The sequence below is a fragment of the Eretmochelys imbricata genome, chromosome 1, assembly GCF_965152235.1.
Source record: "Eretmochelys imbricata isolate rEreImb1 chromosome 1, rEreImb1.hap1, whole genome shotgun sequence".
Lineage (NCBI taxonomy): Eukaryota > Metazoa > Chordata > Testudines > Cheloniidae > Eretmochelys > Eretmochelys imbricata.
In genome coordinates this window covers 272,978,651-273,267,008 of record NC_135572.1, presented here as the reverse complement: position 1 = coordinate 273,267,008, position 288,358 = coordinate 272,978,651, and the positions used below count along the sequence as shown (strand labels likewise).

Sequence of the window (288,358 nt, the reverse complement as noted above, 5' to 3'; positions counted from 1 at the left end):
TGGGTTTTGTGAATATGAAACTCTATGGGAAATTTAAATGGAGTAATTTTCACTTTTAAATTACTGCAGAAATATTTATTCTGTGAGTGGCATATCTCTCTCTTCAAAGTTGAGTCAAGCCAATTTTATTTCAGTGGTAATCCTAGATCAAGAACTTTACATAGTTATCTCATTTACAATAACGCTCAAATCAAGCTGTTTTAAATTAGAAGTCTAAAACTGGGACTTACCAGATAGTTCTTATAACATGAAATGGAAAGGATTCCAATATCACAACACATACCGTCTTCAAGGGTCCTCTCTATAAGACCTACAAGACTTGTGCACCATTAAGTGGTGCCTAGGCACATGAATGAATTTTGTCCCAAGAAAACACAGGTAGTGAAAGCTTTTTCATTATGCCTCTCTTCCATGTAAAAGGGAAAATGTAGATATATCTTAAAATATATATGTAGGATGGTGTTTGGGGGTTGCTGGGCAACTCCCCAAGGCAGGAGCAAAGCTGGCTTCTGCAGGAGAAGGTGGATAGCTAGTGAGAGCAGGCTGGAAGCTTAGGGCAGGAACAGGGGCAGGCTGAAAGCTGGGGTAGGCCATAACACCATGAGGAAGAGTTTCCAGCCATGTGATGACATTGCACAGACTGGCTTGCCGCTCTTCCTGTGGGATTTAATAGCTGTCCCTGGGGGTCATCTGACCCAGTCCTTGCTCACACCTGCTGATGCACACCTAAAGGATGAGTCATCGCAGGTTCTGCGGAGGGATGACTCATTGCAGGCTATAGTTGAGGGCTTACCTCATATTACCCCCTCTTCAAGAGCATCTCTCAGGTGTCTTTGGACCAGGCTTGTCAGGACTAGGTTGATGAAATTCATGGACAGCTTTGATGTCAGTAGCCCAGTTCCCACCAGCATTCCTCTAGGCCATATCCCTCCCTCTCTCCCAGTCAACCAGGTATAGGACCTTTTTCTGAAAGATCTTGGAATCAAGAATTTGCCTTATGCGATACTCCTCTTGTCTCTGCACCATGACAAGAGGGGTGATGAGGCTGTTTTCATCTGGGGAGGCAATTGGGTATGTGTTTCATTAAAAGGAAAACATGAAACACAGAGTTCACTTGCATCCTGGGGGGCAACTGGAGACAGGTTATTTTGTTGAATGACCAAAAAGGGACCAAGGTACCAGCAGTCAAGTTTAGTCAAGTTTTCAGGAGGGATAGGCAGTGTCCGTATGTTGTGTGGACAACCATATCTTGTCCCCAACAGTAGCTGGAGGGGCAACTCAATGATGGCAGTTGGTGAAGCGTTTATAGTCCTCCTTGGCAGCATCCAACTGGGGTTTCAGTTCCTCCTGGACATGGGGAGGTGTTTAGCAAGGTTAGAGGCTGCAATGATGTGGGAAGTCAGTGGTAGGGATGGTTGGAATCAGAGGTGAAAGCCATCGTTGGAAAAGAAAGGGCTTTGGTAGGTGAATTTGTGATCAGAGTTGTTACAAGCAAATTCTGCAAAAGGTAAAAGTTGGACCTGTCATCCTGGTGGCGATTAATAAAACAACAGAGATACTGCTCCAAAATTAGATTCACCCTTTCCCATTGTCCATCCATTTGGGGGGTGATATGCTGTGGAGAGGTGCAGGTTGATGTTCAAGAGGCGGAATAACTCTTGCCAGAAGTGGCAGACAAATTGTGATCCGTGGTCAGACATGATGTTGGAGGGTAATCTGTGGGGCTTAAAGACAGGATCAAGGCACAAACAGGCTGTCATATGCACTGTGGGGATCTTCCAATAGCGCATGAAGTGGGCAGGAGATTAATGACTACTAGTATGGCTGTGTGGTCCTGCAAGTTGGGGAGGTCTACAATGAAGTCCATAAATATGGACTCATAGGGTAGGGAAGGAGTAGGTAGTGGGACCGTGGTGCCCAGAGATTTATTACAGTGGACCTTTGTCCAGCAGCATACCTTGCAAGAGTCAACGTTGGCCCTAACGGAGACATGCAATCTTGGCCAATGGAAATGCCGCAAAATCAATGTTATCATCTTCCACTGCCTGAAGTGGCTGGCTGGAGTGAGTCATGGCATAGTTAGAGAATTGCAAGGTGAGACGGATCTTCTGGGACATAAACACAGTCTCAGAATAATATTACCCCAATGGTCTTGGTGACACTCCCAACAGTTGTGCAAGAGCATGAGTCCCAATTTCATGGCAGACTGTTAGAAAACCAGGTCACAAACCCCAAATTAGTCATGAGTTCTAAACTTAGATTTCACCAACAAACTGCCCCAAGTGCAAACTCTTCAAGCACTTTAACAGCCTCAAATGGAGTCACAGACAGTCTCCTTGGATACTCCAGTCTGTCTTGCCACCCAGACAAGGTGGCCCTTACGATCAAGAATCACAGCAATATTCAGGTTACTCCCAGTCCCAAAGGTCGAGTCACTTACCCTATGTCAATTGCATCTTAGATTTCGCACCAAAGATAACACTTGTAGCCAATCCTATAATAAACTATATGAATATTTACTAAATAGGAAAAGGAAATTAGAGAGTTATTTACAAGGTTAAAGCTAGCAAATATAGAAACACAAATGTGTTAGTCTTAGGTTTTAAAGGGTAATAGAGGCTTCTATAATCAGCAAGCTCTATTTGTCTTTTAGGACCTTAGAGACTAACAAATTTATTAGAGCATAAGCTTTCGTGGGATACAGCCCACTTCAACGGATGCATAGAATGGAACATATAGTAAGATGAACATACATACAGATAAGTTGGAAGTAAGCTTATGCTCTAATACATTTGTTAGTCTCTAAGGTGCCACAAGTACTCCTGTTCTTTTTGCGGATACAGACTAACACGGATGCTACTCTGAAACTTGTCTTTTAGGGTTAACCCTGGCTAAGCAGCTGGGGATCTCTTGGTTTTGTTCAGGAAACTCCTTGCCCGTCCCCTACAGTCCCAGCAACAGAGCTGCTTAGTTCTTTTTGTTTTGGGTTTTTATCCCCTTCCCTCCATGTGCTCTCAACTGCAAACTCAGCTGGTGGGAGGAGTCCACTTGCATGACTCATCTTCACAAGGAAAAGAGCAGAACAATAAGAGTCTTTAGTTCTTTTGCTGATGATTTCTCAATCCAGATGTAGAGAGTTTCGAGGTGTAAAAAACAACCATAGCCTTTGTTTTGGGAGGAGCATACAGTTTCTGTAGAAGAGCATCTCTTCCTACTAATTAATGTCCCTCTCCTGTATGGTGATTTGGTGATTCATACAGTCAGACGCTCACACTACACCTGCCCAAATATTACATTACAATATGGAATACAGATATTACAAGTAAGATTAATGCATGCAGCTCACTAGCTTTTGATAGAGTCCAAACATTTTCTTATAATTCTAATGTCTATCCCAGAGGCACGCAAGCTACAGCCCACAGGCCGTGTCTGGCTCATCAGACCTTTTAATCCGGCCCTCAAGCTCCCGCCGGGGAGCAGGGTCAGGGGCTTGCTCCTCGCCGCGTGACTCCTGGAAGCAGCGGCATGTCCCCCCTTTGGCTCCTGCACATGGGGGCAGCCAGGGGGCTCTGCACACTGCCCCCTACCAAGCGCTGCCCCCGCAGCTCCCATTGGCTGGGAACTGCGGCTAATGGGAGCTGCAGGGGCGGCAACTGTGGACGGGGCAGTGTGCAGAGCTGCCTGGCCATGCCTCCACCTAGGAGCTGGAGAGGGGGACATGTTGCTGCTTCTGGGAGCTGCTTGAGGTAAGTGCCAACTGGAGCCTGCACCCCTAACCTCGTCCCGGGCCCAAACCTCCTGCACCAGCCCTAATCCCCCATCTGCCCTCACAACCCCTCGGTCCTAACCCAGAGCACCCTCATGGAACCCCAAACCCCTCATCCCCAGCCCCCCCACACCCTAATCCCTTGCCACAGCCCAGAGCCCCCTCCCATACCCTGAATGCCTCATTTTTGGCCCCACCCCAGAGCCCACACCCCCAGCCAGAGCCTTCACCCCCAATTTCGTGAGCATTCATGGCCCGCCATACAATTTCCATACCCAGATGTGGCCATGAGGCCAAAAAGTTTGCCCACCCCTGACCTATCCCATAATATTAACCCACAAGTGAGCCAGACAGATTTCAGCTTTGAATCTGTCAGTGTTTAGTTGAGACGGGGGGAACTTGGCATGAATTGGCACTTGATCTGCCAGTGTTATAGTCTTTACCTGCTGTGAGGGACTCCCTTTTGTGCGACAACACAACTCCCCTGCTATTGTGATAGCACAGCCCCTGGATTGCATAAGCGACCCTGTCTGTCTCCATGATGAAAAACTTGGATGGGTGCATTAATACGGGTGTTGAAGTGAAGGCCACCTTCAAGTTATTCAAAGGCCAGTTGGGCCTCCAGTGTCCAGAAAAAGGCAGAGGGCAAACAAGGTGCAGTTTATTTCAACTGTGACTGGGGCTGGCCCCAGAACTGGACTTGCAAGTGGGGCTGATGGGGGGGGGGTCTGCTAGTGTTGGGGCACATGCTAGGGTTTCCAACTTTCTAATTTCTGAAAACTGGACACTACAGCAGGAGTGGAACTGGAACCTCCTGCTCCGCCTCTTCCCCCAATGCCCTGCCCCTGCTCCGCCTCTTCCCTTGAGGCCCTGCCCCAGCGCCTCTCCTACCCTCCCCCTGTAGCTCATTGCTATCCCCTGTCTCCCTTCCTCTTCGCTTGATCCTCTCCATCTCCCTCCCCCTCACCTCCCCAAGCTGGGCTTCCTCTGCTCCAGGGCTGGGACAGGAGCTGCAGCCCCTGACACAGAGCCTGCTGCCTGCCCACGAGATGCAGGTAGGAGGCAGTCCCGGCTGAGCAAGGGCTGGTGCTGGTTGATGACCTGGCACCTTCCCTTCCTGTGGTAACTGGATTTTGGTGTCTGTTCAGTACATCTGACTGGACACTGGATAGGTCCCTTTTTGACTGGATTGTCTGGTCAAAAACTGGATACCTGGCAACCCTAGCACATGTGAGTAGTAGAGGGGGGTCTGTCTGGGGACTCTGATCCCCTTGTTATGTTCAGCCATGATCCCTCTATCAAGGCTGAACAAGGTCATTTACTGGTATCATGGCCGGCCTGAATGTGCGGCGGCACCCTGAAGCAAAGTGGCCGCACCCTCCACAGTACAGACAGAGGCCAATCCAGCACTGGGACTCTCTCTCAGTCTGTGTGGCATCTTTGAATGGTGTGGATTTTCATGGGCTCTGGTCTGGTACTGGGCAGAATGCATTTTCAGGGGGTTGTGGTACTAGGCTGGGGTCCAGTGTAAGTCCTCCTCTTCTCCAGGCATTGCTCAAGCAGCCTGTTGTCTACTGGGATACCAAGCTTGAGGTAGGACGACAACTCAGCAGGGGGGTTGACCTGAGCCAGCTTGTCCACTATGGTGGTGCTCAGCCCTGGAGGAAAGTAATAAAACTCTACTGCCTTATTCCAGGCAGTATTGGCAGACAGATGCTGGAGGTGGGCTGCAGAGGCTGAGACAGACTGTGAACTCTGCGTGAGGAAATGCAGGGCGACTTTGGTGGTCTGGGCCTCCTGGGCCATCAAATATGAGCAAGAAGAATTAGATGAATTCTTTGAAATGGTCCAGAAATGAGTCCTCCTGTTTCAGAAGGGGATATCCAGTCCAGGGCTTCTCCTGTTAGTAAACTGATAATCAGCCCCACCTTTGCCTGGTCATTTGAGTACCGGAACAAAGAGGCACATAAAAAGAACCCAATATTCTTTTTCTTTTTAAAAAAAAAAACATGTCATGACTGGAGGATGTATAACTCGTGATTTTAAAATTCTTATGGTTGACAAGCTATTTCGGGGTTGTAGATGTGCCTTCATTATGTTGTGAAGGCCAAAACTATAACTGAGTTCAGAAAAGAATTAGGTAAGTGCCTCCAGATAGGTCCATCAATGGTTGTTAACATAGATGCTCAGGGATGCAACCCTATCCTCTGGGTGTCCCTAAATCTCTGACTGCCAGATGCTAGGAGTGGACGACGGGATGGATCACTCGATGTTTGCCTGTTCTGTTCATTCCCTCTGAAGCACCTGGCACTAGTCACTGTTGGAAGCAGATGCTTTGGAAAATCCCATTAGGCACATATCTGCATCTTTAGGCACATAAATACCTTTAAAAAATGACTCTCATAGATAGACTCATAGATGTTAAGGTCAGAAGGGACCATTATGATCATCTAGTCTGACCTCCTGCACAATGCAAGCCACAGAATCTTACCCACCCACTCCTGCAATAAACCTCTCACCTATGTCTGAGCTATTGAAGTCCTCAAATCATGGTTTAAAGACTTCAAGGTGCAGAGAATCCTCCAGCAAGTGACCTGTGCCCCATGCTACAGAGGAAGGTGAAAACCCCCCAGGGCCTCTGCCAATCTGCCCTGGAGGAAAGTTCCTTCCCAACCCCAGATATGGGCAATCAGCTGAACCCTGAGCATATGGGCAAGATTCACCAGCCGGATACCCAGGAAAGAATTTTCTGTAGTAACTCAGATCCCACCCCATCTAACATCCCATCACAGGCCATTGGGCCTATTTACCATGAATAGTTAAAGATCAGTTAATTGCCAAAATCATGTTATCCCATCATACCATCTCCTCCATAAACTTATCTGGCTTCAAGATTAAACTCGATAGGTCTTTTGCCCCCACTGCTTCCCTTGGAAGGCTATTCCAGAACTTCACTCCTCTGGTGGTTAGAAACCTTCTTCTAATTTCAAGTCTAAACTTCCCGATGGCCAGTTTATATCCATTTGTTCTTGTGTCCACATTGGTACTGAGTTTAAATAATTCCTCTCCCTCTCTGTATTTATCCCTCTGATATATTTATATAGAGCAATCATATCTCCCCTCAACCTTCTTTTGGTTAGGCTAAACAAGACAAGCTCCTTGAGTTTCCTTTCATAAGACCGGTTTTCCATTCCTTGGATCATCCTAGTAGCCCTTCTCTGTACCTGTTCCAGTTTGAATTCATCCTTCTTAAACATGGGAGATCAGAACTGCACACACTATTCCAGATGATGGCTCACCAGTGCCTTGTATAATGGTACTAACACCTCCTTATCTCTACTGGAAATACCTCACCTGATGCATTCCAAGACCGCATTAGCTTTTTTTCATGGCCATATCACATTGGCGGCTTATAGTCATCCTGTGGTGAACCAATACTCCAAGGTCCTTCTCCTCCTCTGTTAATTCTAATTGCTTATAACTAAAATTTTTGTTATTAATCCCTAAATGCATGACCTTACACTTCTCACTATTAAATTTCATCCTATTACTATTACTCCAGTTTACAAGGTCATCCAGATCCTCCTGTATGATATCCCGGTCCTTCTCTAAATTGGCAATACCTCCCAGTTTTGTGTCATCCGCAAACTTTACTGTTAGCACACTCCCACATTTTGTGCCGAAGTCAGTGAGTGACTTGCCCAAGGTCACACAGGAAGTCCGTGGCTGAGTTGAACCCAGGACTGTTAAGTCCCATTCTAGTGCCATATTACCTCAACCATTCTTCCCATCTTGATTGGTCATTCAGGGGAAACACTGACATTTCCTATATATAAAGTGCAGTCAAGTACACAAAGTAAGCTGGAAAAATAACCTCTAATCTCTTAGTCTGTCATTTTAAATATGACTTGTAACAAGTAAAAAAATTAAGGCAGAAGTATGATTTTTAAATTGGTGTCCTTTTAGGTTTACCATGTTATTACAACATGCAAAGAAATATTTAGGATCTGTTTGCTAAGTAACTTTTGATACCATTGCTATCTTCCATTGTTTATTTAAAACTTCCTGTTTGTTTGTCTTTCCGCTGCATGCTATGAAAGGCTATTGAGATTTTCAGACAATCTAAAATTCCTGTTTTCACACTGTTACAGCGCATGCCTGGCTAAGTGAGTCAGAATTCAAATAGGGTGTCCTGTGTAATTACTGCAAAGCAAGTCACCTTATTCGTTTAGAGACTTCAGGGTCAAAATGCATTTTAGGGACTACGCTTAGCATTTAAGTCTTCTGAGCTGCATTTATAGAAATGCCTGCGATTAGAGAATTTTATCCATCATGAGTATTACATTGAATTCTTATATATCTTCTATACAAAATCATTATATTAAAAGAATGTTAAGGGTGCAAACACAAGCATTCATGAGTTAAGAAATGCCAGTATTAAGGCTGCCTGTGCAATCTTAATTTGGCCCCCTTAGGCATGTGCCCTATGATACAGTCTTTAATTACACGATCACACGCTACGTTTTCCATACGATGCCTACCTCATTCAGTGCACATTATGGACGGTGCTCTTTGAATGGGTGGCTGCTCAATATTTCTTTTTGTCTTCATCATTCAGTGTGTGACCCCATGCATCATTTACTGCTTACCCTTCAGCCCCTGCTCTGAATAAAGAATTATACGTTTTTTCATTGACTCTTTTATGGAACTCATCACCATAGTACCTGAGTGCGTGTGACATGTTAATGAATTTATCTTCACAACTACCTTTCAAGATAAAATGGCATAATTATTCCCTTTATCATTTTAGGATTTTATTCTATCTGGGGATCTGAGGACCCGAGAGATGGAGGTTCAAAGGGTCCATTAGTGTCGGGTGCTGAATTTCAGATGCCTAGCACCTAATTTTTTTGAAAATATTTAGCATTTTCTAGCATTTATATAATTAGAGCAGAGCTTGCGTTGACTTCAGGAGCAGGTGAGAGTGTCCAGCCCTGCAGCTAATCTGGCCTGTAATGTCTCAAGTTGGGCACTCAGAAAATGAGGAACACACACTTTGTGGCCACACCTGAAAAGCTTGCTTTGTGTGACTTGCCCAGCATTGCCCAGTAAAATGCAGGAAGTGTAAAGTGTGGCAGAGTCAGGGATAGATTCCAATTCTCCAGGGTGGCATTCAAATGCCTCAACCCCGGGACTCTCCTTTCTCTTCCTGCAATCTCCTACCTCATTCACAGCATACCTTCCAACTTCTGCAACCTATGGGGCAGGGGCCCTACAAACAGCAGCCTCCTTCACTGCATGACCTTGATTTATTCCCTGAGCAGCATCCATCTTGTGCACTCAATAAGGCAGAGGTCTTGTGGAAAACTAGAAAAGGACATAGTGGAAAAATTGCTCTGTGGGCAAAAGGCAGAGAGGCATTTCATCGCTGTGGATATGGTTATTACTGAAAGTACAGGGAGCCCCTCAAGTAGCTGTTATATGAGAATGTATGATTTAAGTATTTTGAAATGTAATTGTGTTTAAAAATGTCTTCTGTCTTGAAGAAAGGATGAGAAGTTGAGGCAGCCATGTTGTGTGGAGGAGCTATAAGAACAGCAGCGATCAAGAGTGCTGGATAGTTACACTGGTAGTTAGTAGTTAGTGAGAGTCTGATCTTGTTTCACTAAAGAAAAGAAGAGTTTTCAATTGGAGTCGGACTGGGCCTTACATGTATAGCATCCTTGCCCTCTAGCTGAGACCATTTCATTTCAATGTCAAGGCACTCTTAGCTCATCTGAGAAAACGGCTGTGCTACAACTTGCGGTACATATGGAAAAGGTCAAATTCTGTGCAAGCCTAGAAACGTGAGTTTTCCTGATAGCAGGAAATGTGACATGCTGATGGAATTCTACCCCAACAGGTGCCATATGCTCCACACATTTTACAATGGTTTTAGTGTTTCAGTTTTGCTGAGTATGTTCAGACACCAGTGAGAGGAGATAATTCAGAGGCAGGTTCTTCAATTAATGAGGGAATGAAAGAGACACTGCAGCTCATCTGATCTTGTATAAAGAATATCACTAGAAATTGGAGAAATTGAAAATCCTTAATGAAAGAGTAGAACAGAATCTAGTGCTGCAGTTGGTCAGGAAATCAGTTATGAGTAAAAATGCATGCTGTCTGTTTTCATCCTGCCCCTACTGCAGGGTATTTCCCAGTTCAGGCAGATGCAGCAGTTAGATATAGCCAGCAAAATCTCTGCAATTAGAATTTGCAACAGTCTAGACTGATATCTCCCCAGTTGACTTTAGAATAAGTGTTCAAAGAAGTTTAAATCCAAGGTATCTAGCTCTGATGTGGCATGAAATGGTTATCAAATCTTCAGCAGATCAGTTATAGCTTTTTTGTGAAATACAATTTAGTATTGAAGAGTGTTGATAATGTAAAAGTCTTGCAAAGTTCACAATAATAAGGAATAAGTAGGTGAGGCCAGGAGACAAGTTAGGCAGCCGATGTGATGTGATTACTGCTTATTTCACTAATCGTAACTGTCTCGCCTTGTGCTCCCCTCTTCTGCTTGTTCTATCCATCTGTGTCTTGTACTAAGCTGGTAAGCTCTTTGGGACAGGGACTGTCCTTTTGTTATATGTGTGTACAGTGCCAGGCGCAATGGGACCGTGACCCTTGATTGAGATCTTTAGGTGCTACTGAAGTATAAATGAATAATGACAATAAGATGAAGTGTGAAGGTGTGGTAAGAGCACATTGGAGTCTGCTCAACGGTTCACTGGTTGTAGACAACACAGATGAAGTGAGGTTTGAGTTGGGTTTTAGCACAGGACTGGGGAATCAGGGGGCTAGAGGGAAGCACAGCAGGCAGGCAGATTGTTCCATATTTTTTCACCCTCATTTTGAAGGATAATTTATAGCTGCTGACAATATATGAAGGCCAGATTCTGATACCCTTTCACTGAATATTGCCTTACTCTATAAATACAGGAACTCCTCACTTAATGTTGTAGTTATGTTCCTGAAAAATTCAACTTTAAGTGAAACTATGTTAAGTGAATCCGATTTCCCCATAAGAATTCATGTAAATGTGGGGGTTAGGTTCCAGGGAAATTTTTTTCACCAGACAAAAGACTATATTACACACACACACACACACACACACTATAAGTTTTAAACAAACAATTTAATACTGATACACAGTAATGATGATTGTGAAGCTTGGTTGAGGTGGTGAAGTCAGAGGGTGGGATATTTCCCAGGGAATGCCTTACTGCTAAATGATGAACTAGCCCTCAAGGGTTAACTTGTTATTAATGTAGCCTCTTGCTCTACAAGGCAGAAGGAATGAAGGGAGGGGAGACAGCGTAGCAGACAGAGACACACACTGTGAGTGTGTGTGTGTGTGTGTGAGTGAGAGATGTGCATTTCCCCTTTAAGTATGCTGATCCCTGTCTTAAGTACAGTGCCTTGTTAATTAGATCAGCAAGCTGAGACCCACCTCAGCTGCTGCCTCCGGGACTGTCATGTGTCCCCCCCACCTGCTCTATGGAAGATGGGGTAAGTGGGGTGCAGGAGCAGGGTGGAGGGAGACACCCTGACATTAGCATCCCTCTTCTCTCTCTTCCCCTCTGTTCCCCCCCCCACCCCGCACAGCAAGCAGGAGGCTCAGGGAGCAGCTCCAAGGCAGAGGGCAGGAGCAGCACATGGCAGTGGGGGGAGGGACAGCTGAACTGCCGGCAACTGATAGCCTGCTGGGCAGCTGCTGCACAGGGAACTTAGGGGAGCAGGGAGCTGCGAGGGGGGCTGCTGGTCCACCCTAGTTCCAAGCCCCCACCAGCTAGCTCCACTGGACTGCTCTTCCTACAAACAGTGGACAAAGCAGGTGGCTGCCAAATGACGGGAGCATTGCACAACTTTAAACGAGCATGTTCCCTAACTGATCAGCAATGTAACAACGAAACAACGTTAACCGGGACGACTTTAAGTGAGGAGTTCCTGTAGTCCCACTGAAACCAATGGGGCCACTCATTGAATAAAGAGCAACTAAACTGGAGTAAATGTATCACAGTCCGGCCCTTAGCTCAGTGCTGTACAGCACATAAAAAGGATAGTCCATATGCTGAAGGGTTTACGGTCTGAAAGATACAGAAAGCTGGGAGATCTTGAGCTGGGGATTTTTAAAATTATGCAATTGCTTTCTTTAGGCATTTTGGAGGAAGTAAGTTTTTAGAGACGTTTGAATGAAGAGAGAGTTGTGACTTGATGAATTGAGATGCATAAAATCAGCATTTTCTCTCAAGTTTGGGAGCATACTTTTTCTTAACCTGAATCCAGAATAATACAATAAGTCTAAATCCCTCACAGTTAAAGGACTATATTCTCTTCCACAGATCACACTCCTATATTGCACTTAAAAAATAAAATATAAGAGGTTAATAACACTATGCTTAAATGTTATTGAGTTGTGAGATAATAAAGAATTGTTTGATGTACTAATGAATTTATATTTCTTTAAGAGTTAGTGTAAGGACCCTGGAGAAATAAAAAGATTAATTTGTCAATGAAAGCTGGTCATAGGTATCCATCCACAGGCATAAAGTTCCCCTAGAAATCAGGTATTGGACTTTAAATACATGTTCAGGAGTCATGCAGTTTGTGTGATACATTTATCAAGGGATTAGTATAGGTCAATATAAATCCTATCGAAGAGCTGCTCAAAATTGATGTGAGAAGTCTATTTTAGTAATCTCTAAACTAATGAGCTACAATAGATCTCTGCTATCTGGATTACTACAAGGAAATTACTGAAGAATCCTTACTTAAATTATAGTCTTAGGGAAATTACAAATAAACAAACAAAACACCAACACCAGGGCCAGATCAATAAGTGTTATTGCTTTTGAGCCGTCCGCCTCTGAGTCACTGGCTAGAACCCAGCTCAGGTGAGAAGCTGTTGCTATCTTTTAGCAAATTAGTTTCATGTAGGTGAAAGATGCCTAGTTAACTAAAGTCCACATCACAAAAAAACCCACTATGCCCAGTTGTGAACCTTGTTATCTGACAGTCTTAGCAGAGAGGACAAGCACCGAATAGGCACAGTGTAAAATGCAGGAAGACTGTGTGGAAGCTTGTTATTCTACTGAGATCTATTTCTCAGGGGCAAACTGTCAATATTATCCACAACAAGGCTTGGACTGAATAGCTGGATGAACTGTTTTTGTAAAAAAAAATTATATTTATTAATTTTATTACAGTCAGCCTTGAAAATAAAAACCAATAGGAAAAGAGAGTTATTAACAGCCATCAGTCCTCCCTCTATAAAGCCCTCAAAGTATTTGAAAAATTTTATTAACTCTATCTAGAGAGTTAGAGCTTTAATTAAGTAAAACAGAGTCAGATGTGGAAGAAAATAATGCAAAGTTTAGAAACACCACAGCTGCCATACAATGCAAATGTCACAAAATAATCATTGACAGGAAGCATTATAAAGAAATGAAAGCAAAGGCTCAGGCTGGCCACAAACTAATGAGTACTTGTAAATTAATGAAAGGAACATTATTGCAGTTCTGGAAGAGCTGAGTTCTAGGTACATTCCCCAACCGAATTCAGAGGACTTCCGTTCTCCCCATCTTATATTTTCTCCCTAAGCCTCTGACTCAGGCCATAATAAAATAGTGAGGCATTGTCATAGTCTTAAAATAAATAAATAAATCTTAACAGTTGGTGATGACCTGTGGCTGCCACTTACTAAGGAGCAGCAAAATGAAATAATGATACTCAAGCAGGGAACCACAACCTTTAATGTCACAATCCTTCCTCATTGAGCTGTTTGTTAAAAATCCCAGTGAGAGGTAATTAGACAATCAGAGTGTGAAGAGGGTTAACCATCCCCTTACAAGGCAGAGATAGATAAAAAGGTCCAGGAGCTCTACCTGCAACATTTCCTGGCAGCACCATATTGAATAACCGAGCCCGTAGTTTGGGAATTCTTATTCGTCGGATGTCTGCCTGACAAACTTGAAGTGTCACCCATCTCCACTTCCTTGACAAGAAAAAGTACTTTCTGTCTCCTCCCTACTCTAGTGCCTTCTGATGGCTACAACGAGAGGTCTACAGCCTTCTCACTTTTCCAAGAGGTGGGAAGTGTCTCTTCTACTCTGTCTCTCTGCTGGCGGACTATTTTTGGGTCCTTCTCTCCTATGAATAATTCCAAATCCGGCCTTTGCTGCTGCTCAGAGTTTTTCTCAAGTAGTAACAGTGGCAGGAAATGGATCTGATCTGGGTCAGTTTCACTGCTGCCTACAGGATTGTGAATAACTGCAATGAAAGCTGAACAGAACCTTCACTCTACTGCTGCATGGCAAAGCTAAGAGCAGCTGCCGAGGTACAGGAGCTGTCTGTTTTCAGACTCAGTGAAGACAACACTGAGTTGGCTTATGCTCTGCTCACCTTTGGACAGTTACCTTTACAACCATAAGGCCTTTTCTTTATCTTTTTATGAAAACTTGGATTCTGAAGAAATCAATGGCGAAGTCCCTCACATTAGCTACAGAGAGGATCCCATTTCTGGATTTTTCTAACTCTGTACGTAATTCACCACTGGAGTAAGCTGGTGCAATTGTACTGAACACAGGAACAAAAGAACAATAGAGAAATATATTTGCTTTAAAAACCTGTAATAAATTGATGGTGGGTTTTGTAGTTATTTAACTACTTTTGAATTGCCTTTTACTTGAGAGGGAGGTACGGTGCATTGGCCTGACCATAGCAATTAGAGGTTAGGGTTCCTACGTTCTGATCCTGACTCTGCCAGTGATTTGCTGTCTAGCCTTTGGGCAAGTCACTCAGGCCTTGTCTACTCCATTGGGCATTAGCCACAATTTCAGCCACCATTGTACCTGCACCAGGGCAAGTTTCCTTGTCTGTGCTGAGCGTATCCACTGGTACAACTAGACTCACGGCTGAAATCAGGGCCAATTCCCAACATAGATAAGGCCTTAACGTCTCTACCTCAGATTCCTCATGTGCACAATGGAGATAAAGCTCACTTAATGGGTGTTTTGCAAATTAAAACCTTTGATTTCTGGTGAAAATTACTCTCAATATAGACGTTAAGTAAACAACTTTACTTTAATTATCCAGCTGTATGCTTGGTTTTCTGTAATTAGGTTAGCTAATTTGAATATACCACTTGGGGTGGAGTGTGGGAGTGAGGTTCAGAAGAGGAACTTTGGTGACGAACCAGTGTTTAATAAACAGGGTTGATCCTGAAACCCTGTTAACTAAAAATCCCGAATATTTAAAATCTAACTGTAGATTTTTTTTCTTTCCCCAAAGAGCCTTTGCTTATATTAGAGAGTGAGTTAGAGGAACATCCCTGCATCACTCTCATACCAATCACAACCAAAAGTTTATTGAGTTCAAGATTTTTTTTTTTTTAAAGAGTGAGTTCTACAGATCAGCAGGTTTCTTTGAAATTCCCTGCAGTAAACTACATGGACAGTGTGTTTTGCATCAGCAGTGTGGGTCCATTATAGCTGTACTGCCTTATCCACTGCCACACCAATACACATTTGAAAAAAGAATCAGGGATGTCCACAAGATTTAAACCATATCTTGAGTCTGGTGAGCCGCCAGTAGAATCAGGTTTGTCTTTACATTTCAGCTTCATTTTATAATGTCAGGTGTTTTCTTAAATTTATTCAAACATTGGTTGTATTTATGGCTCTGTTGTTGCTATAATCTCCTTCAGTACGTAATACGTATTGAGAAAAATATTGCAGGTACTGCTTTATGCTTAATCGGTGCTTGCTGGTCGACTGACGAAGATGAACTTAGGCATGAGTGTGCAAAAATTCCCTGCATGAATGAAACCTATTGCTAAAGTGCATGCTAATTCCGGCTGTCTCCATTAGATATATAATTGACTTCGCAATACATACTAGTCCTTTTGACTAATTTAAACTATAGAGGCAGATTTTCTCTTGCACTGAAATGGAGGGAAGGGACGTAGTGGAGATGGTTACAATTCCCTGATTCTCAAACTGCTCTGGTTTATCCCTGACATAAATAGGAACAGCCTAGGGCCCTAAGAGCAAAAAAGAGCTGAGAATTGCTGTAGGAGCATTCTGTTCTGCCCCTCTCTCGCCCATCACATTCCTTCCCTGCCCTCAACACTCCCCTATTCTGGGGTGGGGGAGGGTGTGGTTAGCACAGGAGTCAGCTCTAAAAGGCTTCACACCAGATGAGAATTCCCCTCCCATGGAGGAGTTCTCAGTTTGACAGCTGTGGCCAGGCTACATCCCCCTTGCACCGCTCAGTTATGCAAAAGGAGACAGAACTGGGGTGGACAATTTAAGCCATTGTGGTGGTCAGAAATATTACAAAACCTGACACTTATTTTTATTAACGGAAATTGTGTTATTACATGAGGAAGAGCTAATATGACCAATCAAAATTTTCTCATAGTTCAATCCCAGGCCTCAACTTTTGAATAACATTATCATCATCCTTATTTATTATTTGTATTGCAGTAGGGCCAAGGTGCCCCAGCTGAGATTCACTGTACTCAAAACCCATGTGGTGAGGAATCTGAAGCACAAGTAAGCCGCCATATGCTAGTAAATGGGTGATCAAAGCAAAGGAGCACATAAGATGTTTCAGTTTTGGATGGTGGTTAGTGGTTGCTCCACTCAAGTTTCTGAAGCTGGGCTGATTGGTAAATGAACATTGCCCCAGGTTTCTGAATAGGGATATTCAGCTGGCAAACAGTCTAACTATGGTGAATGTGAAAAAGGGGGGAAGAAAGTTACAAATTGCGTAAAAATAAAAAGGAGAATTTGTCAGAGCTACTCTTCAACTGTTTTTACTGAAGTTTAATATTAGCAAAATACAGTTGTGAACCTGAGGGAGACTCCAAAAAATCACTTGGTACTTATCCTTTTTGATTTACATTTGCTGTTTTTTTATGTTGTAACATGTTGCCATGGAGGAATTGACAATTCATGGCATTAGGGATCCTTGGACAGCACCTTTGAAGATGCCCACAATTTAAGGCTTCAGTCCCGTAAACTGATCCTCATAGGTGGTATTTCTTCCAGATCAGGCCGAAAAGAACAGCTAGAGGACTCAGAGAATTGGTAACTGGGTCTGAACATTCCATCTCTGTGTATATATAAAGTCTGCTGCAGTTTCCACGGTATGCATCTGATGAAGTGAGCTGTAGCTCACGAAAGCTCATGCTCAAATAAATTGGTTAGTCTCTAAGGTGCCACAAGTACTCCTTTTCATCTGTACGTCGTAAACTAGAACTTGATACAGGCTGGCAGTGACCTTGTGTTGATTGCCAGGTGGTCTGAAATTACTTGGTAGTTTTAGTCCTGTGCCTGGAAGATGTCCACATCCCAGAAACCACCATTACAATTGGCAGTCAATACAGTCCAAGCAGAGAGCTTAAGAAGTGACAATCATAAGGACAAACCCTAGCTATAGTTCCCTCCTGCTTACAATAGAGGTATATTAGGTGGGGAAGCTTGTACTACTTTGCTCATTATGTGAATGCGTTAGAACTTCTTGAAATTGTAAGCAAGAAGGAAGGATGGCTCACAAAGCTCTGAGGAGTGTTGGAGTTCCCCCAAGATCTCTTCCATTTGGTTCCCCAAGAATTCACTCTGACTCCAGCCTCATCCCTTAGCTCCTTCATTTGGCACACTAGCAAAGCTACACTGGAAAGGAGTACAGTCATTGAAATGACTCCTGTACTTACTGGTAGCTAAAATAACACTTTACCACTGGCCCTCTGTTCCTCTTCACAGCTTCAAGCAGTGATCCTAGATGAGAAGGTGAGGAAGGAGGTGAAACATATGCTCCCTGGTTTATTGTGGAGGCCTGGAAATTGAGAGTACAGCCTCCCGAGTGATCCCCTTCCTGGATTGTGCATGGGATATGGAAGGGGCCTTTCCCCATAAGACTTAAATTTAAATGTATACACTTTAATACTTTATATAGTCATAAATTTAAAAAAAAATCCTTGAATGCAAACAAATTCAAGACAACAACAGCACTAGAGCATGGAGAGAAATGTGTACAGGAGCTCACAGAGCAGGGCTAGTGCAGAAGTCTTCAAAGTCAGAAAGGCGCTCTTCACAGCGGTGAAACTGACTATACACAAAGCACTCTTGAATACAAACAGGAAACAAACCAAAAAGACGGGAGATATTATTTTCCCCTCTAATCTCTTTCATTTTCAATAAAGTAAGGTGTTACCTAGAACAATAGCGAGTAAATGCATTGCAGGCCTAAGTGTGACTCTTGAAACAAAAAAGACAAGATTCCAATGGTAGAATTGAGATAATCAGACCAATAAATGAGATTAAACTAGGCTGTTTTACTGTTACAATATATAGGAAGTGCACTGCTAGATCAATATATAGAATATTACCATTACAATATATAGGAAGTGGTGTGTTAATTCAGAACATTGATCCAGCTAATGTAGTATCTTGACTTTGGCAGTGGCCAGTATTTAATGCTAACAGAGGAAGAAGAATAACCCTCATAATGCATCTAGCCAATTCTGTACTGTTGGGACATGTGGGAAGGTGATCCCTTCCTTGACCCCTTCAGGTGATCTGTGTAATCCTCTGAAGTCTGAGGTCTGGTTTCCTTGGTAACATTGTCATATCTTGCATAGTAGCAAATGTAATTAAATGGTCATAAAATGATCCAGTTTCTTTAAAAATTCTGTTGAGCCATTTGTCTTGGTGGCCCTCATCCAGCAGTGAGCTCTACACAGGCTGACAGTACAACTTATAAAAAATATCTCCTTTTATTGGTCCGCTCTCTACTGTAGCAGTTAACAGCGCCAGGGGTGTCAGGAGCAAGGCTGGGAGAGGGGAACAAATGATAGGAGATGGAATGGGTTCATGGGAAACTGTCTTCCAGACACCCCAAGACTCAGGAGGAGCCAGCAAGGGTATCAGTTGGAATGGTCTGTCCTCACTCCCTGCCCTGAACCAAGGAGAACGTGTTCCCCCCTCCCCCCTTTCCCAACTACTCCAGAATCCTTTCATGAAGGTATGGAGAAGGACAGAGGGCCAGTGGGAAAATGTCTTTCCTGGCTGTGCCCCTGCACTGAGCTCAAAAAAGTGTTTTCCCCCAGCCCTCCCCAGGTCTCTGCATGGAACTGGGGAGGGAACCAGACAAGAAGTCATGCTGGGGATTCCCTTGAACTGTGAACCAACACATTCCCTTTTCATTCTCCCAGGGACCTAGACAGAGACAGGAGAAAGAAGGAGGAAGCAGGTAGTGAACAGCGTGAGCTGAACGGTCCCCTCACCAGGGTCAAGGACAGCAAAGGGCCTGGATGCTGAATCTCTCCTCAACTAGGTTAAGTAAAGCAGAGGGGTCTGAAGGCTCCCCACCATGTCATTCACATGCAGAAGGGAAGAAGGTTTCCAACGCGTAGTTCAGTCTATAGGGCCAGGGACCAAGAGGGAGGGTGCTTTGGGGGCAGTGAGTCTCCCATCCCCAGGCTCCCTTCTGTAGAGCCAGAGGAGGCAGAGACAGCAGGGAGGGGATAGCCTAGCTGGGTAAGTGGGGAGCTCTTCTCTCACCAAAATGCCTCCTTGTGGCCCCGGTGGCATCAGAAGCAGGTAAAGCAAGGAGCTCCTGACTGTTGGAGATTAGCCCCCAGCGACAAGGATGGCACTGGGATAGCAGCAGACTCCTCTACAAGCCTAAAGAGAGCAACGAGAAAAGTTGGTGCCCCAGATCCTTTCACGGGACCAGGGAGAGCACAAAGACAACTGTGAGAGGAGCAGGGACAGGTACTTTGCGTTGCAGTTCCAGATTATCAGTGATGTGTGTGTAGCAGGAGGGGTCATCCTTCAACGTCAGTCACTAGGACTGTGGGATAGGCATACACTCCGGACTGTTGGTTGGGGCAGGGTGAGTGCACCTTTAAGGTATCGCAAAGGGGGTGATTCAGTTTTGGATACACCATATCACTAGTATTATTATTTCACAGTTTTTAAACCATTTTTTTAAAACATCAGGGCTGTTCCCACTCAAACACCTGTTTAAATCATGAAAAAAGTGTGATTATAATTCAACTGTGACAGGAATTAGAGACCCAGGAATTTAAAAAAAAAAATTCTCTAGACAGACAAACAAGAAATTTCGTATTCATGCTTCAGAAGGTGATATTCAAAGCCTACACCTCAAACAGAGCCAAGGCCAGACACACAGGGTATCCCTATACTGCAGCTGGCAGCTATAATGTCCGGGTAGATGTACGTGGGTAGGCGTAGATGCACTAGCTGTGGGCAGGCGTACATAGGTAAGCATACATGTACTAACTCTGTTTGAGCCAATGTGCTAAAATTAGAAGTGTGGCTGCAATAGCATGAGTGGTGGCTTGGGCTAGTCGCTCGCGTGTGTTCCCAGGGGCTCAGGCAGGATTGTACTCAGGCGACTAGCCCTAGCTGCCCCCTGTGCTGCTGCAGCCACGCTACTATTTTTAGCGTGCTGGCTGGAGCAGAGCTAGCACCTGTATGGCTACCTAAGCCAGGAATTACACCTCTCAGCTGCTGTGTGGACAGACCCACAGATAAACTGAAATAGCTATTGTGGAGATCTCCAGAGTCCAGACACACCTAGGGCTAGACTGTGCAGCCAGGGTGAGCACTTACAAATGCAGACAGTCTCGTTGAATTCAGTGGGATTGCTCCCATAAGTGCTCAACGATAGGAGTTAGGGTTGCAGAGGGTAGCACTTGCTGTCTGAGAGTGGCTAGGCTCTGTCCACAGTAGGGTAATTTCTTGTCTGAAGTATTGTTTGAAAGATGTTGTTTTCCCGCCTTGCCCCCGGGCTCATTTTACTTGCTTTACTTTATTATTTGAGCACCAATAGTGTGCTTACAGCTGTAAATATAATAAATTCCTGTCTTGAGATACTGACAGACTAGTTTAGACACACAACACACAGACACAAATAACACACTGAATGGTGATATAAACTCAAAGTAATGGAGAAAATCATTGCTCCAGGGTAATCTGCTATTACTGGCAAGTTGTCAGCCCAAATAAAATGGTGTTAAAAAGGTCCTTTGTATTGGTCTAGTTCTAACTCTGCTGGTGACTTCTGCAGACTTTGGAAAATTGTGGATAATAAGACTCACCTACTTCATAAAGGAATTGTGAGGATTAACTCATGAATTTTTGTAAAGGCTCTGTAAGTAAACTTGGAAGGATTAGAACTGCAGGCTTTAGGACCCTGTGTGGTGGGAGGGGCCCATAGCTCTGGCTCCAGCCTGAGCCTGGAAGTCTACACAGCAATGAAACAGCCCCACAGCCCGAGCCCCATGAGCCCGAGTCAGATGGCATAGGCCAGCTCTGGGTTTTTCTTTGCTGTACAGATCTACCCTCTGTGCCTCAATTCCCCATCTTTCAAATTAGGATAATAGTGCTTCCCTCCCTCAGTGGGGTGTTGTGAGGATAAAAGCAATAAAGTTCAGTTACTGCCTGGGCCAAATAAGTACCTAGAGATAGAGAGATAGATAGATTTGATTGACTTCACACTGGATAAGGCACACAAACAGTATATTTCATTCACTATGGCATAACTTTATGAGGTTGCAATAATTTATTTTTGGCTTAGAGAAGTCAGTTATTGTAAGTCATTAGAAGCCACTTGAGTTATCATGTATCCTTAAATTTTCTTATGTCCTTTTATAATTTGTGAGTAAAGCACTTCCTTGTCTCTACTAAGCATTTGCTATTGATGATTATGATACTGGTGACCACAAATGAAGACGGAAATACTGATCAGTTATAAGTAAGAACCAAATCTGACGTGGCTATTTTTTTCCTTTAAAAATTGAGTTGTTGCCCTGTGGTGCGGCGGTGGCCCACCCCCTGAGAAAAAGGGCTGAACCAGGCCTGAGAGGCGGTGCAGACCAGCAGCCAATCAGAGAAGGCCTCGGGAGAGCCAATCAGAGCAGGGAAAGAGGCAGCCAATCAGGGCTGGGCTAGGTCCTATATAAAGGTTGCCTAGCAGAGGTGAAGTTAGTCACTCCCTGACTAGTAAGGGGGAAGGACTGGCTGCTGAGACTGTAGAGCTGAGCTGAGCTGAGCTGAGCTGAGCTGAGCTGAGCTGAGCTGAGCTGAGCTGAGCTGAGCTGAGCTGAGCTCTGGCCCAGATACCTGCCAGGCTGTGGCCCTTGCTAAGAGGGGTTGCGAAGGTGCATAGGGTCAAAGGGGAAAAAGTGGTCCAGGGAAATAGACAGGGGGCAGAAGGAGGCTGCCACTAGAGGGTCCCTGGGTTGGGACCCAGAGTAGCAGGTGGGCCTGGGTTCCCCCCCTTGCACTGTCCCTTGCTGTTGAGGAGAGATACTGAGACCTGCCCCTGCAATAAAAGTCTAGACTCTAGGGTTGTGGTTGGCCACTGAGGCAGGGACAAATGGTAGAACTGCAGTTAACGAAACCCCCCGGAAGCGGGGGTGGTGAGACCAGACTGGTGGGCAGTGTCCTCAAGTGGATGTAGAGTGCCCTGCAGAGGATGCAGCTGAGCAGGGAGCAACATAGGTCCTGGGACAGAGGAGCGGAGACAATGAACAAGCTACCACGTGTTGAGGATGTCCTGCAGCGGTCATGAGCTAATTCCTGGAGTGATCAGTGGGAGGTGTCAGGGGTGGTGAGTCTTGACCCCATCACAGGCCTCCTGTCAAGTCTCCTGTGGCCTTCAGTTCTGGAAAGGTTATGCACCACTTGTCATGGCCTAACTTACCATCCTTATGCATGCAAGGGTCCCATATTGTCTACCATGTGAGAAATATGGGTGTAGCAGGGGGGCAGCTTTTGCCACCAGTAAGATAGTTTACAGCATGTGTGAAAACTACAGTATCTGATACTCATTTTACAGACTTGGTACCCTACTAACTATATTTTTTCAGTACATTTTGCAGTTTGTGTGTGTGTGTGTGCATTTCAGGGTGCCATGTTCCAAATGTTTGAATAAATTGTCCAAGCCATATGCTTAGAAAGTGCTGACTTGTTTCCCACCTAAAATTGCAAATGAAGAGCAAATTAAAATAATATAGTGCAGGCATATTGCACTTATGAGTGGTTGTACCAACTCTGAGATTTTGCAGCCCTAGGCAAACAGGAAAATGGCCATCACTTTCACACTAAACATTCATTAGACATTTTGCTGCGTTAGGTCCCATCTACCCAAGAAAATTGACTGATTGCTGACAACCGTTCCCCATCGATTGGTGCTGAAAGGGATTTAATTGCTGGAGTAGATTGGGGAAAAAACTTTTCAGCACCATTACAGGAAGTATTCTTGAGGCCACTTTCTGTAGCAGTTTTGTCCCAGCCACACTGGTGGGTAAATTTTCAAGCACTGGTTTGGAGACCCATCTATGGCAAATATTGTCATGGGTCAGTTTCTTAATCAGCTATAGTACGGATCCATCTGTTGTGGTAGAGCTTGCCTTCAGGGCTGGCCCACAACATTTTGGCACCTGAGGCAGGGAGCTCAAATGACGCCCCCATGGCCCCTCACTTGGGCCAAAACTTTGAAAAGGTTGTCTTCCTGTTCTACTCCTCTCATGGTACTGCTCTGCTACCTACCCCAATAAAGGAGAACTAACAACTTAAAATGCCTTGTTCAAAAATTTTAAGTAACACTTACATTTGCTCTTCAGGCATTTGAAATTTTGATTATTCAAACAGATAAAAATACCAGACAAGAAAAGTTAAAGTGGTGCTTTCCAGGGCTTCTTAGTTGCAAAGATTTGAACTGCTTCCTGCTGAAGGTCCACAGTCTGGGCCAGCTCATGATCTATTGAGATGGTTGCAAGGCCAACCAGCCTCTCCTGTGTCATTGTGGAGTGTAGATGTTTTTTATTAACTTCAGCTTGGAGAAGCTGCGTTCTCCACTGGTAACTGTTACAGGAAGTGTTAGAAGTATGCGCAGAGCAACAAAAGCATTTGGAAAGAGTGGTCATCTTATTTTTGCTCATATATTCCAGAACAGCCTTTGAAGTTGATCCTGCTGAAATGAACTGAAAGCCCTTTCAAGATACATCACCTAAATCCCTCGCATCAATATCGCGCATGTCATCATGTGTCAATGCTGTCTCTAGTGCCCTGCATTGCTGGTGTAGGTCTTCAGGTATAGTGAGGAGTTTTGGAATATCATACAACATCCCAAATATACTGCTGTGTTCCTTGAGCTGCATGAAACGTTCTTTAGCTGACTGTATTGCACAGTCTAGCACCTGGTTAAAGAATTCAACTTTGAATTGTTGTTTGGCGTCTCTTGTGGAATTATCCCGTGCCTTATAATCAAAATGTCGTCTTCTTTGGTGACTCTTGAATGGGTGGGAAAATAGCTTCAGGGTGAAGTTCCTCTGCCAACTTCTGTGCAATCTTTAAAACATCTTGAAATCCCTCATCTGGCCGGTAAGACTGTAGGTATGACTTTGCTTTCTCCAGTTGTTCCATTGCTCCATATATATCCAGGTCAACATCATGGAGTCTCTTGCTTACAACATTTATTTCAAACAGTAAGTCATGCCACAACACTAAGCCACACAGAAATTTGAAGTTATGTATGTTTCTGGTGATTCCATTTCCCTCTCCCACTGTTCTCCCATGAAAAGTTCCAGTCCTAGCATCATCCCCCATAATGGCAACTATGGTGGCAACTATCTTCCTAATTTGGTGTGTGTTAGGTTTTATCGCCTCCACTCAACTTTCCCATCATGTAGCACTCAGTGGTTTCAGTGTTGGAGGATGTTCCCAGATGATGCTTCAAGATTTGCCATTGATGAGTTGATGCACAGAAAAATACATAGATGCTTTGAATTACATTAAAAAATTCAGCAGCCTCACTAGAAGCTGATGCTGCATCACTGACCACCAAGTTCAATGAATGAGAACTGCATGGGAGAAAAAAGCTCGAGGGTTTAACTCTCGGATCTGTGTCTGCACTCCTCTGTTCTTTCCTCTCATGTTGGCACCATTATCACAGCCCTGACCTCTCATGTCCACTATCAAAATTCCCGTAGCTTCCAGCTTTTTAAGAAACTACAGGAGCTGATATGACAAATGTGCATCATCAATGTCAGATTCTAGAAAATGCTCTCTGACAGTCACGATTGCAGGGACATTTTCACTAGGTTCTGTTGTTGTTTTTACAAAACACGCCATTAAAGTCATTTGTTCCGTATGGCTGATGTCAGTTGTGCAATCCAGAATAACAGAGTAATATCTTGCTGACTTCAGATCTGCCACAATCTTCTGTTTGAGTTTTGTTGCCAGTAACTGTATGATCTCATTTTGAATTTTTTCCAAGGTAGTGGTGTGTACGTTTCTTGGGTGGTGACTCTTCTTAGATGCTTCTGGAGTACAGCATCAAACTCAGCCATCAGCTCCACAATTTGAAGGAAGTTTCCATTGTTTGGCACATACAGCTGGTCTGAAGTGCCAGGCAGTGCTAGGTTTTGGGTAGCAAGCATTCTCACAATGGCAATGAGCCTTTTCAGAGCATTATGCCAGTAAAGAGACTCTGATGCAATCTTCTCTTGATGCTGATCATCTCTGGTGGCCTTTAACCTTTGTCTCCTCTCAAGCTCTTTCCACCTATGGAATGTTCTCTGGTGATTTGCTGCCTTCTCATGGCATGCCAGATTTCTAGCCAGATTTTTCCAGTCCTTTGTTCCTGTGGAACCCAATGTGGCTGGAACATTAGACTGGAAGAGTTTGCAACAAAAACAGTATGCAGCATTTTAGGTTTTTGAGTAGATAAGCCATGGCCTCTCCACTTTGTCACCATTGGGGATTTCACGCCAGTAATGTGTTGGATGGAAACTTCATGTTCCCCAAAGACCATGAAAATAGAAGTTTCACTTGCTGTGGTCCATGCAGTACAAGGAAGTCCCTCAGGCTACTGCTCAAGTGGGTCCAAAGTCCTGGATCATCTAGACTTAAGGAAATAAAGTCAGCAGCAGCTGTTTCTTGCACCTCCACCACACTGTTCTCTGATCTATACTTTTCTTCAGGAATGTGCCTGGTTACACCCATTTGAGATGGAGATATGGATGCTGCAGTAGCTGCCAGGTCACCTGCACTCCAACTAACTGGAAGATCAGGTATCTCCTCACCACTCACATCCTCACTGGGGCTGGAAGGCTGACCGTGAACATTTGTGTCTATGTATCTCAGGAGAGCGCCTTCCTGCTTAGATAGAAAAGCTTCCTTTGCTTTCTTTCTTTTTCTGAATGCTGCCCCAGAGGGGCGTTTTCTTCTTTCACTCATGACTGCTGTGCTGTGCCAACTCTAGTGGCTCTCAACACTCAGGTGAAGGGGACAAATGAGCAGGCTGGTAGCAGGGCCTGAGTGAGGGAAGATATCCGTGTCTTAAGGGCCTACCTGGCTCCTACTACTTCAGCCGACTGCCTGTTCTTCTCAAGTGCGTTCAGGGAAGCAGCAAGAAACAGGAAGCTCCCCGAGAAGCTGGTGTTAATCAGTCCAGGCTCCTGGGGGTGTGAGAGAGGTACATAAGAGGCTCCTCCTCCTCCTCTCTCTCCCTGCAGCTCTTGTTGCTTTCTGTTATTCCCTCTCACCTTTTTCTCTTAGCTGCCTGTTTTATGTCTCTTGTGCCCTCCTTCCTCCAGCACAGCGCTCTACCATCTCTGTGCATCTAGAGCAGAGAGAATACATATGCACCAGCAGCAGACACAATTTTCTACACTCTGGGTCCTCATGGCACGCCCCCTCCCCCCCCAAAGTCTGGCATCTGAGGCAGCTGCTTCAGTTCCCCTCATGGTAAGGCCAGCCCTGCTTGCCTTGTCAACCCCAGAGTTGTCACGCTGAACTTCGGAGTGGTTAAGAACAATGGGCCTGATTTTCAGAGATGCTGTGCACCCACTGCTCTCACTTACATCATCAGTAGGGGCTGTAAGCATTCAGCTCTTCTGAGAATCTGGCCCAGTTACTTAATTGTTCTTGGAGAAACAGCAGCATAGCTCATGCTAACGCAATATGGCAGGGATGTCCCTTTTTTGCATCTTTTCCTGTTTTGATTTGTTTGCAGTGTTTTTATTTGTTGCACATATATAGTATCTTTGTAACTATAAATACTACCAGTAATTCAGATGTAGCAAAGCATCATTCATTTCGTCCTAGTAGCTGATACTGTGTTCTGAAGTGGTAAATCTAATTTTAGCTTTCTGTATTAGAATTCTGTTTGCAAACTTACTATGTGGTAGGTGTGATGCTTCATGCTGTAATATTTTTATATGGCTTGATGAATATCCTTAAGTATGTGGAAACTTCATCAAAATTAATCTTTCATTTAATCTTTTTTATGAAATTGGATTTTAAATGCTAGATTTAAGTAACTTGTCAATATTGAAGCTCTGAAAAGTATGTGTACTCTGTATTTTGGTGCATTAAAGCTACATTATTCTGGATCTGAGACTTGTCAATATGGAGAAGACTTGCTGGGAAACTGTCTAGTTTCACAGAAAACAGTTTGTCCATCTCCCTACCCAGCACTATCTTATATAAAATATTACTCAGAAAAATCTCTATCTCCATCAGGTGAAATATTTTTCATGCATTGGAATTGGGAGGGGAGGGGACTTGGGGTGAACTAAGTCACAGTAAAGGCACTAAGCACACACAACACCATTCTAGCCCCTCATCCATTCAGACTCTTCCAGCAATTGTTTTACTTTACCGATTTAAATCGGCAAGTAAAAACCTTGAGTTAAATAACCAATTTTAAGTTTGCATTTGTACTTCCAACTTTTTTTAGGAAAATAACTAAAATCTCATTAGTGTTCAACTAAAACATGGTTTTTTAAAACTAAATTTGGTACTTCTTTGGGAGGATATACCATATCTGCACACTTATTTAAGCAGTTATATAGCTTAATTTACCTTTATTCAGGTTCTTAACTTACGTTTATGTTAAATTGTGAATGATGCATTTCTTATTTACTAAATTTTTTTTAACTTGTGATTTGTCTCAAGCTGTATGTGAAAAGAAATAAAAATTCAATTAAAATACACAAACATTATTAATATCATTAAATTTACATTAAAAGTGCTGGATATATAAGAAATTTATCAAAACACATTTTGCATTTAAAATTAACTGATTTTATTCAACAAAAGTATGGTGTAGTTTTTTTCTAGACACTGTTCTTCAAGATCGTAGAAGGAGTAGATACCATCCTCTCTTACTTAATTTTTAATTCATAGATTGGAAGAAGAAAAACAAGCTTTCCTGTTTTTCTCTCTTCTCCCCCCACCCCAAACTTCTAATTGGTTTCTTTAACACTGGTCATTGAACTGAACCAGTTGAATGAACTAAGATCAAAATATTCTCTTTGCACTTTCAGAAGAGGCTCTTGCTATGAAAAGCTGATTTTGCATTTCAACAAACTCTGGTTCTTGGTACTTAGCCAATGATTTCCAACAAGTCAGTTGTATGGCTTTCTTTAAAACATGGTATCAAACATGTATGCTTAGTATTATTGCTTGTATTTTAATTTACATGATTTTAATAGACTACAATTTTAGGCCTTAACACAGGATGTTGTAATTTCAAATTTAATTTTTGAATTATTTAAATTTAAAAATCCAATTTAAATGTTCAAAAATCTAATTTTTTAAAAAAAATTAGATTAAAATTTTATCCACCCTGTTAGAGAGACTCAGTGTTAATACTGGAAATATTAGGTTTGTAAAGAAATCTATATGGCAATCAAGCAAATGTTTAAAGTAATGTTACTTTTGTCACTATCTGACTGGGAGAGTGCCATTTAATCTTAATGCAGTGGAAGTTCTTAGTTTTTGATACTGCTTAAATCCTTTTCAGTTTAGACTTTTAGATCCTTTGTGATCCTGCCATATGGTGTAAGTGGCACATTTATTTGATACAAGACTGAAGAAAGACTTCGGTAATTTGAATGAATTGGAAGCTGAAATGCCTTAACTATTTATTCAGAACCTGAATGTGCTTAGTTTTTTTTGCTGTGAAGAAGTGGTGTTGTAACTCAACATGGGCTCCTCTTGTCTGTGTTTTATAAGTGGAGCAAATGCATATTAACTAGGCGGGTCAGAGATTCTTCCACAGAAGAGTTTTCATTGAAAAATGCCAGTTTGTCAAAACCAAAACACTTTGTGGAAACACATCAGTTGAGATTAAATGTTACCCAGGAAACTTGGTTGGGAGGGTGAGGGGAGACTGAACGAAAGAGAGAGAGACTGCAAAAAAAAACCCAAGCACTGCCTGGTGAGCACACTTACCTGGGATGTAAGAAACCAAGGTTGATTCACTGGACTATAGTTAGTCTTTCTCTCATGGTTGGTGGTGTGTGGTGTGGGTTTTTTGTCTCCCCTCCCCCCCCCCAAAAAAAAAGTTTGAAGTTTCATTTTTGTTCCAATTTAGAATCAAGCCAAATTTCAAAACCTTGAAATTTTTTGCAGAATGGATTTCTTGCTTTCCAGCCAGTCCTAATGTTAACTGCATGAACTGAGTCATGCATTAGTGGTAAGAAGTGGACCTTCCCTCTTCTGCTCCCCTTTATCTCAACACTTGAGGCCCCAACAGCCTCTTTGACCTCTACACAATGGGGATCTCTGAGGCCTGAAAGAATGGTCACCTGAAGGGTTGGAGTTAGGGAATAGCCACTCTAGGCACCAGGCTCACAGTAGAAACTACATATTATCTCAGTGAAAAGCCTTTGGAGGCTAATGCTGCAATAGCTGCATTAGCATTTGTGCCAGCTGATTTTTAATTTTCTTGCTTTCAGAGCTTTTATTGGTGATTTAGTAACTTCTTAGGATACACTATCAACTGGTTTAAATAGTCTGGATTCAATTACCAACCATGCTTTCAAGTTAGTGTTACAGGGAATGAGGGAGGCAATGAATGTGGGAGGCAACCTAGTGACAGAGGATGTGGAAAAAGCTAATGTACTCAATGCTTTTTTTTGCCTCTGTCTTCACTAAGAAGGTCAGCTCCCAGACTGCTGCGCTGGGCATCACAGCACGGGGAGTAGATGGCCAGCCCTCTGTGGAGAAAGAGGTGGTTAGGGACTATTTAGAAAAGCTGGACGTGCACAAGTCCATGGGGCCGGAGAGTTGCATCCAAGAGTGCTAAAGGAATTGGCGGCTGTGATTGCAGAGCCATTGGCCATTATCTTTGAAAACTCGTGGCAAAGGGGGAAGTCCCTGATGACTGGAAAAAGGCTAATGTAGTGCCAATCTTTAAAAAAGGGAAGAAGGAGGATCCTGGGAACTACAGGCCAGTCAGCCTCACCTCAGTCCCCAGAAAAATCATGGAGCAGGTCCTCAAAGAATCAATCCTGAAGTACTTACATGAGAGGAAAGTGATCAGGAACAGTCAGCATGGATTCACCAAGGGAAGGTCATGCCTGACTAATCTAATCGCCTTCTATGATGAGATTACTGGTTCTGTGGATGAAGGGAAAGCAGTGGATGTATTGTTTCTTGACTTTAGCAAAGCTTTTGACACGGTCTCCCACAGTATTCTTGTCAGCAAGTTAAAGAAGTATGGGCTGGATGAATGCACTATAAGGTGGGTAGAAAGTTCGCTAGATTGTCGTGCTCCACGGGTAGTGATCAACGGCTCCATGTCTAGTTGGCAGCTGGCGTCAAGTGGAGTGCCCCAGGGGTCGGTCCTGGGGCCGGTTTTGTTCAATATCTTCATAAATGATCTGCAGGATGGTGTGGATTGCACTCTCAGCAAATTTGCGGATGATACTAAACTGGGAGGAGTGGTAGATACGCTGGAGGGCAGGGATAAGATACAGAGGGACCTAGACAAATTAGAGGATTGGGCCAAAAGAAATCTGATGAGGTTCAATAAGGATAAGTGCAGGGTCCTGCACTTAGGACGGAAGAACCCAATGCACCACTACAGACTAGGGACCGAATGGCTAGGCAGCAGTTCTGCAGAAAAGGACGTAGGGGTGACAGTGGACGAGAAGCTGGATATGAGTCAGCAGTGTGCCTTGTTGCCAAGAAGGCCAATGGCATTTTGGGATGTATAAGTAGGGGCATAGCGAGAAGATCGAGGGACGTGATCGTCCCCCTCTATTTGACATTGGTGAGGCCTCATCTGGAGTACTGTGTCCAGTTTTGGGCCCCACACTACAAGAAGGATGTGGATAAATTGGAGAGAGTCCAGCGAAGGGCAACAAAAATGATTAGGGGTCTGGAACACATGACTTATGAGGAGAGGCTGAGGGAACTGGGATTGTTTAGTCTGCAGAAGAGAAGAATGAGGGGGGATTTGATAGCTGCTTTCAACTACCTGAGAGGTGGTTCCAGAGAGGATGGTTCTAGACTATTCTCAGTGGTAGACGAGGACAGGACAAGGAGTAATGGTCTCAAGTTGCAGTGGGGGAGGTTTAGGTTGGATATTAGGAAAAACGTTTTCACTAGGAGGGTGGTGAAACACTGGAATGCGTTACCTAGGGAGGTGGTAGAATCTCCTTCCTTAGAAGTTTTTAAGGTCAGGCTTGACAAAGCCCTGGCTGGGATGATTTATTTGGGGATTGGTCCTGCTTTGAGCAGGGGTTGGACTAGATGACCTCCTGAGGTCCCTTCCAACCCTGATATTCTATGATTCTATGATAGTATCAGAGAATCTAATCATTCCAGGAAGTCACCAGTTTGATTTTTACATTAGAGGTGTGTAGTATATTGATCTATTGTATCTTTTTGTTCAAAACACTGAGAGCTTTTACAAGTTATATTCTACCTTAAGCTATCACAGTGTTCATCACATTTCCATAAAATCAAATTCATGTTTCTTTCAATCTCTTTATCAAGGTTTTATAAAAGCCTTGTGTACACATTCTTAATGTGTACTTCTTCCACATGGAGGAACAATGGAGTTTTATTCTTCTGTGGCTCTTTTTTTTTTCACCGTGACTGTAGCCATTAAATAAATTAGAAATCATTGTTTGAGTATTCTTTGTTCGGCACACTTACCTATGAAGATTAATTTCATAGACACATTTAGTTTTTCCATTCTGTTTGAGTTTTATTCCGCTCTGACCCAATGATGTACTGGGGAGAGATCCATGGTGGGTTCTAATGTATTGAACTGTATAATGTATCGAACTGTATACATCTTTTAAGCTACATAATAAGAAAGTCATATTGTCACCACTAGAAGAAGATCTTGTACAAACAAAACTGGCTATTGTGTTAGGTTATCCTTACGCTGTGAGTATTTTTCATTTATAAAGATCGTGGTAAAGTGGAAGTGAGGGATTTGTGCTCTGAGGATGTCCTATAGAAATAACAGGTGACTATTAGAGCTGGTTGAATTATTTGGCAATAAATTATCCAGAAAAGTTAACTCTTATGTCGATGAATCATTAACGAACCAATCCTGATAGCCCATAATGTATTTGACCAATGGTCTTATGCAAACAAACATTTCCTCTGAGTTGTTTGTAAATTATTCACTTTGACTGTTCATGGTCTTTGGTCACTAAAATGAAATGGAACTGTTTGTGATCCCTGATTGGATAACTGAAACTTTCTATAGAAGAGAATAATGAATAGCACAGTGCTGACGTGAATTTTCAAATGAATAATCATTTGTACAAATAGCTGTTGAACTCTTGATATTTGCAAACATTGTCTCAAGTAGACTGCTGGTGCATTACATTGTGCATGAACATATCGTGTGCGTACACACACACTCTCTCTCATTTTGCAGTCTGAGTAGGGCCATTACAACCATCTTTTTAAAAAGAGTAACAAGATAATTTGTGGTTTAAAAATTCCATTTATTCACTATTTCTTATATGGATTATTATCTAGCATTAACAATTATCCTATTAGTTTTACTTTGAAACCTTACTGAAATGGCACCAAAATCCTGAATGGGCACTGAAATTTGTGATGTCAGTGCAAAATGACATACATCCTTCTGATCTCTGAAGTATTAGAATTACTGTACAAGCAAGTCCTGCAGACATACCGCAGAGGTGAGACCGTCGAACTTTAGATGGGGGTGGGAGGGCTAAGTTAGCATTCTGATGTTGGCCATGCTGTATGCATAACTAGCTCAAGCTAGTCAGGGAAGTCAAATTTATAGTAAGTAGTCATGCCTGGTTTTTAAATTAGTCAGAACATCTACAATGCAGAGTGCATAGAATTATCCTCACAGAGGAGCTGGAAACTGTTCCCACCGAGAGCGCAAATTTAAATATCAATTTATCGTTCATTTAAGTGAGAGAAAGACAGGCTCTTGTTTACATCACCAAAATGAACAAAAGTTCAAAACAAACACTGGAAAACACTGCACCTTTTGCAGTTTGTTTTAATGGGTAGTGAGGAGAAAAACGGGTTGGGGGGGGGAGGAGAATGGCTTTGGTGAAGAAACTGTGCAAAGCCAGAAGCTTCCAGACCTCAGCATTAAAACGCTTTATGAAAAAGATTAACACAAAGCATCTGAGCCAGCCCAAGTTTACTGGGAAAATTCAGGTCAAACCCTGGATTAATGCTTTGTGTGTTCCACTGATAACCTTGATGTTTTCCTTCTTATCTGTCCCTTCCTCTCATGGTTATTTAAGACCCATATTCTTTCTATTAGGGAATCCAAAAATGTCTGCAACTGCTCCCAATGCCATCAGTCTTTCACATAAATTGAGCATTAATACAGTATCTTTGATTTTTCAATACTGGAATATTTAGATGAGTAATTAGCAGACCTAGTGTTAAACAGCTGTTTCTCTGGGTAAAATTCATTCTGTCTGCACAAAGCCTAAGTAATTGGGTTTTATGTCCCGAGTCCATTAAAGTTTGGTAGGGAATTGGGGGGAGGGGATGTAGATCAAATGTATGCTGGCCATAGGCCTCCTATGCAGGCTGTCTGTGGCCTCTATTCAGTTTATGGGCTGCAACAGTCACTGCAGATCATCCACCTACTTTATGCTGGAGATTTGGGACACTCAAGATGCATCCTGTGAGTTGATATCCCAGTTTTTGTGTGCCATTCTGAATTGGCCTACTTGGGGCCATAAGAAATCCCCCTGCTGCATTCAGGAGCTGTGTAAGTTCCAATGCAAAAATGCTTTGCCTGTCCTCACTGCCTCCCTTCAGACCTGAGTGAATTTAACTCCTTAAGTATAACCAGTAATGCGTGTGTTCAGAGGTACCTGTGTTATCACGGGACCATCCATGGCATGCTCAATAAAATCATGGTTTAAAAAGGTACTTGACCTTTAATAAGCTGTGTCCTGCCATTGCAATGGCTGCCCAGACATATTCATCTGTGTGAGAGGATTTCTGTTAACGTTGATTATGGATACAGTCAGGGCTGTCCCTAGGAGGGTGCGGGAGCCTGGGGAGGAAGTGACGCGTCCCTTCCAGGAGTGACCATGCTGGCCAATCGCACCGGCCCACGGGACCCCCCAAAGCGCGGGCCCTGGAGCAGTCACCCCAGTTTGCTGTACCCGAGGGATGGCTCTGGGTACGGTAACCATGAATGACACAATGGTCAAAACATTATAGACTGAAAATCAAACACTATGGTCCAGATCCTCAGCTGGTGGAAATCAGCCTAGTCCTGTCTAATTATGTAAATTTTAATAGGGGGGAGTAATTACCCATTGGAACAATTCTCCATCACTAGCAATTTTTAAATCAAAATCAGATGTTGATTGTCTAAATGATCTGCTCTAGGAATTACTTTAGAGAAGTTCTGTGCCCTGTGTTTATACAGGAGGTCAGACTAGATGACCACAGTGGTCCTTTCTGGCCTTTGTATCTATTAATCTATACCAGCTGAGGGTCTGGCCCTTTGTGGTTTTTCATATTATAAAACATTACAGGGAATCCTCCACTTGATATAGGTAGAGGCCATGCAGAACAAAATGCAGATTATTTTGATGAAGTGGAGGAAAGCTGAACCCAGGTCACCATTCTCCTTTTAATTAAAATTGATACATTTAAGCCTTCCCTGGCAACCAGGCTTTGGATGAAAGGTAAGCTCACCATTGACGCAGTGTTATTGGAATACAAGGGTTTGTTGTGACGTTTCTGTCTCCTTCTGATACCTGTTTAAATGTTGTTTCAGTGTTAAACAGTAACGTTCCATGCTTCCCACCACTGCCTTGGGCTTTTAACTGAGACCGGTCAACTTGTTTACATTGGAGGGGTTAAGATAAGGCCACTCTTGCTTTCCAAAACCCATTCTTTACCTGATGTGGAAAGTGAGCAGCATTTGTGCTGCAGATCCCATCCCTGCCTTTCCATTTCTCCATTTGTCTAGCCCCACCATGTAACATACTCATGTGTGGCCAGCTTGGCTGGTTATTGCTTCTGCTGCTTTCTCTTGACCCCAGCACTTCCTTCAGGTGGGGGAGAAACGCTGCACCATACCTACGTGTTACAGCACTTCCTCTTCCCCGTCCTCCCCTGCATCCCATGCATGCAGCACTGCGTGCAAGAGAGATGGGTTAGCTCTGCTCCCTGACCCCTGATTTCCCTTCATTTGCGGTACAGTCAGAGGGCAGCAGAAGATGAGGAAGAGAGCCCTGGGAAGGTCTCTTTCTACACATGGACTGTTGTCCTACTTTATATTGTCTTCCAAACCAAGCACAGCTTCTGGTGCAAAATCCTGCCAGAAAAAGCTACATTTTAAATAAATAACAGATAAAGGGGGAGATTTTTCAAAGACGCAAAGAACAGTTAGGTGCCCAGCTCCTATTGAAAGCCAACAAAAATGGACACCTAATCCCATTTGTGCCATTGAAAAATCTCTCCCCATGTGAACAAGTTTAAATGAACAAGCAGAGAAGGAAGATAATAGGTAATACTAGCTCATACAGAGTGTGCACCCTCTGGCCAGCCTCGCCTTGCTCAAATAAGATAGTAAATTACCAGGGTGAAAGTGAGGCATAGAAAAGGAAACAAAATCTTCACTCCCTAGAATTCTTTGGGAGAATATATTTCAAGTCGTCTTTGTTTTGGAGAGAGGTGGTTGACGTATAGATGGAAGGAGAGGTTGTCTTAGGGCATGACTACACTGGCAGAGTTACATCGCTGGCAGTTGCATTGCTGCTCAGAGAGCACTGAAGGGAAACTGCTGTTGTGTGTTCACACTGTCAGCTGCCTGCACAATAGCGTGTTCACACTTGCGGCATTTGCATCGGTATTCAGAGTGGTGCACTCTGAGCAGCTAACCCACAGAGCATCTCTTCCTCTTCTGCTGCTAAGAGTTGTGGGAAGGCAGAGGGGGTCACGGGGCATCCTGGTTCCTGTCCCAGTGCCCCGTGATGCATTGCTTCTCATCCCAGCAATCCCTGTGCTTCAGTCCACATTTGGTGCCATCTTTCAGTGGTTTGTGTACTGCGTGCTCTGCCTCTTTGGTCTGCAGGAGAGTGAGTAACTGCAAATGGTGAGTAACTGCAGGGTCAGGGGAAATCAGTGTTCCAGGACCGTATTGTACACTGGGCACGTGGCTCTTGGAGAGAGCCAGCACTGGCGGGGAGCGCTTATAATCATTCCTGTCCCCATATTTTCCACAGGCTTTGTTCATTATGGAAAATATCTCGCTGCTGAGGGTGAGCAGGGAATCAAGGGAGGGTTTTCTCCAAGAATGCGGCCTCTGCCCTGGCCCTTATGAGGCTTGCCTGTGTACAGCAATGGTCCCCCCTTCCCCCCCCCCCCCGCAAGTGACAGTAGAGTGGCGTGGGAAAGTTACCCTTAATGGGGCAAGAAACAAAGCAGTTCTGCCAAAGAACCTGCGGCAGCGGATTGCACAGTATCTCCATGAGAGTCTCCTGGAGATCTGAGGTGCATTCCCTTGAAGTGAGGGAGTCAATCAACACCTTGTTCCGCTGCTCAGACTAGGCACTTGGTATGTGCATCATACAGACACAAGCCTGCTTTCTGCAACCGTCCTCCCCCCAACAACTCGCTTCAGCGATTCCCATAATCAAAGCCACTTACCAGGGGCCGCCTCCTCCTGTTTGCACTTCACCAAGATCTGACAGCTGTGACTGGCTAGCCTCCTCTGGGGTAGAGAAGAGCTCCTGGCTGCATGCATCACTGACCTCCAAGTCATCCTCTGCCTCTGGGTTCCTCTCCCCCTCCACATCCTCATCCAAGATTTCCTCCTCCTGGCTCGGTCCACTCTCGACTGGCATGCAAGCCACCAAAGTATCCGCAGTGGCCTTCGCAGTGGAGGTGGGATCGCCAACAAGTATCACATCCAGCTGTTTGTAGAACTGGCAGCTCATGGGCGCAGCACCAGAGCGGCGATTTGCCTCCTGCACCTTGTGGTAGGCGTTCCGCAGCTCCTTCACTTTGAGAATGCGCTGCAGTGTATCCCAGTCATGGCCCCCTTCTGTTATGCATCATGAAATCTGCCATGGGTATCATAATTCCTATGACTGGAGCTCAGCTGGGACTGCACAGCCTTCTCTCCCCAAATGATGATGAGGTCCAGCAGCTCGACATTGCTCCAAGCGGGGGATCGCCTGGCAGGCCTGGCCACCTGGAAGGATGTGCTGAGACCACTGCACGTGTCACCGAACAAACAGGAAGGGGACTTTCAAAATTCCCAAGGAATTTAAGATGTGGGGCTCACGGTGGGTCACCTAAGGACAGGGCAGTAGAGTTCAAACAAATGACCAGACAGTTGAGAACAGACATTGTAGGACACCTCCTGGAGGCCAGCTGCAGCGCTGTAATCGACCAGGGTGTCTACATTGGCATCGTGGTGCTGTAGCCCAGCACAGAAAGCTGTACGCCTCTCGTGGGGGTGGTGGTTTTTTTTGTTTTGTTTTTTACAGCGCTGCAACTGTGCAGTTTCCGCGAACTAAGTGGCTTGGCAGTGCGTCCACCTCGGGAGTTACAGCGCAGAAAGCTGCTTTACTGCACAGAAACTTGCCAGTGTAGACAAGGCCTTAGAAAAGTTATGTCTGTAAGGAAGAGAAGGAAGGGATAAGGCAAGCAGAATCTGCATGTTTCTTTGTGATTTATACCAGCTAAGGATCTGGTCCACCGATTCCAAGCAAGTCATCAGGATCTGAGTCACGTGTGTCTTACATGCCTCCTTATAGAAATGTGATCTTGGTGATTTTCTGTGCCTGTGCTGAAGGCTTAAGACTTCAAGTCTTTGTAATGTTTTGGGTTTATATGGCTGTCTGTCAGACTCGTGAATCTTTCAACGTAATGTGTGAAAAGAGCCCCAATTATTTATAAATAACCTCCTTTTGATATAATGTTTGCCATTTTTACATCTCACCTTTCAGATGTCTCTCACAGGGTATGATAGGTCTGAACTATACAATTATTTCTCCCTGCATTATTATATTCTGATGTTTGAGAGGGAGGCCTGAACTGAATCATTGATCACTGATGTCTGGACAGCTGAATCATTTTAGAGCAATACTGCATCAGTTGGGGGAAAATATGTGACTCTCTTGTGTTTCAAAATAACTTGTATTGTTTTGATTGAACATATTTTAAGTGTTCATCTTTAATAGACTGTGGTCACATACCACAATCATAGTGAATCCTCAAGAAAATTGAATTAGCATAAGCAAGATCGTTTGTAAAACTCATGTGCTTTAAAATAGGGAAAAAAGGATTGTAAAGATGTCAACTACAAATGATATAAAATCTAGTGCAATGAATTTGTGATAACTTTACATTTTGTGCTGATTAGCTCACTTGTCATCTTCTCTCTGCCTTCCACTCCCATATAAACGCATAGATGTTATTAGCTATCGCTTGCGTATTGTGTCTCCAAAGGAAGTTTTATAACACATTTAAAATTAAATAAGCAGCAAAATGACACTTTAAAGAAACATATAACAGTAAAGGAAAAAATCTTTTAGAAGCAATACAACTTATAATTAATTAGTCAAAACTCATTGTATGCAGTCAAGTTAAAACGCATCTGCCTCTCTCAAGAAAAATTACCCAGTGTCTTGGAGTGTTCAAATGCTCCCTACACCTGGCTGATCTTGTTGCTATATACTGTAAATAGAACACAGTCTGATGCCACAATTTTCATATGGCAAAAAAGAGCAATCCATGAAATAATAAACTAATTCTGTTTACCATCTTACCTGGAGAGGAGATAGGGAAACCAGGCATCCATGAAACTGACTCTATCTGTGACTAGCAATATCCATCTTAAATTAAAATCAGTATTTATGAGTTCATTGCCTACACCTTGTAACTTTTTAGTTCACTCTCGTCAGAATGATATGTATCCCAATTCCCTCCACTGGACAAATCAGTTTACTCCTATAAAGGACAAGGCATTGTCTGTATAACAGAACTGGAAATTCATAATGTTTCAAAAGTACAATAATAGTAAATGGTTAGTATATTTCAGTCATTTACTACCCACACCGAAAATCAAATTCAATAATCTCTCTTCCTTGCCTTCCCCCTCAAAGAAAACACTTTCAGAGTCACCATCACATTCTCTTGTCTGGCCACAGATGACAGCTGATTTCTTTAATTTTCTATAGCGGGTGATTTGTTGACCATGAGAAAAACAGAAAATAAATGTTTACATTTAGAGAAAACCAGTAGCTTAACAAAAACCTGTAGGGTGACACTTCGGAATGGGTTCCCCTGAACTGTAAGTTTGGTGGACTGAATGGTGTTTGTCTAGATGGTCTGTAGTGAAGGACATTATTGCCTGCGCTTCCTTAAACTCTGTTCTTGACTACTCTCCATAAGTGTCTCTTGAATTCCTGTCGGACCATAACAGTGCTGTGACATACGTTATGGGAGAGGACTTTTTAGTTTGTGCTCTTTGGACAGAGAGTGCTGAGATGGGGCTAGGCTCCAAACATCTTCCTTTCACTACCTCTCCTAAGAGACTGAAAGTTTTTTTTGTTTTTGTTTTTTTCTTCTGGACAGTCTGTGTGAAATTGCTAAATGAATCTAAAATGAAGTGCTCTAATTTTAAAATAAGTTTTATTTAGAAAAGAGAGAGAACAGATAAAACCAAAAGAAACACTCTGGATAATGTAATCTAGACACTTGGCAAAGCCCATCTAGATTGGTTCATCTTAGGTTTGTTTCCAGCACAGTAACAGACTTACAGTTTGTAGAGGGCATAGTTTCCTTATCAGCCCTCAGCCCTCAGCCTGCATTCTTTATCTTCCTGGCACCTGTCAGAGTCCTAGCCTCTGATAATCCCATCTCTCTGGTTTCTGTATATCTCCCTCTTTCAAGTCCCTTTTTCACTTAGTCTGTGATCCTTTGCTATTCAGAGTCTTACAGGGTTCATTATCATATCAGGGTGAAATTACCTCAGTATTGCGACTATATAATGTTTGACTAGAGGGGTCATCTGCCTAAAGTCATCTTAAAAAAAACCAAGGGCGCTAAATCTTGATTTGCTTGTCACTGTTCCTTGCTAGAGATGGCTGGAGTTCCTTAGCATATTACAATTAGGAAAAGGTCTGATACTAGAACTTTGTGATTTTATAACATCTGATTTAAAGTTCACTGATGATGAACTTTAAATTAAGTGAAGATGAAGCATTTCAGATGGTTATGAGACATTTAAATGATTATTTCTATAGTGCCATAAACATGTATAGCACATCACTGACAGCTACAAGAAGGCACAACCCTTGTTCCAAGGAATTTACAATCTAAATTAGACAAGGCACAGACAAACAGAAGAGTTGATATAAAATGGAATTTATACAGATATACATTATTGAGGTTTGGCTCTTGTCTTGTGGTTCCAGGATTGTTTTTCCAGGAAGGAGAGTGGGAGAACATAGTTAGCAATGAAAAGGTAATCAAAAGATAAAAGTTCCTTGGCGAGATTTGGGCTATTTAGTTGTACTGGATTTGGTGGCTGTTTCAGGCACAGGACATAGCATGAAAGAAGGTGTAGAGATTCATTTGGGAGGAGAAGATGAAGAGCTCCATATAGGGAGAACGCTGAGGCAGCAAAATTTATAGATGATGCAATTATTTGAGTAAATCAAAACTAGAAAAGATTATATGAGAGTCTGCTGGACTTAACAGAACAATGCGAATGGGCAGCAAGATGGCAGATGAAATTCAATGTAGATAAGGTAATGCATCTTGGGAGAAATAACTTAAATTTTTCATACCTCGCTAGGTTCTGAACTCACTATAATTACACAGGAAAAAAACACATAGGTGTCATTGTGGACAATTGAAGGAAATCTTCTGTTCAATGTGCAGCAGTGGTCAAAGAAGCGAACAAAATATTTGTCTCTATAAAGAATGGGAACATAGAAATTGCCATATTGGATCAGACCAGTGGTCTCTCTAGTCCAGTATCTTATCTCCAACAGTGGCTAATAATACTATATGAAAAATTGTTTCTGGAAACATTTCTTAGACGAACCCAAAAGATATTCATATTTTAATGGTGTTGAGGAGCTCAAAGTGGTGGCCATATCTAGGGTTCAGGGAAGACAGTCCATCTCATCTACTGAAGTCAGAAGTATCTACTGAAGTCTATTTCCATAGCTAGTAGGGTTTTGAGGTGTGGCTTCAGTAGGTCAGAATTTCCCTTCAATAGGGATGATGTTTAAAATTAGTCATAAGGACAGAACTCACCCAGTATGCAAGGGTCAGTATATTATCCCAGGAGAAGCCAGTGGAAGGCTAAATATGGTGGTTGATGTTGTGGCTAACGTATTCTCCTAAGGAAGGAGATTCTACCACCTCCCTAGGTAACGCATTCCAGTGTTTCACCACCCTCCTAGTGAAAACGTTTTTCCTAATATCCAACCTAAACCTCCCCCACTGCAACTTGAGACCATTTCTCCTTGTCTTGTCCTCTTCTACCACTGAGAATAGTCTAGAACCATCCTCTCTGGAACCACCTCTCAGGTAGTTGAAAGCAGCTATCAAATCCCCCCTCATTCTTCTCTTCTGCAGACTAAACAATCCCTCATAAGCCTCTCCTCATAAGTCATGTGTTCCAGACCCCTAATCATTTTTGTTGCCCTTCGCTGGACTCTCTCCAATTTATCCACATCCTTCTTGTAGTGTGGGGCCCAAAACTGGACACAGTACTCCAGATGAGGCCTCACCAATGTCAAATAGAGGGGAACGATCACGTCCCTCGATCTTCTCGCTATGCCCCTATTTATATATCCCAAAATGCCATTGGCCTTCTTGGCAACAAGGCACACTGCTGACTCATATCCAGCTTCTTGTCCACTGTCACCCCTACGTCCTTTTCTGCAGAACTGCTGCCTAGCCATTCGGTCCCTAGTCTGTAGTGGTGCATTGGGTTCTTCCGTCCTAAGTGCAGGACCCTGCACTTATCCTTATTGAACCTCATCAGATTTCTTTTGGCCCAATCCTCTAATTTGTCTAGGTCCCTCTGTATCCTATCCCTGCCCTCCAGCGTATCTACCACTCCTCCCAGTTTAGAATCATCCGCAAATTTGCTGAGAGTGCAATCCACACCATCCTGCAGATCATTTATGAAGATATTGAACAAAACCGGCCCCAGGACCGACCCCTGGGGCACTCCACTTGACGCCGGCTGCCAACTAGACATGGAGCCATTGATCCCTACCCATTGAGCCCGACAATCTAGCGAACTTTCTACCCACCTTATAGTGCATTCATCCAGCCCATAATTCTCTAACTTGCTGACAAGAATACTGTGGGAGACCGTGTCAAAAGCTTTGCTCAAGTCAAGAAACAATACATCCATTGCTTTCCCTTCATCCACAGAACCAGTAATCTCATCATAGAAGGCCATTAGATTAGTCAGGCATGACCTTCCCTTGGTGAATCCATGCTGACTGTTCCTGATCACTTTCCTCTCATGTAAGTGCATCAGAATTGATTCTTTGAGGACCTGCTCCATGATTTTTCCAGGGACTGAGATGAGGCTGACTGGCCTGTAGTTCCCAGGATCCTCCTTCTTCCCTTTTTTAAAGATTGGCACTACATTAGCCTTTTTCCAGTCATCAGGGACTTCCCCCGTTTGCCACGAGTTTTCAAAGATAATGGCCAATGGCTCTGCAATCACAGCCACCAATTCCTTTAGCACTCTCGGATGCAACGCGTCCAGCCCCATGGACTTGTGCACGTCCAGCTTTTCTAAATAGTCCCTAACCACTTCTTTCTCCACAGGGGGCTGGCCATCTACTCCCCATGCTGTGATGCCCAGCACAGCAGTCTGGGAGCTGACCTTATTAGTGAAGACAGAGGCAAAAAAATCATTGAGTACATTAGCTTTTTCCACATCCTCTGTCACTAGGTTGCCTCCCTCATTCAGTAAGGGGCCCACACTTTCCTTGGCTTTCTTCTTGTTGCCAACATACCTGAAGAAACCCTTCTTGTTACTCTTGACATCTCTTGCTAGCTGCAGCTCCTGGTGCGATTTGGCCCTCCTGATTTCATTCCTACATGCCCGAGCAATATTTTTATACTCTTCCCTGGTCATATGTCCAACCTTCCACTTCTTGTAAGCTTCTTTTTTATGTTTAAGATCTACTAGGATTTCACCGTTAAGCCAAGCTGGTCGCCTGCCATATTTACTATTCTTTTGACACATCGGGATGGTTTGTCCCTGTAACCTCAACAGGGATTCCTTGAAATACAGCCAGCTCTCCTGGACTCCTTTCCCCTTCATGTTATTCCCCCAGGGGATCCTACCCATCCATTCCCTGAGGGAGTCGAAGTCTGCTTTCCTGAAGTCCAGGGTCCGTCTCCTGCTGCTTACCTTTCTTCCCTGTGTCAGGATCCTGAACTCAACCAACTCATGGTCACTGCCTCCCAAATTCCCATCCACTTTTGCTTCCCCCACTAATTCTTCCCGGTTTGTGAACAGCAGGTCAAGAAAAGCTCCCCCCCGAGTTGGCTCCTCTAGCACTTGCACCAGGAAATTGTCCCCTACGTTTTCCAAAAACTTCCTGGATTGTCTATGCACCGCTGTATTGCTCTCCCAGCAGATATCAGGAAAATTAAAGTCACCCATGAGAACCAGGGCATGCGTTTCTAGTAGAGAAAAACCTTATTGGTATCTTAGTTGTATTAATTAGTTTTGTAAAGGAGATAATGTTTGATAACTTGAACACAAATTGCATTGTGTATGAGCTACAGTAGAATTTTCACATCTGTAATAGCCGTAGGTAATGAGTGAGAATCAGAATGCTGAAATTAAGCATGCCAGCTATTTTTGCATATAAAATGTCCATGAACATCAGGAAATTATGCAGCTAGAAATCTCTGTTTAAATATAAAGACTTTTTCCCCACTGGGTTTTAATTTATGTCAAAGTATTATTAACTCAGAATAATGGGTTAATTTTAAATACCGTTACAGTGAGTGCACCTTGAGAACCTTCATCATAAGGCATCATGAAAGTGGAAGTTCACATTTTAAATAAGAATTCTGCTTCTAATCTCATCAGGCAATTACAGAAAGCAGGTCTATTATAATAATTAATGTGAAACAATGATTACCCAACGTGAAATATAGCATGGAAGATGTAAGGAGACCTCTAGCTGACTCAAACCAATAAGCTTATGTAAATAGTTTGTAGCCCTTGTTTGTAAAACATTTTTTTTTAATTATCACACACCCCTCACAGCTAATAAGAACCTTTGACTGGTAACGAGCACAACTGGGCTCATATAGGTGTCCAGCAGTTGGGGGCCATAAGCAAGTGTTAAACTCACAAGGATTCCTTTATCTACAGCCTTTATCAGCAATTGCAGACAAGATATTCAGATGCTCATAAAATGCCTTTATCTACTGTATCCAATATAGCACTGCAGCACACAGTGAAGAAAAATTCTACTCTCAGATCTTCTCCAGTTTCTATAGCAGAGCTAGACTTAAACATTTTTCAGACACTAACCACATAAGAATTTCCTGCTCATGAGGAGAGCAGAATATCAGAATCAGGGTCTGCCATACAGATCAGAGAGCAGAATTTTACCCTACATTTGTTACATTAATTCCAGAAGTACTTCTTCCAGCTGTTATAGCACCAGAATCCCTGGTTTGCTTATACTGAACGTTATGCCCAAATATCTCTGGTGTGGTAGACGTTTCTGGGAATATTTATAAATGGTACAACTACCTGCTGGGTATAGTTCGTCCGCATCCTGAATTTTGAAATTTATCATTCTAGTGGTGCAGTTGTGTGATGGTTCTTTGTTTCGGTTTGGAGGAAATGCTTTTATTATGAAATATTCAGATTTTTGGCACTTAGGTGCTCTCTTTGTATCTTTACCCAAGATTCACACAATGGAGTAAATCCATGAAAGATTTCACTGTCCATTTTACAAAAACAGTTGCACTTCTGGGACAATCCAGTCCAATTTCTTATGTGTGTGGTGTGTTGTGGGAAAAAAACTGTAGTCCACTCGCTGCACCTTCCTCCCAGGCTTAGAGAATTAAATAATATAGCTGAGACAGTGTATAGAATGAATTACAGAAAACAGTATTACAATGGCATTGGATGTTGTTGTGAATGCATTGGCAACAAAGATTAAAAATAGATATTTTACGAGATTTGAAAAGAGATGGAGAATGGATGAGGAGAAATTTTGAAGGAGAAAGTGTGTTGGGAGGAACTATTCCAAATAGAGGTTGCTGCAGAGAAGGCATTTGCAATCCCTCCTCCCTGAGATTAAGAGAAGGATCTAGGTGACTGGAGGGACTGCATGCACTACACTGCGTCTATTGTACTGCGGCACCACTGAAACATACGAAGCTTGTGTTATTTTCCTTATTTTTACCCCAAGAATGAGTAATTGGGCCCCAAAATGATATTGGAGCCTTCACTGTTTAACGCAGTGCTTCTAGGTCCCGATCCCACTCTCCTGGAAGTTAGATGGGAGTCCTTCCATTGTCATCAGTAGGAGCTGGATCAGGCCCCTCGCATGGAACATCCATTACTTGTGGTTCTGCTATTGGAAGCTTTCATGAGAATACATTCTACCTTTGTGATTATTTAAACCAATGCTATTTGCCTGGGATTTCCATTCTTTTTCTTGTGCAAAACCACAAATCCACATAATTATACCGTTCACGTGAATCCGGTCAATGTGAAGCCATAAATATGTATGTTCAAGGAAAATGTAAAATGCAGCTGTGGCGCTGTGTGATCTGTTACAGCGTCACATTGCGGGCGATATAACACGGGCAGTTGCAGGCCCCATTCTAAGCCTCTTGAGGCTTTAATAATGCTGCCAAAAAACCCTTCTGGCACGAGGCACCAGCTCTCAGCTGGAAGTGAGTTTGTTAGCTAAAGAAAATTCAGATTTCATTTTGATTGAGGCAGGATTGGTTTTGTGTGAGTGGCAATTTAATTTCTTTCTCACTCCTCCCAACCTAGAGGTTGGGTGACATTTGAAATAAAACAAATTGATCAGAAATTCACCCCTGTATTTGTTTCTTACTCATGCACAAGGGCTTTACCTGGTTGTAAATCCCATTAAAACCAGGGGGGAAATCTGTGGTGACGGGTACTTACTTCTGTTATGGTACAGTATATAATTTTTTTCAGAAGAAGGAATATTTAGTATGAGAATAGGCAGTTCTTACTAGCTATGCCATTAAAAGAAATAAACCCTTTATTAAGAATCTTCACCATGGCTCTTGAACTGTTCAATGATGGGTGACAGGACAAAAATTTAGGTGAGATTAGAGATTTTGTGTATTTGATAATGCAACAGTAGGCATTAGAGCTGGCAGGAAAGAGGAATTTCCATTCCATGAAAAAAATTGAATTTTTTTTGTCCCGAATCAGGCTGAAAAGTCAATTTTTCACTGAATTAATGTTCTGAAAACATTCAGTTTCAGGAACATTGATACTTTTTGTTTTGATAACTTTGACATGTGGTATCCTGGGTCAAAAAAGGTAGAACTGTTTTGTTTTGACATATAACAAGAAATCCATTATCTTACATCTTTTTCCAAAAAAATTCTAATCATATTGGTCTATACTGTTTCCCATTTATCTGAATGAGTAACAGGAAGTGTTTGGCCCATTAGGGTGACCAGACAGCAAATGTGAAAAATCAGGACAGGGGGTGGAGGTGGGGGGTAATAGGAGCCTATATAAGAAAAAGACCCAAAAATCGGGCCTCTCCCTATAAAATCAGGACATCTGGTCACCCTATGGTCAGTTGGGATTTCCCTGTGATCTAAAGTAGCAGCTACTCTACAGTATCTACCATAGATACTGACTTTTTGTTTTCCCCGGGGGAGGCTCCATCCCCGCTCTGCCCTGAGGCTCCATCCCTTTCCCCAAGGCCCAGCTCTCGCTCTGCCTCTTCCCATCCAGATCCACCCCTCCCCTGAGGCCCTGCCCCCCCTGCTTTCCCCCTGAGGCCCTGCCCTTGCTCCACCTCTTCCTGCCCCCACTCCTCCCCTCCAAACCCCCCTCCCTCCCCCACTCTTACTTCTCTCTGCCCTCCGCCGAGCCACCAACAGCTGTTTGGTGGTGCCCCCGATGAGCTGATTGGGGGCGCTGCCAAACATCTGTGGCCGGTGTGTGCTCAGCACCCGCTATTCTTTTTTCCTGTGTGTGCACGGAGCCTGCGTCTGTAGTATCTACACGCACTCACGTGTTCTGAATGTTGGCAGTTTCCCAGTGTAGACTCCCTGGGGCAGACAGGCATCCAACTCCCATCTACTTTCAGTCGGCTGTAGGTACCTAGCTGCTTTTTGTGCCCTTGAAAATCTCCCCCAGATGCCCATCCACTATCCCTATTTAAAATGGACACTCTTCAAATAGTTTAGGTTCCAAATTTAAAGTTTGTGGGTTAGAATTGTTTTTATTTGTAAAATTCCATTTGAATAGCAATGACAAGGAATTGCAGAGAAAAGTGTTTTTGGTTTTTAATGAAAACCTTCCCGTGAAGTGCTGGAAACCCAAACAGAACATCATTCTGCTCGAGTGCTGTGATTTTGATGTGTTGGAGTCCCCCAAACAAGATCATGAAACTTTTCTGGGGCTTGTGAAATAAACAAAAATAAATTCAATAAATAATAGAAAATAGAAAACAACTTTTTTTTCTTATTTTTGTGAACCTGTGAGTCACATTGTCGTATGCTCTGCACAGATTTGATGTGTTACAAACATGATGGTGCATGTCCAACAAGCAGGCCTATTCCTCTTGTGTAATGGTGAGGCCTTGTCTTTCTTTTCTTGTTCATGTCTTTCTTTCCATGTTTTGAAGTGTTTGGTCTGCCATGTTTTCATCTTGACTATATCTATCTAAACAGCACTATTTAATCAAAATGCAGTTAACCTAACCCGGGAGAAACTATGCTGCAGTCCAGCTGAGGTTTAATAAATTAGGAAAAAAATTCAGAGCCAAAGCAAAACCCTGGCCAAACTGACTATACATAAAATAATATAAATTAAATCATGGTGACTGCCAGGGCATGATGCTGGAATATTCTCCCTAGCTAGCTTGGCTCCTTAGCTAGTATTTATTCCTGAACACAAAATTAGTTGAGCTTTTATTACTGGCATGTCTACTTTTTTGATCAATCTCACTCTTTAATTGCAATGAATCATTCAGACATAGGTAATGTTCAGCATTCTGCTTGTTTCTCGACTAAAAAGATGTGGGATTGACACATCCAACAATTTAAATGATCTTAGGTATATGGTGTTTTTCACATCTGTAACATCAATTTCCCAGTGTGTAAACAAAGACAAATCAAGAACATGGAGGTAAGGTTCTTGCAGTTCTGAATAATAAGACTCTGGTCTATGAAAAATACAAGCTTTAATCCTTTCTCTCTCTCTTTCTCTCTCTTTGTGTGCATCCTAGTTGCACAAGTCACCTTCCTAGCAGGAGTGTTGAGTATACACAGAACTTTCAAATGTGGTAATTGTGACACTGGTAAACCAGGTGCCGGCTCTTGCCAAGTCTGCAGGCCTCAGCTGAGCACTGACAAATTCAGACCAGCTCACCTATGGGTTAATATTGTTCAAGATTTGTGTTGAACTTGTAAAAATGTGTTTAGTGTTTAGACTCTATGAAATGCTTGTAAATCACTGCATACAATAATCTTAGGCCAGGTCTACACTACAGATTTATATCGGTATAACTACATTGCTCAGGGGTGTGAAAAATGCACACCCCTGAGTGACGTAGTTATACCGACCTAACTCCCAGGATAGACAGCACTATGTCAGCAGGAGAGTGTCTCCCATTGACACAGCTGCCACCTCTTGTGGAGGTGGAATAATTATGCCGACGGGAGAAGTTCTCCCATCAGCACAGAAGTGGCTTTACTTAAGCTGCATCAGTACAGCTGCGCCAATGCAGCATTTTAAGTGTAGACCTGCCCTTACTCGTAATGTCTGTATCCTGTGCTATAAGGTAATATATAAGCTTTGCTTTATCACAGTAAAAATGCGTGCTCTGAATGTGTGAACCTAGGCTGGAAAAGTGGTTCCCCTGCCCATCCAGAAGAACTGTCAAGACTAAGTGGGCCATTGTGGAACATCACAACACACAGGCTGGTTTAACGTCCCTTGTACACCCATGAAGGTGCTAAGTCAGAGAAAACACATCCCATCAGCCTGAATTCTGGAAGAGGGAAATAAAGATAGCTGATATGAAGATTTTTTTCATCCCTTTGCTGTTTGGACTCTTACCAGGGCTGAAGCTAAGAAACAAAAAAGCAGAGATCCCCAGGGTCAACCTGGGTTAGCCATAAAAAGACATTCCGTGCTGACAGATTGTTATGTCTCTGTTACCATTCAGAACCATGGACTGAATTCATTTCATAGAATCATAGGGACCTTGAGAGGTCATCTAGTCCAGTCCCCTGCACTCATGGCAGGACGAAGTATTAACTAGACTAGCGTTTCTCAGATGTGACCACATGCAGCCACCGGGGGCTTTTCTTGCAACCTTCTGGGTGGTGGTTGGGGGTGGGGAGCAGCAGCCTCTCCCCTGGGGCCACCAGAAGAGGTTGGACCCTGCCCCTCTCTGGAGCCAGAAACACCAGAGGAGCAGACAGCTGTTTTGAGTTCCCCACCTTCCCCAGGGCAGTGGGGCTCAGGCTTCCAACTTCAGCCATGGGATGGCGAGTGGCAGGCTCCAGCCATGCAGTGGTGGGCTTTGGCCATGGGCTCCGTCCCCTGGCCCCTCGGCGTCACCCCCAGTCCTCACTGCCTTCCACCCCATCACCCCCAACCCCCTTTGCCTCCCTACCCACCTCCACATCCAAGGCTTAATTTGTCTTCCAGCTTGCCAGGGCTGAGTAAGTCTGCTGTGAAAAGTGATATTTGTAATTTGTTAATATCACTTTTCAGGGCCTCCCAGCTAGCAAACAAGTCTGCTGCTGTGAAAAGTAGATATTAACAAACTACTTACTAGCTAGCAGGTCTTAAAAACCAACCAACCAAACAAAAAAACCCAACCCACACAACAAACCAAACCAAAAGAAACAAAAACAAAAAAAGACAAGAACATGCAAAGCACCTTATTTGTGTTTCTATTCTGTTTAGGTCCAGTAAAGAATAAAGACAACTGTATGTTTTTATTTTTGAGTTTGCAAAAAAAGAAAAAAAACCTTGCATGAATAAATTACTATGATTTGGACATGTACATGTACATATGTATTAGTTTTTCCTAAAGTTAACTAAGTACTTTAGGAAGAATTGTCATAGCAGCCACCAGCAAGAGTTGGTGGCCACACTCTGAGGCCACCAAAAACTTTTGTTGTGAGAACCCCTGATCTAGACCATCCCTGACAGGTGTTTGTCCAACCTGCTCTTAAAAATCCCCAAGGATGGAGATTCCACAGTCTTCCGAAGCAATTTCTTCCAGTGCTTAACCACCCTGACAATTAGGTAGTCTTTCCTAATGTCCAACCTAAACCTGCCTTGCTGCAATTTAAGCCCATTGCTTCTTGTCCTATCCTCACAGGTTAAGAAGAACCATTTTTCTCCCTCCTCCTTGTAACAACCTTTTATGTACTTGAAAACTATATTATGTCCCCTCTCAGTCTTTTCTTTTCCAGACTAAACAAACCCAATTTTTTCAATCTTCCCTCATAGGTCATGTTTTCTAGACCTTTAATCATTGTTGTTTAATCATTTGTGTATATATGTTCCCTGTTTTAACCTGTAAATAACTGGCTACCAGGATTGTCTTTGGTGTGAGATCTAAGGTACAAATTAATCTGGGGTAAGTGACTGGTCTCTTGGGTCTGGGAGTAACCTGTATGTTTTGCGATTTTTGGTGTAAGTGACTATTTATCACTAAGTCCAGCTTACCTGGGTGGCAAGATGGATAGTCCCCTTGGGCATTCCAGTCCATGACTCCATGGTAAGACTGCTATAGTGATCTAGGACTTTGTACGTATTACTGGATTGGTGAGATCTAATTGTAGAACATACCACCAGTATGGTGTGTCTCGGTTGTGAGCCATTCTAGACAATGTGACAGTAATACCCAAGAATCATCACTTTTAGACAGAGTTACAATTAGCGTGGCATTGGATCTATTACTCTGTTGTTCTATCCAGAAGTGTTCTGTGGGAGTCCTTTCACAGCGAATCGGGTCTTCATTAAGACTGAGCTCCAAAAGCTGAGCAATATGCTTCTTCTGAAAAGCAGTGATATCTGAGGATTAACTGCTTCCTGGCATCCCAAAGGGATGGGTGTTTCATATTCTCATTTGGTCTTCACCGATCTCAACCTGTCTCTGCGTGGCAGGTTGTAGCTTTTAGAGGTTGTTTTCCCTTTACGTCTCTAGTTTCACTTCTCTTGCATGCATGTGCACTCTATTACGGCCTTTTATCCCTGCTATCATTTATTTGCTCTTGGAGGTGGAGGCCAAGTACATGATTTCTGCAGCATCAAGCCAGCCTGGCGGAGATTCCAGGCAGAATCTCTGGAGTGAAACGCACACACAGAGAGAAAAATCTAGCAGTAGGGGTTTTATTCCCCTCTTTATTTCCAATTAACTTTCTTGTTCAGTGTTTGAAGAAAACTATGTCTTCTGTGTTTCTTTACCATTGACTGATGACCCTGAAGACATCTAGCTTTCTTTCCACAAAAGTAACATAACTTCAGAAACCATCAGTCTCTCTGAAGCAGCAGTTCTCAAACTGTGGGTCAGGACCCCAAAGTGGGTTGCAACCCCGTTTTAATGGGGTTGCCAGGGCTGGCTTAGACTTGCTGGGGCCCGGGGCCAAAGCTGAAGCCTGAGGGCTTCCATCCTGGGCAGCAGGGCTAAGGTTACAGGCCCCTGCCTGGGTCTGAAGCCCTCAGGCTTCAACTCTCCCCACAACCCCCCAGGGCAGTGGGGCTCAGGCTTTGGCTCCCCTACCCACGGCGGTGGGGCTTGGGCTTACTCAGGCTTCGGTCCCCCCTCCTGGGGCCATGTAGTAATTTTTGTAGTCAGAAGTGGAGGTCATGGTGCAATGATGTTTGAGAACGGCTGCTCTAAAGAGACTGCTAGAACTGGTCTTTCCTAGATTGGGACTTTCCACCTGAAACTCTGAGAAGGACTGCTTCCCATGGGTGGCAGGCATCATGGGCCAGGGGAGGCTGTGCCTCCCCAAATGGCCTGGCATGATTCCACCCATGCTCTGTCCCCAGAAGTGAGTTCCCATCATGGCCCAGGCTGGGACTGGGGTCGGATGGCCTGCCGCCTGGGATTCAGGAGGCTGGGGCTGGCTGGTGCCCGCCCCACGCTCTGGGGCTGGGTTTGGGGTGGCTGCAGCTTCAACTCGGGGGCTGGGGTCGGGGTGGGTGCCGTCACACTGCCCGCACCATGCTCTGGGGCTGGGTTTGGGGTGCTGACATGATGCCATCCATCCCACGCTCCAGGGTTGGGGTTGGCGGTGCTGCGGCCAAGGTGGCAGTGCTCTGGGTTGGGTAGGGGAGCAAAAGTGGAGGGGGTGCGGGGTCTTAAGCAGAAGGGGAGGGGCTGTGGATTAGCCTCCCCCAACCACTGCCCATGCTGCTTCTCTTTTGCCTGAGGCTGAATTGCACAGTATAATTGGCTATTTCTTCTTTCCTTACAAAGTCTTAACTGTACAGTGTTGTTGTAGCCATGTGGTCCCAGGATATTAGAGAGACAAGGTGGGTGAGGTATAGGGTGACCAGATGCTCTGATTTATAGGGACAGTCCCGAATTTTGGGTCTTTTTCTTATATAGGCTCCTATTACCCTCCACCCCTGTCCCGATTTTTCACATTTGCTGTCTGGTCACCCTAGGGAAGTAATACTTTTGATTGGATTACCTTCTGTTGGTGAGAGAGACAAGCTTTCGAGCTTACACCGAGCTCTTCTTCAGGTCTAAGCTTGAAAGCTTGTCTCTTTCACCAACAGAAGTTGGTCTAATCAAAGATATTACCTCACCCACCTTGTCTCCCTAAAGTCTTAACTAGTAAGGCAAAGACCATACCAATGGATCACAGAGAAAACAATCTGGAAGCACTGCAAGAAAACAAAAAACCTCTGGTGTGGAATCTTACTTCCACAATAGCTCACTTTATGTGCATATTGCATTCCACCTGTCCCCTCCATCCAGCAAATAATTTTGAGTGTCGAAGTGCTAAATTTCTGTATCCCAAGTGCATGCTGTGGAAAGCCATGAACCCAGCAGGACTAGTGTGGCTCAGATGATGAGGGTGTGTTTCGGCGGTGGAGGGTTAAGGATGTGAAGAACTTGCACAGATAATCAACTATCCCTGTGCCCTGCAGAATACAGTTCTATGGGGACTCCTTGTGCATTGGTACAAAATTTATTTTTTGACGGGAGAGGAGTTAATAAATTGCCAGGGAATCTTCAGTGACCCTGCTCCTCTTCCTCCCACCGAAGAGCAGTGCAGAAACTGCAGGGGCTACTGAAGTAATAGCTACAGAGTAGAGCTACTACACTCTGGGCTGGGGGCAGAGCAGAGAATTCTTTTCACTAGAGCTGACTGGGAATTTTCCAGTAAAACATTTTTCATTGGAAAATGTTGATTAATCAACACTGAAACTCTTTGCAGGAGAGGGAAGGTTTTGACGAATCTCCCAATTTGAATAATTTTAACAAGTTTCAAAATTGTTGATAATCCCCCATTTTGAGATTTTTGAAAAGGCTTTCATTTTGGAATTTAGTGAGTTTTTATATTTTTTCAAAAAGCTTTAAAAAATTAAATGAAACATTTTGAAATTATTAAAATAGAACACCTTGACTCAATCTGAAATTTCATGAGGATTATCAATTCACAAAAAAGGTTGACTTTTTGTCCTGATTCAAGACCGGGGAAAAAATACAAAATCTCAAAAACTCTTGTGCGATGGGAAAACCATCCCCTGATCAGCTCTATTTTCTACCTTACTCTCATCTAATTCTTGCAATTCATTCAGGTTTTGTGCAGGGAACATGATTTGTGCAGATGAACATAAACAGAAGTGCTCAGTATAAATGCACTGCATAGGGACTTATGAAAACTTACTTTAAAAAAGAGAGAAAACACAGTTATAGTAGGAACTATTTTTAACCAAATGTTCATGCTTCTGTTGATTGCTATTACTATTTATATGAATATAATACTTTCAGCATTATGTTTATCTTTTAAATTAATCAAATACTTGCCATTAGATAATGTAGTATGTTTCAGAGCTAATGTGGTCACCAGATAAAATAAAAAACCTTGAATATCACAACCTTTTCCCAGGCAACCGTGAACGTAGAAATATTGACATGCCATGCCTTGATGTTTTCAATCTATTTTTTCCCTGCATTTAAAAACCATGTGTTGATATCTGGCCCTGAAGCTTTAAGGTGAAGCAAGTACCGAAAAACAGTTTGACGGGTGGTATTAGTCAGCTGGATCTACAGCAAACATTTAGTTAAATATCTACAACCACTTCTGTCAGGAGAACTAAAATATTAAATATGTGATGAATAATGCCAATGTCTTGTAGTTCAGTGATCTTTATATGAACTGGAAAGTAATAAATGGCTGTGGTATTTAACAGGCACAAAAACTACTACTATTCCTACAGTGATAGCATGTACAATAACAAGAGCATAACCTCATGCTAATCATTGAACATGTCTTAAGGGGTGAAGCTCTGTTCCTCTTATATGTGAGTGGAGCTTTCCATTCATCTGCCCCATGAAGAAGAAAGAGTGAGGTGGAAATTCAAGGTTTAGGGTTTTTGGAAAACCTTCAAAATTCTACAAAAAGATGTAGATGGGGAAAGCCAATACCGTGAGATGGGTTCAAATGAAATTACATTCTGAGGCACAAAAGGAAACTTGAAAAAGCCTTTGAGCCACTCTTCGATGTGCTTTGGCTTTAGCATTCCTTCCTTGAGGATGCCACTTCTCTCTCCTTCGCCATCTCACGGCTTTGGTTGTGCTGTTTAAAATCCTACCAACAGCACTGCTGGTTATGCTACTGCAATGCCCCAAACACCACCATAATTCCCTTTCTACTTTCTCTCCCTCATTTTTGCTGCCCGGCCCATTTGCTACAGCTTGACTAACTGGCTGGGAGAGAGGAGTGATTTTTTTTCACCAATTTTTTTTCTCCCTTTATCTGCTATAAACATTTATTCTCCATTTGCCCCTCTCTTTTTCTGAATCTCTCTTATTTTGGAGATATTCAGACCTTGATACACATTTTTGCTAAGGTCAAGACCTGCTGATAAAGGAGGCCCTTAGTATAAATAAGAATCAATTCCACTCCTCTTTAATGGCAACAGATTTACACTATTACACTTGATTCATGAAGACCTAAGCTCTAATTACAGAGCTATGCAAAGACATTTCTTTCTCAAAAAAGGGGAATAAGTTTCAGTTTTGAAAATTAATTACCATGGCAACCTCTACAGTATATTTCCTGACATAGGAAGTTGCTTCTGAGTAATACGCTTCTCAAAGAGTAAAGTGAGTTCTTACAGCCTATAATAAAGCTATAAGAACCAGCGAATTCCAGAGCATTACAGATTTAACAAGAATCAGATGAGGAGCTTCAAATGCAGCCAGATTTTCACTGGGGAAAATAATTATTGGAACGTACTGAATGCTAGCTAACCTAACTACCATGTGTACTTATACCTGTAAGGACTAGGTAGAGCTGGCCAAATTATTTGCTGGGAAACTCATTTCCTGAGAGAATTTACAGTGACAATTCATAAATAGTTCTCTGATCTTTACAACATTTGTTGTCTTTTCATTATTTTTGCGGCATTTTCATGCACTTGTCATTTTATCAGCAGTTACCTCTGGGAAAAAAAGAAAGTGAGAGAGGAGGGCAAAGAATAAGGGAATCTCGTCCATTATTTCATCCTTTTAGTGAAAGGCAGCTTTAGTAGCTGGTTGTCAAGCTTTACTGCTGGCTTCCATCTTCTCTACTGCACCTTTTAATATCCCTTCAGGCAAAAAGAACCTGTAGAGTGTGTGCACGTGCGTACCTGTGCCGTAGCACCGAGGCATTGGAACAAGAAAGAGGACTCCTCTCCCCTCCTACATCATTTTCTGTATGGAACCATCTTAATTTGTATAATTACAAATCTTTTGTATCCACATTTTTCCACACTCCTTTATCCCCCTACAGCCTTCGTTTTACCCTGGCTTATGGGCTTTCCGAAAGATATAATGTGCATGGAAAAGATACTGGCTCATTTGCATGACCGTTGGCTGCTGCCCATCAGTGACAGATGTCAGTCATTCGCTGACGGTAGACTCCAAATTCTTGAGGAACAAACATTTAAATGTTTATAGGCTAGGTTCAGACAAACATTCAGCACTTCAGAGTGGTGTGTGAAGTTTAATTGAACCTCCAAATATTTTGCGTTAACTACACACTTCCGAAAAGATTGCTTGGTGACTAAATTCCTTCCCCAAAGCAAGGCTCAGCTTTCTTCCTCATAAGAGGCCAAAACACTTGCCCAAATGTTCGTATCCTCCTGTACCTCTTTCTACTCCCAGCTTTCTTATATCAACAAATCTGTAGCTTCACCAGTTAGCCTGAGTTATCACTTGCTTCACACTTCCTTGACCTCTGGAGTCTGTCTGTGGTTGCATCCGATGAAGTGAGCTGTAGCTCACAAAAGCTTATACTCAAATAAATTCGTTAGTCTCTAAGGTGCCACAAGTCCTCCTTTTCTTTTTGCGGATACAGACTAACACGGCTGCTTCTCTGAAACCTGTCTGTGGTTAGTGTCAGAACTCCCAGCTCAGATAAGATTGAGAGCTTTTGACTACATTTCTTTCCTCTCGCAACCTGCAGGTCTCTCAGCTATACCATGGTGTGATGTAATTAGTAAAGTTATTCGGAATTAGAGCCCAGCACGCTGACTTTAAATACGTATAACTGGGTGCCTACCTACTGGTTTTGTTTAGTGGCTGTATCGTCAAGTCATCTAATACTGCTGGAATTATAAATAGGGCTTCTGATTTCAGTTTTAAAAGATAAACACTGGTAAAACAGCCCTGATATGAGGGGGAAAAAATAAAAAATAAAATGAGAAACACCAGAAATGGTTACCTCTATCGAAGGGTTTGTCTACACTGAACAGCATTGCGGGCTACAGGGGTGAGATTTCTCAAGTGCATTAACGTGTCATGTAATTATTGATCTGTGTAGACCCTGCTGGTATGCACAAGGGAACACTGCAAAGACATTATTCGTTACAGTTTATATTACTATAATGCAGTGGTTTCCAACCTTTTTATGCCCAAGATCACTTTTTGAATTTAAGGGCAACCCAGGATCTACCCTGCCCCTTCCCCAAAGCCCCACCCTGCTCACTCCATCCCCTTGCTTGCTCTCCCCTACCCTCACTCACTCTCATCAACTGGGGTAGGGGTTTGGGAGAGGGTGCAGGCTTTGGGCTGGGGCCAAGGGGTTCGCAGTGTGGGAGGGGGCTCCGGGTTGAGCCTGGGGCAGGGAGTGGGGGTGAGGAGTTCAAGCTCTGGGAGGAAGTTCAGGTGCAGGAGGGGGCTCCAGGCTGGGGCAGAGTGTTGAGGTGCAGGGTGCTGGCTCTGGGAGGGCAGTCAGAGCTGGGGCAGGGGTTTGGGGTGCAGGAGGGGGTTTGGGGTGCAGGAGGGGGCTTGGGGTTCTGGCTCTGAGGGGGGGGTCAGAGCTGGGGCAGGGGGTTGGGGTGCAGGAGGGGGTTTGGGGTGCAGGTTGGGGTATTGGGTTCTGGCTCCGGGAGGGGGCTCGGGGCTGGGGCAGGGGGTTGGGGTGCACATGGCTCCGCGCGCTGCCCCCCTCTGCAAGCACCACCCCCACAGCTCCTGTGAGGCTGGCAGCTGGCTGGCAGCTTCCCGGAGCTGGCAGCTTCCCGGAGCAGCATGGGGCCGGGGCAGGTAGGGAGTAAGTCTGCCTTAGCATCAGCCCTGCTGCACCTCCAGAGATCGCGATCAACTGGGGGGTTCTCTAGGATCGACTGCTTGGTGACCACTGCTATAACAAGTAATTACTTATTAGAGTATATACAAAGAGAGCCTCAAAACGCCCTGATTTTTGGACATCTACATAAAACTCAAAAATTGATAAAAATACTCCCTCCAAATGAAATTAATATCTCTCCCTCTGTCCCCCCTCCCCCCCGAAACAGAAGGCCTAATTATAAACAACAGATTCTGTTGGTATTCGCTGTGCGTCTCTTGTTGTGATTTCCTCTCCAGGAGAATTGGTTGTATAACACCTTAAGTTATGGAAAGTTTGGATTGGGCTTTTTTATTTTTTACATTCAAGCTAATTAAGAAGTTATTTAAAGGAGACAATCCTGAATTCTACCCTTATAACTGAAGTAAAAGTGGTTAAAAGAGGTTCTATGACTGTCATTCTTATTATGTAATATATCCGTAGGAAACTTTTTAGACCAAAGTTAGCAACAATTATCTGATGCTTTCATTCCTTTAAAACACCCAGGTACATAGTAATGAATGCAGTGACATTTTTTATTTCATACAAATGCCATGAGAATGGAGTTAAGTATAAAAGATTAGCTGTACATTACTTTCTTGCCTTAATTGTAACAAAATAAAGATTACCATAGATTGGAAAATAGAATCAATGCAAGGATTTTTGTCTTTGTGACAGAACTTGATTTTAAGATTCCAAGCCTATTGAAAGGTGAAGACACTGTTTGACTGATAAGCAGATCAACAGTACATTTGCAGAGTATCACCATCGAAGCATATGCTGTGTCTGTGAGAATGCTGTCGACAGGTCATATCACATCAACGTGGGTTGAATGAGCTCTTTCAAGTAGAAACAAATATTATGATTTTTACATGCCCAGGATTCTGAAAAACTTGGCATGAGAGTTGAAATTATGTTCCCTGTCAGATACATTTCCCCCACCCCCCACGTCTTTCTGGTATAAGACACTACTGCTAGGAGAGAACTGCTTTTCCTATCAGTGTGCATGCAAGAAAACCCAGTCCATATGCGATTTACAAAATAAATAGATTCTGGGCACACAGCTAACACAGGAGCAACCTGATTCTCATGCTTTTATAGTGGATGATTTTTGTTTCCATAGAAAGGGAAAGATTATTTTTTGCAATGTCTAAGAGAAGGCAGTAAAAATATTGCAGTGCTATTTATAAAATTAAGTGAAAGAGATGACCTGTTATATAGTGCAGAAACAGACTTTTGACTGTTTCAGACATTTATAGGTATTTTCATTGTAATGTGTAAATCTGACATCAAGCAGTTAATGAAAATTATCACTTTGCATAATTTAACATTTATGACCTGTATATGCACAGCATAAAATTGAATGTGAAATTAGCATAAAAGAGAATGATCACTGTATTTGAAATGGTGGCTGTCTACAGTGATTTGATTAAGGAAGTCATTTGAAATAATTCTTTGGGTGTGAAGATACTATATTGAAAGCCTTGATATATAAGACAAAACTACAAAGCAATGGGGAAAAACAGGGAGGGAACACAGCCCGAGACCACTAAGTGTTTTGGTCCCACTTCTATAATCTGTAGAGAGCTTTTGAACTCTTATGAGAAATAACCAACATCCTATTTGGCCTAGTATAACAATGTTTTATTTAATTTTTCTTATATTTACTTACATAACAGATTATTACATTGGAAAGCTAATAGTAAACCAAACCAAATATAAATAGTGTAGTACAAGGGTAGCCAACCTGAGCCTGAGAAGGAGCCAGAATTTACCAATGTACATTGCCAAAGAGTCACAGCAATACGTCGGCAGCCCATCATCAGCTCCTCCACCCCACCCCACTCCCTCCCCTCACCTCGGGATCAGCTGTGTGCAGGAAGCTCGAGGGGAGGAGGAGGAGGAGTGAGGGCACTGCAGGCTCAGGGGAGGGGGCGGGAAGGGGTGGAGTGGGGCTGGGGCCTGGGGCAGAGCCAGGGGTTGAGCAGTGAGCATCCCCCGGGGATATTGGAAAGTTGTCGCCTGTAGCTCCAGCTCCGGAGTCAGTGCCTAGACAGGTTTCAGAGTAGCAGCCGTGTTAGTCTGTATTCGCAAAAAGACCAGGAGGACTTGTGGCACCTTAGAGACTAACCAATTTATTTGGGCATAAGCTTTCGAGAGCTACAGCTCACTTCATTGGATGGCTACAGCTCACTTCATCGGATGCATCTGTAGCTCACGAAAGCTTATGCCCAAATAAATTGGTTAGTCTCTAAGGTGCCTATACAAGGAGCCGCATATTAACTTCCGAAGAGCCGCATGTGACTCCGGAGCCATAGGTTGGCCACCCTTGGTGTAGTAGATGGATTTTTTTTTAATTGGATAGTTTTAGTTTTATTTTGAAAGGGCCTGTGCAAGATGCTAGATATAAAAGTACACGCTGTCATGAACAAGTTTTGTGCATTGCAGGGTTGGAAGGAAGATACAAAATCAAAGGAGCTGTTGTTTAGAGGAAAAGGGGAGAAAATAACAGTCATTTTCTTCTAGTGGCTGGCTCCTTTAATCAATGGTGCTAGTAACGATAGCTAATGGAGACTCAACTTTATTTTCATCAGGTAGAGCTGCCAGCTGGGTGGTCTGAAAACCCCAGGTCAAATCGGAGCAGGAATGAAATGCCCAGAGTGAAACCAAGGGAAATAATATCAAATGTGGGTGTATTCTCCATTTGATGATCATTTTCTTGCAAACCATTATCCCCTCAGGACAATACCCAGAATATTCTAATTCCAACTCACCTATTTTATTCACTCCAGAATGCACTTAGGTATACGTTGTATTAGTTTAGGTGTTGAAACATATATTACTGTCGTTCAATGGTTCTCAAACTTTTGTACCAGTGACCCCTTTCACATAGCAAGCCTCTGCGTGCAACCCCCCTTATAAATTAAAAAAAACTTGTTTCTATATTTAACACCATTACAAATGCTGGAGGCAAAGCGGGGTTTGGGGTGGAGGCCGACAGGTCGCGACCCCCCCTGTAAAACCTCGTGACCCCCCCTGAGGGGTCCCGACCCCCAGTTTGAGACCCCCTGCTGTAGCTGAAAGGATGCACATGTATGGAGGGTTGCTGTTGCTGCACATGCACAGGCATGGGAGTTCTGCACAGCAGGAGAGTGTCTTTCAGGTTCTCTGCATGGTGATGGATATAACGACTATTGTGGAATCCCTAGGAACATCTCTGCCCCCAAACCTCTTATTTTCACTCACTTTTTAATAAAGAAGTGTAATGCACTAATGATACCAGCTGATTGCTGAGAGTTCAACCTACAGAAGTCAGGAAATACAAAAATGATCTTTTCTTGTTGTATCTGTGGCTTTTGTGATGCATTAATACCCTCTCACAGCTTAACTGCAAATAAGAGCATGCTTAAGAGGTACATTTTCAGTTAGTGGAGGTTATGTGGCTAATCCCGCATTCGGGTTTAACAGGCGTCATATAGTTAAAACCAGCCCTTAGAAAGCATAGCTCTTAATAATTCTAGCATTAACAGTAGGGTGCAGTTGGCTCTTCCAGGAGGGAAGTTGCAATTGTCTGTCACCAGCTATTCACAAGGCTGAGGGGAAGAGCTAGCTTTTTCAAAGGACCTTGCATCAGGGAGGATCTGCCTTAACCCTTATTCCATTAATGGGGATGCCCTTCAGCTATATGAGACTTAAGTGCCCAGTTAATGGACTCTGTTATTCTGTTGCTTTCCAAACACACTACTGCGCCTGCATCAGCTCACCTACTTTGCTGAAAGAACCATTATAGTGGCTCAGAATGCAACTATCTGTAACCACTTTATTGCTATATATTATTAGAGCTAGAACAAGTACCATTTATTTAGCCCTTTCTTCTCAGATTTATCTACTGACAGGTTGTGATTTTTACGGATTCTTTTTTTATTATTCTCTTCTGTTCACTTACTATCTGTGATAATCTATAGTGCTATTTAAAAAAGTTTTCCAAATTGCCATCAGAGCAGATCTGGGATGCAAACCATCTTGCACATAAAGTTACAACCAGCTACATAAAAAACATTAGCGAGGTCTGTACAAACTACAATTTCATACAGACAATGACATGTTTATATTGCACTATATACATTGAAATTTAAGTACAATATTTGTCTTACAATTGATTTTTCAGTAATAGTGTGGCTGCGACACTTTTTTGTATTTTTATGTCTGATTTTGTAAGCAAGTAGTTTTTAAGTGAGGTGAAACTTGAAGGTTCACAAGACAAATCAGACTCCTGAAAGGGGTACAGTAGTCTGGAAAGGTTGAGAGCCACTGAATTATAGCATAATTTGTTGCAGAATAGCTACAAATCAATAAATAACATAGAATATACTAGACATTAATTAAAATACACAGATCTAATCTGCAAATTATGACTTGACAAATGTAGGCATTGCTCAAAACAAATAGGAAACTTTAGGCGCATGCTATCCCTGTATGGAAAGGACTGAGATATAGGACCTCATTCAGCAATTCATTGGAGCCCTATTGATTTCAGAGGGACTCAGCATGATTATAGGAGTATGCCTGGGCCGTCTGATTGCAGTATCTAGGTTGTCATTCTTAGTGCTGGTCCTTCATTTTGGCAGACACAGGAACTTCTCCCTCTATTTTTTGAATAACTATTCAGAATACTTATTGTTCTAATAGTACTAAAAGGCAATCCAAACTAAATGTACAAGTTACAACAACATAGTAAAATAAATGGTAAATAACAAAACAAAACACCCCGCTGCCAGCACCACATCCTAGTTAATTAACAAAATCAAAAAAGCAGACAGTCCTGATAAGAACTCAGTCATCTGAAATGGTAACAAATGACACTGATTGCAGCCTGCTGGGAGAATGGAAAGGGAACATATTTTACTCACAAATTGTGAGGCTTTTTTGCTTAATAGCCTAGTAAAAGGAGCAGCATAAACATACTGTATCTTCCATTTCCCTTTTGTGTATAACAGAGGTAAACATAGTGAGCTGTTACAAGGGACAGCTAGGAATATAAATATATGCACCTTAAATGCATATAAATAAAATACCATTCATTTATTTAGATGTATACTCACAGCCATTAAAAAACACACATATGCCTTGCTGTAGGAGCTCGTAGACCATGCAAAAAGTCATTCCTGCAGCCCTCCCTTTAACAGTTAATATATCCACAGCAATCAACAATAACCCAGTAGCAGAAAAAAATGCTTGAAATCTTTAGGATCTCAGCAGTACATTCCCATGCTTAGGCAGATACTGCAGCTTTAACTCCATGATCAGTCCAGTTCCAGAAAAGGGTACAATGCGGTTACATTTTCCCCCTCCCAACTGATTTGATATTAAGTGTTCTCACATTTTCAGTACAACAGGGAGTAATCTAGGGTTAGGTGCAATGTTGTTATTACTCGTTACCAACGGCAAGTTAGAAGTTACATGATACTGTCACTGGAACAGAGATACTGCCTATAGCTCACTCAGAAATAATTTAATTTAATGCAGGGTTTCTCAAATGTTGTTGTAACACTCCTCTCCCTAAGATCTGGAAAAAACTAGCCAGGCCTCGCCAGACATTTGTGTTCTCATGGTAAGGTGTGGGGTGAAAAAAGAGAGCTGCCTTTAGGTAGTGTTTTCAGGGATGTGGAGGGAGGCAGCAGGTTAATTTTTTTCTTTTGTTCAGCCATTTCCACCCAGATTCCCTAGCAAGCAGAACAGTGCATAGACCATTCTAGTTGCTCTCTCTGCTGAATCAGAAGTGAGAATGATTTCGCATGAAAAACATTCATCTCATTGGCCTTTTCCCTATGGAGGTTAGCTTCACAGTTTGAGAAACAGTGATGCCATGAGTATAGCACCATTGACTAATGGAAGCGTGGCAGTTTCCACCAGCTGAGAATCTGGCCCCTAAATGAACCAATCCACTTTTTACTTTCTTGCATTTAGAAATCAATAGCAACCAGATGGGTGATTTACACATTTATGTGACATATTTTAACGATCCCATTTTTCTCTGCCAAAACCCTCATTCATCCTTGTGCCTTGACTACAGCAAGCTCCTCCTTTCTGGCTTCCTCTTTACAAGATCTTCTTCTTCTTGACTACTTGCTCTGACTCTTCTGGGTGTATTATATTGATGCCTGGACTGCACAAACAGTTTGCAAAGCTGAGTCACTGCTATAAATAGGCTTGGAAGGATTAGATTTTTATTCGTAAAATTTGGTAAAACGTTGTTTTCCCTGTGCATGCAAACCAACAAAAATATGTTTCAGAGTGGCAGCCGTGTTAGTCTGTATCAGCAAAAAGAACGAGGAGTACTTGTGCACCTTAGAGACTAACAAATTTATTCGGTCATAAGCTTCCGTGGGCTAAAATCCACTTCATCGGATGCATGCAGTGGAAAATACAGTAGGAAGATATATATACACACAGAGAACATGAAAAAATGCGTGTTGCCATACAACTGTAATGAGACTAATCAATTAAGGTGGGCTATTTGCAGCAGGAGGGGAAAAAAACCTTTTGTAGTGATAATCAGGATGGCCCATTTCCAATAGTTGACAAGAAGGCATGAGTAACAGTAGGGGAAAAATTAGCATGGGGAAATATGTCCATCAATAATAACCAAAATCTACAGATAGGCAAAGTAAGAAAAATGCTGCTTGAGAACTTATTAGAGTTTGATGTAAGGATATTTACTTTTGTATATTTTGACGTGATGTTGACAACTTGTGTTTTAATGGTGATAAAGCTTTAACTTTTTGAATTGCAGTGTCCATTGTCATTCAATAATCATTGTCTGCCTCACATTGTCTGACACTCACCCCCTTGGAGTTGCCATCATCGGACTGGGACATGGAGTTGTACACCTCTAAACAATGCCGGCTCTGATTGGAGCTGCACCGTTCAAGACAGGAGGCGGGGCACACTGTCCCCATATTGTCTTGGCCAGCGCAGTGACAGATGCCCACGCAATGGCCCTTTTGGACCCCGTGGGTGTATCATCAGACCCGGGGGTCGTACTCAGGAAGGTCGCTGTCAGTCACCTCAGAAGGACAGGCTCCCCCACAGTCTTCCATGGCTCAGGAACCACCTCGTGACACCAAAGCTGGCACCAAAGCCAGCACTGAGATCGGGGCTAGTGCTGCCCCCAGCGCAGAGTACGAGATCATCAGCACAGGGTGACCCCTGTGAGCCGGAGGGACTGGGCATCATCTTCGTCTTCCCCATATGAAGTGGTAGCAGGGACATCAATATCACCGACTCCTGTGGACAACAGAGCTCCAGGAGCTACTAAGGAGAGTGGCCCAGAACCTTGGTCTTCAGGTGGAGGAGGTGACTGAGACAACTGATCCTATGGTGGACGTTTTGGCACCACTCAAGTTCCTGGGGCTACATACACCAGCCCCACAGAGAAAACTTTTTAAACCTCAGCTTCTTCTGCGCTTCTATCCTGCACAATCCAGGCAGGATTACAGCAGGAAGCAGGGCAGGAACCATAGGTGAAAGTCACCTTAGCCCCCTTCCAATCAAGGCCAGGGTTTAGCGAGGCAGTCCCCTGGTCCTAAGCATACCTTTTGAGGGTGCGCCCAGGACAACGCACCAGACCAGATGCTTCTCCATGTTTCTTGTATCATCTATCCCACTTCTATCATGCATGGGCCCAGATAACTTCAGATCACTGTGTCCTGTGCACGATAGAACTGGGATATTCTCTCCAATTCTGTTCTCTCCCTCCCTCCCAACCCCCTTCTCCATCCCTCTTCAGGTACCCCTCTCATGAGCAACTTCTAATACAAGAGATGCCCCAAATCTTCTTCTTCTTTCTCTCACAAGCAGTCCTATAATATAATCAATAGAAATGTTAGTGTAATGAAGGGAGCAAGGCTTACCCCCAAGTTTTAGTTTTCCTTAAACATGGAGCAATATTTTCATTAATCACTTTTGTTGCCCAATAGATATCTGATCTAAAGGTTTGATTCTGTTCTCCCTTACACAAGCATAAATCAGGAGTAATTCGGCTGAAAGCAGCGCAGTTATAGCAGTGTAAACAAGATATGAGATCAGAATCTGGCTTTACACCTATAAAGTGGCATCTTTCCCTAAGAATGTACAGTGCATTGTATGTATTGGAAATTCAAGCTGCCTTTTTTTCTGTTGGGGCAGTTGTGGTGATTTTTACCATGAGCAGCACTTTCTGTGCACTTGTCAGCTACATCAGATCCATAGAATTTGGGGAAAAGAGTTGTGCAAAATAATTTGCAATGAACACCAGAAAAAATCAAGATAGTATCAAGGTTTTGTATGAAAAAGCAGAATCATTTTGCAGATTCAAGCTTGTGTCTGTTGTATCATTACTCTTTTCCACCAAAATCAAAAAATTTTCCTCCAAAAATAGTCAGTGGTCGAAATGACTCTTTGGTTTTTTTGTTTTTTTTTTTGTTTTTTTTTAAACCTCTGATGAAATTTGACAAGATATGTGCATTTTTCTAAAGAAAAATGTTTACCTATCTGCAATTCTAGTCAGGAGTGGAGTGTTATCAAATAAACTCAGTGATGGTTAACCTATTGCTAATGCCCTTCATGAGGTGTGTGCCCTTTTGTAGGAACTCCAGTTAATTCCTCCTGCAGGGCAGTAACTCATTAGACTGGGACTGTGTATTAATTTAAATACCCATTATTGTGCTGGCCCTGTTGTCACCTGCACAGCAAGAGTAAAGAGGTTAACATTTTTCATTTTAATACAAAATTCATGCCTTTGTACTTTTCCCAAGAGGGCTGTTACCGCTCCATTTTAAACTGTGCCGATTGATATATTTTAGTGATTCTGAGCTGGTCTCCTGCATCTAACAGTGCTATTTCTCATTCCCATCAGGTATAAGTTTATCTATTCATGGGGCTGAAAAGCGTGTGCAAATCTATCAGAGGAGAAGGGCAGGAAGCCATCCGCTATCACAGCATCTGCCTGTGGTTAGGCATTCTTCACTCCCACAAGTCAGAAGGTCAATAAAAATGGAAGCCTCATCTTCTGGATCTAATATACCAGCAGTTACTAACGGAAAAACAAAAATCCACCATGCAGGTAACAAATACGGCTTGACAACACTTTTCAGTTTGGTTTACAGATGGGCATATGCTATGAATCTTTGTATTCATACTTTCAGATCATGCTTGCATGGGAATCAATAGATTGATCCAAGGGTCAATAGATGGATGGTCATTCTGCCTATTTTTGGTATGCTTGTTCACAAAAGTTGTGAGTTCTGTCAGACAAAGCAAGAGTTAGGACAGCTGGCTGATTTATGGGGAATGGGAAATAACAAATCAAGTGTCCTTTTTTTTAAAAACAAACAAACAAAAAAACCCAATTACAATATCCCACAGTAATGTCCAAACACTGCCACTTACAGCGCTTTGAACTTTTTTTGTAGAATATGGGTGCATTTTATATTTGATTAACTTAATAAACAATGGGCTAGATTCAACCCTCTGAATTCTGTATGCATCACTGTGTAACTCAACAATCTGATTTCTTGATTTGAAGATCACAGCATGTCATAAATCAGAGTGCAGACTATGGTTTGATTCCTATGCTAGACTGGAAAAATCTGTAAGACTGAAGGAGTAATTTGTAGTATGGATTAACTGTATAGTAAAATTAACCTTTTTTTATGAGGACAGAGTCTCCCGGGCACCATAAAATCCTAGTGGAAACTTGAATACACTAATTGTTAAGCAAATTTCCAGAGCTACTTCTAAAGTTTGTTTTTTTTTTTTTACTTATTCCAAAGGAATACACGTGGAGATGCCATGTTCAAACATACTTTTGCAATGCAATGCAAATAAAACTTCAGATCTGAATGAATTTAAGATTAGGGCTGTGAAATAATGTGGTTGGATTTTGTGGTTTACACAGTGCAGGGTCTCACGGAACTTTCAGTTTGCTGCACTTAAAAAGGTCATCACTGCCCCCATGTAAATAAATGGGATCTATTGTCTCAATGAGTGGGGATTTATGTGGGAAATAAGGGAGTTCCACATGTAAATCTTTGCGTGCTGTATTTACACGATCTTGCAGATTATTTAGTAAATGCAGTACATTAATTATTTTAAAAATTACAGTGGCGTTAAATGCAAAATATGTGTTGTCAGCTGCTATACAATTTGTATTGACTTGAATTTTGGATGACTATATTATTCACAACAGCACAAGTTATGCATATCTTACTAAACATGTGCTAATTACAATGTTATAGCATCCCACACCATCACATATTTTACTGATGCCAATTACTTTGTCCATTTCTTAGTCCTTTTATTTTTAGCTTGTTTTTTTCTCTCCTTTGAAGCACATTAGTTACTATTGAAACAATGTTGTCATTGGTATGACAGAACTTCATGACCTCCACCTGCAGTATAATGTCAACTGACAGCATTTTAAAAATGTAAAATCATGTTTTGTGAAATACAAGTGTTTACATAATTATTGTGAACATGTACAGCATGTTACAGTAACAATATTCATTTTTGTAGAGATGTAGATTATCTTTATATTCAGTCATGAATATGGTTTATGATTTAATACTAAATAATACATACAGAACAAAATAAACAAATATTGACTCCGATTTAGGAAAGTATTCCTGATGGGATGGATTTAAACATGTCCCCACATGCTTTCCTGAATTGGAGCTATTAGTAGGTGTCAGAATGGTTTTTGGATGACTTTTTTTTTGCAGACATTAGCTTCCTATAAAATTATGTAGGATTAGTTCATCTCTATTTATGGTGAATATGTTGTTTTTATAAAAGAATTGGCAGCCTGTGTGGGACAACCCAATAGAGGGACCTGATCCCATTTGATGCTTGGGTGCCCTAAACTTAATTTGAAGTTAACTCCTACTGCAGTCAATGGGCCAATATTAGTAAATTGTTTTGTAATTACATCTCTCGTCATAGATATCTTGAAATATCATACTTCATTCGGTATTGCAGTAAAACAATGTTGTGATGTAGGGCCTTAAATGTGATTCTATATCAGAAATCAGAATTTGTTTCCCTTTTGAAGTTAAATAACAAAAATCCTGCATACATGCAACTTACTTCTAAGAAATACTGTGCTGGAATATCTTCAGTAATAAATATTCCCTCTGAGAGAGAAGATTAATTTAAATTTTAAGCATATTTTATTAATTCATATTGAATGACAAATTAACTGTTGCTGTCTTTAGTTCTATAAATACCTACTTAAACACTGTTTGTTTGTTTTTTAAAAAAAATCACTTTATTCAAAGACATAGGTCAGAAATGGGGTGGTGATGGAGAACTGAAAAGGTTCTCACTCTTATTAATGAGAGAATCATAGAAGTTATCAAAGAATAGGACTTTAAAGTATTTTGTTCTCAGATCATCCCCCTGCCATTGCAGGGCTGTTGCCTACATTATATTCTTGAATAATTTCTTCAGTCTAATTTTAAATAGCTCAAGCAGTTGAGTTTCTTGCTCCGCTCAGAGGTAATATTCACCCAGTCAATTCAGGCTGAATATAAAGTAAACTTCCCTAATAGATCTCACAATTAGGGAAGTTTACTTTATATTCAGCCTGAATTTTCTCTTGCTCAAGTAACAAATATTCAGAACATGAAGAGATTCTGATTAAATTGGAAATCTAGAATAGGGCTAGGAGAACTTGAAACAGTGGTTCTAATTTTCATTAATCAGAGAAATCAGAGCTGAGGTAAAAATCGGACTCTTTTCTAAAGTGCTAGATCAAAAAGGAATTTGGTTTTCTTCCTCTGACAGTGTCCTGCTACTGTTTTCTACACACAAAGATGCTTATCTTTGTCCTTTTTCTTCCTGCCCAGAATGGTACCATTTAATGATTTATCAATAATTATTTTCACGTATTTATTTTGACTAAGGCTGAAAGTAACCTAAGTTGTAATGAGGACAATGAGAGATTTCTATATGTCATCCAGTGGCTGCCTTATCAAACAGCACTTCTTTTTTAGGTTGTCCCCTCCCCTCCCCATACACACAATTTTATTTACTAGTGGATAGTACTGCAGCTGCAATCTGATGGTGTCAGGAATGAGGGCCTGCAGCTGGTTCTGGAATCAGCTAGCTAAGGACAGCTGAAACCTCTAATTGGCCAGATCACCTGATTGGCTGAGCAGCATTGCCGGGACTGTTCTTAAGCACAACAGTAGCACCTGGCCACGGGCTGCTCAACACTTATGCATGCAGTTGTGATTGTGCCATCTTCCTAGGCTTGTTCCAGTCCTGCTCCTCTGCCTGGTTCCTAACTCCATCTCTGAGCCTTGGCTCAGACTTCTGGATCTTGACTCTCTGGCCCTAGCTACTAGGTTTTGACCCTCCTCCCCCACCCCATGAGTCCACGATAGATAGCTTATACTGTTGCTCTATGTGTTGCCCACACCACTGAAGTGGCAATATAGCAGGGAGTTTTCTGTAGTATGCCTTGCTTTGTAAAAAGCCCTTTCTCCAGGGTGAGGCTGAATAGAGTTACTACAACAACTATTAACCTACCAGCAATTTTTCAACTCAGTGCTGAATAAGAAATAGAGAGGCAGTCTTGCTGTGGAGGGTGGCAGTGAATCTGCTATTTTAGTAATTGCCCTTAAACCTAAACTCTCGCCAGTAACTTCTTTCATATAGTTTAAAAATTACATTTCTATCAGCTCAGATGTTCTCTTCATAAAATTTCCTTCCCGTCTATGTGGCTATCCTTGAGGTCTCCTCGTCTCACATTCTGCTTCTGCTTCTTCTTGATCACTTGTGGAGACATGATGTGACACTGGGGACCATTGTGGGGTTCACTGTTAGTTGGCTTTTCTGCTGTACTTGCTCTCTCCACGTGTTAATACTGAGAGACTTCATCATCATCTTGCTCCTATTACACCTCTGGCTTTTAGGGCAGTGACAAAGCTCCTCCACTCCTGTCTGTTTCTGGCAAGTCTTTCAGTGGTTCCGCAGCGGTGCCCCAGGTTTTTCAGCTCAGCTTCCACAGCTCTTCCCCATGTTGTTTTTGGGCGGCTACGCAAAAAGTTTTAGTCGTTTAACTAAAGGAGGGAGGTCATGTTCCTCCAGTTTAAATTGGTGCAAACATCACACCTTTATTTAAACTGGGGCAGTTGGTATGTGTAGACAAACTCAGAGTGTAGTTCTGTACAGACTGAGCACAGAGGGAAAGAGCAACAGCAATGGATTAGCCCTGTCACCAAGTACTATATACAAACTTAGTCATGACTTCTGATGTCACTGCATGCCTTCATGTGAGGTCAAGAAGCAAACTTTCTGTCTAGAAGAGGAAACAAAGACTAAAAAGGGGGTGTCCTTTCCCCTAGATCATAATGATATGAGCATTTATACTGATCTAAATCTTCATTCCTACACTGGATCTGGGATGGGCTGGGGGTTCTGATTTCTGGCAGAACCAAACCACCATCCTTAGTCTGTGGTAAAGTACTTCTCAGTCCTGGGAAGTGTTGTGTTGTGGTTGATGAGGCATTGGCTTATGAGTCAAAACACAGGGGGGCAGATCCTCAGCTGGCATAAATTGCCATAATTACAGATCTGCCCCTAGGGGTCTCTTCTCAACAGTGCTGTTGGTTTTCTATGTGATCTTGGGCAAACCACGCTATACTTCTCTTTCTCCATATGCAAAATAAGGACAATAACGCTTATGCACATTTGTAAAGTGTCTTGATAGTTATACAAAATGCTAGGTAAATTCTAAACATTATTATTACTATTCTACTTTGAATTATATTTCCATTATTTAACACTCTCATTTCCTTTCAACTATCTAGCGGAATATAGAACCTTTTAAAGAACAGTGAATTTTCCTTATGGCTCTAGCATTATGTTAGTCATCAACTATGCACTTCTTCTGTCTTTATTTTTAGGTGTTGCTAGTTGCAAGGGGTTTTTGTTTTGTTTTGTTTTAGTGTGTAATGTGAATCTTAAAGAAAAAGAGCATTGCTTAAATAACAGATTATTTGCGGAACTGGAAATCAGACGACTTTCTGATGCTTCTTCATTGTCTTGCTCTCATTCTCATTTAAGTGCCTATCCCTGTGTAGAGGGCTTAAATGGAAACAAAGTGGTACATATGCCTTGTGCTGGCCCCCTGCACAAATGTGCTGAAGTAACAGTTTTGTGATTTTGTAGAAATGTAGGGTGAAATTCACCTTTATGGAGAGAGTCAATGCAAGACGCTTCAGTTCCATGCAAGCCCTCAGAAGAGAGACGGGGATTTAAATAGCATATAAACCTTGTACTGGGGTCTCCTCACAGTGGTGAATTTCGCTCAGATTTCCTCAAGGTGCTGTTTTGAGAGCAATATAATGAGCAAGGATCAGGAAGTCATATTTTTAAGAAATAATATTGATGAACTCATCAGTTCTTACCCTACTTAAATCGAATATAGGAGATGGACAAAACAGATTTAGAAAAATGTGAGGACCTTATGACTCTGGGAGATATTGAACTGTGGATGTTTCAGTAGATGTTAATTCTTCTGATCAGAATGGGAGTTACCTCATTTTTATATTAGTATCAGAAAATATTGCTGGGAATCAAAGGTTATTTTTAGTGATGAATGAACCTAAAATCGTGTGATTCAGTTGGGGCAATGAATCCAACATTACTGCAATTATGTGCATCCACAAAACAGAACTGGAAATATCTTCTTTGTGAGATTTGCAGTATTTCTTGGGGGTGGGGTTTGATCAGTCCAAAAGGATGACAGTAAAAGCACAGTATTTCTTTTAGTGTTACTGCATTTCCATTTGCACTCCTGGATGGAATTCAGAAGTGTAGAGACACTTGAAAATGAGAGAGTTGGGGAAATATGGGAGATGAGTTTTTGTTCAGGCTTGTTCCTTTTCCTGAATCAGATGTTGTATCTCTAAACATTTTGTAAAACATCAAGACCGATAAGAGAGCCTTTGAAAAAGACAGCATTTAAAAGAGAAATTTCTCTCCCTTTCTCCTGGAACACAAACTTCAAAATTCTGAAAAATTCTAAATTATGCTGTTTGAGTTATCCTATCTTTAGGCAGCAAAAACAAAGAAGTTGCAGTGTGGGGAGCTTCTGTAGGTTCACATACAAAGATCCATATTCACATTTCATTGCTCCTCTTCTATTATTCAGTCTCCTCTGGAATTCAGACTAATATGCAATAGGACTCCACTTATGCTACATAAAGAATTCCAGTCTGGGAAATTAGTGTGCCAAAGATGAAAGTTGTTGGATGATGAATTGTTCCAAGGTAACGATGGGACTGTGGGAGTGGCTGACCTGTCTGCCATGAGATGGAAAATCAGCTAGTTTTTCTAGCAAAGAAAAGCAATTTGTTAAAAGAGCTGATTGTCTCAGTCTGGTTTCTAGTTGCCATATCCATATTACATGCAGAAAACTTTTCCCAGTGGTGGTAAGCCGTACCCCTTTGGCTGTCACAGCAGTAGGGTTGTGGGCTGAACAGGCCTAGAACTTAAATTGTCTTTGTATTCCATGGTGGTCCCTCTAAGTCAGAGTTAAGGCAATTGTTTGGCAAAAGGGAAAGCTCACACTGCTGTACCCTTGTCTGGTCAAGGAATAAATAGGACTTCAGTTTCCAATCTGTTAATGTGACATATTCAATGGGTACTGTATTTGCCTGTTGAAAACTTATTTTATTGAGGATGTACATAAGAGTCCAGTAAATAGCTAAGAAGCCCTTAGTCCAACAGATTCTAAGAATGTTCTGTACACTTTTTGCTTAGTGTCCTATTCATTATTTAAAAATAAGAAAACCCTCACAAACCCAAAGAAAAGTTAAATTGTGAATTGGAATTTATTTGATATTCCAAATAGGTAGTATGGGTACACCCATGTATAAATTCAGAATGATCTGGACAAACTGGAGAAATGGTCTGAAGTAAATAGGATGAAATTAAATAAGGACAAATGCAAAGTTAGGAAGAAACAATCAGTTGCATACTTACGAAATGGGAAATGACTGCCCAGGAAAGAGTACTGCAGAAAGGGGCTGGGGGGTCATAGTGGATCACAAGGTAAATGAGTCAACAGTTTATACTGTTGCAAAAAAAGCAAACATCATTCTGGAATTTATTAGCAGGAGTGTTGTAAGTAAGACACGAGAAGTAATTCTTCTGCTCTACTCCACGCTGATACAGCCTCAACTGGAGTATTGTGTCCAGTTCTGGGTGCCACATTTTACGAAAGATGTGGACAAATTGGAGAAAGTCCAGAGAAGAGCAACAAAAATGATTAAAGGCCTAGAAAACATGACCTACGAGGAAAGATTTGAAAAAAATGGGTTTGTTTAGTTTGGAGAAGAAAAGACTGAGGGAGGACATAAGTTTTCAAGTACATAAAAGGTTGCTACAAGGAGGAGGATAAAAAATTGTTCTCGTTAACCTCTGAGGAGAGGAGAAGAAGCAATGGGCTTAAATTGCAGCAAGGGAGTTTTAGGTTGGACATTAGGAAAAAACTTCCTGTCAGGATAGTTAAGCACTGGAATAAATTGCCTAGGGAGGTGGTGGAATCTCTATCATTGGAGATTTTTAAGAGCAGGTTAGACAAACACCTGTCAGGGGATGGCCTAGATAATACTTAATCCTGCCATGAGTGCAGGGGACTGGACTAGATGACCTCTCGAGGTCCCTTTCAGTCCTATGATTCTATGATAATATTTAAATAAGCTTTATATCCAACCAAATACAATGAAACACTTACTGAAATCACTAGTTCCTTGCATTCAAATAGACGTCTAGCATGCTTGTTAGAATTCACAGGATCTTTTTTGTAAAGTTCTTGCCAGATATCATAAATTGTAGAAGCAACGTTTAGAGAAGCTGAAAGGAGATGCATGTTGCAGTTGTCATGCTTTTCCTGCTTTTTTTAAGCTGTTTTTGATTTATATGGTTCAGTGAAATGGTTCAGGTTTATTAGTTTACTTAATCACAGGGTATGAAATAAAAAGCAGGGGTGGGAATGTAGTGGTATTATATAGTAGAACTATTAATTTCAGAGGCTCTGAAAATGTGCAATTTTTGCGACTGTGGGAGTCCAGAAACTAAAGTTAAAAAAAGGTACTGTACTTTATCAGCTCAATTTCAAAGTCTCTAGCTGTGACCACCTTGATGGAATTCAGAGCTGAGCAAGTATTACATAGTTTACAATGTGTTCAACAAACCTCATCTCTTTTTCTGTTCACAGAATGTCCATAGACAGGTTGTGATTTCCTCAGATTTATCGATTATTCAAATGTGTTATGAATATTCAGTATTCAAGCTGTATTGCTTAGAGGTGATTGGTCAGAAACCAATGCTATTTTTGTTACTGTTGGGAGGAGTGCTTCTGGTGCAAAGTCAAGCATCTGTGAATTCAAAATTTGTTTTTTTATTAATGTTTCTGCTGGTAAAACCCTATCACTCAAATAATCCCAGGGAGCAACTTGTACAAAGGGCACAGCTGAAACGAATTCATCTCAACGTTCAAATTAGTATTCATCGAAATATTTTTACATTTACCCAACTGTACTAGAGCCTTATTTTTTTAAATACATTTGTGCAGGGTCTATCCAGAATTTCTTTGTTTGTGATGAGGAGAAGTGGTATAGAAACTTGAACATTTCTTTCTACCCTGTTTCTGAAACTAACTTGCACATTACAGTGACAAATAATTTCACAAATAAAAATGTTATACCATCAAGGAGCTAAGTTTTCCTGAAAGATGCTGAAGTGAAAGCTTTGGAGCCTGAAATCTTCTCTTTATCTACAGTAAAGATACAGAACAGTGCATGTTTTATGCACCACCCTGCCAATATGTACCAACTCTGAGCTGGAAAGACGATATTACCTCTCTGGATAAAGAGATAGTTCAGACTCCCAGCCCATTCATTCCTTATTCACTGCCAGCAAGGGGAGCAGTTAATGTCAGTTGCAATTTGGATGCCTGTCAACTAAGAACTGGGCAGAGACTGTGATTACTTCTAGTCACTAGCCATTTTGAGGTGGAAAGCTCCAGATCTGTTGCCAGGGCACTCAGTCATCCAACCCACTCCAATATCTATCTATATTGTTGTTGCTTGGTTCACAGCTACTGTTACTGTGTGAGGGAGAGATCTAGTTCTTTAAAAATTCCTGTGCTGTATTAAACTCATAAATAATTCTCACTAAGGATTAGGAGAACAATTTGTGGACAATTGATATTCAGGCAATCCAGTAATAAAAGACGGTGCTTGTAAATGGGCTCTCTCTTGTGCTTTTTAGATTGTAAGCTGTTTGGGGCAGGGACCATGCCTATCTTTGTGGTTTTGTACAATGCTTGGCACTGACTGGGGACTCCAAGCATTACCAGCATAGGAATAAATAAATAAATATTACAATAGTAAAAGTAAATGTTGGACATGACTGGACCATTGTGAACAGTAGCCAGTGAGAAGAACTGAAATCAAAAGAAGAGGTATGATCATATTTCTTAGGTTATGGCTTCAAAAGAGTTTGACTGTGAATGCAACATCAGTCTTTCCTCCCCTGAGAGACCTATATTTTAAAACCTTTATCTTTTCAAAAGCATATGTTTCTTCACCAGTGATCAGTCTCCTATTTTGTGCTGTGAGATGACCCTTCTTTCACTGATGCACTTAGTTACGTAGTATAATCATTAAAATTAAAGGGCACTTAAAATTAAAAAGGTCATAGAACAGTTTTAAACAAAGGACTGGGGGAAAGCTGACAGGTGAGGTGGAGCACATTGTTTAGACAGAGACATCCCTTAGGGGAGGATCTATTAATGGAGATTCTCTATGTCCTAGTAAGGAGGAGAGGATGGAAGATGATAAAATACCGGTAGGATCTGATGAGAAACAGTCAAATGAAAAATGTAATGTAATCAAGTAATGGCAGACACCTAAAAAGTGACAAGTTTTTAAAGTGCTTAAATACAAATGCTAGAAGTCTAAATAAAAAGATGGGTAAACTAGAGTGCCTCGTATTAAATGAGGATGTTGATATAACAGGCATTACAGAAACTTGGTTGAATGAGGATAATCAATGGAACACAGTAATACCAGGGTACAAAATATATTGGAAGGCTAGAACAGGTCAAGCTGGTGGGGGAGTGGGACTATATGTGAAAGAAAGTGTAGAATCAAATGAAGTAAAAATCTTAAATGAACCAAACTGTATCATAGAACTCTATGGATAGTAATTCCATGCTCTAATAATAAGACTATAGCAGTAGGGATATATTACCAACCACCTGACCAGGATGGTGATAGTGACTGTGAAATGCTCAGGGAGATTAGAGAGGCTATAAAAATAAAAAACTCAATAATAATGGGGGATTTCAGCTATTCCCATATTGACTGGATACATGTCACCTCAGGACGGGATGCAGAGATAAAGTTTCTTGACACCTTAAATGACTGCTTCTTAGAGCAGCTAGTCCTGGAACCTACAAGAGGAGAGACAATTTCTTGATTTAATCCTAAGTGGAGCACAGGATCTGGTCCAAGAGGTGAATATAGCTGGACTATTTGGTAATAGTGACCATAATATAATTAAATCTAAAATCCCTGTGGCGGGGAAAACACAACAGCAGCCCAACACTGTAGCATTTAATTTGAGAAAGGGGGACTACACAAAACTGAAGAAGTTAGTTACACAGACATTAAAAGGTACAGTGCCAAAAGTGAAACCCCTGCAAGCTGCACGGAAACTTTTTAAAGACCATAATAGAAGCTCAACTTAAATGTATACCCAAAATTAAAAAAACATAGTAAGGGAACCAAAAAAGTGCCACCGTGGCTAAACAACAAAATAAAAGAAGCAGGGAGAGTCAAAAAGGCATTTTTTAAAAAGTGGAAGTTGAATCCTAGTGAGGAAAATAGGAAGGAGCATAAACTCCTTTACAAGTGAAGTGTAAAATATAATTAGGAATTAGGAAGGCCAAAAAAGAATTTGAAGAACAGCTAGTCAAAGACTCAAAATGTAATAGCAAAATTTTTTTTAAGTACATCAGAAACAGGAAGCCTGCTAAACAACACCTCACATGGCACATTTTGTACAAGATGCATCATAATTATGTCATAATCATACCACTATGATGAATATGGAGTTCAAAGTGTGACAAATAGATATTACATTTGTAATGTTTCTAAGCAAGTAATGAACTGTGTTATTTACAAAGCTGGTATATTATTCAAGTAGACAGAGGGCAGGGCTAGAACACTCAATCATTTTGTTCCTGTACTGCTGGTTTTATAAATGTGTTGTCTTTGCAATATGGTTCTTGCCTGAAAGAGGCCAAGACTTATCCATTTAGACCAAAAACTTACATGTCAGACACAATAGAAAAAGAAAAAGCTTCTTGCAGATGGCCTTTCAAAAGACTGAACAAAATAGCCCTACATTCTTTAGACGTGTAGTTATCATTAGGAAGGGACTCTGACAGTAATACACCTGGGTTCTTTATATTGTGCCACCAATCTCCACATCAAGTTTGCTCCATTTATGAGAAATACAAAGACTTATTTTCCAACTGCAAGCCTCACAGGTTAGTCTGGTCTCAAAATTAAGCTGTGTCCTTTCTTAGGAAAAGTTGTGAGGTTTTTTATTTTTTGAATGAGGAAGGAACTGATATAAATCAATAATTGTAATTGCATATCAGAGCCAAGAGAAAATTCCTAGCACTCCTGGGTGGCCAGAGACGAAACACACAAGAAATACATAAAAAATCAATATGACAGTTGATAAAAGAATAGTACAAGTACGACCAAAAACTTTGTCCTCTGATTCATTCTTTGTGCCAGAAATAGGGTTCTTGGATCACAGCTGAGATTCCTTTTTGTTGGTGTTACATGAAGAACAGTATAGTGGATCTTATTGTCTCTCAGCTACACATACATGTCAGGTGTCTAAGACACCAAGGGCCAGATTATTTTTAGCCCTTATGCAAAAGAAGAGGACACACTGAGCCTTTCTCCCCATTGTGGGAATCAGGCACAGTTGTTTTTCCTAGAATGAGAGAATTGCAAGGACTGCTTTCTGTACTGCCCTGGGAGCACTGCCTTGGCCCTGAGCACACCTTCCCTGCCTGCATCAGCCTCTGGAGTGTGAGTAGTGCATGGGGGGAGTATGCTGCACCCAGTAAAGCAGTGTAGTAGAAAGCGTGTTCCCCTTGCATAATAGGGAGCTCTGGGAAGCGGAACGTTTCCCAGTTATATCCCTGGGGCAATGCAGTTGTTCACTGCTCCAAACATAAAGCACAACCGAGGCCTGGTTTACAATACTGGGTTAGGTGACGTAGGCTGCCTTGCATTGACTTAGCCATGGAAGTGTCTTCACTTAAATTTGGGTCCTGCCGACATCAGTGCCTCTCTATGCCGATTTTACTAACACCATTTTTCCAAGTGGTGGAGAGTCATGGTTGATGTAATTAGGTCAACACAGTGTCAGTGTAGACACTGCGTTGTTTACGTCGACTGCTACTGGCTTTCAGGAGCCATCCCACAATGCCCCACACTGACAATACAATCAATACAAGTGCTCCTGGTGAGGACATGCACCGCTGACACAAGGAGCAAGTGTGCTCACGCAAGCAATTTAATAACTGCGGTGGCTGTATGCCGACATAATTCAGGTTGACAATTTAGTTGTGCAGACATTGCCTGAGTGTTCAGTATTTGCAGTTACAGAACCTCATAGGTAACATTCAGGGTTCTTCCAATAGTAAATATAGGGAAGCACCAGTACAATGGAAAACTGCACATAAGCCTCAATTCAGGAGAGCACTTAAGTGCTCTTCTGGATCAAGGTCATAATGAAGTAATACTTTATCTTAGGTAAATCTGGCAAGCTTTTAAGGACCATCTAAGTTGTGCCTACTTTAATGCCCCTTTGTACTGCTAGAATGGCGGAAAAAGACTTTAGTGTAAATGAGAATCAAGTTCACAGGGCCAGATTCACCTGTCTGGTTAAACTGTGCTTAGAGCAAGACAAGAGGAAGGGATGTAATGGTGCCCTTGGTCCACCTTTACAGCTCCCTGATCCTCAACCGGCTTAATGGGTTGGTTTTCCAGCGCAGTTGAGCTGCTGGTGTTTGCTGTAGGCATGAACCGGATGAATTAGTGTGTTTGGATAATGATGGCAATGATAAATAAGGCTAAGATTTTGTCACACATATTTTTAGTAAATGTCACAGATAGGTCACGAGCAATAAAGAAAAAGTCATGGAAGCCCATGACCTGTCTGAGACTTTTACTAAAAATATGCATGACAAAATGGGGAGCTGCGGTGTCCCCAACTGCCCCTGGGTCTCCCTCCCGCACAGCCTGTTGCTTGGAGCTAGCTACGTGGTCCCTGTCTGTCCACGGTGGCTGCCAGGAGGAGCGGGGCATCCCCGCCGCCAGCAGTGGCTCAGATCTCCCAGGGCCCCACTACCCATGGTGGCTGGGAGCTGCAGGAGCCCTCTTCCCCTCCACCCCACCCCCCGCTACCTGTGGCGACTCAGAGCTCTGGGGGAGGCGGTCGGGGTACCCTGCAGTTCCCAGCCACCTCGGGCGGCAGAGGGACCCTGCAGCTCTCGGGCACCGCAGGCTAGAGGCCCGGAGGTCTCTGAAAGTCACAGATTCCGTAGCCTTAATGATGAGCTATGATATAAATGTATTCTTTTTAATTGCCTGTAACGCTCGAATCCATTTGGAAAGACAGTCTGGAATCTCATTAAGGTTATTCTGATGTGACATTTTATAAAATCACTGATGGCCCAGAGGATGTCAGTTAGGTCACATTCCTCGTCCCTAATGCAGCCAACATTTCTGCTTCCCCCATCAGCTCATAGCTGGCATTAGACTTGATCAAGCTCTTTGAAATGAACAATTTATTCAACAAATGTTTGCTTCCTTTATTCCTTATTTGTCTACAAACAGTTCATGACATTGTATAAAGTTAAATGACAACTACACTGATCTTTCATTCATAAAAATCACCACATTGATCAAATACAGGTGAGTTTTTGATCTTACATGGTAGGTAACAAAAATGGAAGACTGCGTATGCTTTAACAAGTGTACTGACAGTGTAAGAAGAAAGAAGCACAACCAAAGTATAATCAATCCTACTGTCACTTTTAGGTAAATTAGAGTAAGGGGAAATGGACTAAATTTTCTGGTCTGTCTAGATTCCAGACTTTTCCAAATGGATTCAAGAGTGGCAAATAAACAATTACATAAACACACTATTACTGTTATCCCTTTTCAATCTGATCAGCTAGTCAAAGAATGGCCCATAAGGATGTTCATGTTGGAAATAGAAATTGATGGAGTCTGATGCTTAGCGGGATGTTGTTTATTTGCATAAAACAGACACATCCTGTTTGTTTACAAGGAGTGTACAAAGTTCTGCTTCTCCAAATGCAGGAGGACCCACAAACAAAAGGAGCAGTTTCTTAGCTTACAGCCCCAAGCCTCTTTAGCCAACAGCCCCAGATGCTCGCTAGCTCTTTCCAAACACTGTGCTTGCAGGCTGATGCTTGGCTTTCTTCCTTTTGCCTCTGCCCCTCTCTCTCTGTTCTATGTATTCTGCCTACCCGCACCTCTCTCTCACCACACAAACCCACCAGCAGAAACTTTTGAGTGGGTTCACATACTCCTTTGTCCTACATGGGGGCTTAACTTTAGTTGTGCTAATTGAATGGTCCCTTCTGACCTATCCATTTTAATTCAACTGTTTTAATTTCTCCCAGTTTATAATGTTAATGTATCATCACTGTTATCCAACCAGTATTTTTTATAAGGCTCATTTCTGCTGTGAACACCCACATGTACATTGGATTTTTCACTTATTTCTAAAATGTGATGATCTTAGCTATTTCTGAAATCACATGAAGGTTGTTCCATCTGATGAGTTCTGAAACAGCACTTTCCCCCCGCCTTCTCTACTGGTACTTTTGTGAGGTTCAATTACTGTCACTAGAACTTAAATGTACGAAATGCTGTCTTTATTCTTTTGGGAAAGCCAAAGACAAATACTTTTCAAAATTAAACAGTATTGTTCTATCTATTTAAAGATACTATAAATCAGCTTTGTTTAGAAGTCACATTTATTGTGTCAATTGTGTGTTTTTATAGTATGCATATAATTGACCAGATTCTGAACTCAGTTACATCTAGGGTTTCCACCGCTGAGGGACCAAAAAAAAAGGGACATCTGGGATAACCCTGAGCCTGTACAACTGGACAGCAGGCAGTGTTTACTGAGCACCCTTGCAGATTTCCCAGGACAGCTACCTCAAAAAGGAGATGATCCTGGGAAGAGCTGTACAGGTGACAACCCTAATTATATCAGCATAAATCCAGAGTAAGCCTGACTTCACTGGAGTTTTCCTGGTTTTACATCTGTATCACTGAGAACAGAAACAGTCTATAACATAAGTAGGCCCAGAGTCTCCTGTATAATCTCTTCATTTTGTGCTATTCAGGAGGTGCAAAATAGATGGATTACAGCCAGAAATGGCCAGAAAGATTTCTCCTTGCAGAGGGTGATGCCTCACATTTGTAAAGCCAAGAGGGGTAATAGAGCCAGCGCCTATGCCAGCCACTAACCCTACCCCCCATCCTCGGCATAAGGGGTCTGCTGAGGGAGGGGAGGACTAAGTGTGGAAGAATGAGCTCCGTTCTGCTAATTTTCCACCAATGTAAGATCCCTTAGGAACTTTATGCTAATGGCATAAGTTAAAGTAGCCCCTCAGCTGGTCTAACTAATGCCAGACTCAGGCCAGTGTTGTATCATGAAGCTATAACCAGCTGCTTTATTGGCCTCGTCCTCCCCTGAGCCAAGCAGAGTTCCGAGGCAGGGACGCATTGAGCCCATAGTGTTTACAAGTATCTTAGCTTTATTCACATTAAAATAATTCATCATACATCAAATCTTAAGCAAAGTCTGTTGCAATACAAAAAAGAACCCTTAAAGTACTTTTATAAAATAATTAGTATAGTTATTACATTGAAGTTCTTGATCCAGCTGTACACCAAAAGCCAGTTGTGAAACAGTTGTCATTCTTTATAAAAAGACAGAACAATTTGGCTTTGGAATCTTATTTTTCTATTGCAAAATGGTATGTTTATCTTTTCCTATTTAAAATGTAAATAACTTCTTGTATTCATTTGAATCACTTTTGAAATATTGTTAAAATTAACCTGGATTTTTTGTACTTTTTCATCAGTTGTTGATTCTCTGCCATTTCCCTTACAGACAGATGTTATTCAACCTATAGTCAGAGAGGATGTTGTGAACTGTAGTAATGTTCCCATAGAAACAAAGAACTTGATTTTCTACTCTGAACCATCATCGACTATAGCCTGTCTTATGCAGTGGTGTTGTAGCTGTGTTGGTCCCAGGCTATGAGAGAGGTGAATGAGGTAATATCTCTTATTGGACCAACTTCTGTTGCGGGAAGGGATAAGCTTTTGAGGAAAGCTTGCCTCTCACCAACAGAAGTTGGGTCCAATAAGAGATATTACCTCACCCACCTTGTCTCTCATAGTCTGTAGGATAATTGCTAAAGCACTTACAGTCATCAAGTCCCTAAGTTGTAGTAATAATAATAGGTGGCAGTCTACCAGGTCAAATGCTTTCTAAAGGTCTAGAAACATCACCTCAATTTACAGTATTCATCCAGTTTCTATCTTAATGGAAATATATCATGCTTTAATGTAGTAAGGATAGAATCCTGTGGCTTAAATCTAAGATCTGTAAAGGCTTTTGTTCCAATCTGTATCATTATATATTTATAAATGATATAAAAGTGTGGGAAGTGCTTTCTATAGATATAGAAAGACAGATTCCCTTGCTACACAGGGGAAAAAGCTTTCAAATTATGGAAAAGTACATAACTGTTAGCACCATTGCACAGCTGGGGAAACCCAGCTTGTCATTACAGTTGCTTGAAGTGATATTGAAAAACTTCAGAAACAAGGTGAGCCAAATTCTGAACTCTGTTGTTCCAGTGCTACTCCACAGAAGTCAATGGAGATTGAACTGAGCAGAATTTGGCCTGGCACTTTCTTTGACTTAATCATGCAAACAAACAACCCCCACCCCAAAATAATAAAATGCTGGAAGGCCTGAAATGCATAAAAACAGGTAACTCTGTAAAAAAAAAAAAGGAACAGAATATGATAGCTGTTGTTGCAGTAAATCGGTGTTTGGTTCCACTCTGGAGAAGTGCACAGCACAGGAATCTTCATGGCTCCTTTCCTCTAGCTCCCAAGAGAAACTAACACCCAGCTACCATGAATAGCAAGCTGTGGTGGGCAGTCAGCTACCTCTGGAGAATGGTAAGAGGCCCCACAGGTATTCCATTCAGGTGACCTTGTGCTAGTGCTGGTCAGGAATAGCCCATCAAAAATATTGATTTTTGTCTATTTTTTTCCATCATGGAATTAGGAACAAAAACATTTTTGTTTAGAGTTGATTTGAATTGAAATGTTTAGTTTCAGATCGCTCTGATGTAAATCTCCATTGACCTGAGCTCTCATGCAGCAGCAACACCAGAGGGGCGATCTGCACTGCATCATGGGAGCTGTAGTTCAGCTGGGGAGCTCAGCATATATAGGGGAGAATGGGAATAGAGGGAGCCAGAACTACTGCTCCCATGAGGCAGCTCAGCTGAATGCAGATCAACGTCAAACTGATCCAAAAAGAAACATTTTTATGTTTCCAAATCAAATTTTTTCTAAAATATTTATTCCATGAAAAGTTTCATTATTTCAACTCAAATGTCAAAACACTGGAATTTCACACAGGATGGACAGTCTTCTGCCTCCAGTTACGCCTCTTGGTTCCTGACTTTTGCCGTGTGCGGGGTGGGGTGGGGTGGGGTGACAAACCCTTCCTCCTGGACCAGTGATACTCAGACCCTAGTGGTTCAGGAGCCATATATAAAGTTGATAACTTTATTGGTTATTAACATAGTAAAAGCACCCTGATTGGTTAATAATTTAGACTGGGTAATAATTAAATCAAACAATGTTTTAATATCATGTGCTGCAAAGAGCCACAGGAGAAACATTAAAGAGCCACTTGTAGCTCGCAAGCCTCAGTCTGAGTATCACTGCCCTGGACAAATTAATCCTAAAGAAACTCCGCAGGGGGAACTGTAGAATTTTTCTCCCATTTGTCTCTTCTTCTGGGTTTTCCCGCACGAGGCCATGATCTGGGCAGGGTGACCAAGAGAAACTGAAATCTTATGACCAATTTAGAGCTGGTCTGTATGAAACCAAATGATCCCCACGTGCTTAAATTTGGGGCTTTATTAACTACAGTCCAACAAAATGCAAATTCTTGTATTTATAAGGGTTACTGTCCACACATATAATGTACTTCAATATGCTTTTTCCTGTAACTCTACTTTCAACAGTTCATTCTTTACTCCCTTTTTACTTACTTGAATGATACAGTACTAGCTATGTTGTCAACGGCTTTTACATGATGGAGCACGTTAGACTATGTTACACTACAGTTTTAACAAACACCTGCGTACATCTCCCCTTTCAAAGCAGCTGCAGAAGCAGCTGTGTTTTAAACAACCTATGCCTGCAGCAGCATTCTCTCACATTCTGCTTCTCCCCAAACATACTAAAGCTCCCCAGACACTGATTATGACAGACTGTCATCCACAGTCACGACTGCCAGCTCAGCAAAACGTTACACTGTCTGGCATCATGCAAACAAAATCAAAGTCATTTTAATCTATGGTTTCTGCTTTTGACACGATAGATGAGCCAATATGTTCTCCATCCAAGTTCATAAGGTGTGAATCATTAAAGCCAATCCACCAGTTCAGACATTGGGAGGGTCTGTTTAGGATTAATTCCTTTCAAAAAAATATAATGGCAAAATGTAGGTAAATAAAGTTATTGATTTCATATCTGTACCACTCTTGCTAAAATATCTTGATTTTACACAGCACCTTTACAGTGTTAGTGATCTACCCAGCTGTATATAATAGGAACTCTTAGAAAGTTTTGCATCCACAGGGATTATTCACCCACTCCTGAAATCTGGTCACCTCTGGTGGAACATAACAACTAGACTATGTCAGTAAAACTGTACAACAGGTTTCGGCCATTTTAGGAGGGGATGTAGAGAATAATTTCTCTAACTGAAACTACAAGCAGGCATTTTATTAGGCAAAATATAATTACCCATGTTGGGGTTTCCATTACTCTTGCTAAATGTTGTCCTACTAAAGAGACAGATGCCTCAAAGAGGACCATCTACCATGTAGCGTATCAATCATTCGCTAATCATAATCCATATCAGATTTGGAGTTCAACCATTACAAAATTACATGTTCAATGCCAAAGTGATAAAGAAAGTCAAACCACTGAACTGATAAAAGTCACTGGGCAGCTACCTCTATGGCAGAATTCTTTAAAGCAATAAACCTTTTCTCTACAGAAACCTCTTTGGAGGAAACATTTTCTTCATTTGGACTATTTCACTGCAATTTGGGGTGGAAAAGATTATAGATAGAGAAAACAGGATAGCTAATCTTCCTGTTGGAAACAATGATCAGAAGCCAAGTGGCAAAATTAAGACATATTGTTCTCGAAAACCTGGCTGGTCCAGTGAATTACAAAGATCAGTTCAGTTCTCCTGCATGCATTCAAAAATATTGAGATTTCAGAAATGTCAACACTCACTTTATGGTCCTGTTTATAAAAAATGTTCTCTCTATTTCTAGGCCAGTTTGTGAAATGTGTGCATGTGTTTTTCTGCATGCATGAGCTCAGATGCTCACCTGCAAACCATAATATGCCTATATCCACACACACAAATCTAGAGGTGTGAACATCAGAATTTGTGTGCATACAAAAATGCACAAACTTTTGAAAATCTGGTCCAAACCTGATTATTAAGGTGGGCTTTTGAATTGTGTGACACATCTTCTAAATGTTACTTGTGATAATAGCTTACATGATCTATACAGTACGGCCCCGATCCAGCAAAGCACTTAAACAGATGCTTAATTTAAGAGAGTACTCCTGCTTACCAGTAGACACCTGTTTAGGTGCTTTGCTGGAGCTGGGCCTAAATGACACTTTGTTTTAACATACTGATCTAATATGTTTTCAGTTTATTTTATGAATACGTTAAAGGTTGAGCAAGATGGTTGTAAAATAAAATTTTAATTTAGAGCCAAACCTACATATTAAAATTAAAAATGTTTTAAATCTGATTATTAATTCAGGGTAGAAAAATAGTATATTCAGAACAAATAAATGGAAATACTGTCGTGCTTTTTGAGACATAGTCATAATGGTGAGAAATGCTATGGCTGCATTTTAAGTGTTAATGTCAAGTTCGTGCTCAGTTACCTCACTTAAATTGAACTAGTGTCAAATTGAACTAAAAACAAATCTTACTTTTATCTTTTAAAACCTTAAAATTTAATTTCATATTTGCTCCACTTCTACTTTTTTGTATTTATTTTATTGTTGCAGAGAGAAGACCATTTTCCTACTAACAACCCAGGAAGTATCCCTTATAGTTTCCTGTAGGAGGATCAGACACTGTGGCAGTAATGAGGCAGCAGTTAACTGCTGAAACAAGGTAGAGATGCTAAAGTTAGGCTGGTGATGCTTCAAATAGGGAATGACCTGGGAAAATCTGAGCTAGTTTGGGGTACTGGAGACCAACATCTGTAGCCTGCCAATGATATCTGCCAGCCTGGGGGATTCTCTCTAAGGATATCTGGAGGCAGGGAAAAGATACTCAACAGCTGCCCAGAGAAGTCTGCCGTTGTAGCAGACTGGAAGCAGTACACATGGCCAACTAAAGAGATCTGCTTATTTGCGCCAGAAAAGAACAATGTGTCCTTCCATACATATCAGTTTACCTTAGAACTCCCCCAGACCAGGTGGGAGATGTGGTGTGTGGAGTTCTGTCAAACCAATTTCATTATTAACTCCCAAGCAATGTAAGCCTCCAGTGTCCACTTTCAGTTTCTTTATGCTCCTGGAAGAGAAGAATAAACACGTTTAATTTGGCCAGTAACTCAGCCATTCCTCCTCTCAAAAACGTTCAGCAGCCCTCCCATGAAAGGGGCTAGGAGAGAGACTGCCAAGATTCAGCTTTTTCTTCTTCTTTTTTCTGCAGCATGAAGGATGTGGGAGAAGGAAGGCTTTCCATTGATTTCACCTGTAGTTAGCTCTTGGAAGGCTCGGGTGTTGGCCTATGTTGTGAATGTGAAATGAATACAACCTTACTCTTCAGTTCGTGCTGGTGAATGCAGAATTGTGGTTAACAATATATTAAATCATGGATGACTGACAAAGGATGAGGCCTCCAATTTGGTGTGTATTACGGAAACCCAGCTGGATGATACTCAAGTATCAGGGGGTACTGGATGATACTGTTGATCTGGTTTTCATGTAGTCTAGCCAGGTATTAGGGCAGTGTGAACTGAAGGAAGATGAGTGAGGAAGTGAGGTGGCTGTGCTGTTTGCATACAGACTGAACTGCAGGGAGACTCCCGTACCAAAAATGGATCAAATACAGGGCATGATATCCTGGTCCCACTGAAAGAAATAGCAAAATTCCTGTTGACTTTAGTGAGGCTAGAATTTTTCTCAGGATTCCATCTAGTAGGCAAATCCTGACATGGAATTAAAATGGGGATATTTTGAGTGTATTGATTTCCCTGATGTGCTGAAAGTCCCTTCCTGAGTTCAGGAAGTTGCACACCATGGTGGTGATAGTGGTACTGTAGCTGATAATGCTTAATGACATTAACAAATTTGGATGATGAGTCTTCTGTGTCTACTCATGATTTTCATCCTGACTACGAGATTATGCTAAATGGTCGTTAGTTCAGTCTTGAATGTAATGTTTGTGTTGGAATTAGAGGCTGGGCAACTGGAAATTTTGCTCAGGTTAGGGACTGACCATTGCTTTTGCATGTTCTGATTGGGAAACACCTTTTGTGGAGAGGCAAGGGAGCTGTTTTGATGGTCTACCTTTGCACTTTAACAGAACTGAGGGAAAATATTGGCCCTTGGATGTACCATTCTATTATTGTATGAGCCTTTGATCTCAACCATTGATAAAGTGGTACTTAGGCAATCTCTTTGCTGGCTTCATCCTCAAAGATCACCTCGGTTTACAGATGACTTGGCAAAGAGAGAAGATAACTAGAGCAAAAATCATGGGATAATTTCTTTGCCTTTACTAAAGAATTTGCATAGCCCTGATTAGAGGATTTGTTGTGGCTAGTGGGTGCCTGGTCCAGCCGAGCTGTCTCCACTGGGAGGCTGATTTGTGTTCCTACTGCTGGGGGGAAATTGTGGTGCTTCATTTGAATCATGTGTTGTTAATGTGGAGTGAACTGTCTGCATCCATTAAGAAACCAAAGCTAGTGCAGAATGCAGTGGGCCATTTGTCAGAAGGATTGTCTCACTGAGGAGTAGGACACCAGTGCTCAGGCACAGCATCAGTTGCGTATTGGTTTTTGAGAAAGATTAAGGTGATTTAGACCTACAGCACCCTTAAATGGTTTCGAGATGGCCTGTTCAACAGGTTTCAGAGTAGCAGCCATGTTAGTCTGTATTCGCAAAAAGAAAAGGAGTACTTGTGGCACCTTAGAGACGAACCAATTTATTTGAGCATAAGCTTTCGTGAGCTACAGCTCACTTCATCTGATGCATAAAAGTGGAAAATGAAGTGAGGATGTCTTTATACACACAGACCATGAAAAAATGGGTGTTTATCACTTCAAAAGGTTTTCTCCCCCCACCCCACTCTCCTGCTGGTAATAGTTTATCTGAAGTGGTCACTCTCCTTACAATGTGTATGATAATCAAGGTGGGCCATTTCCAGCACAAATCCAGGGTTTAACAAGAACGTCTGAGGAACAGGGGGTGGGGAATGGGGTAGGAAAAAACAAGGGGAAATAGGTTACCTTGCATAATGACTTAGCCACTCCCAGTCTCTTTTCAAGCCTAAGTTAATTGTATCCAATTTGCAAATGAATTCCAATTCAGCAGTCTCTCGCTGGACTCTGGTTTTGAAGTTTTTCTCTTGTAATATCGCAACTTTCATGTCTGTAATCGCGTGACCAGAGAGATTGAAGTGTTCTCCGACTGGTTTATGAATGTTATAATTCTTGACGTCTGATTTGTGTCCATTTATTCTTTTACGTAGAGACTGTCCAGTTTGACCAATGTACATGGCAGAGGGGCATTGCTTGCACATGATGGCATATATCACATTGGTAGATGTGCAGGTGAACGAGCCTCTCATAGTGTGGCTGATGTTATTAGGCCCTGTGATGGTGTCCCCTGAATGGATATGTGGGCACAGTTGGCAACGGGCTTTCTTGCAAGGATAGGTTCCTGGGTTAGTGGTTCTGTTGTGTGGTATGTAGTTGCTGGTGAATATTTGCTTCAGGCTGGGGGGCTGTCTGTAGGCAAGGACTGGCCTGTCTCCCAAGATTTGTGAGAGTGATGGGTCGTCCTTCAGGATAGGTTGTAGATCCTTGATAATGCGTTGGAGAGGTTTTAGTTGGGGGCTGAAGGTGATGGCTAGTGGCGTTCTGTTATTTTCTTTGTTAGGCCTGTCCTGTAGTAGGTGACTTCTGGGTACTCTTCTGGCTCTGTCAATCTGTTTCTTCACCTCAGTAGGTGGGTACTGTAGTTGTAAGAATGCTTGATAGAGATCTTGTAGGTGTTTGTCTCTGTCTGAGGGGTTGGAGTAAATGCAGTTGTATCGTAGAGCTTGGCTGTAGACAATGGATCGTGTGGTGTGGTCTGGGTGGAAGCTGGAGGCATGTAGGTAGGAATAGCGGTCAGTAGGTTTCCGGTATAGGGTGGTGTTTATGTGACCATCGCTTATTAGCACCGTAGTGTCCAGGAAGTGGATCTCTTGTGTGGACTGGTCCAGGCTGAGGTTGATGGTGGGATGGAAATTGTTGAAATCATGGTGGAATTCCTCAAGGGCTTCTTTTCCATGGGTCCAGATGATGAAGATGTCATCAATGTAGCAATGTAGCACAAGTAGAGTAGGGGCATTAGGGGACAAGAGCTGAGGAAGCATTGTTCTAAGTCAGCCATAAAAATGTTGGCATACTGTGGGGCCATGCGGGTACCCATAGCAGTGCCGCTGATTTGAAGGTATACATTGTCTCCAAATGTGAAATAGTTATGGGTGAGGACAAAGTCACAAAGTTCAGCCACCAGGTTAGCCGTGACATTATCGGGATAATGATGATGGCTTGTAGTCCATCTTTGTGTGGAATGTTGGTGTAGAGGACTTCTACATCCATAGCCCTGGTCTACACTAGGACTTTAGGTCGAATTTAGCAGCGTTAAATCGATATAAACCTGCACCCGTCCACACAATGAAGCCCTTTATTTCGACTTAAAGGGCTCTTAAAATCGATTTCCTTACTCCACCCCTGACAAGTGGATTAGCGCTTAAATCGACCTTGCTGGCTCGAATTTGGGGTACTGTGGACACAATTCGATGGTATTGGCCTCCGGGAGCTATCCCAGAGTGCTCCATTGTGACCGCTCTGGACAGCACTCTCAACTCAGATGCACTGGCCAGGTAGACAGGAAAAGAACCGCGAACTTTTAAATCTCATTTCCTGTTTGGCCAGCGTGGCAAGCTGCAGGTGACCATGCAGAGCTCATCAGCAGAGGTGACCATGATGGAGTCCCAGAATCGCAAAAGAGCTCCAGCATGGACCGAACGGGAGGTACGGGATCTGATCGCTGTTTGGGGAGAGGAATCCGTGCTATCAAAACTCCGTTCCAGTTTTCGAAATGCCAAAACCTTTGTCAAAATCTCCCAGGGCATGAAGGACAGAGGCCATAACAGGGACCCGAAGCAGTGCCACGTGAAACTGAAGGAGCTGAGGCAAGCCTACCAGAAAACCAGAGAGGCAAACGGCCGCTCCGGGTCAGAGCCCCAAACATGCCGCTTCTATGATGAGCTTCATGCCATTTTAGGGGGTTCAGCCACCACTACCCCAGCCGTGTTGTTTGACTCCTTCAGTGGAGATGGAGGCAACACAGAAGCAGGTTTTGGGGACGAAGAAGATGATGATGATGATGAGGTTGTAGATAGCTCACAGCAAGCAAGCAGAGAAACCGGTTTTCCCGACAGCCAGGAACTGTTTCTCACCCTGGACCTGGAGCCAGTACGCCCCGAACCCACCCAAGGCTGCCTCCTGGACCCAGCAGGCAGAGAAGGGACCTCTGGTGAGTGTACCTTTTAAAATACTATACATGGTTTAAAAGCAAGCATGTGAAAGGATTACTTTGCCCTGGCATTCGCGGTTCTCCTAGATGTATTCCTAAAGCCTTTGCAAAAGGTTTCTGGAGAGGGCAGACTTATTGCGTCCTTCATGGTAGGACACTTTACCACTCCAGGCCAGTAACACGTACTCGGGAATCATTGTAGAACAAAGCATTGCAGTGTATGTTTGCTGGCATTCAAACAGCATCCGTTCTTTATCTCTCTGTGTTATCCTCAGGAGAGTGAGATATAATTCATGGTCACCTGGTTGAAATAGAGTGCTTTTCTTCAGGGGACACTCAGAGGAGCCCATTCCTGCTGGGCTATTTGCCTGTGGCTAAACAGAAATGTTCCCCGCTGTTAGCCACAGGGAGGGGGGAAGGTTGAGGGGGTAGCCACGCGGTGGGGGGAGGCAAAATGTGACCTTGTAACGAAAGCACATGTGCTATGGATGTAATGTTAACAGCAAGGTTTACCCTGAAAGAGTGTAGCCACTGTTTTATAAAATGTGTCCTTTTAAATACCGCTGTCCCTTTTTTTTTCTCCACCAGCTGCATGTGTTTCAATGATCACAGGATCTTCTCCTTCCCAGAGGCTAGTGAAGCTTAGAAAGAAAAAAAAAAACGCACTCACGATGAAATGTTCTCCGAGCTCATGCTGTCCTCCCACACTGACAGAGCACAGACGAATGCGTGGAGGCAAATAATGTCAGAGTGCAGGAAAGCACAAAATGACCGGGAGGAGAGGTGGCGGGCTGAAGAGAGTAAGTGGTGGGCTGAAGAGAGGGCTGAAACTCAAATGTGGCGGCAGCGTGATGAGAGGAGGCAGGATTCAATGCTGAGGCTGCTGGAGGACCAAACCAGTATGCTCCAGTGTATGGCTGAGCTGCAGCAAAGGCAGCTGGAGCACAGACTGCCACTGCAGCCCCTCTGTAACCAACTGCCCTCCTCCCCAAGTTCCACAGCCTCCACACCCAGATGCCCAAGAATGCGGTGGGGGGGCCTCCGGCCAACCAGCCACTCCACCACAGAGGATTGCCCAAAAAAAGAAGGCTGTCATTCAATAAATTTTAAAGTTGTAAACTTTTAAAGTGCTGTGCTTAAAGTGCTGTGTGGCATTGTCCTTCCCTCCTCCACCACCCCTCCTGGGCTACCTTGGTAGTCATCCCCCTATTTGTGTGATGAATGAATAAAGAATGCATGAATGTGAAGCAACAATGACTTTATTGCCTCTGCAAGCGGTGATTGAAGGGAGGAGGGGCAGGTAGTTAGCTTACAGGGAAGTAGAGTGAACCAAGGGGCGGGGGGTTTCATCAAGGAGAAACAAACAGAACTTTCACACCGTAGCCTGGCCAGTCATGAAACTGGTTTTCAAAGCTTCTCTGATGCGTACCGCGCCCTCCTGTGCTCTTCTAACCGCCCTGGTGTCTGGCTGCGCGTAACCAGCAGCCAGGCCATTTGCGTCAACCTCCCACCCCGCCATAAACATCTCCCCCTTACTCTCACAGATATTGTGGAGCACACAGCAAGCAAGCAGTAGTAACAGTGGAAATATTGGTTTCGCTGAAGTCTAAGCGAGTCAGTAAACTGCGCCAGCGCGCCTTTAAACATCCAAATGCACATTCTACCACCATTCTGCACTTGCTCAGCCTGTAGTTGAACAGCTCCTGACTACTGTCCAGGCTGCCTGTGTACGGCTTCATGAGCCATGGCATTAAGGGGTAGGCTGGGTCCCCAAAGATACATATAGGCATTTCAACATCCGCAACAGTTATTTTCTCGTCTGGGAATAAAGTCCCTTCCTGCAGCTTTTGAAACAGACCAGAGTTCCTGAAGATGCGAGCGTCATGTACCTTTCCCGGCCATCCCACGTTAATGTTGGTGAAACGTCCCTTGTGATCCAACAGAGCTTGCAGCACTATTGAAAAGTACCCCTTGCGGTTTATGTACTCGGCGGCTTGGTGCTCCGGTGCCAAGATAGGGATATGGGTTCCGTCTATGGCCCCACCACAGTTAGGGAATCCCATTGCAGCAAAGCCATCCACTATGACCTGCACATTTCCCAGGGTCACTACCCTTGATATCAGCAGATCTTTGATTGCGTGGGCTACTTGCATCACAGCAGCCCCCACAGTGGATTTGCCCACTCCAAATTGATTCCCAACTGACCGGTAGCTGTCTGGCATTGCAAGCTTCCACAGGGCTATCGCCACTCGCTTCTCAACTGTGAGGGCTGCTCTCATCTTGGTATTCATGCGCCTCAGGGCAGGGGAAAGCAAGTCACAAAGTTCCATGAAAGTGCCCTTACGCATGCAAAAGTTTCACAGCCACTGGGAATCGTCCCAGACCTGCAACACTATGCGGTCCCACCAGTCTGTGCTTGTTTCCCGAGCCCAGAATCAGCGTTCCACAGCATGAACCTGCCCCATTAGCACCATGATGCATGCATTGGCAGGGCCCATGCTTTCAGAGAAATCTGTGTCCATGTCCTGATCACTCACGCAACCGCGCTGACGTTGCCTCCTCGCCCGGTATCGCTTTGCCAGGTTCCAGTGCTGCATATACTGCTGGATAATGCGTGTGGTGTTTAATCTGCTCCTAATTGCCAAAGTGAGCTGAGCGGCCTCCATGCTTGCCTTGGTATGGCGTCCGCACAGAAAAAAGGCGCGGAACGATTGTCTGCCGTTGCTCTGACGGAGGGAGGGGCGACTGACGACACGGCTTACAGGGTTGGCTTCAGGGAGCTAAAATCAACAAAGGGGATGTCTTTACATCAAGGAGTATTTCAGGCAGGACGTCACGGAGGGTTCCAATAAGAAATGGTGCACCTAAGTTATTGTTCTTATTGGAACAAGGAGGTTAGCCTGGCCTCTGATTGATACATGGCTAGATTTACCTCGCTGCACCTTCTCTGTGAGTGACTGCAGTGTGACCTAGAAGAATGAGTCCCCTAGACGGGGGAGGGGGGAAGCAAATGAATACAGAACAAATCTGGTCTATTTCTTCTTTTGATCCACTCCATCTATCTTTTACATCTTTGGCTGGCAGCAGATGGTGCAGAAGGACTGCATGGCATCCACATCTCATGGCTGTTCGGCAGAAGATGGTACAGTACGACTGCTAGCCATCCTCATCTCTTGCCTGCCCGGCAGAAGATGGTACAGTACGACTGCTAGCAATCCTCATCTCTTGCCTGCCTGGCAGAAGATGGTACAGTACGACTGCTAGCAATCCGTATCGCCTGCCTGCTCACCATAAGACGGTTCAATAGGACTGACTGCAGGACTAAAGAGAATGACCTGGTCAAGTCACTCTAAATTAAGTCCCTGCGCCCATGTCTTTCCAGGCGCTCCCAGTTGACGTGGCCAGGAGCATCTCGGACATGACGATGACGGCTACCAGTCGTACTGTGCCGTCTGCTGCCACAAGGCAAGGGTTTGCTGCTACTGTGTAGCAAAGCCGTACCGCGTCTGCCAGCACCCAGGAGACATAGGGTGACGGTTACCTGAGCAGGCTCCATGCTTGCCGTGGTATGGCGTCTGCATAGGTAACTCAGGAAAAAAGGCGCGAAACGATTGTCTGCCCTTGCTTTCACGGAGGGAGGGAGGGAACGGGGGCCTGACAATATGTGCCCAGAACCACCCGCGACAATGTTTTAACCCCATCAGGCATTGGGATCTCAACCCAGAATTCCAATGGGCAGCGGAGACTGCGGGAACTGTGGGATAGCTATCCACAGTGCAACGCTCCGGAAGTCGACTCTAGCCTCGGTGCTGTGGAAGCACTCCGCCGAGTTAATGCACTTAATGCACTTAGAGCATTTTCTGTGGGGACACACACACTCGAATATATAAAACCGATTTCTAAAAAAACGACTTCTATAAATTCGACCTTATTCCGTAGTGTAGACATACCCATAGTGGCCAGGATGGTATTTTCAGGAAGATCACCGAAGGATTGTAGTTTTCTTAGGAAGTCAGTGGTGTCTCGAAGATAGCTGGGATTGCTGGTAGCGTAGGGCCTTTTGAAACCTTTTGAAATGATAAACACCCATTTTTTCATGGTCTGTGTGTATAAAAACATCCTCACTGCATTTTCCACTTTTATGCACCAGATGAAGTGAGCTGTAGCTCACGAAAGCTTATGCTCAAATAAATTGGTTAGTCTCTAAGGTGCCACAAGTACTCCTGTTCAACAGAGTGCCTCTCTCTCCCCATGTTAGGCTGCCATAGTTGTGATCAGCAGAAGTACTCCAGCTAGAACTCTCTTGGTTTTGAAGGGATAAGAGGCTGCTGACTTTGTGTTCTCTGTAAGGGTCCCTGGGCCTTGGAACTTACTTCTTTCTGCCCTTGTTGGGTGTGCTGCAGAGCTCATCTATTTTCTTGATCTTTTGGGAGTGACAATTGAGATGTGAGGAGGGTAGGTGTCTGAGGAAGATGGAGTATTTTAGATTTGTCGGTTAATTCTAGCTAAGGGGTGAGGCTAGGCTACTGGTTTTGAGGATATTAACAAGGAATACATATTTAAAATTTGTCACATGTGAGGGTTTTTTACCTGTTACATCAACTGAAATAAATCAGGGACAAACAAACCACTTAAGTCAATCCTTATTTCTTTACTCCCCATCCCAGTTGTCTACAAATCTCAATCAGGGACTGCAATACCTTTCCCTGGCCTGTAGGTCATCCACTCTCCTTTCTGGGGCAGAGCTTAGTCCCTAGCCTTGTAGGCCACCTGCAGATTTCCCAAGGTTGCTATTATTTGAAATATCAGCAGTCTCACTTTAGAAACTCTTTGTTCTTGTCAATAAATGTTGTCTCCTGCTACCGCAATGACAGATTACCTTACAGACTCTACAAGGGAAACTGCCTCTGATGTCAGTAGTGGAGTCTTCTCTCTGGAACAAAGAAATAAACTGGGGCATATATGGAGGTAGTTTAAAAGTATAATCTTTTTCCTGTTGAATAAAAAGACCAAGTTAATTCACTTTGATTCTCATATTTCCAAAGAGTGAGGTAACAGAGTATGGCACTCTTTAAAATCGGGCTGGATAACTTGGTCAACAGGAATCATGTTTGTTGCTATGCAAACTAAAATAATGATGGGATAATCGAATCTCATGCTTCATGGGGAAAAAAAGACTGCTGCACAGGTCAGGAAGGAATTTCTCCACCATTTTCAGAACCAGTGCACAATTGACTTGATGCATGGCAAAGTACGAGGGGAAGGAAATCATCATAATCAGAAGCATGACTAATTAGCACTGATGGAAGCAGGGGATTGGGCTTAATGGTCTGATGCAGTATTACAACCTATGTATTCCTAAATCCGATAAGTGATATTTTGCTGATCATTGTAATCCCATGGGATATGTGTTGTGCTTACTCAAGGAGTCACTTGTACTTATCACAAGTGCTGTAACTCTTTGTTGCTCTCCTTTGAAAATATGTCATATGTCCAATAGCCATGTCTCAAGTCTTAACCTGAGCTAAAATAGTCTGCAGACCAAAGCCTATATGCACAGTGCATCATCAAACCTCCAGAATAATTTTGCCTTCCTCTTGGAACACAGCTGTGTTAGTGTACATGGGAGGGTCAGTTTTTCCAATTGTCAAATTTGTACATGCAAAAGAGCATTTTGGCTTGCAAAATGGATATGTTATGTCTGTTACATGTGTAACTAGATTTGAAAAATTGACTGCTTGCCTGTGCCAGTCTATAAAGTGTTGCAGAATTATGAAATGCACTATAATTCACACCATGGCAGCCACAAAACATCAAGGTGTGAATCGTGCAAACCTCTTCAAAATGCACGACAGTATTGCAGCACTTCAGGGGCTGGACTGCAACACCTTGACATGTAAGAGGTGTTGTGCTGTTATCTGAGTGATGTACTGTCCTTGCTCTTTCCTTGCTGATGTCTATCATAGGCTGTTTGCTGTCTTGAGACTTTATTTGGCTTGGTGGGGTTTTTTTTTTATTTGCTTGTTTTATTTTTGCTTATTTATTGTAGTGGCATGGAGATGTCCATATGCCTCTCCCCTTTGTTTTAACATAGTGGAGTTTGTCTTGTGGTTGTTGTAGTGAGAGGAACCCACTGTACAGGATGGTGAAGGAATTCAGCAGTGATGTCAGTGGGTAGTTGACATAAGAGGATTTTGTTGATGCTCTGTGTTGTCTTAACTCAGTGGAGGAACAACCAATAGATTCTGGATTATCTAACAATACCTGTCTGGTCTGTAGGAAAATTGACTTGGGTGGGGGGGAAAAAAATTAGCTAGCTTTAGTTATTGTGGCAGCTGCCTCTCCGCAAAGCCCCTTGCTGGATTTTCTGCTGCACTGTCACAAACTCCATCAATCTCTTCGATTTCTTCAGAAGGAACAGAGGACTTGCAAAGTAACCAGTTGGAAACGCAAATTTCGATAAAGCCAGATGTCCAGAAGAGAGATGTGGACTTTTCAGAAATTCGCAATGCAATACAAGAAAGTAAGTTACTACTTGGTTCTAAAATCGGTTATATTGTACAAGAGCTGACTGAAATGAATCAAAATAGTGTAATACTTGAAGGAATGGTTAAACTGGAGAACTGAATGATGTGAATAAATTGGAAACTTATGAGAGAGTTCAGTGGATAATTTAATTTCAACAGTAGTGAAAACTATTGTGGCCAAGAATCAAGACTCAGGGCCCAGTGTCCCTGTTGCTTTATTAACTCCCTTATCACCCTTATTCAATGTTTTATTTTAAACTAGTTGTCTTCTCTGATTTTCTGTTGAGAAAAACAGCTCCTTAAATCTTCAAATGCTACAAGATATACAAGTATGTATTAAAAAACCCGTGTTCCTCTTTAGTTTGGTCAGAAATGCTAGGTATCATGCATCTGATCTTCCGTTCAAGTGACTGCATCATGAATTCTTGGGGAGTCCTGAGTGCAGCATAATTGCAGCAAGACGGTTAGTTGTTTGATTAAAATCAATATCTTCTTGCTTACCCTTTCTATGCTATAGATTTGTACTGAACTCTACGTGCTTTCTAAACTGAAGGAGCATTTTCCATGAGGATCCTTGAATGTAGAATTTGCTTCCTATCCTCTTTGTCCATTGCAGCCCCAATATGTTGATTATCAAGACACACTGTAAACAGAATTTCTTTTTGTATGTGTGTTTGGGGAGGGGTGGGTAGAAGAATGCAGTGACTCGATGAAGGTGGTGGTTAATTTGCAGGATGACTTCTGTGGGAAGGATTAGAATGTGGGGGCCTGTCTGTCTTTTGATTGATTGTGTGTACAGTATCTTAATTTTTTGTACCAGTGCCTGGATTGAAGGCTCTCTTCAGTTATGAATATGAATAACTAAATAGCACAAAGCTGCAGTGTTTGTGTTGCAAACATTTCTGGGAAATGCTTAACCACTTTCTTCCACTGCTCCTGGTTTGTCAAATAAGTATTTTAAAAGTCACGACAGCTTTCTACTAATATTAGATTTTGCAAAACTTTTTTTTCTTAAAACAAATTGGATTTTGGGACTAGACATATTGATAGAGTCCCTTTCAAAGCATCATTTATTTTGAGGCTGCCTTTCCCCTGTTCCCTAGGTAATGTGTCACACAATAAGACTCTTTTATTAGGTTATGTGCTTATACTGGGCAATCCAAAGTGTCACTGAATAGTGTGTGCAGGTTGTCCAGAAAACCTATTAAAACATATTTAAAACTGCTGTAAAAGATCCCCACTTCCTAAAGAAAAGAGATGTTGGTTTGGTAGGGGGCTTTAATAACAAAATACTTGTAAATAATGACTGCACGTAACCTGCATTCAGTAGTTAGTCGTCACTAGCGTATGCCTAGTTCATCCGTTCCAATAGTTTAAAGAAGAATGGACATGAGCATAAGATCTAAGTGTGAACTTTATTATAAATAGGAATTTAAGTGCTCATGCAGAAAGGGATCAGATTGACAGCCCTGGAGATTGAGGTCCTTTATTTATCTATAGAGCAGATGCAACCACCATTGGCAATGAATGCTCCATGCACCTCACCACCTTGTCTTAATTCTCCTTTGGAGAGACCACATTTCATTTCAGAGCGAGAGTAGTTCATTCTCCAGGCCTACAATTCTTGGTGTGGCCACCTGCTTGCAGTGCAGTCCAATTTGCAAAGGTGGGCTACACATCTGAGGATTTTCTTGCTAACTGCAGTCAGGTGTGAATAGCAAATAATTAGGATATAGTCAGGGCCAAATTTACACCTTACGCACACCTAAGCACAGCATCTTCAGGGTTCATTTCCCTCCCCGCCCCCGCCTACAGCTGGCCTATGTGTTTTCCGTGAAAATGAAATGAAAAGAAAAATATTTTAAAAAATTAAATATTTATTCAATGCAATAACAAAAAACACATGCAATTAAAACAATCACGTAGGTAGCAGGTAGGTGCTACTTTACTTCACATGCACGTAGAATCATAGGATTTCATCTAGTCCAGTCCCCTGCACTCATGGCAGGACTAAGTATTATCATGTTTTTTCCTTGATTTCTGCTCAGTGAACATTCTAATGATATCCTCGCAATCCATACCTTTTAAAAGTTCTCCTACAATAGTTAGAAGAGTCCAGAGTTCTGACCCTCAGGAGCACCGGCTTCAGCCCTGTGGGGGGCGCTGGGGCTCAAGGCTTTAGCTATGAGGGGAGTGCTGGTTTCAGCCCCAGCACTTCCCCTGTAGCTAAAGCCCAGAGCCCCAGTGAGCCCCACCCCTGCTGAAACCTGGAGTGGAGTGGGGAGCCCCAAGCCCTGGTGCTCTCCCCTTCCTCCCCCAGGCAAAAGCCGGGAACAGAGCCTTGGGGCTGAAGCCCTGAGCCCTGGTGCTCCCGAGGGTCAGAAGCCCTGACCCCACCCCTGCCCTGACTCACCCCCTGTCCTGACTCACCCCCATCCCCCAGTGGCTGAAGTCCAAACGTCTTATTCTAAGTTACAGACATTTCAGAAGAAAGAATGAAGAGTACTTGTGGCACCTTAGAGACTAACAAATTTATCTGAGCATAAGCTTTTGTGGGCTAAAGCCTGCTTCATCATTGCATGCAGTAGAAAATACAGTAGGAAGATATGTCGGAAGTGCTTCCCCAGACACTCTACAAAAACATACAACAAGTTGGTGGGAATGTGATAAGAGAAATTTGGCAAAGTCAATAAACGTAGTTTATAAGGAAGGAAATAAACAATATTAAAAACTGGAGTAATGGGGCTTTACAAAATAGAATACTCTTTACTGTGCAAGAAAATAGTCTCAATGGTTTAAAATTTCTTAGGCCTACTTAGCTACAGTGGGTGGAAATCAGGCTTGGTTTAAATCAATTAATTTATCATTAATTTCAGCGTGGTCATGATTTCATCCCCCACACTCCCTTTGGCTTTGTGTCTGTTTATAAAGGTTTCTTAAGGCTTTGCTGCTGTTTATAAAAGTTACATCGTCCAATTAGAGAACGGAAACCATAACGTCTGAGAAACCTGTCCCATTGCACAGACCAAATACCAGAATCTGACTAGTGAAAACTCCTAAGCACTTCTGAATAGTTCACAGAAACATATGGGCCCAACGATATTTGTAAACAAAATATAGGAAATAATGGAGAAATTCATAACCTCATGACTGGATTGTGGGTGATTCATAAACATAAACAAGGGCCAAAAAAATCAGAAGGAGAAATTATTTGCAACTAGTAATTTTGCCAGTCCTGATACAGACACACCACGATAGTCAGGAAAAGTGCTTCTGATGTATCTGTGTTAAAGTGAGCATCAGCGTAGGTAATACAACAATTGCAGCTCTTTTGGCTTGGAAAGCTATTTGGGGAACTCTGCGTAAAGGCCCTGCAGGCTGTTTGTGGCTTATGTATCAAAGGACTAAGATCCATGGGTTATGCTTTTAAAAATTAGCTCAAAAATCTATTTGTATCAAGTAGAACTGGTTTCAAAATAAGTATTTTCAGGAAAAAAAAGTGTGAAATGAAATTTTTTGGAGGGAGGATTTTGAAAGTGTTTGACTTTTTTTTTTTCTAAAAAATCCAAAACAGATCAATTTTCTGTTTTTGATTAAAAATGGAAATTTTCAAAAGGAATGAAAATTATCTACAAAAACATTATCTACAAGGCCACTTTTGTTAGTGTCAAGATTGATAATACAGGTTAAAAGAGAATGAAAATCATGAAACACCATTCATTACCATGGTTCTCTTTAGTCCTGCAATATCTCATACAGGAAGATATCTGACTCTTAATTATTTCTGATTCTTAATATTTACTATTTGGTGTTTGTTGACGGGATCCCCAAGCATCACACCAGTGGGTACAGCTGTTCTTACAATAGATAAGATACAATAGGTAAGAACGGCCATATTGGGTCAGAGCAATCCTCCATCTAGCCAAGTATCCTGTCTTCCGACAATGGCCAATGCCAGGTGTATCAGAGGGAATGAGCAGAACAGGTAATCATCAAGTGATCCACCCCCTGTTGCCCATTCCCAGCTTCTGGCAAACAGAGGCTAGAGACGCCATCCCTGCCCATCCTGGCTAATAACCATTGATGGACCTATCCTCCATGAACTTATCTATTTTTTTTGAACACTGCTATAGTCTTGTCCTCCACAACATTCTCTGACAAAGAGTTCCACAGGTTGATTGTGCATTGTGTGAAGAAATACTTCCTGTTGTTTGTTTTAAACCGACTGCCTATTAATTTAACATCATGATTTTATAGATATCTATTATATACCCCGTTAGTCATCTCTTTTCCAAGCTGAGAAGTCCCAGTTTTATTAATCTCTCCTCATATGGAAGCTGTTCCATACCCCTAATCATTTTGGTTGCCCTTTTCTGTACCTTTTCCAATTCCAGTATAAGATCACACGGGAAATCCTGACCATCCTCCTCCTCTGCCTGTGGATTCCTCTAGCCAGCACCTCAGAATCAGTGCCATAGCCTCTCTGACATAACTGAATCTGCTTCTCTCATATAATAATGGGCAGAAGCAGTGCATTACTTTAGGTCTCATCCATGCTTGGCTAACAGAAGCCTGGAAATGATGCTGGTGCCAGTGAGTTCTGGGATCCAGCATAAAGGATGATAGTTGTTTAACCCACTGCTCTCACAATTCCCTCAGACAATTTCTTTCTTCCCCTTTTTCTAGCTACTTCTGCTCAGGTCACTGGATCAGTCTTTTCCAGGCTTGCTGGGTCAATATTTGGTCCATATCCACTCTATCCTCCTGTATGTGTCCATTTACCAGGCCACCCGCTTGTTCTACACCTATGAATTCTAATCTCAAATGCCTCTTAAACAGGATTCCCATCATCCACCCTTTGTACATGCCCATATAATCTCAGACTCCTCTCTTGCACCTTCTCGCTGAAACTGCAGACCTTGGTCTTACTCCTGATGGCATCATCCCACATGAGGTCCAGCAATGTCAATCCTCTGACTGCCCTCAGACATCTTATTTCTATGGTTTCAAGATTTCTCAAGTGCCTCTCTTTGGTCACCCAGGACTCTGATCCATACAGAAGAGCTGGTCTTATCATAGTTTTGTATAGGTTTCCCTCAAGTAGTCTGGGCCTGTGTTTATCATAAATCAGTCCACTTATCTTGCACTAGACTTCCCCTGAATTCAGCAGCTTTGTTTGTAGTTCTCTGTTGACTTTTCCTTTTGCCACTAACCAACTCCCACAAATCTCTGGTTCTGCACAAGTCACCCATATGACTTCAGTGTTTTCTTTATTCATTTTGGGGCCAACAGAAGTATGAATAGTAATGAACTAAGTTCTGATCCTTGGTGGAGACCAACCTTCACCTCAAAACACTTTGTTCCACCAAAGGACAGCTCCACTTTTGTCATGGAACCATCATACAAATCCTTAACCATCGGGACAAGGTCCTCCAGTACCCCATAGAATCGTAACAGCGGTATCTGCCCTCACCTAATTACTTTGCCAGATTCTTTCTCCAATCAAGGAAAGCCCAGCCATGCCTGACATTTTCCTCCACCTTCTTTTCAACCAGCTGTCTGGGAATAAACATACCATCAATAACCCCTTTTCCATTTCTAAAACCAAACTGCTCCTTTCCTAAAATGGCATTCACTATTTGACAAATGTGACGGTCTATGATTCTCTCTAACAGTTTCTTACAGCGGGACAGCAGCTTAATTCCTGAGGGCTTCAAACATTCATAGCCTCATAGACTTTAAGGACAGAAGGGACCATTGCGATAGTCTAGCCTGACCTCCTGCACATCACAGGCCACAGAACCTCACCCACCCCCTCTTGTAATAGACCCATAACCTCCGGCTGCATTACTGAAGACCTCAGATCATGCTTTTAAAGAACTCAAATGTGAAATTGTGGAACTATTAACTATGATTTGTAACCTGTCCTTCAAATCAGCTATTGTACCCAGTGACTGGAAGATAGCTAATCTAACACCAATATTTAAGAAGAGCTCTAGAGGTGATCCTGACAATTACAGACTGGTAAGTCTAACGTCAGTACCGGGCATATTAGTTGAAACAATAGTAAAGAATAAAATTGTCAGACACATAGAAGAACATAAATTGTTGTGCAAAAGTCAACATGGTTTCTGTAAAGGGAGATTGTGTCTTACTCATCTATTAGAGTTCTTTGAGGGGGTCAACAAACATGTGAACAAGGGGGATCCAGGGGACATAGTGTACTTAGATTTCCAGAAAGCCTTTGACAAGGTCCCTCTCCAAAGGCTCTTATGTAAATTAAGCTGTCATGGGAAAAGAGGGAAGATTCTTTCATGGATTGAGAACTGATTAAAAGACAGGGAACAAAGGGTAGGAATAAACGGTAAATTTTCAGAATGGAGAGGGATAACTAGTGGTGTTCCCCAAGGGTCAGTCCTAGGACCAATCCTGTTCAACTTATTCATAAATAATCTGGAGAAAAGGGTAAACAGTGAGGTGGCAAAGTTTGCAGATGATACTAAACTGCTCAAGATAGTTAAGACCAAAGCAGACTGTAGAACTTCAAAAAGATCTCACAAAACTAAGTGATTGGGCAACAAAATGGCAAATGAAATTTAATGTGGATAAATGTAAAGTAACACACATTAGATAAGCTATTACCAGCAGGACAGTGGGGTGGGAGGAGGTATTGTTTCATATTCTCTGTGTATATATAAAGTCTGCTGCAGTTTCCACAGTATGCATCTGATGAAGTGAGCTGTAGCTCACGAAAGCTCATGCTCAAATAAATTGGTTAGTCTCTAAGGTGCCACAAGTACTCCATTTCTTTTTGCGAATACAGACTAACACGGCTGTTACTCTGAAACCACACATTGAAAAAATAACCCCAACTATACATACAATATGATGGGGGCTAATTTAGCTACAACTAATCAGGAGAAAGATCTTGGAGTCATCGTGGATAGTTCTCTGAAGACGTCCACGCAGTGTGCAGCGGCAGTCAAAAAAGCAAACAAGATGTTAGGAATCGTTAAAAAAGGGATGGAGAATAAGACAGAGAATGTCTTATTGCCCTTATATAAATCCATGGTACTCCCACATCTTGAATACTGTGTACAGATGTGGTCCCCTCATCTCAAAAACGATATACTGGCCTTAGAAAAAGTTCAGAAAAGGGCAACTAAAATGATTAGGGGTTTGGAACGGGTCTCATATGAGAGAGATTAAAGAGGCTAGGACTTTTCAGCTTGAAAAGAACAGACTGGGGGGGATATGATAGAGGTATATAAAATCGTGAGTGGTGTGGAGAAAGTGAATAAGGAAAAGTTATTTACTTGTCCCCATAATATAAGAACTAGGGGCCACCAAATGAAATTAATGGGTATCAGGTTTAAAATAAATAAAAGGAAGTTCTTCTTCACTCAGCGCACAGTCAACCTGTGGAACTCCTTACCTGAGGAGGTTGTGAAGGCTAGGACTATAACAGAGTTTAAAAGAGAACTGGATAAATTCATGGGGGTTAAGTCCATTAATGGTTATTAGCCAGGATGGGTAAGGAATGGTGTCCCTAGCCTCTGTTTGTCAGAGCGTGGAGATGGATGGCAGGAGAGAGATCACTAGATCATTACTTGTTAAGTTCACTCCCTCTGGGGCACCTGGCATTGGCCACTGTCGTTAGACAGGATACTAGGCTGGATGGACCTTTGATCTGACCCAGTATGGCCATTCTTTTATTCTTATGATATATATATATATACAGAGAACATGAAAAAATGGGGGTTGCCCTACCAACTCTTAACGAGACCAACCGATTAAGGTTGGCTATTATCAGCAGGAGGAAAAAAACTTTTGTAGTGATAATCAGGATGGCCCATTTCAAACAGTTGACAAGAAGGTGTGAGTAACACTAGGGGGAAAATTAGCATGGGGAAATAGAACTTAATTGATTGGTCTCGTTAAGAGTTGGTATGGCAACGCCCATTTTTTCATGTTCTCTGTATGTATATATATCTTCCAACTGTATTTTCCACTGCATACATCTGATGAAGTGGGCTTTAGCCCACGAAAGCTTATGCTCAAATAAATTTGTTAGTCTCTAAGGAGCCACAAGTACTCCTCGTTCTTTCTGCTGGTACAGACTAACACGGCTACCACTCTGAAACCAGACATTTCAGAGTTATGGGTGACCTCCATTCCTGAGGTGTCCATAACTCTGAGGTTCTCCTGTATCATTTGGAATGTTTATAATTTTTAAAATAAGCACACTAACCACTAACTGCGTATGTATTAACTTTTTAACTTTTAACCCACTTTTAGGTTCCCGTACAACACCGGCGCCCCTAGGCCTGTGCCTAGTGTGCCTAATTGGAAATCCAGCCCTGGATATAGCACAGTTAAACATTCTTGCTAGGTTGGTTGGCCTGATTGGTCTTTGTTTGCTACTTTTATTTTACGTAGGCTGTGCAACAGAAGTAGCATTAGAATGGCTGTCACTGCTTTTAGCAACCACATTTTTGTTTGTTAACATAAGTTTACTGGGCATTTTCTTTCATTCTGTCTAACTTTTGTTAGCTGGGACATCACTGTTGGCTAGATTGCCGTGTATGATTGTTGAACAGGATTTTTCAATTTTTATTTCATTTTTTAATAGAAAGACTTTAGTGTAAAGCTGCTCTGTCTTTATTTTCCATTCTGCTGATCTTGTGCTGCTAGTCTCCTTTAGAGTGCAAAGTAAGAAAAAGTGTACAAATGTTTCCTATCAGAATTCTCCACTTATGAACTCCAGCTCAAAATATATTCTCAATATTTTTAATAGGAAAGATTTCAGCTTATTCTGCCTTAAGACTAATTATTTCCCATATGCTCTTGTCCGTGGTTATACTCAGAATCTCTCTGAAATTGCCCTTTGCCAGTCAGACACAATCCAGAGATAACTACCTATAATGAACCTGGAAATGCTAAAACCACACCTTACAAAATTGGTCAGTTATGTTGTCTGGAGTGGCTCATGACCCATAAGTGCCAGCCTCAGGGCAGACTATTAAGAAGAAGGGCACAAACCCCACATTGGTTGTGTGTTCTATAATTAGATTTCACCAACCCAGTATCAAGTGTGAACTCAAGCACTATAATAGTCTTAATATGGAGTCACAGACAGTCCCCTTGGGCTCTCCAGTCTATTTTGCAACCCAGGCAAGCCTATCTTTGTGATAGATGGTCCCTTAAAACAAAAATGACAATAGTATTCAGGTTACTCACAGTCCCAAAGGACCAGTCACTTACCCCAGGTCAATTGTACTTTAGATCGCTCACCAAAGACAATGTTTGTAGCGAATCTCTATAAAAAACAATCTAAAGATTTAATAACTAGGAAAAAGAAGCAAGAGATTATTTACAAGGTTAAAGCAGGTAAACATACATACACACAAATGAGTTAGTCTTTGGTTCCAAAAAATAATAGAAACTGCTGTAATGTACAAGCTCTATATGTCTTTTAGGCTAACCCAAGCTAAACGGCTTGGGAATCCCTTGCTTATGCTTAGAAATATTGCCCTCTCCAAATTCCAAGCAACACAGTGGTAAGAATTTCTTCTTGGCAGGGATTTTGATTCCATTCCCCCAGAGTTCAAGCCATGATGGGATGAGAGTTTGTGCACCTACCCTCTTCATGGGTGTGGCTGAAGCAATCAACAAAGTTTTGTCCACTGATGTTCCACAGTGGCTTGTCTAGTGTCTATAGGCCTTCTTTTGTTTGACAAGAGATGACTCCTTTTGTGATAAACTGGTATTTCACACTTGGTAATACTTCTCTCCTGACAGTGCGGGTTTCTAAGTTTCATAACAAACACATCTATAGGTACAGAGCAAAACATGTAAATATTACCTTATTACATGGTATACAGGTATTATAAGTGAGATTAATGTATTCAGCAGCTCACAAGCATTTCATAAAGTCCAAACACTAAACAAATCTCTCTAAATCTAATAACTATTTTAACAATACTAACATGTAGGTGAGCCAGTTGGTTTCCAGCCATGCATTTGTGGTGTAGGGATCTTGTCATGAGCTGGCACCTGATCTGCCAGCATCACAGGGGCCATACCGTATCCGAACTACACAAAACATTTAAACCAGCCAGAACCATCTGCAATTCACAAGAAGCATGCCAAATTACCCAGAACCACCTTTATTCTGTCAAAATTAATCTGCCTAGAATCTCAAGATCTTCTTAAAGCTGGAGTACTAAACAGAGGTGTTCTAAAGTATTTACTATAATATATTATTCTTTTAATCTTCTTTCAAAAAATTTCTCCATTCCCCATACTGTACTATTGAAGATGTGCAATGGAGAATGGAGAACTTTAAAAAAAAAAAGATTAAAAGTAGTAAAGGCTTCAAGTGTAGTTTCCTAGTTATTAAATTGAAAGGGGGAACTTGCTGTCCACAGGAAAGCAATCAGTTTATAAAAATATCTTGGACAATTGTATACCTCTGATTTGAGACCTCTAAGCTATTGACCCTGATGATTTGCTTCAAAATATTTACCTTTCTTTTATCACTGCTGCAAAGGGAAAAGTCTAGGAAAACCTGTTGCTGTTCAGAGTATTTCATATATGATGAAAATATGGAGGTTGGGGAAGCACCTTGTGGTATGGATTTCCAAGGATTTTTTTAAATCATTTTGATTTACTAATTTTTCCTCTCTAAGTTGGAAGTATTTTCTAACATCCAGGTAGATTTCTAAGAGAGACTTGTTTAATTTCTGATTATTTAATTGAAAATGAATCATGGAAAAATGGGTCCAGATTGTGGACATTGTAGACTGATCTCCTTACAGAAAGCAGATTGTAAAATTGTATCCAACACACTTGCTCAGAGTTTGAATCTTTCCATATCACAACAGGATCCTTGGCCATGACTAGGGCTCCTAGGTGCTTTAGTAATTCATATAAATAATAATTAATAATAATTGCCAGTGATGAATAACACATGAAAATACGAGGCATCAGCCAGAGTAAAACATCATCTGCTCACAATAACAAGCAATGGCTCCCATAAAGGAAAGGAGAAAGCAAACCACCAAAGAAAGACTTGAAAGATTTATGCAGAAATCAATGCGAGGACATTGGACAGTGGTGTAAAGAGCTGGAACGCATCAGTGATCGAAGATTTATTTATGGCTTTAGAAGGACACCTCAAAAGAGACAGAGGGCTTCATTATCAGTGCACAAAAGCAGCCCTTAAGGCTTAATTACCTTTGAAACAGAATTGACCGACAAAACTGCTCCCCAAACTATAGACTGTGTTCCAAAAAGGAAGAGATGGTGGAGCATGTGTTGAGCACCGGCAGCAGCATAGCTGGGGGAGAATTTATGAAGAGACACAATGAAGAAGGAAGAGAAGGAAGGAGGATCCTGGGAACTACAGGCCAGTCAGCCTCACCTCAGTCCCTGGAAAAATCATGGAGCAGGTCCTCAAAGAATCAATCCTGAAGCACTTACATGAGAGGAAAGTGATCAGGAACAGTCAGCATGGATTCACCAAGGGAAGGTCATGCCTGACTAATCTAATCGCCTTCTATGATGAGATTACTGGTTCTGTGGATGAAGGGAAAGCAGTGGATGTATTGTTTCTTGACTTGAGCAAAGCTTTTGACACGGTCTCCCACAGTATTCTTGTCAGCAAGTTAAAGAAGTATGGGCTGGATGAATGCACTATAAGGTGGGTAGAAAGTTTGCTAGATTGTCGGGCTCAATGGGTAGTGATCAATGGCTCCATGTCTAGTTGGCAGCCGGTGTCAAGTGGAGTGCCCCAGGGGTTGGTCCTGGGGCCGGTTTTGTTCAATATCTTCATAAATGATCTGGAGGATGGTGTGGATTGCACTCTCAGCAAATTTGTGGATGATACTAAACTGGGAGGAGTGGTAGATACGCTGGAGGGCAGGGATAGGATACAGAGGGACCTAGACAAATTGGAGGATTGGGCCAAAAGAAATCTGTTGAGGTTCAATAAGGATAAGTGCAGGGTCCTGCACTTAGGACGGAAGAACCCAATGCACAGCTACAGATTAGGGACCGAATGGCTAGGCAGCAGCTCTGCGGAAAAGGACCTAGGGGTGACAGTGGACGAGAAGCTGGATATGAGTCAGCAGTGTGCCCTTGTTGCCAAGAAGGCCAATGGCATTTTGGGATGTATAAGTAGGGGCATAGCGAGCAGATCAAGGGACGTGATCATCCCCATCTATTCGACATTGGTGAGGCCTCATCTGGAGTACTGTGTCCAGTTTTGGGCCCCACACTACAAGAAGGATGTGGATAAATTGGAGAGAGTCCAGCGAAGGGCAACAAAAATGATTAGGGGTCTGGAACGCATGACTTATGAGGAGAGGCTGAGGGAACTGGGACTGTTTAGTCTGCAGAAGAGAAGAATGAGGGGGGATTTGATAGCTGCTTTCAACTACCTTAGAGGTGGTTCCAGAGAGGATTGTTCTAGACTATTCTCAGTGGTAGAAGAGGACAGGACAAGAGTAATGGTCTCAAGTTGCAGTGGGGGAGGTTTAGGTTGGATATTAGGAAAAACTTTTTCACTAGGAGGGTGGTGAAACACTGGAATGCGTTACTTAGGGAGGTGGTAGAATCTCCTTCCTTAGAAGTTTTTAAGGTCAGGCTTGACAAAGCCCTGGCTGGGATGATTTAATTGGGGATTGGTCCTGCTTTGAGCAGGGGGTTGGACTAGATGACCTCCTGAGGTCCCTTCCAACCCTGATATTCTATGATTCTATGAATGAGGTTGCCAAGTGTCTGCTTTGAAGCCTCTGTGGCAAGTATGGATTTAACATCACAATCAATGAGCTCCAGAAGACAGCACTCTTAGGCACTGCAAGAATGTTAAGGAAAGTCAAAGGAGATAGAATGAATTTGAGCACCTAAAATGCAGGAAATCTGTGGCGTATTTAACAAAACTCCTGACTTCCCAGATCTGAAGAGTTGATGCGTGGTCAAGATTTATGGGTGACTCATGGTAAATTATAGATAGTAGCATTCCCCTTTTTATGCTTAAAGATCCTGTGTGTTGTGAAGGCTATTTTTAAAAATCCCCATGATGAAATATTGCTGAATAATAATAATAGATATTTTTGTCAAAAAAGATGGTCTGAAGAAAATGAAATGGTTCACAAAAACATATGGATTTATTTGAAATTTCCTAGTGTTTGACAGTTTATTAGAAATATTTTGGTATAAGTTTAAAAAAATTTCCTGAAATTTCACACACAAAAAATCATGTTTCCACTTTAACTTGTCATTGGTGCACTCTAACTTGTTTGCTGACTGAGCTTTCTCACATGTTGCCATGTGGTGGTCTGGGATTGGATGGATGTGACTCAGAAGCCCATTGGTGGTTCACTACAGTAATCAATTCTTGTCAGACCTGACATCCTCACTACACCTAACACACTGTCATAATCTGTATCTAAAAGGTGTCATGTAAGGTATCATATACAAACTAGTAACATGCTGGTCCCAAAAATAATTGTGTGGTGTGTGTGCAAATAGTTAAAGATTTGCTAGAATTATGTTCTTAAAATGTGTTTGGCAAGCAATGCATAAGCCCAGTCTGCACTAGACAAAGGAATGTGTATTTGGTTGTCTGACCACCTTGGTTATCAGGCAGAGAAAATGACGGTACATTTACATGCAAGATGAACAAAGCTGTCAGGAGAGTAGGAGGGGAAAGATGACCACTTAATCTCCTGGGGCAGTGGAACCTGGACTCCCAGCAAGCCTTCCTGTCTCTTGAAGCAGGGTCAATGAACTTTGGGAAGATATGAGGAAAAAGAAAGACAGACATTTTGGCATCCTTCACATGAAAAAACAAAGGAACAGAGCACTTAGAGATCTGTGAAAGGGTCAGAGAATCTGGTCAGCCATGCTGGAAACAGACTTGGTGAGAAACACATCTTTGAACCAGAGAGTCTAGTTTGTTCAATCAGGTTTTAGTTTTAGATGCATATTTTTACTTGTCTGCTTGTAATCCTTTCTACTTTAATTCCTTATACTCAAGATCACCTAAACCTATGACTTTTAATTTAATAAACTAGTTTTACTTTTACTATAAACCAGTTCAGTGCTTTGAGTAAAACGTGATGTTTGTCAACCCCAGTTAAATTAAGGAGCTTCTGTTTACCAGTTTTTTAAAGGAACCACAAATTTACCCTCTGTGAGTGTTCCAGGAGAGGGCAGGACACTGCAGGGCAGACAGTTTTGGGAAAATTTGGAACTGGAGAGGAGGGTCTGGGGACAAGCTCCAAATAGTAACTGGGCAGTGTAAGCCATGGTGGGACCTGAATGCTTGTAGGCTGGCTGTTGGTGTCAGGGCTGTGAGCAGTATAGTTATTTAAAGCATCCAGAGTTGCAGGGCAGGCAGTAACACAACCCCTTAGTGGTTTGAGTTGAACCCCAAAGCATCACATTGGGTGTACCCATGACTGGCTCAATTGACTCGCATGTCACAGAAGCTTTACTGTTTCTCTGTGTAGGATGGGGCTTGGTGCTTGAGGCTAGGATGGGATTCATTGTATGACCGACCATGTGCTTAGTCTGTCAACAAGCAGTTTGTTGAAGTACAGGTCCAGAAAAGAAGATGGAAACATTTGGGACATGTGTTAAGAATGAAACTAGGGTGTCTGCCATGCCAGGTATGCCATGGGGCAGCTGGAGGAACATGTGGAAGGGGCTGGCTGAAAGAATTCCTTGGTACTTAGAGATAAAAAACTTGTGCCTTCACAATACAGAGGACATGCAGAGAGAGGCCCAGGAAAAATAGGAATGGTGGGACCTTGTTTGTGCCCTAATGAAAGTTTGACGGTGCAGGAAGGATGCAGATTCGGTTCAGTGGAATGGATGAATTAGTTACTACTAGCAGCAGAGCGATGGGTACAAAAGAAGGCTTTAAAATACCACAAACATTGTTAAAATTGAGGAGCAGGGAGAGGAAACAACCAACTTTTTTGTTAAACATTTTTTTGAGAAATTTCATTTTTGATATTCAACAAGCCTTATGAAAAAAATGTTCTAAGAAACGTTAGAGCCACATATTCAGCATTGGAGACTGAAACTCAGTTTATCCATAGAATAGAAACACCATGCCCATAGCAATGTAAGGATCTCTACGTTCTCTCAATCAGCATGTTTATACCCTAACCTGAAGAGGGACATAGACACCTCTAGAGATGACAAGGGACTTCAGTATCTATAATTATTCTGTCTTTAGCCCTTTTGCTTAGGTTGCCAACCAGGATACCAATTATTATGGCTTTTTGTGACAGAGAATATTCTACTGAAGACTGTTTTGAAAGACATTGCAAACTAATATCACGTAGGCCACTGAGCTGGATTTCAAAGTGACCCCAAAATAAGATGGTGTTTCATTACAAGTCCTCTGAGTCATCCAGTCTGTTTTAAACCAGTCTTTAAAAAAAGTAGCTAACTATCTATCTAGACCACCCAACTGTGTACCAGTTTGGAAACCATCCAAGTTGCAACTCTGTACATTACTAGCACTTAAGAAGCATATTATTCAATGTCCCAATGACCTCATCAGTGTTACAGGGGCAATTTTCATGGAAGGATGAAGAGTTAGCTCATGCGTAAATTCTCTAGTGTGCTATGCTCCAACAATCTCTCCTTCAAAATCAGTCATGCATGTCTTCTTTCATCTCCCCTTGCTAAAAGATAGACTTACTTTGGATAACACATGGAAAGTCTCACTAACTCAGTCTCATATTCCTTTGAGATAGTATAATGAGGCATTGATAAAGTACAGGCTAGCATGGTCTGTCTTTAAGGGATCTCCTTCAACATTCCAGTACAGTGGAGCTACTGGTAATTCAAAATGATTGTCAGCCCCAAAAGTTCTTATTTTTAAGTATTGTGATGGATCCTCCTCAAGTTAACATGTGCAAAGACAGATTGTGATCAACATCCAAATTATTACTGAAGGAGGCAGAATTTTTTCAGGCAGCCTGCTTGAAGTGGAAGAAATAGTATCATGAATATGAATAGCATGTATTATCTTGCCTCAGCACTCTTACCCTGCTTCAAAAACTCCACCACTATGATTACAGACAGGAGGAAAAAAACATCCTTTATGTTGCTGAATATATAGACTTGTGGTGAGGCAGTGGGCAACTTTTTCTGCTGAGTCAGCATTGAACTAGTGCCGCAGTAGGTTGCTTTGGAGCACTATGTTGGTGGATGACACCCTCTTCTGGATGGAAAGCTACATCCTTAACCACCTGTCACTAAAGATGCCCCAGCACTTTTCACAAAAGTAGGATAAATGAATAATAAAAAATAACTATCATGGGGTGAGAAAGAAGAGAAACTAATAATATGTATGATTTCAGAGTAACAGCCATGTTAGTCTGTATTCGCAAAAAGAAAAGGAGTACTTGTGGCACCTTAGAGACTAACCAATTTATTTGAGCATAAGCTTTCGTGAGCTACAGCTCACTTCATCGGATGCATACTGTGGAAAATACAGAAGATGTTTTTATATACACAGACCATGAAAAAATGGGCGTTTATCACTACAAAAGGTTTTCTCTCCCCCATCCCACTCTCCTGCTGGTAATAGCTTATCTAAAGTGATCACTCTCCTTACAATGTGTATGATAATCAAGGTGGACCATTTCCAGCACAAATCCAGGGTTTAACAAGAACGTCTGAGCAACAGTGTGGGGGGGAAGGAATAAACAAGGGGAAATAGGTTACTTTTTATAATGAATCAACCATTCCCAGTCTCTATTCAAGCTTAAGTTAATTGTATCCAATTTGCAAATTAATTCCAATTCAGCAGTCTCTCGTTGGAGTCTGTTTTCGAAGTTTTTTTGTTGAAGGATAGTCACTTTGAGATCAGAAATTGAGTGACCAGAGAGATTGAAGTGCTCTCCGACTGGTTTTTGAATGTTATAATTCTTGACATCTAATTTGTGTCCATTGATTCTTTTACGTAGAGACTGTCCAGTTTGCCCAATGTACATGGCAGAGGGGCATTGCTGGCACATGATGGCATATATCACATTGGTAGATGTGCAGGTGAACGAGCCTCTCATAGTGTGGCTGATGTTATTAGGCCCTGTGATGGTGTCCCCTGAATAGATATGTGGGCACAGTTGGCAACGGGCTTTGTTGCAAGGATAGGTTCCTGGGTTAGTGGTTCTGTTGTGTGGTATGTGGTTGCTGGTGAGTATTCGCTTCAGGTTGGGGGCTGTCTGTAGGCAAGGACTGGCCTGTCTCCCAAGATTTGTGAGAGTGTTGGGTCATCCTTCAGGATAGGTTGTAGATCCTTGATAATGCGTTGGCGGTATTTTAGTTGGGGGCTGAAGGTGACGGCTAGTGGTGTTCTGTTATTTTCTTTGTTAGGCCTGTCCTGTAGTAGGTGACTTCTCCAACGCATTATCAAGGATCTACAACCTCACGAAAGCTTATGCTCAAATAAATTGATTAGTCTCTAAGGTGCCACAAGTACTCCTTTTCTTTTTAATAATATGTATGATTGTAAAAAAAAATTGTTTTAACCTTGGAAGGTATTCAGATATAGTGGTGATAAATGGATATATAGGTAGGGTAAGTAAGATGCTCGATAAGACTATTGGACCTAATATCCTTGCTAAAGCAATCTGGGAGCTATGAGGGTGGAGGGTGCTATGTAAAACTAAATGATTACAGGACAAAGTGTTCAGTGTGAATTAAGCATTGTATAATTCCTATGTGTGGTCACAAGACGTATAGCTGAATAATGCAATATTTTACCTAATTTGTTAAACCATGAGCTTGATACACGAGATGCAGTAGCTACTAGTCTGGCATAGAATGCCATGATAATTGCCTAATAGCAAAGCTTTATTGTTATGTCATCAAGATGGAAAGAGCAGTTGAAGACCCTAAAAGCTATGATTTTTCAATTCAAAATGAGGCAGTTTGTCTTGGTATATTATTCTAGTTTCCATAGTGGAGTCAATCTGATATGAAGAAAAGTTTGGAGGGGGGGGGTTGAGTTTGTTTGGTTTTTGGAATTTTTTAAAAGTGGCTTTATATGCAAAGCTGTTAGTCTGAAATGCAGCATTTATCATTTAAACCTACCTGCCCTCGTTTTATACTTGCAAAAAAGGAGCATAAATCTTTAACCTTTGGAAACCTCCTTATCCACATAAAGCCATTGGATATTAGATCAGCATAAACATGGATCCCCTGATTCCTCTCCTTTCTTACTCCTCTCCTCCCCGGCTGTGCCCACCACATCAGCCCATCTGGCTTTCCCCTTTCATGACACACTGGTGTTCAGTAGTCTTGCACAGCCACTCAGCCAATGAGCACTCAGCACAACCTCAGAGTTTAAGTAGTATAGGACAGTTCACCTTTATTAGTACATCTATAGATAGTCCTCTGTGACCTTGTTTTACTGTAAATGATCATGAGAAGTGTGATATATCATTTACCGTGGGGTACCTGGTGGGAGGTTATCCAGCTATCCCGGAAGAAGGACAGGAGACACTTGATATTAATTTTAATCAGGCCACAACTTTATTATTAGATGTCTGGGACTACTCGCTGGATGAAAGTGTACAGTGCAAGCAAATCCATGTTCATTCAAATAACGACCCGAGGCTTCCACCAGCCCCTTTCATTTTCCATCCAGGTCCCGCAACCAACCTGTGGCTTGGACCTTACCATCCATCCACCCCTCATAAGTGGGTTAAGGTGGGCTATAGGAAAGGGAGGGTTGGCTCCCTGCCGTACCAATCATAGGAGCCCCAACCCCTCCACCCCATTTCATTAACCAGCATCTCCTTTTCAAGTCCATTACCAGGCCATTTATCTGGTCACTGGATGCTTTCCCTATGGAGTACCTGCACTGGGCATCCGCCCCACACTTACAAAACAAGTTGAGACATATAGCCTAACCACTTTTCTCCTCACCATAATAGGTCCTCCCTGACACCCGCTGTGGAGGAGGCGAAAAAACCCCACTCCACCGAAGCCAATATGGTGGCGAGGGAAAAATTCCTTCCCAGCCACCCTACAAAGGAGCGAGTAGCACAATGCCCACAGCAGGTCCTAACCCAACCAGACTTTAGCACGTTGAGGGAGAGTGGGTGCTCCCTTTCCTGCTCCATGGAAAATGGGCTTCCAATGTCCAGGGTTACACCTTTTAAAGACTTCTGCCCTCCCATTCCCAGGGGCTGAGTCAGTGCTGCAAAGCTGACCACTCCCCACCTTTTTGCAGTAGTTACTCACCTCCTTCCCCATCCCTCCCATAAAGCACTACTTCCTTCCTCTGGCAAGCCCAGACAACGTTCCCCCCGCCCACTTCAGGTGCAGTGCAGTCATTTTCAGTCCTGATGAAACAATACAGTAATGCAAATAGAATGATTTCCTGACCTCTCTTCAGACTGGATATAATATGTGGATTTAAATCACTGCTTCTCTCACAACCCTCTCAGTGGCATCAGACAGACCAATATACTGAGAGACAAGGTGGGTGAGGTGATATCTTTTATTGGACCAACTTCTGTTGGTGACAGAGACAAGCTTTTGAGCTTACACAGAGCTCTTCTTCAGGTCTGGGAAATGTACTCAGTGGATACATTGGTAAATACAAGGTGGAACATATTGCACTGTGGTCATTCTCAACCCTCTGGCTGTGATACCTATGAGAATCTCTGCAACATGTAACAGGACACTTCAGAGAATATTAAAAAATGTTGCCTTTTTATTATGATACATTTTCAGAGGTCACTGTAATCCCAAAGGCAAGCCTTTAAACCAATTATCTGAAGAGAAGCCAGGAAATTAGCTAGCGTATCTTTTATTATGACAGATTTTTTTTTAATTTGCATCATAAAAGTATTAGTTTTCCTAAAGCTTTGTTGCCTGCTAATGAAGATATCATTGTGCTATCATACAACTGTTGATAACCACAACCCCTTAAAATTTTAAACCAAAAGGTATTTATCTCATAACAAGCAAAAGTACAATATTTGGTTATTATAATGTATTATTTTCAGTGCCTCTTTTCAGTTTTAGTTTGAAACTCTATTTTTGGTTTTGTTTTTGCTTGTAGTAGCCAAGGACGTGAACATTTTTTTTGATGAGTTAGAAGAAGTAAACAGCCCTTGCAAAGATAATGACTCTCTTCTTCACCATGGTAATTTGACCAGTACTTCAGATGATGCCAGCAGATTGGAAACAGTTGGAGAGGTAAGAGCCAATAGACTAAGCCATACAGGGAATAAATGTAATTTTTTGAAACGCTTATTCACTGCAGGCCCACTCTTATCCAATCCTGTGATCGTGTGTGTGGGCCCTTAAAAATGACCTCTGCTCTAAAATCATAACATGGAAATATAAAATCTTTTGGGTTCAGAATCCCTTAATCATTCTTGGGGCCCTTCTGTGAACCCTCTCCGATTTATCAACATCCTTCTCGAATGGTTGATGCTACAACTGGACACAGTATTCCAGTAGTGATTGCACCAGTGTGTTATTGGTTCATCTGGCCTATCAATGTGTCACTGCATTAATCCTCAGGGACTGGAATGATCTCATGCATTTGTGATAGACAGCACTGGCTACCAGACATGGGACATATGTCACCATCCACTGGGTAGTGCAGAGAAGAACAAATCTGATCATGCAAAATGGTGGTAAGTAGTATGTACAGAGATGGGAGTTGTGGCTTTGCAGCATACAATTCCCCCCCTTCCCATGCACGGCTTGCAACATTAACTTCCTCTTAGTGACTTCTTGCTTCCTCAGGGCTGGGGTCCACTAGACAGAGAACTGAGGATCAGGCAGTTTGTGCATTAGGCCACAATCCACTGGGCTGAGCAACTCTGTTCCCAGAGATCTGTCTCAAATGCAGTTTTTCGCTTATACCACCAGTGGTGTGTCCAGTAGGGGAGGACTAGTCAGATCTTCAGTGGAATAGGAGTAAGTAAAGCCAAAATTTTTCAAAGTGGGAGCACAAAGCTTAGGCCCCATAATCACAGAATCATAGAATATCAGGGTTGGAAGGGACCTCAGGAGGTCATCTAGTCCAACCCCCTGCTCAAAGCAGGACCAATCCCCAATTAAATCATCCCAGCCAGGGCTTTGTCAAGCCTGACCTTAAAAACGTCTAAGGAAGGAGATTCTACCACCTCCCTAGGTAACGCATTCCAGTGTTTCACCACCCTCCTAGTGAAAACGTTTTTCCTAATATCCAACCTAAACCTTCCCCACTGCAACTTGAGACCATTACTCCTTGTCCTGTCCTCTTCTACCACTGAGAATAGTCTAGAACCATCCTCTCTGGAACCACCTCTCAGGTAGTTGAAAGCAGCTATCAAATCCCCCCTCATTCTTCTCTTCTGCAGACTAAACAATCCCAGTTCCCTCAGCCTCTCCTCATAAGTCATGCTAAATAATTCATTTTTAGGCATGAAAAAAAATAAGTGGCCTGACTTTTAAATGATCTGAGCACCTACAACTTGCAGTGGTCGCCCATTCAACCTTAATTCACCCCTTGACCCCCCCACCTTGGGCATATGCATTATATTTTTAATTACATGATCACATACTATTTTTTCCACAGTATCCCGGCCTCATTCAATGTACAAAATGGGCATGCAAAATGAGTTGCAAATGATTTCACTACAGTTACACAGACAGCTATAGATCTGTCACTTCCTAATCTTTGAGTGCTTGATTTTGAAGCCTAAATAGCATTATTTTAACATAGGTTTTTTCCTATGTCATTATTATTTATACTACACTACCGCCAAAAATGTGGTAGGCCCTATACAGACACATCAGAAGATGCAGCTCCTGCTCCAAAGAATTTACAACCTAAAAAGTAGTGACGGAAAACTATATACATGAAAAACATAGTCCCTCTTCAGACCATAACTGTACTTGAGTGCACATATTCCTGCTTATTCTTCTTTCCTATAGTCATAATCCTTAGTGGCATTACAAATTATTCTCCAGCTACCAAACATAAAGTCACATACAGAGGATTATGATTTCAGGTGGGAATAAGCAACAAGAGCAGATGAGCTCTTTAGACCCAAAGATCCTATTTTCATACAAATGTCCCTCGTAATGAAAAACGAAGGACCAAAAGATATGGGAAATATGATAAAGCAAATCTGCTTTTAAGTGAAAGGTGCTTCAGCGTTTCTCATGGTGAATTGACTGCTCTTTAAAAGGAAGTGCAGGTAAGCAGCTTTAAAATTCCCTTGTCTTCCTACTCATATTTCTATTAAAGTCCTATTCAACTTTCTACTGTGATTACCGCCATGAAGTGTATTCTGACACTAGAGGGCCATAGATTTTGAGCATATCTTTGATACACATACTATATAGACTCTGTGTGTTTGTCTCTGTATGTTTATGGAACCCAACAGTGGGTCCTGCGAACATGCAGTACTAATACATTCTCAGCAAAATGAGTTGCAGCTATATAAATGTGTAGGTTATAAATGAGGCTGACAAGACAGCAAGAAACTCCATCAAGAAGTGTTAGTCTTTTTTTTAAAACCAAAATGGCCTGAATTGGATGGGACAGTTTCACACTTCCGTGGGAATGCCATTGTCATGGGCAGTCATATTAAGGGAAAGAGAGGGATATATCTCAGGTAGTCAGGGCCAGTCTCAGAGGTAGGTTTTTAATATCAGAACAGAGACTTTGAATTGAACTCTATATTAATTGCAGAACCAGTGCAGTGACTGGTGCACTGGAATGATGCATTCCTGGCAACCTGTGTTGCTAAGCAGATGGCTGCTGCACTGGATGTTGCTCCACCCCCATATCAAAGCAATAACTCTCAGTTTAATTTTAAGATTTCAGAAAAAAGCCTAAGTCCAAGGTGTTATCAGAATGTGCGCGTGTGCGCACATGCAATTTGGAGTGTGTGTACCTGAGGTTATGTAACCAGAAGAATCCAAAGATAGACCAGGGAAAATGGGGCAAAATACTGACTGTTTGCTTAAGAAACATTTAAAGAAAAGCCAGTTGTATTCTGAGGAGTTACGTCAGAGTCAGAGACTAAATTCAATCATTAAAATGGGAAACAGAGGGAACTTCAATCTGGCTTTAAACATAAATCTGAATTTAACCTGTACTATGGAGTCACTATGGACACCTCCATAATATACATAAGATCACTGGGGCAGATCCTGTGCTGTACCTCCTGGACACGCAGCACAGAACCCACAGCCCAGGGGGAGAGGGGACAAAGGTGGCTTGCCTTTGAGCCACTTGTGTGTCCTCTGTATTTCCAGGTTCTACTTTAACTTACAGTGGTCTCCCAAGGGCTGCATATAGGGAATGGAGAAGGGACCACAATCAGCCCCATTGTTTTTAAAGACTTTGCTTTACCTTTCATTTACTTAAATATCCCCTTGCTTTTTTTCCCCTCCCCCCCCCCAGTCGCAGTTTCATAGGGAAAGTTAAGCAATATGTTTTCCTGAATTATTTTCATATTTAATGCTCTGCAGAATCTTTCCCTAGTGTATTTGCTGATGTCATTTATCAGTACTATATACAATATAGATACAAATGGTCTCTCATCATTTCCTAATGCTTTTAAACATTTTTCTTGCCTTCTTTTTTACTTGACAAACCTTACATACTGTACCAACTCTGCACCTGGCAGGCATTGTGAAGTCAATATTTTAATGAGCGGTTCTTTCAAAAATTCCTCTCTTTTAGCCTGCAGCGAGCCTAGTGTCCCAAGGCTAAGGGCCATGTGGAACCTTCTCATTTGCTTTCATATTTAAACTAAGATGCTTTCTCATAACCAGAACCAAGGAGACAAACACCAAGCACCCTAGTTGGGAATATTTATCCTTTTTTGCCTGCAAGAGACATTTATTATATTGATCGTGCACAGTGTTCAGACTGCGCCATTTAAAATGGGAGACAGTTCTCCTCTGGGAAAATGGTCTGAAAATGCCTGACAGTGCATTTGAAAGGCAGAATATTTGATTTTTAAGAAGGTTTTTTTTTATTTAATCAGCCACAGGGTTTAGTTTATTTCTGGCAGGGATGGTTTGCCAGTATCCAGATAGAGGGCGACTCATCACAGACAGGAAACTACCTCAATTGTCTCTTCAGTTTGGCTGTGGAATGTTAACAGGAGGGCTCCTGCGAGCTCTTCTCCATCACTCCACTCTCTCTGCTCATTCCAATGGCTGAAGAGTTTTGTTATTTCAGTGTGTAACACTGCTTATGTCAGGCTCTAAGCACTTTAACATTTCTTTTAAAAAAAAATCCCTCAAAACACATTTACAACCTCCACACTTTGAGCAACATACCCCATCTACACAAAAGCATAAAGCTATCAGCTGACAGGGGTGGTACTGCAGACTATGGGGTGTGTGTGTGAATGTGTGTATTATATAATATAGAGAGAAACAGAGAGAGAGAGAGAGAGAGAGGTGGTGGTAAAAAGTGTGAGGGATAAAAGGCAAGCTTCTCCTCCACACTGACCTGACTCTTTAAAAGAGACTGGTTTCCTGGTTTATTAGATTTTTGGAAAGGAATCAGTCTCTGCTGATCTCTGTTTACTAAAGCAAAAAAAAAAAAAGTTAAATCTGTTTGCTTGTTGCAAGGGTAGCAAATTCTTGAACAGATCCATTATTTATAGGTAATAGTCAAGAAGTAGTGTTTTCTTTAGCTGTTGATAAAGATAGACTGTGCGTTATTTCCAGTCTGGTAAATGCAGTCAGAAGGTATGTTCACTAGTTCCATAGTGTTCTAAAGTTAATCTAGTGGGACTATGCTGGGATGGAAACAGAACTTTTGTGTCTTTGTCATGGGGGTCACTCACCAGCATGGTGCCTTCTGCTGGCCATCTCAGGGATTAGCTCTCTCAGCCGCTGCGCCCTCTCCTGGTGGTGCCTCTCCTGTTGTCATCCTCACTTGCAGACCCACAGTGTCCTCTTCATGACTCGGCCCTCCAGCCATGCCACTATCCATGTTTTCCCTCTTCTGGGGCTGGGGGGGGAAGAAGTATCTCCGAGTTCTACAGTCCAGCCACTTCCCCAGAGGCAAGTGGGAGGGACCTGGGCCTGCCCATTACTCTGGTTCCCAGTCCAGGATCTGTAGATAGCAGCTTCCTGCTGCCTCTCCTTAACTTCTCCACCAGTGCTGCTTAAGTTCCCAGGGCCACTTCTCTATGGCCCCAGCACATTCTTCACCCTCTTCTCAGGGCCTCCGGCCCGCAAGTCCCAGCAGCCAGCAGCTCCGTTTTGCTCCCCAGGTCCCTGCCACTACTGCTCTGTCCAAGGTGCTAGCTTCCTTCCACCTGCAAGGCACCCAGTTCTCCCTCCTTGAGCTCCAGAGAGTAACTGCCCCTGCTCTGCCCTGTGGTTCTTCTTCTATGGGCATCCTGAGCCCAGATTGGCTGCTCTTGCAGCCTCTCTTCCTATGGGCTGCTTCCCATGCAGCCTCCCTAGGGCTCTATAGACCCCATGCATGCCAATGTGGGCAGATGCCTCATCACAGTCCTCTTCTGCCACCTGTGGAGTGCTACTGAAGCTGTTGCTGCCATACAGGGGACCTGCCAGCCAGGGGTGAGTTATGCTTAACACAGTGGGTCATAATCACCATCACATTGAAATGCTTCCAGTTCTTTTACTTTGTTTGTATGTAGATATTTTGGTACATTAAACTCTTAGTCTTCAGCTTTTGTTTCAGAATAACTCCATCTTTTACTTAATTTTATATGTTAAAAGTTCCTGTCAGACTTCAAGTGACATAAAATCTCCCTTTGTCTCCCTTTCCTCCTGACTTTAAAGCTTGCCTAACGAGGCATACTAGTTTTCAATCTGGGAGGTCAGTACCCCTTCTGCTTAAGCAGAGATCATCAAATCCAGACATATTTGTGTATGGGATGCTAGACAAAGCTATCAATCTTACGAAACATCACACACAAAGCACTTAAAGACTTCTCCTAATTGCTTACCAGTCAAGCCTTTTATATTGAATCTCACTGAAATTTGTAGCTCCTTAGGTTCAAATGGTGATAGTCAAATATGCTTTGATAATTGTTTTTGCTCTTCACAGGGAGTACCTGATAAAAACAAATCCAATGGGCTATATTTTAGGGATGGAAAATGCCGGATTGATTACATTCTGGTGTACAGAAAATCTAGCCCACAGACAGAGAAGAGAGAGGTATTTGAAAGAAATATCAGAGCAGAAGGACTACAAATGGAGAAAGAGGTAAGAGAGTTTTTATGAAAATTTTAAAATATAAAACTCTATAGATTAGTAGGGCCTGATTCTCATTTACTCTAAGGCAGTGATATTCACACTGAGGCTCAGGAGCCACAAGTGGCTCCTTAATGTGTTTCCTGTGACTCTTTGCAAGACATGATATGTCAAACCACTGTCTGATTTAATTATTAACCAATCAGGATGCTTTTACTATTTTATTAACCAATTGTAGAATACTTGGTCATTTTGCTGTGAGAATAATAGATATATAGTAAATGAAACAGTAAATTCACACTACTTTGGCTCTTTTGGGTAATGTTGATCTCTAATTTGGTTCTTGAGCCATTGAGGTCTGAGTATCACTGTTCAAAGGCCTCTTTACACTGCCCTGGCAGAGGAAAGGGGTCTTAAAGTGGGTGTCAATATACAGAGCAGTGTAAATGGGTCCTAGTGTAAATGAGAATCAGACCCACAGATTTTAAGGCCAGAATGAAACACTAAGATCATCTTGTCTGATCTCTAGCATTACACAGAATATAGAATTTCATACAGTGACCCCTGAAGTTGAGGGAATAATTCTTCCCTACCATATAAGTGAACACTATCAAGCCTTCAACTGTATTTATTTTAGCAGGGGCAAAGCTTATAAACGTCATACATGGGTAAGTGGCTTAGTAACATGAGGAACATACTTAAACATGTCTCTTCAGATGTGCACATTTTCTGCCCATCCCCCTCTCCTTTTTACACTTATGAATAAGTTAGTGTGCATGGAGGGGGCTTGAGTCTCGGTGCCAGTCAGTGTGAAGGACTATAACTAGTACTTAACCTTACTTGTGTCTCATGTACTCTCGCTTGTACTGAAGTGTAATGTTTGCTATTATCATACCATACAAGGATTTATAGATTCAAGGCCTTCCTGAACTACCTACCATGTGTCTGTTTATCTACCTGTCTTTATACACTGTCCCACTGATTTTTAAAATGCATGTTATCAACCATATGCCTGTAGTTCTTCTGCACATGCCCTTGAACAGCACACTTCCTATCAGAATGCTAACTGGGGGAAAATGGCAGGCCTTTCTCTTTGAAAGGAATGAAAATTTTATACCTATCTGCCTTCCTTTTAACATTTTTTTCTGATGGAACGTAGATATTGTATAGTGGTTACCATTAGAACATCAACATTTACCAGTAGCTACTACATCAAGGTATCTTGGAAATAACCTTCATGTCACAACCGTAGTTTAATGACAGTGTGTTTATTACATAGGTTTCTTGCTTGTACTCACAATCCCCTGTTTCACAGAAGAAATTCAACATCATGTTAACTTGTTATTAGCTAATACAGAAGTATGTGGCTGTTCAGCCCCAGATCACAAAATCTTATCTTTCATAAAATAAAGTCAATAACAAACATGTGAAAATATTTTTTGTAGCGTATTAAGTTTTATCAAAGCAGAAGATGAACATGGAATTAATCCTGCCTGTTGATCTGTCTGTCAAATAGTTCTATTTTGAATAACTGTTTTATTTTGAGAAATTTGAAACAGGCTTTTGGATTTATTATGGTACTGAGACCAACGGTGAAAGCTACGAAGGCACTATCTTTTCTGTATTATGGACCTTAAATGCAGCATTTTGCATGGGAAACTTTTGAAGTATTTGTCCTTAAGGTACTTGGTATCAACTTTTGAGGTTCTCTCTCTGGTGGCTATACAGTTGTCTTCTTTCAAGTCAATGTGCCTTTATTGGCATTTGCTCTTTTACTGCCTAGAATACAGGTTTTTCTCTGAATGTTCTTCCATCTCACTATTCATTTCAATTTCTCTGTTATGCCATTGACATGCAGCTATATTTCTCATTAATATTGTTTGACCCAATTTGACTTCTTGCTAGAATTAGTAATTGGACATCTCTAAATTTAGTTTTCAGAATGATCAAAATGAGGTTGTTACATAGCTCTAGTAAATACTTTTAACATCTAAATGTCTTTTAGAACATATACTTTGACTTTATAAAATATGTATCTTAGGGTTTAATTTAATCATTTTGTCCTTGAATTGAATTACAATCAGAGGAAATAAGTAGAATTACAATACCAGTAGCTTTCTCTGTACATTAGCAACCTCCTTAGATAATATCTAAGTTTGAACTCAGTGGAATGACTGGTTAATGCCTTGATTGTGTGTCATTTCAATTGCATGGGTCTGTCCTTTGATGAGAGTTCCAGACCAATCTGGGTTTCAGTGCTGGAATGTATAAGTAGCAGCTTTGACTGGTGCTCGTTACTATTACATAACGAACCTGCTTCCAGTGCGAAGAGAGCTAAGTTTACAACTGGAGAGGATGTGAGAGCCAGCTGTCTCCAGTTCTGGCTGCTGAAAGTCAGCAGGTATATCAGTTGTGAATCTTAGAGTAAGGTGAACATGGGTTATTCAATAATTTTCTGTTTGGCTCTTGATTGTTTTTCATCTGGCCACTTGACTGTTTGTGATGTTGCTTTGGGATTTTGATATTAGTCCTGTCTGCTTTAGCCTCTTCAATTTGAGATGAAGTGTTGAAAAGTAAACTTTAAGGGCTATTCACACTACAACTTTGACACCAAATTCACCAGAAACACTGCAATGAAAGGATGGCATATGATACTGGCTACCCTGACAAATGCAAATGATGCAAGAGCCTGTGAAGGCAGTTTTTGAACCAGTAAGACAAATAGCATGAAATGTAAAAGTTAAACCACAAATACAGAGAAAAGAAGAGGCACAATATCAGAAACATGAAGCTGACAAAATCTGGACAGTTCCTGCCTGATGAAGATTATAAGCATTTTGCCCAGGTGTACCATCCCCTCAGAATTCTCAGACAGGTTCCTGAGCTATATTACATGGCTCTCATTTGGAAATTCCACCATAATCTTATTATCTTCAACAATAAACAGTGAGGAGGTACTAGCATGAACAAGAAATCCTTAAATCCCAAAGTGATTCAGATATAGAGGGCAGAGCTGTGATAGCAGTAATTAATCTGAGTGGTCATGAGTTCACAAATGGCTAAACTCACACACTGAGCAGCACTGGTGCTGATTTTTATGTGATGTTAAAATAAATATTTTTTTCAATGTATACTGAATTGGAGATCGTATTACTGTCTTGTCCCAGTTCGACCTGGGTCATAGCCAATACATCTGTGACTGTGATATACAGAGGTTCTAGGTATTTAATGCAAAAGCCTAACATATGTTTTTAGGACTTTCCACTCCAGAGATAGACTATATCTTTTTTTGCAGCCAGATACCAAACTTTCTCGTATTGATTTCTATTTTATCTTACATGGTCTCACAAATGATGTGAATAGCTGTGTTATCTGGGTCTCAGGATTCTTATCACCCCCTATTGTTCAGTTTATACAACTGGATGCCAAAAAAAAAAATTCAAGTTCCTGTATTTAATGGACAGCTCAAAGATGAGAATACTGAGTTTGTCTGTCAATACAGTTTCAGTGATTTCAATAACTACTGTATGGGAATCTTGTGTGGCCTATCAGAGAATTCTAATTGGAAAAATATTAATGGAAAAAAAGTAATTAAGAGGCTTGTGTTCATATATTGAAGGTACTTCTATCTCAACGCATATCTGATACATGAAAAGATCCTTATGATACCTAGACACTCAGAATAGATTCTATTTGATTTCAACTCAGTTTATTTTTTCTTTTATTATATTCTCATAACTTATATTACAGTTCTATAGCTTTATTATAGTTACTGCATATAGAATTGTTTTTGCTTACTAACATCCTTTTATCCAAATTTTTGAGTACGCCATTCATAAAATGAATGGGAAAATGAAGCTTCAGAAACATTTGCATGATGATAAATGTGTATATTGAATTTGGTTAATTTTGAGGGGTGAAAGTCTTAGCTGTCCTCCCCATGGACTGAGTTCAGCAAAGGTGGCTTAAAACTACGTTTGCACCTTCCTAATTCTGTGCTGCACTGCAGTACCCATTAGACAGCCCTAGGATCAGTCTAAATTAGGGCAACCTGTCCCTTGCTGCCCAGGGGCCACAGTGCTGCTCTGAAGCATTGTATCCATTCCCAATGCATCCCTTGCATCCTCAGCCACATCCCCAGTATGCCTCCTACTCTTGTGAGTTGCAAACATTTTAGTACAGCAGCTCCCTTGTAGATATTTTAAAATGTGGTGTCGCCCTACAACCAAATACTGTTTTTTGGTTTGTTTCTTTTTACTGACACAGGACACTAGATTCAAGAGGGTCTTTAAAATTTGGACAATTTTGTGACTTGTCCATCACACGGTTTGTTTAATTCTATAATCCAATTGCGGCAGTGCTCACTCACCTTTAGTGTGCCCCCTTACGTCGGTGTGGGATGTTGCCACTATCTTCAGCTCCAGCACCTCCTGAAATCTGCTGCCACGGGCCCTAGGTTTTCTGTGGCTCCACCCAAGTCACCTACATTCAGACCCATTCCAGGGTAGCATAAACAAATCCAAACAAAAGTCCAAATGAATAATTCTTCTGCCCTCTTGGGCTACCGAAGTCTTCTCTTCTCTACTTAAAAACCTTATCTCAGGGCTCCCTCCCACAGAAGCCTACTTTGCTCCCACTGTGAGTTTCCCCTCTGTAGAAAAGTCCTGCCTTCCCCGCAGTCTCTCCCTAGATCTTGCCTCTGTTTTTCCAGGGCCCACCATGGCGACCAATCCTGTCCTTCTGGCATGGGAATGGTTTTCAGTGCTGTGGCTGCTTGTTCCCCAATCATAATTCTACACATGTCTATTGCTGCTGGAAACAGAAGGGTCTTTCCAATGGTGTGTGCTTGTTTGTATTTTGTAACCTTCATGGCCACAACATAAGATGCTTCTAAGTCTTTCTGGGGAATAGTTGCTTGTTTAGACATGACTTTTTTTTTTTTTTTTTTGCTAATGCTTCTCATTTGGTGGAAAAAATCACAGCTCTTATTTACGAATGCTTGGTATTTGGTTTCTAAATGCCTCTGTAGTTTCCCTGACCTCAAAGTTTCATTTAGTAACACCTGAAAATAAATGACACATTGTGGCTGTGGACTTTGTGCAATAATATTGAGACACGAAAATCCAACATAATGTAACTGTCATCGCATTATCTACTTTTCTTCCTTTTCTGTTTAACTTTCTTAAAATCGTCTTCTTCTTCAGCCAAACCTTTGCTACGTGTAGGCTTAGCATTTGGTAAAAAATGTTCCATTATAAAAATTAGATGCACCAGTCTCCCCACTCAGTCTCTGTCCACATCCCTTATCTGCTAGTTCCACCAGCACTACAAGCCTCTCTTTGTCCTCCACTCCAGCAGGGAGCTTTCCTCCAAGATCCTTCCTGCTGAATCCTGCCCCCAGCAGCAGCATCTCTGGAGAAGGCCCTCTGCAGGAGTGAAGGGCACAGAGAGATCCTCCCCTCCCTGCCCCCACCGCCATAGCAACAGCAGTGTAAGATGCATAGATAAGATGCAGGTGATTTTTAAGTCTAGTTTAATAGTCTCTTAATTTGAAAAAAACAAGCATATGGATTAAAAAAATTTCCCAGATACTCGTGGCTCCACCATGAATCCTTTGGGGCTCCCCAAAGCAACAGTGACTCACAGTTTGGCAAGCACTGCCCTACACCCGTACTTGCAAGGGGAAATTCAGAAGGAAGCCTTTAGGATGTTTTCTGCACCAAGAATTCTCCCTCACGGATCAGGATCTTTTAGAGCCCCTTTTCATCACTCTGGCACTTTACCAGGCAAAAAGGGGCTGCAGTGGGGGTGAGAATCTCACTGGTTGTGTTTATATACTATAAATAGGCCCAATAATGCAACCCTAGCTACTTTACCTAAATAGCATAACAAAAGTCACTTTAAATTTGCTGATATAAATAAATAGGAATCTTGCATGAGTAGTCAGTCTGCTCATGTAAATTAGGATAGTAGGATCAGGCCCTGTATTTTTTTTTATATATATGTAGGTTACTGTTTCCGTATGAAATCAATAAAATGTTGTAAAACACCAACAAAACCCTTAAGTCCTCTATGTGCCAACAAGCAAATACTGCATGCCCCTCAGAGTCACTGGAGGCAGAGCATTGCCCATGAACTAATTTCTGATATTTTTCAAAAATCAGTCAGCATGTTTGGGTTTCAGTCTGCCTGTTGATGTTCACTTTCAGTTAAAGAAAGGGTTGGTTTTGTGTATTAGCATTTCTCAGTTTTCTGTTAACCATTCGTGTTATGTGCTTTAGTGCTCCATGCCAGATTCAAAACTTCAACATGGTCACCATCCGTGTCAAAGTCTTACCAAATCATCCCCTAATTGTGCTTGATTTTCTGCCTTAAGCGGCAACTGATATTTTTTGGGCAACATCTGGCAGTTGATATGCAGCAGAAGTATAAAATAGGTGCTCGTTGCAAAACAGCTCATTCTTACCTTCAACTAATGTGTGTGAACTGATAGCTACCAGTAGGTATAGTTTAAGTCTGAAAACCATTTGGGGATCATTCTGAATCAAAGATAATATATAAATATATTATTATTTTTTGACTTTATGGGTTCTGAATGTGTTTGTGGAGGGATAGTAAGCACTCTCTAAAGTAGTTTCCCTTAATATGGCTATAACTTTGTGCTAATGAGGACAAGGCTTTAGAGGTTTAGGAGTGTGTATTGAGAAAGCTGCATGTACTCAGCAATGACTTGGCTCAAGACTTGTTGAAAGTAATGAATGCAATGAGAAATCACAAATGACAAGAATACACAGTATAGTATAATATAGTGACTCTTGGCTGATCCCTGAATGTAAAACCAAAATTAGATTAAGACCATGTCAAAGTGAGGTAGAAGGCTTGAAATGCAGGATGAGTAGAGAACAACCTTTAAAAGCTGAAACTTAAAATACAGTTAGGCTCAGAAAAGTGATTATGTGAAAATGCCACATTTTTAATCAACAGCTCTTGCTCCAATATATATTCAGTTACATCAGTGTTCTTTTCTGACAAAAAATAACTTCTCCTACTTTGTTCTCTTGTTAGTACTTCCGAGCCAACACAGTTACGGTGGAATGAGCTGTGTTCTGTTCCCGCTCATGCATCATTGACAGTGTTACTAACGAAGTTCCAGTTGTACACCCTTTATTATTGGTTGTGATGCATGAGTTGGAAAGAATAGCTTAACTTGCAGAACCCAAGTTGTGTTTGCAGAGCTGGCAGTTAGAAAAGGTATCTTGTAAGCTTAGACGTCCTGAAATTATCGGGACCATCCTGATATTAGGGGCTTTGTCTTTTATACTCAACTATACCTCCCCCTGAAAAACAAAAAGTCTCCTGATTTTTCACACTTGCTAGCTGGTCACCCTACCTAAACTCAGCATGTGGGTCATTGAGAGGCAGTAATTTTAATCACTCTAAGGTCTTGTCCACACAGAGCCTTAGTGTGCAGCAAGTTGAGTTGTAACTCAACAGTGCTGTATAGCCTGCTGCGCACCAGCTAGCTGTGTGGACCTGCTGCCACACACTCAAAATTCCATAGTGTCTTTTGCTGAGGATCTGCCTTTTAAGTGTTGATGCATTCTGAATGGGCTACATTCTATTGTTTTGTTCGTATTATTAGTTATATATTGTCTCTCTTGCTACCTGAAACTTAATTTTAAAATATACTTTGGGAAAGTTGCAAGATGAGTAAAATCAAATTCCTTCCTGTCCTTTCCTTTTTAATTCCCTGTCCTAATCTCAACATCATCCCTCCTGCCACATACACACACCTGCCCATGTTCATGCACACCCACGCACACATGGAGAAACTGTAACCAACATTTATTTCAAAACTTCTACTGCTTTCTTTAGAGCCTGGATTTCACTCTACAACTGCATTAAGCCAAATACCAAGAAATCTGATCTAGAGTTGCAAATTTTCTCTCCCAGTTGGGACAGACATTTGGGAAAAGCTACATCTTCTCTGATCTTCCCTTTTGAATAAGATCAACTGCAGAGTCAATTTACTATCTGACATGTCTTCTGTTATAGACTATGTTAAGCATTTGGATAGATTTGATTCTCTATAAGAGGGCATTTCAGTCACTTACTTTTCTAATCCTATTATCCAGTATGTAAATAACAAGAGCTAATGAATTTACAGAGGAAGTTATACCATATGGGGTAGCTGCAGTTTCATGAACAGCATAAATACCACATTATTAGCAGGCACAGTTTATTCTTTAGATTTCTAAGCACCATGCCTGATTGCAATCACAAATCAAGCACTTAGGCATCTAAATGACAATCATAGATTCTAAGGCTTGAAGGGAGCATTGTGATCATCTAGTCTGACCTCCTGTATATAACACAGGCCACAGAACTTCCCTATAATAATTCCTAGAACAGATCTTTTAGAAGAAACATTCAAGCTTGATTTAAAAATAGTCAGTGATGGAGAATCCACCACAATCCTTAGTAAATTGTTCCAATGGTTAATTATTCTTGTTGTTAAAAATTATGCCTTATTACCTGCCTGAATTTGTCTAGCTTCAACTTCCAGCCATTGGATTGTGTTACACATTTCTCTGCTAGACTGAAGAGCCCATTATCAAACATTTGTTGTCCAAGTATTTATTTACTTACAGACTCTAATCAGTCATCCCTTAACTTTACATTTGTTAAGCTAAATAGATTGAGCCCCTTGTGTCTATCACTATAAAGCCGGATTTCTAATCCTTTAATTATTCTTGTGGTTCTTCTCTGAACCCTCTCCAATTTATCAAAATCCTTCTTGAATTGTGGGGACTAGAACTGGACACACTATTTCAGAAGAGGTTGCCCTGGTACCAAACAAAGAGGTAAAATAACCTCTCTACTCTTACTTGAGATTCTCCTCTTTATGCATTGTAGGATCGCATTAGCTCTTTGGGTCACAACATCACACTAGGAGCTCATATTCAGCTCATTATCCACCTCAACCCCCAGATATTTTTCTGACACATAAACTGTGCCTGCAAAATTGCAGGTGCAACAAAAGAATCCTCATTAAGGCCAAGCTGAAAATCAAAGCCAACATACACATTAGCTGTGGAAGTGAAAGTCTAGTCATTTACTTTACACATGTTTAGCGGCACACTCTCTTTGTTGTTTTCCTTTGACAAGTGGCAGGTAATCCATGTGGCTCAGCCCGGGCAAGCCATACACAGATCAATTGCCCATACAAAGTTTCATTCTAGACTGAAAAATAAATCAGTTAATTCTGTAATGCAAAAAGCTCTCTCAGGAGACTTTAATGAAATCCGTGTTTCAAAGATAATCCATACAAAAGTGAATAGGTATCAAAAAGAATGGCATCCAGTGCCAGGTTTCCTTTTCATAGATTGCACTGCTCCAAAAAGGCTTTGTCAGTATACTGTAGAGGCATCTTCAGTTACCTGTGCATTATGAGAAAAAACGAGTTGGTAGCCAAGCAAGATAAACAATAATGGGGGGTGTTTGTTTGTTTGTTTACCATGAAGCTCAATGAAGATTTAGAATATGAGCACTGAAGAGGTAGTCGGAATTCTATTTGGATGGAGTTTGAACTCAAATTTCACAATGCACAGTTTAAAAAGTAGACTTTTGACCCATTTTCCTGGGATGTGTCTAGAATTCTTTATAAAGTAAATGCTCCATGTAGTTCACAAATTACAGTCTTTTACACAGAATGCAAAGGTGGCAGGCAAAAAAAACTGGTGTGAATGTAGTAGGAAATGTTTCATTGAAAGCATTGATGTGCATTTGAAGAGACTAGAATAGCTAGATAGTATTAAGAAACTGGAAAAACTGTTTAATACCAATGGACTGAAAAAAAATTTTCTGCGGAGAAGTTCAGCATTTTTCTCTTGACATAGTTTTCTGTTACCCACTCTTTGTAAATCAGGGAGTTTAAAACCTTTGGATGACACTGTGTTCAGAAACATCTGGCCTACAAAGGATTATATGTGGAGCACTCCGTCTGAAGAGGAGATAATTTTTCATTGAACATTAATATGTTCTGTCTCAGACTCAGACTTTAAGGCCAGAAGGGACCATCATGATCATCTAGTCTGACCTCCTGCACATCGCAGGCCACAGAACGTCACCCACTTTCTCCTGTAATAGGCCTCTCACCTCTGGCTGTATTATGGAAGTCCTCAAATCATGATTTAAAGACTTCAAGTGACAGAGAATCCACCATTTACTCTAGTTTAAACCAGCAAGTGACCCATGATGCAGAGGAAGGTGAATCCCTGCCCCAGGGTCTCTGCCAATCTGACCTGGGGGAAAATTCCTTCTTGACCCCAAACATGGTGATCAGTTAGACCCTGAGCAGCCAGACATCTGGGAAAGAATTCTCTGTAGTAACTCAAAGCCCTCCCCATCTAGTGTCCCATCTTTGGCAGTTGAGGATTTTTGCTACTGGCAGTCGCAGATGGGCCACATGCCATTGTAGGCAATCTTATCATATCATCCCCTCCATAAAGTTATCAAGCTCAGTCTTGAAACGAGTGAGGTTTTTTGCCCCCACTTTTCCCCTTGAGAGGCTGTTCCAGAACTTCACTCCTCTGATGGTTAGAAACCTTAGTCTATTTTCAAGCCTAAACTTGTTGATGGCCAGTATATAGCCATTTTTTCTTATGCCAACATTGGTGCTTAACTTAAAATAATTCCTCTCCATCCCTGAAGTTTATCCCTCTGATGTATTTATGCACAGCAATTATATCTCCCCTCAGCCTTCATTTTGTTAAGCTAAACAAGCCAAGCTCCTTAAGTCTCCTCTTGTAAGGTAGGTTCTCTATTCCTCTGATCATCCTAGTAGCCCTTCTCTGCACCTGTTCCAGTTTGAATTAGTCTTTCTTAAACATGGGAGACCAAAACTGCATACAGTATTCCAGATGAGGACTCACCAGTGACTTGTACAGTGGTACTAATACTTCCCTATCTGTACTGGAAACACTTCACCTGATGCATCCTAGGATTGCATTAAGCTTTTTTCATGGCCACATCACATTGGAGGCTCATAGTCATTCTGCGATCAACCAATACACCTAGGTCTTTCTCCTCCTCTATCGTTTCCAACTGATATGTCCCCAGATTGTAGCAAAAATTCTTCTTGTCTTAAATGCATGACTTTGTACTTTGCACTATTAAATTGTATCCTGTTTCTATTACTCCCATTTTCAAGGTTATCCAGATCTTCTTGTATGATAGTCTGGTCCTTCCTGGATTAAACTGTAATTATTCCATAAAATATATTTTTTGTAGCTACATTGATTTCATAGCAGAGTATTTGTCCATTGTAGACTCTAGGATAACCTGTTAGATCCAATAGTCTGTAGCTACTTAGAGCACACTGAGCGCTTTAGATCCTCAAGGATTGCAAGACAGGGCCCTTACAGTACAGTTGTGCTGATTTGGTGGTCAGAGCTCTAAAATTGCCCTGAGTTAGAGGAGAAGCAGGTCTCTCTGAAAATGCCAGCCAAATGCCTACTAGTGTCCCATTGAATTCTCTAGGCTTTAACACTAAGTCACCCTGAAAAATGGCATCTTACTTACCCCTGTTCACCTGCATGTTCAGAAATATTGTAGCAGCCTCATAGAATCTTAGGGTTGGAAGGGAGCTCAGGAGGTCATCTAGTCCAACCCCCTCCTCAAAGCAGGACCAATCCCCAACTAAATCATCCCAGCCAGGGCTTTGTCAAGCCTGACCTTAAAAACTTCTAAGGAAGGAGATTCCACCACCTCCCTAGGTAACGCACTCCAGTGTTTCACCACCCTCCTGGTGAAAAAGTTTTTCCTAATATCCAACCTAAACCTCCCCCACTGCAACTTGAGACCATTACTCCTTGTTCTGTCATCAGCTACCACTGAGAACAGTCTAGATCCATCCTCTTTGGAACCCCCTTAATAGAGCTGGTCAAATTGCACTGAAGCCAAAATGCTTTGACTAAGTTTTCATCGGGAAGGGTTTTTGGTTCTTGAGCACACTGGTCAGCAGAGAGCATATGTGCTACATTCACCCGCTGTAACCTGGTGGTTGGAGTGTAAGTCCCAGGTTCAAGTTTCTGCTCTGCTTAATTCAGAGTGACCTGCATTGGAAAATTTTACTCGGAATCAGGCAGAACAGAGGCTTGAAGCTGGTTCTAATACATCCCAGTGCCCTAACCACCAGACTACAGAGTGTGAGTCTTACCCTCAAAAAGCTCAAGTTTTGATTAGAAAGCTGAGACTCTGACTCAGAACATTTTAATGAAAACAAAACTAAGGGCTTGTTTCGGTTCCAGTGCTGAGCTAAAACAAATGTCAAAAGTTGCCACAAAACAGAATCGTCGTCCTCTAAACAGCTCTCCTGATAGGGCCCGCCACTACTCCACCCCATGCATGAGCAGATGATGTAGCAGAGTAAGGGTTGCCTTATTTTCTCTTATTCCCCTTCATGGGTGCATAAAGCAAGTATAGTCTCCCCCTTAGAGAGATACCATATATACCCACCATATATCTCTTAGTTTTTATTGGGGATCTTGAGGCTTAGTGTGTGATCAGAGTTCACTACAATAATATTCAGTTTTAGCTTTATTTGTTTCTTGCCCTTTCATGGATGTAATGCAGAGACGATTTGAGTGAGGTTTAACAAAGCCCGAACTGGGGGAAGCATTCTGTTGAGATAGCCATGAAGAATGAAAGCCTTTGCCAGCTAGTTAGACATGGCCTTCTGTTTAAGCTATTTTCTAAATTGCAAAACCCCGTTCTGCTCATGTAAACCTTTTATATTCAGACATAAAAGCTTTTCAAATAATCCCTCAAATGCCTTGTAGGCAAAACAGTTTAAAGTAACATTCCTTTGGCAGTTTTAGTACTACAGTATTTATTAAGTCTGTTAGACAGCCTTTGTAATTTGTATTAATAGGTTTACATAGAGCTTTCCATTTACAAGGAACAGCACTGACTCCTCTGTGAAATATTCACTGTTAAGCACTAATATAAAAACATTGTACTTATCTTTTGAAGTTACATCTCTCTCCTTTTCTTATCCCTGTTTAAAATTTGAAACTGTCCTCAAAGATGAAGACCTTCAGAGCTAAATAAAGATAGAAGAAGACTAAAATGGAGAGCTGTTAGTTTTGGGGTCTTGATCCTACAATTGTTCAGTCTGCAGAATTCCTGTTGGTTTCAATGAGAATTCTGTACATGGCATGTTGGCTGTTATAGACTTTGGACCTTCGTGTTTTAAAATTTAGCTTGCTGACCTTTGTTTTGAGTTTCATATATGAATGTCATATTTTGAAATATTGCAACTGTGGGATGTTAATTATAGCTCAGTGCCCAGGTATGTTTTCATTTGCACAAATATGCCCAAATATACATTTCTGGGAAATACAGTTATAATTCTTTCCCCTCTAGAACCTTACATATTTTGATGTCTGTTTAATAACAGATGTCTAAAAATGAAAATAAAACATTCAAGTGTTTAGAACATAAAAACTTTGACTCTGGCATAAATAGGTTTTACAATGAAGTCGAATCAGTTAGAGAATTAGTTTCTGTCCCAAACGGTTAAAATCCATCAAATTTTAGTGAATTGTTTTTCATATATTTTAGTTTAACATGCTTGGTCTCAGAACTAGAAACTGTTTCTGAAACACACATCAGCAAGTTCCATTGTCTGTTTCCTATTAGCTTGATTTCTACTTGCCCAAGTCAAAGGAATGTTCTCCCCTAATATTAACATTCTTTCTTTTGAGAGGAAAAATTACATAATGACTTTTTTCAATGTCATATGACCTCGTTCATCCAGGTGATTCTTTTAAAAAATGGTCACGGAATTCAGACACTTATAACACTCTTCCTATCCCACTATGTATCTGAAATATACAACACTGTTTTTTTTTCTGAATTACCAAAAATAAGAGAAAATAGCATGTTATGTAATTTTTCATTTAAACTGTTCATAAAATAGAAGCTGTTACAGAGATACCCATGGTATGGGCAAAGCTTCTGAGGCATATTTAAGTATGTCACTCTTATTTGTTGCTGTTCTTTATACAGACTTATAAAACGGTTTTGGATGTAAGCGACAATCAGATGGGCTGAAGAGGCTTAGAACCCATTTAATTATTTCTCATAATGCACAGTTGGGATTTACAGCCCTTTCACCGTCCATATCATTAAGTCATTTCCAAACATTTTTTTAAAAAATCAAATAATGTTTTAAAAGTATGGAAAATGCTTAAAATGCATATAATTTTTATAATTTGTAGTTTAATCAAATATATATACATATTGTTGTGCATATCTAAAATGTGCTTTGAAATTCATTTGCATTTCTCTTCTTCCCTTCCCATCATTGTAAGTGAAATGACAATTTTCTGAGTGACTCAGTATCAAAGTTTGCCACTAAATTCTGAAATCTTCCACCCCTGTAGCATTGACACTGTCTGGAATCCTCATCCCTTTAGACGTGATAATGGTACTCCAGTGTATTTCCTGTATGATCATTGTGTATATAGGCACCTAACTCCCATTGATTTAAATGAGTTTTAGGCTCCTAAATACCTCTGAGGATCAGGACCACAATGTCTCTTGTCTACTAGGAATCTCTTTATCTACTCTACACAACATGTGAGTCATCCTGGCTGACAAGCCCCTCTGTGAGACAACTGTAATTTTTGTTTGCTATGACATGACCCAGCCAATGTTGTTTTCAATGTGTACGTGTACAATGGTGATTGCTAGGGAACCTGCATATTACCTGATTGCAGTTAGTGTCCTGGGTGATGTGGATCATTTATTCCCTCTTATTTCCCCTTCATTCTTCCACTGTCGATTCAATGCCTACCTCTGCTCTTCCCATAGCTAGACATTAGCAGGCCTCCAAATGATTCTGCTGCTGTCATGTTTGGAAGGATAACTACAAAGAACAAAGGTTAGCAGATATAATGCTGCTGAACAATTGAGCAGACCAAAGCTGGCAGAAGTGGCTCTTTCCTGAAGTCCACTATTCCCATTCACTATGAAAAAGCATGGATTGGGGGAATGATGGGGAGGGAGAGGAGGAAGTAAGAAGTCCTCCTCCCTTCTCCCACTTTTCTTTCTCCCACCTTCTCATAGGGCTTTATCTGTGTCTCCTGCTCTTCTTCCTCTACAATCTCTGTCTGGGTAATCTCATGGCCTCACACAACTTAAGCTATATCTCTATATTGATGACTCACAAATGCTAACTCATGCCTCCCTCCCTCACTACCTGCCTCCCTCCATCAGAACAAGTGTTTCAGTTTGACTTTCTGACATCTCATGGATGCCTTATTTTTCCTCTCAAATACTTACCTCTAGCCCTATTCTTGATCATTGGGAACAGCGCCGTCATTTTGCTCCAAGTTTGACTCCTTCCCTTCCATTGCCCTTCACATCCAGGCTGTGTCCAATTCCTGTTGCTTCTTCCCCCATAGTATTTCAAGATTAGACCTTCTTTTTCTGTCCAGACTTCTAACAGCTCTTGAGCAGGCCCTTTATTATCTCCCATCTTGTTTACTGAAACCTCTTCTTCTCTAACTTTCTGTGGCTATCACTTGAGGATCTCTCACCCTTAGTGGATAACTGGAGGAAACTTGTAGCATGCAATGTTTGGCTTCCTATAAAACAGTGTAGAAGAATGTCACATTCCAGGATCCAATCCAGACCAGTGGTGGGTTGTCACCTCCTGCCCTGTGACGTGGGGTGCCTCACAATGTTTTGCCGTTGTAGCTCCCAGCCTGGGCCACTTACAAACAGCCAAACAGCATGAAGATCATATCCTGAATCTTTGTGTATAGCTGCAGCCCTTGTCCCACAACTCTGACCACAACAGCCTGTCAGCAACACACCAGCCACACTCTGGCTTCCAACAGCCTTGGTTACTACTTGCAGGGTGAACCCAACACTCTCCTGATCCTGAATTTTCCCGAAAATGTGTGTTCTGCAGTGTCCTGTCTCTTCCTGGATAGTTCAGATATTATAGATCCATTGCCCCTTAAGGGGTCAATATCCAACAGTTTGTTACTTTAAACAGAGTTACCAAATAGCTCGGTTAAAACACAATACTGGATTAGTTTTGATTAAAAATGCAACAAGTTTATTTAATTAGAGAGAGATTTTAAGTGAGCATAAGGTATTAGAAATGGTTACAAGAGAAATCAAGATACAATGGTTTCTAGTAGCTAAGATTTAACAAACTAGACTCGATTCAAGGTAAAATCCTTACCTCATGTTCCCAGCAACATTTCTGACCAAATTCTCAGGTCAGGATGCCCTTCCCCTTCCGCCCCCCAAAGTCAAAGGGCTGGTTCCTTTGTTGTCTTAGATGGAAGAGAGAGTGAAAACCAAAACTTTTCTCAGAAATGTCTCTCTCCTTGTCTCCTGTTGGAGCTGTTCCACATTGTGTAAATAATTAAATATTCCTTGGGACATCAAGAAAGACACTAAGTCTATAGTGTGGTAGTTAGGGTACTCGGTTGGAATGTGAAAAACTCTGGTTCAATTCTCCCACCTCCCAGGTGAGTGCCCTAACCACTGGGCTATTGGCAGGAATGTGTGTGTCTCTCTCTCTCTCCCACAGACACATGCCTGAAATTTTTTAAAATGTCTCAGTTTTGTTCTGATGCAAAAGAAAACAAATGTAACGCTGCATTGTTTTGCAAAATGGAATTCTTGTTTTCTGACCAACACTACTACTGACTACTACTACCGCTAAAGACAATTCCCTATATTTTACATAAGACACCACTTAACAAAACAGGAAAACAGAGTTCACACATACACACACACACACACACTTTGTGTGACTATGGCAAGGTAAAATTAGATTGAAACTCTACCACCTGTAGTGCAAGGACTGTGGTTGTGTCCAGATCTTATGTGAGTTTGTAAGGAACTGGGCAGGCTACTTGTATATTTCTTCCCCCTCTTGCTCAAAGACAGGCACAGTCTGGCCCTAAATATTTACCATCAGATCCTCGGTACATTGTAGGTATTCTTTAGTATTGATAGTTTGTATTTGACTGCAAAGTACAGGTATGTGTTCCCAAAGACAAAGTATGTTTCTAAATGCACTTAATAAATTGCATGGTTTTAAATTGGCTGTGTTTTATATCACCTAAGAATTTTGATTGTATCCTTTTACAAACTCCATAATATGGGCTGATCATTTTATGTCTGGAAATCATGCCAAATGCAGGTTTAATAATGCATTGTGTCCCTGTTCAGAACATACGCTACCTAATTACATCAACAGATGCAGTTCCCAGGAGCAATAATAACAATTTAATATAAACATCCAAAACCATAAATCTGTTACACTAATTATATTACTGGGTACTCAGCCACCTGGTAAATCGGATTGTTCCTTTATGAATTAAATTGATGGCTTTCATGAAGAAGAGGCTTTCTTGTCATGCCTTTATACATTTGACTTCAAAAACAGTTATACTTGACACAAAGAATCAGCTTCTACTTTAGCTAGTGATAAGTATTTGTTGATACTAAAATATTCTGCACTAATACCTACTGATACCTTTTGAAAGTATCATCAAATTACCTGAAAAGGGGAATTACCAGGAAAAGGGATAGTTTGGGGAAAGCTCCCTTCCAAAATACCACTGTGACCTGAATAATTTTTATTTTTATTTTAAAAAGTCTTCATCTCTTGATTGATTTTTTTTTTTTAGACAGCAAAATCAAACTGTGCCTGAGAGGAATGAAAAATATCAATAAGAAACAAAAATCAAACAGACACTTTAGAAAACTAAAGTTCCGGACTACTTCTTCACCTTACCTTGATAGCATCTCCATAAGTCTCATCTGCTTCCTCTGTTCTGTTCTGTTCAGGTTCATATACCCTACTCCCATTAATGTAGCATTTGAGCACCTTCTAGAGTTAGAAAATTAAACAAGGAGACTCATGTCTGTCAGTTGAAGTTTCTTCTGCATCCTGCTTCTCCTTGTCCTGCCCCCCAGGAGTAGGGGGAGAGGTAATTGTAGTGTTTTTAGTTTGTTTGGGGTTTTCTCAGTGAGTTGATGATCTGTGTTAATCTTCGGGAAGGCAAATTAGAAGAAGTACTTCATGGAGCTGGATTAGCACATGGTGAGATTTGCAGTAGTTCTGATGGAAAGAGTTTCCCAGGCTCAGGCCAATCCCCACTAAAACCCAGTCTGAGAAAAGCTTTACTCTTGGGAAAGACAGTTCCATTTTTCTTGAGGCGTGGAACAGCTGAGGATGGTTGAGGGTCCTGAGGATGAGGTGGTCCTTAAGGTGTCCTAGGATCAGACCATTTAGCACTTTGAACATAAGGTTGGGGGCTTTAAACTTACCCCGTTGTTCCAGGGTGAGCAATGCAGAGACTGGAGAGCTGGGGCGGAGTACTGTTAGCAGCCTGTTTTGCTGGGGAGGCACACTGCTACATTCTGCACCAGCTGCAGTTTTTCAAAGGCTGAGGGTTTCCTGCCCAAATAACCTGCAGTGCCATAAGCCAGACAGGAGATGATGAAGAGATGTGTATATTATCATTGCTAAGTCACCATCAGCCACAGCATTTGCCTTCATGGCCTCAAGCGGCAGAGAATTCCACAGGTTGACTCGGCTGTGCATAAATCCTCTCTCTCTCTCTCTCGATTCCAGTGCAAAGTGACTAGAATCATTATAAAATCTGAATGGTTTGAGTAAGTAATGGTTTGCACTCACCTAGCACTGATGTAAATGACTTCATAAGGTGTGGGGCTATGGAGAATCAGGCCTCCTGTGTCTTGAATTTATCAGTTTTTCTCTTTCTCAACTACCTTAGCTTTCTCTGCTTTTGCTGCTGGCTCTTCTTATTCATCTTAATGATGCTGACTGCTTTCCTCATCTTTCCCGCATTTAGCATTTTGCAGCATCTTTACTGTTTCTGCTTTCTATGTCTTGGATTTCTTATGTATTAACTAGGGCACTTCTTTGTCAGACCTAAAGAGCTGCTTAAGAGAAACCATTTTCCTAAATACAGTTCAGGGTGATTTTTCCTTTTGCCTTGTTCACATCATGTACTGAAGCGCTTCATACACTGAGAAGAGTTTATTACTTTGGACAGTTGCCAACATTTAGAGCACCAGACTTTCTATTTTCCTGTTAACTTTGCTGCCACTCTGCTTTCATACCATGTATGGTAGTGCTGTTTTCTCAGCAGTTGCACAGAACTCTTTCCTCATTAGTGCTTTGATAGTTTTGTGGTCATCTGTGCCTCCCAAACTCCTAGGTTAAATGCTGTTTGAAACGCTGAATAAATGTTGAGACATCTTTTATCTTGTCCCTATTTCCTCTGAGAACACTGTTTTAACAAGTCAGTGGAATATGGCCCTTCTAGAGCCCAAAGGGTTTTAACACTTCCTCCCTTAAGTAACTATTCATGAAGTTTTAAAACAAAATATGGGAACCAAAATAACTGATTCCAGTAGGCCAGTAAAAAAATCTGGATTCCATTAACTATGGCAGTGGATATAGAACTGCTCTACACAATGTGACTGTGATGGGTTGGGTCACAGAAACCCCCTTGGGAGTTGCCAACCGATCTGCCAAGACTACTTCTGCCCCTGATTTCCTGCCGTAGCAGCTTAGGATTTCAGTGCCCTGCCCGGTTTGAGCCAGACTTGCTCGTCTGCTGCATTCCCAGACCCAGGTCTGAACCACGTCCCCTAACAGCTGCAGGCTTAACTGAAAGCAGTTTAAGAAGTGTTCCTGCCTTTAACACTCAGATGCCCAACTCCCAATGGGGTCCAAACTCTAAATAAATCCGTTTTACCCTGAATAAGGCTTATACGGGGTAAACTCATAAATTGTTCACCCTCTATAACACTGATAGAGAGATATGCACAGCTCCCCCCACCCCCAAGTATTAATACATGCTCTGGGTTAATTAATAAGTAAAAAGTGATTTTATTAAATACAGAAAGTAGGATTTAAGTGGTTCCAGGTTAGTTACAGACAGAACAAAGTGAATTACCAAGCAAAATAAAATAAAACACGCAAATCTATGTCTAGTCAAACTGAATACAGATAAAAACCTCACCAGTTCCAGTAAGCTCTCTTTTACAGACTAGCCTCCTTCTATTCTGGGTCCAGCAAGCACTCACACCCCCTGTAGTTACTGTCCTTTGTTCCAGTTTCTTTCAGGTATCCTTGGGAGTGGAGAGGCTATCTCCTTAGCCAGCTGAAGACAAGATGGAGGGGTCTCCCACAGGCTTAAATAGACTTTCTCTTGTGGGTGGAGACCCCCTCCTCTCTCCTATGCAAAGTCCAGCTCCGGGATGGAGTTTTGGAGTCACCTGGTCAAGTCACATGTCCATGCATGACTCACAGTTTTTACAGGCAGAAGCCATTGCCCACATGGCATCTTGAATGTCTCCAGGAAGACTTCTTATGTGGATTGGAGCATTCCAAGATGCATTGTTCTGTAAGTGCTTCTTAACTGGGCAGGTTTCAGAGTAACAGCCGTGTTAGTCTGTATTCGCAAAAAGAAAAGGAGTACTTGTGGCACCTTAGAGACTAACCAGTTTATTTGAGCATGAGCTTTCGTGAGCTACAGCTCACTTCATCAGATGCATACCGTGGAAACTGCAGCAGACTTTATATATACACAGAGAATATGAAACAATACCTCCTCCCACCCCACTGTCCTGCTGGTAATAGCTTATCTAAAGTAATCGTCAGGTTAGGCCATTTCCAGCACAAATCCAGGTTTTCTCACCCTCCACCCCCCCACACAAATTCACTCTCCTGCTGGTGATAGCCCATCCAAAGTGACAACTCTTTACACAATGTGCATGATAATCAAGTTAGGCCATTTCCTGCACAAATCCAGGTTCTCTCACTCCCTCACCCCCCTCCAAAAACCCACCCCCATACACACACAGACTCACTCTCCTGCTGGTAATAGCTCATCCAAACTGACCACTCTCCAAGTTTAAATCCAAGTTAAACCAGAACATCTGGGGGGGGGGGGTAGGAAAAAACAAGAGGAAATAGGCTACCTTGCATAATGACATAGCCACTCCCAGTCTCTATTTAAGCCTAAATTAATAGTATCCAATTTGCAAATGAATTCCAATTCAGCAGTTTCTCGCTGGAGTCTGGATTTGAAGTTTTTTTGTTTTAAGATAGCGACCTTCATGTCTGTGATTGCGTGACCAGAGAGATTGAAGTGTTCTCCGACTGGTTTATGAATGTTATAATTCTTGACATCTGATTTGTGTCCATTTATTCTTTTACGTAGAGACTGTCCAGTTTGACCAATGTACATGGCAGAGGGGCATTGCTGGCACATGACGGCATAAATCACATTGGTGGATGTGCAAGTGAACGAGCCTCTGATAGTGTGGCTGATGTTATTAGGCCCTGTGATGGTGTCCCCTGAATAGATATGTGGGCACAATTGGCAACGGGCTTTTGCAAATTCCTTTCTCTGGGAACTGACCAAATGCTTTACTACAAGGTTATTTAGAAATCAAGCCAGTATATGGCCAATATTCATAATTTCGAATACAAAAATGATACATGCATACAAATAGGATTAATAGATTCAGTAGATCAAAACCTTTACATAGATATGTTACATGGCATATGTAACTTAGAACATATTCCAGTTATGTCATTTATAGTCATAAGCATATTTCCATAAAGCCTTATGGGGGGCACCGTCACAGTGACATTGTGGTTCCTCCATTTCAAAGGGATGGGCTTGCTTACTTCTAAAAATTCTAAACCTAATTTGAAAATTATAGTAATCCAAAACTGTTCCTCCAGGGTTGTAAATGGAAAAGGTTTTTGATGCTGGAGGTGTTCCCACTCCACGTTCAGTCATGCTATAGTGGATGTGGTGCAGTAGTGAGCTCAAAAAGTAGTATGTGTGATTAGTAGTGTTAAATGATGGTGTAGGGGAACATCTAGAGAGAGAATAGTGCAACATGGTGCAGAGTGAGTGAGAGAGACTGCATATGATGCTGAGTGCTGAAGTGAAAGAGTCCTTGTTCTTAGCTTTTACTTTAAACTATTTCACAACTGATGACCACTTATCTTCCACCTTCTCTTTTCTCTCTAAGGCAATGTGATAACTGTAGTCAGTAAGACAATATGGTCCCACTGGTAAATATTGTATTAAGAAATCACACATACTATCTGTGGTTAAGCTTTCAATGGTCCAGTTATTCAATATTCATTTCTTTTCAAAACCTAATAGAATGAATATACATTTATATGTTACTGTGCAATTTTTTAAACCCATTTCTTCCCTAACTGGCACACATTTCTATCCTGATATTTGAAAAGAGATCATCCACAATCGTACATATTCTTTTTCAATTGAAGTCAACCTTGTGACACTGCAGTATTGAATGACATAAAATATGGTGTCTATGCATTACATTTCTTGAATATGTTGGGTGTGATTTTATATTAAAAAGATATGGTGAAATCTTCATCTTATAAATCATTGTATTTCAGAAATGATGGTTTGTTAAGAAAATGTTCAGTGTTTTGGATATCTTTCTTTTGTCTCATGCTATAAGGTTGATGAAACTTTACCCCATACTTTACCACACCTACTGGAGAAATGATTAAATGTTTGGTGATTTTTACAGGTGGATATTTCTTTTTGAAGTTGTATTTTCATAAATTCATCAGGAAACTTTATATATGTGTGTGTGTGTGTGTGTGTGTGTGTGTGTGTGTATAAATGTACACATATATAATATAATAGACAAGCCCAGGGTTAAATTCACCTCTTTACAACATATGTAATCAGATCAGAACTGACATTGCCTCATGCTATGGTGGTGTTGGACCTCTAACCAAAAAAGATACAATTAGGACTAACTTCTTTCCCAATAGTCTCTCCCCGCAAACCCCAGGGTTAATAAATCTGTACATGCAAGCTCAGAATTGGGATAGCAGACAAAATCTATAATTTATTTATTTTGACCATTAAAATAGTTTTATATCTCCTAACTTTTTTGTCATATGTAAAATGTTTTGTATCAGACATACTTTATCAGTAGGTACATTGTAAAAAGGCAATAACTGGCCAGTGGTGGAGAAAGTGGTTAGATTTTTAGCCTTTTCAGCATAACATGTGAAGGGCAGATGTTGCGTTATGGCAAGGAATTAGACAAACCCTAAGGAAAATCATGAGTTGTCCTTATCATGTATTGACCTTGCTTAATGTAAAGCACATCGTTCAAGGCAATGAGAATTGTGTGGTTCTCCATAAGGTCCATTTTTTCATTTGTACTCAGGGATATGATTAAGTATTTCAGCTTTCTGCTTTCTCTCCAGTTATAATCAGCCCATTTAAGAAACCTCAAGAGCTTCTATAGAATCATCAGTATTGTCTTTTGCAGACTCTTCCAGTTCTACTAAAACATTTTTCCATCTTCAGGTAATCTAAGTAGCTACATAAACCAGGATAATCCACTCCTAGTCTGGCTGGATAAAGAGGGTTGAAGAAATGCCTAGCTCATCAAGTTGTGTTGTGTGTGTGTGTGTGGGGGGGGGGTTGGTTGGTTTGTTTCTTGCCCACTGAACTGTAACTCTTCCTCCTCTTGGTCAGCCTAAAAGTATAACAAAGATTAATCCACTACATTGTCTATTAAGTTTGATTTCCCTTGGTCCCTTGTTGCGTCCTATACTTAGTTTATCAAAGAAAGCTTTACACAATCTAGCACAGTTTTAGGATTTGGGGGAGAGTGACATATCAGGATTCAATCCAGATGAGTGGGGGGCTCTGTCACCCCTGCCCTGTAACCTGGAGTGCCCTGCAATGCCTTACTGCTGTAGCCTCCAATCTGGACTGCTCATAAACAGTCACCAGCATGCAGGTCATTCCAAGATATATGTGTAACTGCAGCCTGCCAGTCACACCCTTGGCTCTCCACCAACCTTGGTTATACTGCAGGGTGATCCCAACATATCCTCCGTTCCAGACTTTCCCCCAGAAATGTATGTTTTTTACTACCCAGCCCTCTTCTGGACAGTCCAAATATATTAAGTCTATTATTCCTTTAAGGGGATAATATACACTAACTTGTTTTCTCAAATGGGGTTACTCAGACACTTCAATTTAAATACACTGGATTAGATAAAACAATCTTATTAGCTACAAAGAGAGAGATTTTAAGTGAGTACAAATAATGAGGCATAAAGGTCAGAAATAGTTACAAGAAAAATAAAGATAAAATACTTTCTAGGTGCTAACTTAACAAACTATATTTGATTCAAGCAAAATTTCCTTATCACATGCTTCCAGCAAGATTACTGACCAACCTCTTCAGGTTAGGACCTCTCCCCCATAGTCAATGGCTGTTTCCTGTGTCTTCTCAGGTTAAGAGAATGTGATGGGCAGGGGGAGAGAGAGGGGTGTGGTATCTTGGGGTGTTTGCCCCTCCTTTTATAGTTTTTAGTCCCTCTTTGAAAAATATTTCCATCTGAGAACCAGGAGACAAAAAGTGTATGTGGACAGCTGGGTTTTTTTTCTACCTGTTTGAGCTTCTTTTGTTTTCCCTTCCTGCTTGATGACTCTGTTTACTGCTTAAGTGCAAATTAAGGCAAGCACACATTCCTTCGTTTAGGACAGGTTTAGAACATGTGTTAATAACATCCTACAGGGGGATCTAATAACTTCACATACAGTGTTGCCACACATATTTTATCAGAACATTACTGATCAGCAAGTTATGAGTTTTCAGATGATACCTCACAAGGGATACTTTGAACGAAGATTATTATTATTTATTATTATAGCATGTAAAATATGAATGCAAGGGTGTATTCTGTCATAGGGAGGAATTTTTTTTTAAGGAGGGACTTTCTCAATAGAATTAAATTGAATTTTTTTAGACAGTTATAGTCAAATATCATCCAAATGAGTCAAGCCTATTCCTACCATTTCATTTTGCTTTAGAATAATTTCACTGATATCCTGAGTGGTTACAAAAACTCTGCCATTTACTCTGCAGATTTCTGAGAGTCGCTCTCCTGATTTGTATCTATCAAGTTTACAGATTCCTGCAGTGTACTGAAATGTTTGTGAACCATTAGTAGTCTGTATGTCATAGCTGCTTGTAAATCTACTATGGTAGTCTTCTTAAATGAGTATGTTCTGCTGTTGACATAGGGTGGAATTCACAGAGGTACTTAGGTGCCTAACTCCCGGAATCTAGGTGCCTAAAAACCTTTGTGAATCCCAGCCATAGTGGAGAAGAGGAGAGGGAAGATGGCTAGCTACCAACTGAAGAAGACTGAAAGGGTCTTTGGATAGATTTGGAACATACCAAGTTAAACAATTTAAAATTAAGTGTCAAAAGACAGCTCTTCAAAATATCACCATGTCCAGCAATCCCAAGGGCAGCACAGCTGCTAAAAGTCAGATAAACAAAGTCCTGAGTCAAAAGAAAAGTGGGACAGGAACAGACACGTGGATCAACCCATCCTTACAGAGTTTTTGTACAGACACAGTACAGACAGGCATTCTCCAAAGCCATCTTTCCTCCCATCTACAGATAGCTCAACCTCTTGTGTTTTCTTTGGTAGTTTTACTCTTCTCTGCATCATGCAACAAAGAGGGGCAGAGAAGAGTCTAAGGCCCCAGTCCTGCAAGCTGTTTTGTATTGCGTAGACCCTGGCTTTCACTCATGCACAGCCCTGTTGACTTTAATGGGGTTCTCCCTATGCAAAGCAGCTTGGACAATCGGGTTTTAAGTGACTAACTTCAGCTGTCTATTGTTTAATGTTTAAGGTAGTACAATAGATCCCTTTCTGTCATAAGATAAAGCTATAATAATTCTCTCTGAAATCTTTGTGTGTATTTGTTTTTGTTAAATTTGTAAGAATAATTGTTGGAGAGAAAATAAATGACCTTTTTCAATGTCAAAGCAATGTTTCTTTAATAGCATCTACAATGCCTCTAAAAGCAACTATGAATATTTAATAGGCAATTCACTAGATGTATTTCCTTCTTCAAAAACTGACTAATGTGAAATATGTCTGAAATGGTGAAGAGTTGTTTTCATTCTCTACATTTGGTACATATCACAGAGAAAGTCCTCTGATAAAATCTGCTACATCTGTAGAAATTAATGTTCTCTGTCTGTGGTGCTAAAAGTAATATAGGGCACTTGAGAGATTTAGCCCTTAGCAGTTTCAAACACAAGGTTTGGATGCTTACAGCTCCCACTGTACAAAATGAAAAGTTAGTGTTTTAATATATCATTGTTTCCTCATCTGAAAAGGTTTAGTTTGATATCAGTGTGCCCCAGGGACCACTTGATGCCAACTGGCAGAGGGCATAAGGTGTGCGAAAGGATTACAGGAGTCCCCTGGGTCTGGTATTTACATTCTAGTTCACCAGACTGCCATGTGAAGTCTCTAATAAAAGCCAGTGTCACACTGGTCATCAATATCATTGTGAAATGTATGTATGAATATTGTATAGGGAGTTATGTATATACACTGAAAATGTGTTCTTATGGTTTGTGTCTAGGGACTGGTCACTAACAAAGGTGAAAAACAGGTTCTGTTTCTGATAAGGAATGTTTACCTGTCTGTTTACATGCAAATTAAATATTGTATTGTTCACAATGGGCTTCCATTCACAAGTCTGAGCCAAATCCTAATGAAGGATTGTGGACACTTCAAAGATAGGAAATTAACAGGAAGAGATAAACAGCAGGAGTTATTCTGTGCAGGGTAATACAATGAACCTTTGAAACTATATATCTGAGGCACAGATGAATCCCTAGAGATTCCTTCAGTCTCTGATGACAAATGTCAATGGGATTGGTCCTATGAGAAGAGAGTGGTTGAAAACACTGGCGAAAGAACTTGGGATAAGCTATCTTGTAGGAGATAGGGGAATGCCTTGTTAGTTAAATGTACTCTTTATGATTTTGTTTTATATGTAACCATTTGTTTCCAATATTCTTACTCACTCTCACTTGAATCTTTGTTCTTTGATAAACTTATTCTTGTTTTCACTATAAATATATCTAAGTGCTGAGTGTTATGCAGAATTGTGTTTTAAGGTAAAACTAGTAAGCAGTGGTGTACTGTCCCTTTGGGAACAGCAGGCCTTGTAATTCTGTGAGCGTTCAGTGGATAAGGGGCTGGACACTACAGGGAATGCAGGGAGCCCATCGTTAACCTGTACAGAGAGGGCAAGGCCTGCAGACACATAAAAGGCAGTGCTTGGGTTGCCAAAGGCTGGTGGAGTCAGGGAGCTGACCCACAGCAGGGACAGACAAGACTTCTTCACGCTACAGGCCCGTGGTGGTGAGGCGCAACCCTGATTACCCCTGGGAAGCATCCCAATCAAATACATGTGTTTGCAGGTGTATAAAAAGCCATCTTCTTGTTCATGTCCATTTGGATTTTAGGCATATGCCTTTGTAAACCTTCACATAGTTAATATTTCAAATTCCTGTAGTGCCTTTCAGTTCAGAAGAAACCCTAACTCTGTTACCCGAATGTAAATCCATTGAAATCAAGGAAAAATAGATATTTTAATTGTTGCAGGTTTCTGTCCCAGATGCCTCAAATCCATATTCATTCAATGTTGGCTGTTATGGTGTCCCTTGAAACCTCTGAAAGTTAGACCATAGCTGTGCAAAACTCTCCCATAGGACTATTTATGCCTCGTCTGCCTCCATTCTCTAGGAAGCATTATCCCAGTCGGGGGTATTGTTTCAGCTTCACTGATAATAATTCTGTATTATCTCACGGTAGTGTCTACTTTTTTCATGGCGAGTGCATCTGAAGTGACAGTAATCAGATTTAAAAGGCTCTTTTGTTGTTCCTTGAGTCTAAGGAACGTGCAGCCCCTTGTTTCATACAACAAATTATATTGCTGTACAGTAAACTCAGATATGGAGATGTTACTCACACTTCGGGCAAATGGCCTGGCCTAACGTTTTGCTCAAATCAGCCCCCTCAAGCTTTTTCTACACTAGGGCAAGTTTTCAAACATCCACTGGTGTTGGCAATGTTGGGAGTTTGTCAGCTGTTGGTTGTATTTAAGCATTGTGTCATTTAGACCTGCCCTGAGCAGGATTAGATGACACGTTGCTTATATACTGGCAAAAGCCAGCAGCCTGTCTATGCAATCGTTTCCAGTGTTGCTAACATCACTGGAGCTGAACTGGTGGAAAAGTTGTACAACGATAAAGTTTAACTTTATGTCCCAGTTTCATAACAGGATTTCACACACTCAGTAAATTATTTTACAATGTCATGCTGTGGCTGAGTTTCTTCATTTCAGAGTTACTCTATTAATAACTACCTGTTTCTTTTGTTGGACAATTTTTAAAAATCATCCTATTTGTATCCTTATCTGGATAATAAGACTACTTCATTTTCTCTACAGTTTTTCTACAAGTCAAAGGCTTTACTAAAACTGTGTGCACTCTATTCCCCTGGCTCTCCAAACCTGTAATATTATTGAAAATATTTATCATTATCTAGGTCTTAAAGAAGACAGTGTCCATTATTTCTTAAATTTCTCTAATCTATCTGCCTATCATATTAGTATAATATTATGCCTGGAACTAAGGCATATTGACAGGACAGTAATTATCTAGATTGTTGTGTGTGCACATTTTGAGATTTTGGCACTAGCTTATCCTTCCTCCAATTTTAGGACATTGCCTCTGGATTTTACTGCAGGTTTGCAGAACAGTTTTGTTAAATTGATACAATATGGGTGCTTGGTTTCTTTGTTTTTTTCGGTAATTCACTCGACAATGCTTATTAATGATTCTGCACTGTTGATGTAACAACGTAACTCTTGGAAGCCATGGATTTTGTACTTCCCATACTACTTAATTCTAAGAAGCTACATTGAGTCTGATTGTACAGACGGAAGATCATTAATGCAAACAGACCAACTTTGAGAGAGAAGAGAAAATACAATCGCCTTTCTCTTCTACTTATTGCGTAATGGTCTCAGCAGGAGCAATTCTGTCTTTCTGTCATTATCTACGCCTAAGGTGCCTATCACTGTGATAACTCAGCACCATTCATATCAGTTTATTTAGACCTGGTTTACACATAAAGTTTAACAGTTGTGGGAGTGACTTTTTTTCTTTTTTTTTACCAATGCTGTTAAAAGCTCTGATGTGGAAGCAGTTATAACCCATAGAACTGTGCTTCTATCAGTATATGTTATGCAGTTCGGGGGAAACAGGATAAGCTATAATGGTGTAAGCACTTTTATCCCATATAGCAGTGTTTATATTAGAGGGTATAGCCTGTTCAACTCTTCCCGTTGTGACAGGGTCAGGCCAGATGGCTACAGGAGAGTGATCCTATTGGAATCCAGGAAGTGGGCGGGCCCGCCCCCGCCCACTGCTAAAGGATCCCCACCCAGCCTAAGAGGGGGATCCACAGGACCTGGACACCAAATAAATACTGGGGACAACTAATGAAATAACAGGGACAGGAGTGTAGTCAAAGGGTCAAACGAAGGGAACCGGACGGGGACACCGAGCAGAGAATCCTGGACAGGGCCCACTGCTCATCAAAGGCATCAAGGGAGTCAGTAGACGCCGCCCAGAGGAACTCTGCCCGGATACGTGAATGGATGGAGGATCGGAAATAGGCCCCACAGTCACAGGAGACTCCATCGGCTAACCTCCTCATTCTGGTTTTATAGATGGCCATTTTAGCTAGGGCCAGGAGGAGGTTGACCAGGAGATCACATGACTTTGTGGGGCCGCGGATAGGGAGTACATAAATAAGAAGGTGAGGAGAAAAGTGCAACCAAAAACGTAATAAAATATTGGTGAGGAGCCGGAATAGGGGCTGCAGCCTGGCACACTCCAGATATATGTGTGCCAGGGTTTCCCTCACGCCGCAAAAGGGGCAGGTGTCTGGGATGGGGTGAACTGCGCCAAGTATGCGCCCGTGCTCACGGCTCCGTGAAGGAGCTGCCAACTGATATCCCCAGCGGGCCTCGGGACCAAGGTGGAATATAGGGCAGGAATGACCCACCGGGGCTCCTCACCCTGCAAAGGTGGCAGGAGGTCCCGCCATTTTGTATCAGGGCGGGACATGAGGGTGAGGGCGTGAAGGGTGTGGAGCACAAGCATGTATAGATGTTTCCTTGGCCCTGTCTGGAAGCAGACCAGCTGCAGCTTGTGCAGCTGGCTCACGGTGAAGGGGCAGGAGGGTTGGTTGGGTCCAGGGGGTAGGGGCCCAATGAAAAGGTCCGGTGGGCCTGGGGTGGACGGGGCGCTCCCTCGTGCAGGACCCAGTCGAGGTAAACCTGAGCAGTGGGTGGCAAAGCAGCCCTCACCTTCTCAAGTATGCGCCAGGGAGTACGAGGTCTGGAGAGCCCCATGGAGAGCATCAGCGGATCCAGCCAGTCTCCCTGGTCGTAGTCCAGGAGGTCTCCGACTCTTGTGACTTCTGCCAGGACCAACCTCTGGTGCACCGAGGGGGACTCCGCCACCTGCATGTGAAGCTGGGGGTTGTGTAGCAGGGGCTCCGCGAGGAGATCTGCCCCCTCAGTGGCCTCCATGGACCTGGTCATTGAAAGCAGTTTCCAGGTCCGAAGGAGGTCCTGGTAGAAGACCGGCAGCCTGGAGAGGTCTCGCAGAAGACTTCTCGGATGGAGATAAAGAAGCTGCCGGTCGTATCGGAGTCCTCGGAAGTGGCGCAGGAAGGCATGTGCCAGTATGCTCCACACCGGACTACCTGCACTATAAAGGAGCCTCTGCAGGGTCTGGAGGCAGAAGACATGGGCCTGAGTGTGCAGACACTTCAGACCCTGCCCTCCCTCCTCCAGAGGTAGATGGAGAACCCTTGCAGGGACCCACTGTAGTCCTGACCAAAAGAACTCCAGAATCGATGTCCGGAGGTTGGCCAGGAAACCCGAGGCCGGGACCAGGGTGTTGAGCCAGTACCAGAGCATGGACAGGACTAGCTGATTAAGCACCAGCGCTCTCCCTTGAAGGGAGCGGTACCGGAGTAATCCTGTCCATTTCCGGAGCTGCTCTATCACCCTGCCCTCTAAATTGTGCCAGTTCTCCGGTGGAGAGGGATGCGTGGCGGAAAGGTAAATGCCGAGATAGAACAGTGGACCTGCTCTCCACTGGATGGCCTGAAGCGTGGATACGATATGAAGCGTGGGTGGGAGGGAGCTCGCTTGCCAGCCGTCCCTGACCACCAGGCCAGAGCTCTTGACCCAGCTAACCTGGGTGGAGGAGGCTGCCGAATAGATGGCCTGGCAAGCCTCCACCTGCGCCAAGTCGCCCGGGTCCTGGACCACGAGGAGCACGTCGTCGGCGTATGCCGACAGGACCAGCCACAGCTCCGACTCCCACAGCACCAACCCTGTCAACCTCCTGAGGAGGAGACAGAGGAAGGGCTCGATCACCAGAGCATACAGCTGGCCCAAGAAGGGGCACCCCTGCCGTACTCCTCGCCCGAAGCTGACCAGTTCAGTCAGGGTACAGTTGAGCCTGACCAGACACTCTGCGGAGGTGTACGGCACCCGGAGAAAACCCACAAACTGGGGTCCGAAGCCAAACGCCTGCAGAGTGCTCAGGAGATACCCGTGGTCCACCCTGTTGAACGCCTTCTCCTGATCCAAGGACAGGAGGGCAAATGACAGACCATCCCTACACCTGAGTTCCAAAAGGTCCCAGACCAGATATACGTTGTCAAAGATGCTGCGGCCCGGGACAGTGTAGGTCTGGTCTCGGTGGACCATGTCCGCCAGCACGGACTCTAGCCACAGCGAGATGGCTTTTGCCACGACTTTGTAGTCCGTGCTGAGGAGCGAGACGGGACGCCAGTTTCGTAAATCGCAGAGGTCCCCCTTCTTTGGCAATACAGCGAGCACGGCTCGCCTGCACGAAAGAGGGAGGACCCCGCTCTGCAAAGACTCGGCCCAGACAGTGACTAGGTCTGGGCTGAGGACACCCCAGAACACACGGTAGAACTCCACGGTCAGCCCGTCCATGCCCGGAGATTTATTGGTGGGCATGCGGCGGAGGGCTTCCAAGAACTCAGCCAGAGTGAGAGGCAGCTCTAGCCGGTCTTGGTCGCCCACGCTGACCGTAGGGAGCTCCTCCCAGAGCACTCTGCAAGCGTTAGGATTGGTCGGATCCAGGGAGAAAAGGCTTGTGTAGAAGGCTCTTGCCCTTCTGCACATCTCCACTGGGTCCGTGAGAGGGGTGCCATCTTCTGCCAGAAGACTGATGACAAGTTTCTTGGCCCCTCTCCTTTTCTCCAGGGCATAGAAGAAGCGGGAGCCGCAATCCATCTCCTGAAGGAGACGGATGCAGGTTTGAACAAAGGCGCCCTGGGCCTGATGATCCTCGAGGGCCCGGAGCTCCTCCTGCTTCTCCCGGCATGCTTCGCAGAGGGGCGGCTCCTCGGGGCTGGCGGCCAGATGCCTCTCCAGCTCTAAGACCTCCCAGTCCAACTGCTCTATTGCCACATCCCTCCATCGGCTGGCGACCCGGGTGTAGTCACGGCAGAAGAGCCAGGCGCACACCTTCCCCAGGTCCCACCACCGCTGCGCTGAGGGAAAGGCACACCACTGCCCTTGCCAGGCCAGCCAGAACTCCTGGAAGGATGCCACGAAGCCCACATCCTCCAACAAGCTGTTATTGAAATGCCAATAGGCCGGCCCTGGCCTCTCCACACAGGGAGGCCGTCACTGTGGCTAAATGATGGTCAGAAAATGGGGCCAGCCAGATGCTGGAGGAGTGGGCTCGTGAAAGGTGGAAGCGTGATAAATAAATGCGGTCCAACTGGGAGTGGCGCAACCCATGGGCCTCTACCCGTACAAAGATGAATGTGGAAATGTCATCCGGGTGGTGGTTGTGCCAGACGTCCACCAGGGAGTGATGTTCCACTATCTCCCAGAGGACGTCCGCGGCAGCCGGGCATTGCTCAGTCCCCGAGCTGTCCCATTCCTTGAGAGTGGTGTTGAAATCCCCGCCCAGGACCAGGCACTTGTGAGGATCCAAGGTGCCGAGGAAGGCGGATGCCTGCTGATAGAATCGCAACTGCTCCAGGCCTGATGTCGGGGCATAGACGTTAATGAGGTTGACCACGAGCCCCTCCATACGGACCCGGAGGTGCAGCAGGCACAATCTCGGCGACCCCCAGCACCTCGGGCTGTAGGTTGGGGGAGAACAGGGTCGCCACTCCAGCCGTACGAACTGTGAGATGGCTAAAGTAGACCCTGTCCCCCCATTCTAGCCACCAGCTCTCTTCGGCGGCCGGATCCGTATGGGTCTCCTGCAGGAAAACCACAGAGTACCTCCCCTCCCGAAGGAAGGAGAGCACCTGGCACCTGCAGAGACCCATCCTATAGCCCCAGGTGTTCAATGTTGCAATGATGAGCGGTGCCATGAGGAGGGCTGGGGGGGATCCTCGCCGGCAGGGACGCTTGCGGCCCCCATTGGGCCACGCAGCAAACCGTGACCTACCCCGTAGGTGAGTAACAAGTCACGGAAGCCGTGGACCCGCTGGTAGGCTTCAGCAGCCTGGTTCCCACTCCTTTTCCCCTCCCCCATAAGGACCCTTGCAGCCTGGAGGATCTGATGAAAGTCCCCACATCTCTGGAGAGCAAGCTGTACCTTGTTGTGGGAGCCATGGACGTCTTCTAAAAACTCCCGCAGCTCCTCTTGCAGTGCATGGGGGGGTGGGATTACTGTCTCCTGGTCATCCCCTGATGGAGCCCCTGGCACAGCCCCATGGCCCACCGAGATGGGCAGGCAAGTTGTGGACCCCCGACGGGGCGCCCGACGGACTGGCGCCACGCGGCCCACCTCAAACCCTGGGGCAATAGGGGGCAGCGGAGGAAAGATAGCAGCTCCTAGTGGGTCGGGACAGGGAAACACAAAGGCCGCTCCCTGGGGGTCATTTGCTGGAAAAGGGAAGGAGACAGCCCCAGGGGCAGTAATAACATCGCAGGAGGTGGAGGGGTTAGGGACAGGGTCGGCATCGGGGCAGAGCCAGGGGCAGAGGTGAGAGTCTGGGCTCCAGAAGCCAAGCAGCTGGGTGGTGGCACCTCCCAGTCAGGCTCAAGGATTTGGGGGGTGGGGAGGGGGCTTTCAGCAATGCCGGGTGCAGGCTCTATGGTGGGTTTGGCAGCCACAGTATCAGGAGGTGGACTATCTTCTGTAGGGCCCCCACCCGGGAAGGAGGTCAATTGCTCCACACCAACGAGGGGTGCCCCTGGTGGCTCGGGTCCTGGCCGCGTGGCACTGGCCATTGCCTCAGCAGGCCCCACCCGTCTCGGCTCCCGCCATCGTGAGCGGGGAGGGAAGGGGAGACACCAGAAGGAGAAGGGGAAAGGGGAAGGAGGTCAACCACTCCTCCACGCTAGGCTGCAGGCAGGGGAGGAAGGCACCAAAGGGGGTGGGCTGGATGGGGGGGAATCAGGGGTTAGGGATCAGTGACCAACACTGGGTGGGATTCCGGCTCCTCTAGCTGCACTAGGGGAGGAGGGGATACAACAGCATTGGGGGTGCAGTGAAGAGGGTTTAAACTAAAATGGGGAGTGGCACAAGCACATGGGAGGGGGCATGGGCGCACGGAGCGAGGGGCTAAGCGGCTGGAGGTAGGACCGGAAAACCAAGGGGCTAGCGTCAAAGGCTGGGGCGGGGCAAACAAACAAATGCTGCGGAGGGATGCGGGCAGGGCAAGCAAACAAACTGAAGCTAGTAAGGGGGGCTGGGGCAAAAAGGGGGGGCAAAAGGCTGCAAGGGGCAAATGGGGCAGGTAGCAAAGGGCAAAGCTGTGAGGTGGGCAGTCCGGGGTGGGGAGGGGGCATGTGCGCCTACGTGCGCTTGCACAAAGTCAGTTTGGGCTGGCTGCTGCTTCTGGCCCAAATGGTGGAAATAGGGCGTGGCAAGCCAAGCAAGCAGCTGAGTCCAGAGGCAGGAGCTGAGGCAGATGGTAAACTGCCAGTGGGGGTGATGGAGGGGGCAGTGATGGTGGTGGGGGTTGTGGGGGACAGATGGATTGGGGGGCAGCTCCACGCCACACCCCCTGTGTCCCCACAAACACAGTCAAGACCCCCACCACAAGAGCACAGTTTGAAAGATACTCAGTTCAAAAGGCCCCCTCCACGGTGGTCTGCAAAGTCTCTAGGTGCTCCCCCACTGGTAGATGGTCCTCTTTTCCTCCTCGGGGCTTGAGCAGCTCCAGGCAGCAGACTCCGCAGCAGCCGCTCCAGGAACTCCAGGTGGTGGTCCGGGCAGGTAGAAAGAACACCTCTCAGGTGGTGGTGGTGGTGGTGTCCACAACAGCAACCGCTGGGGCTGGGGTCCCTCACTCCTCTCCTCTGGGGAGCAGGCCAGCAGGCTCCCCCACCCCCCCAAGGGGCTGCAGTTGGAGCAGTAACAGCTCCGAGAATGGGGGTCCAGCAGCTGGCTAGCAACCAGGTAGCAGAGAAGGGGGGATGGTGTCTGGCCTAGCCAGGGGAGCAGCTAGAGCAGCAACAGCAGCAGGGAGAGCCCAGGGCCTAGCAGCAGCAGTACCAGCAGCAGCCCTCTCCCTCCTTCTCCCTCCAGGCCAGAGGGCTACAGGAGAGTGATAGAAGGGAGAGCTATTGGTCCCAGGTAAAGCAGGTCCCTTTTCTCTGGGTAAGGGAACAGGAGAGTGATAGAAGGTAGATATATTAGCCCCAGATTAAGCAGGTTCCTTTTTCCTGAGTAAGATAATGGGTTGTTCCAGAACAATCAGGAAGTTGCTGGAACCAATTAAGGCAGGTTAATTAGGACACCCGGAGCCAATTAAGAAGCTACCAGAATCAGTTAGGACAGGCAGGCTAAGCAGGGCACCTGGTTTTAAAAAGGACCTCACTTCAGTTAGTGAGGCACGTGTGAGGAGCTGGGAGCAAGAGGTGCAAGAAGTTGAGAGTGAGAAGGCATACAGCTGGAGGACTGAGAAGTACAAGTGTTATCAGACGCAAGGAGGAAGGTCCTGTGGTGAGGATAAAGAAGGTGTTGGGAGGAGGCCATGGGGAAGTAGCCCAGGGAGTTGTAGCTGGCATGCAGCTGTTACAAGAGACACTGTAGACAGTTGCAATCCACAGGGCCCTCGGCTGGCACACGGAGTAGAGGGCGGGCCCGGGTTCCCCCATCCCCCCAACTCCCTATTTGAGACAAGAGGTGACCTAGACTGTGGGTCCCACCAGAGGGGAAGGTCCCTGGCCTATCCCCCGACCCACTAGGTGGGTCAGCAGACACTGTGGGGATTGTTCTCCTCCCTTTCCCCAAGCTAGCCAGTGATGAGGTTAGCTGAGTGGACGACAGGTTTGAGCCACTCACAAAAGTGGCCAAACTGAGGGCTGCTGTGAATCTCTGAGGTGAGCAAATCCGCCTATGAGCGCAGGACCCACCAAGGCAGAGGAGGAACTTCGTCACACCGCATAACTGTACCAGCAAAATGCTCCTAGCATAGAAAAGATTGTTAGTAAATAATTGAGGGTATCATGCAAGTTGTGGAAACTTCTTGACACAATTTTAAAACATTTTTCTAAGTTTTACTTTCAAGGATAAAAGAATCTGATCATTCTAAGCCAGTTCTATTTTCCATTTAAAAGAAAAGAAAAGAAAAAGACAACGAATTTAATGCTTATGACAAGTTAGTAGGTTGATGGCACTGGAGACTGAAACCCATTATTTGTGCTACACAGAAGCAATGAAAGTTTCCATGCTGGCGTGTTTTGGAGGCTGGAACTGGAAGCATTTAGATTTAAATGTAAGAGGCTAATTTAAAGGATTGGTCAGAGCTGTTTTTTTTAATAGAAAATTGGGTTTTCAACTAGAGAAAAATTTTAGTGAAAGTGTCTGCTTGCCACTAAAATTTCTGAGGTTTATAAAAAAACAATTTGCCCCAAAAATTTGAGTTTTCAACCAAAAAAAGGGTTGTTGTTTGCTTGTGTGGGATTTTGTTGTTGATATTTTGTTATTTTTAGATGAAAAGACCATTTTTCTTCTCCTGACCAGCTGTACTAATTAAGTCTCCCTGGCCATTCAGTTTGGGCCCTTCTGAAGACTGCCAACAAGGTACTAAGAGAAATATATATTTTACTCTCCTCTAAGGATTGGATTGAGAGTACCAACTCATTTCAACACTGACCACCAGACAGTTATCATCTGGTGACAACTTTTAGTCACTAGTGCCCCGGCTCTCATCCAAAGAAGTGATATAAGCTCCCTATCTCTTTCCTATTCCCATGAGTTTCATTGCCAAGGTTTGTATTTGTTTATCATCTTCCCATCACTTTCCAGTCAACTGTTCCTGTTGAGAAATATGGTTTCAGTGTGTCACAGAGGAGGACTGTTGTATTATTTTTTGTGTCAATAATGTGGAAAAAAAGCAGTCGCATGCAAGAGACTTGATTTTTGGATTGGAGTGATTTGAGTACTTCATGTTTTTCATGCTAATAAAGATAATTTATTATCAATGATCAAGTAATCAAGGAAAAGGGCTAAATTCCCCCTGCTTTACCATGGCTTTCCCTGGTATGGCTGAGGCACACAGCTCCCAGAGGTAGAAAATGTGTGAAAAGCAGAAAGGTGTGAAAAGCAGCTGCCAACTTCCCCTCTACTAGGGAGCTCATGGAGAGTTAGCACGGCCTTAAAATTGGGTGGGAGTGACTGACTGAGGCTGTGTGGCCAGTGCAGCCAGGAAGTCCATTTTTTCAAGACATCCCTGCTCCTGTCTGGAGCTCCTGTAATGTCCCAGTGGGAAGAAAAGTTGCCCTCTCTAGGCAGCAGAAACCTGAGGGAGGAGGCAGTGAAAACACCAACTCACCTCCCTTGAGGCTGCATCCCCCAGAGGTGCAGCAACAGTAAAAGTGAATCAAGCTCCGTACATTTACTCATGAAAAATGCAGGTATAGGTGTTGTTAAATATCGCTTTCCAAGGGCCACCTGGCCAAAACCTTGGGAAGGCTGGGGTGAGTTATTGCTTCCTCCCAAGGGCGGTCTGGAAACTCCCTTTTTATATAGCTTTCTAAATAGTTGTATGTGTGGAGGGGATGGATGGCAGGGAAGACTGAGATTTGCCTGGGGCTGGTCTGCTGTACTCTTTCTTAGCACTCTGCACTGAACTGAGCAACAGGAGACTTCAACTCAATTTTCAAATGTGGGCCCAGTGAATGCCACATTAATCCTGCATTTGGGTCCACATTTCAGTATTTAGGCATGTAAATGCCCATTCAACATGTCAAAATGTCAATTTGAGCATCGGGATGCAAGCCTTCGATATTCTATTAAGGTCCCCAGGTCTGGAAACTGATCTCAGTAAACTTGGCCCGACAAATGAAAAGGAAAGATTTGGTTGCGGAAAAGGTTGGGGGTGGAAAAATGTATTTGTGGTACAGGCCTCCAAAGAAAGATGTGACCTGTAGGTTGATACTGGATATTATCATCCATAAATGCTTTGGATTTTTCATAAAGATCGGAGATCTAAATTGACAGCAACTCACCATTATCTGTTGCTTTTCTGCAACTGTGTAAACATGGTACTAAGTATATATACCACCTACTCACTAATTATATACTGGAGGAGAAAGCTATAGATGAAGCACAGAAAAAGCACTTAGAAGTAGAGAGAGACCGTATTTAATTACTACTCTAATGAAGAGAAGATTAACAGAAGCTATCCATTGAAATATTTTTGTCGCTAAGATGATTCACTGGATATTTTCTGTCAGGTATTTTATTAGGACCTATTTTCTCTCTTCAGCATAGAAGAAAGCTGCATTTCATTTTTTATTTCCCTTGTTTTGCATCCACCTTTCTTTTTTTCTTTTAGAATTTCTCACATTTTTCCTCATGAATTTTAACTGTTCATAACTACTGTGAGAATATGACTTTTATATGAATAATTTCTCACTCATCCTCTTCCTCAGAAGAAGCCTGAAACCCTCCAAATGTGTTTTGTTTAGATTTTCTACCAATAAAAACTGATGCAATCACATTGCAGGGTATCAGTGAAACAAACCACATCCGATAAAGGAAACATTTTATTTCTCTTGACTACTTACAGATTTATGAGGCTCCTGTGTGAAAGGAAATGTTTAACATCTGAGAGATTAAATTCAGATAATTGGGGAATATCCATGCACCCATATCATTAACCTCATCCTCAGCAGTGAACAGGCCCCCTTTAACTCCAGTCATGTTTCCTGGTTATGTGTTGGTGGGTTTTGATGGTTAATAGAGAGCTGCTGTGGCTGTCACGAATTACATTATAAATAATTCTGTGGGAATTTCACAGGCTTTTAAAAAATATGTGAACAGCTAACATTGTGGGTACATGGACAGCTATCAGCATTCTTCTTCATTACCTCTTTACGCCCTGTCTTGTCCTCCAGCAACCACACAGTCCCACAGACCCCTTATGTTTCCCATGTCCTCTCCATACAGAGCCTCACTTTCCCTCCTGGCCACCAGCAGAGCTGAATTCCTCCCCTCATCCCTATCTGTGCACCACTATACATTATTCTCTTAGGGTGATAGTCACTCTGACATCCCATGGTGGATTCAAGGATTGCAAGGATTGAGGGCAGGAGGGAGGTCTCCTCCCCCTCTACAGTCTGTGGAATTTCCCCAGGTGGGAGAATGCAGATAGCCCAAGGTCATGCTGATAAAACCATGTCATTGTGTATTCTTTTTCTTTCATGAAAACATACACACATGCACACGTGGTAATATCTGCTGTAGTATAACATAGACCCCCCAGGTTAAGAGGTCCTTGTGTCCCTTAGAGGGGAGAAGTAATCAGGCCCCTTGTATGCTATAGTGACAGGATCAGAACCAAGCCTCAGCCTCAGTCTGTTTCTCTCAGGCTAGCAGGAGCTAGGAGTGCATGTGAAGCAAAGCACTCAAACCTGAGGCTCAGATGAGTATTCCTTGCATTGTTTCCTACCCATCCCCTGTAATGGACATGCTTTTCTGGAGGAAGACAGCCCATTGGAAGGAAATCATCAGAGCAGTGTCAAGGATAATGTTTTATATGTGCATTTGTGGAAAGAAGAAACCCTTGCAATTCTGAAACATATCTGTGGGTGGGTGGAAATTGACTAGTGTTAAAGGTTCTTTGGCCCTCACTTGGCTTGGTGGCTGTTCTGTTTTTCTGTTGCAGTCATCTTTAACAAACGGTGATATCATCTTTGTGAAGTTGCACGCCCCCTGGGAGGTCCTGGGCAGATATGCAGAAGTAATGAATGTAAGAATGCCTTTCAGGTAGGTGGAGCTACATTTTGTGCTCAGGCTTTACTGTAAAGAGAGTGTAAAACTAAAACTGAAATGCGCCCGGAAAAGCTATTCTATGAAATACCTCACATCTTTAGAAAATATAAATGGAGTGACACTGATACCAGAGTCACTGATATGTCTTGTTAATTTGCCCGCAATTTTAGTACAATAGCAGTTTTAGCAGTGCTGCTATTTTCATGGGGTATTCTGTCCGTAGGCCCTTTAACCCCTTCACTGCTGGAGCCCCCTGCATACTCGTGCGCTGCTGTTTTTTAAATGGACATGTCCTTGAAATCAATGGGCAGTTGAGACGATCCAGGTACGTACGGCAGCACAGAAGGTGCATGTCTGTTAGACGTATCTGGCATGTACGGCACCTGTAAATTGTCTGTCTGTATAGTGTGTAGTTGGGGAAATACAGAACATAAATAAGCATTCAATCTAATAGAAGATAGGAATTCAGATGGAAGATTTTCTTTTGAAACATAGAGTTTCTCTTTGAAAGAACAGAAATTGTATTCTGTGCTATTGATGGCCAAATCAATTCCAAATGGTCATTCAGACCAATTTTTCCCTCTTGTCAAATATGATTTATATGATGGGTTTCAATCCTGATATTAAAAACAGTTTTATTCTACTGGTTATAAAAACTGTGTTAAAATAGTGTAAAGTGTTTGGCTTAAATGGGCCAAACCCAAAGCTTCATAGGTTCTGGTTCTCCTTTCACTTCCTGAGATTACATCAGTAGAGCTCCACTGATTTAAGGGAGTTATTCCTGATTTACTCTGATATGAGCAAGAGAAGAAGAAAGCCCAGAGTCACAAATGGTGATTGATCCCAGAGTAAAGCCCCTCAGAGAACTTCTATGGATGTCTCCTCCCCATTTTGAGATGAAAATGTGCCTTTTATGTACTACATCCTGTTGTGTTGTCATAGTCTTAGTTATTAGGAAAATTAAAGATGAATTAAGGACAGATTTTCAGGCTCAATCTGCATTTAGTAGGATTTTCATGTTAACACAAACCTCAGAATTCTTTAGCCTTGTTTAACTTTCCCTTCTGTGTGTTTTTAACATTAAAAAGGAAAAACTATGTAAATTGTATCATGAACAACTGCAAGGGTTTTTATACAGTAGTTTAAAAAGTGTGCTACAAATATTAAGACAATGGGCCAAATTCTCTCAATGTAACTCCACTGATTTCATTGGCATAACAGTGGGATGAATTTGGTCGAATAAACTTTAACAGCTCTTGTTTGTCAGATGGGAGCATGATCCAGCAAAAAGTAAAATTTCGGGTAGAAAACCCGGGCCTTCCTGATCTGGCTTGCTTACCAGAAGTCACCATTTTCAATAGACAGCCATTTCAACATGCATTTAGCCTATATTTAAAAACTAAAAAATGACATTCAGTGGTTCTTTGATGTGCTGTCTGTCCATGGCTTCCTTCTTTGCACAGCCATTGCAAAGTATTATGCCAGTATTCTATAATATGAAGTCACTGCAATGTTACTGCAAAAATGTGTATTAGACAAAGTTTTTTGTTAAACATTTTATACCCAATATTTTAACAGTAACTTAACTGTTTAGACTGTAAACATGAAGGCCAACATTTGTCTGCCTTGGTTTTTGTTTTCGGTGCCTAATCTGAGACACCTGTGCCCTGATTTTCAGAGCTCCTGAGCACTTGCAGTTCCTGATAACCTAAGTCTCAGCACTTTGGTAAACTAGGCCTTTTGTGCCTCAAGCAGGGGACCCAACATTGGTAGAAACTTCTGAAGATTTGGGCCAGACTAAGCAGCATTTTCAAAAGCACTCAGTATTGGCCTAACTGTGCTGCCACTGAATTCAGTGGGAGAATTAACACTGACGTCACCAGAGGCAGGTTTATGCAAAGGGGGCAATTGCCCAGGGGCCTGGGAGATTTAAAAGGGCCGGGGGCCCCCAGCTACTGCTGGCAGCACAGCGGGGCTAAGACAGGCTTCCTGCCCACCCTCGCTCCGCACTGCTCCTGGAAGCAGCCGGCACGTCCCTGCAGCCCCTGGAGAGAGGGTCTCCGCGTGCTGCCCCTGCCCTGAGCACCAGCTCTGTAGCTCCCATTGGCTGGGAACTGAGGCCAATGGGAACTGCGGGAGCGGTGCCTGTGGGCAATAGCACACGGAGACCTCTGGGCCCCCCCGCCTATGAGCCGCTGCCAGAGGGGTGTGCTGGTTGCTTTTGGGAGCCGTCGAAAGTAAGCACCGACCCTCTGGCCCCCTCCTGCAGCCCAACCCCCGGCCCCAGCCTAGAGCCTGCACCCAAACTCCCTCCCAGAGCCACACTCCGCACCCCCTCCCACACCCAAACTCCCTGTCCCAGCCTGGTGAAAGTGAGTGAGGGTGGGGGAAAGTGAGTGACTGGGGGGGGGGGGAGTGGATGGAGTGAGCAGGGGGAGGGGCCTTAGAGAAGGAGTGGGACATGGGCATGGTCTCAGGGAAGAGGCCGGGCAGGGGCAGGGCAAGGGTCTTTGGGTTGGCGTGATTAGACAGTTGGCAACCCTACTGGGCGGGCATGTAGAAGCCCCGACCATGCTGGAAGAGTGCGCCCAGCAGTGCAGCCGGCAGCTCGCTGGACAACAACCAGCAGGCACAGCACTGCCCAAATGTCAGGCGGACTGGCGCGGCTTGTGTACACATGGGGGCCCATTGACCCCCTGTTCTGCCCTGGGGCCTGGAATTACTGTCAGCGGCCTGGCTAGGGGTAGTGTTAGGTCAACACGGAGTGCTTTTGAAAATCTACTCCACAATCTGGGCTTTAATGATCTGCAAAATATCTTACATTATTTAAATTCTAAATGCTGAAAGTAACTGAAATTGATAACTAATTTTCCTTCCTCTATTGTTTTAAGCAACAATACAGCTTTTATTTTAAAAACTTGCCAAACATAATTGCTTCTAAGGCACTAATGGATATTGCCATGGTATTTTAAAATCTGTCCAAATTCGCAGAATGAGCTGTGTGGTGTGAACCCTTCGTTTTCCAGAACTGGTATAGATCAGCATTAAATGATGGAACATTTCAGAATACATAGAACCTGCCTTGGGTTAACAATGACTTCCAGTGGATGACAAAGTCAAACTAAGGAGCAGGAGACTGGAGTTCACTAAGACATCCAAATCTTGCTGTAAGGAAGATTAAGAAACCCACGGCTGAACTGCCCTCAAATTTTTGAAATGTTTTAAGATGCTGAAGGCAGTGGTCCAAATTCTGGCAGGCACTGTGGACAGGAGCATACCAAGAGAACAACGACCAGCAGCAGGAGAACGGGGTGGAAGCTGGACACCCCATTCTGGCTCCAACTGGAGCTGATAGGGATGTTGCTCTGCAGGCCCTCTGTGACAAGAGCCAGGAAGGGGCAACCTGGGGTTGGGTCATAGGAGTGAGGGGGTGTGGTCAGAATGCTTATACTTGTGCACTCCTGACTCCTCACTGACCCCTATGCATGTATCCCTCCTCCACCCCTGCCCACACACACACACAGCTTATTCCGTTCACAATAGGAGTTAGGTATGCCTGATATGAGGGGTGGGAGAAGTGGGCTGCACATGGGGCATGTGCCAACCACATATTAATTTTGCTTCTGCAGTCTATATGTTCTTCTGTTTGGGGCGGGGGGAGATTACTTCCCAGAGACCCAGCATTTGTCCTGATAAATACTGCATGTATGATGGTATAGTTTAGTGTCAGGCTTTGGTTTCCACTTTCCTGGATTTTTAAACATTCCCCTATTTAAACAACATGTAATTTATCCAATGCTATATTTAATGATTAAATTATTGATGTTAAAAGCATACAGTTTAATTTATTCACATTTGTATTTGCCTTGTAAAGAGCAGACATCCATTTGCTGAATACTGTGAAACCAAAATGCCTCTGAATCCCTGTCCTCCAGGCATTATAAACGGCAGAAATAAAAAAGTAATGACAGAAACCATTACTTTCCTGCAATTCAAACAGTGTCATAATTTGTCTTGGGCTCCTTTGACAGTTCTGTTAATCTCTCTTTTTAGTCTCTTCCTCCACCTCTTACAGGCTTCTATCTTCAATTTCCTTCCTTGCTAGTTCATACTGTAACTGACGATGGGTTTTCTTCTCGACTGGCTTCATTTTTGCTGTTCTTCCAGGAGAAAAATCTATTACCTGCACCGCCGGCACAAGTTCATGAACAGGTTGGTCAATCCCTCAAGCTGGTGTATTTCTTTGGCAGATCAGAGTTGATAGTCAAACTCTTGGGAAGGTTCAAGTTGTAAGGAGAGTTATTAATGTACATTCAAGCCTACCATTCCTGCAAATACAGTAGTTGCACTTTCAAGGTTTCTACCATTTGAGAGAGATTATCAGTTTTTCCCATTTTAAGTATAGGGAATCTCAAACTGGTGGAATCTTTCAAAATGGAAGAAGCTTTTTCAGGACAACAGTTGCAGCTATTTCTCTTCCCATGTAGCTCAGTAAGGAATTTTGGGAAGCTAACAATATCATTAGAATCTGTTATTTATTATTCACTTTCAGCAATACACCCTTTCCCCCTGATGGTAATGTCAGCGTTATTTATTTATTGTGCTGTCAGTGTGCATAGTGCTTTAGAGTAATAGACAATGAACCATATTAATCTCTGGTGTAACTCCATTAAAATCAATTCAGTAACATGAGAGATTAATCTTTCCCAAGATCTCTGCCTTGAAGCACTTCTGCCCAGTTGCCAAATGCATTAAAGACATGTTTGATGCATGCTTTGTATCTAATTTGTAAAATAATCAAAGGTTTTCAGTCTTCACAATTTTCACCCTTTTTGTTTGACTCAAGCATTTCCTTGGCCAACTAAGCAAAAATGTTTCAAAAAATATCGGAGGAATGTACCAGAGAAATGTGGCAAGGCTCAGTCTGTATGCTGGGATTTAGGCTCAGTCTGTATGCTGGGATTTAGTGCCTGCATGATGGTGGGATTTTCAAAAGTGCTCAGCACTGGTCATATTCTTCTCTCCTGGAAGTTAATAGTGACGCTCCCATTGATTTTGTAGTGGTGTGGCTGCTTATTGCCTCTTGAGCACCCCCTAATGGACAGAGGTCACTGTACAGCACCCTGCCTTTGTTGCTGGCCCATATATTCAAGGCCCTTTAAGAAGTCAGAGTTCACAAAGTAGTTCAAAGAAACTCCAGAAGGGACCCCAGGGAGCTGTCTGGTGCACATGGTCGTCCCCTCCCTCCAGGTCCCCAAATCCAGTTCAGTGTCCCTCGCCCATTAGTCCAACACAAATTCTTTCAGAACAAAACACAAACTGACTCAGTCTTCACCCCTGTTTCAGATGGGCACAGCCCCTTCCTCACTGAGGCTCAGTCTCTCCCCTGCTTGTTGGGCAGGGTGTCTCCCAGGTCTCCCAATTTAGAGAGCTTCCTCCTGCTTCTTGCAATCTCAGTCACTCTCCCAACTCCTCCCCCCGGCCCCCACAGCTTCCTGCTGCCTTTTACCCAGGGATCACCTGATTCCACCCAGGCTTTGTAATCAGGGCTGACTTAGCCCCGGGTTCTCCAGCCCATGGGAAAACCAACCTGTTACAGACTTCCAGGGGAGCAGAGTTAGGCAAACATTGGGCACTTGTGAAAACTCCTGCTTGAGAGTGATGGGTGCTTCACACTGCAGATTTGATAGAAGGTAGATATTTTACAGGTAAAGATAATTTACTGTAGATTGACAAGTTTATTTGGAATTTATTAAAAATTCAATCTTTTTACTTTATTATGATATTAAATCCCATTATTCCCTGCTGATGGTATGAGGGTATCAGCATTGTTCTAATATTATAGTAAACACATGGTTTCATTGGTAGATGGTATATGATCTCTCCATGGAATACAAATCATTTCCTTGGTGGACAGAAAACTTTCATGAATCCTAAAGCTTGTTACTTCCCCATCTCCCAAATAAGTGCTGTAGGGTTTGGTAACTTTAGAATCTCAGAAGGTCAATGACTTTTCTAAGGCAATGTCAAGTATGAGGGTACTAGTGGAGTTATATCAGCCCAGGGATGAATTCAGCCACAAAGTGCTATAAAAGTCGTCATTCCCTAGAAAGTGGGCAGATAGTGCATACCTGAAGCAACACATTGTTTTTTCGCCAGACGGAAAGAGTTAGTGTTTCGTGACCACTTGCACTGAATATAAAAACATTCCTGGTCCAGAACTGGTGCAGTGCTTGAATGGAGTCACTACTGAGTGTCTCTCCTGCCACCCCAATCTTCACAACTGAATGGCACTGAGTTGATTTGGATTGAAATTAAAGGCACATGGTTGGTTTGACCAAAATAATGGCACACATTGAAGGAGCATGCATAGGTTCATGTGTGTGTGTGTGTATGTATGTATTCATATTCAATTTTTTGTTTCCACTTGCTTGCATAATGAGTCAGTGTGCCATTTGAGCCCAGTATAATGAGTGATTTGATCTTTTTATAGTGTTTAAGTTCCTGGATGACGAAAATACCTGGCTAAATCTAGACCTTGTATTATATCAGTCCTATAAATAGTTCCTTGAGACAAAAATACAAACCAAACAAAAAATCCTGGAGAAAAACAAGCACAAATAACAAAGTGTTCAGATTTATTTCCAGTTCTGTAGAACACTAATATACAAATCCAGTATGAGGCAATGGAGACAGGTTCAGTTAAAATGAGAAATGACTTGAATGTTTGTCCATTTCTTGAGCTAAACCCAAAGCTTTTTTGAAGTTTGGGCAATTTTGATAAAGGACATGTTTCAGGGTGCAGTCTAGTGCAGGCCACCCTGCAGCATGGCACAACAGTCACCCTGCCCTCAGTTTCCCACTCAGACAAACGCAGATGCACCCAGGCATTTTAAATAACGTTCTCCCTCTGATTGTCTGTTTTATTACCATAACATAAAATAAACTTTAGAGCTGATTTTTAAAAATGGAATTTCTGTACCACAAGAAATTCCAATATTTTTGTCCATTTGTTTTCATTCAGAATTGAAATTAAAAAGTGTTGATATTTCTTGGAACAAAAAGTTCCAAAAATTTTGATTTGGAAACTCTAAATCTTTTTTTATTGAGTTTGTCAACATCATTAACATCATGGGAGTACCATGTGGCACCATGGTGGCCAGCCACAGGGAGAAACTGCAGTGCATCATGAGAAATATAGCCCTATAGGGGAAGACGAGGGCATGAAAGATCTGGAACTACAACTCCCATGAAGCACTGTGGCAACTCAGACAAACACTGAGATTAATGTCAACCCAAAATGAAACACTTTTGATTTTCCTAATGGAACATTTCACCAAAATCAATCTTTGCCTACAGAAATTTTTGAATTTGACAAAACTCCCAAAACCCAATGAGAACGTGTTTTGTTTGAATTTCTTTGACAAGCCCAAAGAAACATAAAGTTTTCTGTGGCTCTGCTAGATTTAAACCATTTCTCTCCTAGTTGGCAGAATTCTCTACAGCCCTCCTTCCAGCAACTGCATCACTTACATCCTTGGTGCAGGGTTCTCCACAGCCCTCCTTTTAGGTGCTGCCTTAGCAATCCTTTATCCCATACGTATAGGTTCTCTGCAGCCCCCCAAGGAGTTTCAGTCCTTCTGCCCTTGGTGCAGGGTATCTCACAGCCTTTCTTCTAGGAGCTGTGTCTGAATCCTGGCAAGCTCCCTGGCAACCTACCACCTTGCTCTATATCAGAAGAAACTTCCTGTACTCCCTGCAGGCCTCCCTCACTATATGAACATCTTATAGGCGGTCCCACCTTCAAGCTGCTGTCATGTGATCCTTGGTCACATGACTCAGGTACAGGCCACAGCTTGATAGCTTAAGCCCTTACAGGCACAGCTCACACTGTGACAGGATCCAAATGAGGGGATCCCAACATAGATCTGCACACCTCCTGTCATCCTCCATATTTCTTACCCAAAGATCATTCCTTTGGTGGGGAGGAGACCAGACAGCTCATTTTCCTCTTCCAGGAGGTTGGGGTAATAAGTATCTGTTTTGGCCAAGAGGGAGTTACCGGAAATGGAGAGTCACAGGCGAGGCTGGGATAAATTTGGGAAAGGATCTGAACTTTGAAATGCTAGCTGAACTAAGTCGCTGAGCCTTTAGATGGTCACCTGTAAGTCCTGCAATGTTTTTGAGAAAGTAGCTCAGGAGAGGGACGTCAGTTAATTTTTCTTATGTGATTTTTCCCTGCCTTTTTTTCATTATGGTTTATATTGCTCTAAAAGGCACAGTAATCCACACATAACTAGCTAGAATGAATTATTTCTGTGTAGGTAGCTGTGTGTGCTTCTCTGTTTTCCAAATTCTATCCACTTAGGGCTCAATTCAGCAAAGCACTTAAACACATACTTAAAGTTAATCACTTGCTTAAGTCCTTGCTGAATCAGGGCCTAAGTGGACTTCTATTCTTGCGTGTTCCTACATCTGAAGCTCAAGCCATAGTGAACAGTGATTCCTGGTGAAGAATCCTAGAAATTAGAAATGTGCAAAGTTCTGCTATATTATGTCATCCAGTCCATTTCCCTGCCAATGACAGATGTGTCAAAAAGAAGCTTTCTCTGGTCATGCTAGCAGCTAGTCTCAGCTGGAGTGTATCCATTGCATATCTTACCTCTCTACCTCTAAAAACTGTTGTAATGTTCTGTATCATTTTAAATGTTCAGTTTTCCACTGTTTCACGGTATGTCTACACTAGAGCTGGAAAATGTAAATTCCAGCATAAGTAGATATACCTGCACTAGCTGCACTAAAACCAGAAGTGTAGCTTCAGTGATGTGAGCGGCAGGATAGTCTATCCACCTCAAATATGTACCTATGGTCTTGAAGGGAACCATACTCGGGATGGCTGGCCCCTTCCGCTGCTCATGCTGCCACAGCTACACTTCTATTTTTAGCACACTAGCTCAGACCTAGTGTGGGTATGTTTGCTTGAGCAGGATTTTATACCTTCCAACACTAGTGTAGCCATGCCCTCAGAATCTTTCCAGATCCTCGATACCCCATTTTGGGAAAGGATTATTACTATGTTGTATTCTTCTCAGTATCGCCTACTGTTCCATATGGCATGTAGTGAGAGCTACCCGGTTGATATGTGTAATGCTAATGAGCCATAGATTAGCCTCAAAGAAGCAATGAAACACAACACATTTTAACTCTTCTTGTCTGAGTGTTGAATGAAGGGCAGTGTTTGTTAGTGTCAACCCTTTGCCTCCCCCTGCTTTTTTGGGTGAGTGAGAGAGCGAGCAAGCAGCACGAAGTAAAATCCTGCATCAGTGGCTGGTGGTCATGCTAAAGCAGCATGAAGGCATCTTCTAAGAATCTGATCCTTTTGATTGTCAGAAGAGAGAGAGTGGCAATGTATTCTAGACCTGTTGGAGCATGCATCCCCTTGAGAGCTCTGAGTCATCAGGGAAGGAATGAGTCCACTGAGCATGCCAAGGAATCGGAACCTTATGAATGACAAACCAATCAAATTCCAAACGTGCTCAGTGTGAAGTCAACATGAATAATTTATTGTAAGCCCTGTGTGTGCTGAGATAAAGCTACAGCAGACATATCTCGAATGTGCACATTGTCTTACAAGATGAATGAGGAGAGGATTGCAGATTAATGAGCTTTCTAATACTCTTGAAAATCCAGATGATTTTACTCAATTTATAAGCATGAAACTGGATGCTTGAAGACATTTGTGTTGTCCTCCTCCCACCCCACATTGTCATTAAACTAACACAAAATGTAGAAATATTGGGTACGGTTTTCCCCTGCAGGAAAAGCTGCAGGTCAAAGGAGATTAAATCCTGTGAGGGAAAACTTCCCTGCTATCATCTTGGGATACCCCTCTGACCTTGCAAACAATGTGCATGAAGTGCAAGGCCTTCTGTGTGGAGGCTCTGTGCTGCCACAGTAGATATAGCTCCTGCAGCTCTAACCCTATTTCTTGGCAGTGTGGTGCCAACGTACCCCCACTGGGAAGGAGGGGGTCACAGAAAAATAACACATCCCCTGAAAAATCCCTGACAAACTCCTGTTTAAGACTCAGATACTTCTCCACTTCTGTCCTGGGTCAGCAAGTAAAAATGCTGGTCACCTTAAGTAAGGGTGAGGATGGTTTGGAATAAAAGTGCTATCCGCACAGGCAGACCCTATTAATTTAGAAGAACAATTAATAACGATAAACTTGTCTGCTAAAACTTAGTGGGCACTAAAGCTGGGGAAGTTATTTTCAAAATCAATTCAAATATTTAATTTATCCCTTTTTCCCATTTTGAAACTTGCGTCTAAACAGATCTCAGTTTTCCCATATTGATTTGTTTGTTCAAGATTATTCAATGAATGTTTTAGATGAACATATTTCAGCCTGTGGTCAGTGCTTAATTTGTGCTGGGGCTTGCTGAGGCTGACCCCCGCCAACTCTTGGGTTGGCAGTTCGTAGTCCCAGCACCTCGGGGCTCCTGGCCAGCAGCTGCCGCTTTCTGGCCGCCCAGCTCTGAAGGCAGTGCCGTTGCCAGCAGCAGCACAAAAGCAAGGGTGGCAGTATCCTATCATGCCACCCTTACTTCTGCACTGCTGCTGTCAGTGGTACTGCCTTCAGAGCTTAGCGCCTGGCCAGCCGCCACCAGTCTCTACCCACCCAACTTGGCACCTCCTTTGTTACAAATTAAACACTGCCTGTGTTTTGTTCATGAACTAGTCACTGCAAGTATTGCTTTGAGTATTTGAGGTTCACCATTTGAGCTGATCACATGGTATTGTTACTGTAGCCTAATTGGATGAGTGTAGTTCTTAGGGTATGCCTATCCTGGAGCTGGAAGGTATAAATTCCAGCTCGAGCTGACATATCTATGTTAGCTCTGATCAAGCTAGCACACTACAGATAGAAGCATAGCCACGGAAGTGCGAGGGGCGGTATGGGCTTGTCGCTGGAAGTCCGAGCCCATCTGAGACCAAAGGTACGTAGCTGGGTGGCTCGCCCATCCTGCTGCTCTCGCTGCTGCAGCTACACCTTTATTTATAGTGGGCTAGCTCTGTCAGAGCTAATGTAGGTGTGTCTGCTCCAGCTGGAAATGATACCTTCCAGATCCATTGTAGAATCAAGCTTTCAGTGCAAACATGCACGATTTAAGAATTTAAAATTTATATTCTGTGAATATTCTTCTATGTTCACTTAAAATTTCCTGTTCTGGCAAGCAGTCCTAATGGTAAACTCGTTCACTAGAATACTTACAGAAAGAGAACACGCAAGACACACAAACACAGGCAGAGTAAATGTGTTTAAAAATTTGATCCAGTGTTTGTGAATAATGGTTTGTAGTACTTACCTACCTTTAGAGAAGACATAAAAGTGACTCCAGTTTCAGAACTGAGGAGCCGAGGATGAAAGTTGCTATTTTTTCTGTTCTGAATGGGAATTTGAAGTAATTTTCTCACACTCTAAACTACTTCAGTAGGAATATCTGAAACCCTTCTGATCAGAGATGACATCAGAGAAATCTCAATAACATTTGTTTGGGTTGTGGAGCTATTTAGCTGATTTTTGATTGGAGGAGAAGAGGCAGATAAATTTCCAAACTCTGGGCTTCACCTAACAGTCACTGAAACAAATGGAAGGACTCGCGTTGTCTTCGGATGGTGTTCGATCAGGCCCTCTGCCCCTGTCTAGCAAAGACTTACCCAGTACTTAACTTTAAGTATACAAATAGTTCCATAAATAGGATTATTCACCTGCTTAAAGCTAAAGCCTTTGCAGGATTGGGGCCCATGTCTTTTACAGACAGGAAGTAATAGTGCAGATGCTAAGGTGTTAAGTGCTCTTGAGAAAGCAAAACATGTTTTGCAAAGCAAATTTCTTATCTGTGTTTTCTCTGTAGCATTTTTGTTTGGAGTTGGTTTTGATTTAGAATGTTACCCCCAATCATCTATAATTCTCCTCCTTCCCTTGGTGACTGTGTGTATCTTTGAATGAGTGCATTGCAGATAAACCCGGCCTTCTTTACCTGCTTGGCCTCTGTTTGTTTTCACCTGCTGAAGTGAGATTATTAAATGCGAGAACTGGCTTTGCTGTCAACTCTCAAACCGTGCGCTTTAAGTAGTGTGTGATTTGATAAAGTGTGCAGTACCTCAAGATGTTGCAGTTGAAACAAATAAATGAAGTGGTTTGTTTTGATAGCCCCCTATGTGATATATGAATCTGTGGTAAATAGCAATGAAAGTTTTTTATTTTTCTGGGGTTCTGTTGCCAAAGCTTTCTGTCCTGGTCTCTGCAATCCTAATGTTTACTTGTCCTGAGTGTAGAGTGTCAGTCAATTCCCACATATAGATTAAGCTTTCTGAAAAGCCAGGAAATGAAAGCTTAGAGAGTTGCCAAGAGTTTACTGAGCTTTGTTACGATTTGCAGAGTCATGTACTGTAAATAAGAAGATGCTGCTCTACCAAATTCTGGTTATTCATAATCTGAGTACACTTTGGCTCAAAAATGTCATATTTGGCTTCTTAGTAACCGTTAATTCTGAAGTCTCCTTATTTGTGTGGGAGGGGCGGGGGAGGGAGTTGTAAGTGAAATCTCTCTTTGGCTGATTATAATGTAATGGATAAGCAGGCACTGCTTGTTCTCTGTCTCATTTGATTTTACCTTTTGTGTACTGCAGGATTGAGAGACAAATCAGCAGGTTTCGAGGATGGTTACCTAGAAAACCTATGAGACTGGACAAGGAGACACTGCCAGACCTGGAGGAGAATGACTGCTATACTGCCCCTTTCAGTCAGCAAAGGATCCATCAGTGAGTATTTTATGATTTAGTTTAAATGCAAGGCAAAACTATACTACCAGATTAATCCTGACAAAGCCAAAGCTCAGTATATATATTTAAGAATATATCCGTGTAGTTTCTTGCCATATCATGAGGGTCCACGCAGACCATTGAAATAGCTAGAAGTCTGTCTACGTTTTGGAGGGCTTGTCTAAACGAACACTTAGTTTGAGGCAAGCTGGGGTGTAAATCTACCCTGCATTAATGTCCTGTGCACTGCATGTCTCTGTGGTCCCTCCTGTTGTTCACTAAGGGTATGTCTGCACTGCAGTTAGACACCCGCAGCTAGCTTGTGCCAGCTGACTTGGGCTTGCAGGACTTGTGCTGCAGGGCTGTTTAATTGCAGTGTAGACTCTTGGGCTCAGCTGGAATCTGGGCTCTAGGACCCTGTGAGGTGAGAAGGTCCCAGAGCTTGGGCTGCAGCCCTAGCTGGAATGTCTACACCGCAATTAAACAGCCCCACAGTCCGGGAACTTGTCGTATGTGGCAGCAGGGTCTACATGAACACTGCAAGCTAGTGCAGGGTAGATTTGTACCCCAGTTTGCTGCAAACTAAGTGTTCATGTAGACAAGCCCTGAGTGTTAACATCCAATCCAAACTCCATGGAAATCAATGGAAATATTCCCTTTGATTTCTGTGGGCTTTCAATCAGGCCCCTATGTAAGTAACTGACTACAGTTCCCATAATAACATCTAGGGCCAGATTTATAAAGGTATTTAGGTGCCTAAAGAGGCAGGTAGATGCCTGGTAGGATTTACAAAAGCACCCAACTCCCATTGAAAGTCACTAGGAATTAGGCACAGACTTATTTTCTATACCTATTCAGACAGTACCAAAAATATATCAGTTAGAGACTATAGTAACTCAGCCTGCGTAGGAAACACAACAACCCTTTTCTTCTGTTTACTTAATGCCAAACGAAGGGTAAAGTGCAGCTGTGCTCTGAAAAGACCATGTAGATTATGGCACCTTCTTACACAGCAGATCTATGCCCTGTACATACTCAAAGTCAGATCTGCTTACATCAGTGACCAAAATACATTTGTATTGCTTTTTATTCCTGTTAGCACTGCAGAGCAAACACAGCTCTGGAAGAGAGCTGAGTTTTCTTTCTTTGTTTGTTTTCATTGTGCACCATCAAAAGAATTGTTTGCTAAATTCCAGCTTCAGGGCCAGTCAGTTCTACCTGTGCACATGTATGAAAAGCCATAGTATTGCACAGATGTCTCTCGGGGCATAGGTTGGCCTGTAGACTGATGTATAAGAAGGAAAGAAGATTTTTTTAATGTTGTTACTGATATAATACTGAGGCAGCCTGCACTCCTTTCCCCTGTGCATGCTGTGACCTGACATGATTCTTGCACTCCCCCATTTCCTATCCTCTTTGTTGTTCCAGTTGATTCCCCCTCATTAGGCACCTTCTGAAACTGAATGAGTTGCTATTAAATATTCTGTTAGTGAAATGTGTGTTGGCTTTTTAATTGTTCTGGGAATGTCATCCCATCTAGGTGAACAGGGTTTTTTTTAGGTGCTTTTAAATAATTTTCTCATTGGCTGTAGAAAACAAGTGTTGACCAATTGGAAGTGTAAAGCTGAAAGGAAGTACTTTAGTAGCGTAAATGAAAAACCAAGGAATTGTGTATACAATTGAGTAAGAGATGCCCTCAGATAAAAAATCACTTCGTGTAATAGTAGAAAGTGCTTCTCACAATATGCTGTATTTGGAGATTTTCCTGGATTTAGGTCTAGTCTACCTGGGGAAATGTATTGGAATAATTATGCCAGAATAAGTGTCCACATGGGGAGTTATAGTGGTGTAACTAGAGGGCTATAATTATACTGGTATAATTATGCCAGAAAAATTTCCCCAGGTAGATAAACCCTTACTTAGCTCACACATATATAGCTGTGCACTGGCCAATACTTCCAGCCCATGATCTAGCAGTGCACTTTCCTGTGTTCGCATTGGCGACATGTTGTTTGGCAATGCGTTGGAGCCTCTTACAGCACTGACCGGCTGCACTGGAGGCTGGAGATGTGTGAAAGTGTGGAGGTGAAATTGATACACTGGATAAAGAGAAGAATGTGTCAGATTCCAGGCTGTTTTGAAACCTCACCTTTCTACCTTAAGGACCATTCACTGATATTGTACCTACGGGGTTGCACTCCTTACTGAGAGCTGTCCCAGCACTAGCTGGCTTACAGGCTAGGAAGTATTTTGTTTAGCATAGTGCTAAGGCTTCTCTGGGTATCATTATGGTAACACCTAGGATTTGTCGGAAACCATAAGGGCAAAGAAGACAGTCCCAGCTCCAGAGAACTTACGTTCTAGGTGTCAGTCTAGAGTTGCCAGGTGTCCAGTTTTCAACCGGAATGCCTGGTCGAAAAGGGATCCTGGCGGCTCAGGTCAGCACCACTGACCAGACCGTTAACAATCCGGTCAGCGGCGTAGCAGTGATAAGGCAGGCTCCCTGCTTGCCCTGATTCTGAGCAGCTCCTGGAAGCAGTAGCATGTCCTCCCTCTGTCTCCTACACACAGGGGCAGCCAGGGAGCTCTGCACGCTGCCCCCGCCCCAAGCACCGTCTTTGCAGCTCCCATTGGCTAGGAACCACGGCCAATGGGAGCTGCAGGGGTGGCGCCTGCGGACAGGGCAGTGCACAGAGCCACCTGGCTGCGCCTATGCATAGGAGCTGGAGGTAAGCTGCTTGAGGTAAGCGCCGCCTGGCCCCTGCACCCCTGAACCCTTCCCACACCCCAACCCCCTGCCCCAGCCCTGATCCCCCTCCCGCCATCCAAACCCCTTGATCCTGGCCCCGAGCACCCTCCAAACCCCTCATCCCCAGCCCCACCCCACAACCCGCACCCCCAGCCGGAGCCCTCACCCCCCCCCGATGTCACAACCCCTTGCCCCAACGCTGATCCCCCTCCCATCCTCTGAACCCCTCATTCCCAGCCCAGAACACCTGCACCCTCAGCCGGAGCCCTCAGCCCCCCACATGCCCCAACCCTCTGCCCCAGCCCTGATCCCCCTTCTGCCCTCCGAACCCCTCGGTCCCAGCCTGGAACCCCCTCCCACACCCTGAACCCCTCATTTCTGGCCCCACCCTGGAACCCACACCCCAACCCCCTGCCTCAGCCCAGACCCCCTTCTATACTCTGAACCCCTCGGCTCCACCCCGGAGTCCCCTCCTGTACCCCAGTCTCTCATCCCTGGCTCCACCCTGCAACCCCAGCCAGAGCCCTCACCCCCTCTTGCATTCCAAACCACTGCCTCAGCCTGGAGCCTCCTCCCTTACCCTGAACTCCTCATTGCTGGCCTGACTCCGGAGTCCTCACCCCCTCCCACACCCCAACCCCCTGAGTTGGCCCAGTGAAAATGAGAGAGTGAGTGAGGGTGGGGAGAGTGAGCAATAGAGGGAGGGGGGATGGAGTGAGCAGGGGGTGGAGTCTCAGAGAAGGGGCGGGGCAAGGTTGTTCATTTTTGTGTACGCACAAAGTTGGCAACCCTGTGTCAGTTGGAATGCAAACATGCACAGAAGAACAAAACAGACAAATGGGCTGGGAGTGGGAGGTAACAATAAAACAGAGTTTAGCAAAAAAGTGGAAGTCTTAGCTCACCACTTGCCTAACTAAGACTTCTGCTGTTCCGCTAAACCCTGTTTTATTGCTGTGTCATCCTCCCAACCCATCCCAGCCTATTGCTCTATTTCATTTACCTGCTAAGTCTTGTGTGGCACCTAAACTGTACATTTTCTGGGGCAGGGAGCTCATTGGTGATGCCCAAGAGATAAAAATATTACTTTGTTTACTTTTGGCTGGGATTTACTTATCTGCCAAGACCTGAGTTCCAGAATCTGTGATGTCAATGCTAAAGCTGATGACATAATTAACATCTAAAGCGGTGTAAACAGTGAAGCTAATGTACTAGTACAAGGATCGGCAATCTTTGGCTCGCGGCCCACCAGGGAAAGCCGCTGGTGGGCCAGGACGGTTTGTTTAGCTGCATCGTCTGCAGGTTCGGCCGGTCGCAGCTCCCACTGGCCGCGGTTCACGGTTGCAGGCCAATGGGGGCTGTGAGTAAGGCGGCCAGCGCATCCCTCAGCCCGCACCGCTTCCTGCAGCCCCCATTGGCTTGGGACGCTGAACCACAGCCAGTGGGAGCTGTGATCAGCCAAACCTGCAGACGCTGCAGGTAAACAAACCGTCCCGGCCAGCCAGCGGCTTTCCCTGGTGGGCTGCGTGCTGAAGGTTGCCAATCCCTGTCCTAGTAGCTCTTGACATTGAGGTCATTGGCGTCATCAGCTGCTGCAGGAGAGACATGGAACCCTGAACTCATATCTTCAGTTAAAAAGATGTACAGTTTCCTTGTAAAATGCATTAGTTTATATATTTTTAGTGGACACATTCTGTATTTAGAATATCTAGCATTTTTTAAAGAAGCATTTCAGTTCACTTTTAAACTATGTAGATCATTACCCACCTTTCACAGGAAACTCAATCCAAAAGTTACACAATTTCAAATTTGAGCACTAGAACTACAATTGTTGGTGTACTTTACCCATAAACCACTTCCTTAGTTTTAGTTTGCTTGAGTCAAATGACTCCTTAAATTAATTATGTAGTATACTGGAGCAATTTACCCAGGGGCCAGGTGGATTCTCCATCACTGACCATTTTTAAATTGAGATCGGATGTTTTTCTAAAAGCTGTGTTCTAGAAAGTATTTGGAGGAAGTTCTATGGACTGTGTTATAGAGGAGGTCAGACTAGACTATCATAATGGTCCCGTCTGGCCTTGGAATCTATGAATCCATGAATATTTACTGTTTAGCTGAGAAGGGAGGAGCAAAATAGATATGGGGAGTTGAGGGGCAAAATTAATTGCTGGTCAGGGGGACTGGCAGATTTGGGGATGTCATAAATATAAAGGGAAGGGTAAACACCTTTAAATCCCGCTTGGCCAGAGGAAAAACCCTTTCACCTGTAAAGGGTTAAGAAGCTAAGATAACCTCCCTGGCACCTGACCAAAATGACCAATGAGGAGACAAGATACTTTCAAAGTGGGGGGGGGGGGAAACAAAGGGTCCTCTCTGTCTGTGTGATGCTTTTGCCAGGACCAGAGCAGGAATGCAGGTAAGAACTCCTGTAAAGAGTTAGTAAGCAATCTAGTTAGATATGTGTTAGATTCTGTTTTGTTTAAATGGCTGATAAAATAAGCTGTGCTGAATGGAATGTATATTCCTGTTTTTGTGTCTTTTTGTAACTTAAGGTTTTGCCTAGAGGGATTCTCTATGTTTGAATCTGACTACTCTGTAAGGTATTTCCCTTCCTGATTTTACAGCGGTTTTTCTTTTACTTTTTCTTTAATTAAAATTCTCTTTTAAGAACCTGATTGCTTTTTCATTGTTCTTAAGATCCAAGGGTTTGGGTTTGTGTTCACCTATGCAAATTGGTGAGGATTTTTATCAAGCCTTCCCCAGGAAAGGGGATGTAGTGATTGGGGGGGATATTTTTGCGGGGGGAGACGTTTCCAAGTGGGCACTTCCCCTGTTGTTTTTGTTAGACACTTTGGTAGTGGCAGCATAAAAGTTCAAGGACAAAAGGTAAAAGTTTGTACCTTGGGGAAGTTTTAACCGAAGTTGGTAAGAATAAGCTTAGGGGGTCTTTCATGCAGGTCCCCACATCTTTACCCTAGGGTTCAGAGTGGGGAAGGAACCTTGACAGGGGATGATAGACATCCCCCCACACATGTTTTTTTCAGACCACTTTAAGCACTATGTGTAACTCCATTGACTTTGAGAGCTACTCCTGTTTATACCATTGTGAGAACAGAATCAGGAGATTTGTTCTGTTGGCTTTCTTTAGATGTTCATTATAAATTTCACCAGAAAAAAAAAGCATTCATGAAGTATCAGGGATTGGTCAATAAGAGAATTAATTATTTCTCTTTCATCTCGAAATACTATTATGTGTAGAGGTCTCATGCCTAACTCTTCATAGTAATTCTTCAATATATATACAACATTGATAATGATACATTCTGCGGTCAGCAATGGCCTGTCCTAGGAAGCAGACCAAAGCTGAATGAACATTCAACCAGAATATTGTGTGGCATGCTCATAAACGTACGCTTCCATATCAGATTGGCAGAGCTTCAGCTGTCAGTGTTATCAGCCTTTCACCCCTAAATCTGTCATCAGTTTTTTTTAATGAAAGAGAAAAAGTTACAAGTTAAAGTGAATTTAACATGCAGGTTTCAAACCTGGCAGGTCCTCAAGTGCCATTCTCGGAACAGAGAAATGAGCATTTATTGAAGTATTGGGGAGCGAGGAATGGAAAGCTATCGTCTTAGAAACGTTATGGTAACTTAGCTATTTGTTTTTCAATGCTAAGGTGTGCCGGATGAATTTTCACACTGTGTCTAGCTGAGTCAACTCAAGTAAATTTGCTAAAGTTCTTATACAAAACTGTATGTTCATCAGGGACAAATTCTGCCCTCACAAGTAAATGGGCTCTCCCATTATTTTCAATGGGAGTTGTATGTGCCCCCAAGGGTAATATTTGGCCAACTTGTTTCTGCTTGTAGGTGGTTTTAGTTGGTGGCAGAGGGAAAGGTTCGCTGAGTGTTCAAAATGGGTGAAATTCACTCCACTTGCAAAAAGCCAGGTGCAGGTGCCACTTCAGCCTATGGCTTGGAATAGCAGCCATATCTCCTCCACTCCTGTTGCATAGTGTACTGGTACAGAACTGCGGCCACCGCTACCCTCCCTCCCCTCCCCAGACCAATAGTAACATTGACTTGCCATGCCAACCTTGCAGTGGGGAAAGGCTCTGGCAGCTTCCTGCTGCTTAGAGCCTTTCCCCACTGCAGGGAACAACTCCACCAGCTCCCCACTGGTGGCGCCCTCCCCCCACCACAGGAAAAACTCTGGCAGCAGGGAAAGGCTCCTCCAGCTCCCCACTGCTGAAGCACTTCCCCCACTGTAGGGAAAGTGGTGAGCAGCTGAGAGCTGCCAAACGCTTTCACCCTCCATTGCTGCTGAAACCTTTCCCCACTCCCTCCCCCACCATAGGCTTTCACTGACATATGTAGCTACACACCACGGCGTGTTTGCAGCCTGATTTTCTCTGTGCTGTGTCGCTACACATACCCTACAAGCTGCCGCCAGGGGTGTGTGGTGTAGACGTAGCCTAAGCATCCCTTCCAATGATTCAAGGTGTCTTTGTTCAACTGATTCCTTGCCCAACATGAGCTCCCAGTGCAACAGTGTGGCTAGCTAGACTAACACAATCCTTGGATGTATAAACAAGGGAATATCAAATAGGTGGGTGCCCAAATAGGAGGGTGCCCAAGCAGGGGTCATTCAGTGATGGACCCTGAAGAGACCACTAATGGAATACTTTGTCCAGTTTTGTTTAAAAGGATGTTGAAAAATTGGAGAGGGATTCAGAAAAGAGCTACAAAAATTATTTGAGGTCTGGGAAACCACTCAACAGTAAAAAGAAAAGGAGTACTTGTGGCACCTTAGAGACTAACCAATTTATTTGAGCATGAGCTTTCATGAGCTACAGCTCACTTCATCGGCATACCGTGGAAACTGCAGTAGACATTATATACACACAGAGACCATGAAACAATACCCCCTCCCACCCCACTGTCCTGCTGATAATAGCTTATCTAAAGTGATCATCAAGTTGGGCCATTTCCAGCACAAATCCAGGTTTTCTCACCCTCCCCCCCCCCCAAAACAAACTCACTCTCCTGCTGGTAATAGCCCATCAAAAGTGACCACTCTCTTCACAATGTGTATGATAATCAAGGTGGGCCATTTCCTGCACAAATCCAGGTTCTCTCACCCCCCTCCAAAAAACACACACACAAACTCACTCTCCTGCTGGTAATAGCTTATCCAAAGTGACCACTCTCCCTACAATGTGCATGATAATCAAGGTGGGCCATTTCCAGCATAAATCCAGGTTTTCTCACCCCCCCCCCACCCCCATACACACACAAACTCACTCTCCTGCTGGTAATAGCTCATCCAAAGTGACCACTCTCCCTACAATGTGCATGGTAATCAAGGTGGGTCATTTCCAGCACAGATCCAGGCTTTCTCACCCCCCTCCCCGGGGAACACACACACACACACATAAACTCACTCTCCTGCTGGCAATAGCTCATCCAAACTGACCACTCTCCAAGTTTAAATCCAAGTTTAACCAGAACGTCTGGGGGGGTGTTAGGAAAAAGCAAGGGGAAATAGGCTACCTTGCATAATGACTTACATTAACTCTTAACAGTGAGCAACTTAAAGAGCTTAGGTTTCAGAGTAACAGCCGTGTTAGTCTGTATTCGCAAAAAGAAAAGGAGGACTTGTGGCACCTTAGAGACTAACCAATTTATTTGAGCATGAGCTTTCGTGAGCTACAGCTCACTTCATCGGATGCATCCGATGAAGTGAGCTGTAGCTCACGAAAGCTTATGCTCAAATAAATTGGTTAGTCTCTAAGGTGCCACAAGTACTCCTTTTCTTTTTAAAGAGCTTAATATATTTAGCTTATTGAGGAAGGGTTAAGAGGCAACTAGTTCAGGTCTAAAAGTACCTACACAGGGAGAAGATGGCTAATACTTCAGCACTCTTTAATCTAGCAGACTGAGAAATAATAAAATCCAATGGCTAGAAGTTGATTACAAAAATTCAACTGGAAAAAAGGTGAATGTTTTTGTAATCATCAGAGCAAGGGATGTGATAGATTCTTCATCACTTGAACCTAAAATTGTTGGTCTCAATACAGGAATTACTAGGGAGGTTCTATGACCTTTGTAACGCAAGCGGTCAGACCAGATGATGATAATGGTCCCTCCACCCTTAAAAGAAATGGGCTGGTGTAAATCAGTGTTGCTCCAAGAATCTGGCCTTACAAATCCCTGAATCAACACTAGATGGCAATGCAACAAAACCATTATAAATCCTGTTTCAGAAAATATAAATACACAACAATTGCATTTTGAAATGAGAATTTCACTTAATTATCGTGCTCACTGGTCACACTCACTGTAGTTAAGGTTGTAGAACAGTTATCTGATCAACCTGATTTTATATGCTTATAACTTTCTGAAAAATTTATCTTTTTGAGCTGAAATTTTTCATACTTAATTTCTGCCTGAAAGCGGTTTTGTTATTTTCTTTCTTTCTTCTTGCTTTAAGTTCCCTTTGGCTGTGTTTGAGTTCATCAAGGGTGGAGAAACAAATCAACATTTTCCTATTTTTTAAATTCTAGTTACACTTTTCATATGCAGGTCTGCAGCAAAAATATGGCTAAAGTTTGAAGCTTGAAACTTGGTGTGGACATAGTCTTCATTGGTGATGGTTCACCAAGTGACAGGCATTTTAGAAATGCCTGGATGGATAGATTATTTCTGCCACAGTTCAGGGCAACGACACCTGTATTCTTCCTCAGTGGTACAGCAAGGGCACCCACATTTGGCTTCCAGCTCCCCACCTGTTGCCTCCCTTGGGTAGAGAGATGCATGTCTTTAATTTCCGACTGGAGCATTCGCAGGCTGAAAAGTTCCCTTGTCTTCACTGTGTAATTCCCAGCACAGACAGGTTGCCTTAAAACACCTGATTGCTTTCTCTTCAGAGACAGATAACAGTGTAATTGCTACAGATATAAGTTACCACCCAGTTCTTTTTAAGCAAGCCTACTTTATTCTTAAGCTACAAAGCATTAAGGAGAAAACATTAAAAACAATAAAAGAACCTATGTGCATGCTAATAAGTTTACCAGAGTTCATCCCAACTCTTACATGGGCTCCGGCAAGTGGCATCTTTTAATACCCCACTGTAGGGGCATCTTTGTGGTTGCAAGTTTATCAGAGATTTAGCTCAGAACAAGCTTCAAAGGGTTGGTAATGAAGGAAGTACATTAGCATCGCCCCTCCCTACTAGAGAAGCAGTAGCATCGCCGGGGGGGGGGGGGAAGCAGCCTCTGCCCCTCTGAGCACAAGCGGTGCCTTTTTAATTTATAGGCGCCTTTTTTAATTTTTACTCCCGCGGTGGCGCCCCGGGTCTTCAGTGGCACAGGCCTTCACCTGCTCCAGCTCAGCGGGGGCCTTCACACGCTCCAGGTCTTCAGCGACATTTCGGCGGCGGGGGCCTTCAGTGCCGCCGAGGACCCAGAGCGCTGCCCGGTGAGTACAAGCGGGTGGCAGCTTTTTTTATGTCAGCTGCCCCTGTTGGCTCCACCTAGCTATGCCACTGTAGCGAAGGTACATACAGTGCCCCAACAACACATACACTATTGCATTTTTAATACAATATACCCCAAAGGTGTTAACCCTAATTCAGTATGGCTTAATTTAACTCAGTAAAGTTATCTTAATTCCATAAGGTTTGTTCAGTCTATTACAAGATATTGACAGTCTATCACAATGTTTTGCTTTGTTTGGGGAGAAAAATACTTAAAATACTCCTATGCTAAGATATTAGCAGATTGTAAGTAAGGCCTTTCCCCTTCTGAACGTCACAGCACGCTCTTCCTTGCCAGCCAGAGTAAAGGGCCAGGCTGGGAGAGGAATGTATGAGAGAGGCTTTAAATACACACTGCTAAATCCGCAAAAACCTGACAACAGCGACAGGAGAAAAGAGCAGATCTCAAGATTTTTAAGGTGTGACTACAATTTTTGCAGTGTAGCCTAAGCTTTTATTGTGAAGGCATATCTCACAGTGTGCATCATAAAACTGTCAATAGTGAAAGCATTCAAACCTTCTCCTCCTTTCCAAGTAGCAATAATGGGGAAGGGGGAGTCTCCGTACTAAAGAGAAATTGTTCTATTCAGGCAAGGTTTTTTAGAAGTCTGGGAAGGAAAAGGGGAAAGATAGAAAATAATAATCTGGCCACTAGGTGTCCCTGTCCTTCAGCGGTGTTGGTTCATAAAGGGTCTTTTTGTGCAGGCAATAATTTTTCTGAAGACTGTCGGCTATGGGAATGTTCACTGCACAAGATCTGAAATAATTTTTCGTTCAGAGATCACAGTAATTCATTGTTATTACATTAGATCTTAGCTATATTTTTAAATACGTCGCTGCTCAGCTGGGAATGGAAAGTATATTAATTAGCTGTGAATTTCTAACACTCTACCTTCTGGTTAGGAAAAATCTCTATGCAGCAATTTTGAGCATTTGAGCTGTGTGTCAGGATTTGTTTTTTCCTTTCCCCTTCTTTCAAAGAAAAATATGGAAACAATTCAACTTCTCATTAGAGATTTATCTACCATATAATTGGATAAAACACTAAAAATAGTAAATGGAAAATAGTTCCATGTGCAATCATACCGCCTCAGGCTGAAGAGGGCTGTGCTGGAACAATATCTAGATAGCTTAAAATGTTGTAGTTGTTTGCAGTGTGTTGTAGCTGTAGAGGTACTATGATATGAGAGAGACAAGGTAGATGAGGTAATATCTCTCTTATTGGACCAATTTCTTTTAGTGGAAGAGACAAGTTTTCAAACTTCACAAAGCTCTTTTTTAGGTCTGGAGAAGGTAACCAGATTGTCTAAGCTAAACACAAGTTGGGACAGATTGTTCAGCATAAGGGGTTCACACTTGCTGTAGGAGACCACTTAAAATGAAGTGTGTAATTAAGGGTTATTAGGCAGTGGGGTGTGTACAAACTGTTGTAATGAGCCATAAAACCAGTGTCTCTGGTAAGTCCATGTTTTTCAGTGTCTAGAACAGTTATGAACTTAAGTTCCCAGGCTCATCTTTTGAAGGTGTTGTGCAGGTTTACTTTGAGGACTGACAGGTCAAATGTGGAGTGATTGCTTTGTGAAAAGTGTTCACTCACACATGGAATGGTATTTCTGTCTGTCATCATTTTGCTGTGCAAGTTCATTCAAGAGTGTAGTGATTGTCTGGCTTCACCCACATAGTTGTTGTGCGTCACTTGATGCACTGGTTGAGGTACACCACGTTTTAATGGGTATGCATAGTGCCCGTGGGTCTTGAAAGATGTGTTGGGGGAGGTATTGATCATCATAGCAGTAGAAATATATCTGCAGGTTTTGCATGTGTTGTTCTGGCAGGGTCTGATGCCACTTGGAGCTGGTGTGTCCTGGTCTGTGGGGAGCTTGTTTCTGATGATAAGCTTGGTGAGGTTGAGAGGTTGTTTGAAGGCCAGATGTGGGGGTTCAGAAAAGATTTCTCTCAGGATGTGGTCCCCATCAAGTATGGGTTGTAACTGTTTGATGACACCCCATACAGGTTCCAGTGTGAAGTGATACGTGACAACTAGTTGTGTGTGGTCAGTGGGGAGATTTTTTCTGTATTGAAGCAGGTTCTCCCAGGGTATTTGGGTGGCCCATTCCATGATGTGATCCACTTGTCAGTTGGAATGTCCTTATTTACTGAAGCTGTGTAGGTGTGTATCCCGGACTTTGTCTTCAGAGCAAATTCTGTGATATCTGAGTGCCTGGCAGTAGATAACAGATTTCTTGGGGTGGCTACTGGATCTGTAAAGGAAAGTTTCTTGATCATGAGGTTTCTTTTATATAGTTGTTTGTAGGGATCCATTGTTGATGCTGATCATGATGTCAGGGAAGTTGATGCTGGTGTGGGAGTGTTCTAAAGAGAGTTTGATAGATGGGTGGTGGTTGTTGAAGTTGTGGTGGAATTCTGACCGAGTATAGGTCATCTGTCCAGAGGATGAAAATATCATCTCTATATCTCAGGTATATATCATTGGTTTCATGATGTATTTTTCCAGAAATTTGTCCTTGAAGAGGTTTACATATTGGGGAGCCATCACAGTACCTATCGCTGTTCCCGTGGTTTGGATAAAGTGTTTGTTGTTAAATATGACTGTTGGCGGGGATGATATAGTTGTGGGTGGTTTCATCTTAGTTGTGAAAGAATTCCTTGAGGTGAAGGTGGTAGAAGACTTATTTTAAGTTCTCCATGTGTTAGTATGGTATCGGGTTCTGAGGTTGAGCAGAAGTTCAGTCCTTGGAAGAATACAAATATTTTAGGTCTGGTTAGGGGTAGTCTTGATAGATTGATGATGTTGGGATGTCATGTAGTGTCCATGTGGTGGTTGCTAGTGTCATGGTTTCGCCTAGAAATGGTGTTCTGTTGGCTGTGGAGTAGTTGTAGTTGGTTCCATTTTTTATTTTTATGTCTGATGACTGTCAGCAAGTTTTTTTTTATAGTTGGTTTGGGTTTCTTGCACGATCTCCAGGTAGATTTCCTGATTTATTTATTTTTCTTCCAGTGTGTGGGAGAATGTGATGTTTTCTTGTTTGAGGTGGTCCCTTCTGGAGTATGTTAGGAGCAGGAGCTTGTCAGTTTTTCTGCGTTCCTTCTGCAAAGCTGTTCAGCATATTTAGAGTAGTATGTAGTGGTCAGCGGGTTCTAAATGGGGAGTCCTCTGGGGGTGACGTTTTGTTTCTTGCATGTGATCGGGAAGTAGATGTCACTGTTCAGTCTGGCTTCCTCCTCCTTCATGTTGTGAAGTTTCCATTTTAAACAGCAATATTCAATATCTTCCATAGTTGTTAGCAGTGTTGTTGTAGCCATGTTGGTCCCGAGATATATGAGAGACAAGGTAGGCAAGGTAATATCTTTTATTGGACCAACTTCTGTTGGGATAAGGGATGAGCTTTTGAGCTTTACAGAGCTCTTCTTCAGGTCTGGTGAAGGTAACCAGTGTCTAAGTTAAATTTGAGTTGTGACAGATTGTTAAGCATAAGGGATTCACACGTGCTGTGGAAGACCATTTGTTGTAACTTGTAGATACTTATTTAAATAAGCATACTTATGTATCCCTGAGTTCAAAGGACTTATTTTCATTTCCACTAAGTTCCCTTGAGGTACATAAGAATCCAGCCCCACGTCTTTGTCAAACTTCCAGAGTCTCTCCCTCTCTCTGGGTGCAATCCAACTCCTTTTGAATCTATGGGACTTTTTCCACTGACTGCAGTTGGGCACTGGATTGGGCCATCTAGTGCCTCTACAGTACATTGCATTACAGTGCCTCTGAGAGGTGGAGTCACTTCTCTCTCTGTCAGCATCACTGTTGAGTCTGTTATAGTTTAGCTTATTTTGCTGTTTTGAAGAGACCATCCCACATGGCCATTCCTGTCACAAAGTCATCTTTTGTATCAGCCTATATTTCCAATCCAGTAAAGCATTTCATTACATGGCTAGGATTAAGCTGAATAGGGATAGGCTGCTGAATTGGGGCCATAGGCAATATTTTGTTAAATTTAATGTCTTTAATTCATCTTAGTATTCTTATTTCTTTTTATATACCTCCTAGAACATACATGCAGAATAGTATTAGTATTTATGTTCGTATTATTTGTCTTTATGGTATTGTTAACTGTGTTCTGGACCCCCCTCAGCAATTTTGAAATATGGATCCAGTCAAAGATTCCTTGCTAACATCACAAGTGTGGATAGTGTGGTGTATTTCTCTTTATTTTATTCTCTCCCCCCCCCCCAATTATTTTTTAATCTCTTGTTGTCTCCTATTTAACCAAAAGGTTTGCATGATGGTAAGTCATAGCCTAGGCTCCACCCTCAGCTTTAACTCATGCCAAAGTGCAAATTGCCTTGTCTTGACTAGACTTTTACTAGGTTTTAGTTAGATTGAGCTGGCTTTCATGATCAAACGTCACTCCTTTAAAACTTAGTCAACACAAAGCTTGTTGGAGCCTATCTAGCCTAGAGAAGAAGATGGTGGTGTTACTTTGTTTTTTAATGACAGGTTTCAGAGTAACAGCCGTGTTAGTCTGTATTCGCAAAAAGAAAAGGAGTACTTGTGGCACCTTAGAGACGAACCAATTTATTTGAGCATGAGCTTTCGTGAGCTACAGCTCACTTCATCAGATGCATACCGTGGATGAAGTGAGCTGTAGCTCACGAAAGCTCATGCTCAAATAAATTGGTTAGTCTCTAAGGTGCCACAAGTACTCCTTTTCTTTTTGTTTTTTAACTGAGTTAGCAATCTTGAAGTAGCTAACCCTTTTTGAAACATCACTTGAGCTGCCTCCTAGCTCAGCCGCTACCAGCTAACACAACTGTAAAGGTGTTCAGCTCCATCTAGGCTGTTAAGTGGTGTTTCAAAGCTCATGTCTGAATATTTTCAGTGTAACTCTTAGTTATGTATCTAGCATCAGGATACTACCGTGCTGGACACATTAGTAATGGAAATGCCTGTGCAGAAAAGGTTTTGGAAGAAGACCTCTGATTATTTTGATTGGGAGACTGTTACAGGCATTAAGGGTCAGCATGGAAGAATGCACAGAGTGAAGATTAAGCACAGTCAGCAAAAAGGCAATTAGGAGTAATGTTTGGGCATGGTGAACGGGCAGGATTGGATAAGTGATTGGGCCCAAGACTATAGGCATGCACCCTTGTTGGGTGTGTTTTGAAATGATGAGTTTCAGAGCCTTTATAATTTATCTGTGCTTACTCTTCGCCTTCTCTTGTCAGATCTCCCCTCCCCTCAAGAAGCTTGCTATGTCATCTCTGGCTGGATGACAGTTGTCTGGTGTTTGCATATCATATACGAGAGCTGGTTGCCACAAGACATCAGTACTAATGCCTCACTTGCCAGCAGAAGCCGTAATTGAATGTGGTTTCACAAAATAGCTATGACAAGTTCCTTGCCCTTCTCTGAGCAGTTGGCAATCTGTAGTTACACCTGCTGAGCCCTTTGTATGTGATGACAGGGCACTTTCTCACCGTAGGGTCCAAATTGTGTTAAACTTTAATCATGCAGCATTGTGTCCATCTCTTTGTCTTGACATCTCTCTTATGCCATACGGATAGACCAGGGCATTTGGCTTTAAAATCCCTCACGTTGTCTTGTGTTTATGCAGCCATCATTTATTCCTCTTTGATTTTTGTAAGGTTGGTCATATTTTTCCCTATGATGTTCCTGTTCAAAATCTTTGTGCACCCAAAACTGTAAACACTGCTTAATCATTTCATTGAATCCTTTCCAATTCTTGTGGTTTTATAAGCTGAAAAACTGTGCAGAAGCAGCAGATTTCACTAAAAACTGATAAACCACATCTCTGGTGAACGTTCCTGGGAAAACCAATTTAAATTTACAAGGCACGGTGGCTGGGGGAGACCTTATTACTTTCAAGAAGATGCACTGCTGTGGCTTGACACTTTGCAGTGATGTGCCTGCTTGGAAATAGACAAAGAAACTAACACATGCCCAAAAAAACCCAACCCCTTGCTACCCACAGCTGGGAGTTGTCAAAGGGAACATTTTTTTTTAGATAAATGTATAAGGCCTCTGGTATTTCATACTTTGCACACAATGGAAATGCACAGGCAGGAGCAATGATATACCCGCTTCAAAATGGCAAAATATGGTGCATATTGCGATTCTCACTTTATGCTTGCAGGACTATGTTGCTAATGATGATAGTATTTCTGCCTCTGCTGGTCCAGTAGTAAGGGCTGCTGTTGCCCCACCCCAAAAATAAATGCTAGTAACTAGTTAGTAGGGGTATATTTTCAGGAACAGTGGAGGGAAGGCCCTTTCCCCGTAATAAGGGAAAGCTTCTTCCCTTAATGTACAGCTTTCTTAGTTACAAGGATTACTAGCTCACAGTCTAAGAGCTGAATGTCTGCAGCTTCCGATGCTTTTAATGGAAGTTTTGGATGCTCAGCATCTCTTACGTTCAGGACATCTGACTAGAGCTCCTAGTCCTTGACTACTAATGGAATGTGTTTAGATTTCACTCTGGTTAGCATCATTGGTTTGACTTGAATACCTAATGTTTGGGGTGCCCTGCCAAAGAAAAGCTGGTAAATGCAGGAACATTGGTGTTTAAATTGTTTGTCTCTTTGGTTAATAGAAAATATCCGGTTCTTTGTTTCCCCCAGATAAGTTCAAAAATAAATTAAAGAAAAAAGGAACAAAATCTGCCCCCGGGTACCTACACAGAACTTCCATTGAGTGAGAGTTAAATACACTCATCTGAGAGCAGAATTTGGCCCCAAAGTGTTTGCACAGTGAAAGTTTACAACCTGAAAAGTTCCCAAAACAGAGTGTATCAAAAGGAATTAATTGGGTGCTTTGCTCCTGTTTCCTTTGCATTAGTTTGAGACCATTCTTTAGATGACAGTTGGCTTTACTGCCTTTATTCTGCCTTGTTAGCTGTGGCAAGATAGTTTGATATCTCCAGTTCCGAGCCTAATTAAGAAAGCTACCAATTTCATTTCAGAGCAGTTAACCTACTTTTGTGCCATATAATGTAACAAATACAAGAGCAATATGTTTCAGCTGTATGACATTTTCCAAAATGGGCTTTAATTAAGGACTGGTGTCTTTCCTCATCTGGGTAGTCTCATTAACCTTAGCTGGAGTCTGCATATGAGCAAGGACTACACACAGGGTCTGGGTTGTAGGATCAGGCTAATGGATTTAAGTTCTGTGGGCATGGACAGCGGGTATAAGAGCCAAGGGGAGGCTAAGTCTCCCCAAACAGGATGTGGTGCACCTCCCTTTGGAGGGGTGCCGGGCTGCTGCCTTTGGAGCACTGCCGCCAGAAGGGCACCCAAGATATGGCCCCACCACACTCCACTCAAGGCCCCGCTCCCACTCATCCTTTTCCCCCGTGACCCCGCCCATGCTGCTTCTCTTCCCATCCCCCCTCCACTTCTTCCCCAGAAGCCTCCTTCCCACACCTCTCCTGATGGGCCCCCCCCCACCCTGCTGGGGGCAGAGAGTCACAAGTGGCAGGCAGGGGAGCCTCAGGGGAGGGGTCCAAGCAGTGCAAGTAGCAGGAGGGGGACCTCAGAGGAGGGGGCCAAGCAGGAGCAGGGCCTGGGGCAGAGCTGGGGCAGGGGAGATGGAGCGTGGACAGGGCCTCAGTGGGAGGAGACCAAGCAAGGGCAGGGCCACAGTCTGGAGCAGGGGAGCAGGGCTATGGTCTGGGCGGTGGTGCCCCCCCCTACTTCTAGGGAACTTCCAGTGCTTATAACCAGCCACCCCAAATGTAGGGGTCATGCGCTGCCCATGTCTGTGGGGCAGAGACCTTGGCTCCATGCATGTCTATAAAATGCCTAGCATACTACACACATAATGTTAATTTTTAAATATATATATTTTTATACTATGAATAAGCAAATCAGTTGGGCTAAAATTAGAAGTTTATCCCAAATTTATAACAAACCTACCCTGAAGTTTTAATGAAGATCAAAAAAATTTATTGTTTAATAATCGTAGTCAGGACTGCAAGAACAGAATTGCTGAACAAATGCTGTTCTCTAGGCATTTATAATGCATCTGAAGGCAGAAGGGGCTAGAAGTCTCTCAGGAGAGCTTAATCTTATGCCGTTTTCAGTTTAGTGAGGTGCTTATTAAGTTTAATGGATGCTAATTCAGACCAAATCTTGGAACTTTGTGAGGTTTATCCATCATGAATTGAAACATGTAGTATGAGGCGCTTCAGAGAGCATCCTGGAAATTCCTTTCAGATTTCAGCTCTAGCTCCATCCCTAAATGTTGTTCATAAAACAATCTTTAAATTTATTCCAAAGATACCAGTTCACCACTCAAATCAACAGAATAGCCACCCAAGAAGACCTATCTTGTACAAAAAATTGGGAACAGGTTCTATGCTGCACCTCACAAGAGGAGCAGCTCAGAAAGCATAATACATGAGAAAGCTGGCAGACCTGGCTTTAAACCACTTTTGTGCTGTCTAAATTCTAGGCTGAGTGGGGTCCAGTGTGATCCCTGGTACAAATTAGAACAGCCCAGGGGGTGCTCTAATTACAGCAGTCTTTACCTGTGTGTCACTGAGGCCGTGTCACAGCTCAAAGCAGTCCAGAATTTTTATAGCATTCAGCTTTATGGAGACTCCTCACTTCTGAGACACACCCTCCATCTCTATGCATCTGCTGTGGGTTATGTGGGAGAACAACATAGAGCAATAAGACTATGTACTATGTAGGCCTGACACTGTTCCTGCCCTGGGGAAATTTTCTCCTGGATGGTTGTGGAGCCTTTATAGCTCCTATATGCCACTGGAGTAATATATGAGGGAGTGAGAACCTAGTTCTGCTATAGGTTAGTATTCAAAGCAGTGTAGATCCCAACCACCCAAAAGTGAAATCTGGTGTGTGTATTTTTTAAACTGAGTGACACAGGCTCAGAATAAGATAAACGACAGAACATAGTGGAGAAATAAAACTGTAAAAAAACCCTGAAATTATGGGAGGTTTTCTGTAGTCAGAACAGTGTCAGTTACAGCTTGACTAAATGGACTGAGTACATGTGTGGTATAACTCCAAATGTCTTAGCGGAATCGCTGTACCCGAGGGTTGACGCCAGCTCCATGTCTTTTCAGAAACTATTTTCAGGAATGTTGGATTATTACAATCAGGAAATAGGGCTATGTATAGAAAATCACCTTCAAATAGGTGTGAACATGTATGTGTGTGGTGTGTACAGTAGTAGGTAAAAGGAAGCTCTGAAAGATATCTACATTGTAATAAGGCAAGTGCCAGAGACACACAGGCTGCATTTTAAGAGGGTGACACACATGCTGTGGAAGAGGGACAGAGAGAGAACCATGGGTTCAACAAAATCACAATGAAGGTTCCTGAATGCCTTAAAAATCACTTTATTAGAGCTGATACTGTTTTGAAATTATTTTCCTATGCAGAGTTGTTGGGAGCAATTGACTGAGACCTGTGGTATTTTAGAGAGCCCCCATAATGTTGATTTAGGGTAAATAATGCTCCACATTTTGTTCAATGACTCTGCTAGCATGTCTTTTCCTGCACTTGGTACAGGGACGGACTGGGTCACCTGTTAAATTTGTTCCATTTCTAACCTCTGCAGTTTTAGTCCCTGTGAAATTTAGTATCTTTCCCTGGTGTCACCAACATACACATTCAGATTGATTCAGCCAGTTCTGGAAAAGATGGGATTCTGCTAGACGATCAGCATTTCAGTATGTCGATGGAATTTTCATTTGTTTTTTTCCTTCTCCACTCTCAGCAAGATAAATCAATACTCTTAATGCTACAGTTACTAAATTTAAAAATAAATGCAAGTAGCTAAAGCAAGGCAGCCTTTGGAGCAAATAGTTGTTCAGCTCCTTTGCATATTCCACCAACATTCAGTTCTGTATCTTTTATACATCTTAGGCTGTGTCTACACTGAGCACCTTACAATGGTGCAGCCGTGCCCCTACAGCCATTGTAAGGCACGCAGTGTAACCGCTCTTTGTCGCCAGGGTCTCTCCCAGTGACTGAACCACTAAAAACCACCCCCAGTGAGGCGTGATAGCTACAGTGGCAGGAAAGCGTCTCCCACTGATGAAGCGCTATCCACACCGGCGCTTTTTGGTCGTTAAAACTTTTGTCATTCGTGGGGGCGGGGGTTTCACACCCCGAGTGACAAAAGTTTTAACAACAGAAGTGCAGTGTGGACATAGCCTTGATTTTGGACGGTCATAATAATATGACATAGAAATGGTTATAGAGAGAGCAGCTTTCAGTGTGCTTGCGCAGCCATTTAGGAACAATCTACAGTTGTATCACTACGTACAGTCATAATCGTAGATGTGCAAAATAATTTCACACCTGCAAGGAAAATGGACAAACCTTTTTGCTGTCTTATCTGGGAAACGGGTAGAATGAACCCAGAGAAGGAATGTAAGCTTCTCAATGCAGGAGCTCAAGGTTAAGTTCAAGTGCAACTTGCTGTGTGAGTTGGTCTCAAAAGTGATTGCCATGGTGACTAGTATTCACTGCCACCCAGAAAGGGAGGCCTTGGAGAGGGAAGTCAGGCAGACATCAAATGGAAAAAATGAAAAAAAAAATTGCTGAAATATTTTTTAAAAACTCACCAATCTGCTTTACACATGTCTTTGAGTTGATGTCTGTTATAGAACATGACAAATTAGCTGTGGCACGATGCCAGAGTTTAGGATACTGCAGTGGGAAGCAGAACGATTCTGCTGACTCATGTTGGTTTATGCTAGAAGCCAGATGTGGGGGGGCTTATTCGCTCCAATCCAGGCTGTAAAGGGTTTGTGTGCCCCTTTGAAGAGGGGCAGAGAGAACTTGCACCTGAGGCCAGAAAGGAGAAACCTCAAAACAAGCCAAGCTTGGGTTGAGACTGAAGCTTTATGATCATTTAACAAGAAAGGCAAATCCCAGGAAGTGGTAAACTTGGACAATAAGGACTTGTCTTCACTGCTCACTGGCTTTGTATTACAGCACTAAAACCAGCAGTGTAGAACTTGGGCTCTCATGCCACCTCCCTGCCAGCTCCTGCCTGAGGCTGAAGGTCTCCACAGCTGTTTTTAGCTCTGTAGTGCAAGCCCAAGTTGGTGGACCAAGGCTCCGAGACTGGCTGCTGCTGTTTTTAATACGCAGTGTAGACCTAGCCACTCAGGCTAGGCTAACTTGAGAGGAGTTACCTTGAGTATAAATAATGCTGTAGTGAAGACATGTCCTTAGCAGTTCAGGTGCAAAACCTGTGTGTGGATATGTGCGCACTTGTGATGTGGAGAGAACAGTGTGAGAACATTCCCTATTCACAAATCTTATTATGTTGCAGCAAATAGAAGGGACATTTGTATTGGTTATTGAATTTCAAAAGATTTGGTGTTTCCATTGGATAAACACCCAAAAATGTAGATGTTTATCCAAACCCCTTGGATATAGAGCTCTTACACAAGCTTTCTCATGTAAGAAACTCAGGACTCTGTTTTTGTTTGGGCCAGAAGTACTTTGAGGACAGCTTTTTTCATGGCATTCTAACATTTCTGCTTCTGGTCCCAAGCAGAACCTGGAAGTAAAAAGGGCAAGTAAATAAAAATGAAATATAATGGAGGGAAAAGTTAAGCAAACTTTTTTTGAACTTCAGAAAAGCTTTGATTGTGGAAAAAAGATCAGGGAGAGTGTCTGTAGACCCTGATAATTTTCTCCCATCCCTATAAAGTAGTATTGTAGTGTGTGGGAGAGACAGGAAAAACACAAAGTTTGCCCAGGATACAGAAGAGGGGAAAAGGCATCAGTCCATTAAAGGGAGAGTTAAAAAATATCAAAACCTGCCATGTTAGCTCTGTAAAAGGCAAGGGCAGCCAGTAGTAAGCCAGACCTAAAGAAGCACCATAGAGACAAATCTCACATTAGTGAGATTGGTGGCTGAGGAAAAGTTAATAGCATTCCAGCACTGAAAAAGCAAACTGGTTTCCCGCCTCATCAATGATTGAGAAGTGAAATAAGTCAGAAACACCACACCTGAGGGCTGGACTCATGCAACTTCTACTCCTAATAGGAACACCAAGGAGGCAGAAAAGACAGAAGATTTTAAAAGCCACTAGGGCTGTTCATGCTATGAGAGCATTAAATGGGAGCTGATGAAGATCCTGGGTGAAATGCTGGCCTGGTTGAAGGCAGTGTGAGTTTAGGAATTGCCTTCAATGGGACCAGGATTTCATCATTTGTGTATTGTTAAAATAGTTGAAAGTAAAGTGGGTTTTTTTTAAATGTGGCAGCAAGCATCACAAAGGGAAATAACCTAAACTCAGGCCCAGGAAACTTCTATAAGCAGGGGTAATAGAGAGGTACGGGCTGGTGTACCACTCTTATGTACTATAATATTTTGTTTAATATCTCTAGTTTTTGGATTTTTCTGTGTGTCTTGGAAGCAGGACACCAGAACCCTCTGGAGCAAATTGTATGTGGTGAGGAAGACCTAAAATACAGTAGGAACTTTTTGGCAGGAGAGAGCCAGGACATGGGTATTTCACACAGCCCTGCACAATAGGGAGCTATTTCCCTGACTGCTTTTCCCATATGAATGTGGAGGGGGAAATGACCATGTTGGGTCTGTGGCTAGTGAATCCTCTCTGAAAAGGGTATATTTGTTTGGTCAAAACCCTGTGGGGGGAAAACATTGAGCCCCAACTCCTCTACGCTGCAGCAGGGGCTCTGACCTGGCTACATGCTGGATCTACTATTCTGGTTATTTCTGTTCCTTTAGGGTTGTTTCTGACCCCTGCTCTGAGTCCACTCTGCATTCCTGTGAGCTGATCTCTCTAGGAAATCTGTATGATTGTACCTGCTCATTCACTCATCAACTCATTCACTTTCCCACTGCCTCACTAGCTGACGTGGGGGGAAGCCTGTTGAAAAATGAGTCTTTCCATTGACTTCAGTGGGCTTTTGATCCAGTTCTAAGGGCCAGATTTTGAAAGGTAGGCAGGTGCCTAGTGTGTGGAAATCCCAGTAGGCCCCTATGTGCATCTTTAGGAGCCTAAATATATATGTATTTTAAGTATTTAGCCCGAAGACCCTATTTTCCTCAGGAGAACACAGAGACCCTGTGAGTTAGTGTCCAAATTCACTTCCTCTTGGTGATAAGTTTAGCTGGTACCTCAGAGCCCAATAGCACAACATACACTATGCTGCCTACAGTTTTCTAGTGAGCTTGGTAATTATTAAAATGTCAAATTCCCCCCAATATGTGTGTGAAATGTTGTTAAGAAATATATAAGTTATATAATATGCCAACCAATCTAGTAAACATAATGCAATTTGCAGTTAATCCTTCACTTAGTTTTCTTGATTTATTATAAATTTACCCATGCTGTTGCATTTGAAACTGAATTTCATGTAATTTCATGGTTAGCTCCTGAAAGTTAATTTTCTAATCCATTTTAGCTTACAGTATCAAACTGTCATATATGATGTTTTCACTTTATAATGTACAATATTTATAATGTATTATTTCATTTTCAATATTCATGTGGTTAATCTGATCTGTGTGTTCTAGAGCAGCACTTTTAAATCTCATTTCTTTGCAAAATGTGTGCATGTATTATGCAGTGTTCAAACATTTTTTTTAATGTAATGCTTATGAAAGTGAATGACTAAGTAGCAAGACCCACTGCAAACATCTCCTGTTTAGTCCTGGCTTTCAACACTCCTGAGGAGCAGAGATTTCCTATTGTGCTAAATTGAATCACAGTGTCAAGTTCCTTTATTGTGTATTCCCTGTACTTCGCTCATACACCGTAGATTCTTGATGTGCTATAAAAATTTATGGAACTTAACCTTTATTTTAAATATTATACCATTTATTCAGGGGCCAATCTTGTTTGTGTTTTTTATTTAGCTTCATCATACACAACAAAGACACTTTCTTCAACAATGCTACAAGAAGTAGAATAGTACACCATATTTTACAGAGAGTGAAATATGAAGAAGGAAAAAACAAAATTGGTAAGTGCTCAACAAGGTGCCTTTTAATTTGGTGTAAAAATCAATAAAGCCTGGGCATGCTCCTTATAGGTCAGCTTTGGTTTTTTAAATCTCCTCACTGGGTACATAGCTCACACATTTCCAAGGTGGTCACTTTTTCTTGGTATGCCCAGTCATTTTGAAGACAAGGCAATGGAATGTTGGGCTGCTTTTCCATGAAAGGATATGGCTGACACCTCAGAAGACTATTTCCCTGTGCAGTAGGAAAGGCTGATATAAGGTAAACAAGAGACACACAAGGTATTGACTGATGACACTAAATAGACGTATTGTCCCATTGCAAAAGGAGAACTTGCAACTCTCCTTGGGTCAAAGTGTGGAGGTGCTTGGAGGGATGGGGAACTTATGCAGCCCTGAGTTTCAGACTCCAGCAATCCTGCATGAATCCCTGTTTCCCTCTCTTCACTCATGGAGGTCATGGAGGTTACTACAGCTCCCTGATTCCTTTCCATGGAGGGACAGGGAGACCAAGATTGAGTTCTCCACAAATTTCCTCTGCAAAAAATGGTGTCTTGACACAGGTGTGGGTTGGCTGGAGAGCTGTGTCTTCCTCCTCCTCTTTTCTGTTTGCCATGCAGAAGAATGTTCTTCATTCTAGTGGGCCTTTGCACTGCTCCTGGCTGAGAGCTCCATGTCCGAATTGTCAACTGGAGGAGCCTGGCTGGGGTAGCAAAACCCATTTAGTTTCCCCAGCTGACAACAAGCCAGGGAGGAACCTTTTTCCCCGTGCTCCCAGAATTAGGGAAGCACCACACATGCTCAATGCATCCCTGATGTCATCCTCAGCAGCATGGCTGGAGTCAGATTCCACCCCTGAGCAATGGGAAGAGTCAGGGGGCTGCATATTCCACATGCAGATAGCGCCTGGGCTGCTGTGTTCTCCTACTTGCCTCAGGATCCAAGTATCCATCCATCCATCCATGTGGCTCCCACCGCTGTAATATCAGAGTGTCTTCTGCATAGACTTCTGGACTGTAGGAGCCTCGCCAGGCTAAATAGCTCTGGTGGGCTTCACACAGTAGACACACCAAGAACCAAGATGTGGCCCATAGCAGAGACTAATACTACCAGCAAAAATGATATTTAGGATAAATTAATGCTTTTCATTGGACTATTCTTATAAGATTTCCTCAACTGATTAAGAATAGAATATGGAGTCTTTTGCCTCTAGCTCACTGATTTGAATATCCCCAAGTGAATACTGCACTGTCCAATAGCTGTTCAGTGGCCTTTGAGTAAATTTCCAAGTAAACAGTCATCTTCAGCACAGCTGGCACTAAGTACTTCTCTTGTGTTGTTAGTCTTGGCTGAGGGGCCAAAGCCTTAATGGACAGGGAGAATGAGCTATCCTTTGCCCCCCTATTAGTGGTCCCTTTGGGTCAGAGTTCAGGTATGTTGTTGGGCTTCACACTGCTACTACCTGTCTTGTGGCTGATCTGTCAGTAGATAGCTTCAGTCTCCAGGCCATCAATCCTACAGCTCTCAGAGCAATAAGTTAAACATGTAATGATGTTATTTTCATATGGAGATTAAGGCTTTTGGCTGTTTTGTTACACTACGATACAAAAATTCAAAGGTTTTGTCTGAAATTTGCAGAATGCCAAGAAATGTGGCATCTCGCCTAAATGAAGTTTCCAAATAGATCCCCACACAGACTTTAATATATGATTATTAGACCAAAATATTTGGGGTGAAAGTCAACCCCTATTGACTTCACTGTGGCCCCCAAAGCTTTAAATTCAAAGCATAGTGAATTGTAGATTGTGAATAATATGATCAAGTACAGTAGCAAGTATCTGAATGTTGTATTCATCCTTCCCTTGTGTCCACCATAGTATGACAAACCTATGAAAGAAGTATTTTGTTACTTGTATCTTTCACTGAACTTCATTTACCACTCTCATCATGAAAATGTGCTTTGCCCTCCTCATTTTACAGTTATTCGAGCCCTGCTTGTAATTAAATTAATATTTTTGACTTTTAGGTCTGAATCGATTGCTTACTAATGGCTCCTATGAAGCTGCATTTCCTCTTCATGAGGTACTTTTCTAACATTTCTTGTTGGCTTTTAATTCAAGTTTAATACCAATATCATTGGGCCTGAGTCTCCTCTTACTCTGGTTTTACACTATTGTATCCCCACTGGCTTCAGTGAAAAGTTACTCCTTATTTACACAGATGGTGTGAGCATTTTCTGTGCTTTCTTTCATTTAATTCAGCTCATTAGAAAATGTTGATGGCTTTTCCTGAAAATTCTTGTGCTTCAGACTCACACACTGTCCTCCATTGGTGGCCATGAATAATGTTATAGTAACAATCATGTATTACAAAAATTCTCAAACATTTTCATGGTGTGGAACACATCCAAATACAGAGTGTGTCTGGGGGCCCCACCTCCCTCCCGTTTACAATCACACAGATCATTCCTACTCCTTCACTTGCAATCAGAGCTCCCACTGGCAATCCCTGTGGCAACTACCACAATTGTTTTGCATGGAAAAGCAATGTTAGGGATGTATTTAATGTGCATTTAACTCCTTTTAATGCTGTTTAGCAGCTAGAAACAAAGAGGAGCCAGTATCATGTCACCAGCTGGCTTGTCACAGTCTAACAAGCAACATTACTGATTTTATGAATCACACTTTGACAGTTACTCATATATTATATATTGAAATCCAAAACTCTTTATCTGAAAGCTTGAAATCTTCTCCTTTTAAGCTAATAAAATCAATTAAAACAGAATTATGCAAAACATCATCTGTTGTATATTGGTTCTTACACTGCCCACATCACTGTGGCATCTGAGCACCTTTCAGTTGTGCATGAATCCTTTACTTTCTTCAGTATTTTTACACCCCTTGCTATCCCCACAACCTCCTCACTTGGAATAATTCCATCATCAGTATCGTGTTAAACACATATCTCTCAAAGTGAGCAGCCTCCTTCAGAGCTGCAATTAGTACCACTTTGAGGATGGTTATTTCACACCACTAATTGATTATGCATTACAACACAGGTTTGAGGTAAGTGTGGCTTAGCTTGTTGAGTTAATGGCAGAATACAGGTAATAGAACTCAGGATTCCCGATTCCCAGTCTTAGGGTATGTTTACACAACAACTGGAAGTCAGATTGCAGTTTAGGTAGGCATACCCATGCTAACTTTAATCTATGCCCACCTGAACTGCAATCACACTTCTCATTTCAGTATAAACATCTAATCACTAGACACACTGCATCTGCTGAGCATGCATCTCCCTTAAATGAAGATTTCATGGAGGGACCCATTTGTTCTTAACCTTTTGCATACTGCAATCCTCTTTTCTACATCAGGCCTGCCCTGGGAACCCCCTCCCATTTACCAATATGGAAGAACAGGGTGGTCATGAGCACCTGACATCTGTTTGCAACCCGTGATCTGAACAATGCCAGTTACCAAATACAGGTCTAAGAAAAATCAACCTTTAAGACAAACAAATTCAACCAAGCCGATGCTAAATTTGTCTTTTTGTTTTCATGCAAGGATTTTGTATAAACTGTTCCATTAAAACACACCTCTAGTTCCAGAGATTTCTTGGCAACTATTATTCTTTGCTCAATATTTAAATCTGTATTTTAGGGAAGCTACCGAAGTAAAAATTCCATAAGAACCCATGGAGCAGAAAATCACAGACATCTGCTTTATGAGTGCTGGGCCTCATGGGGCGTGTGGTATAAATACCAGCCCTTGGATCTCGTACGGTAAAAGTTTTTATTTGCTTTTAAAATGTTGCACTGTGTACTGGGATACAGAGTGGGATAAGATGGTAGGAAAGTCTAACAGAAACATGAAGGGCTCAGTTAATTCCTCTGACAAATGAGCCTAAATTCTCACAGTATAAAAGTGTGGGGGCCATGGCCTCCCCAGCCCCCCAGGTCTGGTGTCCCTGGGCCCCGAGGGTGTGGGGAACCTGAATGTTCTTTGTGCCCAGGGCCCCAATAAATCTTAATCCACCTCTGGCTACAAGGATCTATACATAAAATCTGTATTTAAAAGGTAGCAGCATCATTGAATATACTGATATGTTGGCAATTTGGGTGGGCCATTAAGAGCCTGCAATTGATAGAGTTAATTAGTTTTTCTTTTTTAAAGTACTGTAGTACTGTAACTGATAGGAGCCTTTTGCTTTTATTGTTTTTTTAATTGTTCTGAAATAGAAGGATTTGTAAAAGATTCCCAGGAAGCACTAGGAGTTATTCTTTAAGGCTCCATAAAGCTCATTTTTCTGCAACTTCATAAAATGGGAATTTGCTTTTTCTAGGGAAAAAAATGCTCACAGAGGAATACAGTCATAGGGGTTTGCTTGAGTCATGTAGTTTTTTTTAAATGTGCTAGAAACCAAAGTGAAGCACGGTAATATATTTTTAGTTAGTACATCAACTGTTCAGATGTTATCATTTCTTTCTGAGCCCATTGGCCAAGTCTACACTAAGGAAATTTACAAAACAAATTATACTATTGATTCGGTGGTGAACCAGTAATTGCATTGAAGTAGTTTTGAGTTTGTTTTTTAAATTTCCCTAGTATAAGAGATTACATTAGTTTCACAGTGTAGATTGTTTCTCTCTTTTTTGAAATATTTCTGGTAATTGTGTTTGAAGTAACCTGCAGACAGGGCTGTTGTTCTTTGGTAATAGTTTATATTTGTGATTGTGTCATGGAACAATCATCATCAGAAGGCATTAATTGGGAGTGTCACATCTGAGCTGTGAAGTTCAGATCCTGATCCAAGTTTCCCTAAAGTCTGAGAGAATTTGGATCCAGTGTTCTTTTTCGGTGTTTGTGTGTGCAAAATGGCTCATCGGGCATTTAAATGGCCATTTATATACGGAAGTGTGGTAACTGGGTAAGCACACAATTGCACTTGGACTTTGGCACAGACTTCCTTTAGAAATCTAAGCATAGCATTTAAGGGCACTAACTCATTCAGTTTCTCTTCCCAGTCAGTGTCATCCAAAGATTATTCTGAAAGAAATGTCATCAGAGCAGTTTACACAACGAGTGTACAGGTGATTCAATGTACAGGGCTACATGAGCAGGAGGAGAACTAGTGACGGGTATGACGCTTCCTGAGTATTCACAGGTGACTGAGTAAAAGGAGACCTCAAACCCAGACTGACCTTTGAAGTTACTGCCATATATCCTATTAGCTGTTGGCTTACAACAAACCCATTCCTGATTGTAGTGCAGGCACAGAAGGAAGGGTGGCAGGAAAGGAGTGGGCACCCTTTTCTGTCTCCCCTCTCAGCTGCTAAAACACTCCCATACACCCTTCCCTAACCCACACCAAAACATCCCTCCGTACCACCTCTCCTTCCTCACGTGCCACGTGCCCTGGTTTTCCACCTTGAACAGTTGACCACATTAGCAAAAACTGCTGTTCACCTCAGTTCTAACTGCGTGAACCTGTGTACCCAAAACAAAAGGGTTTATACTAATTCTGCCATGAGTGCTCGTTTCATAGCTTTCCCCAGCCATGGATACTGTAGAAAAGCTATGGAAAGCCCATGCCCAGAGGAAGTGGGAGTTGAGGGTTAACTGTTACGTTCCTAATGGGCCAGCTTTCCAGTACCCACCATTCCCAACCAATATTTGTGTTGTCAGACTCTTTAGAGAGGCCAAGGACTGAGTGAGCTATGGATAGTGAGTAACCTTCTCATTCATAGATATGATACTCTCAAGTCAGGTTAAAGTCACATTGCCAGGGTGATAAGAGAAGCTGTTGCTTTTATGCTTGTTTTTTCTTGCCATTAAATGTAGTCTTAAATCTCCAGTGTGCTCAGTCTGGCACCTTCCATGGCCATTAACTTTACTTTAATCACACCAGTTGGCCAGTATGGAGATCTTAGTCAGTAGAAATAAACTCGGAAACAGCATTTGAGGGGCATCGCACAATTCGGTGTTCATTCTGCCTGGAAGCACCGGGGAGTATGAGAAGTACCAATTCTGCACAATTGCAAATGCGTTGTTGTTAATCAACAGCTGTGAAGGGGTCAGCTTACTCACATTGCTGCCTGAAAATTTAATTTCTATACTGTTGTTACAAGAATCATTCAAAATCATGAGAACTGAAAGTGATTAAAGGGGGACAATCTCTCTCTCTCTCTTCCCTTCCCTCAGTTCATTCACTTTGACCTTGCTGTGTTGAAGTGAATGAAAGCAATCCCCATCGACTTCAGTGGGCTTTGGATCAGTCTCTCTGTGCACTTGCCAACTCTTTGTGCATAGTCTTTTTTTTCCCCTCTGCTAGACAACCATAGCTGCATTAAGTTTGTTTATGTGGTATAATAAGTCCTGTATAGGATTTTGTACTGAACTGTCAAAGGATGAATGAAAGAATGAATTAAATAAATTTTCTTGGCTCAGATCCAAATCTGTCTCTCTTCTAACTTCCCGAGTGCCTTCTAGGTATCCTGATCCCAAGCAATCATATAATTAAGCTTGATAAACTTAGAGAACCCCAATTATAAATTGTATAGTGCTAAAGCCAGACTTTGCTTATTCTTTTACAAGGCATTATCATTCTAAACACTAACAGGCTACAAAATCTGTGTGTTGTTGCTAAATATCTAGGGTGAAATCTTGGCCCTACTGAAAGTCCGTTGTGGTTCTGCCACTGACTTCAGTCAGGCTCAGTTTCACCTCTACATACAGGGGTCTTGGAAGGCTGATTTTCCTACTGGGATAAAGTTACGGTTGTGGCATGTTGTCTGTAGTGTTGTGGTTGTGCTAATAGTGATGTGTCTCTGGATAGAAGCAAGAGTATTGGCTATTTGATTACTTCACTTTTCATTTCCTTGCTTTTGAGGTTTTGCGTTAGGGAATGTTTTCAGTAGAGTGACCTTATCAGATACACAGAATGTTTGTTAGTATAATTACTAATGATCTGGAAAATGAGGTGAAACATGAGATGGCAAAATTTGCAGAAGATACAATGTTATTAGGGTGAATCAAAACAAGAGAAGGCTGAATAACTTCAGAGGGACCCACCAAAGCTACGTGAATGAGCAGCATGATGGTAGAGGAAAGTCAGTGTTGACAAATGCCTGGTAATGCACATTGAAAGGAATAATTTCAACTACCCATATACATTACTGAGTGCTAAATATACTGTAAGCACTCAGATAAAAGACAACACTTTGGGCAGCTCAATGAAAATCTCTGGTCAACATATAGTGACAGTCAAAAATAGGAAACAATGCATAGCTAAGCTCATGCTTGGTGCAGCTGATGGGAAGAGAAAGGTAAACGTGGCTCTAAGCCACCTTTGTCTCCTGGGACTGACTAGAGTCCAAACCAGCCCCCAGTGTAAAGTAGAACAGACACAGAGCTGCTCTAACTGCTGCCAGCTGTAATGGTCCCCTAGGGATCATTCTGTTGGCCTGGGATAAATAGAGTACATTTCCATAGCGCTCATCACAATAGTATGTAAGCAGAGATTTAGCTGATATATTTGTAGAATGAAAATACTGAACTACTGATCATTGCATATGAAATATGGGCCTGATTCCAGTCTTACTCTCAGTGCAGTACATGGAGTTGTCACAGTGTAAAACGTGAGTGTGACAAGAAAGATGCCACTTCTCGGTATGTAAATCAGTATATAGCAAAGCAATGGCAGTAAAGAGTGCTCTTTAAAAGATAAGTGTTCACAAGTGGCCTCAGTTATCTCCTTCCTACATTGCAGAAGTTTAGATTGTCAGTGGCAGCACCTATTCTTTTTGCCATTTAATGCACAAATTAAAACTGAGATCAGCCTTGGTATTAGAAGAAGCTGTTGACTTGATCTCTGGATCATAAGAGGAGCACTGCATTTTGCAACCAGCAGACACAAAGGGTTCAAATAGGGAAAAAAGTTGTTTGTCAGGAACGGTTTTCAGTTAAGGGGGCGGAAAGAGAGACCATCCGTGCTGGAGTGTGAAAAGCACCATAACACAAGAACGAGGAGGACTTGTGGCACTTTAGAGACTAACAAATTTATTTAAGCATAAGCTTTCGTGGGCTAAAGCCCACTTCATCAGATGCATGCCTTGGAAAATACAGTAGGAATATATATATATACACAGAGAACATGAAAAAATGGGGGTTGCCATACCAACTCTAACGAGAGTAATTGATTAAGGTAGGCTATTATCAGCAGGAGAAATCTCATCTATGGGGGTCAGAGTTGCTGGGTGAGCTATGCCTTAAATCTCTTTTTGTCCCTCTCAAGTGCACCCTTCCGGTGAAACAGGCCTGGCTTCCTACACCTCACTCTGGGTGAAACCCCCATGCAGTTTAATCACTCTCAGCCTGGATCTCTGGGCTGCAACTACCCCACCCCCCTGTTTACCAACCATGTTAACACAACAGGCTCAACTGCATTTGGCACCTGTCATCCCTTTTTCTCAGGGAACCAGTGACTAATTAACGTGGCTCAAAAGCAGCTTCTTCACAACAAAGTTAGGACTTAATTGCAATAGGAAACACAGAATTTAGAAAAAGAGGTTATTGCAACAAAGAATCTTATATGCATATTTCCTACCTAACCTTTATCTATCCATAGCTCAGGTAGGTCCAGCATATTCCCATCTCTGGGTTGGGAATGACAGCCTCCTTGCTGCACTCCTTGTGGCATTCTGTCGCCATGTGTCTCAGTCAGTTTGGGGTGCCAGATTCAGTCTGCTGACAACTCACTCAGCCCTCTCCTCTTTCCTGAGGCCAGCATCTTTAAGGTTTAGGAGCCCCTTTGATCCTTGGTTTTGGTCTGGGAAGAATACACCACAGCAGACTAGCTGGAGGCAGGCAGGGGATATCCCTAATGAATAGCTTCCCGATTGTTCCCCAAGGAGTCTTATCTTTGTCATGGTTTCATTTTCTGTTGGTTTCTCCCTTAACAGTCTCCTGTGACTTAACTCCTGGCAGTCAAGCAGATTAATATCGAACACCTAACCTGAGGAACATAAAAATACTATACGTAACTCCCTCATTTGCCATAGAAAACTGTCTTTAATACTTTGCTTCACTACTTTGAATTATATACATCGGTGAAAATAGGTGCTGATGCAAATAATCTCATAAAATGTAAATTATCTTTCTCAGTGGAGCAGACAGATTGTCAGCCAAAAAATTAGGCCACAGGGTTCACTCATGCAGCTAACTCATGCATCTGAAACTGATGTCAGTGTGTCTTTGTACAGCGAGACTTGCTACCCTTGTCAGAATTGACCATATTACTGTCATGTTTCTGTCTCTTTAGCCAGAAGAATTGTGAGGTCTGTTGAATGACAGAGGAATAAAAGCAATATGACAACATTGGCCTTTGGTACAGTGAAGCTGAGTTTGAATGATGATGATCAGTGTAGATCAGTCTTCACATTGCTTTAAAAATACAAAATATAATCTTAATTCAGACAGATGGATTGCTCAAGATGGAAACTCTTTGACATGCATTTTAAAATTGATGATTTCATTTATTCCAGGCCAAATGTTGCTCACTCTTTCTCTCTCCTCCACTGCCTCTCACCCGAGAAACAACATGCGTGTTTTCTTCCTTAGTGTAAAAGACTGACCAAGAATGGTTTCAGGTAGTCTAAAGGCAACAACATTGGTTTGTTTCACTCTTTGACCCTGGCAGTCAGTTGCCTCAATAGGAGCATAACAAGTTGTGCTGATGTAAAATACATTTAAACTGACCTGACACCCCGCTGTGATTTGACCCTAAAGTTTCTGAAGCACAGGAGGATTATATTTCCTCATTCCTTAAAATGAATCTGGAGAATGATCTTTTAAAGTATTCATTATTATTATTATGTATTAATTTATAAAGCATTGGACTTCATGGTCAAGGTGCGGTACGCTTTCAATCCATGTTGGAATTGTAAAATAAATTTTCTAGAGACTGGTAAGCAAAGTTCCAAACAGAAATATGAAAGCAAGGTAGAAGAATGCTCTCTGATTCATCAATTCTTCTTCGGGAGATTACACATATGCATTCCACTCTTGGTGTCAGTGCACCCAGCACATGGCCATTGGGAACTTTTTCCCTCGGAGGTACTCATTGGCCGGTTCAAGCTCCCCCTGCTGCCATGCATCACTGTGTGCAGGTATAAAGGGCAGAGCTGCACCTAGTCCTCCTCAATTCCTTCTTACCACCCGTTGTGGTTGTTGGAACTCTATACTATACCAGACTCTGTGTGTGTGTGTAATTAGTCTATTTGTCAGTGTTAGGACAATAACTTTTAAATGCATTATATAAAAAAAAATTCAGACTTGTTGTTTTCCCCGTTATTGTTTATTCCATTCACAGTACCAAGGTACGTCCCAGTCACTGGATTTCAAGCCGTGTGCTTTTTGCTCCAAACCTGTGCCAGTGAGTGACCTGCCCAATAGCTGCCTGAAGTGCTTAGGGGACGCACACGTGAAGGACCGGTGACAGATTTGCAGGGAGTTCAAACCTAGGACAAAGAAGGATAGGGAGGCTAGGCTGAAATTCCTGTGATGGAGGCGGCGCTCAGGCCACCATCGGAGCCAACCCAGTATGACTCGGTGCTGAGTGCTGCAGCTTCAGTGAGCAGTGCCAGTGTTGTCTTCCCTGCACGTCGCCCCTCAGTACCATCCAAGGGGAAACCTGTTATGATGGCATCGCTCCATCCATCACCAGGCTCTCAGCACAGGTCCCTGGCACTGACTGGATCAGTCCCGCCATGGTCAGAGGAGGGGAATCCTCGTTGTCAGACTTGGAGGTGGGATCTTACATATCACAACCCCACAGCAGCACCCGCTGGTCTCTGCACAGATCCTATCTTCCCATCTATCACCACGACCCTTCAATGGGACCTGCCTCAAGAATGTGGCTGGGACAACGGCACTCTGCCTCATATCGATGGCCATTCTGGAGTCCTTAGGCATTTCCCACAGCTTCCAGATCTTCCCCACACAGTGCCATACTCAGTGCCCTCACCGATCAGGGCTGAGTCCACTCACCGAGTGGCTCTGTCCCCAGAGTCTAGCACCAGGCTTGCAACAGGGTCAGTGTGTTCCTGTTACCTTTGGGGAATTTGCTGGTATCGAGGTGTTCTGGTACCATCCTTCCGGAATATGCTTGCATAAGTGCTCTGTGCCTAGCACTTCTCAGGAATATGTGTTTTTGCAATATCAGCCCTGTGCTTGCCAAATTCTGTGAGCAGGGCCTGCCTCTTGCGCACAACCTGACTTTGCTTCATATCAGCAAAGTTTTGCTTTGGTTCAGGCCTCATAGCAGGCCTCTGATACAAGCCTTATGTCTCAGACTCTCTTCCTACTACACCAGACACTTCCATAAATCCTCCCAGTTGTTCATAGCAGGGGTAGAAGAGTAAGAGGTCAGTCCCCCCCACCCCAAGAATTTATTCCTGGATTGCATTTTGCATACTCTTGAGCTATAAGTTGGCTAATGTCTAGGGTTGCTAGGCATCAGCTTTCAACCAGAATGCCTGGTCGAAAAGGGACCCTGGTGGCTCCCTGCCTGCCCTAGCTCTGCATGGCTTCCGGAAGCAGCCGCCAGGTCCCTGCAGCCCCTAGATTCATGGGTGACCAGGGAGGCTCCACACTCTGCCCCTGCACTGAGGACTGGCTCCGCATCTCCCATTGGCTGGGAACTGTGACCAATGGGAGCTGCAGGAATGGCACCAGTAGGTGCAAGGAGCCTCCCTGGCCGCCCATTCATCTAGGAGCTGCAGGACCCTGGCAGCCACTTCCTGGGACCCACGATAAGTGCTGCCAGGACCTCAAACCCACACCCACACCCAAACTCCTGCCCCAGCCCGGTGAAAGTGAGTGAGGGTGGGGGAAGCGAGCGATGGAGGGACGGGGGATGGAGCGAGTGGTGGCGGGGCCTTGGGGAAGGGACTGGGCACGGGTGCTCAGTTTTGTGCAATTAGAAAGTTGGCAACCCTACTAATGTCGCTCCATCCAACAGTGTCACAGCTTATTCAACTAGGTCACAATTGGCCTCTGTGGCCTTTCTGGCAAGTGGCAATCTTGTTCTTGGTCCACATACTTGCTTCCTGCTATGCTGTGGCTCAAGACTCCAGAGATGATGCTAGAGTGGGATGAGTTGTTGTTCAGTCTTTCTTGAAATAGATTCCAATCCTGCCTCCTATGGCTTGTGAGTTATCAAGAGAGGAATGCACATGTGGAATCATTCAGTGACGAAAAAACAGTTACTAATCTGTTCTGTAACTGATGTCTTTGAGCACATGCCCATTCTACGACCTGCCCACCTACCACTCCTCATCAGAGTTACAGCAAAAAGGAATTGAGGGGGGCTAGGGTTGGCTCTGCCCCTTCCTTATACCTGAACACAGTGGCATGCAGCAGCAGGAGGAGTTAGAGCTGCCCAACAGCTACCACTGAAGGGGAAAGTTTCCTGCAGCCATGCACTGGGCACACCAACACCAAGAATGGAATGGACATGTGCAACACTTCTTGAAGAACAACAGTTATGGAACAGGCTAGTAACTGTTTTTCTTGGAAATGCTCTGGGGCTGATTCTCCTTTCCCTTGCACCAATTTTACACCAGTGTAACTACATCAATTTCAACAGAGTTACTCTGGAAACACTCCTGTATAACTGAGAGCAGCATCTGGCCTTTTGTTTCCTGGACATACAGAACCAATTACCACATTTTCAAAAAAGTTCAACATCCAGCACTTCCGCCCTCGATAGGAATTGTTGACTGTGCAGCATTTTTGAAGAACAGGCAGGCGCCTAAGTATGGATTTAGGCTCCTGTTTTAGAAAATCTTAGCCCCAATTTCTCCCCTCAAATATGACTTAAATCTTCCTTTTCTGTTAGCAAACAATGCTAAATAAAACCTACAGAAGCTGGCAGGTAACTTTGCTCTGTTGTGTTTTAAACAGACGGTATTTTGGTGAGAAAATTGGCTTGTACTTTTCCTGGTTAGGCTGGTACACAGGAATGCTCTTCCCAGCTGCCTTCATTGGATTGTTTGTCTTTTTGTATGGAGTCACAACACTGAACCACTGCCAAGTCAGGTAAAGTGAGCACTTTTATTAGTGACGTTACCTGTATTTGTACACATTTGGGGTTGTTGTGTACAATTTGGTTCTGTTTTATTTCTTCTTTTAAAATTCACCATATGGTATCAAGTCTATAACACCCTATGTGTTTACATTGTTTTTAAGATTGTGCCCAGCTTTCACAAGGTAGTGGAGAACGTGCATCAAGTCTCCCTTGTGTTGTGCTCTGGCACATAGGCTGGATATCATCTGGTCTCCTGAGTGCATGGACTATGTAAAGCAAGGGGTGCTGCCCAAGCTAGCTTCTCACAGCGATGGGGAGATGGTGGAGCCATGGCTTTCTGACTGGCTGGCAGAGGGGAGAGGAAATGTCACACCCCAAGGAGAGTGTGCTTCCAAAGCTCCAGACGGCACTCTTCAGGCATTGTGCCACCTGGAGCTCCTCTGGGGGTGTTGCACCTCTACACTGCTTTCCACCCTGAGGCAGTGCCTGAAAGAGTCCTTTGAAATTAATGAAATTCCCTTTAATCTGTACTCACCATATTCCTATCTCCTTCTGTTAGAGACCTCTCTTGGCTCAGGGACAATTTAGAAATGGTAAAAGTGCTAATAACTCATCCTGTCAGCCACTGCAGGACTATTCTCTACGTGTTTTCTAGTCCTTTTTGATTTTGCTCTTTTTTTAAAAAAAAATAAAAGGACATGCCATCTAAAGATTTCAAAGTGCCTGTGTTTTCTTGAGAAAGGCATGATTCATTTATGAAGTTGAGAAGACCTACACAGTCATAGTGTATGTATCTCAAAGTGTTGAAGACAGCAAGAACATACTGACATCATTAACAGAAAGCACTAGAAATGTATGATAAGAGAAATTTAATTCACCATCTGTGATTTCAGAGAAATATGTTGGTCCATTTTAAGAATGATAGTTGTGTATGAAAGTATCAACCATTATCTTCTCTCTTTTTCCAGTAAAGAAGTCTGCCAAGCTACAGATATTATAATGTGTCCAATATGTGATAAATACTGTCCCTTCATGAGGTTGTCAGACAGCTGTGTTTATGCCAAGGTACATTTAAACTATCCAAATAGAAAATGTTTATTCTTTCTCAGTATTTTGTGAATATCTTCAATAAACTTGGTTAAATAAAAAAAAGTTCCAAGTGACGGATCAAATTCATTTAACTTCACTTCAATGAACCCACTTTTACTATGACTGAATTTGGTCTTTAGAACTTATTTACACGTATATGCAATTGCACTTGATATATTCAGCAGTCACAAAAATTATGTCCTAGCACTTGGAATAGCACTTATGAACCATCTTTTGTGCATAGCTTCTCAAAACAAATTACCTTAGGCTGAAAGGATGAACTACACCAGAAGTTATAAATCTATACAAGAATAACTGTTCAGCTGATACAGGCCTTGACCCCGAGAGGTGCTGAGCACCTGTAACTCCCATGCTGAGCACCATTCAGGGTAAGGGCCTCGGAGAGGATGTTGGTCTTCAGGACAGTCAGTCTAGTGGCTCTCCTAAGCACCACCCAGTTTAATCTTTTAACAAAACAGAATAAATTGTGAATAGAACTTTCAAATGATGAACTCATCAGGTTATTGGTCTCATTCACAGGTAACTCACCTTTTTGACAATGGAGCTACTGTCTTTTTTGCTGTTTTCATGGCAGTGTGGGGTAAGTCTTTCTTTGGATTCGTGTAATGTTTAGTACATTTTCCTTTAAATGTATGGGGTGAGATAGGACCCTTTAAACTCCAGCATGCCTAGTTTCAGATGCTGAAATGCAGAGTCTTGGCTTGACTCTTCCCAATCAAGTCTTTTCTGGTTCAGTGAAAACGTGGAAGGAAAGGGTAAAGAAATTATATTTTTAGTGTTCAGTTTCTGGACATTTTAATTTTAAAAATGGGTCAAATAAGCAGTATCCAGGTGGACATTTATATCCTGGTTGAAAAACTAGAGATTTAAAATATGTTGCTATTGAGTCAAGTTCAGGAGTCTTTTTTCAGTCATTCCTCAGGCCTTGTCTTTTCTGGGGAAAGGCATCAAGTTATATCCAAGCATAAGTGCTGGAACAAGGAATGTGCGGGGTGCTGCAGCACCCCTTGACTTGAAGTGTTTTCCATTATATACTGGGTTTACAGTTTGGTTCAACGGCTCTCAGCACCCCCACTATAAAAAAAATTGTTCCAGCACCCCTGTATCCAAGAAAAATTCTCAGAGATATGGGATGCTTTCCTGAAGTATATGTATGATCCTATTAAATGCATGGGCCACCCCTCGCTAGGCATGTAGATAGGTGGCTAGCCACTCCCATTTCTTGTACTGCCATGGCTATGCTTTATTTTTAGTGCACTAGATCTATCAGAGCTAGAGTGGGTATGTCTCCTCAAACTGGGAATTACATCCCTAGCTTGAATTGTAGACATACCCTCAGAGACATGGAATTTTTCTGGGGAGGATATTCTCACCCAGGCTTACCAAATCTCAGAAATGGACAAATACTTTCTCCTATCAAGCATCTGGGCTTGATTTTCAGAGGTGCAGAACATCTGCAGTTCCCACTGACTTCAGTTGGAATAGTGAGTACTTAGCACTTGTGAAAACCAAGCCCTACATTTTCAAGTTTTCTATTTTAGAGGAAAAGACCTAAATGTCATCCCTTATGCCAAAAGATATATTGTGCTTAGTGGAAACATTAGTACAGACTCTAGGGAGGAATGTCACTAATTTTATTTTGCCTACACTAGTTCTTGCTAAAGATACAATAGCTGTTGGCTAAGGACCAAGTTATGAGAAACCTCCATCCTCTACTACACACACACATACACGTTCACGATTTGTACAGACTTGTCATAAAAATTGATGTTTGTCAAAAATTAAGCAACAAACAAGTTCTTGTAAGGTCAGGTAACATTATAGCAGTTGCTTATTTAAATGAAATTTGACATAGAGGGGGAGAATATTACAATGATTTTGTTGTTCAGCTTTGTTTGAAGCTCAACACCAAAATTGTGTCAATCTTCAACCGGCGCTGTTATCCAGAGGCAGTCATTATGAATCCTTCACCAGAGAAGCAACTGAATGACTTTAATTTATATGCCTACCTCTTCCTTTCTCCACAGTTTTTTTTTCAGGAGGCTAAGAGACACTAGAAAAATTCTAATTATAGTTCCTTCTTGACTACAGGGAAGCTTGTGTTCTCTGATAAAGGAATTAACACTGGAACAGTCGCTGAAATGCAAAGTTTAAAAAACAGAAACTAGTGGAAGTATTTAGTATTCTTATTAGCGATAAGAAATGCCAATATACTCCTCGGAACAAAAAACATTCTCCTTCTTCTGCTGTCAAAGGGGGCAGAATCTGAGGAGGTTCTTTAATATAAATCCAGGAGAAAGTAGTGTATTCAGGAAGGTTAGAAGAAATTAGAGTATTCATCAATGCTCTGAAATAAAGTAGGGTAAGAAAAGAGAGATGAACAATAGGTAATTAACCACTAGAGGAAGCCAGCCTCGGAACTATAAAAGGTCACAAGTTAGACTGAAAGTGCTCAAGGAAGTCCTGTCTAGGAGAGTGTTTTGTAGAAGGTTGCTGTTAGGTTGAATCTCAAGACAGATTGAAAGGAGGGCAAACAGTAGTGTAGCAGAACTATACTAAAGTATGTCTGTAAGTTCTGAACTTCAGAGCTTTCCAATAATTTTGTTTGAGCATATGGGATAAATGTACATTTTGAAATATCCTAACAGAAGTATGGCAAGTATGATGAAATAATGTTATATGCCGTGTTGTCATAGAATCATAGAATATCAGGGTTGGAAGGGACCCCTGAAGGTCATCTAGTCCAACCCCCTGCTCGAAGCAGGACCAATTCCCAGTTAAATCATCCCAGCCAGGGCTTTGTCAAGCCTGACCTTAAAAACCTCTAAGGAAGGAGATTCTACCACCTCCCTAGGTAACGCATTCCAGTGTTTCACCACCCTCTTAGTGAAAAAGTTTTTCCTAATATCCAATCTAAACCTCCCCCACTGCAACTTGAGACCATTACTCCTCGTTCTGTCATCTGCTACCATTGAGAACAGTCTAGAGCCATCCTCTTTGGAACCCCCTTTCAGGTAGTTGAAAGCAGCTATCAAATCCCCCCTCATTCTTCTCTTCTGCAGGCTAAACAATCCCAGCTCCCTCAGCCTCTCCTCATAAGTCATGTGTTCCAGACCCCTAATCATTTTTGTTGCCCTTCGCTGGACTCTCTCCAATTTATCCACATCCTTCTTGTAGTGTGGGGCCCAAAACTGGACACAGTACTCCAGATGAGGCCTCACCAATGTTGAATAGAGGGGAACGATCACGTCCCTCGATCTTCTCGCTATGCCCCTACTTATACATCCCAAAATGCCATTGGCCTTCTTGGCAACAAGGGCACACTGCTGACTCATAGCTGTGTTGGTTCCATGATATGAGAGAGACAAGGTGGGTGAGGTGATATCTTTTATTGGATCAACTTCTGTTGGTGAGAGAGACAAGCTATTGACCTCACACAGAGCTCTTCTGCAGGTCTGTGGAAGCTCTGTGTAACCTTGTCTCACCAACAGAAATTGATCCAATAAAAGATATTACCTCACCCACGTTGTCTCTCTAGAATGATGTTATACTGTCTTGTTCAGAAATGAATGCTGAATACATGACAAAGGATATTAGAGATGATCTGACTAGAAAGGAAGCAGGGGGATTTCACAATTTGATACTTTTAGAAGCTCTCAGTATTACAGAAATGCAGTAAGATTAGCTATCAACAACATATGATATAATAGTCAATGGTGGAAAGAAGGGCTACTGACCTCAGTAGAAAAAGAGTGTAATACAATAAAAGAAAATAGAATATTGGAGATCATAGTAGTGAATACTGTATAAATGAAAAATAGTACCAGAAAGAAACTTCAAGAGCCATAGGCAGAGATAGGTTTCAGAGTAGCAGCCGTGTTAGTCTGTATTCGCAAAAAGAAAAGGAGTACTTGTGGCACCTTAGAGACTAACCTTAGAGACTAACTTACAGAGCTGAGCTGTAGCTCATGAAAGCTTATGCTCAAATAAATTGGTTAGTCTCTAAGGTGCCACAAGTACTCCTTTTCTTATAGGCAGAGATACTAACTGTGGATTTTTCCCCCACTGTGTACTTTAAAAATTAGAAGGGAAAACAATTTGATTCATCTTGGATTAGTCTCAAAAGTTCAGAAAATTGGACAGAAAATCTCACAAGATTCCTAATACAGTGTGCTTTTGAGGGAAGGAGTTGTGAGGACAGTAGTCATTCTCGCTGTACTTCGCTACTGAGCCTGAAAGTGTAGAGCGGGGTGATGGGGGAGAGAGAGAATCCAAGCTCACGTGGTAGTAACTAAAAGTCATTACTCTCTGAGGGCTGATTTCTAGCCTGTATAAAATGAGTTGATGCTCTGAATCCGGTTACTAGGAAACAAAACTATCACCTGTGTGCATCACAAAAACCACCATAATAATTGGCATTCTTGTTGGCAGTAGGCAGGCTAAGGACTGAATCAGCATAGAAAATGAACTGCATTCTTGTGCGCTAAGGTGATCCCTCTAGGACAAGACTTGAGGCACATTGTCAGGCTGTTGTTGGGGAGGCTTGCACAGTCACTGCTGGGAGCATCCCTGCTCTGGTCTGTGAATAAACAAAGGTTTTCCATTTCCAGGGCTGTCAATCTGGCACCTCTCATGACCATTAAGGGCCAGATCCAAAGCCCACTGAAGCCAGTGAACGACTCCCATGGATTTTAGTGGGCTTAAGTGTAAATAAATAATGTGTTTATAAACAATGCCAGTTTGACTCTCCAAGACATGGATTATGATCAATTGACTAAATACTTCCCGATCTTTCTTGCCAATATAAAACACGGTGGCAAGCACAACCACTTTTCTGACTACTGTAGTGCAGTGAGTGCTGTACTTACGTTATACTCCAGTGAGTTATGTAATTGTGGTTCATTTGAAAAAAATTAACTCAGTTATCAATGCCAGAAACATCTGTTCCTGTATTTTAAAGGCAATGCCTTGGATTAGAAAGGCAAGGCACCAGTTCCAGTTTCCTCAGCAGCTCTGTACTGAATTGCATGTGCACTGGAATCTGATTAGAAACTTCTTTGCTTCCTCTGGATACTGATTCCTGTGTATTTTAAATAGTCTTCTGATAAGGCAAGCTACCTTTTTGATATACATTGTTCCCAAGAAACCTTTGTCTTTCCCATTGGTCTATCTAAATTTAGCTAAGATGACTCACAGAAGCCATTTAATTCTTTTCAATCTGTAACTCATTTGATTGGAAGTTAAACACGTTCTGTTAGCACTAAATGAAATCACCAAAGCTTCAACCATGTCTGACACAAGCCAAAGTAGAAAGAAATACCTTGTGAATGCAGCTTTGATCATCAGAAAGATTTGCTGTCAAAGAAGTCCATTTATGCAAACAAACGAAAATTATGGAACAGCTTAATTCAACAATAATGCTAGTAGTTAGTATATTTTCTTCATTTGAAAATGATCTTGTGATTTCTTTTTTCTATGTGCTCCAGCAACTGTTTTCCTGGAGTTTTGGAAAAGAAGACGAGCAGTAATTGCTTATGACTGGGACTTGATAGACTGGGAAGAAGAAGAGGTTTGTTGATAATTTACTACTTTAATCTTGGGTAGAAAAGATTCTGGTTAAAAATCAGCAGCCAATTTTTCCCTTAGTTTTATTATCAATTTCTCTTTCACATCAGAAGCTATAAAATAAACCTTATAATTTATCTTTCTGTAAGGATGAGCATTTTCTCCCAAGATGCTTCATCTAGAGCTGTGAAGAAACTTGCTGCAGACCAAATTGTGCTCTCATTTTTCACCAATGTAAATACAAATTAACTTCAAGGAAGTTTTGGGGCATTCTCTGGGTTTATGGCAATGTAGGTTCGAAAAGGATCTGGCCTCCATTGTGGTAGAACTAGCAACAATCACACTAAAAAAATCTTTCAGCATGATTTAATTTTTTTAAAGCAATTACTTTTTAGTCCATAGACATTCAGATTTTTAAAAATGCAAAAGGTTGACCTTCCTGCCTGCCCTTGAATAACTATACATCAACCATCAACATCAAGATGAGCTTCCTAAGGTGTTGCTTTGGATAGCTGCTAAGAATACTGATGGGGAACCTCAAAAGGTTTTCACAGCTCCCAAAAGTCTGGCTGGTCTTTGTTTTCACATCATAGTAGGTGTAAAACACAGTGCCATACAGACACTGAAATGGATAACAATATTATTGCCCAGAAGGCTTGCAGTGAAGCAGCTAAATTCACCCAATGCCCAGTGAAGGAAAATCCACTAGGATAGGAGGTTGGGGAAGTGAAAAATAGCCACAACCTCCCTTCTGCTGTGGCTGCCACACAGGCATGGAGGGCTTTGATGGCAATGGAACTATACAGGGAAAGGGCAGGATGCTAGGAACCTGCAAGGTGGATTTGGAACCCCTGCATGGCCTGGAGCATTGCTGCTCTGAGTTTCCTTGCTCCCAGGCATGTAGGATTCTTTTGTGGGCAGAGTCAGAGAATGGCAGGCGGAGCTATGTTCCTTTCCTCCACAAGGGGTTCATTGCCATTGTGGGAGGGCTACAATAGTCATTAGGCTGCAGTAATGGTCACAGTGGCTTGACTGCTAATCTGCTGCCTGTGGGAAAGAATTCCTTCCCCAGGGTCACTGTAGATTTTCCCAGCACAGAACCAGACTTCTCAGCCTAGGGACGGAATTTGTCTCTTTGGGAAGAGGCCACATAATGTTACATTTGCTTATTTGATGACAAGATGGGTTTTCTTTAACCTTGGTGGTGAGGGAAATAAGTGAAAAACACAAAGGAAAACAAATGGCTGCTTTGGGCCAAGTGGAGAGTCCCTGTGGAATCCCAGAGTATAAAGGGGCTGCTAAAGAACTTAAAACAGACTCCTATGCAGCAGAGGGCTTCACTGGCAGTGCACACATGCTGTCAGACCAATCCCAGGATTGCTTTGGGACTGTTATCAATGTGTCTACAGCAGTGGTGGGCAGCCTGCGAGCCACATGCGGCCCATCAGGGTAATCCGATTGCAGGCCGTGAGACATTTTGCTGACGTTGACGGTCCGCAGGCACCGCCGCCTGCCGCTCCCAGTGGCCGCAGTTCGCTGTTCCTGGCCAATGGGAGCTGTGGGGGGCCGTGCCTGCGAATGGTCAACGTCAACAAAATGCCTGCAATCAGATTACCCTGATGGCCCACAGGTTGCCCACCACTGGTCTAGGGGATAGTTAGGTCCTGAATCTGCTGGAGCGTGCCAGTGAAAGGTCACCTGTAATAGTGAGAGTGGCTTCAAATGGTGCTGTTAAGACTTAAGATGCTAATTAGGACTAAGCTGTATTGGTCTTGCCTAGGTTGCCAACCCTCCAGGATTGGCCTGGAGTCTCCTGGAATCAGCATTGATCTCCCAATGACTATGGAAAGCAATCCAGGAGATTTTAATAGGATATTTTAAGCAAATGACATTACATCATTTTGGGGGGAAAAATCTCCCAGAATAGCTTCAGTCAGCATTGGCAACCCTAGGCTTGCCTCCTACTGGTTAGAAGCCCACACTGATTAGGAGCACAGAAAAGTTCAAGAGGCTGAAGTGCTGAATTTTGATTTGAAGGGTCCAGATTCAAACCCAACAGGGGTGGATTCCTCTCATTGAAAAGACACTTAAAGAAACTAACAAAACCTTGTAACAATTATGAGCATTCAAACTGCCTTTCCATGAGCTCTGGTGCCCCAGTATTAGTTATTTGCGCGCTTCTTAGGCATGCAGCCCCTTTACAATTTAACCAGCCTGGCTTTGGGATTGGGATTTACCTAGCATTATGGATATCAGTGGAGCAGCCAGGCCAAATCTGAGTGAGTGGCATTGCGACCTGGTGCATGAAGCAGGTTGCAAGGAGCAAGGACGCAGGACAGGAGCCATCGCTGCTGGGTGAGTGGGGGCACATTTGCTCTCCAACCCTTGCCTTCCCGGGCCTCCCCAACTGGCTGGGGCTGGAAGAGGGGGAAGAGAAGGGAGACAAGAGAGTCAGGAGGCTGGGGGGAGCTGAGCAGGGGGCTTGGAGGCTGGGAAGGGGAACAGGGGTATTCTCCTATTTTGTAGCCTCCTTGCTGGGAGGGGGCATCTGTGTTGTTTTGTGTCTGTTTCAGTTAGGACTGCCCTCTTCCCCCAAAGGATCTTTGAGAGGCTAAGGCCAGGTCTACACTATAAACTTACATCAGCATAACTACATCGACCAGAGGTGTGAAAAGTCCACTCCCATGAACGATGCAATTATACCAACCTAGCCACCTGTGTAGACAGCGCTGGGTCAGCAGGAGGGCTTCTCCTGTCATCATAGCTACCGCCTCTTGTGGAGGTGGATTAGCTACACTAACAGGAGAAGCTCTTCCATTGGCATAGCAATGTCTTCACTGCAGTGGCAGAGCTGCACCATTGCAAGTACAAACCTGTCCTAATTCTCTCCCAGGACAGAGACAACCTGGAGGGCTGGTTTGTGTTTTGTTTTGTTTTGCTGTGCCTGTCTTCCACTGTCACTTAAAGGAGTGATGATGTCAGACTACAGCCTACAGGGGGATAGCAGCATCCTATCGGAATTCCCTATCCACAAGAGAGGGCACAGCTGAGAGAGCAAGGGGGCTGGAGGCAGCCACTTAATGCAGCTGGAAATGAGGGCCAAAGAGAATGTTGCCTGAGTAAGGGGTGAATGAATTCTGCAAATAGGAACAGCTTTAAATACTGCCCTTTATCTAACTTTCCCCACATTCAGAGATAAATCAGTTATAATGAGGCGCAAGATACTTTTTCAAACTGTGAGGAACCTCTTGCTAAAACTCGGAGGGTACACAAGTATCTAGCAAGCAGTTTTATTTACAAGTGAGCTTGGAAACAGGATTAAGTTCAATTTTATTCCTGCTTTGCCGAATTGCTACTGTCTACTATCAAAATCCTAGAAAATTTCCTGGTGTCATCTTTGAAACAATATTGTTTACAGATATACATTTTCAAACACTCTTGTTTCTGATAGTAACTAACTGGGGAGTTTGTTAAATTTTATGTATGTAATTCAGTGAAGTTAGATGCTTTTTCTTACAGTGATCTGTTTTCCTCATTAAGAGCTGCTGATTTCCCAACTGATTTCCTGATATAAGTGTCTGGCGCTTAACATCACTGAAGTATTACTAGAAATAATTTTATGAAAAAAGTGATCTGAAGTTTGATGTTGCCTAGCTGTATTGTATGTAAAAATTGTTCCTCTCTTTTTTAGGAAGAAATACGTCCCCAGTTTGAAGCAAAGTACTCCAAGAAAGAACGGATGAATCCCATATCTGGAAAACCAGAGCCTTATCAAGCATTTGCAGATAAATGCAGCAGACTTATTGTTTCCGCATCTGGAATATTTTTTATGGTTTGAGAACATTAATTTCCTTTCCGGTTACAAGAAGAAAAAGTTTAGTTTAAAAATGGCAAACAGAGTAGTAATTTTGGAAAACAGATAATTTGGTTTGTCTGAATGCAGAGGGTGGAATTATAGTTTATACTCTGGTTTAAAGATTGTACTGTCTGTTACAGCCAGAGTTGAGCCCCCCGCTCCCCTTGTTGATGGTTACCAGTCTGCTATACTGAACACAACCTTTGGATCCCATGTGCTTCTAGCCAGCTGGGTCTGCACAGAGCCAAGACATTGTTTCTACTTTTGGCTTCTCAGGCGCACTCCTCGGGTGCAGACTCCCTGCCTGGTCCCCTATCTGAGGATGTGGGACTCCACGTCCAATTGCCCTTAGCCCTGAAACCAGTGCTGTCCCTCAGCAGCAGGTTATGCATGCCCCACTTTCACTGTCCCAAATTGCACCTCCATGAGCACTCCAGTTTATAATTTTACTCTTTGGGGATAGCAGATAAAGTAAGGAACACCAGCTTTGCAAAGGAACTTCTTAAATATGCACACTTTACTCTTAGCAGAGGAGAGTACAGATCTAGGCAAAACAACAAACACCTGAAGACAACTCCTCTCCCCGCTCCCTCCCCGTGTCCTCATCACTTTTGAGAGCCCTTTGGGTTTTGGTCAGTGTCCATTGGGGAAGGCTTCTGTTTCCCTTTCTCCAGATGTGTGTGTCTTCTCATTCTACTGTTGGAATGATTCCCCTTTCTAAAGAGCATTTCACTTTCAAAAGCAATTTCTAGTGCCTTTTTTCTGTTTCTGTTCTTCCACTGAGATTTTCCATGCTCCAACCATGTGTGGCATTGCTGGCAGAGAGTTGTTAAAAATCAGTGGCTCTGCCAATAGCAACCAGGATAGAACTATTCAGTGTTGAGGCCCCTTGGTGGTCCTGATGCAGTTTCCTAGACACACACTGTTCCTGCCACAACATCAAGGTTCTAAACCACAATGAAGGTTACAATCATAAATGCTATTCATAAAACAAAAGGGAATTCATCAATTGACATACACACCCACTGTCACACAATCTTTCAGTAAAAAATACCCCTGTTTTAAAAACATAAAAGAGGATTTGTTTTAATTCATGCTAATCAGCATTGTTAATTTGGAATAGCTCCACTGACTTCAGGAGAGTTACTGTGGATTTACACTGGTAGAACTGGGATCAGAATCTGTGTGGTATCCAGCAAGCCTCCAGCCAGGGACATACGCAGGGAACTGGCTTAGAATGAAAATGTGGACTCATTCACAATTATTTAGTTACTGGCTTACAAAAAATAAATAAAAACAGGGCATATCTCAAAGTCCTCACCCAAGTTTTGCTCGATCCTTATTCATGCAGCATCTCACTGACTTCAGTGAGAGTTCTGTTGTTGTAAAAACTGAGGTTCAAATCCCTGAAGTCAAAGGGAATTTTCCTGTGTGACAACTTGAAAATCAGATCCACTGGTAATTTTAAAGAAAAACCTTTGAGGAAATATTCTTCTTTGCTTCCAAAATACATCTGTCAATCGTTAAGCTAAATCAGCTTTCCAATACAAAGTTATAAAGGCTACCCGAGGACTTTGTAGTGAAGGCTGGCTGTCACCACCTTTTCATAATAGATTAGACACAATATTATCTTTAAATTCAGGATCTTTCTACCTGCAACTGATCTTATTTTCAGAATGCAACTCTTGAGTTAAAAATAAAAATACACAAGAACCCTGTTTGCTGCCCTCTTTCTGAGCCAGGTTGCACTAATTCCCATCCAAAATGAGCAGTGTTTTTTAGGATTTCTGTCACCAGCTGTTTCCTGCCTTCTTAACTATTGATAATCAGTGCAAATCCATTTGTACACAGGGTGAAGTATGTATATAACCTTTTTGAGCTATGAGGGGTCTTTTAAACTTCAGCTAATGTTAACTTCAAATGCTAAACACTTAATCAAATATCTCACAATCTAAAGCCAGCCTGAATTTATCTATCTTCCAAATTGCCTTTTTCTCTTTTTTAAACAGAGTGCTTATGCTTTACCTTCGTGAAAAGTCCTTGAAATTATCATTTGGGATGATGACACTTCTTTTGCCAAAGTCAGAGATCACTTGAAAAATCATGAGATTTAGATTTAAGTCAGAACTTGGAAGCCTGGATATTCAAGTACTATTTGGCTTTGACAAAACAAATTCTGGACTGTATTATTTTAGCCTCCCTTCCCCCACCTTGTTAATCTTAGAAACAAGCCAAGAATTATTTTCAAAATTGACTTTTTGTTGTTGTTGTTGTGTTTGTTGTTGTTGTTTGAATAGCACAGGCTTCCACTGGGTTAGAAATACATGGATTTTTAAAACTGAAAAGGAGTACTTGTGGCACCTTAGAGACTAATGTTATAATTCTTGACATCTGATTTGTGTCCATTTATTCTTTTACGTAGAGAGTGTCCAGTTTGACCAATGTACATGGCAGAGGGGCATTGCTGGCACATGATGGCATATATCACATTGATGGATGTGCAGGTGAACGAGCCTCTGATAGTGTGGCTGATGTTATTAGGCCCTGTGACGGTGTCCCCTGAATAGATATGTGGACACAGTTGGCAGCGGGCTTTGTTGCAAGGATAGGTTCCTGGGTTAGTGGTTCTGTCGTGTGGTATGTGGTTGCTGGTGAGTATTCGCTTCAGGTTGGGGGCTGTCTATATGCAAGGACTGGCCTGTCTCCCAAGATTTGTGAGAGTGATGGGTCGTCCTTCAGGATAGGTTGTAGATCCTTGATAATGCGTTGGAGAGGTTTTGGTTGGGGGCTGAAGGTGACGGCTAGTGGCGTTCTGTTATTTTCTTTGTTAGGCCTGTCCTGTAGTAGGTGACTTCTGGGAACTCTTCTGGCTCTATCAATCTGTTTCTTCACTTCCGCAGGTGGGTATTGTAGTTGTAAGAATGCTTGATAGAGATCTTGTAGGTGTTTGTCTCTGTCTGAGGGGTTGGAGCAAATGCGGTTGTATCGCAGAGCTTGGCTGTAGACAATAGATCGGGTGGTTTGGTCTGGATGAAAGCTGGAGGCATGTAGGTAGGAATAGCGGTCAGTAGGTTTCCGGTATAGGGTGGTATTTATGTGACCATCGTTTATTAGCACTGTAGTGTCCAGGAAGTGGATCTCTTGTGTGGACTGGACCAGGCTGAGGTTGATGGTGGGGTGGAAATTGTTGAAATCATGGTGGAATTCCTCAAGGGCTTCTTTTCCATGGCTCCAGATGATGAAGATGTCATCAATATAGCGCAAGTAGAGTAGGGGCGTTAGGGGACGAGAGCTGAGGAAGCGTTGTTCTGAGTCAGCCATAAAAATGTTGGCATACTGTGGGGCCATGCAGGTACCCATAGCAGTGCCGCTGATTTGAAGGTATACATTGTCCCCAAATGTGAAATAGTTATGGGTAAGGACAAAGTCACAAAGTTCAGCCACCAGGTTAGCCGTGACATTATCGGGGATAGTGTTCTTGACAGCTGGTAGTCCATCTTTGTGTGGAATGTTGGTGTAGAGGGCTTCTGCATCCATAGTGGCCAGGATGGTGTTATCAGGAAGATCACCGATGGATTGTAGTTTCCTCAGGAAGTCAGTGGTGTCTCGAAGGTAGTTGGGAGTGTTGGTAGCGTAGGGTCTGAGGAGAGAGTCTACATAGCCAGACAGTCCTGCTGTCAGAGTGCCAATGCCTGAGAGGATGGGGCGCCCAGGATTTCCAGGTTTATGGATCTTGGGTAGTAGATAGAATATCCCAGGTTGGGGTTCCAAGGGTGTGTCTGTGCGGATTTGATCTTATGTTTTTTCAGGGAGTTTCTTGAGCAAATGCTGTAGTTTCTTTTGGTAACTCTCAGTGGGATCAGAGGGTAATGGCTTGTAGAAAGTGGTGTTGGAGAGCTGCCTAGCAGCCTCTTGTTCATATTCCGACCTATTCATGATGACAACAGCACCTCCTTTGTCAGCCTTTTTGATTATGATGTCAGAGTTGTTTCTGAGGCTGTGGATGGCATTGTGTTCTGCACGGCTGAGGTTGTGGGGCAAGTGATGCTGCTTTTCCACAATTTCAGCCCGTGCACATCGGCGGAAGCACTCTATGTAGAAGTCCAGTCTGCTGTCTCGACCTTCAGGAGGAGTCCACCTAGAATCCTTCTTTTTGTAGTATTGGTAGGGAGGTCTCTGTGGATTAGTATGTTGTTCAGAGGTGTGTTGGAAATATTCCTTTAGTCGGAGACGTCGAAAATAGGATTCTAGGTCACCACAGAACTATATCATGTTCATGGGGGTGAAGGGGCAGAAGGAGAGGCCCCGAGATTGGACAGCTGCTTCTGCTGGGCTAAGAGTATAGTTGGATAGGTTAACAATATTGCTGCGTGGGTTGAGGGAACCATTGCTGTGCCCCTTGTGGCATGTAGTAGTTTAGAAAGTTTAGTGTCCTTTTTCTTTTGTAGAGAAGCAAAGTGTGTGTTGTAAATGGCTTGTCTAGTTTTAGTAAAGTCCTGCCATGAGGAAATTTGTGTGGAAGGTTGGTTTTTCATGAGAGTATCCATTTTTGAGAGCTCATTCTTAATCTTTCCCTGTTTGCTGTAGAGGATGTTGATCAGGTGGTTCTGCAGTTTCTTTGAGAGCGTGTGGCACAAGCTGTCAGCATAGTCTGTGTGGTATGTAGACTGTAATGGATTTACCTTCAGTCCTTTTGGTACGATGTCCATCTGTTTGGATTTGGAAAGGAAGATGATGTCTGTCTGTAACTGTACAAGTTTTTTCATGCAGTTGATAGATTTCCACTCCATACGGCTAAATGCAGTGACTTGCATAATGACAGGTTTCAGAGTAACAGCCGTGTTAGTAACTAACTCGGCTGTTACTCTGAAACCTTTTAAAACTGAAATATCCTTGAAAAACAGTAGCTTAAAATAAGAGAAAAGGATGTTTTGTAAAACTTAAAATAAAGGCAGTTCTATATGTGTCAGTAAACCCAAACGTCACCAGGTTCTGCCTGAACCTTCATTCACGTCCATAAAGAGAAGTGGTTGAACCACAAAGCTAATGGGGCTGTCGCCCGCTCCACCTTCCAACTGCCATCCTGAAAATCTACTTACTTTGCTATCTGCATACCTTAATATAGTTTGGTTTTGAAGCTACCCCTGCAAAGTCAAATGTGTTCTGTTGTTACCAACAGAAGTGTCAATGATAAACACACTGCAGGCTCCTTAGAATGTTAGTGCATTGAAATAAGAGTTTTGTCTAATCACTCCATCTACTGGTGAAGATCAGTATTATACTTGTCTTAAAATATTGTCTGGTTAGATCCCACTGAGTGATATTTCCTTAACATCAAAAGTAAGCCTGTGCAGTCAATTTAAAATCCAGAAATAAAATAATATCAATGTTGTGATGACTCAAAGATCGCTATATGGATAATTTTATGGTGTTTTCCAAAGTAAAGTGTTAGTGAGATATCCTGGGTAATTTAAGGGAAGATGGTAGAGGTGGGGGCTGCGTGGGAATATTTAGGTGATTTTTTTATATATATGGATTGGATGACATGAAAATCTTTCAGATATGCTGTAGCATTTAGTTGTGCCAACCTAGATTTCCCTATAAATTTTGCATCAGAAGCAGAAAGTTTGCCAAACAATCAGTGGGACCACTGAACGATCGAGGTGCTAAAAGAACACTCAAGGAAGACAAGGCTATTGCAGAGAAGCTATATGATTTTTCTGCATTGGTCTTCACAGCAAAGGATGTGAGGGAGATTCCCAAACCTGAGCCATTCTTTTTAGGTGACAAATCTGAGGAACAGTCCAGATTGAGGCATCAATAGAGGAGGTTTTGGAACAAATTGATAAACAGTAATAAGTCATCAGGGCCAGATGGTATTCAGAGGGAACTCAAATATGAAATTGCAGAACTACGAACTGGTATGTAACCTAACACTTAAATCAGCTTCTGTACCAGATGACTGGCGAACTGGTTGAAACTATAGTAAAGAACAGAATTATCAGACACATAGATGAACATGCTATGTTGGAGAAGAGCCAACACGGCTTTGGTAAAAGGAAATCATGCCTCACCAATGTATTAGACTTCTTTGAGGGGGTCAACAAACATATGGACAAGGGTGATCCAGTGGATATAGTATACTTGGACTTTCAGAAAACCTTTGACAAGGTCCCATACTAAAGGCTCTTAAGCAAAGTAAGCCGTTGTGGGATATGAGAGAGGGAAGGAATAAATGGTTAGTTTTCAGAATGGAGAGAGGTAAATAGCAGGGTCCCCCAGGGATCTGTATTGGGACCAGTGCTGTTCCACATATTCATAAATGATCTGAAAAAGGAGGTAAACACAAAGTTTGCAGATGGTACAAAATTACTCAAGTAAGTCCAAAGTAGATTGCGAAGAGTTACAAAGGGATCTCACAAAGCTTGGGTGATTGGGCAACAAAATGGCAGATGAAATTCAATGCTGATAAATGCGAACTAGTTCACACTGGAAAACATAATCCCAACCATACATACAAAATGTGGGGGTCTAAATTAGTTGTTACCACTCAAGAAAGAGGTCATGGAGTCATTGTGGATAATTCTCTGAAAATATCCAATCAATATGCAGCAGCAGTCAAAAATGCTCACAGAACAAACATTAGGAACCATTAGGAAAGGGATAGATGATAAGACAGAAAATATCATCATGCCACTATATAAATCCATGATAAATATAAATCCACACCCTGAATACTATGTGCAATTCTGGTCGTTGTGTCCCAAAAAAGATATATTAGAATTGGAAAACGTACCAAGAAGGGCAACAAAAATGATTAAGGGTATGGAACAGGTTCCATACAAGGAGAGATTAAAAAGACTGGGACTATTCAGGTTGGAAAAGAGAAGACTAACAGGGGATGAAATAAAAGACTATAAAATCACTAATGATGTGGAGAAAGTATGGAATTCAGCATATAAGCCTTTACCATACTTGAGTAATTGGTGATTGATCCAACCCTAGAGGGTTATTCTTGAAGAAGCCAAAACAGCTTTAAAATGGCTCATATTGTTAAATTTCTGAATCTGTGAACATGAGACAAATTTCTTCATATTTGTTGTTATGTGGTTACAGTCTTCCCTGAAAGAAACTTACAAATCCTGAAATTAACACTGGGAGCCCTAAGCCAGAAATGATCCTTTGTAACTGTGAAATTTGTATGCCTATCAGAACCTTTGTGGCTTAGAGTTAGCAGAATAGAAGAGTTTCCGCTCAAATTTTTAAAATGAGCGGAGACAATTTTAATCACTTTTTTACCATGAGAATAATTTATCTCAGTTTGTTTTACTGATAATAATTTATCTCCTTGTTTTACTGTCAAACTAATGATTTTCTCTCTCAAATATTTATGACTGACCAAATGCTTCTTTAAACATTAAAGCCAAAACACCGAGCCCCCAAGGGAAGGTGTTGGAAAGTCCATCCCTGTCCCCTAAACCAGGGCTGTCCAGCCTCAAGCTAGTGCCTAGTGTAAATTACAGCAGCCTCAGGACTACTGTGTTTTGCTCTGGCTGCCCATCCATTCCAACAGGTAAGGAGCATATGGGCATAGGGATAGCCACACCTGGGTCAAGAGAAAGGGTGGGTATAGAAGTTTCTGATGCCACTCTATACCATCTAGGAATCCCCTTCTCCACAGGGAATAGTCCTCTAGCTCACTAGTAAGGTAACTTTGTGGCTGCTATATGCTTCCAGAGTGGCAAAGAGTAGCTTTAATGGATCAGATGAACTGGTCCTATGTGTTCACACACACTTTAACCTTCTCCTTGTCATGTTTCTCTACATATGGATTATGCCAACCTCTGTTAAACCAATTCTGCAAATAAAAGAATGTGAAAATGGCTTGAAATTCTGGGGTGGGGGAAGGCGTTGATTGTTTTTTCCTAAATAACTATGATGTATCACATTTTTGTCAGGTTTTACAAATGCATTCGGGTTGTAGTAATGCATGTGTACACACCAAACCTGACTGGTTTCTATTCAAGAAAATGTAATTGCATGGTAACATAGCTAAGATATAGTATATAATGTAGCCTGGATAAGATGAGTCACCCATGCTAATAACAAAATGTTTGAGATCTAGGTTACTGGCTCAAATGGGACACAAGTTGGTCATGACAGTTTAATGCCCAACTGTTCTGTATGGTATGTCACAACTGACTTAGTGACCTCAGATCAACTGGAAAATTTTCTACATCAGACATCTTTTCTAAGTATTATCAAAGATGCCAGGGATGAAATTATCAAAGAGATTGAATTTACCATCCCTAAATATAATCCCTCCAAAATAGTACAGTGAAGCAGCTTGTTAAGGTAGTGTGATGAAATTCTCTGTTGCTTCCTGAGTAGCATTTAACACAGGGTGAAATTCCCCCAGGGCAAAGAGGCAGCACAAAAGCCTATGTACCACTTTGAATATTCAAAGTATGACTTATGTGGTCCATAAGCCATGTACTGACCCTCTCCAGAGTGGTGAATTTTACTCAGTGTCAGTAAGGCAAAGCTTTAATTTCCAGGGCTAGCAATCAAGCACCATTCACTAACTCTGGAAAACAGAAAATAGTTGTGTTTTTCAAGAGAATGATTAAATGTAGACATGATTTTAATCAGATATCAAGTGTATTTATATTATAGGAAATGGAGAGGAAATCAGATATTAATCCAGATGAAATCCCTCTCAGTGAAAAATGATGTATGTTTCAGGACTTGTTTTTTTAAGATAGGTTTATTTTTATAGTTTTGAGAATGTCAGGAAGAAATCAATTCCAATTGTGAGGAATTTCAGGCTTTTCTGTTTTCCCCCCTTTAGATCTGTGTGGTGATTGCTGCTGTTTTTGGCATTGTTATTTACCGTGTTGTGACTGTCAGCACTTTTGCTGCCTTTAAGTGGGCTTTAATCAGGAATAACTCTCAGGTTGCAACTACAGGGACTGCAGTGTGCATCAACTTTTGCATCATCATGCTACTGAATGTGGTAAGTAAAGATAACCAGGATCCATAAGCAGTGGGTATAAAAGGCTAGGATGCTGGGTTGTTGGTTTTGGCGATTTGCATGGGCTGGGCTTCCCCCGGAAGAAGTTTTTGCTTATTATTATGCACCATGCAGGTTCCAGGGTGGCTGAGGAGGTGGTATCTGCTACTCAGCTTCCTGGGTTCATCAGCAATCTCCCTGAACTCCAGAGAGATTACTGATGAACCTGGGAAGCTGAGTAGCAGATACCGCCTCCTCAGCCGCCCTGGAACCTGCATGGCGCATATAAAAAGCTCAGATTCTTTGGGAAGAGCTTTTGCTTTTCCTGCTGGGGGTCTTGGGAGGGGAGTCACGGCACAGCTGGGATGACTCAGGGCTCCTCTGGCCATGGGGGCGGCTCAGGAGTCCTCCGGCCATGGCGGGGAGGCCTGGGGATCGGCCCTCCAGCAGGTAGGGGGTGAGGTTCACCCACCGCCCATGCTAGGATCTAAAGCAAAGTGCACACAGGCACTTGATCTATATGTGCCCCAGTCTGCATGTTGCTGAATGCCCTCAACTGCTATTGACTTTAATGGGAGCTGAGGATGCTTGTTGGGTTTGACTCTTAGTACCTACCATACCTGTGTAATTGGCTTCAAAATTCACTTAAGTACAATACATGTTTGAAAAAGTCTACAAATTATATAATTTTAAAGGGACATATTCAAGCCTGGTTGGTTCAAATTTGTTCTACACAATATTCCTTCTATTTATTTGCAATTTGCAAGTAAGTCTTTAAATATGCTTTTTTAAACAAAATGGTTCAGTGTTCTTTTTTAATATAAAGGCCAAACTTGCTCCTCACTTACTCACGGCAGAATTTTCCCCTTAGGGATAGATATATACAGACTCTCTTTCTACAGGAGAGCACTTACCAGCATTGAAAACTTCACAGGGAGGGATTGACATTGAGTGGCTGTGAATTGTTCCATCAGTTACTTCTAATGCTAAAAGCATGCCAATCACTGCATTCTAGGTGAGAATTCTGGGAGGGTGGATTGAATCTGGCTTGTGAGTCTGATTGGGCCTGGGATAAAGGGATTCCTAGGCCATCTGTTCCTAGGTGGTTAAAGTTCCAGTGGGGTAGATCACAATGGGTTGGGTAGGTAAAGGGCGAGTTTACCCATCCTCTAAGGTGAGAGAGTTCTTTTGGTTTCCCAGGTGCTTCTGGATATTTATGTAGCAGCAACTGTCAGATGTGTTTTTCTGTCACCTGCTCTTGGCAAGAAGGTTGCATCCTTTTCCTTCAGATGCACATTTTGCCAGTTACCCATGTCGTTGCCACCTCGAGGTTGTGTTATTGCAAACACTTTACAAAGAGCTACATCTTCAAGCCATCCAAAAATTGCAGCTAATTCAGAATGTCTTGCCCCACTTAGTAAGTGGAGTTTCTTGCTGTAAGATTATTATTCCTTAGCTCCATGAGCTACACTGACGGGAAAAGTCGATCTAAGCTACACAATTTGAGTTACATGAATAGCGTAACTCAAGTCGACGTAGCTTAGATCTACTTACCGTGGGGTCCATACTATGCAATGTCGACAGGAGACGCTCTGCCGTTGACTCCCCTTACTCTTCTCGATCTGGTGGATTAGAGGAGTCGACAGGAGAGCGATCTGCGGTCTTCATCGATTGCCGTGTGTCGATCCCCCCCCCCCGCCGCCCCCGGTAAGCATAGACTAGCCCTTAGTTTCCAAGTGAAGTATAAGGTGTTAGTTCTAACCAATACATGTACAAATGCTGCCTACTAGAGAGACCACTTCACTTTCTATGTGATACTGAAGCATTTGCAGTCATCTGAGATATTCAAACTAACAGCCCTGGTTTACAGGCAAAGTGGCTGTGAGAAGCCGTCACCACAGGAACTCACTTCTCCTCCTTTTCACACTCAAGCCTGCATTTGATGTCCTTTAGGACAAGCTGAAAGATTTGTCTGGTTTCCCATGCATTTCCCAAGGGAGAGAAAGGGGAGAGTTGATTGAGAAATTGGAGGGAGAAGGATAGGATAGAGACCAATAGTGAGTTGGGAAGTTGGTTTGAGGACTCTGTTTGTAAAAGTTTTTTAATGTATTTTATTTAAAGTCTGTGGCTTTTAATTTTTTTTTTTTGGAGGTATGCCTAGATCATGTGATAGGAATTATGAAGAATAAACATAAGTCAGTGTATACCTCTGTCAGCAAAGAACTGACCACCAAACTTCCAACCATCTGTGCACTGAGGCAACAATGAAACGACTCAGAACAGAAGTAAATTTCACTTTCTAGCCCCAAAGACTTCTACTGTTAAGGGGCAAAAATTAAAATGATGGAAAAAGCCATGAATAATTTCCTTGTTGATTTTTTTACTGACTTATCAAGTGGAGTATTGCAAGAAAACTTCTTAAACCTTACAGGTTCTAACAAGAAATAAATATTGTCTGTGAACTGGACAATAAGGAGAGGACCCGGGAAAACGAAATCTCATAAGTATACTAAAGCATGACTATGAAACATCTTTTAAGGAGGTGGTGAGGTTTTGAACTTAACATTTTGCTTTCCTCACTGAGTTACAATAGGTAGTGGGTTACAATAGGCAACTAATGGAGATCTTCTAAAATACTAACAGCTTCTGGCTCCCATGAGCAATCAGACAGTTAAGTCCTATACAAGCTGTGAGCACATAAAAATGAAGAAAAATCGCATGGGGCAAGCAAAGAGAGATTAATATAAAACAGAACTTGAGGTGAGAAGAGAAAAAAGATGTTTAGAACAGTCTGGGAATCCCTGTAAGACAACATGGACTGCAACCAAAGACTCTAATACACTTTCACAACCTGTCTGATATAAGCATCAGGGGAAAGCTCTGGGTCAAGCAGCTTCTAGGTTGGATGCTTTGAGAGCTGGATGGATAATAGAGTTATGCATTCATCTTGACAAGATTTGATGACGTTCAAGCTGACTGTCTCCCAGTTAATCCTGCAGCCTGCACTGAGAGCAATCACAAGCTTCATCTTGGGTAGTAAAGCCCATTCCTATCAATAACATCACCCAAAGAAATATGAACACTGAATAAAATGGGATCCTAAATGAAGCCCTTTGAGATTTGTAGTGATAAACTGTAGTCGCAGAAAAACCGTTCCAAGCATCGTTAACAGAATCGCAAACACTGTCTGATCCAGGAGGAATAACAACAAAACATAATATTCACACACAGACATGCAGGTCATTGAAGATCTGTAAATGGGCACTCACCCTGATCCTGGCAAGGAATCAAACACAAGGCCCTCTAGCACTTTTATATTCTCCATAGGGAGGTGCTTTTAAAGCTGAAAAGAGACCACCTTTTCAATTATTTAAAAAAAAAAAGGATTCAGATCACCACTGTTTATTTCAGACAAGGCAGAAAGCTCTACAGGAGAAATGTTGTTAATAGCTATGATAGAATGTCAAATTACTTGGATTCCTAAGCAGCTGGTTTAATACGTAGCCTGTGTATAACTCACTAAACCTTAGCAACAGTTTATAAAGTAAATTGTATAAAAAGGAACTGTATAAAAGGAATTGTATAAAAAGGGATGGGTGCACTTTGGAAACTAAGGGCCCAATCCTAGAAGATATTGAGTTCTTTGAAGAGGTGTTGAGTCCCCTCCACTCCCATTAATGTCTATAGGAATTGAGGACACTCAACACCATGCAGGATCTGGCTCCAGATCAGTAGAAAGGGTAATACCATTTGAGACAAATGGATACAGTGATTTAGTTTTATAATAAAAATGAATTCTGTGCATTTATATAGTATGTTGTATGTTCACCCCTGCATCAATACTAACTCATGTCAAAGTTTCTCTATTAAATAAGTTAGCAGTCTTTCAGAGGAATTTGAGACCATGATTCCTGCTATCATAGACAAGTGCCAATAAGGATTTAGAAGAACATCAGTGGTTCTGAATAAAGAAACGCATTTGGCAACAGTGATGTTCTCTGACCTCCTACGTCTCTCTCCCAAAGAGAGACAGACAAGGTCTGTTTTTGTTAGGGCTAATTTGCTTGTTAAGTTTTCCATAATTTCCCTTGCATTTGCAGAATTAAATGACTTTTTACAGATGGAACACAGTGCTAAACTTTTCATTAAAATCCACACACTTTTCAGTTTCAATGTCAAAGATTTCCAAGGTGAAAATTAGTGATTCCTCTCAGGTGTAGGAGAGAACATGGTCCAATGAATATGGCATTGATCTGAGAATGAAGAAACCTGGGTTTTATTCCTGGCTCTGCCAATTACCTGGTTTCTGACTTGTATTAATTTAGAGGGAATAAAGGGCCCAAAGAGTCAAAGGTATTAACAAGACCCTCTCACTGTCCGACATTAAACAGTGTCAAACAGGGTTGGGTTTACAGAGACGTCATCCTGCTTGCTACCATGTCAAATGCACCATTAAAAATCCTTTTACTAAAGATACAGAAAAAGAAGAAAAACAGTTATTAAAGCATTTGAAATGTAAAGTGTTAAGTTAGGCTGTCACTTTAACAACATCCCTTGTTCCCTTTAGCTGTAGAGCCTTTAGAAGGGGGGGAAAAAACCTTGTTTGACAGTCTGTTAGTTGGTTTTAAAGATGTTAGTAACTGCCCTTTTGGGGAAAAGAGAAGAAGTTAGTTGAGATGGCGGGAGCTGTTGTTTTTACTGTTGTTAAAGTCTGATCTCATTTCCTAGAAGGCAAAACAAGACACACACGCACAAGGGGAAAGAGAAGAACAACAAAGATAAAAAATGCAACCTCTGTTTCTGGTGTTGACTCTCACGTACAGCCTCAATGTTGGAAGAAAACAGGCCCAGCACACAGTTTTAATCAGCCACTCCAAGACCTGCAAACTCATGCCAGCATCAGGCTGTTTAAGGCATTGCATTTAGATGCCTTCCTGGTCACTGGCTTACAGCAGTGTTGCAAAATATATAGTCTTGGTTTGCTAAGCCAGAGCCTTACCAAACAGAAGGCAGAAGGAGACGGGTAAGAAAAGAATAAATAAGTTAGAGAAGGGAAAGGGCACACTGAATGGATGTGAATGTCTGACAAAGTCTTTCATCCCAGGTAGTGTTGGATTTAGCCAAAGCCGGTGGAGGAGGTGATGTCATCTGGGTCTTTCTCTCTCTCTGGCCTGGTCAGGCCAGGACATCTCTTAGGATTAGGAAGAAGGTCCACTGGTGTCACACTGGGTCCTGAGATCCCAGGAGATGGAAGGGGTGGCAGCCATGATGGTGAAGCTTGCTCCTTCCCCTTCTCTTTGTCTTTCAGTCAGCCAGCAACACAGTAGCCAGCGTACCCCCCAAAAAAAGTTTCTTTGAGGATCCCAAAAGGGGAGTGATGGGTGGAATATCTTGTCCTCTTATTATTTTGTCCACCAACTGACACACCAATTTTGGTTCACTGATTTTTGGTTCCACACTTTTCTTGTTTACGAAGTATGATCTTACCAAAGTCCTTCAGTGATATCAGTGGGCCTTGTTTGGACAAGTTCAGTCTGTCTCTCTCATTTTTAAACCTTTTCCCATCAGTATTTGTTAAATTGACAATTAAGGGTAAATTTGTAGATCCAGTTGTCATAACAGACCTTGGACAAATTATTTAAGCTTTCTGCACCACATCTGTACAAGGGGATAATAACTCTCCTCCTTTGTAAAGTGCTTCTATGGATGAAAGGCACCACATAAGAGCTAAGTAGTATTACTGTTATCACAATGCCAACAAATTTTACCAAACAATGAGGATCAGAATTTCAGTTTTAAAATGGAATAATTGTTGTTCATCCTAGAAAACAGATCTATATTGTTAATGATGTTAAACTGTGCTGGTCACGTTTTTCAGAAGTTGTTTCTTATTTGTTGCAGTTGTATGAAAAAGTTGCTCTTCTTCTGACAAATTTAGGTAAGTGGTGATAAATATACAACTGAAATAATATTTTATTGATTTTGGTTTATACCTCAGCTCTCGCTTCATTCTAAATATTGAGCATGAAATTCTAGCTCCATTGAAGCCAACTGGAGTTTAGCCATTGACTCCACTAGGTGCAGGATTTCTCCCTGAATCAGTATCCCTGTCACATTTACAAAATGCTGCCTAGGTTAAAATAATACATGTTTTTGAAATATTGTACTGTGTTTCTAAGCACATTTATACCTGTGTTTATATTTAAAATATCTGTCTATCAATACGACTTTTAATTTCAAGTCCCACCTTCAAACCTGACTGTTGCCTATTAACAAGAACACTGCTCTCTCTTCCCCGTCCTCTCCCAGCTATGTCCAGCCTGATTCCTGTCTAAGCTTTAATTCCTAGATACTATAGGAATGAAGCTCTGATCTGAGATGCTGCAGCTGGGAGAGGAAAAGCCTAATCTCCATTTTCAGTATGAACTATTATTTTATTTACATAACTGTGCATGGTGCTTTACAGACAAATTAAAGTAATGGGCCCAGATCCTTAATTTGTGTAACCTGTCGGCGCTCAGTTGAAGCCCATGGAGCTATGACAGTTTACGCCTGCTAAAGATCTGACCCACGATTCCTGTCCTAAATATCTTAAATGCTAAGGACTCAGCTAAGCATATGTTTACCACAGGGCCTGATTTTCAGAGATGCTGCCTACCCACAGCTTCTGTCAGCTTCAGCTAGTGTTGTGGGCACTCAACACTTCTGAAAATCTGGCCCATAGTGTGTATTACTGCGAGTACTCCTACTGAAGTCTGTGGGGCTACTCAGAATGGTAAATACCATGCCCAGTACTGGCAAGCATTCGCAGGACTGGGCGAGGTGTGTAGACATAGCACAACAAGTGTTGACTGTTTTAAATCTAGTTTTGAGCACTGCTCAGAATGGGAGTCAAGGGTCCGGATACTGTGGCTACCGTTCCCCACTCCTTCCTTATTTATCCAACTGTTTCAATGCATTTTGTCTAAATCCTAGAGTGTGAGCTCTCTGGAGCAGGGATTGCATTTGTGTTAGTATAGTGTCTAGTACAGTGCTATCCTGAGGCCTGTAGAGGTTCCCTGATGCTACAGCAATGGAAATAATAATTAAAAAGAACCATGAAGAAAGCATTTGTTTCAGTTGTGCGAAGTCTGCTTCAAGTTGAGAATATATCATGCTGCATACTAGTGTGCATTCTGATAATCTAATTGTAGTAGACTGAAGAAATGAAAACAACAGAAGAGCAGCTCAGTTTTTAGTACATGGAAGAATCCAGGAGTTGTCTATTTTGTGTCCAAATGAAGGAAATTGAATGTGCATGTTACCTCTAGCAAACTGGCAAACCATTTCTTATAATCACCTGTAATCTTGCATATCCAGCTATAAAACATCAGATGAGGTTTGTCAGAGTTTTTACAAGCCCGCTTCCTGTGGATTATTTTTTTATACAAATTCTACTGTCATCTTATAAATTGAGACCAGCAGGCAGCTTTGCCAGCTCTAAAACGTGCCTGCAGTCCCTCAGTGTAGTGAAACTCCTAATCTGATTAAACCTCTCAAACTCTGTTTTCTTTACTCACAGAGCAGCCTCGGACTGAGTCTGAGTGGGAGAACAGCTTCACTTTGAAAATGTTTCTTTTTCAGTTTGTCAATCTGAACAGCTCTACCTTTTATATAGCATTCTTCTTGGGAAGGTAAGAATCAGTATCTGCTCACTCTGTGCTTGGGACAGAGAGCAAAGAAGAAAATGATAATGCCATTAATGAAACAAAATGGGCCCATGTGATCACGCTTGCTCAATTGCAAAGTCCAAGTTAGCAAAGGGAAAAAGTTTAAATTTAGATTTTCCTTTAAAAAGGTATGGAATATGTAGATCCCATTCTCAGACATTTCCTTCATACTAAACTCTAAAAATTCCACTGCAGAGAACTAATGTCTTCAGCTGATAAGACATTTGCAGGTCGCTTTGCTCTACTTTTTATATGTATAATTTATACAGATAAAAGAAGAACTTAACGTTTTGTCATCTAAGTAACTTTTGGTTCACCTGATGTATACTTCGGCCAGTTTGCAGCAAATTCATAATTATTACAAGTGATGGAATTTGCTTTTTCTGCTGAAAATAAGATAAATCTTTGCATGTCTGTTTCTGTTTGTTCCCCACAGAAATCAGAAAGGCATGTGAGCAGATTTGAATTACCCATTAACTGAGCTAATTGTTTGAGCGAATACACAGTATAATTGTGAAAAATTTGCACCCTTGGTGAAAACATGTTTTCACTGGATTCACAGGAAGTATGACACCAAATTTTTCATTATGTCAAAAGAAAGTGGACCAGATGGGGGTTTTGCATTTCATGGTCTCTTTCCAGCTAGTAATAACACATTGTAAAGCAGTTCAAAATGGAGCTTCAAAGCAAAATTCTCTTGACAGTGTTACTCAGTCTTGATATTCTGCTCTTCCTACCTGCTGAACATCAGAGAATGAAATATCAAGTATAAGAATGTAGGCATTTAGCTAAAGCACAGATGAAAATTTGCTTAGCTCTTAACATAAATTATATTAGAGATACTTCAAATCGTTCTGCATAATTACATCTTTGATATTTAAATCAATCCTGTTTGGGAAAATGGAGTTAAAACAACTATGTTGAGCTTTTTTCTAAGATTCTGAACAGAGATCTAGTAAGAAATAGCTGATGTTTGCTCTTATGTTGAAGATTTACAGGACACCCTGGTGCCTACTTGAGGCTGATAAACAGGTGGAGACTGGAAGAAGTGAGTATTCTGTAACTCTCAGGTTTTTAGGGGCAATCAGATTGAAGCCCATGGATGGCACAAGATGTGAGCAACGGCAGACTCTGGCTCCCTGCTTAGGTTATTTTGAATGTATCATTGAGTTTCCAGGAGCTCTCTGACACTACATCATTTATTGAATTCCTCTTCACCTGCTTCAAAAAGACATTTCCATATTGATAACATGTTTTTTAACCCTTAGCTTTTGGGGTCTATGTATCATATTTGGGTGACATTAATAAATGGCCTCAACTTGATTTCTCTTTTTTAATCATGTAAACAAATATCAGACGCTTTCTATTGTTCATCATCAATATGAATCAATTCAGATATGAATCTGAGTCATTTTCCACCTCTAAAATACTCTTTTCCACTCAGTCAAAAAATTATGAAGTCTATTTCTTGTTTCATTTGTTAGGATATAGATATTCAGGCCTGTCTGTAAAGGCCTATACTCTAAGAATTTAGGTGTATTCTTATCACTTAGCTAGTTATAGAGGTATAAAAGAAAGAATCAAAATCACTGTCTGCCGGTGTAAGGGCCTTCTCTTACTGTGACAGTCTGACGCCCTGTTCTGAGGCTAAGGCCTTTGGCTAAGCAGCAGAGGCAGCCATAAGCTAGGAATCAGAGTAGCAGCCATGTTAGTCTGTATCCACAAAAAGAAAAGGAGTATTTGTGGCACCTTAGAGACTAACAAATGTATTAGCGCATAAGCTTTCGTGGGCTACAGCCCACTTCATCGGATGCATAGAATGGAACATATAGTAAGAAGATATATATATATATATACACACACACATACAGAGAAGGTGGAAGTTGCCATACAAGTTGTAAGAGGCTAATTAATTAAGATGAGCTATTAGCTTCAAAAACAGACTCCAAGGAGAAACTGCTGAGCTTGAATTAATATGCAAACTAGATACCATTAATTTGGGTTTGAATAGAGACTGGGAGTGGCTGGGTCATTACACATATTGAATCTATTTCCCTAAAGTTAAGTATCCCCCCACCTTCTTGTCAACTGTCTAAATGGACCATCTTGATTATCACTACAAAATTTTTTTTCTCTTGCTGATAATAGCTCATCTTAATTAATTAGCCTCTTACAGTTTGAAAGGCAACTTCCACCTTCTCTGTATGTGTGTATATATATATATATATATATCTTCTTACTATATGTTCCATTCTATGCATCCGATGAAGTGGGCTGTCGCCCATGAAAGCTTATGCTCTAATAAATTTGTTAGTCTCTAAGGTGCCACAAGTACTCCTTTTCTTTTTTCTATAAGCTAGGAAGTGTATGGTCACATCCTCACATTCCAAACTAGTCAGATTGAAATAAGGCAATCTGGGGCTGTTAGAAAGGTGATCTGATCTATCACCTCCAGAGAAAGAGAAGAGCCTAGAAGATGTAAAAGGAAATTTAGTTGATAGTTTTCTGTTCGGTAAGAACTCACTTATCAATAGACACAGCTGGGAAACCCTTATGTCTTTATAGATGTAGTTGTGAAATCCTCACTTCTGTATTGTTTTGTCATTATAGTTCCCACTTTGCTATTGTTTATTTGCATGATCTCTGTCTGGTTCTGTGATTGTTTCTATCTGCTGTATAATTAATTTTGCTGGGTGTAAACTAATTAAGGTGGTGGGATATAATTGATTGGATAATCACGTTACAATATGTTAGAATTGGTTAGTTAAATTTCAGTCAAATGATTGGTTAAGGTATAGCTAAGCAGAACTCAAGTTTTACTATATAGTCTGTAGTCAGTCAGGAAGTAAGGGGGGGAATGGGAGCGGGGAATGGGGTTGGGCGAATTGGAATCATGTTTTGCTAAGGGGGAGGGAATTGGAATCATGTTTTGCTAAAGGGGGGAATGGGAACAGGGAATGGGAACAGGGACACAGGCAAGGTTTTGTGGTGTTGGAGCTGGGGCGAGGGACACTAAGGAAGGAAATTGGAATCATTGCTCACTGGAAGTTCACCCCAATAAACATCGAATTTTTTGGGTATTGTTGCTCTCTGTTCATGCAAGAAGGACCAGGGAAGTGAGCGGGTGAAGGAATAAACCCCTAACAGCATTATTGACCTGCAGCCTCAGATCTGAAGCAAACAAAATCCACTCAAAAATAAATCAAAGAAACTGAGCAAGCTTTCCAGTAGTAATAGTAATCAGTGCTTACAAAATACAACGGTGAGGCATGAGGGGGGCTGGCTTTGCAATTCACACAAAAAACAATCCCATTTTTTATAAATCTATTCAGAGTTCAAAAAGAGCTGATGGATATTGTAAATGAACAGCTGGCAGTGTGTGAATAAGTCAGAGTCTCCAATGTTAATATTTGATCACCCAAGTCACATGGTTTTGTCTCTGTTTTTTAGCTGAATGACAAACATTTTCACAAATGAATGACAAATGGCAAATCTTGAGTAACAGGTTGCATGCTGGAATTCATGATCACTTCCAAATCCCCCACCCACTGGCCTTAATAGAATAGGGGTTATCCAAATACTTGTGAATAATGACTAAGATGGATCCTACAATTGACAACACATGTTCTTAATGCAAGTTGCTTATTCACACATCAGGTTTTTTTTATTATTTGAGCAGCCGTACAGTCCAGGGAACAAAAAAAGTCATAGGTGGACAGATGGAAAGTTAATGTTCGCAGTCTCCTCCATCAAAATAGACCTACTCCAAAATGTAGCCAAAGCAAAATCATGTGTGTGTGTGTGTGTGTGTGTGTGTGTTTGAAATAAGTGAGCTAGCTGATATATTCCTTGATAGTTCAGTAAATGCCTTTCTCAAGTTGGGCTGCAAAAGACAATGTCTGGCAAAAAGATGCAGTATTATTCTTTCCAATATAGAGGGCCCATTCTTATCAACGATATCTCTGACCGGCCTTATTTAGGATTTAGACTAGATGACCCTTGCAGTCCCTTCTATCACTATAGTTCTATGATTCTATATACATGGGTAAGAATAAAATATCGAGATATATATCAAAAACAACTTCTGACAAGCCCTTCACTGATACCAGGGGTAAGGGCATTGTCCTACTGAGATCCCCTTGTCCAACATCAGTGGCCAAATTCAGGCCTATTGTAAGCAAGTGAAACACCACTGACTTCGATAGAGTTGCTCCTGCTTACCCTAGGGCTGAGTTTACTCATGTGACTCACTCCTGTCAAAATATAAAGATGATTTTAAATCAAAAGAGGGATTATCTACTTTCTCTGTTTACTTTAATTTAACCTCTTTATAATGCTGAGTGGGGTTGATTTTTAAAAATCTATTTGCCAACATTGTTGACTTAAGGTAGGCTTCGGTGAAGTCAATAGAGAAAAATAAACAGGGAAATCTCAGCTCACTGTACAATGGAAAACAGTTCCCATCAGAAGGTCACTATATGAATTATTGTGACGTTTTTCTCTACTTAAATGAAACCGGAATATTTCTGTATCAGAGAAGAATTATTCTGGTCTGTCTATACTGCACACAATGTTCACTGATTCAGCTTTGATACCCCTGTTTATGTCAGGATAGTCAGTTGTGCAAAATGTTGGTCTGAGAACAGTAAGGGCTAATCAGTGCAGTGAGTTCTCAAACCTCTCTACTTCTTACAATGATTGATGAAAGTATATGGAGCTACACCAATTTACAACAGCTGAGCATCCAGCCAAGTGAAATCCAAATCACTCCAGATTGAAGCAGATACTCAGGAAGAAAAACTGGCAAGCAATCATTTAATGTCCAGAGTCTTAAGTATCTCATAACAAGACATTAACTTGAGTCAAATACTAAATAGTAATAATAATAATAATTAATAATGTACAAATACTGCATTTTAGGTGTAAACTAACTGTCTGAGGTGTCAACAGAAATTTCCTCTCCATTCCTTACAGCATACACTGCCTGATCCAAAGCTTACTGAAGTCCATAGAATAACTCCCTTTCTCTTTAATAGGTTTTCAATCAGACCCATACAGAATTACACAGTGGGCTATTGTAGCCACGGTGTTGCCTTCATCCTAAGCATCTGGTTCTGGCCAAGGCAGGATGCTAGAGATTGGACTTAAAGAACTTACCTGCTCCTTCAGGTTTACATTAAAATAGTAAAAATGAAAGCTTCTTTAAAAGTTTTATAAATTACTATACATTCATTTCTGCAAATCCAAAAGGATTAAAAGAATCAGAATGATTTCTGCTTCTTTAAACCACTGTTTTTTTTTTCTTTACTCTGCAGTGCCACCCTAGTGGATGCCTTATTGATCTCTGTATGCAAATGGGTATTATAATGGTGCTAAAGCAGACCTGGAATAATTTCATGGAACTGGGCTACCCGTAAGTAAATATACTGCCTACCTTTACGTAGGTCACAGAAAAATATTATTTTCATTATTACCTTCTGAGTTTCTTAAATGGGAGAAGAATACAACAGTAATTATAGTATCACACCTAAACACAGTGGAGAACTCTTCTCAGATATTTCCAGATGGACAGTGTTATTTACATAGGACAAAGTCTACAGAAATGAAAATAATATAAATAATACATTATTAGAAAATATTTCATTTTTAAAGTTGTGGTATTTTCCAATTTAAAAACATCTGTTTCTGTACTGCTGCTCTGTTCCCTACACTGAAATGTTAGATACATGCTTTTCAGTTTATACCACTAAGTTCTAAGTAGATTTCTCCTTGTTGGGTGACATAGGACACCTGAAAGGCGAGGTGTGAGCCAGAAAAAGTGCATTGCTGGCACACAGGCAGTCAAAAATTGCAAGTAGACATATGTACTGACCTGGCCACATTTACTGACAATGTATATAGTAACACTAGGCTTTGTTCAAGCTAAAAGGGACTACTGTTATTTCATTTAACGGTGCCTGGGTTTAATATTTAATGGATTGTTATAGACAATTGGCAATACAGATCAATGGAGTGGCAGGCCGCAGGGAGCAAATTAGCAAGAGAGAGAAAAATCAGCACTGTAAATATTTGTATCCTTGCAAAGTACCACTGTTCACATCAATTTGCCGTGCTGCAGAAACCCCAGCAGAGGCAGTGCAGTGTAATGGAGATTTCAGTCTCTGGGGCTGCAGAAGCCATATCACATTCACAGCAATTCTTTTAAGCAGCCTTACCCTTGCTAAACAGAACCGTGTAGATGTTGTACCAATAAAATAAAAACCAGCAGGATCTTATTAAAGGGGAAAAGGCAAAATACCACATTTATTGTGAATACAGAAAGAATCATAGTAAGCAGTTAGTTATAGTTATAACATTCCATTCAATCTCATATTTATTCACACATTCATTCATACAAATACACACACACACACACACACACACACACACACACACAGATTCTGCAAGGTTGTTATCATAGTTACCAGCCTTAGAGTTGCTCATACCAAGCCACTGGCCAGGTGCCTGGACGTGAGGAGGGAGCAGGGCCTTGTCAGATGCTCATCTGATGCTCCTGGAAGTTGGTTTGCAGAATCAGACCCCAAAGTTCTCACTTTCTAGAGTCCATTTTTATAGGGATTTCTTCCTATGCCAGTCTATGGGAATTGCTTCATCATGCTGTTGCTGAATCAGTCAGCAGATAGCACATTCCTGACGGCTCCATGCTGCCAGATGTTATCTTGTTCTTTGGTTCTCCCATTCTTGAGGCTGTTGGGTGGATTCCAGTCTGCACTCCGGGGGTCCTCGGGTTATTTCCACTTGACGCCTTCTTCAGCAGATGGACACTGGATTCTTAGGCTGGCACCTCCCTGATCATTCAGTTATTATCCACACCAAGCATCCATCCACATACATCCTCTATCTCTATTTTAATCACAATTGTTAATACAACAAAAGGGCGGGAAGTCTCTGGGTGCTGTTTCTGTTGTTAGAGTATTGCTTTGAGTCTCTCTCTCTGTGAATTGCTTTGAGAACAGACTCTGTCTTAGAATGTACTAACACAATTAGCAGCTTGCAAGTTTCACACATAGAGGGAGAGAAACAGTACCAAAAACCAAGAGACCTCTTAATTAATAATACCCTGGAATTTAAACTATGGGGAATCAAACTCATTTGTGGTTTTAATACAGAACTTCTTTAATATGATCCAACATAGGCTTTTGAATAAATTGCCCCAAAACACTACCTACTTGGCAAGCAAAGTGTTGAGTACACTCCTCTTTCCTTCTGTTTCACAGTTCTCTCCTCAGCGTGCCATGATGCTGTAGCAAACAGTCACATTCAGCTCCAGTTTGAGGAATTACTGTACTTAGAAAAAACAGCCACAACTTTGTTGCTTCTCTTTTCACTCCCCACATCTTTTGTCAGTTTTTGACACTCTGGTTCAACCTTTCTGGCATCCATTAACGATTACCTTGAAACCTAATGAAAAGCCTAGAAGGAGATCACAGAAGAGGTGAGCAGGAGGTGGGAAGAGATCAGTTTAAAAGGGTGCAAGATTTAATAGAAGTAATGCATAGGTGCTGGAACGACGGGTGCAGGGGGTGCTGCTGCACTCCCAGGGTTGAAGTGGTTTCCATCATACAGGGTTTACAGTTTGGTTCAGTGGCTCGTAGCACCCCCACAATACAAACTGTTCCAGCGCCCTGAAGTAGTGTCTGTTGGTGCCTTCACTTTAGAGTTCCAGCACAAAGTTGAGGAATTGTGAGGAGTTTGCACAGCTGGTACCTGTTCTAGGGACAGAGGCATTCAGTCAGGGCCGTCCTTACCCATACGCAAAGTACGCAGCTGTGTAGGGCACCAGGAAATTTGAGGCACCAAATTGCCCCAAATTTCCTGGTGCCCTATGCAGCTGCGTGCTACTCCAGTGGCCAGCCCGATCCCCCGGCTGGCTGAGCTGCCCAGGAAATCTGCCCCCGCCCCTGCTCCGACTCTTCCCCATGGCCCCCACCCCTGCTCCGCCCCAGCCTTGCCTCTTCCCACTCCTGCTCCGCCCCCACTCCACCACTTCCCCAAAGCTCCCGCCCCTGCTCCTCCTCTTCCCGCCTCTGCTCCACCCCTGCCCTGCCCTGCCCCCACTCCACCCCTTCCCCTGAGCAACATCCCCTGGGACTGCAGCAGGGGTCGGGCACTCCCAGCACTCATCGGGCGGCGGGAAGTGGAGTGAAGTGGAGCGCCAGTGAGTGCTGGAGGGCGGTTCCCCATTGCCCCCCCAGTTCCCAAGGCTGGGAGCCAGGGCCCAGGGGAGCAGAGCGGAGCGGGCTGGGGCCGGGTCACTCCACTTCCTGCCGCCCTGTGAGTGCAGGGTCGGGCCTGCCCTGCACTTATTGGGCGGCAGGAAGTGGAGCGGAGCAACCCAGCCCCAGCCCGCTCTGCTCCGCTGGCTCGTGCTGGGGGACAGTTTCTCCCCTGCCCCCACAAGCCTGCTCCTGCCCCCCCTCCCGTGGAGGCCTAGAGCCAGCTGCCCCCCACCCTGCAGGGGGGCTGTGTAGGGCACCAAAATGTCTAGGGATGGCCTTGCATTCAGTCTCTAATGCCGTGGCTCCCTCCCTCTATCCCCATGAATCCCCAGCAGGCATGAACCTCTCCTTTTTCTGCCAAACAGCCTAGCTAGGAGTTCTCTGATCTTCCAGTTAAATGACACATTGTGTCTGGCCCTGCTTGGGTGCCCAAAGGGTTCAGGGAGGATCCTCTACCCCTTCTGTACAGAGGCCAGCTACAGTCTGGGTGGGCCCTGCGCAATGCAGCCATTGCGCTATACTAGGGCTGATGGAGGTGGAAGCTTCCCCAAAGGGTGTTCACCAATGAGAGGAGTCCGGCGCCAGGGAGCTCCCACTCCAGCATGTGCTCCCCCAGAGCCCTTGGAGAAAATCTGGGTGAGTCAGGGCCTCTTCCAAAGGTTCCTGTTTCTATATGATTTTTATACTGGGAACCTGAAAGTAGCCTATCATGACTCTCACTGAGGTGTGACATTAACCTGGGTTTTGAAATTTCTGCTGTAAAAATGCCAGAGAGCTTTAGGAACCAGACACCAGAGAGTAGCACTGCAATGCTGCAGAATTCTAGGGGCCTGGATGATAAGCAGTTTATGCTGTAATGGTTACATGCTTTGACACACACATGCAAGGCGAAGGCATGAAGCTCAAGTGATGCTTCAGCTTGATCGGAAGATCACCCTCTGCAGAAGCTCAGCACGATCCCCATGGAGTTTTCCAAACAAACATCAGCAATGTGTGATGGGATTGAGAGGAAAAGACAGCACAAGGAAGCGGTGGAAAGGCCAAAAATAGTTTGGGGAACTGTTAGTGAAGTAACAGAGAGAACGTCACAGTCAAAACTGAAGTCAAATCTTCAGCTGAAGATTTCTAGCTGATCTAAAAATGGACGTCAGTTCTGTTTCCCTGTCACACACCCAACCCCGTGTACTGGAGAAGTCATATTTCAGAATAAATGTGCAAATAATTAGGAAATTATGTATAAATTATTGATTTGGTTTGGGGATGGGAACTTACTTCTAAGGAGAAAATAAAGCATATGTACATATGCAAGCCACACTACCCTGTTTTAACTTTTTACATCAACTGCTATTCCGATGACAACAGTGTGTCCACAATCATTAGCCTGCCCACTTGTCTCTGCCTATTCTATTACTGAACATTCAGTTCCAGAGGACACATTTCCATTCAAAGAGAACCATACATCTCCCTTCTTAGCTCTGATTGACTCAAGCAATTTGCCATTCTAGGCAAGGAAGAGGACGGAAGTTAAATCAGAAATGGATATATATCCCATTTCCTCATTAAGAACATCTGTATCTGAAAGACAATCCAGAAACTTTTTCCCATCTTAGAGATAAAGGATAGCATTCTGTGCTACCAGCCACATTTGTTACTAATATCAAGCTCTCTCATACATTGATACATTCAGTTCACAAAATATATTGTCTAGTCCAGCCTAGCCTCACCCTCAGGATTAATAAGTAATCCAGCTACACTTGCCAGTTGGTCCTTTAATACAGCTAACACTCAGAGAATGGAATAGAGAAAGGGGTGGTCCCATGTGTCTTCAGATTCTCACATATCTCTGTTGCTAATTGGGAAATGGTAGCCAATAATAGATTCAGCCCCATATTAAGGTTCTTCCACCCGCAGTTTGCACATGCACGCAAGACTTCTATGTAGTCACTTAACCAGTGTTAAGGCTTCTAATTTAAAATCCTGAATAACCAATAAATGGGTGTTTACAATTTATTTGAATATGCAGGTTAATTCAGAACTGGTGGACCAGGAGAAAATTACGACAAGAACATGGCTCACAGAGAAAAGCAAGCTTCCCACAGTGGGAAAAGGACTACAATCTTCAGCCTATGAATGCTTATGGACTCTTTGATGAATACCTAGAAATGAGTATGAAAATGTTCCAATTTTACTCTTTTATGCTAGATTTTAATGTCAGTTCATTTTTTGTTTTTTTAAGCCCACAGGGCTGAATTGTTTACTTAAAAACTCCAAAGTACTGCTGTATGAAACTAAAGAAACTGCAGAACGATTTCCATTATCACAAGTCAGGTGAAGAGTTGGGAGTGAATTGTTAAGAACCAAATCCAGGCAAACTCCCATTTGTGAAATGTTTTATCTGATTAGCTGCCTTCATGGAGAGAGAGGGATATTCTCTAAATTGCAGCCTCAAAATTCTTATTCCCTCAACTGTATAGTTTCTTGAGTCATTGTTATTCCTTATAAAGCAAATTCTACTGAACCCTGATAAGGTCTTAATGTCAAAGCACTTACTTTTCAGCTGTCTAGCATGTGACTGTATGATAGGGTATATTTAACATTTACTAACTAATATTTACAAAATTGCTTGCTTCTAAGGAACTCTGCTTTCATAAAACGAATGAAGGACAAAGGACTTTTGTCTGTCTTGACTGAGCTGCACATGTAGTGGATAGAGCCCTCTCTTGACTGGTGCAATTCCACTGAAATTAAGGAGCTCTGTGGAAGATCAGCTACTCTGAGAAGCAGGCCCTAAACAGTTATGTCAACTGTAGAAGGGCCTGCTTTGCTCCTGCCTTTTTGCACCACCGAAAATGGCTCAGACTTTTATGGATTGTGTATCCACCAAGCCATTTATCTGAGTTCCCTCCACCAACAACTTTACAGGCCCATGCAACAGTACTAGTTACAATAGCCTCTGTGCTTTAGGCCCTCAGGACCTGAAAGAAGCATCTGTGAGGATGGACTCAGCAGGGGGCTTGCCCTCTTCCTTCACCCTCCAGGTCTCCTTTCTATGCCTCCTTATCAGTCTTGAGCTGATGGACTCATTGGCTTATTAGCTCCCCCAGAACACCTGTCTGCTTAGCTAATTATCTTTAATTACCCTAATCAGCTTCTTCTGGTGGAACTTGTGAGTGTCGGAATGCAGGTTCACCTGTTAACTCCCTACACTCTGTTGCATCAATGTTTTCAAAATGTAGATACCTAAATAGAAGTGGCCTAATTTTGGGAGGTGCTGAAATTAAAAAAAAAAATTAACATCAGTTAAACAGATCACAAAACAGCTCTCAAAACATATAGTTCATCAGCTTTTGTCTCTCTGTAGCAAGGAGCACAGATATAGTTCTCTAAGCTCTCAGGAAATTCAACCATTTGTTCTCTCACCCTAGTGTTGATCTTTTGGAAAAAGAATTGCCGTATTGATACCACTAGCACCACAGAGTGATAATATGGTACTTCATAATGAGCAAGTTTACTAGCTACATGGCATCTTAGTAGCCTGGCATTTTGCATAAGATCTTGAAAGTAAATACAATATTGAAAACACTAACCTTTTATTTCCTTTCCCAGTTCTTCAGTTTGGATTCACAACCATCTTTGTGGCAGCTTTTCCACTGGCACCACTTCTGGCCTTACTTAACAATATTATTGAAATCCGGCTTGATGCATACAAATTTGTCACACAGTGGAGGCGGCCATTAGCCTCAAGAGCCAAAGATATAGGTGAGCTGTTTATGTGTCTCTTTAAAGACAAAGTATTGATCATCTGATGAACCCAATGACTTTAAATTAAAGTTACAAATCATTAATAGCTTTAGCTTTGACTCGCATCCTCTTTCTCATTATACAAAATAATGCACAATTTTGGCTCCTAAAAAAAAGGTGTAAACATTCAACGCAGGTTTGTTTTTATCACCTACTAATCCAAATTGGAAAATAGGTTTTTAATGACTTGGTGGATGACTTATCAGTCCAGATTTTTAAACTAAGTGTTCAGTGATCTCTGCTGGGTTTTCCTTTGGTGGATGCACTTTCTTAGTAGCATGCAGCTGTTCACTTTGAATATAATAATGAGTTAGAGAAATTTAACAAATGATGCAAATTGAAGTAATTTCCATCTCCGAGAAGCTTTGCACAGTTTCTACTCACCCAGACAAAAGTAGGTTTCCCTTTGCCTGGTTGAGAAAACTACCCTCATGTCTACAAAGGTCTTTGAAGTGCTGAGAATATTGCCAGGTTTCAGAGTAGCAGTCGTGTTAGTCTGTATCCACAAAAAGAACAGGAGTACTTGTGGCACCTTAGAGACTAACAAATTTATTTGAGCATAAGTTTTTGTGGGCTATAGCCCACTTCATCAGATGTATAGAATGGAACATATAGTAAGAAGATAGATATATACAAAGGTGCCACAAGTACTCCTGTTCTTTTTGAGAATATTGCAAACTTTCCAGGACTGACTAAAGGATAGGGGACTCCACCTACTGGCTAAATCTCCTCAGAGTGGCTAGTCTCTAGCTGGCTGGTAATAATAAAAAATAATAAAAAAATAATAAAAAATAATCTTTTCACATTCTTACAATTCAATCATGTTTATGATTTTAAAATGTAATTTGAAGAATAGAGATTTAGGAAACATCCATTTACAACCAGATTCTGACCCTCTTATTCACAGTGAATAGCACCTTACTCCAATCCCAGTTCAGCAAAGTATTTCAGCATGTGCTCAAGTGCTTTGCTGAATCAGGGCCTCTATGAACAGTTGGCTTCAGTGGGACTGCTAGCAGAGTAACTAAGCATGGGTAAAGGTATGGCGTCTTTGAGTGCTCCATCTTCAATGTGAAAGATTGTGAACCTGTCCTAAGTGACAGGAAAGGAATGTCAGTCACCAGTTGCTTGGTGGGGGTGGTTTTCTAATAATGGATAAGCAAAATTGTACTCCTAGCATTTAAAGAAGTTTCAGATGCTTTCTTAAATCAGGTTGCCTAAGAAGAATGGTCTTCTACAGATTTCAGTGTATTTTACTGTCCAAGAATTCTTAGATTGTCTCATTATCTTTTGGGGAATATTGTACTGGTGTGTTCCTCTAGTAATGGTTTGGTCCATGGTTTTTATTAATCATAAATATTTCCCCATCATCCCTAACCAAAACAATCATAGGTGTTAAACATAGGTCAGTTCTTCACATCATACACTTCTCTTCTTTGATTCCCGTCCGTCAGCTCAACAGCAACCATGGGGCTGAATGAAGTATTTCCACCACTTTCTTGTGCCAGCTTCATGGATTTGTTCAACTTTCATACACCTAACTTATTAATGACTGTAGTTTAACAAAGAATCATGCCCAAAGAAGAAACACTTTTTTTTTTTGCCATGTCATGGATCAAACGTTAAAAAAGAAACCTTCAGTCTTGTCTTATTAAGTTCCATGAAAGTTCTCCTAATGACTTTCACTGTGTGCACGCCCTCTTAATGAAACTACGATCATTATGGAAGATAAAAGGCACTCACAGTGCAGGAGTGCTTTGATGCTTGCTACTTTTTAAAAGTATTTTAGAGCTGGATAAGCAATGACACCTCTCTTCCATCATAGGCATGGAACCTCAGGAAGAACCGCTATATCAATGTTCTTGGCTAAGATTCATGCCCTCACCATTCATGCATGATGAACATAAATGGTGGCTTGGCTAGCTATATTCATGCTCATTTGCTGGGATGGCATTTTGCCTGCTCACCAATTGGAAGACCTCACTCTAGTACTATGTAATGATGGGTTCATACTGTCAGCCTGTATATCATTGCAAGCACCATTGCTTCCTCAGGAAAAAATCCAGCTGTGACATTATCTAGTGCTAGACCCACATGTCTCCTAACATTTAAATAAATACACATGTTGATGCTTGCATGGCTCAGAAAGGAACATGCAAAATGACTGAGATAGGAAAAGCCAAGAATTCCCAGGCATGTTGCATGCAATATTTAAACTACTTTAATAATTGTCTTCCCTGAAACTAATGCAACATTTTCTATATTGGATAGGAATTTGGTATGGAATTCTGGAAGGCATTGGAATTCTCTCTGTTATCACAAATGCATTTGTTGTAGCTGTGACTTCAGATTTCATCCCTCGACTTGTTTATGCTTACAAATATGGACCTTGTGCAGGCCAAGGAGAAGCTGGACAAAAGTAGGCTTTCTTTAAGAAAATGTTAATGTGCATGAAAATCTCTATTTCCTTGAAACATAAATAGCATTACTGTCTCCATATTTACAGATTCCACTAACAAGAATGTTCTCCAGATTGCACTGCCATAGTAATTAATACTTTTGAGTATCAGTAATACAGTCTGTGAGTAGCTGGGATTTATGATCTTAACTCAGGGAAAAAGTTCTGGATCAGTTATAGAAGGTTCAGTGGCTACAATAACATGCTATTATCATGATCAATATATTGGCCCAGATCACCAGCTGGTGTACCTTGTAAATGTGTAGTCAAAGGAGCTATACTGATTTTCACCAGTTGAGGAGCTGGGCTGTCATTTGTAGCTTATTCACTAAACCTCTTTCTGCTGATGTAGGATTTTACAAGTATTAATCCAAGAAAAGTGCAGAGTCTAATCAGAAGAGGCAACTCCAGCTTCATCAGCCAAGATATAATTACTGAGCAAAATAACTTCTGTACTCCTTTAAAAAAAACAGAACTCTTATATTAGGGCTTTTGAGAGGCAGTCCTGAATTGAGTCCATGCTGTTCTTCTGCATTTTCATTCCAGTGTTGAGAAACACTAAATTACAATAGTGTGTGCACTATTAGCCTGCAGCTGGGTATAATTTAAATTGAATGGCATCTTAAATCTAGTGTGCTGGGGTATAGGGGAGAAACCCTGAATGAAATCGTTGGTTTCATCCAACCCAACTGAACTCCAAATGTTCAAAATTTGCAAATAAGCTCCTCACCACTCTGGCAATAAGTGCTGCACTACATTAAAAGGAATAAGCTAAGCAAGCTAAGCAATACGTAGCAATAGTTAGCTTGCATTCTGCTATCAGATATAAATTTTTCACTTCATAGCTTTATTTTCCCTCCCAGAAAGAGCGAAGGGGATTCTTTTTGTTGTTGCTTTTAGCCATATTTTGGATGTCAGTGCAGTTTAGTCACACCAATGGAGACAGTTCATGATTGGCAATGCTACTTAACTCATTATCCTGTCAAGGATTTGGCATTTTCGTATATGCTGGAAAAATTGTTCTGTTTCCATAAAGAGTTGTAGAAAATCTTTCAGTTGGTAAAGTGTTAGGTTTGATGCTGATCATTGGTGGGCATGTGCCTCTCCTTGCTGCCATTTTGTTTACGCGTAGGGCATGTAAGTGGTGTCAGCTTTTTTTTCTGCTTTATTAATTTCTTTCTTACCACAGTCCCAGAAAATGCATTTTGAAATCACATTTGATAAGGAAGACAATATAGTGCACTTGCTTTCAAATTAGTTTAGAGACATTGGCCTGGCTTAAGGAAACAGATCTTAAACTGTTGTATTTTAAAGCCATTCACACAGTTTTCCAGCAATACGTTAAATAACATAAGAGACCAAATCTAATTCCTCAGAAGAGACCAACTTGGCTAATGCCTTTCTATGTCAACATTGCAGATGTAGTACATTGCCATCAAGATAGTAGAAAACTATTCTTAAATTCTACAGGAATAGATAGTTCCCAAAGTTCAAGAGTCTGGACCATGTAGCATAGGATATTTTAACAGTTTTGGGAGGAAAGGCATCAGAAAAATCATGCAGGATGCAAAAGAAAATATTGTAATTAATTTCAGCTCTATAGCTGCTTTAACTGTAGGTCTTGAGCCATAGCCAGCTGGAACACCATTCAGGTACTAATCTGGTGGACACACAATTTCCCACAGAATTTAAGCTTACATTTTAAAAATAAACAACCAGTTTTACTGGTTGGGAAAAAACCTTACAAACGAGAACCCATGCAATTCCACCTTAGTCTGTTGACAAACAATTACTTGGAGAGATGTGAACTGACTTGTTTGATAATTCTAAACCCTAATAATGGTGATCTAAGGCACAGCCTAAACTAGGAAATTGGCTACATCCTAAAATGGTTTTCAGGAAGCAATCTTGTAAAACAGTTCAGGTTACACCAGGGTGCTGGCTGTAGCCTGCCAACATCGATACAACATAAAACAGTGGTTGAAAACCAGTTTAAAAAGATTCTCAAGCCTGGGTAGCCTGGCTAGGAGGCCACCAGACTCACTTCAGACAGGCTACCAACTTGCTATCGGATGGCCACTATCGGTTTGTAGTCACTGTCAACCTTGGATTGTGTTCGGTTTACTGAATTAAGTCATTTAGGCTTGAGAATGGCTTTCATCTACTGTTTAAAACAGATTAATCCTCACAGGTCAGCACTGGCTAACACATCAGTACAACCTGAATAGTTTTCCTGAAAAACGTTAGCCATTTTGTAGTATAGAGGGGGATAAAAAAATCTCAATATTGTTCACTATTTCATTGATGATCACTTCTGAAGAAACATTCAACTAACATGCTGATCCAGCAGGGCTGGCCTTACCATGAGGCGAACTGAGGCGGCTGCCTCAGGTGCCAGACTGTTTTTTTTTTTTTTTTTTTTTTGGGCGGGGGGATGCCACTGGGACCCAGAGTGTAGAAAATTGTGTCTGCTGCTGGGGCATATGTATTCTCTCTGCTCTAGATGCACAGAGATGGTGGGGTGCTGTGCTAGAGGAAGGAGGGCACAAGAGACATATCAGGCAGGCAGGAGAAAAGGTGAGAGGGAATAACAGAAAGCAACAGGAGCTGCAGGGAGAGAGAGGAGGAGGAGGAGCCTCTTATGTACCTCTCTCGCACCCCCAGGAGCCTGGACTGATTAACACCAGCTTCTCAGGGAGCTTCCTGTTTCCTGCTGCTTCCCTGAATGCACTTGAGGAGAACAGGCAGTCAGCTGAAGTAGTAGAAGCCAGGTAGGCCCTTAAGACACGGATATCTTCCCTCATTCAGGCCCTGCTACCAGCCTGCTTATTTGTCCCATGCAATTGAGTGTTGAGAGCCACTATAGTTGGCACAGCACAGCAGTCATGAGTGAAAGAAGAAAACGCCCCTCTGGGGCAGCATTCAGAAAAGGAAAGAAAGCAAAGGAAGCTTTTCTATCTAAGCAGGAAGGCGCTCTCCTGAGATACATAGACACAAATGCTCTCAGTCAGCCTTCCGGCCCCAGTGAGGACATGAGTGGTGAGGCAATGCCTGATCTTCCAGTTAGCTGGAGTGCAGGTGACCTGGCAGCTACTGCAGCATCCATATCTCCATCTCAAATGGATGTAACCATGCACATTCCTGAAGAAAAGTATAGATCAGAGAAGAGTGTGGTGGAGGCACAAGAAACAGCTGCTGCTAAGTTTAGTTCCTTAAGTCTAGATGATCCAGGACTGTGGACCCACTTGAGCAGTAGCCTGAGGGACTTCCTTGTACTGCATGGACCACAGCAAGTGAAAAACTTCATGTTCCCCAAAGACAATGAAAATAGAAGTTTCCATCCAACACATTACTGGTGTGAAATCCCCAATGGTGACAAAGCGGAGAGGCCATGGCTTATCTACTCAAAAACTCAAAATGCTGCATACTGTTTTTGTTGCAAACTCTTCCAGTCTAATGTTCCAGCCACATCGAGTTCCACAGGAACAAAGGACTGGAAAAATCTGGCTAGAAATCTGGCATGCCATGAGAAGGCAGCAAATCACCAGAGAACATTCCATAGGTGGAAAGAGCTTGAGAGGAGACAAAGGTTAAAGGCCACCATAGATGATCAGCATCAAGAGAAGATTGCATCAGAGTCTCTTTACCGGCAACATGCTCTGAAAAGGCTCATTGCCATTGTGAGAATGCTTGCTACCCAAAACCTAGCACTGCCTGGCACTTCAGACCAGCTGTATGTGCCAAACAATGGAAACTTCCTTCAAATTGTGGAGCTGATGGCTAAGTTTGATGCTGTACTCCAGGAGCATCTAAGAAGAGTCACCACCCAAGAAGCGTACACACACCACTATCTTGGAAACAATTCAAAATGAGATCATACAGTTACTGGCAACAAAAGTCAAACAGAAGAATGTGGCAGATCTGAAGTCAGCAAGTTATTACTCTGTTATTCTGGATTGCACACCTGACATCAGCCATATGGAACAAATGACTTTAATGGAACGTTTTGTATCAACAACAACAGAACCTAGTGAAAATGTCCCTGCAATGGTGAATGTCAGAAAGCATTTTCTAGAATTTATTGACATTGATGATACTACAGGAGCTGGTATGACAAATGTGCTTCTTAAAAAACTGGAAGATACGGGAATTGTGGTAGCTGACATGAGAGGTCAGGGCTATGATAATGGTGCCAACATGAGAGGAAAGAACAGAGGAGTGCAGACACAGATCCAAGAGTTAAACCCTCGAGCTTTTTTTGTCCCATGCAGTTCTCATTCATTGAACTTGGTAGTCAGTGATGCAGCATCAGCTTCTAGGGAGGCTGCTGAATTTTTTAATGTAATTCAAAGCATCGATGTATTTTTCTCTTGGCATCAACTTATTGATGGCAAATTTTGAAGCAACATCTGGGAACATCCTCTCTGATGCTGAAACCACTGAGTGGCACGTGATGGGAAAGTCGAGTGGAGGCGATAAAGCCTATCAAACACCAAATTGGGAAGACAGATGATGCCATAGTTTCCATTATGGAGGATAATGCTAGGACAGGAACTGTTTGTGGGAGAACAGTGGCAGAGGGAAATGGAATCACCAGAAACATACATAACTTCAAATTTCTGTGTGGCTTAGTGTTGTGGCATGACTTACTGTTTGAAATAAATGTTGTAAGCAAGAGGCTCCATGGTGTTGACCCTGATATATCTGGAGCAATGGAACAACTGGAGAAAGCAAAGTCATACCTACAGTCTTACCGGCCAGATGAGGGATTTCAAAACAGTCTGAAGAGTGCACAGAAGTTGGCAGAGGAACTTCACACTGAAGCTATTTTCCCACCCATTCAAGAATACAAGAGTCACCAAAGAAGACGACATTTTGATTACAAGGCACAGGATAATCCCATAAGAGACCCCAAACAACAATTCAAAGTTGAATTCTTTAACCAGGTGCTAGATTGTGCAATAGAGTTAGTTGAAGAACGTTTCATGCAGCTAAAGGAACAGAATAGTATATTTGGGATGTTGTATGATATTCCAAAACTCCTCACTATACCTGAAGAAGACCTAACCAGCAATGCAGGGCACAAACAGGGGCGGCAAGTTGTCAGGGCCCATGGTGCCCGGATTCTAGCAATATTTAGGGCCCAGGGGCCCGGCTCTACCAATGTTTGGGACCAGGTCTCTCCCCCAGCCCCGCCTGCCACCCCACGCACCTCCCCCAAGTGTCCTCTGGCCCCGACTTCCTGCCCCCACATGCCACCCCCAGACTGCACCATCCCTGCCTCATCCCTGCCTCTCCCCTGCAGCTCCACGCTGACTCCTGACTCTGCTCTGCTGGCTCCTGGCATCAACTGCCGCCGCAGGGTCCTAGTGCCCCCCACTCCATGGTGGCAGGGCAGGCTGACCCTGACCCTTCCCTTCTGCCTTGGACCCTTCCCTTTTCCAGCAGCACCCTCCACCAGCACAGGGCCTCCCCCAGGCCTGCAGTCACCTCTCCTGGGCAAGGGGCAGCCCCATCCCTCACCCCCATTGAGGCTATAATGAGGGGCAGCAGGGGAGGAGGGGCACATGTGATGGCAGCCCCCCTCCCCCGGAACCCACCACAGGGGAGGCGAGGGGGCTTCCTGGACCTGAGATGGGCCCTAGGAGACGTGCAGTGACAGTGGTGCGGGGTGAGTGTGCTGCCAGGGTGGGGGGGGGACCCTCCCCCAGAGCTCACTGCTGCCGCCAGGGAAAGGGCTGGGGAGAGTCCTTCTCTCTGGCCCCAGCCCCGGGGCAGCCTGCCTGCACCCCAACCTCCTCATCCCCAGCCCTGCCCCACCCCAGAGCCCACACTCCTAGCTAGAGCCCTCACCCCAACCCTCTGCCCTGGCCGCAGCCAGAGCCCTCACCCCCCAGCACCCCAACCCTCTGCCCTAGCCCTGAGCCCCCAGCCACACCCCAAACCTCTCATCCCTGCACACCTTCCCACCCCAACTCCCTCCCAGAGCTTGCATCCCCTCCCATCACCAAACTTCCTCCCAGAGCCTGCACCCAAACTCTGTCCCAAAGCCTGAACCCCTCTCTCCCTCCTGCACCCCCACCCCCTGCCCCATCCTGCACCCAGCACCTAAACTCCTCCCAGAGCCTACACCCTAGACCCCCTCCCCCACCCAAACTCCCTCCCAGAGCCCAACCTCTCACCCCTTTTGCACCCCAGAGCCTTAGGCAGGTGGGGGGGCAGAGTTGGGGGCGGAGGTTCTGGGCACCACCAAAATTTCTACAAACCTGCCACCCGTGTTGACACATGATGACATGCGCGATATTGATGCGAGGGATTTAGGTGATGAACTTAAAGCCCTTTCAAGGTACATTTCAGCAGGATCAACTCCAAAGGCTGTTCTGGAATATATGTGCACAAATAAAATGACCACCCTCTTTCCAAATGCTTTTGTTGCTCTGCGCATACTTTTAACACTTCCTGTAACAGTTACCAGTGGAGAATGTTGCGGTTCAATGACAAGACAGCACAGAGCTTTAAGCAAGCAAGCAAGCTGGTCTGCCAACGGATTTCTGCCTGTCAGCTTTCCACCCTCTCCTTTATTCTTTTCTCTCCCCCCACGCATTACATTCTCCAACAGATAAAAGGAATACACTGGCTTTGTTTAACATTCTTATTTACCAATTTCTATCTATCGCATTCCTTGCTCTCGGGCCTTGAGCCCAGTCCTGGGAGGCTTCCCACGGTTCATGTCATCTGGGCGAGATTCCAAGGTTCATGCCCTTGAGAGGAGCTGTGTGTGCACAGCTCCTACACAACACTCCGGGTGTGCCCTGAATGTTGCCAAGCTCATGAACCTTGTATGAATCCTACATCCCCTCCTTTTTTGTTTATTTGTGCTCTGCCATCTCATGGTAGCCATAAATTTGCTTTTGCAAGCCAATTAACTCCAGGACAGACGAGGTCATAACTCGTGGAGCCTGCCAGGGCGGGTCTCGACAAAGCCTTAACAAAAAGGAAATACATTGCACACAGCAACAGCAAAAAATAAGCTTAAGAAGGTAAAGTGTAATTGGCCGGGCCCCAATTAGCCATGCTAGAGTACTGGGAAGAGAGGTTCGCGTAAGCAGCGAGCATCATCTCATTCCCAATTTCCTCAGGGTGATGACATACTGGAATAAGGCACGTACCTAACAATTCTTCAGCTGCTACAAAATCAGATAAACAAAAGGGGGTAACATTTGCTATTGAAGCCAATCTTTCCCATAGGTTATATGTCATTCGGGCCCGTAACGGAGAAAGTGCTCCCGAGCCAACCCATACCAGAAATAGCAGGCACAAAAGGCATACAATCAATACAGAATTAGCAGTAATTTGGGCGAGAATTGCCACAAACAAAGTCTCAGGAGTCTCTGGCTGTTGGTTTGCTGCCAGTCTTCGTTGAGCTGCGGCGACCAATGCTTTTACTGCTCCCCGTATCACGGGCTGGCTTGGGACGCTACGCCTCCTCCATTTCCGTCCCGCCGTTGTCGACCCGGGAGGCACCGCATTCTTCTCCAAGGTCAGCTGAAACTCCGGTATGGGGTTCGATAGCCCCTGGTGCCACGCCATGCTGTTTCAGTGCCGGTCGCACACACCGGGCCGGAACCCACAACGGTCTTGCAGGGAGAGACACAGCAGCATATCCCCGACCCCAAGTAATTAAAGGTACTGGGCCCAACCATTGCGGATCGGGCAGCTGACGGTAATAGACACGCGGTCTTTCCAGTACCTCAGACTTATGAAAATGCCGATCCGTGGGGGTCTGCTGATCTGCGGTCAGCATTAAATTATTTAAAGTAAACAAAAGGATATGCATTTGTTGCTGAATGTCTCCTAAGGTTCAGAGATGCAGCTCCCCTTGTTTTAATTGTTTGTCAAGCAAGATTTTTCGCGTGCAATTTGCACGTTCAACAATAGCTTGGCCTGTGGAATTATAAGGGATCCCGTGTTTGAGACGGACAAAAGGTGGAGAGGGCTGTGGGGCAATAGGCTGGGGCATTATCCGTTTTTTTCTGGCTCGGGCGACCCATCACAGCAAAACAGGCTAGCAAATGGTGAATAACTTTGGGAGTGGCTTCACCCCGCTGTGGGGTCGCCCAGAGGAATCCCGAATAGGTATCAATAAAACATGGAAAAACGAATAGGGGCGGAATTGTGGCATGTGAGTGACATCCATTTGCCACAGCTGATTCGCTGCGGTACCTCTGGGGTTAACGGCATAAGAAAAGGTAGGGGCAGCAGCGGCACAGTGGGGGCAGAAACGAACAATAGAACGTGCATGATCAGCAGGAATGTGAAACTGTCGGGCCAAGACAGAGGCAGACTGATGAAAAAAGGAATGGCTTTCAATGGGGTCAGAAAAAAGGGAATTTACCTGACCATGTAACGCGCGATCAGTGCGCGCGTTGCCTTCAGTGAGTAGCCCAGGCAGAGGGGTATGACTGCAAATATGAGCAACAAAATAAGGGAAATTACGAGTGGTGAGGAGATACTGTAAGGACAAAACAGGCGAAGAAGGTCCGCATCGACCTGAGGGGTGATGTGGGCAAGGGGTGAATGATCAATTACCTAATAAACATAATGCGTGTCCATGATCAAATTAAAGGGACAATCAGCAAAAAGTTGAAAGGCCAAAATAACAGCAGCTAATTCCAAGGACTAGTGAAGCTCTCCAAGCGCTGTGCATGCAAATGTTGTTGTACAAATGAATGAAGCGCTTTCAGCTTTTCTAGGGGGAGGGGCCACTGGTCAATCCATATGGGCTCTAAGGATTGCCATACCAACGGTAATGCGGATGGCAAGGTGGGTGAGGGAGGATTTTGGGCCATTATATATTAATATTGAGGGTGGTGTCCAGCTTTACAAGTAAGTCACGGCCCCAAATATTGAGGTGGACAGGGAGCACAAAAGGGCGGATTGTAGCAAGGGCACGGCCTCCTGGTTTAGAGACCGTGACCCAAGACAAACTTTGGGTCTGCTACCCCCGATCCCCCACAACTCTTTAGAAGGAACTGTTGGCCAACTGACCGACCACTCCGGATCACAAATCACCGTAACGTCAGCTCCAGTGTCCACCAGCCCTGTAAAAGGAACATTATTTAAGAGAAGTGTTAACTGAGGTTTCAAGGGGCAGAGCGACATTGTTAGAGCAACAAGTGGAGAGGACGTGTTGTGAGATGGCAACTGAGACAGCGTCGATCCAAAGCTGTTCCCGCCCCAGGCTCGATCCTCTGCGGCTGGCACCTGATAGGGGACTAAAATCAATTGCACAATTGACCGTCCACGCGGGAGCGACTGCGGAAGATGGGTCCACACCTGAACCTTAATAACGCCGGTGTAATCGGCGTCAATGACCCCTGGGATGACAAAAAAACCCTGTTTCGCAGCGTGTGAGCGAGGGAGAACCAGACCTACAAATCCGGCCGGGAGAGGTCCCGTCACCTGGGTAGGTATGGCGCAAACCTCCCCTGGCAACTGAAAATCAGCGTCCTCCTGCATAATCAAATCAAGCCCTGCACTTCCGGCAGTCGCCGCCCTCATGGAGTCTATGGATTTTAAGGCAGAGGAACAGTTGTCTGAGTGGGAAACACCCCCGTTTGGCCCTGGGTTCGGGGGAGACCCGTCGTGTGGTTTCCCTACCCGCTACGACACTGATTAGCCCAGTGGTAGCCCTTCCGACACTTTGGGCACTTCTTTGAGGGGTGGGCGGGCGCCATCAATGAGCGGCACTCCCGCTGAAAGTGACCCTCCTTACCACAGTGGTAACAACGCTTCCCCTCCTTCTCGCTTTTCCGCAGGGTGGCGGCCAGAACCCCAGCTTTATGTGCTTGTGTGCCGATGTTTTGGCACGCCCGCAGCATGTCCGACAGCTCTAGAATGCCAGCGGCTTGTGCCGCCTGGAGAGCACGGCGGCAATCCTCATTCGCATTTTCAACCACCATTTTTAACAGGATCTCCTGAGCTGCCGCAGGGTTATCCACCTGTCGGAGGATAGCCTCTTGCAATCTGTTGGTAAAATCCATAAAGGACTCTGATGCACCCTGACGGATACTGGCAAAGCTTTTGGTAGGCTTGCCTGAATCCGGGACCTTCCAGAAAGCATGCTGGGCGCAGGTGAAAATAATGGGGAAAACAGCCTGAGGGAGTTAAGACTGCATCTGAACGGTAGCAAACTGGCCCTCCCCTGCCAAGTGCTCATAAGTGACACCTTGCTCTCTATATACCTGAGCTTGGCGTTCCACCATCTGCCGATACTCACTAAGCCAAATAACATACTGACTGGGCGTCAGCATCATGCGCAACAGCGCTTTCCAGTCTTCCGGGACCAGGGTGTACCCAGTACCTAGCCCTTCAATGAGACCCCGTACATACGTGCTAGTCAGGCCGGACTCGCGAATCGCTTTCTTTACGTCTCTGATCACCGAGTAAGGCAAACTGACCCAGTTTGCAACCTGGTTGCCCTGGCCATCATCCTGCCAGGTCACCGGACAAACTGAGACCAGATCAGCCAGCTCCTCTGCTGTAATATCTGAGCAAGTCTTCGCTGCGTGAACCATTTGTTGCACCAGAGAAAGCCCCTGAGCAGATGCGGACGACCCCCCGGGGGGCCCCGGAGCATGGGGCCCCATGGGGGGATGGTAATCACACACCGGCTCCGGTGGGGAAGGCAAGGGAGGCGGTGGTAATAGAGGCACTGGGGGCAAAGCAGCGGGAGGGATGGCTGCAGGAGCGGACGGGAGTGGTGAGAACATCAGCCCCGCGAGGGAGGGCCTGTCCAAGGCGACACGCTGTATCGCATCGCGGCAGAGGTGCCAGGCATGTAAAGCCTGCACGGGTGCCCGAGGCTCTTTGTGCAATGTCTGGCCCAACCGCTCCCAGTCCGCTAGCTTAAGGGTTCCGGCTTCAGAGTACCACGGGCATTGGGCACTCACCTCCTGTAGCAGGAGAGTGAGTTCTCGAGTGGGGCAGTCATGCTGAGCCTTACGCAGCAAATACTGTAGCTCACTGCGGTGTTGCACTTGCAAAGCAGAGAGGGAGCTTCCCATACTTACCACAATGAAAAATACTCACCGGGATCCGCGAAGCGGATGAGTGACGCGTCTGAAACCCTTGCTGGGCGAGGTGAGTGCTGAGGGCCCCACGTTTGGGCGCCAGTTGTTGCGGTTCAATGACAAGACAGCACAGAGCTTTAAGCAAGCAAGCAAGCTGGTCTGCCAACGGACTTCTGCCTGTCAGCTTTCCACCCTCTCCTTTATTCTTTTCTCTCCCCCCACGCATTACATTCTCCAACAGATAAAAGGAATACACTGGCTTTGTTTAACATTCTTATTTACCAATTTCTATCTACCGCATTCCTTGCTCTCGGGCCTTGAGCCCAGTCCTGGGAGGCTTCCCACGGTTCATGTCATCTGGGCGAGATTCCAAGGTCCATGCCCTTGAGAGGAGCTGTGTGTGCACAGCTCCTACACAACACTCCGGGTGTGCCCTGAATGTTGCCAAGTGCATGAACCTTGTATGAATCCTACAGGAGAACGCAGCTTCTCCAAGCTGAAGTTAATAAAAAACATCTACGCTCCACAATGACACAGGAGTGGCTGGTCGGCCTTGCAACCATCTCAACAGAGCATGAGCTGGCCCAGACTGTGGACCTTCAGCAGGAAGCAGTTCAAATCTTTGCAACCAAGAAGGCACGGAAAGCACCACTTTGATTATTCAAACAGATAAAAATGCCAGACAAGAAAAGTTACATTTGCTGTTCAGGTGTTTGAAAGTTAAGTGTTACTTAAAATTTTTGAACAAGGCATTTTAAGTTGGTTCTCCTTTATTGGGGTAGGTAGCAGAGCAGTACCATGAGAGGAGCAGACAGGAAGAAGGCAGAATTGATACCTATCAAAGTTTCGGCCCAAGCCAGGGGGCATGGGGGCATCATTTGAGCTCCCCGCCTCAGGTGCCAAAATGTTGTGGGCCGGCCCTGTGATCCAGTATGACTGGATATCACTGAAGTTAGAGATGGGAAAGACATGGCACCTCAGTGTGGAAAAGGAATGGTAACAGTGTAACGCTCCTTTAGACTCGCGTTGAATTTGGGGCAGTAGTTATGCAGACATGGCTGAGAATTCTGTTGGCAGCTGTGATTGTCTTTCTCAGCCAGTGGCAGGATTAAAGCCTCTTCAGCTTTATGCACCATGCTGAATAATTTGGCTGGACTTTCATGCACGTGGCCCGTGCAGAGCAGGGATGGCATAAGACTCTTGTCCAGCTTCATCTTTAATGATATTAGCTGTGAATTTGAACCAGCAAGGTGATATCTCCCAGACCTCCTTTGCCAGACCTTATTACCATTAACCAACAATTAGGAGCTAGTGTCTCTGAGCCATAAAGGAACACAGGAATTGCTACACTGGCTCAGACTAGTGGCCCATTTTAGTGTGATATCTTGTATCTGACAGTGGCCAAAACCAGCTTTAAAGGAAGGTGCACAAAACCCCATAATGGCCAGTTATGCAATAACCTGCCCACAAAGAGATGTTTCTTTCTAACCTCTATCAGTTAGAGATTAGTTTATGCCAGGAAATATGGGTTTTATATTCCTTATTAAAATTATCATTTCTAATATAACTGTGAGTGTTTCAGTATTCAACAAATGTCTACTCCTTCCTTGAATACTACTCTTGGCCATAATGATATCTTGTGGCAATGAGTTCCATGGGTTAATTGTGATGTAAATGGTATTTCCTTCATCAGTTTTAAATCTATTGCCTTTCAACAGCATTGAATGTCCCCTTGTTCTTGTATTATGAGAAAGTGTAAATAGGAGGACCCAATTTATCTCCCTTGTGCCATTCTTTATTTTGTGTATCTCTCTTGTGTCATCTCTCATTACTCTTCTAGTTAAACAGTCCCCATCTTTGTAATTTCTCCTAATACAGAAGCCTTTCAATGCCTCTAATCATTTTTGTTCCCTGTCTCTTAACCCTTTTCTATTTCTGTTACATACATAACTTTTTAGATAGAGTGACCAGAATTTGAACACAGTATTCCAGATTCAGGTGTGATGTATGAGTGCAAGTGTGGGAGGGGGCAAATCTAAGTACTTTAAAGGAATCTAATTTACATACAGGGTGAAACTAAATTGATTGGGGAGGGAAGGAGAAGGTATAAATTACACTAACTAAGGTGCTCTGAGATTTTCCTCTGTTTTCTGGGTCAGCTAATCTCTGCATTTTTAAGCATGCAAAAAGGGGATTTTGGTGTGAATTTGCTTTAACAAATTTTTGAAAAGTAATCTATGAAACAGCAGATTTGGATTGAGGGAGACAGAAATTACCACAACATGCTTTACAAATATTAATAGGTATCACTGTTTAGGTATAGATTTAGGAAACCAGGGAGAGAAATGTCCTCCTAAGTGGGATTTGTATGGGCTGAGTGTCCTGACTTCAGGGTTTCTTGTTCTCCAGGTGTATGGTAGGCTATGTTAATGCCAGTCTATCTGTATTTCTGGTGTCCGACTTTGAAAACCGTTCGGAACCAACATCTAATGGAAGTGAATTTTCTGGCTCACCATTAAAATATTGCAGGTAAGAATCTCACCAAAATATCCTTTTCTTTTTAAAAAATCACCAGGTGGAAGCATCATGCTAGAGTCTCTCTTGCCTTGTTTTCAAAGTTTAAAAAATGAAATGAAAAATGCATTTTGTATATGTAAAAGGAGTAAAAAGTACAGAACACCACTTATACTGTGCCTATGAGTGGGGAGGTGCCCAATCTTTGGAATAAGGAAGGCTGCCTTGGCAACTAGCCAGGATCTTGAAGGACATCTGAAATTTGCATAAAAAATGTCTTTCTAAAAAAAAAGAACTAAAAGAACTGCCCACAAGCATATTATTTGCTTATCCTTCAATTTCCACTGACAGATTGTGGAGGAGACTTGATCTGATCTTGGGTTTTAATCCTGGTTCTAATGCTGACTTTCTTGCTCACTCTACCTGTAGAGTAAAATTCACCTTTCTGCAGAGAGTCTGCATAGGTCTATGCGCTATGTAAGTCCCACCTAAGCCCTATTTTGATGGCTTATGTGATGCCTAGGACTTATACAGGCTCTGTGCATAGGAGCGAATTTCACTGTACGTGAAAAACCATTGCAAGAAACACCCTGTGCTCACAATACTTGTACAATATCTTATGTCCCCATACGATAATTGTCCCATGCCTTATGTCGGAGCTGGTTTTAATGGTTGGTTACAACACCTCAGATAGTTTCTAGCTGCAGTCAAGCTGAACTAGTAGAAACTCCAGTGGTTTCTCTCCATTGCACTGGTTCAACCAGTCCTAGCTCCATCCCACAACTGAGTGCATCACATATGGAAATTCCCGACTGTCCTCTGCTCCCAGCAACAGTGTTTGGCACTATGCAATAGGGCTTCATAAGACCCAGAAAACACCAGTGCAACAATGGTGTTAAGATCTGCTCTGTGTGGATGCACACACATTGTTCCATCAAAACAGTGTTGCAGAGACCTGGTAAAGACCTTTGCAAGGACAAGACTCTCTATTTGTCCTTGAATAAGTCTCCTAACCTCCCTCTTTGGTTTCTCCATCTCTTAGTGGTGATAGCATTTACTTATGCCCAAAAGTCATATAAGAATTAATTTGTTAATGTTTTCAAGCTCTTTGAACATGAAAAGGGCCATATAAGCACTAAGTATTATTATTGAAGGGGCTTCGCATCTGCAGAAAATTCCAACATTTTGTTTTCATCCCAAATTTGGATGAAAAGTCGAAACTTCAAATTTTTTCACAGAACAGAAACTCAATAAAGTTTCATTTTGGTAATGTTGGAACTTTTTTTTTTTTTTTGGACCAAAATGAAAATTTTGACATCCATGAAATCAAAATATTTGTTCCATTTTGTTGGAATGACCCAAAATGCTCTGTTTCAAGGGGGAACTTGGGCAGAACAACTGTGTAATGCTGTTATTTTATAATGCAGAGTTGGTTTGTGAACATGAGCTCAAATGACTGCAAAGCCTCTTCTTTATTATGAAACAATAAAATATCCTTTGATCGGTCTCTAGAGCCCAAGGATACTTTAGTGTCCAGTGAAAAGACTCCTGACATTTTGTTAAAAGTCTGAAAATAATATTACTTGCACTTCTATAGCAAACTGAGCTGTTTTCCTCTGAAGTTAATGTTTTCATTTAGGGAGCTGAAACAATTATGAGACTCTAGTGCACACTATTTGGCAGGATATAACCTTAAAAATAGGTTAGATCAATACATATCCTATTCTGTGATACAGAGCTGCTGGCCAAAAAAGGCTTCATTCCAACTTAATAATCTTAATATTAGATTTGTCTCTGACCATCCACCACTTAATATCAATGGGGTTACAGATTAAAATAATATTTGCTTTTGATATTTTAGAGAAATAGACACCAGCGCTGTTGCACTCCTTCAGGGAGTTCCAAATTCTGCAGCTGTTAGCTAGTGAGATCTCCTGTTGAGGTCATCGTGAGATTTCCCTGGGTAAGCACTAAATGCAGTCTTCAGGATTTGGCCTGGGATACACATGCATGGTTGTCAGTGGGCGGGATTGAACGAACCTGGGACCTCTGGAGCTTAGTGCATGAGCCTCTACCACATGAGCTAAAAGCCAGCTGGCTCTTAGCTAAGGCTGTAGAGCAGACTCATTTAGCTCTCTCTCTAAGTGGCCTCAGTGCCACTAGGTGGGACAGAACACCACAGCCAAGGAGGTGTGTGGGTTACACGTGCTACTAACATCTGTAGGATAATTATCATAACCATAATAGTCATATAAATCACATATATATTCTTAAACATTTCTTGCCAGAGGGCTCACAGCATTGTGGTATCTAGAGCTCTGCCACAGTATTAATAATGAAGTCATCCCCATCATCTAAAAATAAACTAATTCTTACTTGTAAATCAGGCCCTTTTATCAAATAAAAGATTTTGTCTGGCATGAAGAAAGGGTGGGGGAGAAACTCCATAAATTTAGCCCAACAATTAAACAAATCTTCCACAAAAACAACTAAAAAGGAGATAGTCTTAGCTCTCATTCTCATCCTCTGGCATTTGTTACAGGGAGGCTAACTGGCCTTAACCCACTTCAACTAAAGCAGGATTTGGCACTTGAATCTCAGTTTACTAATTCAGACTGCCACTGCAAAATCACTAGATACAGCTATGTTCTTTGGCGAGTATATTTACTTATTAAATATATATGTCCCTGCCTGTGGAATGGAGAGTGTGACTGACTTCCTTTTAATCGGTTTACAAGACATTTAATGAACCTGAATTCTACCGGTTTCACAGTAGCAGCCGTGTTAGTCTGTATCCACAAAAAGAACAGGAGTACTTGTGGCACCTTCGAGACTAACAAATTTATTTGAGCATAAATTGTTTCGTCTCACTTCATCGGATGCATGCAGTGGAAAATACAGTAGGGAGATTTTATATACACAGAGAACATGAAACAATGGATGTTACCATACATACTTTAACGAGAGTGATCAGGTAAGGTGAGCTATTACCAGCCGGAGAGGGCCGGAGGTGGGGGCGAACCTTTTGTAGTGATAATCAAGGTGGGCCATTTCCAGCAGTTGATCTTGGTAATTTCAATTGTACTTTAAAGCCCCATATTGATAGGAATGAAAATTAGTTTAATCGTTTATCTGCAAAGAAATTACAGAGAAATGTATTCCACAATGTAGTTTGTATGATGGATAGGAGTCCTTTAATTTTCAAGCAAGACAGTTTATGCAGACAGATCTGTTAATAATTTACCATTGCTGTTACAGAGCCCAGATTTTTCCCTCCATATGAGACACAAAACAATCTGTCAAAGTCTTCCCTAGTTCCTGGGCTGCTGTATTTATTTAGTCCCTTATAAGTACAAAAATTACCAGATTAACTCATAGAAGACCCATCTCTAGCTAAGGTTCCCAGCCAGGGCCTTCTACTACAGTCCTTAAACAGCCACTAATCTTCCTCTTTTGTAAAACATTTCATGCTCAGGAGCCAGTGTTTTGGCTGCAGAAGGGAATAAGTGGGCAGCTAAAACAATTTGCACTGAAGATGCTGAAATGTAAGAAGAATTCAGTGCTGACTGAAATCCCAAAACACAGTTTATTCCATTTGTGTATAGATGCCTCTCTAATTTGAGGCCTATTGGTCAGAGAAAAAATATGTTTTTGTTTATCTTCTTTCTCCTGTGGGTTTGGGTTGCTTTTGTTTCTAAATTAGCTTAGAGCTAAAAACTTCTGTGTATTACTTAACATGGTATATTCAGACATTGTTCATACCCAGTTTTCAAACCTGTGTAGGAAACAGATTAGGCAGAAGCCAAATTTCCCCTCCTTTTTAGATTAGGTTTCTGTGGGATTATTTTGGAATTACCTCTTTGACAATAAAATCAAATCCATATGAATGTTATTTTATTGAGGGCTTGGTTCTTCAAAAGACAGTTTTTAAAAACAGTAGACCTGATTCTCCTCTCACACTGGTTTTACCATGGAGTGGTGTCATTGGGTGAAATCTTGGCTCCACTGAAGACAATGACAAAACTCCCACGGACTTCTGTGTGGCCAGGATTTCACCCATTGACTTCAGTGGAGTTATTCATTATTACCATTGGTGGAAGTGAGGAAAGAATCAGTATTTTAGAAACTTGTATCATTTTTGGCTTGAGATCCCTGTTGTTGCAAGGAGGATATAGTCAAAGAATAGCATTCTGTTATGTTCTCTGTGAAGCGTAGCAGTTTATCACTGTACTGAAATGCAACATTCGGTTTGTTTTTCAGGTACAGAGACTATCGAGACCCTCCTCATTCCCCGGTACCCTATGGCTACACATTGCAATTCTGGCATGTCTTAGCAGCACGGTTGGCTTTTATTATTGTATTTGAGGTCAGTTTTCATATAAGGGACTAGATGATATAATTAAGCAATCAATTTGCAAACACCTAGAAGATAATAAGATTATAAGTAACGGTCAGCATGGATTTGTCAAGAACAAATTGTGTCACACCACCCTAATGACTTTCTTTGACGTGGATAGGGAGGAAGTGGTAGATGTGGCATGTCTTGACTATAGTAAGGTTTTTGATATTGTCTCGCATGACCTCCTCATAAACAAACTAGGGAAATACAATCTAGATGGAGCTACTATAAAGTGGGTGCATAACTGGTTGGAAAACCATTCCCAGAGAGTAGCTATCAGTGGTTCACAGTCAAGCTGGAAGGGCATATCGAATGGGGTCCCACAGGGATCAGTTCTGGATCTGGTTCTGTTCCATATCTTCATCAGTGACTTAGATAATGGCATAGAAAGTATAAATTATAAAGTTTGTGGATGATACCAAGCTGGAAGGGGTTGCAAGATCTTTGGAGGATAAGATTAAAATTCAAAATGATCTGGAGAAATGATCTGAAGTAATGGTCTGGATGAAATTCAATAAGGATAAGTACAAAGTACTCCACTTAGGAAGGAACAATCAGATGCACACATACAAAATGGGAAACGACTGCCTAGGAAGGAGTACTACAGAAAGGTCATAGCAGATCACAAGCTAAATATGAGTCAACGGTGTAACACTATTGCAAAAAAAGCAAACATCATTCTGGGATGTATTAGCAGGAGTGTTATAAGCAACATACAAGAAGTAAGTCTTCTGCTCTACTCCACGCTGATTAGACCTCAGCTGTAGTACTGTGTCCAGTTCTGGGTGCCACATTTCAGGAAAGATGTGGAGAATTTGGAGAAAGTCCAGAGGGGAGCAACAAAAATGATTGAAGGTCTAGAAAACATGACCTATGAGGGAAGATTGAAAAAATGGGGTTTGTTTAGTCTGGAGGAGAGAAGACTGAGAGGGGACATAACAGTTTTCAAGTACATAAAAGGTTGTTACAAAGAGAAGGGAGAAAAATGGCTTTCATTAACCTCTGAGGAGAGGACAAGAAGCAATGGGCTTAAATTGCAGCAAGGGCAGTTTAGTTTGGACATGAGGAAAAGCTTCCTAACTGTCAGGGTGGTTAAGCACTGGAATAATTGCCTAGGGAAGTTGTGGAATCTTCACCACTGGAGATTTTTAAGAGTAGGTTAGACAAACACCTGTCAGGAACGGTCTAGATAATACTTAGTCCTGCCTTGAGTGCAGGGGACTGGACTAGATGACCTCTCAAGGTCCCTTCCAGTCCTATGATTCTATGATTAAACAGTTGCAGTATGTACAAGGCCTGTGGAAGTGGTTAGGTTATGGACTTGGGTGGAGTGAAGAGCGCAAGAAGGGAGAGAGTAAAGAAAGAAGTATAGAGATGTATCCAATGAGAACCCTTGGATTATTCGCTGGGTTGGAAGAACCTGACATAAAAAAAGCTCTATGGGACAGAGGACCAGGCCTCTCTTTCTGTTTGGAAACCACCTAGCACATTGTAGGTGCCACAGGCACTGGCTTCCTCTGGGCCCCAATGGTGCTCAATCTCCTGCTTTGCCCCGGGCCCCGCCCCCACCCAACCCCTTCCCCAAAACTTCCACCCCCACCCCACCTCTTCCTGCCCATGCTCCACCCTAGGCCCTGCCCCCACCCCACCCCTCTCCCAAGTCCCCACCCCCACCCTGCCTCTTCTGTCCCACTTCACTTCCCACCCAGTTCTGCCCCCTCCCCTGAGTACACCCCATCCCCGCTCCTCCCCCTCCCTCCCTCCCAGCACCTCCTGCACGCCACTAAACAGCTGATCATGGCAGGTGGGAGGTGCTGGGAAATAGGGGGAGGAGTTGATCAGGGGATCCGCTGGCAGACAGGAGGTGCTGGGAGACAAGGAGGGAGCTGGCTGCTGGTGGGTGCTACGCACCCCCTGGTTTTTTCCATGGGTGCTCCAGCCCTGGATCACCCATGGAGTCGACACCTATGGTAGGTGCTACTGGAAAGAAAGAACAATTATCATAAAAGATTTAGCTAAGACAGAAATACTTAAGGGAAGCTTTGTCATTGAGTTTGGAGATGGAGATCAGTGTAAATAACTACACTAAATAATAACAACTGCAACACGCCATCCTGAACCTAGAGTTAATGTAGAGCAGTTTAAGGTGTGGCTACTTTGCATTTGGACTTAGCTCAAACACAGCAGAAGATAGATACTAGGACGTATCTCTTAAAAGAAAAGTTATTCATCTTGCAGACAAACAAAAACAGAAAGTGATGTGCCAAGGCTAAAGGATCATCATCCCTGAGATGTAGCAAAACACACCAGTTTAGATATTGCATCTTTCTGCTGCTGACAAGAGAATTCATAGGAAGAGTTGCTACAGCTTCTATTCTGTAACCCTCAAAGTAAAGAGCCCAAATTGGAGTGAAAAATATCCTTTTTCATCTCCAATTTGTCTACGTGAGACGGAAGAGGGCTCTGGTTCCACCGATTGTTCACCAAACTTCATAGAACAAACTCCAAAAAACCTCTTTGATTAAACAAAATGGAAAAGAAGAGAAGAGCAGAACAACTCTCCTCAACCGCACCAATTTTTATTCTAATATGCCTAAATCATTAGGGACAAAATGATTGATAAATGCACCGGATATTTAACAGGGACATTTTAGGTAGATTGCAGTGTGGTTTTGTATTAGAGGTACAGAACATTCGAAAGCAGCATTGTTTTCCAGTAATAATGACTTGGGTCTGAAATCACTGGGAGTTTTTCCAGAGTAAAAAAAGGAGTAAATCCTTTGTCCCCTTTCCTGCAGTGTGATCCACTAGCATTGGCCCCCTACCTCCAGACAGAGTCCACCTGATTTCAGGGCACAGACTCCAGAGTCTGAACTAACAGATCACACAGCAGGATTGAGGCCTTAATTTCTATACTGAACTTTGTGACAGTATTATTGCGCCAAATCAAGCAGTGGTTTAGTGCTTGCTCAGGCATTGGTCTCCGCTGACTTCGGCTGGAGTTCTGCCTGAAGAGGGACTGCAGGATTTGGCGCCTTAATATTTCAATTTTTAATAAAAGTTTGAGTTCTAGATCAACATCTTTTTGTTACCTAGGAGATTTTACTCCCCTTTGAAAAATGAATCAAACTGGAAACTGTAGTAAAAAGATTAATACTTTTTATCCCTCTTAAATCCTTTTGTTTTCACAGCACCTTGTCTTTTGCATAAAGCACCTGATTTCGTATTTAATCCCAGACCTTCCGAAAGATCTGAGGGATCGGATGAGGAGAGAAAAGTACCTGATTCAGGAAATGATGTACGAAGCAGAACTGGAACGTCTGCAGAAAGAACGGAAGGAGAGGAAGAAAAATGGAAAATCTCATCACAATGAATGGCCCTGACTGGGTGAGGGAGAAATTATTTAAATGGAACCATTAATTCTAGTTAGTTATTCAATAACCCAGATTTATACTGGGTTGGGAATAGTCAGGAGTGGATGAGAACAACTTAAAACTATATTGCATGCAGTTAGCATGCATGTGCCCCTATTCAAAATGCACACATCAGACTAAAGTCTCTGCACTGGACCCCGGACAGCTTCCAAGGCCAGTTTAAGGTCTTGTTCCTAACCTTAAAAGCAATTCATGGATCAAATCCCAGCCACATTAAAGACCCAGTTTCAATCTATGAACCGCCTCAACAATTACACTCCTCTGATACAGATCACAAAACCCCGGACAAAGCACATGAGAGCTGGAGACAAAGCATTCTCGGTCGAGGGGGTCTAGCTATGCATCATAATTCCAGAGATTAGGCAAATCCAGAGTCTTGTCTTGTCTTCAGGAAGTGCTGCAAAGTCATCGTCTTCAAAAAAAGACTTTTCACCAAAGCAAGAATAACACAACATTGACACCCCCATCGGCCTTATAAACCTCAACCAACAAAAACAAAATAGCAAATTAATAAAATCTAAAAAATCAAAACCAAAAACCCTACTCCAAGCAAAGATTTTACCCCAAAAAGGGAGAAGTGGCAGGGACTCCAGAAATCCGCTCGTGGCTTCATTATTGCTATTGATTTTATGTAGACGGAGCTGAGATATTATGTGGTAGGCAGCCACATACACCATGAAGATAGATTGATTTACATTTCTATAGCACTTTCTGTCTAAGCATGTTAAAGTGCTTCACAAGCATTAATGAACTGAGTCTCCCAATACTGCTGTGTGGTTGCCAAGCAAAGTTGTGCCTGTTTCACAGGTGTGCGAAGATGAAAAGCCCATTGGAGGAGTTGGCTGCACAGCTCTTCTAAAGAATAGGCAGGTGCCCAATTATGGATTTAGGTGTTTAGCATTAGGTGTGCTTGAAAATCTTATCCAGAGTAGTGGCCTGCTTTTCAGAGGTGCTGAGCAGCTGCAGCTCCCATTGAGGTACATAGAGGACTGACCAGTACTCAGCACCTCAAGCCTTAGGTGACTCGCCTAAAGTCACATGCAGGAGGTTTGGGGCAGAACTATAACCCAGATTTGTTTGTACTGCATTAGCACCTAGTGGCCTCCAGCACGGATTAGGGAATACTGTACCCAAACATAACAAGCAGATGGTCCATGTCCCACAGAGTTTACAGTCAAAAGATGAAATGACAGGTGGCTACAATTACCAGGGGGGAGCACATAGCCATCCAAGAGCTCCTGACTCTGAGTCTTGTTCTTTATTCATGAGACCATCCCTCCAAAAATGTGGTAAGAGGTTTAAAAGGTACATTAAAATATGAAATGACATTAAATCCTACATGCAGAATAATAAGGTGATAATTCTGGACAAGTAATGGAAAAAGAATTGGTCACTACAAACATCAGCCAATAACTGATCTGACTAAAAGGACTCAGGGATAAACAATTTAGGTCTAAATTGTTTTGCAAAGTGTTCAGCTTTCCACTGTTAAACATTCCAAAAGCCACTCACCCGAATTACATGCGATCTTAGGAACCAGCAACTGAATAAGTGTCAGATGGTGTGATACAAATCAGAACATGCTGGCTGGATGTTGTTAAAAGTAAGCGGGGTCTCACTCCTAAGTAATAACACTGAAATGCCTGCAGAATATAAAAGCATAAACACCATCCAGGTCACTCAGCAGCCCGATCTATAGGAATACAAATGGACACACAGATCAAAGTGAACGTAGACCTGGTGGGATTCCCTTAGAAACAAAATAGGAGTGTGAGTCAAACAATTTGATTTAACACTTTTCTAAGTAAATAGAGTGCCAACACTTTAACCAAGTCCGTGAAGAAGGCGGCACAGACCTGTCCCTTCTCCGGAGCTTTCCCAATGGATTTCAAGCTGCATCCTGCTTTGTGACAAGTTAACAGCAGCTCCTCCCACACAAGGTACGAGGGCCCACTCACCCAGGCCACGCTGGCAGCTTCACTTTGAGATGTCCCTCTTCTGGAGAGCGGTATAGCGGCAGCGTACACACGTTTGCAAAACATTATTGCCTGGTGCAAGATTCTGCCAAACACATCCTTTGGCAGAGCTGTCCTCCAATCCGTGGTACAGCAGTGCTCCTCACACCCTCCTCCTCAATTAATACTGCTTGTGAATCACCTAGATTGGAATACACTTAGGAACCGTCACTCAAAGAAAGAAAGATTACCACAGGAAGTGGCTGTCATCGCAGTATGTGGTCCCTATCTGTATTCCACTACCTGCCCTCCTTCCCCTCTGCTGCAGAGCCTTATCCTAGGGCTATTCCTGATTAAAAGGTAACCAGAGAAGCGGTCGGTCCATGCCACCACTTGTGCCCTCAGTTTTTTAGAGGAGGAGGAAGAGAAGGATGCCAGGTGCAGATCGATGGCCACTGCTAGCACGAATCTTCCAGGCACATGGAACCCATGCACACCTCAAGTGGATTATAGATAGGGACCACACATCTTGAAGATCTCCATTACTGTACGAGTGAGTAACCTTTCTTTATGCAACGTAATGCGCCAGAAGATACACATGTGTTGGATGGCTATTTGTTTCCCAATCACCGCTGCAAGGTGTATGTGGCTTACACAGCAATGGCAAATGCTGACTGCTCAGCCGCTAATGCTCGTGCAAAGCATATTAAGGCCAAGTTCATATAAACAAGTAGATTAAATAGACTGAGATTAATTTGTTTGCAAAAACTGTATAAGCAACTTTAAAATCACAGGTGACAGACTTTCAGAAAGAGTTTGCTAAATAGTAAAATCAGATGCAAGTCACACCTAAATCACGGTCTTATATATGTGTTTTAAGCTATGCAAACCTCCTCCAGTGAGATATCGCTCTGGCAGTTTAGATCAGAGACATTCAGTTGTGCAAGTACGGTGGTATGGTCCAGTTCACCGTACCAGTAAGATATTTATGGCTGGCACTCTGTACTGGAAAGACACAGGAGAAACAGAACACGCAGCTCCTTCGGCATGGCTGTACCGCCCCCAGCCCCGCCCCAGCCCTTTCTTGAAGCTACGTCTCCTGTCTGGGGTTTGTACAGCAGCTCCGCTAGGGACAGGGCTGGGGCGGGGCTGGGGGCAGTACAGCTGCACCAGAGGAGCTGCTGGCGTGGGGCCACTCGGCAGCCCCACGTTCTGCTCCTTTCGCCACTGTGGTTCCAGAGAGCCCTGCAGTTCAGAAGTCTTCAGCGCAGCGGGAGGAGGACAGAGCCCCCCCACCCAGGTAACATATGATGGATTATGGGGAGGGGACGGGGAGAGTGCGAGGGCCCCAGGCTGGATGCGGGGGGGTTGGAGTCACATGGGGAGGTCACGTGCCTCCCCTTTAGCTGGTGCCCCCCTTTGTGTCCCTCCCATGAGTGCAGCGTACCAGTAAGAAATGAATTCTACTTGCACCACTGGAGACATTCCTAACTTTGAATTGCGCCATATTATAACAATCTGATTTTCACTCTTGAGGAACCTCAGCAGGTCAACATGACAAATCAAATAAAGTGAAGCAAAGATACAATCAACTGCTGATTGCTTTTGAGACCAGTTTTCAACACAGCTATGTTTTGTTGATACTTCATTATTCTAAATTGCTAGAAGTTGTCTTGGGTATTGCTGAAAACGAGAACATAAGCTGGCACTGGAAGCTGTCAAAGTTGGCTCACCTTGAGCCTGATCCTGCAAAATCCTGAGACCCTCCAGGAAGGTGCTGAGCACCCTCTAATTCCATTGACTTATGCACTCAGCACCTCACAGGAATGAGCCCTGCCATTCTGCACAACAGAGTTCCCCTTTGTCTTTCACTGTTATACAGCAGTTCAAACAGAAAATAGTGAGTGTGTGTGTTTGGAGGGAGGCTAATAAGACAAATGTATAACAAAAATTGTAGCTTCCTAATGGCAAACTGAATTGTTCTGTTTTCTAGGTAGCAAATGCATTCCTGTAGTGTGTTTCTGATCTGGTATTGTTTTTGTTTATGGCTCCCGATCATGGACCTGTACTCTGTTTACTTATCCCAAGAGCACTACCTTGAAGAGAATGAAAAAATGCAACCTCAATGCATGCCACAGACATTTTACATAGCAAGCAGGACAGCACATTTCAGAGGATTTACTGTGAAATCATTTTGCAATCCAGCATATGACTGATATCCATAGACCACTCTCAACAGAGCTAGCATGTATTTTATGGGCAATTATACTCAAGTTTTTAAAACCAAGGAAAAATTGTATACTGGGACTGTTTTTTCAGCCTGTTTGGTACGTTTTTTGCATTCTGTCCCATGCGCGTTTTACAGAACTTAGAACAATAAATGTAAATTAAAAACCAGGATACACTGACAAAAAATGCCCAGTATTACAAGACCATCTATTTTCAAGCCACCAAATAAGACAACTGAAACCCTGTTTACAAATGAGTTCTTTTTTTATTTCAGATCTTTGTGCAGAGACTTATGTTATATACTATATATATAAAGTATATAGATTGTTTATTTGTAAATAGCAAAAACAACCAACCTATGGAAAAGAATGTCAAATTTTTGCACCTATAAAAACGTCATCAACATAAAGCCATGTTTAACGCTTGTATGTGTTGCAATAACTTTAAAATAAATTATGCATATGAAATCTTTGTTGTTGAGCTTTTGTAAGTCATCTTATGTTATCTAATTTTGAGCAGAGGGACAAATCTGAGGTGAAATACAAATGCAAGCCCAAAATGATCAAGAACCTATCTTAACACTTTCTCTGTAAATCCATTGTGTATTTATTTACTCTGATGAATTAAGAAAAGGAGGACTTGTGGCACCTTAGAGACCAACAAATTTATTTGAGCATAAGCTTTCATGAGCTACAGCTCACTTCATTGGATGCATTCAGTGAAAAATACAGTGGGGGGATTTATATATGTAACCCTTCTTCCCGTCAGAGTTGGCAGCAACAAGGGCCGGGTTCAATATCTAGGGGATCCATTCCAATAACACAATGCAAACCGGCCCGAGCTCCCACCCAGTGACCTGGGACAAATATATACCATCCCCGCTGCGCGCCTCCAAGAGGCAATACTTCCCCTCTCGCAAGCACATAGTCTGAGTGTAGCAAAAAGCCTTTTAATAACAGATAGAAACAATGTGGCATTATGTTGGGGAAACACCACCAACAGGATCCATAACACAACCCATGAGCAAAAAAACCCACCCCAAGCAAATTGGGGCATGCCCTTTCCCTATGGTTCTCGAGTCCAGCAATCCCAAATCACCCAAAGTCCCAAAAGTCCAATGACCCAAAAGTCTCTGTCCCTGGTCAGGGCAGCCCCAAAGTTCGAAAGTTTATCTGCAGAGCTTTACCTCCCAACCTGGGTGGAGATGGGGGGGAGGGAAGGAGAGAGGTAAGGGGCACCTTACATGATCTGAAGCTGACCGCCCCACAGCTCCATAGGCCTTAGCTCTGCTCCGCTCCACCAGCTGCCCCACAGACTGCTTTGCTCGGCTCCGCGGCCCACAAGCAGCTCCCACCGTCCCACGAACTGCTTCGCTCCGCATCCCACAAGCAGCTCCTGCCGTCCTATGAACTGCTCCACCAGCCTGTCCACAAGGCACTCCAGCCATTCCGCAAACTGCTCCACAATATATGTTCAGGCTCCCCCACTACTTAACACAACGCTCAGTGATTTCAGCTCTTAGTCAGTTCAGCTCTTTGGTGAATTCAGCTTGTAGTAGGGGAGCCTCAGTGCTGGTGCACCATTAGCCCAAAGTGAGCTCAACAGCCTGTAACTAGATTCCTAATGGAATCAAAATTAGCTCTGATATTCCACAGCGGAGAGAGGATGAAGTGCAATTAGCATGTAAGACCCCCACCAAGGGGCCCATACCACTAAGCATTAATACTTGTCCACAGCCTCTCCCAATTCACAGAGTTTTGGAACCCATGACCCTTGCCTAGCGAGTGCTACTTAGTTGATGGTGAATCCCTCCATCATAACAAAAGGCCAAGTACAGTTCCAAGCACAGTTCCCATAATCAGGGTAATAACAATTTATTCTTCTTGCCCCAATAACAGAGACACTGGGGATCCCACAGCAGCCAAAGTGACCATTTGGGCAGCTATGGCCTCATTCTAGGTGGGGTGGGTGTGCCTATGCAAATGAGATCGGCCCCTGAAGTTCTTTTCCACAACTTGCCACACCTCACCACCAGATGTCAGGGTGGAGCTCATCCTGACACTGCTTACATATACACAGAGAACATGAAACAATGGGTGTTACTATACACACTGTAATGAGAGTGATCACTTAAGGTGAGCTATTACCAGCAGGAGAGCGGGGGGGGGGGGGGGCCATTCCTGGCACATGATGGCATACTCATTCACCTGCACATCTACCGATGTGATATATGCCATCATGTGCCAGCAATGCCCCTCTGCCATGTACATTGGCCAAACTGGACAGTCTCTACGTAAAAGAATAAATGGACACAAATCAGACGTCAAGAATTATAACATTCAAAAACCAGTCGGAGAACACTTCAATCTCTCTGGTCAGTCGATTACAGACCTAAAAGTGGCAATTCTTCAACAAAAAAACTTCAGAAACAGACTCCAATGAGAGACTGCTGAATTGGAATTAATTTGCAAACTGGATACAATTAACATAGGCTTCAATAAAGACTGGGAGTGGATGAGTCATTATGCAAAGTAAAACTATTTCCCCATGTTTATTTCCCCCCTCAACCCCCCCCCCCCCCGCGCTGTTCTTCAGACGTTCTTGTCAACTGCTGGAAATGGCCCACCTTAATTATCACTACAAAAGGTCCCCCCCCCACCTCCCAGCCCTGCTCTCCTGCTGGTAATAGCTCACCTTAAGTGATCACTCTTGTTACAGTGTGTATGGTAACACCCATTGTTTCATGTTCTCTGTGTATATAAATCTCCCCACTGTGTTTTCCACTGAATGCATCTGATTAAGTGAGCTGTAGCTCACGAAAGCTTATGCTCAAATAAATTGGTTAGTCTCTAAGGTGCCACAAGTACTCCTTTTCTTTTTGCGAATACAGACTAACACGGCTCTTACTCTGAAACCTGTCATTGAAGCTAAGTGTTACGATTTATTACCTCAGCATGCTTTTAAACTGAGATGCAGTATTTCTTTTTTGAACACACCAGAAGCAGAAGAACTAGCTTCTTGCACCATCAGATTATCAAGCCTTTTCTGCTATACGTATACCAGCTGAGGATCTGGCCCGATTGTGCACCATTTTTGTTTCAGCCTTCTCTGGGCTATTTCAGTAAGCATTTTAGGTAAGTTCCAGTAAGCATTTTACTTCCACAGACACGTTTGTAGGCTACACAGAGAGGACTTGCTGCAAACACTTATTTCCCAAAATTATTCTAGACACTGAAGAGTATTTTTAAAATTAATCTATAATACAAATGTTGGAGGTGCAAACAGCTGAATAGCTAAAAACACTGGGAAACAGAGTCAGACCAATCATCTTACCCAGAGGTTCGACAACTTAGAGCAATTATCAACTATCTTTGAAACCTCCTAGTATATAATCTAACCCCTTCTGAGGATAAAGGGATAGAAAGCAGAGCTGGGCAAAGAACAAATGGGCGTTTTTTGTCATTCGTTGAAAATTCTGAAAAATTGGGAAAAATTAGTTATGGGACAAATGAAAATTTTGGCAAATTGAAAAGTCACAAAAATTTTGTTTCTGGTCAAACAAAAAATTTAGTTTCAACAAAATCTAAATGTTTCATCTTTGACTAGATTTTTCAATAAATGTAAAGGAAACTTTGAAGCTAAAAGTCATTGGAACTGAAAAATCGAAAAACTTCATTTCAAAACGTTGAAATAAACCATGTTGTTTTTTTGGATTTTTTTTTTCCAACCAAAAGAATATGGCAATAAATCAACATGAATTGGCAAAACATTCCCATGTCACCAAATTTATGGTTTTTTCACCAGAAAAAGAGTTTTGGTCAGAAAATATTGCCCAGCTCTAGTACAGAATTCGCTTGTTCCATTAACACCAAGACAAAAATGGTTTTATCCACAAAACTTTCATTTTGGTTACATTGCCATTGAAAATAGGTTTTAATGAAAAAATGTCGCTTAGCTCAACCGATCAGCTATGGCCTGTTGTTCCTACCAGAAGCGGCTGGATGAGGCGTGTGGAGGCTGCAATAATGGGTGCAGAGCAGCTCGGGTGCTGCTTCACGGTCTGGTAGGGGGAGCCTTCCTCCCACCCAGCTCCCAAAGGAACTCTACTAGGGCCAGGGCCGGCTCCAGGCGCCAGCTTTCCAAGCAGGTGCTTGGGGCAACAATTAGAACGGGGCGGCCGTCCGTGTCCCGCAGTGGCAATTCGGCGGCAGCTCCGCCGCTTTTCCTGCTGCTGTGGCTTTTGGGCGGCAGCTCCGCCGCCCTTGGTGCGGTGGCAATTTGGCGGCAGCCCCGGCGCTGTTGTTGCGGCGACTGCTTGGGGTGGCAAAATTGCTAGAGCTGCCCCTGCCGAGTGCACACCCTAGCTGGTCGGACTATGCACTGAGAAGGAAATGGAGGGTAAGCATGGTACCAATCGATTCACTGTTGAATTCCTTGCTCAGAACATATTCAGATACCACCATGAGGGACAACTTTATAAAAACTTAAATAGAAGGGGCTCAGGGTCAGCACTTCTTCAGAGAAACATTATACTAGATAATACCGCCTTCACTATAAAAACACAACCACCTTGTGACACTGCAAGAGTGTAAAATATTGACCTTGCAATAGAAACAGTATGGAATTGATCAGGAAAGAAAAATAGCCATGTCTGTGAAAGCTAGATGCTCTTTTTAAAAATAAAATAAAATAAAATAAAATAAAGCTGAAAAATTTACTGAGTTTGAACGTAACTATTTTTATAGGAGACCAAACCAATACTGAATTACAATTTCACATAGAAACATCGGCTTTAGTCCTCCCTATAGAGGTTCCCTATAAGAGGCAGAGGCCTGATTCTGTTTTCACTTTCAGCAGTGTAAATTAGGAGCAGCTCCACAGCAATCACTGGAATTATTCTGGGGAGAGACGGATCCAGCCTGACACCTTAGAACTGAATGTGTCATTCAGTGGATTGAGAAAAGCAGTTGTTTACCAAACCATCGCTTGGCTAAACGACTATGCACAGGCCAAATAAATACCAAGCCAATATCGTTTGTTTCTTGCTGTGCACAATGGGTTCATCATTGGAGGTAACACAAAACATTGTCCACATTTGAGTATGCTTAAAGTTCACTTGCTTTTAGTTCATGTTCACTTCTGTCACAGGCACAG

At 42.6% G+C, this 288,358-nt stretch overlaps 1 protein-coding gene across 1 annotated transcript; it reads left to right on the top strand.

Moving 5' to 3' along the window:
• Positions 1–67,227: 67,227 nt before the first annotated feature.
• On the top strand, positions 67,228–278,969 carry ANO4 (anoctamin 4). Its single transcript, XM_077807658.1, has 26 exons — positions 67,228–67,297; positions 98,929–99,039; positions 119,151–119,287; positions 125,142–125,300; positions 165,484–165,584; positions 169,758–169,802; positions 178,286–178,417; positions 202,621–202,727; positions 204,751–204,806; positions 206,384–206,505; positions 215,687–215,821; positions 216,779–216,875; positions 217,440–217,500; positions 222,407–222,489; positions 226,177–226,317; positions 235,193–235,357; positions 241,256–241,292; positions 242,916–243,027; positions 244,054–244,111; positions 248,379–248,476; positions 253,366–253,508; positions 254,949–255,101; positions 257,415–257,562; positions 271,083–271,202; positions 275,448–275,553; positions 278,778–278,969. The coding sequence occupies exons 1-26, from the start codon at positions 67,228–67,230 to the stop codon at positions 278,967–278,969; spliced, it is 2,889 nt and encodes a 962-aa protein (XP_077663784.1).
• Positions 278,970–288,358: the final 9,389 nt, after the last annotated feature.

Excerpts from the sequence above, each read along its gene's own strand:
- ANO4 (XM_077807658.1), top strand. The coding sequence starts at position 67,228 with ATGGAAGCCTCATCTTCTGGATCTAATATACCAGCAGTTACTAACGGA. Across the intron at positions 99,040-119,150 it reads TCGCAATGCAATACAAGAAA|TAGCCAAGGACGTGAACATT; the intron begins GTAAGTTACTAC and ends TTTTGCTTGTAG. Across the intron at positions 275,554-278,777 it reads CTTTTATTATTGTATTTGAG|CACCTTGTCTTTTGCATAAA; the intron begins GTCAGTTTTCAT and ends TTGTTTTCACAG.